At 44.6% G+C, this 288,358-nt stretch overlaps 3 protein-coding genes across 10 annotated transcripts; 1 reads left to right on the top strand and 2 right to left on the bottom strand.

Moving 5' to 3' along the window:
- The first annotated feature begins 51,935 nt into the window (after positions 1-51,935).
- Positions 51,936-53,269, top strand: GPR55 (G protein-coupled receptor 55). Its single transcript, XM_056814782.1, has 2 exons — positions 51,936-52,021; positions 52,276-53,269. The coding sequence occupies exons 1-2, from the start codon at positions 51,936-51,938 to the stop codon at positions 53,267-53,269; spliced, it is 1,080 nt and encodes a 359-aa protein (XP_056670760.1).
- A 42,912-nt stretch (positions 53,270-96,181) lies between these two features.
- On the bottom strand, positions 96,182-120,245 carry ITM2C (integral membrane protein 2C). The gene is made up of 6 exons (XM_007485850.2): positions 119,927-120,245; positions 102,302-102,442; positions 100,648-100,845; positions 99,530-99,640; positions 98,781-98,931; positions 96,182-97,465 (listed from the first exon to the last, which is right to left on the bottom strand). Exons 1-6 carry the CDS (start codon positions 120,026-120,028, stop codon positions 97,377-97,379), a joined length of 792 nt encoding a protein of 263 aa, XP_007485912.1. The 5' UTR covers positions 120,029-120,245; the 3' UTR covers positions 96,182-97,376.
- Positions 120,246-165,416: 45,171 nt separating this feature from the next.
- On the bottom strand, positions 165,417-270,952 carry CAB39 (calcium binding protein 39). Of its 8 annotated transcripts, XM_016429326.2 has the most exons (11): positions 270,342-270,471; positions 236,219-236,380; positions 220,061-220,190; positions 217,375-217,532; positions 199,097-199,261; positions 192,596-192,714; positions 178,285-178,453; positions 175,201-175,260; positions 170,059-170,124; positions 168,341-168,484; positions 165,417-166,773 (listed from the first exon to the last, which is right to left on the bottom strand). In XM_016429326.2, exons 4-11 carry the CDS (start codon positions 217,486-217,488, stop codon positions 166,585-166,587), a joined length of 1,026 nt encoding a protein of 341 aa, XP_016284812.1. In that variant the 5' UTR covers positions 217,489-217,532; positions 220,061-220,190; positions 236,219-236,380; positions 270,342-270,471; the 3' UTR covers positions 165,417-166,584. The 8 variants fall into 8 exon arrangements, with proteins under 8 accessions (XP_016284812.1, XP_056675941.1, XP_007485914.1 ...); XM_056819963.1 differs by lacking the exons at positions 236,219-236,380; positions 270,342-270,471 and adding an exon at positions 270,814-270,952; XM_007485852.3 differs by lacking the exons at positions 220,061-220,190; positions 270,342-270,471 and adding an exon at positions 270,814-270,950.
- Between the last annotated feature and the right edge of the window lie 17,406 nt (positions 270,953-288,358).

Raw genomic sequence — 288,358 nt, 5'->3', positions numbered from 1 at the left:
TAACTTCTGTTTGCCTCAGGTTCTATCTGTAAAATGGGAATTAAAACAGCATCTATCTCTCAGTGAAGGAGAGAAAGAGGGGGAAGAAGAGAGAAAGGAGGGGAGTGAGAGTCAAGGAAAGAAAAAGAATGAGTGAGAGAGAGAGAAGGCAGAAAGAGATGGAGAGAGATAGAGGGAAGGAGAGCAGTGGCCATCAGAGTCTCATTATCTGAAATGGACAAAAGGGTGTTGAGCACACACAGAGTGGTAGGGAGAGAGGAACAGTGTAGCACCCATCTCCCAGGCCTTGGGGATCCAACGACAAAACCATGAAATAGTCCCTGCCTTCAGGGACCTTATTTTCTTCTGGGGGGGAGGATTCAGGCATGTAGACATTTGGGAGGCTCCATGAATCTGTCAATATTCTCTCCTGCCTCCTCAAATTATCATGTATTAGGTGTATTCATGCTGTAACCCCTCCAGTAGAAAGTAAGTTGTCTGAGGCAGGAACAATGTGTGTGTGTGTGTGTGTGTATGTGTGTGTGTGTGTTCATTGAATCTCCCGTGTCTAGTATATAGTAGGAGCTTAATAAAAATCCACTGAGTTCAATTGAATTGGCCAGTCTGTGAGTGCAGGGAATATAAACTTTCTGAAGGCAGAGAATATTTTTAATTCTATCTCCCCATAGCTTAGTGTAATGAGTGTCTGGCACAAGCAAAGGGCGCCTAGGACGGTGTCTCTTCAAATAATTCTGAGAGAATTCTAATAAAGTAGAATGGAAGAACTTTGGAGAGCCTGCAGAGCTTGTGTAGACAGCCCCAACTAGTTCTATTCAGCTAATTATAGAGTGATTAGGAGACTCTTTGATTGGCCATGGAGGCATTCAAAAAGCCTTGATTGGCTTCCACTATCTCTCTTTCTTCAGTTCTTTCAGGTGCTCCCTTCATGGTGGGGCCCTTTTCTCACAGCATCAGAGAGACAAAACTATGAGACCTCATGTCCCCATGAAAGGGTCTCAGTCCTCGGTCTCTGTGCTTTTCCATTTTTAGGTGGAGCAAATTGGTTTCTCCAAACTCATGAATTTTGAAAGAACGAGTATCTGGTTTCCCAGAAGTGACCTTTGGGGCCTCAACTCAGATGAGACAAGGACTCATCCAACAATGATGCTGCCTTTGAACATGCTCCAAGTAAGAACTGAGCTAAGTTGAGCCTATTGCCCCCAGAGACCAAGGGTATAGAGGAAAGCATGTGCTTCCAAGTAATTAGGGGAAACATTTGTACTTTGGACTTGCTATATCTCCAAAGTTAATATCCCTCTCTAAAAGCTAAGTGTTGTTAAGTAGTTAGATAAAACTGGAGAGACGGGGAAACATAGCACAGCTGGTAAGAGCTCTAGTTGATAGCAGTATAGAAGAGAAAGCCCTATGAACCCCTCAGGTGTCCTAGGTATAGCCATGCTAGCTCTGGGAGAGAGATAGCCAGAGCATACTTGCCACACAGTACAGGGCTTAACACATAGAAGGCATTTATTATTATTATTATTAATTTTATGTAGAAGGCACTTCTTGAATTCAGCAGAATTATCTGATCTATGGGTAACAGTGAAAGCAATCTCTCTGAGCACAGAGATTGTTCTGCTTTTTATATCTATGGCATGGCTTTATCTTCCTGTGTTCAAATCTGGCCTCGTACATTTACTAGCTATGTGACTGTAGCCAAATCACTTCACCCTGTTTGCCTCCATTTTCTCATCTGTAAAATGAGCTGAAGAAGAAAATGGCAAACCACTTCAGTATCTTTGCCTAGAAAATCCCAAATGAGAGCATGAGGAGTCAGACATGACTGAAAAATAACCAAACAACAATTCTGTATTCCTTTTCCAACACGGGGCCAAGTGCTGGACTTGTGACTTACTCATCCAGGAGCATGTCTGTCCTTCACCAATGCAGGAGGTCAGCTTGAGAGCTGCCAGAGCACGTAGGAGTTAGGTGATTTGTCTAGGGTTGCATAGCCAAGGTATGTCAGAGACAAGAGCAGAACCCGAGTTTTCTTGCTTTGGATATTGTCTTTTTATCTACTACCTGGTGGTGCTGTCTTTCACTGGGCACATAGTAGGTGTGAATGCTAGTTAGACTAGATAGGATGATACAACATAGTATCACAGTTGGACCATTGGTAGAGTACCCTGGGACTCAATGGATATAAAAAGAAGGAAGGCTTCCACCACACCGGGAGATTCTCTGGAAAGGATTTGCAGGAGAAGAAGGACAAGAGTGAAACAGGATCAGACATCATGGAGGGGTCCCAATCTGTACCTGTGAAGAGACTGTCCTCACAGGAACAACCTTCAGGGTTATAGATCCAGTGAAATCTAAGGGCATGATGAGGACAAAAAGGGAAAGAACTAGACAAAGGATCATTTGGAGAGGGAAAAAATACTCTTCCAGGCCCAGGGCATGGTCAGGACTAGACCTCAGCTCCTTAACGAGAACGTCAGCTTTCACTAGGCACCCTGCCCTGGTTCCCACAAGACTCTGTTGGGAAATGAGGAAACAGAAGCCACAGCCCTTGTCCTCAGGGAGCTTGCCCCTTAGCTGGGAAGAAAACCCTAGTCCATTGCTTCAGGCTTTGAATGGGCTCAGCACTGCGCTTGGTGTTGGGGGTGATTCTGGGTTTAGATGAAAAATCAATCCTTCTGTCATGTCGATTACAGCTAAGAGAGGATGGGACATTTGGGCAGATAGTGAGAATACAAAATAACCCACAACTGATTGGTATGGAAGAGAGGGGTACAAACAAAGTTAGGTATGATTTGAACCCAGCTCCTCAGACTTCAAGCCCCACACTGCCTCAGAGTCCCAGGAGGAAGATTATTCTCATCCTGGACTCCTCCACAGTGCTGCTGGGGTGTGGAGGTCTTGTCTTCTGACTCCCCACTTCCTCTAGCTACGGGCTGCCTTCATTGGCTTCCTCTTTGGCCAAGGCTTCTGCTGCCCTCAGGTGGTGATGCAGCTGTCATGGTTGTTCTGGGTGCCCACAGGTCCCATCCAGCCCTATCATTGTACAGATAAGGAAACTGAGGCCCAATGTCTGACACATCATTGTTATCGTTTGTCCTTTATTTTCCAAGATCAATGGTATCACAATAAGTGGTTGAAATGGATTTCAGTGAAGCAAGGACTGAATTGCTCAAGTCATCAGCCTCACTTTGGCTCCCAGAGTCAACCAAGTCCAACAGCAGGACAAAAGTCGAGATGGCTGGCAATGGCCCACGAGGCACTGGATGACCTTGGCATCTTCCATGTCTGACTAAGCTTGCTTCAGTTGCTTTAATAAATGGAACAAATTGATCTTGTCTGCCCATTCTGCCAGAAGTCTTCACAAGCTTACGGTAGACACCCTCCCTCCTCCCAGAGCACCAGCTGAAAACCTCTCACCTGTCTTCAACCTGTGTTAACCCATCTGCTAGGTGATTTACCACAGTGTGGCTGCTTTGCATGCTACACCTTCTTGGATCCCCGAGAGCTAGATGGCAAATGGACCAAAGATGGATGAGAAGCCTGAAAAGAGCTCGGCAAGCCCTTACACCAGAGGTGCTAGTCCTCCCTCAACACTCCTACAATCCTTGGCACACAGTAGGCATTTAATAAACAAATGCTCACTTCATTTCCTTTTTGCTCAATAGATGGTAGTGGCAGAGGCAAACTTAGACTTTATAGCAGGAAAAGAACTTCCTAAGAATGGGAGCAATCCATAAGAAGAATGGACTACCCAAGGATAATGGCAGCCATGTTAATAGTAATAGCTAACATTTGTACAGCACCTACTATGTGCCACATAAATGTACCAGTCTTTACAAATGTAATGTGCTAAGTCCTTTTACTAATATTATCTCATTTGATCTTCACAACAACTCTGTAAAGTAAATGCTATTATTCTCCTCATTTTATAGTTGAGGAAACTGAGGCAGGCAGCGGATAAGGAGATCATAGGATCTTAAAATCTCAGATCTAGAGCTGGAAGAAATTTCAGAGCCATATCTTCTTCCCATCTCTCTGTCTCTGTCTCCCCTTTCCCCTTTTCCCCTTTCCCTTTCCCTTCCCTTCCCTTCCCTTTCCTTCCCTTTCCTTCCTTCCTTCCCTTCCCTTCCCTTTCCTTCCCTTCCCCTTCCCTTCCTTCCCTTCCCTTCCCCTTCCCTTCCCTTCCTTCCCTTCCCTTCCCTTCCCTTCCCTTCCCTTCCTTCCCTTCCCTTCGATCGATGTCAAATGCCATAGAACCAATTTTGCTTTCCTTTCCTTTCCTTTCCTTTCCTTTCCTTTCCTTTCCTTTCTCTTCCTTTCCTTTCCTTTCCTTTCCTTTCCTTTCCTTTCCTTTCCTTTCCTTTTCCTTTTCCTTTCCTTTCCTTTCCTTCTTTCCTTTCCTTCCTTCCTTCCCTTCCCTTCCCTTCCCTTCCCTTGCCTTTCCCTTCCTTCCCTTCCCTTCCCTTCCTTCCCTCCTTCGATCGATGTCAAATGCCATAGAACCAATTTTGCTTTCCTTTCCTTTCCTTTCCTTTCCTTTCCTTTCCTTTCCTTTCCTTTCCTTTCCTTTCCTTTCCTTTTCCTTTCCTTTCCTTTCCTTTCCTTTCCTTTCCTTTCCTTTCCTTTCCTTTCCTTTCCTTTCCTTTCCTTTCCTTTCCTTTCCTTTCCTTTCCTTTCCTTTCCTTTCCTTTCCTTTCCTTTCCTTTCCTTTCCTTTCCTTTCCTTTCCTTTCCTTTCCTTCCTTCCCTTCCCTTCCCTTCCCTTCCCTTCCCTCTTTCTGTTTCCGTCCCTGTCTGTCTTTCTCTATCTCTCTGCCTCTGTCTCCCCCATCTCCCCACTTTGTCTCGTCAGTTCGTTTTCTGCTGAGGCAGGCATGGTGCTGGGAATACACTTGCCGCCAGAGGGCAGAAAAAACTGTAGTTTGGGGAACAATAATGAGTCTTCCAGTTAAAGGAGAGGCCACCAGCCCCACCTCCCAGTGATCCATCCTAGCCCTGCTGGGAGGTCTGCACACTCTACTTCAATTCCACCAGCGGTGCCACCTCAAGGGTGGCATCTCTTTGATATTTTAATTAATATTAACAAGGAGCTTGTTCAGTTGTATCTGCCTCTGTGACCCTGTTTGGGGAGTGGTTTGTCATTTCCTCCTCTAGCCCATTTTATACCTGAGGAAACTGAGGCAAGGCGAGTGAGGTCATTGGCCCAGGTCACACAGCTTCTAAGTGTCTGGTTTGGCTTTGAACTCAGTTCTTAATTCCAGGACCAAGACTCTAACCACTATGCAACCTAACTGCCCATTAATAAGGGAGTTCAGAGTTCAAATTCATGACACAAAACCTGTCAGTTATACCTATGTGACCCTTGACAAGGCACTGCACCTGTTTGCCTCAGTTTCTTCATCTGTACAATGGGGATACTAATAACACCTGCCTCCCAGGATTGTTGGGAGCATCAGATCAAATAACTGTAAAGTGGCACATAGTAGGTGTTGTGTAGAGATTAGCTATTATCCCTATTGTATTATACTTAATTTTAACAGTTTACTAAGGAATATTCCCAATTCCTGACTAGTACTTTATGCAGAGTAGATAGATCTTATCTTAGTAAGTAAATCTTTATTGAACTAAATTGAATTTATTCACGTCTTCATTTTTCTCTAAACTCTTCCCTTCCATCTTAGAATCAATACTGTGTATTGGTTCCAAGACAGAAGAGTGGTAAGGGCTAGGCAATGGAGGTTAAGTGACTTGCCCAGGGTCACACAGCCAGGAAGTGTCTGGAGCTCAATTTGAACCCAGGACCTCTCATCTCTGAGACTGGCTCTTCATCTACTGAGTCATCCGGCTGCCCCCTGACATCCTCATTTTTAAAAGGCGGGGGCAGGGGAGAGGGAGATACTTTTTTAATTTAACCCCTCATCTGCTGTCTCAGTATCAATACTAAGTGTTGGTTCCAAGGCAGAAGAGTGGTCAGGGCCAGGCAAGGGGGGTTAAGTGACTTGCCCAGGGTCACCCTGCTAGATGGAGATGCTCTAAGACTTAGGAAGCAACAGGGACCAGCGTTCTGCCCACATGTACAAGTTTCCATGAGTGGGTGGCTCTAGCTTGATTTTTACCGTTTACAACATATGTTCATGCATATGATCTCATATGGCCCTCACAGGAACTCTGAAATGAATCGCCTGAGGCTTCTTTTCCTCATTTTACACATGAGGAAACTGAGGTCAAGAGAGGTTAGAGACTTGGCCAAGGTCACACAGCTGATAGTGGTGGACCAAGCTCTGACCAAATCTTCCCACTCTCCCCTCAGATTCTTTCTGTGATTGCAGGAGAATAAAGCAGAACTCTGCCAGTCCTGCCCATGGGACCCAGCTCTGCCTTGTGGGGTCCCCAGAACAAGTGTGCTCTTCCCTTTCCCCAAGACCCCCCCTCCAGATGACTCCCGGGATCACGGGGCCATGAAGAGACCTCGGAGGCCATCAATCCAGACCTTCATCACTTTCCGGGTTCTCCCACTTTTTGCCAGCTGCTCTCTCATGCTGGGCTTCTCCCCACTTTGCAGCCAGTCTCTCTGTGTGTGTTGTCTTTCCCCATTGGAACAAGCTCCTGGAGGGGAGAGACATTCCGGTTTGCTTGTATTTTCCCCCTCAGTCTTTAGAGCAGAGCCTGGCACGTGGTAGGTGCTTCATAAAGGCTTTATCCACTTCTCTGTCTTCAGGTGGGGAAACAGAGGCACGGAGAGGGGCTGTGTGACTTGCCCAGGGTCACACAGTCAATGTTGGAACTAGGAGATGAGACTCAGTGCATTGCAGGAGGTAAGGCTTAGAGGTCTGAGTTCAATTACTGCCTCAGCTCTAGCTGTGTGACCCTGGGAAAATCACCTGAACCCTTTATGCCTCGATTTCCTCATCTGTGAAATGGGGGGACCTGGACATGATGGCCTTGCAGGTACCTTCTCTCTAAATCTGTGCTCCTAGGTTGGTCTCCTGCCTCTGAGGACAACGTACTTTCCACTAAACCAAGCTGCCTATCAGTACAGTGAGTGGGAAGGAGTGCCAGTATTATCAGCCCATTCTCTGATGAGGTAGCTGAGGCAGAGACCCTGTATGATCTGCCCAAGGTCCCTTAGCCATTAAGGAAGCATCATGATTATTGACTTTGGGGAGTTCATGGCCTGAAACTTGGATTCTTGACCTCAATTGGACACTTATCTATGAGCCTGGAATTGAACCTTGCTGAGTCTCAGTTTTCTCATCTGTAAAATAGGGATAATAATTACTGACATTTATAATTTGAAAATGGACATCCATTACCTTATTTAAGTCTCGCCGTATCCCCCTATGAGTAGGAACCAGTGTGCGATCACCCCATTTTACAGGTAAGATCATGGAGGCTCAGAGATACTTAGTGACTTGGCCATGTACTGAACCCTGCTTGCCTCAGTTTCTTCATCTCTAAAAGGAACTGCGAAGGAAAGGGCAAACCACTGCAGGATCTCAGCCAAGAAAACCCTCAATGGGTTTATGAGTCAGACACAACTGAAATGACTGAGCAAGAAGAGCAGGAGGTGTTGGGGGGCAGGACGGGAAGTCGGGTCTTCCTGACGTGGGAATCTCTGGTGCTGCCCATCTTGTAGGGCTGTTGGGGAGAGAAACTTCTGTGGCTCCAGTCCCTGTGCTTGTTGGGTATTTCTGCTTCTTGACTCATTCGTTCCATCCCAATCCGCACGGGGGTGGCAGGTGTTGGGTCCCAAGAGGGAGGTTCTTGCTCTGCTCTCCAAGTACGAGGGGGTGTCTCTCTCCTGCTGTGGCTCCCAAGTCCCCATCCAGTGTATCAGCTCCAATATGGCTTCATCAGCTGCCATCTTCCTAATTCCAATTAGCCAGAAGGTATCCCCAGTGATTCCTGCTTCATCATTTAGCTTGTCAATATCCCCTTCATATCAATTAACCAATTAACATCAAAGGGCTCCAGAGGGATATTAACTGAGAAAATAGAGTGAGACAGAGGACTCTAGATCAAGAAACCTTCCTCTACACAACATCCCATCTCCAGCCTCCCAGTCTTTGTCTCTCTGGAGTGCTCTCTTCTTCCATCCCCGCTGCCTTTTACGATCCTGAGTACCTTTCAGTGCTGAGCTTAAATCATGTCCTCCCCAAGACTTGTTCTGGACTTCCCCATTGTGAGAGCTTGTCGAACCCACAAAGGACTTCATTTTTATTGCATTTTCTATTGACTATTTATGTGTGTGTGAGTTGTTGAAAATCCTTCATGACCTTACGGATTGTTTCCTTTTATGTTTTGGACTCCACAGTGCCTAGGATAGTGCCTATCTAACCCCAAAGCCGATGCTCCATCTATCATGCCTTGGCTGCCTGACACATAGTAGGGGCCTTATTGAGTTGGGAGCACCTGTGGACAAGGTGGAGGCTCAGTAGTTCTGAGCTGCAGTCAGACAAAAGTCAATTGAGTGTCTATACTGCCTGAGCCCTGGCAGGGGTGGGCTCCCATGCTGGGTAAGGAGGGAAGACTCTGCTCATGTTGGGGAAATGGAGCAGGGTAGAACTTCCTCGATGATGGGTATTGGGGTCCGGCCCACGGCCGCAGCACCTCAAACCTAGGAGAGACGGGGAAACCTCAGCTCAAAAAAGAAAACTAAATTCTTGTTGAGCTGAATTGTTGATATCTCATGAGCTCGAGAACTGGGGTCCAAACTCTTCCGCAGAAGTTACAGTTTGAGTGTCCTACACCACAGGAAGCTCGTTCTCAGTCAAAGGGAAAGGATGTCAGCTCTGCATTATCACTCCCTTCCAACCCAGAGATAATCTCATTATTGTCACAAACCAACCCAGCAAAACTTTGCAGTGACACACAGGACTCAACAGTACCCCTATGAAGAGACCAAAGGAGAGTCCCAGAAAGGCTGCCCAGAAGAAATTGATGGGGCTTCGTTCGGTCTTTGAGTCAGGGAGTCCTAGGATCAGGTCTCTCTGGGCCTTGGTTTCCTAAGCTGTAAAATGGGAGGATTTGACTCAGTGACCCTTATGGTTCCTTTCAGCTTTCTGTTTATCATCCCATGAGCCTATCACTCCTCAGAATGCCAGAATCCTTAGTAATAGATGGCAAGTCAGGAGACCATGATCCTCCTCTAGGCTGTCACTCCATATTTTTTTGCCCTTTAAAAACATTCTTGAAAACAACTGCTTGATCACAGGGGTTTGATGGGGACAGGATGGGGATGGAGACTCTAAACGATCCCCCCTAGTGCAAATACTAATAATATGGAAATAGGTCTTGTTCAAGGACATGTAAAACCCAGTGGAATTGTGCATTGGCTATAGGGAGGGGGTATGGGGGGGAGAGCAGGAAAAGAACAGGAATCCTGTAATCATGGGAAAATACTCTAAATTAACTAATTAAATAAAATTTTCAAAAATTTTAAAAAATATTCTTAGTTCTAAGGAATAGCTCTCTGGGAAGGGGCAAGAGGAAGAATATGGTGAGAAATGTTGTAGTATAAAAGAAAAGGTATCACTAAAAAAAAGAAAGAAACGGATGGGCTTTCACAGTTATGGGAGAGGGAGTACTATAACCAGTAAAAGATGCAATGCCTGAGGAAACAAGGTCTGAACCTTAAACATATCAATTTATTAAGCAATGAGTGCCAATTGGCCAACAAATCGGGACCAAGTCCCTCCCTTCCACAGTTTAGGGTTGGACCCTGATGCAGGAAGAGACAGACTTTATAAAGTAAAAACAATTAACTAAATAAGACCAATTAATTGAAAGGAAACAACACAACAATAATCTGATTTCTAATTGGATGAAAGATTAGGGACTTTCCAAAGTAAGAAGAGGAGAGTGAATGGGTGCAATTCCCTGAGATGGTTTGGAGTGGGCAAGAAGACAAATTTATAAAGGTATTTAATCCAGGCAAGAAGTATGGCAAGGCAGCTAGGTGGTGCAGTAGATAGAGCTCTAGGTCTGAAGTCAGAAAGACTCATCTTTCTGAGTTAAAATCTGGCCTCAGACACTTACTAGGTGTCTGACCCTAGGCAAGTCATTTTATCCTGGTTGCCTCAGTTTCCTCACCTGTAAAATGAGCTGTAGAAGGAAATGGCCAATTGCTCCAATATATTTGCCAAGAACTGCCCCCCCCCCAAATATCACAAAGAGTCCAACATGACTGAAAAAATAAATGAATGATGACAACAAAAGGTGTGACAACTAGAACTAGGGTGGTGATTATGTGGATGGACCAAAGGGGGCAGGTAAGGGAGATGTTGCAGGGGCAGAATAAATGAGATTTGGCAATGTAATGGATAGATATGTGAAGAAAGGGAGCATGAGAGGTCAATGATCATTGACCCAAGAACTGGGAGGGACCTTAGAGATCACCTAGTCCAACCCCTCTTTTTATAGATGAGGAGCCTGGATCCTAGAGAGGTTAAGTAATTTGCCCAAGATCATGAAGAAATTGAACTCAAATCCTTACACTAAATCCAGAGCTCTTTCCCTTGTACCATACTGTTAAGATCATTTTCTTCCAATACAAATTCAAGACTTGTTCAGACGTGTCAATCATGTCTAAACTCTTTGTGGTCCAATTGGGGGGTTTCTTGGCCGAGATGCTGGAGTGCTTTGTAATTTCTTTCCCCAGCTCATTTTACAGATTACGAAATGTAAGCTAACAGGATGAAGTGACTTGCTCAGGGTCACACAGCTAGAAAGTGTCTGAGGCCCCACAGATCTTCCTGGGATCTTGGGCAGGTGTTTAATAGTGAAGAGCATCATCAAGGAGCCTTAAATATATTTAAGTCAAGCTTCACTTTCTTACTCTCTCCTGGGAAATGGAAAAGTTCAGCAAGCTTCCTAAAAGTCAGAACACAACTGTTTAAGAACTCAGTCCCAGGGGCCAATCCCCGAAGCTGATGACACTCAAGGGATAGTTGGTTATGCTAGGAAAGAATGAGCATTGACTTGGAAATGGGGGACCAACCTCAATCCCCAGCTGGATGACTTCCAGCCTCTCTCTCTCTCTCTCTCTCTCTCTCTCTCTCTCTCTCTCTCTCTCTCTCTCTCTCTCTCTTCCAACTGAGAGAGCTTTCTAGATCTGTCGTTTTCTTCCTTCTTTCCTTCCTTCTTTCCTTCCTTCTTTCCTTCCTTTTTTCTTTCTTTCTTTCTTTCTTTCTTTCTTTCTTTCTCTTTCTTTCTTTCTTTCTTTCTTTCTTTCTTTCTTTCTTTCTTTCTTTCTTTCTTTCTTCTTTCTTTCTTTCTTTCTTTCTTTCTTTCTTTCTTTCTTTCTTTCTTTCTTTCTTTCTTTCTTTCTTTCTTTCTTTCTTTCTTTCTTTCTTTCTTTCTTTCTTTCTTCTTCTTCCTCCTCCCTCCCTCCCTCCCTCCCTCCCCTCCCTCCTCTCTCTCTCTCTCTCTCTCTCTCTCTCTCTCCCAAGTGGGTTAGAACATTTTCCCTGATATCCAGCCTCAGTCTGCCTTTCTACAGTTTCTGCCCATTGCTCCTGCTTCTGCACACTGGAACTCTGCAAAGCAAAGCTGATCTCTTTCCTAAGATCTCCCAGTTCCTGAAGACAGTACCAAGATACTCCCCTACTCTTCTCTTTTTCCAGGTGGAATATCCCCAGCTTGTCAATGTCCTTATGAAAGCCTGGCATCCAGGACTGAATGGGTTGCTCCAAGTGTGCTTTGATGAGGGCATGACTTTCTTTATAGGGCTATTTTCTGGCTTATTCTGGCCTCTAGGCCTCCACCAACTAATCTGAGATGGTAATCTTTCTTTGTTTCTTTCTTGTTTGTTTGTTTGTTTGTTTGTTTCTTCTTTCTTTCTTCTTTCTTTCTTTCTTTCTTTCTTTCTTTCTTTCTTCTTTTCTTTCTTTCTTTCTTTCTTTCTTTCTTTCTTTCTTTCTTTCTTTCTTTCTTTCTTTCTTTCTTTCTTTCTTTCTTTCTTTCTTTCTTTCTTTCTTTCTTTCTTCTTTCTTTCTTTCTTTCTTTCTTTCTTCACCTCTGTGTCATGCTATTGATAGATGTGGAGCTAGCAGTCCACTAAAACACTGAATCCTGTCACACCAACTATTATCTAGTCACATCTCTGCCATCCTGAACCTGTAGAACTGATTGGGAAGGGAGAACCCAAGGATTGAATTTTACAATTATTTCTACTTAATTTCATCTTATTTCATTTGACCTATTATCAGTGTATGACAAGATCCTTTAGGAGCCCTTTTCTGTCATCCAGTTCATCAGCTGAGCCTCCTAGCTTCATGGGGGGGGGGCAGAGAAATCTTATAAGCTTGCCATCTTTATCTTCATCAATGTCATTGGTTAAAGAAATCCTGACTAATGTGGAGTCAAAGACAAATCCTTAGCACTGCAAACTCCCTTTCAAGCTGACATTGATTATTTTTGTGCCTGGTCAGTCACCCAGAAAAGAAAACATTTTATTGTGCTGTCACCAATCACTCTATCTTGTTTACAAGGATAACATGAGGGACTTGTCAGGCAATTTGCTAAAATCTAGGCAAAATATCTTTACAAAATTCCCCTAAAATACCTAGCCAGGAACTCTGTGAGGGAAAGAAAGAAAGAAAACAAGAGAGAAAGAGGGGCAGAGCCAAGATAGAGGCTTAATGGGAACAAAAGCTGAAACTACTCTGACAATCCTTCCAAAAGAGAAGGAAGGGGCAACTGGGTAGCTCAGTGGATTGAAAGCCAGTCCTGGAGATGGGAGGTCCTAGGTTCAAATCTAGCCTCAGACATGTCCCCAGCTGTGTGACCCTGGGCAAGTCACTTAACCCCCATTGCCTAGACCTTCCCACTCTTCTGCCTTGGAACCAATGCACAGCATGTATTCTAAGATAGGAGGTAAGGGTTTAAAGAGAGAGAGAAGAAAGAAGGAAGGAAGGAAGGAAGGAAGGAAGGAAGGAAGGAAGGAAGAGAAGGAAGGAAGGAAGGAAGGAAGGAAGGAAGGAAGGAAGGAAGGAAGAGGGAAGGAAGAGGGAGGGAGGGACTTACACTTACTAGCTGTGTGACCCTGGGCAAGTCACTTAACTCCCATTGCTAGACCTTCCCACTCTTCGCCTTGGAACCAATGCACAGTATGTATTCTAAGATAGGAGGTAAGGGTTTAAAGAGAGAGAGCGAGAGAAGAAGAAAGGAAGGAAGGAAGGAAGGAAGGAAGGAAGGAAGGAAGGAAGGAAGGAAGGAAGGAAGGAAGGAAGGAAGGAAGGAAGGAAGGAAGGAAGGAAGGAAGGAAGGAAGGAAGAAGGAAGGAAGGAAGAGGGAAGGAAGAGGGAGGGAAGAGGGAGGGAGGGACTTACACTTACTAGCTGTGTGACCCTGGGCAAGTCACTTAACTCCCATTGCCTAGACCTTCCCACTCTTCTGCCTTGGTACCAATGCACAGTATGTATTCTAAGATAGGAGGTAAGGGTTTAAAGAGAGAGAGCAAGAGAAGAAGAAAGGAAGGAAGGAAGGAAGGAAGGAAGGAAGGAAGGAAGGAAGGAAGGAAGGAAGGAAGGAAGGAAGGAAGGAAGGAAGGAAGGAAGGAAGGAAGGAAGGAAGGAAGGAAGGAAGGAAGGAAGGAAGGAAGGAAGGAAGGAAGGAAGGAAGGAAGAGGGAGGGAGGGACTTACACTTACTAGCTGTGTGACCTAGGCAAAGTCATTTAATGTCTGCCTCAGTTTTCTCGTCTATACAGAGGACATAGTAATAAAACTTATCCTGAGGGTCAGTCTGAGAATATAATGAGATACTTGTAAAATAGTTATCAAAACGCAAAGCTCTTCTATATAAAGTATAAATGCTGGGCAGCAGCAGCAGCAGCGCTAAGCCTTGCTGGGTTTGCTTTCCGTGCCTGAATGCTCACAAACTGTCTCTACTAATCCATTCTAGAGTGTTGCCAGGAGCCAGTGTCAAGTTTCCCAGTTCTCTGATTTCCCTCTTATGTCCCCCCAAAGGGCCTTCTGAGTGTTTCCTGACCTCCGATCATTCTGATCGGTAGCCTCTGCCCTCACTTCCCCAGGTCCAGCTCATACTCTTTCTGCTGCCCTTGCCTTTTTCACCTTCTCCCCAAGTCTTTGTAAATTGACGTTCGCACCCAGCTTCCCTATGCAGCCACACTGCTCCCTTTAGGCAGGGCTCCTTCCCGGAGACATGTAGGTGGCTCAGGGGATAATTCTGGGTTAGGAGTCAAGAAAACTCAACTTCCTGAATTCAGATCTGGCCTCAGACACTAGCTGTGTGATTCTGGCAAATTACTTCACCTTGTTTGCCTCCGTTTCCTCATCTGCAAACTGAACTGGACAAGGAAATGGCAAACCACATCTTTGCCAAGAAATTCCCAAATGGGGACACTGAGTCAGGCATCACTGAAAAACAACCGAACAACAACGAGCTCGATTGGGAGGCTTTCTGTTTGTGTCTGAAATCTCCTTGCTGTCTTCTTGGGCTGCCTGCCCCGTCCAACTGGAGCCCACGGGCTTTCTGTCTATCCCTCCTGGGCCAGCAGCCCTTGAAGGCTGCTCTCGTGACCTCGAGTTCTTCTCTATTCTCATGAATTCTAAGGAGGAGGAGACAGCCATCCCGCCTCCCCCCTCCCCCATTCCGTTGCACAATGAGTTCCCCTTGCTAGAACAAGGTATCAAATAGAAGTTCCCCTTGTTATTCCCTCTACTGATTAAAGAATGAAATCCTCGTTAGAGCCACATAAGAGTTTATAAGTGACTTTTAGCAAAGAGCTCCAACAAGGGTCCCAATGATTTAAGTCCTCCATGAGAAACAATAATGGTCGTCAGCATCTGGAGAGTACTTTGAGGTTCCCACAGCGCCTCACAAATGTTTTCTCATTAAGGTCCCCCCCCCCCCCCCCAGGGTCTTCAGCCAATGGAAGATGAAGAAACTCGAAAGAGACTCGCCCAGAGTCACACAGCCAGGAAGAATCTCAGGATTCAAACTCAGATCTTCCCAGTTCCAAATCCAGCTCTCCACCCCTTGATTCCTGCTACTACCACTGTGTCGGCTCTCCGCAGCAGCTCTCATCAGTTGTCCCAACTTCTTCCTTCTCTACTTCCTCCTTCTCTTCAGGCGATCTCTGGACTTGCTTCCCCAACCCTCACTTGAACAGAGAGCAATTAAGTGTTTCTCCTTTCAGAGTTCTAGGATAGCCTTAAAGGGTTGTGGATTCCAGTTTTGTTGCTTAGGAGCCCCCATCAGGGGTTTTTTCTGCAACATCATTTAACCAGTTAATCTTTCCCAACTTAACACTAATATGCACCAATGATCATAAAGGGATATTTACTGACAAAGACCCAAGTCCAGAAGAGGTGACCCCCACCCCCACCCCACCCCCAAACCTGAAGGGGGCTTATCCTCCTGGCTTTCACCTGACCCTCTCCACTGAGCTTGTGGTTGCTATGAAACGGCTATTCTGCCCTCTTAGGGATGTACTTCCTGGTCCAGGGAGCCCATTTCTCCCTGGGAGGAGTCTTCCCCAATTTCACTTCTGCTTGTGGCTTGGCTCAACGGAGCGGACTCTTTGTTGGGATTGGTCAAGCAGGTCACTCCTCTGGTCTAATGGGTGGCGTTTGTTTGTTTGTTTTCCCCTAGACCCAGCTCCTGTTATCACTGGCTCCGGGACTCTCACCTCTCACCAATCACTCTCTCTCTGATGTGTCTCCAGGTCTCACTGGTTGCCTCAATGCTCCCATCATGGCAAGATATTCTTCCATCCAAGAAAAGAAAAGAAGAAACACCACAGAGGTGCCATGTGTTCACAGACACCCGGGGGCCAAGTGGGAGAGACGCCCGGATGCCACGGTCCCAGCGGAAGCCTGTATTTGAAAGCTTTCAGGAAAAAGAGCCAGTTGGAGGTTTTTCATCACTCTGAAGATGGCCAATGGGAAACAGACCTAGGATGCTTGAGAGGGCTTCAAGTAGAGGGAAGGATCAGCGAGTAACTCTCATCCTGGCAGATCAGTGTGGATAAAAGCTACCCACTTCCCAAGAAGAAGAAGAGAAACTCTAGATATAAGATGCTGAATGAAGACTACATTTTGGGGGGACAAGCTGGCGTATAATTGTTACAAGGGTTTGGTTTTTCTTTTTCAATGGGGGGTAGGTGAGAGGGAGAAAATGGATGTAATTATGACTTGAAAATAAAATTAAAACTATCTATGATATTTCCTTCTTTGCTGCTCTGATTTTTCAAAGATGGGACCCTTTCTATCCAAGTCATGTGTTCATTTCCACCTTATCTTAGTATACACTTGTGAGGTATTAGTCTAATTCCTAACAGACCATTTCCCAGTTTTCCCCATCATTTTTGTCAAACGGTGACCATTTACCCCAGTAGATGGCTCTTTCCATTTATCAGATACTTTGTTAATATATTCTTGTGCCTCTATTTTTATATCCCCCGTGTTAGATATTCCACTGGCCAATTTTCCCTTTTTTCTTAACCAGTACCAAATAGTTTTGATAATGAGTGCTTGTAGTATGGTTTGAGATTTAGTACAGTGGGGCCCTCTTTTCTTCTGCCCCCGACGCCTCATTATTTTCTGAAATTCTTGATCTTTTCTTCCTCAGCGCACAGTTAACTTTATTTTTCCTAGTATTATAAAGTAATCTTCTGGTAATTAGATTGGTGTGGTACTTAATAAACAAATTAATTTAGGTGATATAATAATTCTTATTACATTGGCATGGCCCAGCTATAATTAATTAATATTCCTCTGATGTTTTGTAGTTACATTTAAATGGCTCTTTTTTTGTCTTGAGTATATGGAATCCTAAATATTTTGTAATTTTTGTAGTTATTTTGAATGGAATTATTCTTTCTGTATCTTGTTGTTGGGTTTTGTTGGTGAAATATAGAAAAGTTGATTATTTATATGCATTCATTTAGTATGATACTAATTTGTGAAATATATCATTTTGGTCAATTTTAGTGGGCTTTCTGGGCTTCTTCAGAACCTGTGGTGTTTCTCTTATCTGAAAAAAAAGATAATGTTATTTCCTCTTTACCCTCAAATTATTTTTCTTGCCTTATTGCTATAACTAGAGTTTCTAGCACTATATTAGACAATAATGTTGATAATAGTGAACCTTTGCCATGCCCCTGATCTTTAAAAAATCTAATTTCTCTCTTACATATTATGCTGGCTCCTGGTTTCCCAGATCGAAGAACAGTTCATTCATTCTTATGCTTTTAATTTTTTAATGGAAATTATTGGTATATTTAATCAAAAGTTTTTTCTTCATCTATTGATATACTACATCTTATATATGTGATATAATATATATTGATAATACAATATATAGATATAATATAATATATTTTCATTATTTCATTATTAATGTTTTATGCTTTACCCATAATTCCCCAAATTGAGTCAATTATGCATTCCTGGTTTAAATCCATTCTGGTTTTATTATATAATCTTCATGTGTTATTACTGCACTTAAATATTTTTGTGTTGATATTCATTAGTGATATTGGCTTATAGTTTTATTTCTGTATTTTGACTCTCCCTAGTATAGGTATCAAAAACCATATTTGAATCTTCAAAGGAATTTGGTAGTGTCTTTGAAAAAAATATTTTTCAAAGTGTTGATGTCATATTAAAACTAATTGTTTTTTAAATTATAAAATTTAATTAGAAATCTATCTGATCCTGGACTCTCTTTCTTTAGGGTTCCATTTATATCTTATTTAATTTATTATTTTTCTAAGAATGGGTTATTTAAATGATTTTATTCTTTTTCTGTTAACACGGATGCTTTGCTTTTTATAAATATGCATCCATTTCACTTAAGTTGTCTGTTTTGTTGGTGTATAAATGGTCAAAATAGTATCTAATAATTTATTTCTTCTTAATTTGTTGAGAATGTCCTTTTGAATTTTGAAAATTAAATTTCTTTTCATACTAAAAATTTGGTTTCCATCTTCTTTTCAAAAATCAGATTAGCTAATAATCTATTTTTTTTAATCCTTACCTTCCATCTTAGAATCAACACTGTATATTGGTTCCAAGGCAGACGAGTTCTTATAATCAACACTGTATACTGGTTCCAAGGCAGAAGAGTAGTAAAGGTTAAATAATGGGGATTAAGTGATTTGTCCAGTTTTACATAGCAAGGAAATATCTGAGGTCAAATCTGAATTCAAAACTTCTCATCTCTCAATCCATTGAGCCCCCTAGCTGCCCCCTAGCTAATAATCTATTGAGTTTTTTTTTAACTCCTAGATTTATTGATGAAATTAATAGTTTGTTGGGTTGTGTGTGTGTGTGTTTTTATTTCTCCTTTGGTTCTAGAATTTCAACCTGGCTTTTAAATTGGGTTTTAAAATTTGTTGGCTCAGAGGATTTTTATTTTAGTTATGCCCACAATCCATTGATCTGTTCTTTCTCTCATTTGGTGATTGATAGATGATAGATGATAAATTATAGATAATTTCTATCATTTCTATGATTTGTTCTTTGATCCACCAATTATATGTATTACATTAATCTTTAATTTTAATCTTTTTTTCAAAGGTCCTTCACTGTATATAGTTTTTATTGTTCCATAGTCAATAAAAATATGCCTAGCATTTCTGTTTTTCTTCATTTCTTCATGAAGACTTTATGTTCTCATAAGTGGTCATGTCTTTCATAAAGGTGCTCATGAAATATGCATATTCCTTTGCATTCCCGTTCTGTATTCAGCAGATATTTATCCTATCTAACTTTTAAAAAATACTATGTTGTTCTTTAGTATCTTTCTTATTTATCTTTTTTCTTTGATTTGTCTAGGTCTGAGGGAGGGACTTTGGAGTTCCTAGGTATTATAGTTTCGTTATCTATTTCTTCCTTCAAACATTTAGATACTATACTATTTGGTGTGTGTGTGAGAGTGTCTGCATATGTATAAATGTTTACATATGTAGTATTGATTCACTATCTATAGAGCCTTTAGGTATAACACAGTTTCCATGCTTATCTCTTTCAATCAAATTAATTTTTACTCTTACCTTGTCTGAGATTATGATTGCCCCTCTTGCTTATTTTTTTTTAGTTCATCTGATGTATAATAGATTTTGCTCTGGCCCATTATTTTAACTGTGAAAATCTTTCTGTTTTAAATGTATTTCTTATAAATAATGTCTTATTGGACTCTGCTTTCTAATCCAATCTGTTATCCTTCATTTTATAGTTAAATTTATTCTACAAATGTTTACAGTTATGATCGTTAATATTCTATTTTCCTTTCTCTTATCCTTTTATGATCACTCTTCTCTTTGCCTGCTTCCCCCTCCCACTTTTTTACAAAGAACAAGAAGGTGGAGAGAAGAGAAAAATACATTCAACACCAGTGAGCTATATTTAATATCATTAGCTTCTTTCTGCTCCACTGCTCCTCTCCTCTTTCCTTGGTTTCTCTTGGTTGGTGTACTGGAAAGCCTCCAAGTATTGACCTCTGAGGCTAAGCTTTTCTGACTGGACCCCTTTCCTAATACGCATAACTTTCTGACTGCCTCTTTGTGTGGACTTGGGATGGAAAAATGAACTTACTATGGTTTCTCCTTGGATTTCTTTAAATTCTTTCAGTCTAATGCTCTTTTTTTTTCATCCCTCCTGGAACAATTGTTAAACCCACCTCTAAAAGAGCTAGGCTGTTTGATTCCTGTCATCTGGATGATAGTCTGGCATTAGCTATTGTTAATTCAGTACTTCAGAATAGATGGCTAAATGGGCATCTGTACTTGAGCAAGGATACTGTCCATAACATTCCTGAAAAGTGGTTCTCCAGTCTTTGCTTCAATAAGGGAGAACTCATTCCTGAAGGAAAACAATCCACTGGATTCTGGACAGCTCCAACTGTTTGGATTTTGTTTTTAAATGTTGGGTTTTTTCCTCTCCTTTGAAAATGTATTTATTTTCTTCTGAACTTCGCAAATACCAGACTGCCTTTATACATACATACTGGTAGAGAAAGAAGATTGTATGTCTAATTATAGAATTTTCTTATGTATAGTTTGCTTTGCTTTTCAAACATATTATAAACTCTACCTGTAACTTTCAAAGGTATATTCCTTATCTGATCCTTTCTAGTCCTCCCTCTCTTCTTTCCTGTGCATTAAAAAAGGATCTATTGGCCTTTCCTTTCATTGCCTTTTCCCCTACTTTTCCCTACCCCTATCCCTCCCTCTTTCCATCCCTTCTCCCCACTTCCATTTGGAAAAAGAAAAACTAAGTCATTGTGCCAGATATCCATATTCAAGCAAAAGAAATCAAAATTCCACATAAACCAAGTTTAAAAATGAACTTCTCATTCTACACCATGAGTCTACCTGAGTCTCTGGTACGAGGCAGATACAAGGCTTTATCAGCACTTCTCAGCCTTAGAGAGCAGAATTGGTTCGATTTCTCTTCTATAGGAGAACTCCTCAAATTCTTTTTTTTTTAAACCCTTACCTTCTGTCTTGGAGTCAATACTGTGTATTGGCTCCAAGGCAGAAGAGTGGTAAGGGCTAGGCAATGGGGGTCAAGTGACTTGCCCAGGGTCACACAGCTAGGAAGTGGCTGAGGCCAGATGAAGAACTCCACGAATTTTCTATCTTCTCCGGGCTAAGTACCTCTACTGTCCCCAAAGGATCTTGATATCCTTCATTATCATCATTATTATCATTATCCTGGGAATCCCTTTCCAGGAGCTCTCTAGATGGCCAACATTTTCACCAAAATGTATTACCAGCTTAGATGATCTCCTCCTTCTCTCAAATCCTATGATGCTTGTCTCATGAATTTCTATGGTTGAAAAGGACCTTAAAGTTCTGCTAGCACAATCCCCTCATTTTACAGATGAGGAAACTGAGGCCCAGAGAGGACTAATAATTTGCCCAATTCCTTGATTGATTAGATTACATAATCTTATCAATAACCATTTAACCAATTAACCAATAACCATTTATCAAGTGTGTACTGGGTGGGAGGAATGAAATAGTTTCTGTATTCCAAGAGCTTATATCTTATTAGAGGAAACAAAATGAAGCCTATCCAAATGATTACATACAAAATAAATACAAAGTAAGTGGGGAAGAGGAAGGGCAAAAGTGGCTAAGCTGGAATTCGAACTCTGATTCTGAGCCTGAATCCAGGGTTCTTTCCACTTCCACTTCCATCTCTACATTTCTTTAATTTGTATCATCTCATCAAACTTTGTAACTGGAAGGGACCTTAGAGGTTATCTTGCCTATCGCCCTCGTTTAGTAGATGAAGAAACTGAGATCTAGAGACACAATATGGCTTGTCCCAAATCACCCAGTTAGTAACAGATGAGCTGGGATTGAACTGAAGTCCTCGGACTCCAAATCCAGAGCTTGTTCGACTCCCCTTGTTTTGTTGGTCTTGAACTTCTCTTCCAAGTTCCAAGGGAACATGCTCAATTCTACTGGACTCTTCATGTGCATTGCTTCAATGAATGGAATGGGTTTGTGACATCCTCCATGCTAATCACACACATTATGCTGCTCCTATGCTTATACCCTTCAAATACTCAGTTCTATCATGGGGTATTTTGGGCTTCAAGGTGAGTGACTGGATGGTGGTTATCACAGAGAGGACCAAGAATCTCCCACACGGATCCTCAAGGCTCTACGAAGTGTGGCTATTTGTGCTTTAACCTCAACTCTAGACACCTTTGAGCCTCAGTTTTCCCATCTGCAAAATGAGCTTTTTCTTTCCTACTCTAACCTTACAGACTTTAGATCTCATGACCCCAGGATGCTGTGGCCAGGAGAGCAGGAACACGAACAAGTGAATGTGGTGTGGGGGAGTGTGTGGAACACAGAGTGAGGAGAGGCCTGAGCTCTGCTATTATCAGTATAGGCAAGTGACTTCCCTTCTCAGCATCTCTAATGTGTGATGATCACACAGAGGTGTCTTGGCTCCCTCCCAGGTTGTTTTCAGTAAAGGGCTTTGTGAACTTGAAAGCTCAATCGAAATACCGTTTACCACAATGCATCTCTTCAGGACTGGGGGCTCAGGCATGGGACTGGAGCTGCCTGGCAGCCATGACCTGCTAGTGTCTTCCTTTGCCAGAACAAGTCACTTTTCTGCAATCAGGAAGCATTGATTTCTTGCAAAACGTGCTTAGTGATTTTTTCCAGACAGGTAGATTTTTTTAACTAGCAAAAAGCATTTCATTTAATTACCTTGTGAGATATTTGAACACCAGCAGCATCTTCCTGCTGGGTCATTGACTTTAAAGAGGTTAGTAGTGATTTCCACATTATCCAAATCACCTTCTTTCCCCAAAGCCGTACACCCAGCAGAGTTAGTCTCGGCCTCAGGGCCAGTCTCTGGTCAATGATGTCTTCCAGGCCCAGCTTCACCTTTCCAGGCCTTCTCCCTCCATCCTCAGTGACTTGATTTCTTTCCCTTCACCCCTGCCATGACTTACTCTCAGGAAGGGCCCTGAGATCTTAAGATCCCAGATCTAAGGCTGGACAGGACCTTGGAAGCCATCAAGTTCAACTCCTTCGTTTGACACATTAGGAAACTGAGGTCCAGAGAGATTACGTGACACAGAATATTGGGATCCCACATCTAGAGCTGGAAGAGACCCTGGAAAGCATCAGCTTCAACCTCATCACTGTGCAACAGATCAGTGTATAAGGAAGAGGGTGAACGTATGAGGAAAAGGAGCAACATTAAAAAGAAAGAGAGGTAGACTTAGGGGGAGGGTAAGTGATTCACCCCAGAAAAAAGTTATCTGCCCTGGCTGTCTCTACTTCCTCTCCTCTCACTCACTTCTCAGCTCTTGGCAGTCTGGCTTCCAGCCTTAGCACGCAATGAAACTGCTCTCTTTAATTACCAGTGAGCTCTTCGTTGTCACAAGCAAGGGCTCTTTATTAGTCCACATTTCTCTTGACGTCTATTGTCCTTGAACCCCTTCTCTGGCTTGGTCTTTCCAGGATCTCTTCCTATCTATCTGACCGCTCCTTTGTCTCCATCACCTGGCTCTGGATCTGTAGCATGCCCCCAGGGGCCTGTCCTGGGTCATCCTTCTCTTTCTTCTTCTTCTTCTTCTTCTTCTTCTTCTTCTTCTTCTTCTTCTTCTTCTTCTTCTTCTTCTTCTTCTTCTTCTTCTTCTTCTTCTTCTTCTTCTTCTTCTTCTTCTTCTTCTTCTTCTTCTTCTTCTTCTTCTTCTCTCTCTCTCTCTCCCTCTCTCTCTGTCTCTCTGTCTGTCTCTGTCTCTCTCCCTCTCTCCTTCTCCCTCCTTCTCTCTCTCTCTCTCTCTCTCTCTCTCTCTCTCTCTCTCTCTCTCTGTCTTTCTCTCTGTCTCTCTCTGTCTCTCTCTGTCTCTCTCTGTCTCTCTGTCTCTCCCTCCCTCCTTCTTCTCTCTGTCTCTCTCTGTCTCTCTGTCTCTCTCCCTCTCTCCTTCTCCCTCTCTCTCTCTCTCTCTCTCTCTCTCTCTCTCTCTCTCTCTCTCTCTCTGTCTCTCTCTCTGTCTCTCTCTCTGTGTCTGTCTGTCTGTCTGTCTGTCTGTCTCTCTGTTTCCATTTCTCTCTGGCGCTCCCTTTCTTTCTTCACCATCATCTCAGAGAGAGTTGAAATGTCTTCTCTTTGCTGAGATCCGTCTAAAAGCACTAATTATCTGTAACAGAGATTTCTAACTGGATGTCCTGTGAGCATCTTAAACCCCACAGTCTATGTTGGATTTCATTCTCTTCCTCCCAAGCTCCAACTTCTTCTAAAACTCTTTCTCACTATCAAAGTAATTCCCCCCTTCCAGTCAATCAATCATGACATATTTATTAAGGACCTGCTATGGCTCAGGCAGTGGGCTGGGATGGTAATTACAAAGAATAAACTCCCCCTCCCCCTCCCCTTGAGCTGCCATTCTAATGGGGAAGACATCAAGTCCGTGAACAAATACATGGCAAAACACAAACTAAATAATTACCCAAAGACCCAAAGCACTGTAAAATATGGTCTATTAGAGGGTCACACACACATATACTGGGGAGCTGGAGAGAGGGAAAGAAGGAGTTGAGAGAAATGAAGAGAGGGAAGAGATTGATCTTCCTTTATCTTCCCCTTGGGGAAGGTAACCCAGCTTTGCCTCCTTGAGGCACAGAGTATGTCTCCTCAGAGAGTGGTTTGGGAGATGGAGTTTAAAACTAGAGGCAAGAGCTTCAGTGAAATGGCACACAGCTTCTCTTCTTGGTCTCATCTATGGTTGAGAGACCAGATGGACCTTCTTGTCTCTGGGTCCTTCAAATACATCAACTGCCTCTTCTCCTCCCCCCAAAACCCGGAGTTACTCCTCTGCCCAGAGGAGAGGATCTAGTTATTTGGATCCCTAGGATCCTGAGTTAACCCTCCCTTTTGGGGAGAGATGTGGTTCTCCCCAAATCTTCAGCCCCCTTTCTTAGAGTCAGGAACTAGGCAGACCTGATCTAAGTAGCAACTTTATTTGGGATCACTCAGGGAAGGAGAGGTGAAGGTATTAGGTGAGGAAAGTGGGGAGCAGAAATCCCTTTTGACTGTCAGACTGATCCCCCCAAATCTCCAGGGACCAGGCTTTTGGCCTTGACCCCTTTTCTGGTCATCTGATGGTTTCTTCTGAGCTAATCTAGTTAGAGTAATGGAGTTCAGGACAAGTTGGGGAGAGAGAGGTAGAGAATAATCTTTGGAGGGAAGATTTCTCAGTAGACGGCTTTCTTCAAAGTCCCAGTCTATGATGTCTCAAGCTGTGTAAGAGATTTTAGGGGTTCACTGGGAAGCAATTGCTATCCAGAGGGACCCCCAGCCTCATAGGTGCTCTTCTCAGGTTCTCAACTGGAGGAGACAGGTGAATTGCAGTTTTTGAGTTCTCTCAGCTTCTGTTTTCTCCCTGGAATCTTGAGGGTTTTTTCCTTTGCACCTCCCTGTGCTTTCTCTTGGCAGCTGATTCCTGCCAAAGATTTTCTCTCTTACAGCACCTAAATACCAGGATGTTAGGAAGGACAGGTTCAGGCAAATTTACTATAGAAGGGGGTGCTTTAGAAAAATCTTAAAGGAAAAGCAGGATTCTGGGGGAAGGTGAAGAGGGAGGGCAGTCCAGGTATGTGGGATATACAGCCAGGGTAAAGACTTAGAGATGGGAAATGGAGTCACAGGTGAGGAAGACCAGTTTGGTTTAATCACAGAGTGTTGTAGCCCAATGAAGCCAGAATGGGAGGTGGGGGAGGGCTTTAAAGATTAAACCCAAGGGCAATCAGTAGCCACTGGAGCTGGCTGAGTGGCAGTCCTGGGATTAGATGCACCCTTGAGGAAGGTCATGCCAGCAGCAACATGTGGGATGGGTGAGAGAATTGAGGATCAAGAGGAGAGAGTCTGAACCTCGGTGGTATTTGTGATTATTTGGGAATTAAGAGATCAGCAGCAGCACCAGAGAGAAGGTTTCAGTTGAGTGATGTCAGAAGACAGATTGCAAAGAGCTGAGGATTGAGTGAGAGGAAAGAAAGTAGAGGCAGCTGTGTAGACAATTTTTTCAGAGCTTGGCTGGGAAAGGAGGAAGGATGATGGATTGCGGAGGCAGCAGGCTCTAACAGAAGCTTTTTTTTTTTTTTATATATATTTTATTTGATCATTTCCAAGCATTATTCGTTAAAGACATAGATCATTTTCTTTTCCTCCCCCCCCCCCACCCCCCATAGCCGACACGTAAGTCCACTGGGCATTAGATGTTTTCTTGATTTGAACCCATTGCTTTGTTGATAGTATTTGCATTAGAGTGTTCATTTAAAGTCTATCCTCTGTCATGTCCCCTCAACCTCTGTCTTCAGGCAGTTGCTTTTTCTCGGTGTTTCCACTCCCATAGTTTATCCTTTGCTTATGAATGGTGTTTTTTTTTCTCCTGGATCCCTGAAAGTTGTTCAGGGACATTACACCGCCCCTAATGGAGAAGTCCATTACGTTCGATGATACCACAGTGTGTTTGTCTCTGTGTACAATGTTCTCCTGGTTCTGCTCCTCTCGCTCTGCATCACTTCCTGGAGGTTGTTCCAGTCTCCATGGAACTTCTCCACTTTATTATTCCTTTTAGCACAATAGTACTCCATCACCAACATATACCACATTTTGTTCAGCCATTCCCCAATTGATGGGCATCCCCTCGTTTTCCAGTTTTGGGCCACCACAAAGAGCGCAGCTATGAATATTTTTGTACAAGTCTTTGTGTCCATTATCTCTTTGGGGTACAGACCCAGCAGTGCTATGGCTGGGTCAAAGGGTAGATATTCTTTTAGCACCCTTTGGGCATAGTTCCAAATTGCCCTCCAGAATGGTTGGATCAGTTCACAGCTCCACCAGCAATGAATTAATGTCCCTACTTTGCCACATCCCCTCCAGCATTCATTACTTTCCTTTGCTGTTATGTTAGCCAATCTGCTAGGTGTGAGGTGATACCTCAGAGTTGTTTTGATTTGCATCTCTCTGATTATAAGAGATGTAGAGCACTTCTTCATGTGCTTGTTAATAGTTTTGATTTCTTTATCTGAGAACTGCCTATCCATTTCCCTTGCCCATTTATCAATTGGAGAATGGCTTGATTTTTTGTACAATTGATTTAGCTCATTATAAATATGAGTAATTAAACCTTTGTCAGAGGTTTCTATGAAGATTTTTTCCCAATTTGTTGTTTCCCTTCTGATTTTAGTTATATTGGTTTTGTTTGTACAAAAGCTTTTTAGTTTGATGTAGTCAAAATTATTTATTTTACATTTTGTGATTCTTTCTATATCTTGCTTGGTTTTAAAGCCTTTCCCCTCCCAAAGGTCTGACATGTATACTATTCTGTGTTTACCCAATTTACTTATGGTTTCCTTCTTTATGTTTAAGTCACTCACCCATTTTGAATTTATCTTGGTGTAGGGTGTGAGGTGTTGATCTATTCCTAGTCTCTCCCACACTGTCTTCCAATTTTCCCAGCAGTTTTTATCGAATAGTGGATTTTTGTCCCAAAAGCTGGGATCTTTGGGTTTATCGTATACTGTCTTGCTGAGGTCGTTTTCCCCCAGTCTATTCCACTGATCTTCCTTTCTGTTTCTTAGCCAGTACCAAATTGTTTTGATGACTGCTGCTTTGTAATATAGTTTGAGGTCTGGGACTGCAAGGCCCCCATCATATGTGTTTTTTTTCATTATTTCCCTGGATATCCTTGATCTTTTGTTCTTCCAAATGAACTTTGTTATGGTTTTTTCTAAATCAGTGAAGAAGTATTTTGGTAGTTCAATGGGTATGGCACTAAATAGATAAATAAGTTTGGGTAGGATGGTCATTTTTATTATATTGGCTCGTCCTATCCATGAGCAGTTAATGTTTTTCCAATTGTTCAAGTCTAGTTTTAGTTGTGTGGCGAGTGTTTTGTAGTTGTGTTCATATAGTTCCTGTGTTTGTCTTGGGAGATAGATTCCTAGGTATTTTATTTTGTCTAAGGTGATTTTGAATGGGATTTCTCTTTCTAGTTCTTGTTGCTGAGCTGTGTTGGAGATATATAGAAAAGCTGATGATTTATGTGGGTTTATTTTGTATCCTGCAACTTTGCTAAAGTTGTTGATTATTTCAATTAGCTTTTTGGTTGAATCTCTAGGATTCTTTAAGTAGACCATCATGTCATCCGCAAAGAGTGATAACTTGGTCTCCTCCTTGCCTATTTTGATGCCTTCAATTCCTTTATCTTCTCTAATTGCTACTGCTAGTGTTTCTAGTACAATGTCAAATAGTAGAGGTGATAATGGGCATCCTTGTTTCACTCCTGATCTTATTGGGAATGCATCTAGTTTATCCCCATTGCAGATGATATTAGCTGTTGGTTTTAGATATATACTGTTTATTATTTTTAGGAATGACCCTTCTATTCCTATGCTTTCTAGTGTTTTTAATAGGAATGGGTGTTGTATTTTATCAAAGGCTTTTTCTGCATCTATTGAGATAATCATGTGGTTCTTGCTAGTTTGCTTGTTGATGTGGTCAATTATGTGGATGGTTTTCCTAATGTTGAACCAGCCCTGCATCCCTGGTATGAATCCTACTTGATCATGGTGAATGATCCTTCTGATCACTTGCTGGAGTCTTTTTGCTAGTATCCTATTTAAAATTTTTGCATCTATATTCATTAGGGAGATTGGTCTATAGTTTTCTTTCTCTGTTTTTGACCTGCCTGGTTTTGGAATCAGTACCATGTTTGTGTCGTAAAAGGAGTTTGGTAGAACTCCCTCTTTGCTTATTATGTCAAATAGTTTGTATAGTATTGGGGTTAGCTGTTCTCTGAATGTTTGATAGAATTCACAGGTGAATCCATCAGGCCCTGGGGATTTTTTCTTAGGAAGTTCTTTGATGGCTTGATGGATTTCAATTTCTGATATGGGATTATTTAAGAATTCTATTTCCTCTTCTGTTAGTCTAGGCAGTTTGTATTTTTGTATATATTCATCCATTTCTCCTAAATTGGTGTATTTATTGCCATATAATTGGGCAAAGTAATTTCTAATGATTGCCTTAATTTCCTCCTCATTGGAGGTGCTGTCCCCCTTTTCATCTTTAATGCTGTGAATTTGCTTTTCTTCCTTCCTTTTTTTAATTAGATTGACCAGTACTTTGTCTATTTTGTTTGTTTTTTCAAAGTACCAGCTTCTTGTCTTATTTATTAAATCAATAGTTCTATCACTTTCGATTTTATTAATTTCTCCCTTAATTTTTAGGATTTCTAATTTGGTTTTCTGCTGGGGGTTTTTAATTTGATCGCTTTCGAGTTTTTTCAATTGCATTTCCAATTGATTGATCTCTGCTCTCCCTTGTTTGTTAATATGAGCTTTCAGGGATATGAATTTGCCTCTGATTACCGCTTTGGCTGCATCCCAAAAGGTTTGAAAGGATGTTTCGCCATTGTCATTTTCCTTGATGAAATTATTAATTGTTTCTATGGTTTCTTCTTTAGCTAAACGGTTTTGGAGTATCATATTGTTTAATTTCCAATTGGTTTTAGATTTGGTTTTCCTTGTACCATTACTAATCATTATTTTTATTGCCTTGTGATCTGAGAAGGCTGCATTCATTATTTCTGCTTTTTTGCATTTGTGTGCTATGTTTCTGTGACCTAATGTATGGTCAATTTTTGTGAATGTGCCATGTGGTGCTGAGAAGAAGGTGTATTCCTTTTTATCCCTATTTATTTTTCTCCATATGTCTATTAATTCTAATTTTTCTAAGATTTCATTCACTTCTTTTACCTCTTTCTTATTTATTTTTTGATTTATCTAAATTTGATAATGGTTGGTTTAAGTCTCCCACTAGTATGGTTTTATTGTCTATTTCTTCCTTCAATTCTCCTAGTTTCTCCATTAGAAATTTGGGTGCTATATTATTTGGTGCATACATGTTGATTAATGATATTTCCTCATTGTCTAGAGTCCCTTTTAACAAAATATAATTACCTTCCCTATCCCTTTTGATCAGGTCTATTTTTGCATTGGCTTTATCAGATATCATGATTACCACTCCTGCCTTCTTTCTATCAGTTGAAGCCCAGAAGGTCTTACTCCATCCTTTAATTCTGACCTTGTGGGTGTCAACCCGCCTCATGTGTGTTTCTTGAAGACAACATATGGTAGGGTTTTGGATTCTAATCCATTATGCTATTCGTCTACGTTTTATGGGTGAGTTCATCCCATTCACGTTCAAAGTTATGATTGTCATTTGTGGACTCCCTGGCATTTTGATTGCCTTCCCTAATTCTAACCTTTTCTTCTTCGGCTCTACCTTTTAGTCCAGTGATTTACTTTGAATCAGTCCCCCTTGTCCCCTCCCTTGATGTTTCCCTTTTTAGTCCCTCCCTTTTTGTTCCCTCCCCCTCCCCCCTCTCTTTCCCTCCCTTTTTGTTCTCCTTCTCCCCCTCCCCCCCTTGGTTTTCCCTTCTCCTTACCCTTGTTGGGTAAGATAGAATTCAAGATCCCAATGGATCTGGATGTTTTTCCCTCTCAGAGTTGATTTCCCTGAGATTGAGGTTTAAGTAAACCCCCCCCCTCTCTTCCTCTCCTTCTTATAGGAGTTTTCTTCCCCTCCCCTTCCCCTGTGAATCTTTGTGTGAGAACCATTATTCTATTTGGTCTTTCTTTACCCCCTATTTATACATTACATTTTCCCCACATATTAGTATACATAGGTTGATATAAATGTAGTCCTTATAGAAGAGAGTTTGAGTAAAAGAAGATAACATTTTTCCCCTTTCCTTAATATTTACCTTTTCAGGTATTCCTTGCTCTTTGATTTTCGGTATCAAACTTTCCACAGAGCTCTGGTCTTTTCTTTGCAAAAAGTTGGAAGTCTTCTATTTTGTTGAATGCCCATACTTTCCCTTGGAAGTATATAGTCAGTTTTGCTGGGTAGCTGATTCTTGGTTGGAGACCCAGCTCTCTTGCCTTTCTGAAGATCATGTTCCATGCCTTACGATCATTCAGCGTAGAACTTGCAAGGTCTTGTGTGACCCTGATTGGCATTCCTTTATATCTAAATTGTCTTTTTCTGGCTTCCTGTAGGATTTTTTCTTTTGTTTGATAGCTTTGGAATTTGGCAATTACATTCCTGGGAGTTGTCTTTTGGGGGTTTAGTGTAGAAGGTGTTCTGTGAGCTCTGTCAGTGGCTGTATTGCCCCCTTGTTCTAGAATCTCTGGGCAATTTTCTTTGATTATATCTTGTATCACCATGTCCAGTTTGGTGTTTATTTCTGGCTTTTCTGGGAGTCCAATTATTCTTAAATTTTCTCTTCTCCCCCTGTTTTCCAGATCTATCACCTTGTCGGTGAGATATTTTATGTTCTCTTCTAATTTCTTGGTGTTTTGGCTTTGCTTTATTAGTTCTTGCTTTAAAGCCTGGTTTTCTTTTACAGTTTGGTCAAACTGGTTTTGTAGGTGCGTGAATTTCTTTTGCATCATTTCCCACTTTTCCTCCCAGAGGGCTTCCATCTTTTTGGTCCTTTCTGATTCAAATTCTTCATGGGTTTGTGGAGAGTTTCTATTTCCTTTGGAGGATTTTGGAGAATTTTCTTGTATATCTTCTTCTATCTGCTCTGTATTTTGTATTTTGGCTCCATAGAATGTGTCCAGAGTCGCCCCTTTCTTCTTATTTTTCTTGGTATTTTGGGGCTTCTGTGCTTCTGTGGAGTTTGTCATCTCTGAACGTGGAGGATTGGCTTTTCTTGTCTTTGTCTGGTGATCAGAGGCTTTAGTCCTGGGCAGATGGTTCTATGACTTTCCCTGGGTTAAACTGAATATGCCTCACTGGAACTGGAATGGAAGGGTCGGACCACGAGGCCACACTCTCCCCCTGGCTCGATTTCCGGAAGTTGCCTTCAGAATCCCTGGCCGTGAGGCTGTTTCGTCGGCCTGCGGGGGGATGGGCTGCCGCTTCCCCAAGCTCCGAGAGCACAGACTTTCACTGAGACTTGGATAGCAGGATCCAGCCCGTGAGGCTGTCTTGCCCGCCCTGAGGGTTGCTGTTGTTTTGACCAGCTCTCTGCAGCGGAGGCCCCAGGCAGTAACTTTCCCCCGGACCGACCAGCTCTCTGCAGCGGAAGCCCCAGGCAGTAACTTTCACCCGGACTGGGACTTGGGTAGAAGACCCTGAGGGTTGTTGTTCCTCAGACCCTGCTCTCTGAGCCCAGCGCCGCTGCCGCTTCCGGGAGCCTTGGACTCTGCGCTCCTACCCCTGAGGTCCGGGGGATCTCGGGTTCTGGCTTTTAAGGGGAGCCGTACCTTTTGAACCGGGTCCAGGTCCAGGAGGAGGGTTCCCAGGGTCTGTGCTGTTGATCGTTTTGAATTTCGGCGCCTTAGGAGCTTCTGGTTTGAGATCGGTCGGGAAGGGTTTTCCGGAGATCTGAACTTCAGCTTTCTCTAAGCCGCCATCTTAACCGGAAGTCCCTAACAGAAGCTTTTTTTAAGCCTAAGGGAGACTTGGGTATTTCTGAAGGCAGCTGGGAAGGTACCTCGAGTTACAATTTCACTGTTGTCCTCCACAAATCATTCTTCCTCACCCCACAGATCCAAACTGTTGTCAAGTCTTCTTCACAGCATCTCTTCATCCACCCTCTGCTCTCCATTCACACAGACAACACCTTGATTGAGGGCCTTGTTACCCCTTACTTGGATGGTGGCAGCAGGCTCCTAACTGGTCTCTCTGCCTCAAACCTCTCCTCTCTCTTGGTCTTCATTCCTCTCCAGGCTCTGACCATGGCCACAAATGGATAGCTACCCTTTTACCCCCTTTTCAGCTTCCTTTTATAAAAATGTTCTCTTCCCCCATTCAAATGTAGGTTCCTTGAGGTCAGGGACTGTCTTCCTTTCTCCTATATTTGTATTTCCAGTATGTGGAACATACTGTGTTTGGCACATACAAAGTACTTAATAAATGTTTGTTGACTTGAATCTCCAAATCATCCTCCACAAAACTGCCAAAAGACTTTCCCTAAAATCCCTAACTGCTGTGGGGTGGGCCAGCCTCCCACAGGGGGTGGGGTCTTGGAGGTGGTACGGTGTCAGCGAAATTATGGATGGGACACAGCTTTAGCATTCAACCCAAAGCACAGGTTTCACAGGATAAACTGCTCTGATGTGGCTGAGGCCTGGCTTTATTTTATACCCTCATGATCACACATCTACTTGGCCCACAGTTTCATTCTCAACATACATATTTCCATGGAACCTAACAACAGACAGGAAGCCTAGGGAGATAGTCAATGAAACATTGTTGCTAAGGGCAGGATCAGTGGGTAGAATCAATATGACCCAGACATAGGTTAGGGAATTTAGAGCACAGATTTACCAAAAGTTTTTATGCCTAGAAAAAAGGGCTCTATCTAAGTGGGTATAAAAGAATCCTTAGGTTTAATTTTGTAAGTGGGATCTCCTGATAATATCCTGGGGGGACAGAGTGGGACATCTGTATTAACCCTGCAAGCATGTTGCTCTCATCTATTTTTCCTGGGGCTATGTAAGAATAATAATCATAGCAATTCCAATAATAAGCGAATGTTAATAATGAAAGTCACTTAGGGGGATTTCAGTGGGTGTTTCCATCCTTCCTGGGGGCTGCTTTGCAGTCCTCAGTTTCCACATGGACCGTGTCAAACATCATGGTCTTTGATGGTTCCCTGCACCTAACTGATCAAATCCCTCCTCCATTTGGCATAAAGTCCAATGGCTCCCCATTACTTTTTTAAAAATCTAGCTGTGTCCCCCCATAACTTTTAAAATTCAATACAATAAGCTACTTGAGGGCAGGCACTGTTTCATTTTTATTTTTGTGTCCTTTGCCAAGTCGAATAGCTGACATTAATAGCCATCCATCTGGTTTGTGGCCCTGGAATAAAAAGAGCTGGCTTTTACATAGCATTTTAATGTCCGTGAAGCTCTTTCCAAATATTATCACATTTGATCCTTATGGGAATGCTTTGAGGTGGGTGTGTTATTATCCCTATTTTATGGATAAGGAAACTGAGGCATAGAGTAGTTAAGTGGCTTGCCCAGGATCACAGAACAAGGAAGTATTTGAAGTAGGATTTGAACTCAGGTCTATCTAAATCTAAGTCCAACATGTTATTTATCATGTTATGCTGTGTAGATAAAACCTTATTGACTGATTGAGGAGGAGACTGATACCCAGAAAGAGTAAAAAAAATTTCCAATGTCACCCAGACATTATAGGAAACAGACAGGATTCAAACCCTGATCATCATGGAGTGGTGATAAGAGCACTGAATTTGGAACCAGACAAACTGGTGGATAAACACTATTCAGCCACCAAGATGCTCAACTTGGAGTAAAGGAAGGCCTATGTTTAAATCTCTCTGCAAAAACAATTACTGGCTCTGGGACCCAAAATCCTTATAAAGAGCCAGCCCAGATGAACAAGCAAGCTGGCTTTATGAGAACCTTCTGGAAGGAGACCTTGTAGTTCCAGCATTGTGAGTCTCCTTGACCATATGTATCCCTTACACATATGTCTAGCTCTTATGATCCTTAAGTTACTGACTACTCTTCCTTAACCCAGCACGACTGAGGGAAAGCATGCCCCTCTTATCTTAGCAAATATTATGCTTGTCATCATATTCAAACAAATGCCTTTACTAAAGAATTAACTGGATGCCCAAAGGGCGATAAAAGACTGTCTGACCTTTGATCCAGCCATAGCACTGCTGGGTTTGTACTCCAAAGAGATAATAAGGAAAAAGACTTGTACAAGAATATTCATAGCTACGCTCTTTGTGGTGGTCAAAAATTGGAAAATGAGGGGATGCCCTTCCATTGGGGAATAGCTGAACAAATTGTGGTATATGTTGGTGATGGAATACTATTGTGCTAAAAGGAATAATGAGCTGGAGGGATTCCATGTGAACTGGAAAGACCTCCAGGAAGTGATGCAGAGTGAAAGGAGCAGAACCAGGAGAACATTGTACACAGAGATGGATACATTGTAGCACAATCAAATGCAACGGACTTCTCTACTAGCAGCAATGCAATGACTTACGACAATTCAGAGGGACATATAAGAAAGAACAGTATCTACATCCAGAGAAAGAACTGTGGGAGCAGAAACACAGAAGTAAAACAACTGCTTGATCACATGATTCGATGGGGATATGATTGGGGATGTAGATTCTAATATGGAAATAGGTCCTGATCAATGACACATGTAAACCCAGTGGAATTGTGTGTCAGATATGGGAGAGGGTGGGGAGAGGAGAGGGAAAGAATGTGAATCTTGGAACCATGGAAAAAATATTCTAAATCATCTAATTAAATAAAATTTAAAAAAAGACTTAACTGGGTCTACTGGCTGATCATTGTGAGGTAGTACACCAGTGGGGGTTTGTGAGCTAACATTTATGAGGATAGCCACCTACAGAGTTAGAACCCTGGGAGTAGTAACAGCCACCCCTTTGGGGGCCCCACCAGCCATGAGTGAGACAACGGAGCCCCAAGAGGGTGTTGTAAATATATGCATTATTCTTTTCCTACTTTAAACCCTAATTAAACATTCATTATTATTATTATTACTAGTCAAGTCATTTTCCCACTCTGTTTCTGAGTCTCCTTAGGGGACTGCAAAGTTTCCTTCCAGCTCTAGATCTTATTACAATGTGGTCCTCGGAGATGGAAGGATGGTGTGGAGCAATAGTGTCACCCTCAAACAGGGATGCTATCTGATGGGAATTGGTCACGTGACCCTGGGAAAATCACTAACCACTCTAGGCTACTTTCTAAGGCTATGAATTGCAGAGGAGGTACCCCACCCCCCATTTGTTGCAGAAGTTTCCTCACCTGGAAGTTCCCTGGATTAAAGAAGCTAGAAGTTCAGTCACTCTCTCTAGCACATCCCTTAGAGTCTAAGATGAACATGGCTTGAGTTCCATGGTGACCAATTAGGTCTAATTTAGCCAATCATAAATATTTATGAAACACCTACTATGTGTCAGACACTGCTGGGTAATGGGAAAACCAATCTAAAACCCAAGCAGTGACTGCCTTCAAGAACCTGACCTTTTATTGGGGGGAAACAATGTCATCTGGCCCAAACTTATCATTTTTTACAGAGGAGGAAACTAAGGTTTAGTCACTCTTCCAAGGACTCCTGGTAGATATGGGCAGAACTGGAACTCGGCTCTAGAATTTGAACTCTCCATGAAACTATATTCAACAGGCAATGAACAAACATTCACTGACCACCTATTCTGTGCTGCACTGGGCTAAGCTCCAGGAATATAAATAAGGAAAAGAGAGTTTGTGGCCCTCCAGGGGCTTACAGTCAAGGGGGGGCAATACACGAAAGGAGCCAAGAAGTGAAAGCAATCAGAGCAGCTGATGACCCCCCTCCCCACTGTAAGAAGCAGCTTGGCTCCTGCTCATTCACTGGCACCCTCCCCACCCCCATCCCCTTTGGCTTGCACTTTGGCTCGGTATCATTCATTCTTTGCTTGTTCTCCAGGATGTGGCATCTTGGATTCCCCTCCAGCAGGAGACTTGTTGCTCCTCAGAGGCCTGGGCCAGCCCAGGATCTGTAGACGGGGTTAAGGAGGGGAAAGTCCCCGAGACCCTGGCGGATTCCAAACCCTCAAAGGAAAGAGACACCCAGCACCCCCGGGGTGCTGTGGGGCCGCCTGGATGGCCAGGGTGCCCCCACAAGCAGGGTCCTCCATTCCCAGGCTCAGGAGGCATCATCGCCATCATCGTGCCAATGCTGGTGCCAGCCTTTCAGTCCTGACTTGGTTTCAGCATTCTTGCGGGTGCCCGAGCCTGGGTTCAGTCAGCTGGCCAGTGCTGGGAGGAGTGGCCGCTCCCTGGAACCTTTGTGCCAGGCGCCAGTTACTGACGATAGAGCCGTTCACCCAGGAGGCGTGGAAGGGATCTCCCCGCTCTGGTTTTTGTTCCTTGTATATAAGAAGGTTGAGAATCACTAACCTGGTGATCTTGGCTGAACTATTTCCCTTCCCTTCCCTTCCCTTCCTCCACTTTTTAAACATATCTACTACCTGAGGGGGCAGCTGGGTGGCTCAGTGGATGGAGATCCAGGCCCAGAGACTGGAGGTCCTGGGTTCAAATCTGGCCTCAGACACTTCCCAGCTGGGTGACCCTGGGCAAGTCACTTAACCCCCCTTGCCTAGTCCTGACCAATCTTCTGCCTTGGAACAGTATCGATTCTAAGATGGAAGACGAGGGTTTAAAAATATATATATATATTTGCTACCCGAGTGGCTTCAGGAATCCCACTTAATTTCTCCTAGCCTCAGTTTCCTCATCTGTAAAATGGGGTTGAATCTGACAGTCTGAGTTTCCATCAGGATATTGCAGGGCCTCTTTGAAAACAAGGGATGAACACCAACAAGATGGAGCTGGAGGGATCATTCTTCTCCAGACTTCCCAGTGGAGAGACGTCTCAGCCCCCAAATCCCCAGGAGGAATGTGGGTTAGGGATGGAGGGGAGGGAAACAGGCCAGACGGGCCACCCCACAAACTCTTCTCCCTCAGCCCCGAGTCAGGGATTGTGTCCTTGACGGGAGGCCAACAGAGCAGGTTGGGATGGGAGAGGCCAGAAGACTCCGGCCCCTGGGTGGAGGGGCCTGGGAAATGGGAGCCGAGAGAAGGCAGGTCTGAGACGCGGGCTCTTCTCGCTTGTCTGGAGACAGATTTGGTACCCACGTTGACTCAGCCTGAGAACCAAAGAGCACCTCTCCCCAAATTCCCCATCCACCCCCATGCAGGCAACCACACTGAGCCCTCAGCCTTCCTACTTCTGCCTCTGAGCACCCGTGGGAGGAACAAGCTGGGGCCTCTGCTGTACAGAAGGGAGCGAGATAAGACCTCAGCTTAGCCGTCTTCATCTGCCCCAGGTGCCTGGGAGCCTCCTGTTGCCCTTTTCCTGCCCAGAAGCCTTGCCCACTCCGTGTTTCCTGCCACCTACCCATCAGCCCTCAGTTCCTTAATCTAGAGCTGGCCAGTATAGGAGGCAGTCAGGGATTAGGGTTGGTTTTTAAGAACCCTTAACCTTCTGTCTTAGAATCGGTGGTCCCAAAAAGGAACGGGTTAGGCAATGAAGGTTAAGTGACTTGCCCAGGGTCTCACACATAGGATCTCCCATCTCTAGTCCTGGCACTCCATCCACTAAACCTGAATTTATTGAAATGGCCCCAGAGTCTGAAGGAAGAAGATCAACTTGGGGCCAAAGCCTGCCTCTTCCATTTATTCTCTGGGTCTCATTTTCCTCCTCTGTAGAATGGAGCATCTTCTCCACCACCTGCCTACATCCCAAGGCTGCTGGGAAACTCCAATGATTACTTGGGCATTAAACAGTTCTATAAAGCACAAAGGGATATCCTGAGTTGGAGTGAGATTCACAAGGGCTGGGGTGGGGTAGGGATGCCAAGTCTCTCCCTACTCACAGTTCCAGGAGCCTGGGATTAGCAAGGTCACCCATGTCCTCCTGGCCACACACAACCATGGATTTTGGGGGTTGTCTTTTCACAGGTCACATGTGCAGCCAGCCATAAAGTGTTGGGTGAATGGGCTCAACAGTAGTTTCTGGGGGGCAGCTGGATAGTTCAGTGGATGGAGAGCCAGGCCTAGAGACATGAGGTCCTGGGTTCAAATCTGATCTCAGATACTCCCCAGATGTGTGACCCTGGGCAAGTCACTTGACCCCCATTACCTAGCCCTTATTGCCATTCCACCTTAGAACCAATACACAGTATTGATTCTAAGTCGAAGGTAAGGGGATTTAAAAAAAGTAGTTTCTGGGAGGGAAAAATGGCCCCCCAAAAAAGTGCAAAGATTATTAGGACACGAATCAGCAGAGACTCAGAGAACTGAGCTAAAATGTGGGAGAGCTTTCTTGCAGTTTTCTCAGGTCTCATCCCCCCCCCCCAATCTCACAACCTCCTATTCCCCCAGCCTTACTCCTGATCTCTCCTTCCTCTGATTCCCCCAAACCCCAGGTCCTATGGTATAGTGAGGGCTCAGGAAACTCTGGTTGATCCCAAGGGCTATAAAACTGTGCACACCCTTTGACCCAGCAATACCACTCCTAGATCTGTATCCCCAAGAGAGCAAAGATAGGAGAAAAGGCCATATACGTCCAGAAATATTTCTAGCAGCAATCTGCGGTGTCAAAGAAGAGGGGAGGCTCAACAACTGGCGAATGGCTGGACAAGTTGTGGGATGAGAGCGTGATGCAATCCCATAAATGCCATAAGAACTGACGATTTCAGAAAAATCCAGAAAGACTTACATGAACTGATGCAAGGCAAAGGGAGCAGAACCAGGAGAACACTGTATGCAGTAACACCAATATGGTATGATGAACAGTTGTGAACAACCTGTCTACTTTGATTAATGCAATGTTCCAAGACAATCCCAAAGGACTCAGGATTTTAAATGCTCTCTCGGTCCAGAGAGAGAACTGATGGACTCTGGAGGCAGATTGAGGCAGATGTTTTTTTAAACCCTCTCCTTCCATCTTGAAGTCAATTCTGCGTATTGGTTCCAAGGCAGTAGAGTGGTAAGGGTTAGGCAATGGGGGTCAAGTGACTTGCCCAGGGTCACACAGTTGGGAAGTGTCTGAGGTCAAATTTGAACCCAGAACCTCCTATCTCTAGGACTGGCTCTCAATCCGTTGAGTCACCCAGCTGCCCCTTGAAGCAGATTTTAAATCATTTCTTTTCTTTTCTACAATGTGAATAATGTAGAAATGTTTTGCATGACTTCATACAGATAATGAGTGTCATATTTTTTATCTTCTCAATGAGTGGGAGAAGGAGAAATTTGGGGACTGATTTTTTTTAACTAACAGCAAATACATACTTATTGATTGATCTGTACAGGAGGGCTGGTCAAAGGAGTATCAGGGCTCTCCTAGTCAGTGAAATTTAATTCAACAACAATTTACTAAGCAGCAGTTATGTGCTAGGCATGGGCACAATGAAACAATCCCTGCTTCCAGGGGTTTGTGTTCTACAAAGCAAAGCAACATATACCCAGATAAGTAAGTTTACACACACACACACTGTTATACTAACAACTGGGTGAAACAGGCTTTTTTCCTTATCAGAGAAATGCAGGTGATTGAATGAGTAGAAAAAGGACAAGATTTAAGAGTCCCTGGACTTCAGATCAAATTCAGGCTCCTCCCGGCCTGACTGTTTGCACTTGGGCCAATGATTCATCTTCCTGGGACTCAGTTTTCTCATCTGCAAAAGGAAGAAGCTGACCTACTTGACCTCTCTGGTCCCTGCTGGCTCTAAAAATGTGATCCCATGGCCTGTAAGGTTCCTTCCTGCTCCCTCTCTTACGTAGGCTCTCAATAGGTAAGCTGACATTTTGTGGACTTCCTTGTTCAAGGGTTTGGAAGGAGGAACTGTCCAGCCACAAGGAGGAGTTTGCTCTAGAGGCCATCAGATCGAAGGGAGCCTCAGGGTGATCAGATGTGGGCCCAGAGCCCCAGAAGGTCAGAATTCGAAAGGACTTCAGGACTATTTCATCCCACCATTCCCTTTTTTGATTGCCAAGGACCTTGGAAACCACCTGCTTTCTGGTGAAGGTAGGACTCTGGGGCCTGGTCTGGCCTGGACTCAGACCTCATTCTGTGCAGCCTTGTTCCTTCCTCCTTGTGCGTCTCCATCTTTAAGGTCCAGCTCTAACTCTTTCCCTTCTGAAAAGCCTCTAACCCTGGTTAAATATCCATTTGCTTAGAATTCATCAATAGAAATGTGGGGAAGGTTAGTTGGCCCAGTGGATTGGTGATCCAGGCATAGAGACAGGAGGTCCTGGGTTCAAATCTGACCTCAGATACTTCCTAGCTGTGTGACCTTGGGCAAGTCACTTAATTCCAGTTGCCTAGCCCACTCTTCTGTCTTGAAACCTGTCTTGAAACAATTCTAAGACTGAAGGTAAGGGTTTTTTTAAAAGAAAAAGAAGCAATTGGGGGGAGGAAAAGAAAATGATCTGTGTTTCCAATGAATGATGTATGAAAATGACCAAATAAAATAATGTTTAAAAAAAAAGAAGCAATACATTTTAAGTAAACTTCTTTGAGATTAGACTGTGCTTAGCATGGTGTTGGGCCCCTTAATAATAATAATAACGAGGAGAAGAAGAAGAAGAAGAAGAAGAAGAAGAAGAAGAAGAAGAAGAAGAAGAAGAAGAAGAAGAAGAAGAAGAAGAAGCTTAATAACATCTAATTGACTTAAGTTGAATTAAATGAATTAGTTCAAGCATTGTGGCCTCTAATATCCATTCCTACACGATTCTATGAAGTGAGCCACCTAAGGTAGGGACAAAGCATTTTCTGGGTCCTTCCACCATTGCCTTCCTTCCCTACAAGCCAGCCTGGCTCCCTCCCTAATTGTAGGGAGGAACTTCTGTCTTCTGCTAGAAAAACTCCCTCTCCAGTTCACTCTGACCACTGTGAACCTCTTTCCATACTTCAAAGGACCAGGTAACCACAGGTGAAAGCCCAACATGCTCAGCCTCCAGCAGCAGCAGCCCTTCTTCCCAGGGTGATGCAACAGCAACATCTGCATTTTCACTTTGGAAACGAACTTTTGCTCCCGTTCTGAAATCATTGTTGCTGCTGTGGTCCATCAGGCATTGTTCGGAGAAGCAATGGACTGCCCTGGTGCCAACAGTGAGTGGATCTTGGGATGCATTCTGCAACCAGTGAAGTCTGCCAGTGTCTCTGGGGGCTCGAGATCCCTTTTCTTAAGCTCTATATCTTCTTTTTTAAACTCTCACCTTCTGTCTTAGAATCAATACTGTGTATTGGCTCCAAGGCAGAAGAGAGGTAAGGGCTAGGCAATGGGGGTTAAGTGAGTTGACCAGGGTCACCCAGCTGGGAAGTGTCTGAGACCAGATTTGAACCCAGGACCTCCCATCTCTAGGCTTGGCTCTCCATCCACTGAGCTACCCAGTTGCTCCCTCTATATTTTCTTCAACAACAATACAACAACAAAACAATACAAATAACAACAACAATAACAACAACAAACAAATAAAAACCTCACTTTCTGTCTTAGAATCAATACTAAGAATTGATTCCAAGCCAGAAGAGCAGTAGGGGTTAGAAAATGGGTGTTAAGTGACTTGCCCAGGGTCATACAGCAAGCAAGTATCTGAAGTGAGATTTGAAACCAGGACCTCTCATCTCTTGGCCTGGCTCTCAATCTCCTGAGCCACCTTGCTATACCCAGGACTTATCTATTTAAAGCCCTGCATCCAATTTTTATTCATCCCACAGGGTTACTGCCTTGGTTTCCCTCAGGAAATGTGTTCACTCTTCATAAAGAGATTGAGTGCTATCAGCTTGTTTATCTATTATCTCATTACCTCTGATTTCTGTGACTACCTCAACCATGAAGAACCAAATCCACCTTCCCTTACGTGGGTTATCCTCCAGACCTGGAATGCTCTCCCTCTTTAGCTAACAACTCTTAGAATCCCTAGCTTCCTTCAAGTCTCTGCCCAAGATCACCTCCTATCTGAGCCTGTCATGGCCGCCCCTCAATGACTGATGCCCAGTCCTACAAATGTTACTTATATATTTTGTATATGTTCTCCATTTGACTGTTATTTCTGCTTCTCTTATTTCTTATATTTGCCTGTTGTGTTTGTTTTTGTTATTCTCAAATTAAAAGAATGGAAGATTCTTAAGGTCAGGGATGTCATTTCTCTTTTGCATTCCCAGAACTTAACAAACCCAAGATCTGACACATAATACTTGATAAGTGACTGATGAGTGAATGAATGAATGAATAAATGAATGAATGAGTGAATGGAATGATCACTAGTGTCATATAGCCTATGGGTAGAGCAAGGGGATGTTGAGATCTCTTTTCTATCCATACATGTTTATGACACAAGAGAATGAATCAAGCCAGACCTAGGAGATAGCATGGACCAATGGGAAGATTCCAAGACTCTTATATGGGAAATTAGAATCAGTTCATTCTTTGTCAGTATTGGTTTACGACTGCCTCTGATTTCAACTGGACTGCCCACCCGGCATGTGGCTTGAAGGAAATAATGGATAAATAATGGCTATGAAAACATTCTGGAATACAGCAAGCCCAAACATAAGTCAGTACTCGATATTCAAGTGGCCGAATCTGTGATATCACTGCAAGAAAACAAGCAAAAACCGACGATCCCCACCTATCCTATCCGTGTTTGACCATCATGGATGACTCTTGTCCATGATTTCTCTTAAATCAACACAAGGGGTCCTCACTGCACAATGAATGCCTTCTTCACTTTTGACTGACATCCAGAGGGTCCCAGTGGAGCACATGGGCTGTCATCCCTCACCCTCACCACTTGTCCAGCCCATCTTCCCTTTCTCTCAACTATTTCCCCAGTGATACTTCTCACTCTTCAAAATTCCTCATCGCTTACATGTTGCAGCCTGCTCACACCCACCATATTCTCTATTCACTTACAATTCTTCAGAGACTGTTCTGTTTCTTGTCTCCTGGCCATCTAACAATAGTGGGAGAGTCTTAGTATTAAAAGATAAGCTTCAGTTTCCTAGAGAAACCTCTGGTCATTAAAGGAGCTTACAATTTCCGTAAGACAATCCAGCCTGCTCTCCTTCTCTTATTTAATTTTGTACTGAATTCATCCATTTGCACTCTCTGTCCAAATATATTTACTGATGGGCAAACACCATACATCCTCCCTCTAACAGCATGTCATAGTCTGGGCAATAGACATTCTTCATCCACTTGGTCTTTCCAGTGTGAATGGTCAGACCAAGCCCCTCTAAGTGGTTACATATCACTTGCAGGGGTTCTTCAATGTGTTGATTTATGCCAAAGAAAGTTATCTACAAACAACTGGAGGACCTCACAATCCACAGGAGATCCTTCTTCAGCCTGGACTCTGTACTAGACTATCTCCATCCCAGTGATGAACCTCTTTGATGAGTGAGCATCTGTGTTGAACAAGGTTATCTCTGTTGTTTTATCTTTCAAGTAATCTTGAATTGTTTTGATGTGTGGATGTGGGAAGAAAGCCTTCAGATTGGCATTTTGCTCAACTAAAACATATGCTTTTTCAGAATCAACAAAAAAATAAGCATAGTGAGATCTTGTGTTCTCTGCCTTTGAGTTATATGAAAAACGATCAAGATGGGGCCCATTGCAAAAGCCTGGCTGCTTCCTACTGATACTGTCATTGAAGATGCCCTCAACTGATATATAGATGATTTTCATTTAAAAATGTATAGACAGGAAAGTAGATGGAAGTATAGTTACCTTTTTTGGTATTAATAGAAGAACCAGAATTTAAGAGTGCCTCAAGGACCAAATCCTTTTTTTTTTATCCATATGGCAAAGAAAACAGAAATAGAATAAAAGTTTTTATTTCTTTTTTTTTTTTGTTAAACCCTCACCTTCCATTGGAATCAGTACTGTGTGTTGGTTCCAAGGCAGAAGAGTGGTAAGGGCTATGCAAAATGAGGGTTGAGTGACTTGTCTAGGGTAACACAGCTAACAAGTGACTGAGGTCAGATTTGAACCCAGGACTCCCATCTCTAGGCCTGGCTCTCAATCCACTGAGCCACCAAGCTTCCCTCCAAAAGGTTTTATTTCAAAAAAAAGTTATAATAAACTTTTTGCATTAATTGATATGTCTAATCCTCCCAGTGTTAAGGTCCAAGATTCTTTTCCATAGCTTTGGCATCTTCTCCTCCATAAGATGCCATCCATGTAAATCAATCCTTCAGTGCCCTCCCAATTGTATCCCCTTCAGCAAAGATCTTCACCATGTATCCTTGGTCCAATCCAATTGCTTTTCCCATCTCTGTTCTCTTTACTACAAGTTCCAACTCCTATAAAACACAACAACGAGAACCAATGTGTTGACTCTGTCTTTGATTATGAAAACAGCTTGTCATAAAATTTTCCATTATTCTATTTGTTGCTCTTCTTCCATTTTCATCTCCAAGTACCCTTGGTGGCTAAGTGACTCAGTGGATGGAGTCCTGAGCCTGGAGTTAGAAATCTCCGAGTTCAAATCTGACCTCAGACACTCACTAGCTGTGTGACTCTGGGAAGATGACTTAGCCCTGTTTGCCTCAGTTTCCCCATCTGTAAAATGAGCTGGAGAAGGAAATCTTTATCAAGAAAATCATGAATGGGACCTTGAAAAGTAAGGCACAACTGAACAACAGCAGTCCTTGGGGATGGTTCTGCTCAGCTGAGTCTCTTGCTAAGCTTTTTTAAATCTGATTTGACTTTCCAATGGTTGTCTCCCTTCATGAGGTTGTGCTGCTCACAGTAATCCGCTGTCCTTCGCGAGATTTTCCAAACAAGACTATGATCTAAAGCAGAGTTGCCTTTTGGCTCCATCTTTCTCCGCTCAGCAATTAATCTAAGATTCTGCTAGCAAAGGCGCTTTTGCATCCCTTCCCATAACAAGTGATTTCCAGTGGTTTGATTTCTAGATAAAATTACCGTGACTGACGTCAATGGCATTTCTGTCGTCCCTGACGGATCTTCCTTTCAATCTCGTTTAGTGGGTCCTCTTCAGAGTCTTCCTTGGATCCCTCATCACAGCGTGAAGGTGATCCTGGGTTCTTGAACGCGATTCCAGCGGTGTGCACGCTCTGGCAGGTTCCTCCATGCTAGACAGGACACAATATAGCCCAAATGGTGGATAGAGCCCATTTCCCAAGGTTCAGCCTTGGGAAGTAGAGAGAACTCTGCCCGGCAGCGGCAGACTGGCCACTCAGCGATGATCTCTTTGGTTAGAAAGAAGCAAACAAGGGAGCCTCCAGTCTCCATCCTGTGCTTCTGCTGTGACAGTGTCAGAGAAAGAGCAAAAAGGGAGAAAAGGCTCAAGTTCACGCCATTTTTAGGATGCCCAGAGACTTCGACTCAGTGGGTGCAGGTTCCTCGTCCAATGGCCAATGAATGGGCAGATTGCTGAAGGAACTGAATCGTTCTCTCTTATTATAAATAAAACCCAAAGCAAGAAACTGAGGCCAAATGGAGAGATGACTCCTGGGTAGCCCCTGAAGAGGCAAAGAAAGAGCTGGAAGGATTGGTCTGATCAAGCATGCAAAGGCAACAAGAAGCAGTGTTTCATGGGACACTTGGTCTTCTCCTATTACCGTGTTCAGCATAAATATGGGCAAAAAGACCACCATGAGAATAATTGTTGACTCTGCTCTGCACATACACTGATTGCAGGGAAGGAAGAGCTGGGGAGACTTCATGGAGAACTTGACCCAAGACCCTCCAATTAAATCAACCTATTTTTTGATACTGGGCAGTATCAACCCAAGGGCAGCTAGGTGGCACAGTGGATAGAGCACCAGGCCTGGAACTAACAAGACTCTTCTTGAATTCATAGCTGACCTCGGGCACTAAATAGCTGTGTGACCATGGACAAGTCATTTAACCCTGTTGGCCTCAGTTTCCTCATCTGTAAAATGAGTTGAAGAAGAAAAATGCAAACACTCAAGTATCTTTGCCAAGAAAACCCCAAAAAGAATCATGAAGAGTCAGACACTGGGGCAGCTGAGAAGCTCAGTGGATAGAGAGTCAGGTCTAGAGACGGGAGGTCCTGGGTTCCAATCTGGCCTCAGACACTTCCCAGCTGGGTGACCCTGGGCAAGTCACTTCACCCTCATTGCCTAGCCCTGACCACTCTTCTCTGCCTTAGAACCAGTACACAGTGTTCTATGATGAAAGGTAAAGGGTTAAAAACCTATTAATATTCTGATGCATATACAAAACCAAGTGGCATGTTTAAAGCTTCTGCTGAAAAGAGGATGTGGTCATGCACAGCTCTGGTTTGGGGTATATATGACTGCGAAGCACATTCAGAGAGGGGTCCAGAGACGCAGGCGCTGGCTTGCTTGATCACTGAGACTGGAGGTACCGTAATCTGGGGCTGCGCCCTGACAAGACACCTCGTAGGGTGGAGGGGAGGGAAGGAGAAAGGGGGAGCCAGGCAGCCAAAGGCCCAAAGGAGTCAGGTGGAGCTGCAATTGGCATGCAAGGTCATGGAGGCTCTCAGGGCTTGTCTAGCCTGACTTCCCTCCCCGTCTCCCATTGCACAGAGGAGGAAACCAGGGCTGAGCTCTGGACAGAAGTGGGAGAATGTCTGGTTAAGGCTCCAGAAAAGGACCCAGGCTTTCAGGACCCCAATTCTGCCTCAATCTCAGCTCAGCTGGGACATCCCCAGGACATCTTCCCTCCTGATATCTCTCACTAGTGAATGTGTGTCCTTTCTCTGTATGTTTCTGACCCTGTCACTCTGCCTCACTGGCTGTCTCTGTCCCTTTCTTGCTCTCTGTCTCTGTCTGTCTCTCTGTCTCTGTCTTTCTATCTCTCTCTGTGTCTCTCTGTCTCTACCGCTATCTCTCTGTCTCTGTTTCTGTCTCTGTCTCTCTCTGACTCTGTGTGTCTCTCAGTCTCTGCCGCTATCTCTGTCTCTGTCTCTGTGTCTCTCTGTCTCTGCTGCTATCTCTCTGTCTCAGTCTCTGTCTGTCTCTCTGTCTCTGTCTTTCTATCTCTCTCTGTGTCTCTCTATCTCTACCGCTATCTCTCTGTCTCTGTTTCTGTCTCTGTCTCTCTCTGACTCTGTGTGTCTCTCAGTCTCTGCCGCTATCTCTGTCTCTGTCTCTGTGTCTCTCTGTCTCTGCTGCTATCTCTCTGTCTCAGTCTCTGTCTGTCTCTCTGTCTCTGTCTTTCTATCTCTCTCTGTGTCTCTCTGTCTCTACCGCTATCTCTCTGTCTCTGTTTCTGTCTCTGTCTCTCTCTGACTCTGTGTCTCTCAGTCTCTGCCGCTATCTCTGTCTCTGTGTCTCTCAGTCTCTGCCGCTATCTCTATCTCTGTCTCTCTCTGTCTCTCTCTGACTCTGCTGCTATCTCTGTCTGTTTCTGTTTCTGTCTCTGTCTCTGTGTCTCTCTGTCTCTGCTGCTATCTCTCTGTCTCAGTCTCTGTCTGTCTCTCTGTCTCTGTCTTTCTATCTCTCTCTGTGTCTCTCTGTCTCTACCACTATCTCTCTCTCTCTCTGTCTCTCTCTCTGTCTCTCTCTCTGTCTGTCTCTCTCTCTCTCTGTCTCTGTCTCTCTCGCCTCCTCATCATCTCCATCCTTCTCAGTCCTTTCCTCCTCTCCTTCCAGACTTGGATTATATCATTGCATCACTGTGGGACCTCCCAGTGAGAAGATTCCCTCCCCCTAGACAGGTCAGCAGCCTCCCCCGCATCGGTCATCTGGAGACACCTGGGCCGCACCGGGATCTCGCACTCCTCAGAGGTCCTAGACCTCTTGGGTCGGTCCTTTGCTTCTCCTCCTACTTGCCTAGGCAGCTTTCTCGCTTCTTCTTCGGGGGAGGGAGGAGGCCTGAGCCGGGATGTTGTAGGTCTAGAGAATCCCCAGGGAGGCGCGGCTGGGCATTTCCGTAGCTGCTCTGCAGATAGCTCCGCTTTTCCAGAACTGCCCAGAGTGCTGAAGCACCAGAGACTTTCCTGGGGCCGCAGCCAGGCTGCATCAGAGAGATCTTGGTGGGAGGCTCCTGGACTTCCTGATGGCTGCCTCAATTAGAACCGGGTAGGCAAGCGCTGGGCGCTCCCCCGGGGAAATATAAAGTCCTGGAGAGGAACAACTGCAAAACGTTTGTATTGCTGCCACCTGAGAGGGTTCTTGGACCCCTAAACTTAGTCTCTGTGTGACCAGGTTGACCCTCAGGGAACTCTAAGGCGCAGCCACGAAGTTACACTAGGTTGAGGAAATCTCAAATCCTTAACTTTTAGGATATTTCCCCTGCACTTTGCACACAGTAGGTCCTTTAAAAATGTTTTCTCAGGGGCAGCTGGGTAGCTCAGTGGATAGAGCACCAGGCCTAGAGATGGGAGGTCCTGGGTTCAAATTTGACCTCAGACACTTCCCAGCTGTGTGACCCTGGACAAGTCACTTAACCCCCATTGACCAGCCCTTACTGCTCTTCTGCCTTGGAACCAGTACACAGTATTGATTCCAAGATGGAAGGTGAGGGTTTAAAAAAAAACTACCCCCCTTTCCACTTCATTCACTAGCTCTACTATCTACTGAAGATTTGGGATTTCTTTTTAAAACTTTTTCTCTTCTGCTTTTCCTCAGGATGGATCTTTTTTTTTTTTAATAAGGAAACAAAAATCTGGTATTTCCATCCACAAAAGTCTCTCCTTTTTCCTTCCCTCTTCCCTCCCCCCCATCCAGAAAGCAAGGAAGAAGGTCCCAAGCAAATGCCCATCCTGGCCTGTCTGCACTCTCAGGTGTTTTTACGTAGCTTTCCTCCTGGAGGCAGCAGTAGCATCCTTCATGACTCGTTCTCTGGAATTGTGGTGGGCTTTTGCATTGATCAGAGCTCCTGAGTCTCTTCTCTTTACTGCATCATTCTTAGTGTTCCTGGTTCTTCTCACTACACTGATCAGTTCATAGAAGTCTTCCCAGGTTTCTCTCACCTCCTTGGTACCACTCAATAGCCATCCAGCTCATCTATTTACTACCGGCTGCCCAGTCATTCTCCACTTGATGGGGTGAGAACAAAAATGAATATACAACAACTCAAATATTCTACTTCCAAGATGTACTAATAACAACCTGAAATCAAAAGCTAGAGTAAAGCCTGCCTAACCCCACTGTGATCTTGAGAAAGAAGAGAAAAGAGAGAGAGAGGGCTGAGACAGTGAACTATTTACAGACGTGACCACACAGTGTGGTGGAGAGAGGAGAGGCATTCTGGGAACTACTGCAGGACTTCTGGGGGATGAATCCAAGGGTTCAAAATTCTAGTGACTACAATGGGCACCTTCTTCTGGAGAAATCTTGAAAGTGCCACAGTTTGGAAGGATGTCCCGTCCCCCCACCAGATCCCCAGCAGCCACTAATGGTAGCGTTGCTAAGGTACCACCATCAATATGTGGTAAGTAGGTGATGGGGTTGGTACCTCCATGACCTAAGGCAGGGGTCTCTGGTGCTAATGTAACTCTTGAATCTGAGCCTCCTCTTAGAGGAGGAAGGACTTCTTCGGCAGTCTGCTCCTAGAATAGGTTCTAGCTCAACGTGGGGGTCCCCTGGAGGGTTGCTTTCATGGGTAACACCAAATCCAAGAGTCCTGGAATCTATTCTTCTAGCCAGAGAAGAGGGGGTAGCCCAGGGCAGCTGTCCTTCAAGGTGGCCTGGTGGGCACGTAGAAGAAGCTAGGAATGCAGCCTCCTCTCTGGAGAAGAGACCTCTGTAGAGAGCTGTCCTTGTGTGGCTGGAAAGTTCCAAGCAGAATAGACATCTCTAACCCTCTTCTCCAAGGGAGGCTCATTTCTTCCAGGAAGGTCCCCAGACGCCAACCCTCTGCTCTCCTCAGAGAGGGGTCCTCAGGCTCCCTTCAGTATCGTTGGTGTGTCCATAGGTGGAATAGCAGAGAAAGACACTGATCCAAATCATAGCGAAACAACAATCAGAGAAGCAAAACCAGCTCGACAGCAAGAGTCCTAGAGCTTACTCGAGGGGATGGCGACTCCCCTCCAGGCTTTTCCTCTCACACCCTTCATTAGGGTTGGCTTCTCCCATTTTCCCTCCCAGAGTTGGAAGCCAAAAACACCCAAAGTGACTCAAAGCTACTTGAGGAGTCCCCGAAGAGGCCTCGAGAAGGCTGGAGTTCTCTGGGTCTCCCCAAGCCTGCCCCCCATGAAGATTGGGGCACTCATCTTCACCAGTGACTGTCCCACAACAATGGACTTTGGGACAGGGTTACAGAGCCAAAGAGAGGAGATTTCGAGAACCATCTCCTGGAGGCAGGAGGTGATCAAAAGCCAAATTGGCGACAAGAAAGGGACCCGGACTTTGTACTCCACTAACAGAGTCACCCAGGGCAGGTTCAGAGGGAAGGTGGTTGCCTGTCAGTGACCCCAAGTATGCTGCCCTTCGGTGGGGGGCCAAGCCCTCCGGTGGGCTCTGGGGGGTCCCAAAGGGGTTCGACTACTAGAATGCCAGGGTGCTGCCTGTCTGGCCACCTCAAATGACAGTTCCCTTCCCCCGGAAACCAAAGGAGCACATTATTAAAAGGCAGGGCAGGACTCTATGGGGAAGGGGAAGGAAGGAAATGAGTATTCTATTAAGTCTTTACTATGAGCCAGGCAGTGGGCTGTGCTTTGCGAATATTCTCTCCTTTGATCCTCATAAAGAATTAAGCTTAAGCGATATTTTTATCCCCTTTTTGGGTGGAGGAAACTGAGCTGGTAGAAGAGAAGTGACTTGCCCAGGGTCACACAGTTAGCAAAGTTTGATGTTGGACCCATAAGAGAGAGAAGAGTCATGCTGAGTGTTTCTAGGAGTTCTTTGTGTGTCCTCCACCCAAGGAAGACACGTGTAGCCTTTCCTGTTTTCACGGGTGCTGAAGTCCCTTTTCACCCACAACTGTAGAGACTTGGGCACAAGCCATAGACAGAAGTTTCCCAGAGTCAGTGCTGGGTGGCTGCATTTCAATGCTGGTCTTGTTCCCTGGGAACTAAGGGGCTGGGAGTGCCGAACCATGGGCTGTAGCAGAAAAAAATGGAGACCCTCCAATGACACAGAATGAGCTTGGATTGGCAAGGAGCGCTAAAGGAAGCAGAGCAGAGAGCGGGGAGAGAGATGGGGATCACTGTCAGGAGAGAATGGGACAAAAGGGAGAAACCTCACCCTTTGTCTGATTCCTATCTTCCCTCTTATGGAGAATAATCTTTGAAAGAACCCCAACTGGCTTAATACAGAGCCGAAATCTGAGATAAGGAGGGAGGAGCAAGAAAGCCAGCACCTGGGGGCAGCTGGGTAGCTCAGTGGATGGAGAACCAGCCTAGAGATGGGAGGTCCTGGGTTCAAATCTGATCTCAGACACTTTCCAGTTGGGTGACCCTGGGCAAGTCACTTAACCCCCATTGCCCAGCCCTTATCACTCTTCTTCCTTGGAGCCAATCAGTACACAGTAGTGATCCCAAGATGGAAGTAAGGGTTTTAAAAAAAGGAAAAAAAGAAAGCCAGAACCTGTGTGACTTGGATGGGTACAAGTCACCAATCCCAGACAAACTAAAGCTCAAGGTACTGACATAATTGGGTCTGATTGTGGAGGAAAGGAAGCAAGGATCACACGAAAGCCAGTATGGCTTCTGCTGGTCTTGTTCATGCCCAACTGACCTCCTTTCCTTCTCTAGACTGGGTGATTGGGAGATTTATCAATGGAGTTTACCTAGACCAGCATTGGCAAAGTATTTGGGGGAGCTGCTCTGTTCCTCCTCTTCCCCATTTCCGAGGACATTTTCGCATGCCCCCCTCCCGTGTAGCCCCCCAAAGCGAGCATTTCCTCCCTCTGCTCTCTGGGGCCATGCAGGATGGTGGGGCTCACAGGCAGCATGAGGTTGCAGTTTGGGCACACAAACTTGGAAACCTTCGCCAAGGCTGACCTAGACTTTGCCATGTACCAGGCACCACGCTGAGCTCTGTGGGCACCAGGGCAATCTCTGCCCTCAGGAATCTCACAGGCATGGAGGAGGTGGTCCAGCTGGTGGCATCATGACAAGGTGTGAGTTTCCCAGCTGCTTTCCGCTGGCATTGCTCGCCCATGGCCACACAGCCACGAAGTGCCTGGTACAGTTCCAATTCCCTCATGAGACTGGTTTGGGGTAAGAAGCAAGACCGCGGCCCTCACCTTGTCTGCTCTTTGTGTTTCAGGAAGAACATGAGGCCTGGGAACCAAAGCCAGAGCTGTTCCTTCACAAGAGTCGACAGCCTGATGAGGACGGTGCAGCTGGGCGTCCACATCCCCACGTTCCTCCTGGGCCTCGGCCTCAACGTGCTGGCCATCCACAGCTTTGCCTCCTTCCTGAGGAAGCGGCAGGAGGAGTACAGGGCCACCTCCATCTACATGATCAATCTGGCGGCCTTCGATCTGCTGCTCGTGCTCTCTCTCCCATTCAAGATGGCGCTGTCCCAGGGCCCTGCCCACCCGGCGTCCTTCTGCACCATGGTGGAGTGCCTCTACTTCGTCAGCATGTACGGGAGCGTCTTCACCATCACTTTCATCAGCCTCGACCGCTACCTGTCCATCAGGTACCCGATGGAGGTCAAACACCTCCGATCGCCGAGGAACATCTCCATCGTCTGCTGCACCATCTGGGCCCTGGTGTGGGCGGCCAGCATCCCCATCTACTCCTTTCACGGAGAGGCGGGCAACTCCACGTGCTTCCACAACATGTCGAGCGGAGCCTGGAGCGTCTCGGCCATCGTCCCTCTGCAGCTCTTCGGATTTCTCCTTCCCATGGCCACCGTCTGCTTCTGCTCCTTCAGCAGCATCTACATTCTGCTGGGCAAGGCAGAGCAGAGGAAGACTCTGGCCAGGAAGAGGGCGGACGTCATCCGCTCCATTGCCGCCAGCCTGGCCGTCTTTGTGGCCTCCTTCCTGCCCGTCCACCTCTGCATCTTCCTGCAGTTCCTGGTGAGGAATGACTTCATCCAAGACTGCCCTACCAAGCAGGGCATCAGCTTCTCCCTGCAGCTGGCCCTCTGCCTCTCCAACGTCAACTGTTGCTTGGATGTCTTCTGCTACTACTTTGTTAACAGAGAGTTCAGGGCAGGGATTTTGACTCACCACCGGCCTTCCAGGGCTCAGCTTTTCCGACAAGAGAGCATGGCCGCGAGCACTGAGGATACAGAGGGAAAGCTCTAAGATGAAGGAGGAGGACGGGGAGAGGACTCTCTCGCTAAGGCTTGAAGGAAGCCAAAGAAGGGCACGGAGACCCAAGGAGGAGAAGGGACTAGAGCAGAAAGACACCTTAGAGGCCATTGAGTCCTCCTCTCTCATTTTACAGAGAGGGAAACTGATGCCCACAGAAATGATTTGGCCACACCTTGTGAGTAGCACAACCAGAATTAGAACCCGGGTCTCCTGGCTCCCAGTCAAGGACTCTTCCCACAGATTCTTGTAGTTGGTCCCATCAGATGTCACCTGCCCTTTGCAGGACTGGATTCCATGCAGTCTGTCCTGAGGAGTCCGACTTCTAATGCCAGGGTACAATTTCAGATTTGAAGGATTCTGACGTCCTGGATGACTTTGGGGGAAGCGAAGAGAGGGGCAATCAAACCCGACTGCTATTCCAGAAAAAGAGGAGGACTCGGGGGCGACGCCGCCGTCTCCATCCACAAAGTCTTTGTCCTGCACCATTATCTCCCATACTTGGTGAGGTCGTCTTTGACCCTGGGAAAATGATCCTCTTCCGGCTCAAAGCTGAGTGGAATTTTACAGCCTTTAGGAACAACGTCCCAAATTTCTCCTTTAAAATTAATGTGGTGGGGCAACGAAATGGCAGACCTAGAGACTGGACTTTCTGGGGTCAAATCTGACCTCGGACATTTTCTGAGGCATTTAACCCCTTGTTGCCTAGCCTTTACTGCTCTTCTGCCTTGGAACGATACACAGTACTGATTCCAAGATGGAAGGGAAGGGATTGAAAAAACACTTCTTTAGTTTAATGTGGAGCTGAACAAGATTGGCCTGGAAGTAGGACTGAGGACAGGCATCTCCCTCTCTTCTCAGCCGAAGTGTAGAACATGGCAGATACAGTACTGGCAGAATTGGTTAGCCTAATGGCTAGTTTTGAGGGTTTTCCCCTCTTTAAAAAAATGACTTCGTACAGAACTGAAATCTGAGATAAGGAGAGAAGAGCAAGAAGGCCAGCAGCTGTGTGACCTGGGCGGGTAGCAGTCGGGAGAAGGCAGAAAAACTTTGCACAGAAGGTGGCATCTGGGCTGTGTCCTGAAGGAAGAGAAGACTGAGGGAGAGGGAGAGGGCATTCCAGGCATGGGGGGCGGCCAGGAAATGGGAGCTGAAGCGCCATTTGTGACAAGTAGATGCCCAACTGACCAAACTGTGTATTCCCTTTGGCCTGCTCATTTTAGGCCTACGTGACACCCCCAGGAAATCGGGGAAGGAAAAGTCCTGTATATGCAAAAACATTAATAACAGCCCCTTTCATGGTAGCCTGAAACTGGAAGTGAAGGGAATGCCTTCCTGCTGGGGAACGGTCAAGCAAACCACCCTCTGAGTGGAATGGAATATGACGTCACAAGAAAAGACAAAATGGGCAAATTCAGAGGAAACTGGGAATTCTTCTGTGAGCTGATGCAGAGTGAAGTGAGCAGAACTAGGAGGACAATTTATACTGTGATAACATACTGGAGAAAAAGATCTTCCAAAGACTTTAGAGCTAATCAGTGCAATGATAAACCATGAGTCCAAAAGAGTCAAGAGAAAAGGCACTTCCTTAGGTTATTTGCCGTCTAGGCTTTAAGAGATTTCACTAGAACTGTGATGGTGAACCTATGGCACATGTGCCATTTTCGACGACAGCCACATACAGAGAAGTATGGGGCCGCATGCTGAGAAAGACTTTTTTTTTTCTCAAAGTGGCACACCACTTGAGTTATGCTCAGTTTTTTGGCAAATTTTGACATACCAAGCTCAAAAGATTGCCCATCACTGCTCTAGAGCAAAGATGAACAATGTGGAGATCCGTAGCAAGTGAGAACATTTAGACAACCCATTGGAATGGCTTGTTGACTCTGGGAGGGGGGAGGGAAAGAAAATGAATCATGGAAACATGGGAAAATATTTAAAAATTAAAATAAAATAAAAGACATCCTCACCTCCAGCCAGAGAGAAATGGTGGACTTAAAATGCAGAGATGTGGATCTGGGGCATGGCTAACTATGTGACACTAGGCAAATCTCTTAACCCCTGGGTGCTCTGGGCAGCCCTAAGATTAGGAGTTGCAGAAAAGGTGTCAGCCTGCAATGACTAAAGCGGTTTCCTTTTCAAGGAGTTTTTCCAGAGGATGGAATCGCAGCTCCGGTCCTTTAGCGCATCAATTCATAAAAGCCATCTCGTTGTCTGAAGTCCTCCCGTTTGTCATTTCCTGGTTCCATCCCATTCATTTTCCACAGTACATCCTCAGTCATTAGGCATGGGATGGAACCAGGAGCAACATTGCCCTGGTGTCCTAGATGGCAAGAGAAATCAAACTGTGGCCAACGAGCACACAAATGAGCCGAGTCTCTGCCTGACAAGACATTTAGGGAGATGGCCAGCATAACAGGCTTTCCTCCACTCAATAACTTAATTTCATATAATTATCCAGGAGAAAATTGCAGATTGAAAGCAGCATATTTATTCCTCATCATCTCCAGATCCTGCTGCCTGCTCTAATTAAATTCTGCGGGGCTGGAACAGAGTAGAGCCACTCATTACGTAGGATGTAATCAATTTTGATTTCATGTAATTGAGCTTTGAAGTCTGGTCCCTTCTGGGGATGAGAGAGAATATTGGCAAGAGCCACATTTCTCCTAATGGGTCCGCTTGGCCCATTGAAACGTCGGTCACCAGCATCCAAGAGATGCTTCTTCGTTGTCTGGCCCGGGGAGTTAGGGAGGAGCCTTTCCAGCAAACACCAACGAAGCAAAAGGAGGGTGAGGAAGGGGGCTGGTTCTGCCCTGACTGCCAGAGCGAGACGTAGGCTTTCAGAAAATCACTTTGGCATCTGGGAGGGGTGAGTAGACACCAGAAAGCAGTCAGGAGGCCATTGGCAAGAGGTCCAGGCAAGAAGGGATGAGGGCCCAAAGTGCAAGATGTGTGAAGCCTCCGGATCTGGTTTCTCCTCCCAAGAGTACTCTTCCTACTGCCCAGAAATGTCCAACATAGCAGAGTACAGATACTAAAGGATCTGCCTCCATTAGTGCCACTTTTGCCAGATAAGACTTTCTCCTCTCCTATTTCTCTCTTATTTGGTCTCTTCGATCTCCCTTGGCATTTCTCATCCTGTTGTGGATTCTCTCTTAGTCAAATGTCTCCTTTCTGTACGATATGGAGTCATAAAGGAAAGTTGTAGGGGTATAAGCCTCCAAAGCCACAGGAACTAGTGTGGCCTCTTTTATGTGGACAGGAGAGAACTGGGTAGCTCAGTGGATTGAGAGTCAGACCTAGAGATGGGAGGTCCTGGGCTCAAATCTGGCCTCAGACACTTCTCAGCTGTGTGACCCTGGGAAAGTCACTTGACCCCCATTGCCTAGCCCTGACCATTCTTCTGCCTTGGAGCCAATACACAGTACTGATTCTAAGACAGAAGGTAAGGGTTTAAAAAAATTAAGTGGATGGCCACCAACAAAGGCTGCTCTGGATGTGGTCAACTATTCCCTGACTCTTTTTTTTAAACCTTCTTTAAAATAATTGTATATAACTAAAATCATTGTTTCTAGAAAGATACCTGATGGTACGGGGATGTTAGTAAATCAAGGAATGATTGTCTAGGTCCAGGATCAGGACACAGGCTTTGGGAAGGCCAGCAGGATAAAGCTTTCGGGATATCACATGCTATTAAACAGGGTTTATTTAAGATAAGGGAAGGGAATTGGGATGCTCCATCTAAAGAATACAAACAAACCTCCCACCAAATCTAGCTGGTAGCTTTAGAGAGATGATGCAGCTCTCTTCCTAAGAGCCCCAGTTCCTAGAATACAATACACGTTACTAACCCAAATCCCCCCTTAGATGGAAATAGAGGCAGTAGGGTTGGCAGGTGAGCAGGAACAGGGCTCAAAGGAAAGGTCTCACTGACAGATTGGCTTTCGGTGTCTCCAGCAGCTCTGTAGGAACATCTCTCAGTCAGCATCAACAGGATACACAGGAACAGGGAGTTGGTAAGATGGATCACAGGAAAGCCACCGGAGAGAGGTCAGCCCGTTCACCAGGTCCACTCAACCTCCAGCTTCACTGTCTGTTAGAAGAAGACAGTCCTGTCACTTCTCCAAAATTCTAGAACCTTCCTGCTTCTGCCTTTTCAGCAGCTCCTACTCCTGCTCATTTCCTTATAATACCTTCCATCTGTCAATATGAAATCTAGAAACCCCAAACTTGTACCCTAGCAAGATCTGATGAACAAGGGTCTCTAGATTCCATGTTGACACATCTTAGAATCAATACTATGTATTGGCTCCAAGGCAGAAGAGTGGTAAGGGCTAGGCAATGGGGGTCAAGTGACTTGCCCAGGGTCACCCAGCTAGGAAGTGTCTGAGGACAGATTTGAACCCAGGACCTCCCATCTGTAGGCCTGGCTCTCTAATCACTTAACCACCCAGCTGCCTCCTATTTAACTTAACTATTGATAATAGCTTCCTGATTGGCCTCTCTGCCTCCAGTATCTCCTCTCACTCCACTCTATTGTCAAAGTGATTTTCTTAAAGCATAGGTCTGACCATGTCAGTCAGGGGAGAAACAGCTCCCCTTCTCAATCTCAGTTTGCTTTGTTGGCATTTGCTAGGGAGTGACTAGACCTCTGAGTCTCCCCTGTGGCCAGTGTTTGCATGATTCGGCACCTGCCTTTTTCTTGGAGTCTTTGGTATCAGTTCTTGAAATTCAGACATGTTGATCCTAGCCACTCCTGGTGTTCTGTCTTTGATCTTCTATCTAGAAACTTACCTATGTGAAGGACCCCAGAGACCTGTCCTGGGCTTCAATAACAAAGCTGCCATTGGCATGTTCATTTAGTTACTCTTCACTACGATTCATCTAACATCAATCAATTCAACAGGCATTTTAAGCCGCAGTTCTGTACCGGGTCCTGTGAGAGGTAAATGGAGCTAGAAAGGCAAAAAAAAGTAGTCCTTGACCTTGAGAAGTTTGCATTATAGGAGGGAGAAGAGAGCGAAAAAGAGAGAGGGAGAGAGGGAGAGAGAGAGAGAGAGAGAGAGAGAGAGAGAGAGAGAGAGAGAGAGAGAGAGAAAGACAGAGAGAAAGACAGAGAGAGAAAAAGAGAGAGAGGGAGAGAGAGAGAGAGAGAGAGAGAGAGAGAGAGAGAGAGAGAGAGAGAGAGAGAGAGAGAAGACAGAGAGAGAAAAAGAAAGAGAGAGAGGGAGAGAGAGAGAGAGAGAGAGAGGGAGAGAGAGAGAGAAAGACAGAGAGAGAGAAAAAGAAAGAGAGAGAAGGAGAGAGAGAGAGAGAGAGAGAGAGAGAGAGAGAGAGAGAGAGAGAGAGAGAGAGAGAGAGAGAGAGAGAAAGGGAAGGAGGAAGAGGCGGAAGGAAAGTGGAGAAAATGAATAAATCAGTAAGTGAACAATTAAATGAATGAATGGACAAATAAAGAGTAAATAGATAAATAATCATTTGAGGAGAAAGAGAGACAGAGAGAAACACAGAGAGAATGCATTAAGAAGTGAGGAAATCAAGAAAGACTTCATGTAAGCAGTGACCCACTGGATCTTAAAGGTTCTAAGAGGTGAAAATGAGGAAGGTGAACATCCAGGCATGAGGAACAGCCCACTAGCCCAAAAGGGCTCTCTCTAGTAGATGGGGGGACGCTTTGGGGAACAACAAACAAAGCAGATTGACTGGAATGTAGAGTAAAGGGGAGAGCAGGCCTGGAAAGGTAAGGTGGAGCCAGGTATTTTGAAGGTCAAGCTGAGAGGACGCTAGAGGTAAGAGAGAATGACTGAAGCTTCTTGAGCAGAGGAATGACATAGTTAGGCTTGTATTACAAGAGGAAGGTCATTTTGGCAGCTTTATCTCATGGAAGACCAATTGGAGATGGGAGAGATCAGCTAGATGGGAAGCTTTTTGAGTTATCCAAAGGTAAGATGATGAGGGCCTGAGATAGGGAAGGAGAGGAGGGAGATGATGGGAAGGTTGCTAATGAAGGTAGAATCCCGATGACCCAAAAACTGATTGGATTTGAGGGATGAGGGAGAGGACAGAGACATTGATGACCCTGAGGTTGAGAATCTGGGGAACTGGTGAGGTGGTGAAGCCCTAAACAGAGTTAGGGAAGTCAAGAGGAGAAGACTTGGGATTTGTACCATCTTTAAATAGTATTTCTTAATCACAATAACTCATATTTCTATCATGTCTTAAGGTTTATATGGCACTTTTATGATGGCAGTCCCAGGAGTCGGGAAATGAAGTTATCATTACTTCTGTTTTACAGATGAGGGAACAGAAGTTTCAGTCAGGAAATGGCTTGTTTGAAGGCTTGGCAGGCAGGTTAAATCAAGTTGAGAGTAACCAACAGGCCTCAAGCTCATCAGTACCTTGGCAGAATATCTACCCCCAAGCATGTGAAGACTTCCCCCCAGCAGAAGGAGCAGATTAGAAAAAATTGTTCCAGTGACCAGAAAAATGACCAAAGCAGATGTCCTTCATAGACACCAAGATCATCCACTGCATCCTGGGTCATCACCAGTCATCATAATTTTTGTCATATCACTGAATTCAATGACTGGGGGAAAGAGTGATCCTTAAATCTAATTCACAATCTGGTCAAGATTTCATTCTATAATGTCATTGGTCCCCTTCAAAAATGAAGGATGAAAAATAGAAAGACAACTAGTGAATAACAGAGTCAGAATTTAAATTCAGGCTTGACCTTCAATTCTCTTTTCACTATATGATGCTATGAGAATACCTATAAGTCTTTCTTAATTTTCCAACTTTAAGGTTAAATCAACTTATCACTTTGTCAGTCACTAAACATAGCTTCATTTATTAGGACAATTACATCCATTGACAGAGAGAGCTTGAATAAAATCTCTCTAATTGTATAGAAATTTTCCAACAAAAGACTGGCTTTATGTGGCAGGAAAAAACATTGGCCTGGGGCCTAGAAGACCTGGATTCGAATGCCATCTCTTTCACTGAGCAGCTATGTGACCTTAGGCAAATCATTTTGCCTTTCTGAGATAGGAACTTTTCTCCTATAAAATGGGGTATCTAGTCAACATCTTATACCCCATACCAAGATAAATTCAAAATGGGTAAATGACTTAAATATAAGGAGTGAAATCATAAATTAGGTAAACATAGATTGGTATACCTGTCAGATCTGTGGGAAAGGAAGGAATTTAAAACCAAGCAAGAAAACATTGCAAAATGTAAAATGAATGACTTTGATTATATCAAATTTAAAAGTTTTTGTACAAACAAAACCAATGCAACCAAAATTAGAAGGAAAGCAACCAACTGGGAGAACATTTTTATAACAAAATTCTCTGACAAAGGTTTAGTTTTACAAATACATAATGAACTAAGTCAAATCTACAAAAAATCAAGTCATTCCCCAATTGACAAATGGTCAAGGGATATGAATAGGCAGTTTTCACAGAATGAAATCAAAACTATCAATAAGCATAGGAAAAAGTGTTCTAAATCCCACCTGATTAGAGAAATGAAAATTGAAACAACTCTAAGGTACTATCTCACACCTAGCAGAGTGGCCAATATGACAGCAAAGGAAAGTGATAAATGCTGGAGGGGATGTGACAAAATTGGTATGCTAATACACTGCTGGTGGAGTTGTGAATTGGTCTAACTATTCTGGAGAGCAATATGGAATATGTGCAAAGGGCTTTAAATAAATGTCTGCCCTTTAATCCAGCCATACTATTGCTGGGTTTGTACCCCAACAAAATAATAAGGAAAAAGACTTGTACAAGAATATTCATAGACACATAGTTTGTGGTGGCAAAAAATTGGAAAATGAGGGGTGTCCCTTGATTGGGGAATGACTGAACAAATTATGGTATATGTTGGTGATGGAATACTATTTTCCTAAAGGAATAATGAACTGGAGGAATTCCATGTGAACTGGAACGACCTCCAGGAATTGATGCAGTGAAAGGAGCAGAACCAGGAGAACATTGTATACAGAGACTGATACACCGTAGTAAAATCGAATGTAATGGACTTTTCTACCAGGAGCAATGCAATGACCCAGGACAATCCAGAGGGACTTAGGAGAAAGAGGCTATCCACATCCAGAGAAAGAACTGTGGAACCAGAAACGCAGAAGAAAAATATATGATCAACCATGTAGTGTGATAGGGATGGGATTCAGGTTTTGATGTTAAAAGATCACTCTACTGCAGATATGAATAACATGGAAACAGGTTTTGAACACGTATAACCCAGTGGAACTGCTTGTTGGCTTTGGGACTGGGGAGGAGGAAACGGGGGGGGGAGGAAAGGGGGTATCATTAATCATGGAATCATGGAAAAATATTCTAAATAAAAACAATTTTTTTTAAATAGGGCATCTAGGTGGCACAGCGGAAACAGTACCAGGTCTGGAGTCAGGAAGACTCATATTCCTGAGTTCAAATCTAGTCTCAGAGACTTCCTAACAGTGTCACCATAGGCAAGTCACTTAACCCTGCTGACCTCAGTTTCCTCATCAGTACAATTAGCTGGAGAAGGAAATGGCAAACTATTCTAGTATCTTTGCCAAAAGAAATCTCAAGTGGGGGCACAAAGAGTCAGACACAATTGAAAATGAGTGAACAAATAAAGGAGTATCTATTTGATCTCTGAGATTTCTTCTTGACCATCACATCCTATAATTCCATGTTACCAATCTTTCTATTCATAGTGGTATAATAGGAAGAGACTAGGTCTTTGGAGTCATATCCTGGCATGACTATGATCTACCTTGTGTTTCCCTGAGCAAGTCACTTCCCTGCTTGGACCTCAATGTACTCATCTGCAAAATGAGGACAATAGTCAGAGCTGATATTTATTTGAAGCTTTAAGATTATATTACATATATTAGCTGATTTGAGCTTCACAGTGAGGCTTCTTGGAGGAGGTGGGTCTGGTGATGGGTTTCCAGGAAGGAGGAAGAATTTGAACTGTATCCACAATGGAAGGAGGAGAGTAAATAGGACCTCATTGTACTTAGGTCTAGAGGTTCATTCATAGGCTCCCAGAGCTAGAGCAAGAAGAGAATTTATAGGCCATTGAATTCAACCCCCTTATTTTACAGATGAAGAAACTGAGGTGCAGAGCGTGGGAGGAACTTGCTCAAAATCCCATGTGCATCTCTTCCCACCTAAAGTCTGACCCTAGGAAAACTGGTCATTGCTAGCCTTTCCCTGGCAAAGCCACATGAATATTTTTTCTTCCCATGTGAATTTACATCAAAGAATGACCAACAGGTTTTATGATTAGCCCCCCCCTCTTTTTTTTACAGATGAAGAATCTGAGGCAAACAGTTAAATGACTTATCCAAGGTCTTGCCCATATAATAAATGTCTGAGACCAGATTTGGACTCAGATCTTCCCAACTCCAGGTCCAACATTCTATCTGCTGCAGCTCCAGGCTGCTTCTAAGCCACTTTCCAGTAGGGATGAATGAGTCCCCTGAATGAGTGTTCACTGCTTCAAATTCTCTTCCTCTTTCAAGACCCAACTCTAGGCAACCTTCCATAATGACTTCAATAGCCTGCATAATCTAATTGAGTGCCATCAAGTTCCAAAATGCTCTATTTTCAAATTAAGTAATCAATCAGCAAGCATCGCTTACCAAGTATGAGACACTGCGCTAGGTGAGTTGCTGGGAGGCCAAAAACCCTGATGATCCCTGCTGCAGAGCTCACTTTCTAATGGGGAAGAGAGCACAGCTACGTATTCATGGGTTTATATAATAAATATAGAGGGAATCGATAGAAATATGTGCAAAGAAAGGCATTCCATGCAGGATAGTCTGAGAGGGATCAGGAAATACATCGTGCAGAAGAAAAAGCTACACCTCAAAGGAAAAGGGAGACTCCATGAAGTGAGGGAAAGAGGGAGGGCATCCAGGCATCAGGGAGTGTCCGTGGACGGACTCAGGGATGTGGTGTATGAGAGGCCTCCTCTACAAGGGATCTCTTGTCTTCACTTGAAGATGACCGACGCAGGGAAGCCACTACTTCCCTATTCTTCTTTTGAAGCACTTTAATAAAGACACTTTTCCACTCCATTGAAGCCAAATCCACCTCTCCATCCTGTTATGACAGGCTTTTGACATATTTTTGTGTTTATCCTATTGCCCTCACTTTCCATCTTATATTCATGTCTTTTAAAACTCTGATCTGGCTGATGAGACCCTTGTGTACTTCTAGCCATGCCGCCCCATCACTTCAAGCCTACTGAAGCATCCCTGTCTCCCTCCATCCTCATGGTGTCTACCATCTCTCTAACTACCATATATGCCTGTCCTTTGTCCCATATCCTTGGAAGCCCTTCTCTTTGCTAGATAGCTGGCTACTCTGATAAATTAAGAAATACTGAAGCATTAATGATTGGGGGAAGAAAGAAAGAAATATCCCTGACTCTTCTGGCCCAGTGTTAACATCCCTTTCCCTCTTCATTGGGAATGAGCCCTTCCAATTTCATTTTTGAGTCCCTCTCCTCCCTCCTGGACTGACTTCCCCTGAGAAGAATTGACAATGCAACTCTATCTATCCTTCTTCTGAACCCTCTGGAATCTGTCCTTCCCAAATCTAGGTAACAACAAATATTTATTAAGTACCTATTAAGGATTAGGGTTCTCTCCAGAATGAGCATATCCATGAAACAGTCCTTGTCTTCAAGGGCCCCTCTATGTTCTATGTTCTCCTCCCCTATCAGAAATTCTGAGATGGAATGGCTACTTCTCTTCAAAGTTTCCTTGCTGACTACATCAGGTCCAGATTAAACAATCATTAAGTTAAGTCAAGAAATTATTGACTATCCTGTTTTTGAAAGGCAGAGAACTCTAATCTATATTCAGATAAAAATGAAGTCTCCTATCACTGTGTATCATATACTGTGTGCCAGGCTTGTCCATCTTTTTGACAAGCTCTTCATCCATATTTTCTTTCTGCCTAGGTGGTTTATAGTATAACTCAGGGACAATCCAAATGCTCTCCACATTCCTTGCCTTCTCTTATTCTTGGATTCCCTCATCTGAATATAACCTTTTTTAAAAACCCTTCCTTTCCCTTCCATCTTAGAATCAATGCTGTGTAGATACTTGGAGTTGTGACTTGCCTGGGGTCGTGGAGCTAGGAATTATCTGAAGTCAAATTTGAACCCAAGACCTCCCATCTCTAGGTCTGGCTCTCAACTGAGTATATCTTTTACTATACGGTGCTTCTCCCCCCAGCTTTTACCTAATTCTTTTGAATGAGGTATATGACTTCCCAGACTCATATTCTAGTCACAACTTTTATATCCCACCAAATCTCAGTGATATCTGGGAGGTCAGATTTCAGTTTTCTCCTCTACACAGTGGGAATAGTGATGCACAGATGAGTCATAGAGTATCCAGAGAAAAACAGCCAGAATGGTAAAGAGCCTTGAGACCAAGCCATATGAGAATAAGTTGAAGTAACTAGGGACCCTAAGCCTAGAAAAGAGAAGACTCAAGGGAGGCTTAACAGCTATCTTAAGCATTTGAAGAACTGCTGAATGGAAGATGGATTAGACTAGAATATAAGCCTCCTCTGGGCAGGTCTGGTTTCATTTTTGTCTTTGCAAACCTAGCACTTGGCACAGAACCTGGCATATAGTAGGGGCTTAATAAATGCTTATTGATTCGTTGATTAATCAAGTTTTTCGGTTTGGGCCCAAAGGACAGAACCAGGATGCCCAGGGAGGTGGTGGCCTGCCCCTCACTGGAGAACATCAGTAAAAGGCAAGATGATTGCTTGGTGCAAGGGTAATAAAGAGAATTCTTGGGGTGGGGGGATTGGAGGAGATGAAGACCTTTTCAACTCCAAGTTTCTGGGATAAAGTCATAGTCCAAGAGCCAGAAAGACCTCAGAAGTCATTGAGTACAACCCCCTCGTTTTACAGAAGAGAAAGCTGAGGCCCAAGGAGGAGAAGGGAGCTGCCTGCAAGTAGTGAGAAGCAGAGGAAAGTCTTGAACCTGACTCATCCTGACCTCCAGCCTTTCCTCTCCCTTACACTGCCTCTCAGCTTCACTAGATTTTGAAGAAGGAAGCATCCCAGACAGGGAATCTATCTCCTCTCCCCTGAACCCCACATCTCTGGTGGGCTTAACCCTGGGCCAGACATGGGGGTGTGGGGAGAAAGGTGAATGTTGGGTCCTGGCTAGGGATAAGCTTCCAGGCTTACTGGGGAGAGGTGAGAAAACAGAAAACAATACTCACTGCCCTACTGCCCAGTGTCAGAATGGTGACTTTGGTAGCAACTCTCCGAGCCCTCTTAAGACTTTCCCTCCATCATCCATCATTTCCTGAACCCCAAGGTGCTTCCACTAGGTGAGCTGGGCCATTATTGGCCTTAAAATCTGGTGTTCTGGTTGATGTTAGGACCACAGATACAGCACTGATTGAGAATGGTCTCTTGTGAACACTATGGAAGTTCCACCCACCTCTCCAAGACCAGTGTGGCTCCATCTGTGCTGAGTAGTTGAAATGCACCGTGAATATTGGCCCATAAGGAGCCTTCAGGACATCAAAGAAGAACTTTGGGTTGCTGCTATCAGTGTAAAAGTGAATTTCAGCTGCTTCTTACTGGAACAAGAATCCTGCATCTATCTCCCAAGCCTTCCTTGCCTTCTGTTTTTGATGGAGTTCAACGCTGTCTTCTTAGAGACAAAGCGTCCTGCTGGTAAACCCTGTGGAGCTCTCGTTTTTCATTTAGCCGCTTCCGAATTTCTCCATCCTTTTCTCCAAATCGTCCTGGTGTTTGGGAGTATTCTGGCCCAGATGAGTAAATGCAGTGCTCCATACCAAATCTCTGCAGGCTGCCCACTCATTTTCTTCTCCAGTATTGCCCCAAATGCCAAACACACATTTGCCCCCAAAGACTATTTTATGGAGATAAAGGCAAGCACGTGGAGGCCAGGAGAAGAGATAGATAGAAGGACTCTTTCAAGGTCTCTCCTTGATGTTTGACTGTGAGATATGGGAGACTGGCACAAGACCAGCCGGCATGGCACAGCCACATCAAAGAGGGCACTGTGCTCTCTGAGAAAGCAGAATTGCAGTAGCTCAAAAGAAATGTGAGATGTGCAGAGTTCAAGACATTTCCATCCCAAATGTTGATACAGGCTATTTGGGCCTGACCGGTGGTCAAGCCTTCCAAGCTTGGATTGGTCTCATCAGACACAGACAGACAAACTGTATGTTGACCCCCAACTTAGTCATGCCACTTTGGTTCTCTTCCAGTATGATGGACAACAAGCACCAACCAACCAGCACCATGGATAGGGATGGCAATAGAGGGCAACCTGTGACAACCTGAGATTCCATACACTCTACGGTTATACATCGACAAGGAAATGTAGTCATTTCTGGGAGGTGTGAAGCTGTCCTCCATGTAGCTCTTTGGGCTTAGAACACTAATTGTCTGGATCCGCAGGGACAGAGAAGGAAGAGAGGAGTCTAGCAGTGAGAAGGCCAACTCCCATGCTCTTACTCTTCTTGGCCCCAAAAGGTAAAACAAGGAACAATGGCTGGAGAATGGAGAAAGGCAGGGTAAGGCCCACAGGAGAAGAGCTCCAGGAAGGAATGGGTTCCCCATGCCTGAAAGTGTTCAGATAAAGGTCCCATTTCCTAGAGATCATTGTCAGAGCACAGATGGAAAGCTGGAATAGAAAACCTAGAGTGAGCCAGTCACCTTCAAATGCCGAATTCAGGCACTGCCCTGAATGGCTTGGATTCCTAGCATGGCACTCTGGCTGGAAGCTTCCCCAAGGCTCTGACTCCCAGGAATCAGTTATGTTTCACAAGACCTCCTCCAATGCCATTCCCCTCTGAAAAGCAAGCAACTCGTTCTTTCTAGAGACTGTTGTCATCTGTCCCTGGGCAGTCTCCACTGAGTCACTCCCAACACCCATTGCTCTGTTTCCTGAACTCCACTGGGCAGCTGCCAGCTGATGGGACTGTCTCCTGCTGATGGGGTGTCTTCTCCTCCAAAGAGGGGGTTATCTCCCTTGCTGATCCATACATTCCCATCGCTTTGGTAGTCAGGTCCACAGTGGTGCCTGGTTAAAGGGCGTTCTTCCTCCTCTTCCTCTCTATCTTTCCTTCTCAACAGGAGTTTCTCAGAGCTCACTAGATATTTACATTGGAGAGATTAAATTCATTTCCATTCATCTCATGGCCACTGCCAGCCACAGCACTGCAATGAAGCTCTGAGACCCCTAGAAAAACGGGAGGAGGCAGAGCCAATAGGAATCTCTTTGCCCTGCATTTTGACTACTTTCTTCCTTAGGGCAGGGGCTGATTTCTTTTGGGAGTGGGAGGGAGGAATTATGTCCCTATTGGAAGTGCTTAATAAATGGATGTGTTTTTATAATCCCTTAATGATGGGACAGCTGGGTGTCACCATAGTGCATAGAGCACTAGACCTGGAGTGAGGAAGACTCACATTCCTGAGTTCAAATCACTTCCTAGCTGAATGACCCTGGGTAAGTCACTTAATCCATTTGCCTAGCCCTCGACCTTCTATCTAAACTTGCTACTAAGACTGAGAGTAAGGGCTTAAAAACAAATGTATTCTGAACAGGGCCAAGTCAAGTCAACAGCATTTATTAAGCACCCACTATGTACCCAGCACTGTGGTAAGCACTAGAATATAAAGGCAAAATAAAACCCAAAAAAAGCCCATTCCTGAGCAAACAACTCTGTAGGAAAAAGCTCTGTGCAGGCTAAATAGGAGGTTATCTCAAAGGGAAGATGTTAGAGTGAAGGGGGTTGGAGAAGGCTATTTAGAGGCCGGATGTTAGCTGAGATGGGGAAGGAAGTCAGGGGACAGCAGTCAAATCACTTGTCTTCCTCTGGTCATTCTAAGCATACAGTCATGAAAATACTCCAGTTGGTGCCTCACATGGCCAGCTCATACTGAGCTCACGCCTCAGAAAAGGCCAGGAGCTTCTTCCACACCAACAGCTGCTGCCTCCAAACTTCTAGCACCCTCTCCTTGGGTGTTTGTGTGGTTGGGAGCTTGTTTTTGCTTTTGCTTTTGTTTTTATTAGACAGGCAAGACCTCATTTTCATTCATATTCTTGATGCTTGGATCCTTTATCCTCCGCACCAGGGCATCCATTGGGGTCACAGTTCTTTAGAGAAATGGGAACCTCCTGTGATGCTTCTGACACCATAGAGAGGGAAAGTCATCAGGGACCAATCAATATCCAATCCTTTATTTAGACCTAATAATTAGGAAGCTCATTCCAATAGGTCAGTAGTAATGGGCAGGCTATAGAGCCCAGGAGGTGGTGGTCAGTGGATTCCACTGCCTCACAGTCACATGGTGGCCCCAGGGCAAGGATTTCATGCAAGTTTTAAGGAAGTATCTGTGGAAGAAAGCTTTGCCTTGCAATCTTCTCTCATTGCATTATTCAAACTTACCTCAGGCATCCACTTAATTGGTCCAGTCTCTCAACTCTGAGTCATCTGAGAGTTTGATCAGGCTCACAGCTGAGTCTTTGTAGCTGGAAATTCTTGTGGATTTGGCTTAACTTCATCCAAGTCATTAATAAAAATTGTGAAAAGGCACCTGGTAGCACACTGGACAGAACTCTGGGCCTGGAATTAGGGAGACCTGAGTTCAAATCCAACCTCAGACACTTACAAGTTGTGTGACCCTGGGTAAGTCACTTAACTTCTATCTGCCTTATTTTCCTCAAGTGTAAAACGGGGATACCAATAGCCACTCACCTCCCAGGGTTGTTGTGAGAATAAATTGAGAGATTTTGCAAACTTTAAAGTGACATATTATCTATTAATAATAATAATAATAATAGAATTGGGCTAAGACCAGAGTTCTGTCCTAGGCATACTTCTAGAAAGGGGAAGGGAAATAAGCATTCATATTAGCACCTACTATGTGCCAGGCACTGAGTTAAATGTTTTTTACAAATATGACCTCATGTGATCCTTCTAAGAGCTCTGTCCTGCCTCCTCCCAACTCCCCAGAGCCCAGTGAGGAACTTAACTAAGTCTACTACATCAAGCCACTGTCTCTTTGTCTTGTCCATAAGAATATCAGCATGGTGAGAGAAAGAACATTAGAATTTTGAGTCAGAAAATGAAACTCTGGGTTTAGGTTGGCCTCTGAGACTTCCAGTATGATCCTGAGCAAGGTGAGTAAGCTCTGGGAGCCTCTGGACACCCCAAAACTTATCTATGCAGAGCCACAGAACCAGCACTGATGGAGAAGGTTCCCACATTGGGATGGAGTGACCAATGCTTCGAAAAATATGTGTGACGGTGAGACTTGTCAATGGAAACCACACACACACACACACACACACACACACACACACACACACACACAGACAGAGATTGCCAGACAACATGGAAGAGGCTGGGGAAGGTCCTTCCAAAAAGGTAGGCTTTTGGCAGGCTCCGAAACCCAAACTAAGAAGCAGGCAAAAAGACTTCTCCAGGGCCATCTTTCCTCCTTTTCCCTTCCTGGCTGATTCAAGTGGGAAAGCCATATTCTAAGGCTCTGGTGGGGCAGAAGTCTAGGACTGTCCCCATGAGGGGCCCACATGTGGCCCATGATTATGGGTCTCTGGTGTCTCTTTTAGTTCTTTTTTGCTCTTCCCTAAAGGAGCATCAGTCTAGACTGAGACTTTGTGAGCTCTGGAAGGTCAGGAGAATGAAATGCTGGAGGTCCAGGACAGGGAGATCCTACCAGAGTCTATGGACAGATCTGACTAGGAAGGAGCAAACTCTTAGTGTGGCAGTGAATCAAAGGGACTGTGACAGAATGACAGCAACTCATCATCCTCCCTGCAGTATTCAGAAATGACATTTAAGGGCAGCTGGGTGGCTCAGTGGACAGAGAGCCAGGTTGAGAGATGGGAGCTCCTGGGTTCATGCCCTCAGATATGTCCAAGATGTATGGCCCTGGGCAAATCCCTTAACCCCAATTCCCTAGCTCTTGCCACTCTTCTGTTTTAGAATTGAGAAGGTAAAGGTTTGAAAAAAATGCTAATTCATTGTTAGTGGAATTGCAAAATTTTGGCAAGCAATCTGCCACTATATTGTAAAAATAACAAAAGCAATTGGTCCCTTTGACCAAATAATTACCCAGTTTGGAATATATTCTGACTGTTATTTTATTAAAACCAGAACTATCTGTTCTAGAATCAGTTATAATAACCTAAACCACAAAGCAACTTAAATACCCAATAATGTTAGAATGGTTCAATAAATTGTGAAACATTGGCATAATTGAATATTCTGTTGTAGGTAAGGGCTACGCATGCAAGGGATATAAAGGTTATGAAATGGAGGCAACTGGGTGACTCAACGGATTGAGAGTCAAGCCTAGAGATGAGAAGTCCTGGGTTCGAATATAACTTCAGACTCTTCCTGGTCATGTGGCCCTGGGCATTTAACCCCCATTACCTAACCCTTATGGCTTTTCTGCTGTAAAACCAATACACCATATTGATTCTAAGATAGAAGGTGAGGGCTTTTTTCAAAGATTATGAAATAATGGGAAGTAAGAACCGATCAGAAGAACAAGTGTACCTACACAACCTCTGATCATTCAAGTGGAAAAGTAAAGGAAATGATTGGACCAAGAATTACACTAGAAACTTTGAAACCAGTTATTTTAACCTTTTAAATGTCAAACTGGACTTGTTTAAATCTGACCAGTGGCAAAGGTAGTGGGACTATTTGGTTCACTATTAAATTGAGTCCTTTTTGAAAATATAGATTTCTCATTGGTGATTTCCAACTTTCCAACCTGAAAACTGTTCTCTTTTCTTTTACACTAAAAGGCCAATGACAATGCCCGAAGAGAGGAGTTGTTTTTGCAGGGAATTGCAGTTGTTGAGGGCTTAGAGATATTGTAGGGGAAGTAAGAATTGTTGGAAGTCGAAAACAGACGTAGAGATCACCTAAGTGAACGGGTGACTTGCCCAGGGTCAACCAGTGAGGTAGCTGCTGACCTCAGTTCTGACTCTTACTGCCCTTCTCTTTCCATTTCATCATGCCTCCTGGCCTCTGTTTAAAGCTAATTTCTGAGAATAAACAAGGCTAAGATAGGCAGCCCACAAAACCTCAGCACCCCCCACTCTGGTTGGATGGGACACTGAGCTTGTTTGCTTATCTAGCTCAGGGCAGCAGGCTACCGCACTCTCACGTGCCTCAGACCCCAGGAACTGAAGCGATCGGAACTCAGCCCTCAAAGCCCCAACTTCCTGGGGCCCCACAACTCAACCCTTCCCACCTTTTACTATTAGACAAACATGAAGGGTCTTTGATTTGGCTCTCCACTGGGGCCAAAGGAACCTCCAAATACTTATCTGCCATTCATTCATTCACTTATTAAAGCCCTACTCTATACACTTATCCATTATTCATTCATTCATTCACTTATTAAAGCCCTACTCTATACACTTATTCATCATTCATTCATTCATTCACTTATTAAAGCCCTACTCTATATACTTATCTATCATTCATTCACTTATTAAAGCCCTACTCTATACATTTATTCATCATTCATTCATTCATTCACTTATTAAAGCCCTACTCTATATACTTATCTATCATTCATTCACTTATTAAAGCCCTACTCTATACACTTATTCATCATTCATTCATTCATTCACTTATTAAAGCCCTACTCTATACACTTATTCATCATTCATTCATTCATTCACTTATTAAAGCCCTACTCTATATACTTATCTATCATTCATTCACTTATTAAAGCCCTACTCTATACATTTATTCATCATTCATTCATTCATTCATTCATTCACTTATTAAAGCCCTACTCTATACACTTATTCATCATTCATTCATTCATTCACTTATTAAAGCCCTACTCTATACACTTATTCATCATTCATTCATTCATTCACTTATTAAAGCCCTACTCTATATACTTATCTATCATTCATTCATTCATTCACTTATTAAAGCCCTACTCTATACACTTATTCATCATTCATTCATTCATTCACTTATTAAAGCCCTACTCTATATACTTATCTATCATTCATTCACTTATTAAAGCCCTACTCTATACACTTATTCATCATTCATTCATTCATTCACTTATTAAAGCCCTACTCTATATACTTATCTATCATTCATTCACTTATTAAAGCCCTACTCTATATACTTATTCATCATTCATTCATTCATTCACTTATTAAAGCCCTACTCTATACACTTATCCATCATGCATTCACTTATTTTTTTTAATTTTATAATATTTTATTTGATCATTTCCAAGCATTATTCATTAAAGACAAAGATCATTTTCTTTTCCTCTCCCCCCTATAGCCGGCGTGTGATTCCACTGGGTATCACATGTGTTCTTGATTCGAACCCATTGCCATGTTGTTGATATTTGCATTAGAGTGTTCGTTTAGAGTCTCTCCTCTGTCATGTCCCCTCAACCGCTGTAGTCAGGCAGTTGCTTTTGCTCGGTGTTTCTACTCCCACAGTTTATCCTCTGCTTATGGATAGTGTTTTTTCTCCTAGATCCCTGCAGATTGTTCAGGGACATTACACCGCCACTAATGGAGAAGTCAATTACATTCGATTGTGCCACAGTGTATCCGTCTCTGTGTACAATGTTCTCCTGGTTCTGCTCCTCTCGCTCTGCATCACTTCCTGGAGGTTGTTCCAGTCTCCATGGAATTCCTCCACTTTATTATTCCTTTTAGCACAATAGTATTCTATAACCAACATATACCACAATGTGTTCAGCCATTCTCCAACTTAAGGGATCCCCTCGTTTTCCAGTTTTTGGCCACCACAAAGAGCGCAGCTATGAATATTCTTGTACAAGTCTTTTTCCTTATTATCTCTTTGGGGTACAAACCCAGCAGTGCTATGGCTGGGTCAAAGCGTAGACATTCTTTTGTCACCCTTTGGGCATAGTTCCAAATTCATGCATTCACTTATTAAAGCCCTACTCTATATACTTATCCATCATTCATTCATTCATTCACTTATTAAAGCCCTACTCTATACACTTATTCATCATTCATTCATTCATTCACTTATTAAAGCCCTACTCTATATACTTATTCATCATTCATTCATTCATTCATTCATTCACTTATTAAAGCCCTACTCTACGCATACTTATCTACTATTCTTTCATTCACTTACTAAAACTGTATTATATACAAACTTATCCACTATTCATTCATTAACTTATTAAAACCCTACTGTATGCAAGCATTTATCAACCATTATTCAATCACTTATGAAAGTTCTACTGTGTGCTGTAGTGGAAGGCATAAAGACAGTCTCAGAATCCCAAAAATCTGAGTTCAAGTCTCCCAACTCTCTAAGTTGTAGGATGAAAAATGTGATCCACAACCAGAGAAAGAACTAATAGAGTCTAAGCATAGATCTAAGCAGACCATTTTTCACTTTATTTGTGTGTGTGTGTGTGTGTGTGTGTGTGTGTGTGTGTTTGGTTTTTGTTCTAAAAGGGTCTTCTTTCACAACAAGACCAAAATGGAAATGTTTCATGTGATCACACATGTATAATCCAAATCAAATTATTTACCAGCTCAGGGGGTGGAGAGGGAAAGGAGGTAGGGAGAGAATTTGTATCTCAAAATTATGGAAAACATATGTTAAAAGTTGTTTTTATAAATTTGTTATTAAAATAAAAAATAAAGAAATGGTTTTCACACATAATTAGGCAAAATAAAATGTTATTTTTTAAAAGTCTCTAAGTTGTGTAATATTTTTTATTATTAGAGCAAGTTTCCTAACTGGCATTGCTCTATGCTAATGATATCATAGATCCAGGGGAAAAAATGCAAGGCACAGACCTGGGGCTACCAATGCAGAAGCTAAAATAATCCCAGAACCAAATCGGGCACTAATGTTCTATGGGAGAAAAGGACACGTTGCAGATAAGTCAATATAGTCTATATGAAGCCATTCCAAGGGGAAGACAGCGCTAACCACAGGGGAAGTCGGAGAAAGAATTGTGGAGGATGTGGAGGATGTGGCCATGAAGCTGAGCCTTAAAGGAAATGCATGCTAAGCGGTGGAGATGGGGAGAGAGTTCTTGTGATTGGGGGGGGGGGGGCTTCTCACCACTGGTTAGAAATGAAGGCTGAGATACCACTGATGAGTTTGTACCCCAAAGAGATAATAAGGATAAAGACTTGTACAAGAATATTCATAGCTGCGCTCTTTGTGGTGGCAAAAAATTGGAAGATGAGGGGATGCCCTTGATTGGGGAATGGCTGAACAAATTGTGGTATATGTTGGTGATGGAATACCATTGTGCTCAAAGGAATGATGAACTGGAGGGATTCCATGTGAACTGGAACGACCTCCAGGAAGTGATGCAGAGCGAAAGGAGCAGAACCAGGAGAACATTGTACACAGAGATGGATACACTGTGGCATGATTGAATGTAACTGACTTCTCTACTACCAGCAATGCAGTGATCCAGGACAATTTGGAGGGACTTATGAGAAACAAGCTCTCCACATCCAGAGGAAGAACTGTGGGAGCAGAAACACAGAAGAGAAACAACTGCTTGATCACATGGGTCGATGAGGATATGACTGGTGTTGTAGGCAATCATCCTAATGTAAATATCAATAATATGGAAATAGGTCTTAATCAATGACACATGTAAAACCCAGTGGAATTGCTCATTGGCTATGGGAGGGGGTGGGGAGAGGGGAGGGAAAGAATATGAATCATGGAACCATGGAAACATATTCTTAATTAATTAATTAAATTGGTTTAAAAAAAAAAGAAATGAAGGTTGAGGCCAGGTGGGAGGGAGGTTAAGCAAGGTCAGGCAAAGATCACATGGTGATGGAGGTGAGCTGGATTTTCCTCACTCTCAGACTTCCCTTCTTGCTCTCTTCCTGGCTTTAACCCAAGAGGCAGGGTGGGGAGAGAGAAACGCTTTGAGGTCTCCAATATTTCCCTTTGGCCCAGCCAGGAGGCCACTAGCTTGCTCCCAAGCATGAGGGACCTGGTTCCCCACAGACTTAATCTCAAAATGTTATCTCACTCCATGGATGTTCCTTGTAGAGATCCAATGAGCATTTCTGCCATGATGCTGTAGGACCATAGCCTTCCTGGGCCTATGGGAGTTGTTTTGTCCTACTGCTTGGGAGACTGGATGATAGAACAGAAACTACTTCATATGCAGTCCTGTAATATGAGGACCCAGGAGGGGACCTCATGCGCAAGAGGATCGCTTGGCTTCAACCCCCCTTGTTAAACATCCTCCTCCCTTGTTTGGTGACATTGAAAACTGTCATGGTTCTGCTCCTGTCAGACTTATCCAATTGGCAGGTGCCTCCCCAGAGACTTCTCAGATGACTGTGGAGTACTTCAGGGAACTTTGTGTCTAGCATAAATGTGCAGATCTACTAACGCATCTCCTGGGATGAGAAATCATGTCTTTAACTAAGCCTGAGGATGAAGACATACAGGATGATAGAATCCTAATGATGGTTCTGGGAGTATGGGAGAGAGAGAGAGGAAGGAAGAGAGAATAAAAAGGAAGAGAGGAGGGGAGGAGAAAAAAGAGAGAGCTTGCACGAATATTGCTCCAGCTTACCTCTCAGGAAGGAAAATGTGTGTGTGTGTGTGTGTGTGTGTGTGTGTGTGTGCGTGTGTGTGTGTATGTGAGAGAGAGAGACAGAGAGACAGAGACAGACAAAGACAGAGACAGAGGCAGACAGAGACACAGAGAGAGAGACAGAGAGACAGAGATAGAGAGAGAGACAGAGAGACAGAGACAGTGAGAGACAGAGAGAGACAGAGACAGAGAGACAGAGAGAGAGACAGAGACAGACAGAGACAGAGACAGAGGCAGACAGAGACACAGAGAGAGAGACAGAGAGAGACACAGAGAGACAGAGACAGAGAGAGACAGAGACAGAGAGACAGAGAGAGAGACAGAGACAGACAGAGACAGACAGAGACAGAGACAGAGGCAGACAGAGACACAGAGAGAGAGACAGAGAGAGAGACAGAGAGACAGAGACAGTGAGATACAGAGAGAGACAGAGACAGAGAGACAGAGAGAGACAGAGACAGAGAGACAGAGAGAGAGACAGAGACAGACAGAGAGAGACAGAGAGACAGAGACAGAGACAGAGAGACAGAGACAGAGAGATAGACAGAGACAGAGAGAGACAAAGAGAGATAGAGAGACAGAGGAGGGGAGGGACACATGTGTGCGCACACACACACACACACACTTCCAGTTCAAACACCTACAAACCTATCTAGAATATGCTTTGTATGATATTCCAGAAAAAAAGTGTCCAAACAGCACCTCCAGAAGCCAGGCTACCTCTAGGGCCTTCTATAATGTGCTGCTGTCAGTTGCCTTTTAAAGTCCTGAATTCTAAATTAAGTCACTGTAAGTCAGACAAGGCTTCTTGGTGTGACTGCACCTTGATTGGCTGAGCAAAGGGCCCTCTCTCTGAACCACAGGAAGCATCCCTTGCATCCGGTTGCCCAGAGGATAGCCTCTATTATGACTCATTGTTATTATCATTTCTATATTACTCTGAAGTTTGAAATCATATCAGAATGTGAAAAAAGCCCTTGGCAGGACAGGTGGGTTTCTTAGTGGTTAGAGAACCAGGTCTAGAGACAAGGTGGCAGGAGGTGGGTCATCTTAGGTTTAAGCTAGATACTTCCTAGCTATGTGACCCTATTCGAGTCACTTTGCCTCCATTGCCTAGCCCTTACCACTTTTCTGCCTTGGAATTAATACATAGTCTTAATTCTAAAATGGAAAATAAGGAGGAGGAGGAGGAAGAGGAGGAGGAGGAGGAGGAGGAAGAGGAAGAGGAAGAGGAGGAGGAGGAGGAAGAGGAGAAAGAGGAAGAGGAGGAGGAGGAGGAGGAAGAGGAGGAAGAGGAGGAGGAGGAAGAGGAGGAAGAGGAAGAGGAGGAAGAGGAGGAGGAGGAGGAGGAGGAGGAAGAGGAGGAAGAGGAAGAGGAGGAGGAGAACAAGGAGAAGGAGCAGCAGCCCTGGAGGCCAACTCTTTTATTTTTAGACCATAACAAAGATCTATAAAATATGGAAATTCCACCTATCTTCAAGCAAATGAAACTCAAACCAACACAGAATTTGTAAACATTGAATTTGAGAGCAGATGCCAGTCATTAAGTGAAATGTCGAATCTTGACAGCAGAATAAGATATTTCTCCTAAAGAACCTCCCACATCTATAACACTACTGGGAAAAGGCAGCAGGGAAAAAAGACTATGAAAATAATTTCTCATTAGTTTATAATAGTCCAAGTATATAAAGTCGTAACACAGTTGATGCAATTCATTTATCATCAAGTAGTGTTTGGGCTCACAGGAAATTCTCTAAAATCGTGATTTAGAGGCATTTAAGGGCTGTTTATGATATCAATAACAATTGAATGCAGAGAAAAGCTTTTAAAAGCTATAAATGTGTTTTCCTTTTGTCTTTCAGATTGCTTGCAGCTCTCTTGAATAGCCAAAGTGCTCAGGACTCCCTGGGACTTAGCCAGAAGCATCATCAGATCAGCCTGATCACCAGGGAGTGAATCCAGGAAAATAAATGATGTTGGAGATCCAGGGAGGTCCCAAGATCAAAGTCTGGGTCAGTGGAAAGGTCACTGACTAAAGGCCAGGAAGCCAAGTATCTGATGCCAGAGCCTTAGGGCAGGTAGATGACTCAGTGGATAGAGAGCCAGGCCTGGAGACAGGAGGTCATGTGTTCAAATCTGGGCTCAGATATTTCCCAGCCGTGTGACCCTGGACAAGTCACTTAACCCCCATGGCCTAGCCCTTACTGCTCTTCTGCCTTGGAACCAATACAAAGTATTGATTCTAAGGTGGAAGGTGATAAGGGTTTTAAAAAAAGAGCCAGAATAATAGCCGATACTCACACAACACTTCCTATAGAAGCACCATCCTCACCACACCCCTGGGAAGGAGGGACTATGATTATCTCCATTTTACAGGTGAGGAAACTAAGGCAAAGATTAAATGACCTGCTCAGGATTCCACAGCTATCAAGTACCTGAGGCAGGATTTGAACTCAGACTCTTCTTGACTCCAGAGCCAGCACTCTATCCACTATATCACCCGGCCACAGGCAGTTCCTGCCTTCAAGGAGCTCACAGTCTAATGAGGGAGATGACAAACATCCCATCAGCATCTTGAACTCAAATAATCAAAGCAGAAATCATTCTCTTTTCCCCAAGTCCATTTCCCCTCCCAGATACAAAATAAAATAAAATAAAATAATAGGATAAAATGGTAGAAAGAATTCATCTAAATTTTGTAAATGTTTACATCGTCCTTGACTCATTGCTTACCCTCACTCCACATATCCAAATCCTTTTAGCCTTGACAATACTGCTAGCCTCTGTCCCATCCTTTGCCCTCCTTCACGTGGTCATCACGCTAGTTTGGACTCTCATCACCTTTCTTCTAGACCACTGAGTTAGCTTCTTAAGTGGCCTCTCTTCCTCAGATCTCCTGCTCCCCACCATCCCTCTTCCATAAAGTTGCCATAGTAATATTGTCCCTTCCCTCCTCAGGAACTTTTGTAGCTCCCTATTACCCCTAGGACCAAACACCAACTCCTCCATTTGACATTTAAGTCCTTTATGGCCCAGCTCTGTCCTCTTTTCCCATCCTCATTAGCCATCGATCGCTCTTTGGACTCTTCTATCCAGTTAGCCTGACCCTCTTGTTCCTCAAACCCAACACTCTGTCTCTAGAGGCTCAACATGCCTGGCAGGCATCCCCTGGTCCCGTCTAAGACTCAAAAGTCTTGGTTTCCTTCCTTCAGTCCTCAGTAAGTACTTATTAATGTACTTACTCTGGAGCAGGCCCTCAAAGAGCTTAGACACTGGGAAGTGAAAAAAAAGAAAAGCCCCCAAGCTGCGGTACATGGAGGTGGTGCCATATCATGGCACCTGAGTTCAGGGAAGAGATGCAACCTGGAGAAAAGAGAAGCAGGAGAATGATGCCCAGGCCAGGCACTGTCACAGGAAAGAGCCCAGCGACGTCTATTCCACACAATCATGATCTATTGAAGGTGGTTTGGCTCAATTGTCCCATTTTTTATTCTATCTTGTGTAGGTGCTTGGGTTGGGGGATGGAGGCAATGGAGAAGAGGAGTTACTGGGAGCGGATTGGTGTGTAAAAACAAAACCCATCAACATGTCTCTATCTCTATAAAGGACTAGAAATATACTTTTTAAAAAAAGAAAGTTGGTCTTGGAGTCAGAAGAGATTGAGATTTTATTAGCAGTAGGAGCCAGAGCCAGCCATTTATTCTAGGTCTCAGTTTCTTCAAGATAAAAATGGGGATAATTGCATTCATTAGAATGTAAATTCCTTGAGAGTAAGGATCATTTTGTTCTTTGTATCTGAATCCCCAGGGCCTAGCACAGTGCCTGGCAAGAAGTAGAACCTTAATAATTGCTTGTTGATTGACTGATTGAAAAATTATACCACTTCCTTCACAAGGCTGCTGTGGGGAAATAAATTGGTTACCCTTAATGAGCTAAGAACAAGTGAGATAAAACGAAACTCGGGCAGTAAGGCAAAGGGGAGATTGGGAGGTACAACATCTTCACATACAATGGACCTCCTGGATCAGAACTTGGACTAGGACAGAAGTTTTGAACTCAGGGCTTTGGTGGTGACTGTTGTTGAGGGACACTGGGATTTTCCTGGCACAGGGAATTCCCAGTGAGGAAACGCCCTCTGGCAATATAGTTTTGCAACAAAATTCTTTAGAGAGTTTTCTTGGGCACTAAAGACTAAAGTAGGCTAGCCAGGGTCACATATCCAGTATGAGGCAGGACTTTATCTAAGGCCTTCCTGAGTTGAAGCAGCTAGATGGCACAGAGGAAAAACTGTAGGACCCAGAGTCAGGAAGACCTGAGCTCAAATCCAGCCTCAGACTCTGACTAGGTGTGTGACCTTGGGCAAGTCACTTAACCCTGTTTGCCTCAGTTTCTCCATCTGTAAAATGAACTAGAGAAGGAAATGGAAAAAACCACTCCAATATTTTTGTCAAGAAAACCCCAAATGGGGTCAGGAAGAGTTGGACATGACTAAAATGACTGAAAAACAACTTGTTGACTTAGAAGTCCATGCTCTATCCACTATACCATCCTACCACTCAGATTAAAAAGTTAGTTAAGGGATATTAACTAACAAGTTCTATGTTCTATGATACACTGATAAGAATTTGCTCATTCTGGGGTTTCAGATCTTCTGCTGACCTGTATCAATCAGTCAATCAGCAAGCAGTGTACCAAGCACTGGGGTTACAGAGATAAAAATAAAACTTGGGCAGGAGGTGGTGGGGAGGGTTGGGAGGTACAACATATTCACATACAACAGGGTTCCAAGAGCAGGTCAGGAGCTCCTTCAAGGTGAAATGAAGTGGACAACATACAAGCATCTTAGCCTAGAATTCCAGGCTGTCCAAATGGGTCCTCAACCATGCACCCAGGCTTATTCCATGTTACTCTCAGTGATCCATTCGAGATTCCTTCAAAATTGAGGTGGTCTCCAAATGCCTAAACTACCTTGGCCAACCCGGCAGGTAAAGCTGTGTCTCCCGAGCACCCCCTTTTCTTCTCTTCCTTGTGAATCCTGACTGTTTTTCAAGATTCAACCCCTTTGGCAAAGCCTTCCTGACCTCCATTTCTTAACTCAATTCAGGGAGTTAGCGAGCTTCTTGTCCTGAAATTTCTCTCAAAAAATTTTAAATCTTAGATTTTACAAAAATTATGCAACATCATCCCCCCAGGGGGGCATTGACCAACACCCAGATCAACCCAGGATACATGCCTGAGTTATTGGGTATATGAATCAATTCTCAAAAGAAAAACCCAAAACTTAAAAAAAAACAAATAAAAGAAAAATTAAATATTGGGGGGAAATTAATATAGAAAAATCTATGTATATAAAATTTTGGAGTCAGCAAGAATAAGCCCATAACAGGTTCTTGAATCAGGACCCAATTAAAGTGATTTATGTCCTACAAGCGTGCAGGACAATAGCAGCAATCTTGCACTTACCCAATCAGCAGTCAGGACTACAGAAAATTGCCATATTATAAGAGAAAAAGGGACTAGATTTTGCAGTAAAAGGGAAATATGTGATTCCCTGGTCTGATTTTTCCTTCACTCTCAGGGACAGAGGAGCCAAAATGGCAGCCAAACTAAGGTACTTGCTGTAATGTGGCACTGGGGAGTCCAGCATCTGAAGTTGTCAAACAGCTGCTTCCTTGAACCACAAATAAATCCTCTGTCTTGGTGCATATTCTCATCAATCCCATCAGGATTGGTTGGTTTCCCTGACCTTGTGCTTCTTGGCATTGTACAGTGGCTCTTTTGTGATCCCTTTTTCTGGAATCAGACACAATTATTAATCAAAATCCCATAATATTGGCAAGTTCCCATAGTCTAAAGCTTTTGGGTATGCATTGATATTAGGGCTAATGGATATTTTAAACTTAGCCTATTGCAAATGAAAAAGAAAAATAGTAATAAAATTTTAAAAATAAAAATCTCGTAGTTCACATTCCATGACAATGTGTCAGCCCAAACAGTGTCCAACTTGGACTTTTATAATGGTATTAGCTCTGGTCTAATCATAGGAGTACAAATACATCCTGTTACATGCAACAGGATACAGTTAATTAGTGTTGATATTTGTTTCCTTCCACAAAAGGATTAATATGGGAAACTGTTTTACATGATTACACATGTAAAATCTATATGAGATTGCTTACCATATCAACAAGGAAGAGTGGGATGGAAGGGGAGGGAGAGAGAGGGAGAGAATTCAAGACTTGCTATTCTTTGAAAAATGTTGGAAACTGTTTTTACATGTAATTGGGGGGAGATAAAATAAAATTTAATTTAAAAAAAGAAACAATAATACCTCCTCTACATGGTGGTCAGCCAGTTGACCAGCATTTATTGAGCAATCTCTGTGCACCAGAAACACTGGGAAAGGACTCCTACAGAAGGTGGAGTTTAATTAAGTCTTGAGGAAGCCAAGGAAAGTATAAGGCCCAGGTGAAAAGGTGTTAGAAGCAAATTTCTCTCTCCATTATGTTGTCTCTTTTTTTAAATTATCTCTCAGTGACCTGGAGGTCAAAGACCACTGAGTAAATTCAGGTATAGATAAGCCCTCAGAGAAAGGAAGTTAAAGAACCAAGGAATCAATGAGATGGGAAATTGATTCAACAGGCAATGCCCACCTGGGTGGCCCAGGCAAATTAAGAAACTAAACTATGGCTGGTTCCTGAGGTGTGATATGTGAGAGTTAGTGGGTGGAGAAAAGAGCTTATAAGATCAGACCAGGACCTTTTCAGGGTCTTCTGGCTGGAGCATGGAGAGCTAAAGGAACTCTTGAGAGAGTTTAGCCACAGGACCATCATGGCAGCCAATAGATTAGAAAGCTAAATATCTCTGTCTCTCTCCTATCTTTCCCTCTCTTTACTACTACTACTACTACTACTACTACTACTACTACTACTACTACTACTACTACTACTATTACTACTACTACCACTACTACTACTTTGATTTCATAAAGTTATTAAGCTACTATCAGCCTCATAATTTTAATTATTACAAAGGAGAATATTCTAAACATGGAAGACATCCAGTGCAAAGGCAGAAAAATCAGACAAGAGAGTGTCCGAAATGAGGAATAGCCAGAAAACAAGTGGATTATAGAGCAGAATGATGTGTGAGAAGACTGAATAAAAAGTGAAGTGCGTTTCCATTTCCTGGTGATATACCAGAGGTGAGACAGTTATTTTCAGACATAAATTGTAGGTTGAACCATGCTTCAAGTTTTTTTCTTTCTCTATTATTTTATTGTGTTTGTGTGTTCTTTTACAACATGACTAACATGGAAATATGGAGAGGGCTTCAAATGCTAGGCTGAGCATTTTGTATAGATTCTAAAGAATCTATAGAGAGCTGCTGAAAATGTTGCCTGATCAGATCTGTGCAGTAGAAATAGCCACTTGACAGTTCTAGATGGAGTGGAAAGAGCAGAACCTGGAAACAGAGAGACCACTGAGTCAACTAATGCAGTAGTCCAAACAGGAGATGATGAGTGAGAATAGAGGCTGTAGTGATGGAGAGAAGGGAATGGATGTGGGAGGGGGTTGTGGAGAGGCAATCCACAAGGCCTGGTAACTTAATGGCGATGAGGAGGAAGGGAGGAAGGAGGGAAAGTGTCAAGGGTGACTCCAAGGGGCCTGGAAGAGTAGTGGTACCCTCAACAGAAAGAGGGAGACTTTGAGGCAGAATGAATTGGGGGAGATGGCATCAAGCTGGGACTCTCTGGACCTAAAACCTGACTATCCTCTCTGACCAATGGACCCTGTCCATTTCCCCTTATTCAGTGAGATGGCTTTCCTCCACAGAGGTTTCCAAGCAGGACCTGGATGGGGCACCCAACATCCCCGCTCACCTAGAGATGGCACTAGACCACCTCAGAAGTCCCTTCCTAGAATTCTGAGACTAGCAATTCAGGATGTTCAAGTTTTGTTGATCTAGACATCCTCTACCCTAACCCCTTCTGATCTTTCTGCTCATACTGTATGATGTACAATCAATCCAGGATAGAGTAGTGACCTCCAATAGATGGACATTCAATTCAATTCAATTCATTTTAGTCATCTGATTCAGTAGAAAGAACACTACACTTAGAACCAGTGGATTTGGGTTCAAATCCTGCCTCCATTATTGCCTATCTGATCTTAGACAAGTCACTTCCCTTCTCTCTTGAGGCTCAGTTTCCTCTCTGTAAAATGGGAAGGTTGGACTAGAATCTCTCGAGAATCCCTTCCAAGTCTGGATCAAGGAGCCTCTGAATGAAGCTTCATTCCTAGGTGTTATCGGGTTGGGCTGAGCTTTGCAATGGTCACTGGCCTGCCCCAGCCGCTGCCCCCATGTAGATGGAAGCCCATGTCAGAAGCTCTCTGTCTCAGAGATACCTTTTGGGAAACGTTCTTCCTCTCGTTGCACCTATGTCTCCATCCCAGAAGTCTGGGGCACCTCTGCAGGGTAGCTGAGTGTAACAGGGGCAGCGTGGGATGGTGCCCAAAGCACTGTATTTGGGGACACAGATGGCCAGTTCCAAGCTTGGCTATGCCATTTACTATGGGTGTGATCCATGATCAAGACTTGGCCCCTCTACGGGCTTCCCTTTCCTCATCTGTAAAGGAAGAGATTGACATGGAAAGACTAGTCTGGTGACCGACACGGCGAGCTGTGATGCCTTCGGAGGCCTACGAAGTGGAGGGAAGCTCTGGGCACCATCAGGGGCTTATGTCTCCCCCATGGCCAAAGCCTCCATTTGTTGCACTTGACTGACTGTCCTGATGTGACAAGAGAGGATCCTGTTGGGGCCAGGAGTCATTGGGAAATGGCAGGGATTTGAACTGAGAGCATCAACGAGACACAAAAAGAAAAAGAAGCGAAGAGGTTGGACAAGACCCTCCCTTGGGTCCGTCCAGCTGTGACATTTGCGAAAACCCAACCCCTGGAGGAGGAACCATCCCCTCCTGCCCAGGATCCCCTGGTGCATGCTGAGCATCACTTCATGTGCCCACTAGGAAGCCTCCTCCACCCAGGCTCATCTCCCTGGGATAGCTCTAGCTGCAGTTCCCAGATGCTCCCAGCAAGGGGCCCCAGGGCTGCTCTCTGCCGCCCCCTGCTGTTGGCCTTCTGCTCAACAGTGTAGGGGGCGAGTCTCTGCGGTTCTCTGCTTCCACCTGCTGATGAACTCTTGACATTGTTCTTTCTAAGCAAGGGATTAGAGAGAGAGGGAGAGAGACAGAGAAAGTGGGGAGAGATGGGGGAGAGACAAAAAGGAAGCGAGAGAGACAGAGAGAGAAAGCAAGAGAGAGATGGAGAGAGGGATAGAGAAAGGCAGAGAGAGACAGAGACAGAGAGAGGGATGGAGAGAGGCATAGAGAGAGACAGAGACACAGAGACGGAGAGAGGGATGGAGAAAGGCAGAGAGACACAGAGACAGAGAGAGGGATGGAGAGAGGCAGAGAGACACAGAGAGATAATTCTGTCATGAAGCACATGGGCCATAGATGGAAATCCACCTACAAAAAAATCCAAGAGTCCTTGCTTCAGAGGAGACGTTCTTCCCTCTGCAGTACTTCACAGCTCTGTGGGTATTTTCAAACTTAATTAACCTAACACCTAAGGAGCTGTCCAAATGTGGCCTGTTGCCTCAGAAAATCACAAGATCTTAGATGTCCTGAGAAGGCTCTAGGAAGCCAACCCCAATCTAACTTCTTCATTTAACAGATGAGGAAACTGAGGCCCAAGGAGCTGAAGAGGTTTGTCCAAGGGCACCCAGGTTGTCTTGTCTGGGTATGAATTCTTCTAAAAATGCAAAGCAAGTATCAGTAGCATTTGAACTCAGAACCCTCAGTTTACAAAACCAACCACTGAAGTCTGGGTTCTCCGATCACCAGAGATGAGGGGATCACAAGCAGTAGCTGCATTAAGCCTGTGGGTGGTCACTATACTTCTAGCCTAGGAAAGATGGAGAGAGATTGAAAATAAATAATAAAATAAAGCATCTTGGTTACAAGAGATGGCTCAATGGATGGGGAAGAACCAAAGGATAGAAGGATAAACCTGGAAGAGGCCTTGGGGCCATTGTTTCTAACTCTCCTCTTTTATTTGTATTTTTAAAAATAAATATCATTGTTTATTTACAAGCATTCACAACTGCCTGCCTACCCCCTACCGCAGGGAACAAGGATGGGAGCAAACATGAAAATCCTTACCAGAACTATCCATGGTCCAGCAAAGCCAATCCCTACCCAAGAGCCACACATTCTAAACTTGGGCTCTTGGACTGAAGCAGAGGGGCCTGGTTCATCTTTGATCTTCCAGTTTCTCTCTGCTTTGATCAGTTCTAAAATCTTCCAAATTCAGCCTCTTCCCTTTACAAATGAGGAAACTGAGGCCCAAGGTGGTTGTGTGATTCTTGTACTTGCCTCCACACAGTTCATGAAAGCATCTACTCCATTCTAGAAGCAGTGCCACCATTCCTGAAGAGCTGCTGGCTTCTAAGGACTGGGTATGGGTAAGGGCCAATGAGTATGGAGACATTGGTGTGACCCATTTCAATGGAACCAGATCTGGGGCTGTACTGCCTTGTTGTTCAGATGTTTTCAGTTGTGTCTGACTCTTCCTGACTCCATTTGGGGTTTTCTTGACAAAGATCCTAGAGGGGCTTGCCATTTTCTTCTCCAGGTTATTTTACAAATGAAGAAACTAAGGCCAACAAGGCAAAGTGACTTACCCAGGGTCTCATAGCTGGGAAGAGTCTGAGGCCAAATTAGAACCCAGGACCTCCCATTTCTGGGCCTGACTCTCAATCCACTGAGCCCCCCAGCTACCCCTCTTCAGATGACTGTCTCTAGCACCTTGCTCTCCTGGTGATTATATCCATAGAGAGAACCTAAGCGTTTCTGGCAGCGCCCACTCAGGATGAAAGCACACATTCCTGGGTTCCAACCAAGGTTGACAGCAACACTGATGACAGAACTGGACCCTGACCGAGCTGGCCTGGTGGCTGAGGACATCACATCAGCCAAAGCTTTTCCTCTGGCTCCCTCTGATCCATGTTCTTTCCTTAGATGGTTTCCACCAAAGTCTCCTAGAACTAAACTCCCTACTTGAATGTGAGCGGCTGAAGATGGTGGCCCTCTGTGGGCCATTGCTTAATTCATACAAGCTGTTGGCTCTGGGTCTCTCTCCTACTGACCCTCCCTCTTCCCCGGAGTGATCCTGGATGAGTCACTCAGCTGCCATTGCCTTGTTCTTGCTGCCCTTCTGCCTTGGAACCAGGATTTCAGATTGATTCTAAGATAGATGAGGGTTACAAAGCCAAACAAAGCAGGTGACTTCCCAGGAGGGCCAAGAGAATAAGGGGGGACTAATCAGCTTTTCAGCAGCTGAACACACATCCTCATTGACTGGGGCATTGTGCTTGGGACCCAAGATGGAGACGAATGTTGTCCTCAGCATCAGTCAGGGTTGGAAGGGACGAGGAAGGGTTTGCTTTCTGGGGGCCAGAAATATGGGAGGCAGGTGGACTGACAATGCAAGGTACAGAGTGATGGGCATAAAGCAGAGCCCAGACACAGAGCTTGCGGAAAATCAGAAGAGAGAAAGAGCTCTTGGGGATGGATAGTGTAGGGAAGGCTTCCCTGAGAAGAGGGAACCCGAGCTGAGCTTGGAGGGAAGAAAGAAGCTGCAGGATGGGCAGAAAAAAAAATCCTGGCCTGGAGGAGGCAAGAATCCCACACTGGACACCTCTTAGCTGTGTGACTCTGGTCAAGTCATTTGATGTCTGTTTCCTCTTCTATGAAATTGGTAGTATAGCTCTCTCTTGATACAGAGTTTTTTTTTTAATTTTATAGTATTTTATTTGATCATTTCCAAGCATTATTCATTAAAGACAAAGATCATTTTCTTTTCCTCCCCCCCAACCCCCATAGCCAACGCGTGATTCCACTGGGTATCACATGTGTTCTTGATTCGAACCCATTGCCATGTTGTTAATATTTGCATTAGAGTGTTCGTTTAGAGTCTCTCCTCTGTCATGTCCCCTCAACCACTGTAGTCAGGGAGTTGCTTTTCCTTGGTGTTTCCACTCCCACAGTTTGTCCTCTGCTTGTGGATAGTGTTTTTCCTCCTAGATCCCTGCAGATTGTTCAGGGACATTGTATTGACACTATTGGAGAAGCCCATTATGTTTGATTGTACCACAGTGTATCAGTCTCCATGTACAATGTTTTCCTGGTTCTGCTCCTCTCGCTCTGCATCACTTCCTGGAGGTTGTTCCAGTCTCCATGGAATTCCTCCACTTTATTATTCCTTTTTGCACAATAGGATTCCATCACCAACATATACCACAATTTGCTCAGCCATTCCCCAATTGATGGGCATCCCCTCGCTTTCCAATTTTTTGCCCCAGAGTTTTTATAGTGAAATAATGCCTGTGAAGTGCTCTTTGACCCTGCAGCGGTTATTACTGGGGGAAGGAGTCCTGGGTATTCCCCTGGATGGCTGATTGGTCCACCCTACTTTGTGAGGTGGAAACACTGCTCAGTTGAATCAGATCAAACCCTGGTGCGACAAGAAGCTGCTCTTATTAGGGGCAGGCGCTTAGTTCTATCCAAACAAACAGCAGCAAGTTCAGAATGAGGACAAGATTGGCAGGTCGTGGCATTGGAGAGGAAGGAGCCGAGATGCCCAGATCCGAGCCAGAAAGCACCAGCAGGGCAGAGACAAGCAGGGGAGCTCAAGAAAGCAAACTGCCTAAATAGCAGGAATTTCCCAAACTAGGGACTCGGCCATTGGGACTGTATTTCCAATTTTGAGTCTAACTTAAACTCTCTAAATCATTAGAAGAGGGAGCCAGAGGGTCCCCAAGAGGCATTGTTTTGGCCCCAGGCTTAAATCGAGCTGATTGGTGGAAGCGTTCCATTATAACCTTCTTTTCCTTGGCACTGGCTGTGCCCCATTGCTGGCATACTCTCCCCTGGTCACTCCTGGTCTTGGAATTTCTAGCACCTTCTGGGCTTCATTCACATACCTCCCCCAGCTCCCCAGAAGTTCCAGGGCTCCCCTCCATTTCCCTGGTGCTTGTTTTCCATGTCTTGCTATATGCATATGTTGCATCCCCCGATAGAACATAAGCTTCTTGCAGTCAGGGGTTTTCTCCTTCTTGCCTTTATGCTCCATTGTCTGGAGTATGTGGCTGTTTAGTCAGTTTTAGTCATGAAAACCTCTTCTGGAGTTTTCTTGGCAAAAATACTGGAATGATTTACTATTTCCTTCCCCAGCTAATTTTTTCAGGTGAGGAAACTGTGACAAACAGAGTGAAGTGACTTGACCAGGCTAACAATTGTCTGAGGCTGGATTTGAACTCAGGTCTTCCTGACTACTCCAGGTCCAGAGCTCTATCCACCAGCTAACCTCAGGAACAGAGGCAAAGAATAAAGGATTGTAATTGGGAAATACGTTGCATTTACTTCTTTGCCTATTCTTTGTCCTCCCTTCCCTCCCCAGAATGTAAGCTCTCTGAAGGCAGGGGCCATTTAAACTTGCTTTTGTGGGCATTTAATACATGCTTAATGAGGGGTTGACTTTAGCTCTTGAACAAAGACCTGCCCTGGGCTGTTATGCACATAGTAGGTGTTCAGAAAAGGTGTGCTGATTGATTAATGGAGTTCTGCAGGAGGAAAGGATCTGGTGAGAGGAATCCCCTTTCTCCCCTCCTGCCTGAAAGAAACTGGCTAGCAATGGAAATCTTTTCTTCCTCTGGGCAAACCACAGTTCCTAATCCCCCACAGAGTAAAGAGCACTGGACTGGGCACTCTGAGGGGAGACAAAAGAAGATGGAACCATTCTGGCCATTGAGACAGAGGAAGGCTTCCCAGTATAATGAAATCTCCCACAACAATGGATGCTGGCTCTTTCAAGCAGTGACAATCTCTCCTCCCCCTCCGTTTCCATGGTGATGGCCCAGGCTCTCGTTTCCATGGCAATACTGTAGGAGGCTTGAGCACTTCATATTTATTTTATAAACTGAAATTTTCCAGCAAGTTTTTTTCCCTCCTTCAGTCCAAACTCTGGCCCCAGACAGGCTTTCTTTTCTCAGGGGAGGCTCCAGAACTAGAGAGAAAAACCAAAGGGTAGCAAGAAAGCATGGCAGGATAAATGTCAGAGGAAGAAGAAAGAGAGGGGAGAGAGGAGCTGGGGAGAGACGCATCAGCAGGAGCTGCCAGGGGGCAGGAAGGAACCTGGTGGATATTTACTTCTCTGACATTTGTTTAATCTTTGGGTGTGGGTGCTTTTTAGGAGCTCAGGATGCAGAAGCTGTGGGAATCCTGGGTCTGCCATTCACCCCCGAAAAAGCTTAAAGAGAATTAGGAGAATGGGAAGAGCATCGAATGCCCCCAGGAAAAAGAAAGCCAGGAGGGGGAAGGGTTGCTGTTGGCTAGGAAAGATGAATTCTGGAAGGAGCCAAGAGAAAGGATGCTTGAGTTGTCTTTATTCCCAGGAAGAGAAAGTGGCATTTAGTGCTCGAACCCAACCCAATACCAGCTGAGACAACTCAGAGGCAGAGATCTGGAAAGGGATAAAGGCAGCCCCGAGAGGGAAGATATTCAAGAGTGAATTCGAATTCATTTTTTGCAAGAGAGAAAAGTAAGACGTATCTTCAAAGCCCCAGGGGATCCTTTGTTCCAGGGGTCTGTTAGCCAATCCAGAAGGGGCTGGGAATTGGGATTTCAGTCCCCCCAGGACCAGATAAGGCCAAAAGGGTGGAGAACCAGGGTGGATTCTGGCTGTGGGATGTCCCCTCCGAATGGAGAGAGTTATGACATTTCCCCCCTTGTTTGAGAACTTTGATCTCTGGGATCATTTCCAAGTTACTGACAAGGAACTTGTTTCTCTCTTCTTCATATAGGAGAATGGCTTGTGAGAAGCTTAGCCTCCCCAAAATGAGGAGAAACTGAGGCATGGGAATTTGAGACTTGCCCATTATCACCTAGTTTGTGGCAACAGGCAAGTGGGAACACTCCAGCTAGAACCCAGGTCTCCTTACTTCCAGTCTAGCTTTCTTTCCCCTGCACGAGGGCAATATGCCTTTAGGAAAGACTTTCAAGGATAGAATCAGCTCAATGCTTCTTCTTTTTTTTAATACATTTTAATTCATGCAAAGAATGCCATTTATTTATTTTTTAATTTTATTTAACTAATTAATTTAGAGCCTTTTTCCAAGGTTACAAAAATCATGTTCTTTCCCTCCCCTCCTCCAGCTCCCCTCCTGTAGCTGACACACAATTCCACTGGGTTTTACATGTGTCATTGATCAAGACTTATTTCCATATTATTGTAATTTGTAATATATATAATTGTAATGTAATTGTAAAATGTAATATAATGTAATTGCATTAGGGTGATCCTTTAGAGTCTACATCCCTAATCACATCCCCATCGACCCATGTGATCAAGCAGTTGTTTTTCTTCTGCATTTCTGCTCCCACAGTTCTTCCTCTGGATGTGAGCAGTGATCTTTCTCCCAAGCCCCTCTGGATTGTCCTGGGTAATTGCATTGCTGCTAGTAGCAAAGTCCATTACATTGGATAGTTCCACAGTGTATCTGTCTCTGTGTACAATGTTCTCCTGGTTCTGCTCCTTTCACTCTGCATCAATTCCTGAAGGTCATCCAAGTTTGCATGGAATCCCTCCAATTCATCATTCTGTGTCAAGGAAGTTCATTCCCTCCCCCTCCTGAGTAGCTTGACCTGTCCATCAAACATTCCTGACATAACACTGTTGTGCCAGGCTTGCGTCCCTCTACATGTTGTACATCACTAAAAGTCAAGGCTTTGGGGCTTGAGAGGAGGGAGAGAACTGAGAAGAGAAGGAAGAAGGAAGAGGTCGGGATCAGAGCAGGCCAGTGAAAGGGAAGGAGGAAGAGACATGCAGACTAGGGATCATGTGGGCAGGTTACGTAGAGGAATGATTGTCTACCCTTTCCAATAAACTTTATAAAATATATACCTGGGTAGAAATATTCCAATTCTTACAATTCCTTTGAGCACAATAGTACTCCATCACCAAGATACCACAAATTGTTCAGCCATTCCCCAATCGAAGGGCAGCCCCCACAATGAGCTGAGCCAGCCCAATGCACGTGCCTGAACATAAGATTGGAGGGATGCTGAGACGGGTTGCAAATCATGCTTGGTGCCAAACATTGGAACTTGAAAGTCTACCATTAGAAATTCATTCCTTGGAGTGACTCTTCTAGACTCTTGTTTGAAATGGCATACAGCCCATAGAAGGGAGTAATTTTAAGTCCTTATTAGCCACTAACATTTTAGTGTGAATTCTAGGATCATGGTTTTAGATTCAGAAGGGACCTTAAGAGTATAATGCCCTCATTTTAGATGTGAGAAAATAGACCCACAGAGGTTAATACAGATAGTAGGTTTCTGAGTCAAGATTTGAATGCAGTTCTTTCGAAGTCCAGCAATCCATCCATCATGCTTCAATCAATGAGTCTACCCTCCACTAAAGTCTTCCTTTATTCACTCGGTCCTCTTCCACTCAGGTCAGAGGTTAAAATGTCTTCACCTACCCTTAAGGCAGTGGTTCTCAACCTGTGGGTCCCAACCCCGTGGGGGTCAAATGACCAAAACACAGGGGTCACCTAAAGCCATCAGAAAATACATATTTCCGATGGCTTTAGCTGCTAAGAAATCATGCTACTTTACAGCAAGATCTCGGAAAGAACGGGGACCCTGCTGCCCGCACATTGTACTAATATTAGTTACCTATCAGCAGCCCTCCCCCTATGAGGGGCGATGGATTTACCCTGCTGCCTGGAGACCGGACTCAAACAGAGACCCAGAGAGAGGACCTGGGAGCTGGCTCCAGAGGGGTTAAGAACGAGTCCTGGAGCAGATAACGGAGCCGAGCAACCCCAGCAAAGTGAAGCCTCAGCTCAAGCTTGAGGGAGACAACAGGAAGAAGAAGGCAGCATCTGCGGACCCCCTCCCCAGGCAGGACTTACCTCCCACCCCAGCGCTCAGGCTGCCTCCTGCTGGATTAATATTTCTCAACATATAATTAAATATTGTTTTTGTGATTAATCACTATGTTTAAATTATGTTTGATTTGTAGCAATGAGAATACATAATGCATATCAGGTATTTACATTCTGAATCATAACTGTAGCAAAATGACAGTTTTGAAGTAGCCACCAAAATAATTTTTTGGTTTGGGGTCACCACAACATGAGGAACTGTATTGTGGGGTCACGGCATTAGAAAGGTTGAGAACCAATGTCTTAGGGAGTAAGCTACGTACCAGAGCTGAAATGGAAGGATCCCAGCTGGCCCTTTAGGAAAAAACAATCTGGTGCCAGAAATGAGGTAAATGCCAGGAGTAGGGCAGCAAAGACATATCCTATGGGTGCTGACCCCCAGGGGCCCAGGCTGAATGATGAGCGATTTCAGAGGAGCAGAGGAAGGCTCAGTACTGGCTAGGAGAATGCACAGAAAGCTTTCTGGGGGAAGTGGTGATCTCTAAGAGCTCCCCATTGATCTCTTTCCTTCCCCCACTCCTTGCTAATAGGGATACGGGTGGCTTCATACTCCCAGTGGGCAGGTCCTCTCCCTGTCCAATGTGCTGAAGATCAGACTTAGAGCCAGAGAAGACCCCAAAGGCTATGGAGCCCAACTCCCTAGTTTTATAGATGAGGAAACTGAAGTAAGTAATTGCCCAAGGTCACATAGACTCAGAGATACAGATGGGATGTGAACTCAAGTCCTCTAACCCAAGACAGCAATCAAAGGTTCCAAAGTGTCTTGTTGATGATGGGGAAAAGGTAATAAAACTGGAATTTGAATCTAAAATCAATGGTCTCTCCTTTGTAGGCACCATCTATGTGGTGAGAAATGAGGAGGTTGGACTGGATGCCCTTGAGGACAGCGTCCAGCTATAAATCCCATGAACCCTCTGACCCAATGACATGTTTTACAAAATGGCAGCAGGCTGGCAATTGAGTATCCTCATCCAAGTCTCAACACAGAATTTGACTGAGTATAGAGTCTTCCAAACAGAAAGTTTCCTAATTACCTTGGCACTGGGGTGTGGGCATGAATGTATAACTAAGCATGGGCATGTCTGTGCCCAAATGAATCATAGTATTGCAGACATGGCTAAGGAACAAAGGATCTTAGCTTGCAGGGGTAGGGAGCTAAAGAGTCGGCAAGCCCAGGCCTCTCATTTGACAGATGTGGAAACAGAAGCATGAAGAAATGACGTGCCCAAGGTCACACAAGCAGGATGTATCAGAGGATTGACAGAAACTCCTTCAGGGCTATTGCCAGGGACATAGTAGTGTTAAATTTTGGTTGGACTGAATTATTAAATAGATGTTCACCAGAGATTTAATTTCTAAATCCCAAAATGAATTACTCAAGTAAATGAAATTTATGGTAATTTATTTTACAATAGAGGGAAGATATTAAGGGAGAGAGAAAGGGGAAGAGAAAGAAAGAGAAAGCTCTGGCTTCCTCAGAGCCAAGTAGAAATTCTAAGCCCCAGACAGGGGAAAGAAGTCTCAAGAGGAGATGGGCCTTTCTCAGAGGTTCACACCTCCAGAAAGGTAAGGAAACTAAGTCAGCCTTTCACTCACCACAGTGAAAAGGAAAGCAGTTTGAGGTCTCCTGCACAAGCTCCTCCAGGGGTCCAGTTCCACAGCCAAATGTCTTCACTAAGGGTCTGTCTTCCAGTCTCTCCTCCAAGTGACTTTTCCACCCCAAGCCCAAGTCACTGATCTCCAGTCCAGCTCCGAGTGACTGATCCTTCAATCTATATCTGTGTGCCTCTGTTTCCTCTATTTAAAGACCTTTCTCTCTTGTGTCACGTCCCCCAAATTTTACATCGACCAATCACAGCAGACACTTTTCTCAAGGACTGCCCACTTCATGTATGAAATGGGTGTCACACCTTTTGTAGTTAATTAACACCTTTTTGTGGTTCGTTAACACTTTTTTGTAGTTGAAATGAGTAGATCTACTTTAAATACCGAGTTAACACTTTTGGGGATTCAAATCTAAAAATAGATTGTGGATTACAATTCTAGCTTCACTATAAAGGAAGAGCTAAGTACCTTCATTGTTACAATCCAGTCTTCACAGTAGGTGTTTAATAAACAGGGGTTACATTTGGATGGAACTGTCAGATACAGGAGCAAGAATGGGGACTCTAGGCAAGTCCTGCAGCTCTGGAGAGGGAGCCTTTAAGATACAGAGGATAGGAAAGGGACCAGGGTGAGAGGAAAACTCTTGGTGGTCCTGAAGCTCAAGTGAAGCCAAGGGGCCTCAGTTTCCTCACCTGTAACATCAGGGGGTTGAGCTCAATGGCACCCAAGGGTCCTGCCCTCCCTGTTGGAACCTTATCATGTGATTGTGATTAGGCAGTCCAGGGGGGAAGAGGGTTGGGGAGCTGTATGGAGCCCCCAGCTAGCACTAAAGGACGAGGAGTAAAGCAGTACACTGCTTGTGGGTCCCTTGGGACCCAGGTGCTCTGACCTCCTTCTGCCAAGATCCAATTGGTGCTGAGTGGAAATGAATTAGCCCCTGAAGGCCAGACTGCACTCAGTTGACCTAATGGCAGGGGCATGTAGGTGAGCATTCACCACTACGGGATTATGGGACGTGCCATCTGAGCAAGGACTTTGAGGAGGGAGGACCTTCCAGGCTGGGCTAAAGGGAAGAGTATGGCCCAGGAGTTAGGGCCGATGAGCCTGGAAAGGCAGCCCAGAACTACCCTGGCAAGTTCATTTTCCTCTCCAGGCCATAGGGAGCCACTCCAGGTTCTTGAGGAAGGAGAGTGACATGGTGAGGTGTGTTTCAGGAAGATCAGCCTTCAAAGATGTGCCATTTCTCTCCGAGGTGAGACCAAAAAATGTGGATTCAGGTGATCTGGGTTCAGATCTGGGCTCCAGTGTGACCTTGGACAGGTTGTGAGCCTCAGATGAGCCTTTCTGACTCTCCCAAGCTGGGGCCCATCCGCCTTGCTCCTCCAGCCATGAGTGACCATCTCTGGGCAGGGGTCCCGAGCCCCCCTCCATGTCCCTCCTTTCCCATTCCTGGGGCTCAGAACCTGAGGGGAGGAAGAAGTCCCGCCCCCGGCCCAGCCCCAGCAGCCCCCAACAAGCAAACACCCCCGTCAGAGGTAAAAGATTTTATTATTTTAAGAGCATTTCCTCGAACAGATGAACTATACAAAGCGTTGGGAGACCCATCCCAGGAGGGGGTGCCGGGGGAGGTGGGGGGGGGGGCTGGATGCTTAGATTAATGCGGGAGAAACGGTCAAGGCCCTTGTTAGTGGAGGGTGCGGGCTGCTTAGTGAACTGACCAGGAAATCATGCAGACAAAGGCAAGGACGAAGACACCCCCCAGTGGGGGGAGGAGAGGAAGGGTCGGGGAGGGGGGGAGGGGAAAGGAGGACTCCTAAAAGCAAGGAGGCTGCTGGGGAGAAACCTACCAGCTCGTTCGGGCCTTTTCACCGAGTCCCAAGTGAAAGCCGGACCGAATCGGATCCCCCCCCACCCTCACGCCTCCCTTTTCCACATGGCGCCAGGAACTCCCACCTAACTCCAAGGGAAGCCGGGTCCAGGGCTTGGCTCGGGCCACCTGGGCTCCCTCCTCTGATACAGGCTCCCACGGGTACCCTCCCCACCCTGGCCGCCCGGGGAGCACCCCGCAGCCAAGGTCTCTGCCAGCCTTGGCCCCCTCCCACGTTTCTGATGCACGGCCAGATCGTCCTCGCCCAATGCTCTGTGCTTCCCTTCCCTGAGGACGGCCAGCCTGCCGCCCTCTCTGCCCCAAGGGTGCCGGGCAGAAACGGGCCGGGCTTCAGCCGGCTTGTGCTCCTTATTTAGGCCCCGTTCTCACCCCCAAGATGGCAGGACAAGCCTTCTGGCCCTCCCAGGGAGAGAGGGGCAACTGCCTGTGGAACCCCGGAAGAGCAGCGGCTTCGGGGAGAAGCCCTGAGTTCAAATTCCAGCTCAGCCTGCTCTAGCCTCAGTTTCTTCAACTGTAAAATGAGGACACTGGATGAAGCGACTTCTGTCTCTAGTCTGACCGTGTCCTTCTCACGGCAGAAGGACCATCTAGGAGCCTCCTCAGCGCCGGGCGCTCGGGTCCCATTTACCCTCGTTTCCCATCAAGATTGCCCCCCCCCAGCTACTGTCCGGCACCGCTAAGAGACACAGGGAGGTAGAGCAGGAGCCCAGCGGGGCCGGCGCTGGTACAAGCAGGGGAAGCAGGCCAGGCAAAGAAAAGTCTAAAAGGAAGGCTCGCCAAGCGGGGGCCACGGGAGGGAGGGGGCGAAGGGTGGGGCGAGGCCAGGAGAGGGGCCGCTACTGCTCGCAGATCACCGTCTCCACCACAAACGTGTTCTCGAAGTGTCGGATCGGGTGGCAACTCTCAGCATCCCGCTTGCTGATGCCTGAAAAAACACACACGGAGAGCCCGGTCAGAGCCAGGAAGAGGCGGCCGGAACACGGACCCGGAGGGCCGCCGGGGCCGGCCGGACAGGAAAGGCTGGCGGCGGGAACCTGGCCCCAGAGCTGGAAGGAGCTCAGCTTAGCCCCAACGGATTCTTCTTCCCATCAGAGACCCGAGTCGGACACGGTTCCCATGGCAATCCCTGGCCCGGGAGGGGTGGCGTAAAGGCCATCGGCATAACCTCCTTGGAGGCAGGCGGGATCCCTGGTCAGATGGGTGCTACAGGAACCACTTGAGCTCCCCCAACTCTCTCTGTCCCTTTCCCTGTAGAAGGGACTTGGGACACTGGGGGGAATGGAATGGAAGTCAGTCTGTGTGGGCATCCCAGCTCTGGAGCGCTTTACTCCTGGGCTGACCTTGAAGCACACTTTCTCTCTCTGGGACCAATGAGCCATCTGTAAAATGAGGGAGCCCCTGGACTGCACGACCCCTCAGGTCCCTTCTGAACCTATGAATGTCTCCTGCCTCAATGTCCCCATCTGTAAAATGAGGGAGCCCCTGGACTGCACGACCCCTCAGGTCCCTTCTGAACCTATGAATGTCTCCTGCCTCAATGTCCCCATCTGTAAAATGAGGGAGCCCCTGGACTGCATGACCTCTCAGGTCCCTTCTGAACCTATGAATGTCTCCTGCCTCAATGTCCCCATCTGTAAAATGAGGGAGCCCCTGGACTGCATGACCCCTCAGGTCCCTTCTGAACCTATGAATGTCTCCTGCCTCAATGTCCCCATCTGTAAAATGAGGGAGCCCCTGGACTGCATGACCTCTCAGGTCCCTTCTGAACCTATGAATGTCTCCTGCCTCAATGTCCCCATCTGTAAAATGAGGGAGCCCCTGGACTGCATGACCTCTCAGGTCCCTTCTGAACCTATGAATGTCTCCTGCCTCAATGTCCCCATCTGTAAAATGAGGGAGCCCCTGGACTGCACGACCCCTCAGGTCCCTTCTGAACCTATGAATGTCTCCTGCCTCAATGTCCCCATCTGTAAAATGAGGGAGCCCCTGGACTGCACGACCTCTCAGGTCCCTTCTGAACCTATGAATGTCTCTTGCCTCAATGTCCCCATCTGTAACATGAGGGAGCCCCTGGACTCCATGACTTCTAAGATCTCTTCTCAACCTCTGAGAACTATGATGGGACCCAGTCCAGGCTCTTTGCTTCCTTTTGGGTCAGGTAAGGAGCCTCAAGCCCGTCTGCATCAGGGATGCTCCCTGCGTGGTGGCAGACCCCTGGGACCCTGGCCCAAGCCTCTTACGCATCCTGGTGGTGCGCCGCCGCAGTCTGTAGGTCTCTTTGCCACGGCACAAGCGGTAAATGAAGGAGCCCAGCTGCTGCACGTCACTGACGTGCTCGGTGACGATCATCTCCTCCTGGATGATGTACGTCTGGGGCAGGTAGGTCCCCTTCTGAAACAACAGGGACCACGCACACGGCTCTCAGTCCACGAGCTTCAGCTCTACTCATTTCAGTCAATTTCTCAGCCTCCATTCACAGGTGAAAACCCAGACTGGCTGCCCTCCAGAAGCTTACATTGTGTCAGGGAATGACGGGAACACAGCCAAGTCAATACAAAGTATCCACAGAGGTCTGGGAGGTGGGGGATGGGACCTCGGGAAAGGTGCCAGCCCCAGGGAGGACTAAAGGAAGCCTGATGATGAAAGAAGTGACCATGTTCCATGAGAGCTGAAGTTCAAGAGGAAGGAAAACATTGCAATCATGGGGCAAGAGCCTGTGCCAAGGCGTGGAGGCTGGAGATCTCAATTTGTCTAAAGAAAATAGCCAACGGATGAGTTTGGCCAGTGCATAGGGAGTGCATGAGCAGAAAGGATGGCTCTGCCCTTAGGCTGGAGCCGGACCACAAAGGCAAGCAGGAGGCTGGATCTTGTGGAAGAGGGAGGGGGCGCCGAGCTCCAAGAGGGGCGCTTTACAGGGTTATCAGGCAGCAGGGTGGGCTCATCTCCCAGGTCTCCCAGGTCCTGGGAGAGGGGAGGGCCTGGCACTCACCTTCACGTTCACCAGCAGCTCCAGGAGGTTCCTCGGGGGCATCACGATGGTGGTGTTGAGCTCAATGACGTAACACTTGTCCAGAGCGATGTCGTGGTAGGCAGTCAGGCCCTGGAAACCAGGAGGAAGCGGGGCACTGCAGAGGGGCTCCCAGCCCAGCACCGACTGTCCCTCCACCCCACGCTATGCAGCCTGGACCACCCCCAGCCTCTCCGTCACAGTCAGGGTCAGTGGTGAGTGGAAGCAACCCACAGTCCTGCCTGTGATTTAAGAGCAGGACACACAGGAGGCACAATGGGAAGAGCCCTCCCCAGGCATCTCTAGAGGCCAAGGATGGGGCTCAAACCAAGGCCTCTGCACCCCCGAGCCTACTCTTTGTGTACCCTTCAACAGGCTACTTGAGGGGACTGGGCGAGCTGGCTCTTCTTCCCATGAGCCTCTCTGGTCCTTCGTCTCTTCGTATGCAAAACAAGGGAGTGAGACTAGAGGCCTCTGGGGCCCCCCTCTACAAAGGCATGACCAGTGCACAGCACCCCCTCCTGGAGGCTCGAGAGAGCTTGTCCGTAAGATGCTCCCTCGCTATAACAGTCAGCTCCCACCAATGAAGCATTTAAAAATGCACTCAGGAGGCCAGAGACAAGTGGGACGATGCTGTTGCTGCTACCATGTCGAACATCGCGTCATACACAGCCCTCTTTTCTTCCTGTAAATGATTTTCTAGCCATGATAAAGTCTTGCAAAGAAACATCATCTAGCGCCATTACTGAAGCACGACTTGGTCATAGCATATCAGAGCTGGACCATCATTCGTGTTACAGAGAGGGAAACTGAGGCTGAGAGAAATCACTCCATACAACAGAACCAAAGATCTAGAGCAGGAAGGGCCCCTCGGCCCAGTCGGCTCATTTCCCAGACAAACCAGCACAGGCCCAGCACCATCATGTTCTATGGAAGGAAACTACTAGCATTCTCCAGTAGCTGAACCACATGGGCATGGTTCCATTGTTCCTTAAAGCCACAGGAATCTTACTGATCCTCTCTTGTGGAAAGAATGCCCGCCCCAGGGAGGTCCCCTTGCTCCCTATTAGCCTCTCTGCCTCCCGCCACCAAGCCTTTACCCTCTGGAAGTCATGGATGATGTCAGCAGGGTCCCCTCCCCCAAACTGAGGCACAGGGATGTTGATGTGCTCGTAGTCCTCCTTGATGAAGATCTCCACGTTCTCCTGAAGTTCCAGATGACTGTGGAAGGGGGAAGAGAGGAAGTCCTTGTAGATGACCCCACAGGTGAATATGTTGTTCTCAGGCTCATGAGAGATCTTGGAAGAGACCAGGAGGACAGAGATGGGAAGAGGGTTAGAGACGGTCTAGTTCTCGTGGCGATGCCCTCAGCACCCCCGTGAAACCTTCACAAACACTGACTGACCCATCGCCCTCCCTGGCCCAGAAGAAATCTACATGGAGGCTTGGAGGGGATGAGCTCTATGGCCAAGTCCGTTTGGACAATAAGGGAAAAAGATGGAATTTGAACCCGGCCCTCCAACTTCAAACACACTAGTGTACCCAATGCTGGGTCTTCCACCTCCTCAAGCCCTTCAGTATTTGGCAGAATCTCCCGGCTTAGTGTTTGTCCTTTGGGCTGCAGAGGTGGGTCTCTCTTGTTCATCTTCCCCATCTGCTCACGGGGGCCAGCCCCCAAGTCTCCCCCACCTCCCCTGGGACTCTACACAAAGGGGGAGGGGGAAGACCCACGGTGGGAGCTGAGGTCTCCAAAGAGGAACCTTAAGGGGAAAGTCTGAGTCATGTCTGGTCCTTGGAACATGGGGGACTGTGCCCCAACCCCGGGGCAGGCGGGGGTGGGGGGTGTCTCAGTTTGGAGAAGGGGAAGGTGGAGAAAAGGCGAACTTGAGGAAGTTGCCACTGAGAAGCCAGGAGAGTTCACACTGAGGGGGGAGGGTCGATGGGGTTCACTTCCTTCTCGGAAATTCATTTGAGTCAACCTCATCTTGGAGAGGACTAAGACCCACAATGGCCCCATTTTCCCAGACTTCGGTGAGGTCTCAAAAACCAGTTCTAAGTTGGTTGAACAGTTCTCTTAAAAACTGAGACAGGGGCAGCTAGGTTGCTCAGTGGGGTTGAGAGCCTGGGACTAAAGACTTGAAGGTTCTGGGTTCAAATTTGACCTCAGATGCTTTCTAGCTGTGGGACCTTGGCCAAGTCACTGAACCCTCCATAGTCTAGCCCTGCCCTCTCCTCATATAGTATTAATTCTAAGACAGAGGGTTAGGTTTGGGGGTTTTTTTAATCTCTATTATATGAAATAACTGGGGCTAGAAAGAGGGGGTGCAGGGGAAAATGTAATAATTTAGGGATATTCAGGAATGTAAACCCATTTCAAGTGTTGGCAGTGACCCTTGGGATTCCTTGACTTGGAAGGCAGGAATAAGGTAATTTATTCTAAGGGGCAGGTCTAATGCAAAGGAATGGAGGTGGGAAATGGGATGTTCTGCAGAGGGGACCCTGAGCAGGTCAGCTTGACTAGAGCAGAGTTTGTGAAAGAGTAATTAATGGGGAGGACCCAAACTAAAGAAGGCTGAGGATTTTATAATTGATATGTAAATTATAAAAATATATACCTATAAATAGTTATAAGTTGTAAATATGTAAATGGAGGCAAGAGGGAGCCCCTGCCTGACTATGTCTGAATGCTCAGAGATCTCGATCTATAGTGGTGGGTGGGGGAAGAGGTAGAGAAGAGGCCCTGGACCCACTTACCTGGGGGATCAAGTAGTGCCTGTACATGTAGACAGAAGCCAAGAGGAGGCCCAGGAGGAGGACTATGCCGGTGGTGAGGGTGAACATGCTGCTGATCAAATTCCTCCGGGCTGCTGTGGAGCCAGGGGGCAACCCCTCCTCCTAGAAGAGAAGGAGAAAAAAAGTCAGCTGGATCCCCCCTCAGTCTCAGTAGAGCATCTGTTGAGGGGCCTGGGTTCCAATCCGGAGCTGAGTGACTAAACTGATTAAAGCTCTCAGTTTCCTCATCTGTATAACAGGCATAATAATAGCATCTGCCCCACAGAGCCAAATTATGCATTATCTAACACTGTATAGAAACTCAAACTTTGGGGGTAGCTAGGTAGAGCAGTGGATAGAGTGCCAGGCCTAGAGTGGAAAGGATCTGGGTTCAAATCTGACCTCACTATGTGATCCTGATCAAGTCATTGAATCTTCATTGTCCAGCCCTTGCCGCTCTTTTGCCTAGGATTCTAAAATGGAACATAAGGGTTTTAAAAAAGTAAAAATAAGCTCAAATCTTAGATGTACTACACAACCACCAACTATCATCATTACTAGAGGCTGAGTCAAGATTCAAACTCAGATCTCCTCACTCTCAGTCCAGAGTCCTTTGCCAAACCCCATCCCCATCCTATAAGTGACTGGGTAAGTCAAAGGATAATAGCTACTTGGAGGAAGCAAAAGAGAGGGAACCCCCCAAAACTGAGTGATTTCTCAGTGCCCCCTTCTCTGTCCCGAGCACAGCTAACACCATCAAAATCTATCCACAAGCCGCTTGAAGAGCTGTTAGGGGGCTTCCTCTCTAAGGGCACTTTCCTCCTGTGTGGGTCTCCTCTCTTATACCTACTCATGTCCAGGCTCCCCATTCGAATGGAAGCTCCCCAAGGGCAGGGCCAGTGGTTCTCTAGTATCCTCTGCACTGAGGGCACCTAGCCAAAACCTCATAAATGCCTGGACCTCACTCAATGAGGCTCAGTTTCCTCTTTAGTAAAATGCCCTCACAGGGGTTGCTTTCAAGACCAAAAGAGAAGCCAACCTTAAAATGCTGAATCAGGGATGGGGATCCTGTTATCGCTGGCTTGGTTTGTCCCATCCTCTTGCTAGTTTTTGGAAATAACAAAGAGCATCCAGAGACATCTGAAATGTGCAAAACCAGCTCCTGGATGCTGAAGGGAAGGAGGGATGTCCAGAGGGCAGTGACCTGGTCTGGCCCAGAGTAGCCACTGCTGATGGCACTCCATGCTGAAAACTGCCACCACCCTATTTACATAGTCTGGGCTGGACAACCTAGGGGACGGCAAGAGTGTGGCTAGTCCTGGCTTTGTTTGCTCTGGCAAATGCGTGGTGGTGGGGCTCTAAATGCTTCCTGGGCTGGGTCTAGACTCCCACACTAGGCTCCCCAAGGCAAGGGATGGCTACCATTTTGTTTAATGTGAGATCCCTGTTCCAAAGTTTATTTAAACTGTTGTTTGTTTTTAATTGAATCTAGTATTTCAAGAAATGATGATTTGTTTTTAAAAAGAGAGGGAGGGAAGAAGCACTCCCAGATATAGAAGATCCACTCATAAGACAATGCAAGGATATGTGGGGATGGACACGGACACAGACACGGACACAGGTAAGTCTTCTCTTGTTATAAAGGAAGACCAAGGAACAAAACAGTCTACCCAGAGGCTGTGCCTAAAAGCACAGCAGCATTCCACACCAAGTCCTTCACCCCTCCAAGGATAGTTAGGGATTATTGTCTCAGGCATCCATAGAGCCAGTCTGCAACTTCCCTCATTTTACATATCTATCTATTTATTTATTTATTTAAACTCTGATCTTCCATCTTGGAATCAATGCTGTGTATTGGCTCCAAGGCAGAAGAGTGGTAAGGACTAGGCAATGGGGGTCAAGTGACTTGCCCAGGGTCACACAGCTGGGAAGTGTCCACATTTGAACCCAGGACTTCCGGTCTCAAGGCCTGACTCTCCATCCACTGAGCTACCCATCTGCCCCCTTACATATCTATTTAGAGGGAGATCAGTCCCTAGTGAGTGCCCCAGGGATCCCACCTAGGCTAGGAGCTATGCAATATCTTTCTGAATTACATTGATTAAGGCAAATGACACAAAGCTGGAAGGGACCAATTTTGCATTTGATGGTTCAAATCTGGTCTTGGGCATTTCTTGGCTCAGTGACCCTGGGCAAGTCCCTTAACCTCTATAGCCCCTAAAGTTCTTCTGCCTGGGAACCAATACACTGTCTAAGACTGAAAGTAAAGGTTTTTAAAAATAATAAATTTGATGAGGGAGTCAGTCGGGATCTGAAAAGTTTTCTATAAGCAAAGTGCAAATGACCCCATTGAGGTTTTCTTGGCAAAGATCCTGGGGTGGTTTGCCATTTCTTTCTCCTACTCATTTGACAGATGAGGAAAATGAGGCAGACATGGTTAAATGACTTGCTCAGGGTCACAAGGCTAGTAAACGTCTGAGGTTGGGTTTGAACTCACAAAGATAAGCTCTTCTGACTCCAAGCCCAGCACACTAGCCACTGCACCACTTAGTTGTTTGTTAGTTTGAAACCGAAATGGGTGGCCACTGGGTACAGAGTAACATTCAGAGATTAAGTGATTTGCTCACTATCACGTTGCCAATGCAGGGCTAAGGAAGAATTTGAATCTAGGTCTTCCAGTCTCCAAAGCCAGCTCTCTATCCATCAGACCACACTGCCTCTCTCTCATTGGGGAAAGCACCTTGGCGAGATAGACGTAGGAGCATAAGTTTAGACCAGGATGAGCCCAGTGTCTGAGGTCTCTTCAAGCTTCTCATCTTACTGAGACAGAAATGGGGGGGGGGAGAAAGTCACTTGACTAAGGTCACCCCTAGCCCAGCCCCCTCCTGGAGTCAGGTCTGGGGCAGAGCGAGAATTCTCTCCCCTCAGGCTGGCACTGCCATCCCACAAAGCTCCTGGACAATAAGTGCCCTGCGGGCACCCCCCCCACTTGGCAGCCCCGGGCATTTGGGGGAGGAAGACCTGCTGAATGGGCCCTGAGTCTGGAGGGGCAGCTACCCCCCCCCAGACACCGATATATGAGATATTTTTAGGGGTTAAAGACAGGGAAAGAATTCAAGGATGCCCCGCTGACAGCCAGTGCCTGGAGCCTCTGGCAGCTGCTGGCTCCCTGGGCTCCCGTCCCCAAGGCAACCGCCTCCGAGCAGCCTTTCTCCTTCCCCCTCGGAGATCTTGGGCTGCCTCCTCCCACCAGGGTGGTACAGGAAGCCAAGAGAGGGCCCTGGGCAAGGCAAAAGCCATCCCAGGCTGCTGGCTCCCTCCCCACCCAGAAGGAGGCTGGGATGGCCAGGCTTGGGACCAGGAAGGAGGGAGCTCAGAGGCCTAAACTCTCCCTCAAGAGGCGGCCTCAGGGAAGGGAAGGGCTGGGCTCACATCTGCCCGTTGGGCCATTACCTCACCCTCCAGGGTCCCCGGGGGGCCAGCTCAGAGCTGAGGCTGCCCAAGGCTTTGGGAACAAGCCAGGAAAGGTCACTGCAGGGCAAGCCCTGGAGGAGGGCAGAACCCCAGGCTGAGCCTGCTGGAAGCTTTCAGGGGAGGCTGACAGCTCATGGCAGCCCCAGGATGCCTTTCCTGAAAACAGCCACACAGTGAAGGGACTCAGTGCCCCGCCACAGCCCCACAGCTGGAGCGGAGGGAGGCAGTCAGCTGAGGGAAGAGGCTGGAGGCTCTGGCAATAGGCCAGGCATGGGGTGAGGAGGGCTTGCACCAGAGCGTTGCTGAAGGCTGCTGGGAGAGGACTGGGAGGACTGCCTCGGCCTCGAATTTGGACTTTGGCTCCCCTCCCTGAATTAGTCTGAGTAAGAGCCTGCAGCCCCGGCCTTCTTGCTGCCTTTTCTCCCAATAATGCCCAAATCCAAGATGGAACCCAGCATCAGTGGGGGCGGCGGTGCCTCTCCAGGCAGCCCTCCCAAAGCCTGGGTTTCCTCATCTATAAAAACAAGGGATTTGGACCACTTGACCTCCCCACTCCGGGGAGCCCCTTCATCCCCTTAGGGGACATTTCTCCCTTCGGACTTGTACTCATTAAGGGACTCCAGGGCAGAAATGGCCCAGCACATTCAGCCCGGGAAGTGGGGGAGTGGAAGGAGCTCGGAAGAGTCAGCAGCAGTCACTCCGCTCAGCGCCAGATTCCTAGACTTCAGAGACAAATGGCCCTGGCCCAGGAGGACTCGTGCCTGATGCCAAATCAGAGATGAGGCAGGAGCGAAGCAGCTCAATTCACTTCAATTCAGCATTTCTGGGGTTACCAAGGGGCCGATCCCCAAGGAAGACACACGGAACACAGCCGCGAAGTGCCCTCCGAGTAAATGCAAAGTATGAATCCTCTAGAGATGGTAGAAGAGACTTAAAGTCCATCCCCTTCCGGGCTCCAAGCCTCACCCAGGGACCAGGCCCAGGCGGCCTCGAGCTCCTGGCCAGGAGTCACCCTCCCCAGGGACTTGGTAGGTAAGCTCCCGGAGGGTAGCCTTTGCATCTCCAACAGGGACAGTAATGCATAGAGTAGCCCTGGGCGGCCTCCCCTCTACAAGCAAATTCCAGAATGGCTTAGAAACTCAGGTAGGAGAGACACAGAGCAAACCGTGAGTCCCCTAAGAAGAGAGAAGGCACTGCAGGAGCACAGAGTGGCACCACCTGTTTTTTCAGATTGTTTCAACATGTAGATCAGTTTTACTCATTTTTCTTGATTCCTTTTTCATCTTTAAATCCTTCCCTTCCATCTTAGAATCAATACTGTGTGTTGGTTCCAAGGCAGAAGAACAATAAGGGTTAGGCAAAGGGGTTAAGTGATTGGCTCAGGGTCAAGTGTGTGAAGCTGAATTTGAACCCAAGACCTCCAATCTCTAGGCTCTCAAACCACTGGGCCATCTAGCTGCCCCCTATTCTTTTTTTTTTCATCTTCCTTATAAGGTATGACTCTGGAAAGGGGGAGAGGAAGTGTAAGCAATATAAAAAAACACAAGAGTTCAATTAAAAATTTTTTATTTTTAAAAGACGAAGTTGGGGAATTAGGAAAAATCAAGTCAAATCCTCATGTCATTCTTTTAGTGACTTAACTAGAAGTGATGCAGAGGCAGACTTGGGATTGGGGCGAAGAAAGCCTTAAAGACCAGAAGTGATTACCGAGGAGGAATGAGCAGCCTAGGAGTGGAAGCCCCCCTTCCTCTTTGGCTCCTCCCTCTCCCTCACCCCCAACATCCAGGCATTAAGAGCATTCCTTCTTCCAGCGCCTCCCCCTCCTCATTTCTCGTTCCGGCTGCTCCGTTATAGCCTCCTAACGGGTTTCCAAGCAGAAGCTGGAGGACAGCACACTGAAAACGTCCGCGAGGGGAGCATTTTTCAGGGAAGGGTTGACCCAAACCGCCCCCGAAGTCCTTTCCAATTCCCAGACTCCGTGGCTCGGTCACTGTCTGCAGTCAGTCAAGAAGCAAAGCGGATCCGGGCCTAGAGCCGGGCCAGAGGCCAGCAGCTGAGACAGAGCTGGCAAACACGCAGCACAGCCAAGCCTGTGTGGCCCCAGGGCGCATTCCAGAAGCGCCCCCCCCCCCCCCCCCAGCAGAGGTTCAGCGCCAGGCAAGCATTTTCCAGGCTCCCATTGGACAAAGAGAAGACAATTGCATCCAGTTGCCACGGCAACCCTCGCCCCTGCAAAGCGCCTCCAGTCCACCTCGGGGTTGGTGGTAGAAGCAAAAGCCTCCCAAGCCCAGCCCGGCTGAGACTCGGCCACTCCAGCCCCTTCCAGCTCAGCCAACACAGGGAGACGACTGGGCAATGCTGGGGCCCAACAAGCTGAACCGCCCCGTTAACTCACCGGAGCCCCGGAGCCCAGAGAGAGCAGCAGCTCCGGAACAATGCCCAAACGCACTCCGCGCTAATGAAGCTCTAATTGGTTGCTAGACAACAGGAAGCACGTCAAGGCAACCCACCTTCGCTTCTGCCGGCGGCCTTAGGGGGCCTGGGCGCGGAGCAGGATTGCGCCACTTTCAGCACCATGGCCAGGGCCAGACCGCCTCCACGGGCTTAGAGGTGGAGGAAGATCAGGCGCTCCCCCGAGTATAATTAGAATTCCGTGCCTGGGATGGACCCCCGCCCCCGGCTCAAATTCAGCCCCCTCCCCATGAGGTAGTACAACCTCCCAGGGCTCACACGCACCTGGCTGGGAAAGGCACCTCCAGTTCATTTTAAATAAAGAGTTCCACACAGATCCATACAAGAGGGACCAGGGAGGGGCTGGGGCTCCCAGGGAGCGTTAGTGGACTCCAAGCTCAAGAAGAAGCCAAAGGCGGCCTGGTGACAGAAAGCAAAGACTCTCCGAGGTTGCCTTAAGGGACTCAGGGGTGAGAGCAGAGCCGGAAGAGAACCAAGCCTGCTCTGACACTTCCCGGGCCAGTCAGCATCCAAGGCAAGGCGCTTTCCCTTGGGATCAGTTTCCCCATTTGTGAAATCAGGTCCAGACTCGGGAGAGCAGCACATTTGTCTCCCTGACTGAGCTGGTGGGAGCCGAGTGCTCTATAAACTATGTAACCTGTCAGTGTTAGAGAAGAGTAACTACGTGGCTGGTTACGAATGCGCATTTTTTAGTTCCCTTTTATTGGTTTTCTAAGATCAAGGGGAAAGGACCTTCGAAGTCACCGAGTCAGCCTCTCCTTTTACTGATGGGACAACTGAGGCACAGAGAAACAAGTCGCCAGCCTAGCTGCAGGATCTGAAACAGAACTGCATTCGGGTCTTTCAGCCCATATACCCAAACTGGACCAATACAGAGAAGATCGGCATGAACCCCTGAGCAAGGGGCACTGACACACAAGCCCTACATGAAGTGTCCTGCCATTACTCCACCCTTTGTGGCCAGGCTCATTTTCTCCTCCTCCCCCCACAACCAGGCAAGCCAGACCCTTTGATATCTGCCCCCCCCCCCCAATAGAGAAAGGAAGAAAGCGATTCCAACGAAATCTACACAGTAGTCTGACCAGTATGGACAGGAGAGCTCCAGAGCAAAGATTAGGATTGCTCCTGTTCTGATCCTATGTGAAGCCACAGTGGCCCCTTCCAGCAACCATTTGTTTTTAAACCCTTATCACCTTCCATCTTGGTATCAGTACTATGTATTGATTCTAAAACAGAAGAGTGGTAAGGGCTAGGCAATGGGGGTCAAGTGACTTGCCCAGGGTCACACAGCTAGGAAGTGTCTGAGGTCACATTTGAACCCAGAACCTCCTGTCTCTAGGCCTGGCTCTCAATTTACTGAGCTACCCAACTGCCCTTCAGGAACCACTTTTAGAAAAGCAATGGGCCTGGAACTGAGAAGGGAGACCTCAGTTAGCAGAGTGCTACCTCTGAGGCAGACTGCCTCAGTCACCCTAGGCAGGGTACTTCACCTCAAGGCCCAGGCACCTCTCCAATTGAGAAATGGATTTCCTAGAAGTGCCAGCAGCTATGATGACTGCCACAAGGAGTTCCTCACACCAGAGGCCCCACTAAATCCCTAAATTGTAACCTATCCAGGAGGGGCCAATCGGTAGAGATGGGGGGAAGGGAAGGGGTTCAGGATGCCACCCAAACAGCACAAGTATCAGAGAAGGCACGCGGTGATCCTGTTGGGAGGGACTTGAGAGCTGCCTGCAAACTTTGGGAGAACTGCCAAGAGGAAATGGGATTCGACGTTCTGCCTGGCCCAAGAGAAATAAACTGGGATCAATCAGTGGCTGGGAATTAAAAGCCCGACTTTCCATTCAAAGTCCAGGCAAACTTGCTAACCAAAGGAGGCTGGATGGCCACTATCAAGGGCCTTGGGGGTTGGACGGCCCAGCCAAAGGCTCCATATTCAAACCAAGTTGGTTCAGCTAGACAGCAGTTGAGGTTCCCTGGGTCTCAGTTTCCTCACTTGTCAAATGAATGTGGTGGATAATTAATAATAACTGAGGGAACAGCCTGAGCTACATAATTTATTGGCAAAACAGGCATAATAAATGGGCCAATGGATGCCCCATTCAGTCCAAAGATCCTGACTGTAGAGTGAGGTCGATTTTTCTGTATTAAAAACAATGAATCAAATAAGAGCAATAAAGTACAAGAAAACAATTAGCCAGGGTGCAAAATTGGGCCATGGGGAGGGACTTCCAAGCTGGGAAGGGGAGTGCAAATGGTCAGGTCCCTGAAATCAGAAAATGAGGAGCCCCACAGTCTCCCCCCAAGTGTCTGTACTCAGTCAAGTAACTGTTTGACCCAGTTTGCAAATGAACCATGTGGGCTGCTTGAGAGGGGCATCACTCTTTGGGTCTGACTCAGTTTCCAGGCAGGCTCACCGAGGCACCCAGTTATGGGTCTCTAAGCAATAGATAGAGGTGGTCCAGTTTCCCAGTCATGGCATGGGTTCAAACAATAAATAAAACTGATTCTTGGAAAACAGAAATCGAACTAGACCTATGACTAGAAGGGGAATCGAGTTAGACCAGGCAAAGGCCGGTGAGGTATGTGCTAAGGCCAGAGAAATCAAATGAAAACAAATAACAGTCCCCTGCCCTCAAGGAGCTGACCTCCTGGGAGATACTCTCAGCATGCTAACAGGGCAAAAAGGTGAGGAGGAAGAGAGACCCACCCCGGGACCTGGATTGGAAGTTCAGAAATAAGGACAGCTGGGAAGGGGATGAAGAGGCCAGAGAAGTAGAAGTATTCCAGGGAGACCCAGCAGCTGGAGTGAAGTGTGGGAAGCCAGCAAAGGAGAAATGGGGGTGGCCTCAGTGGCTTTGGGGTCTTTTCTGGCTCAGGACTGGGTGAGTAAGGAGCAAAAACTGAACAAAAGCCAGAGGGCTTCCTTGCCGTCGATTGCTGTCTGTGCTCAGACTTGTACAGAGACCTCCAAGATCCCCAGAACCTGCTGCCCCAGCATGGCTCCATTTCCTTCTCCAATGATCACGTCCATGGGAAGTTCCACTCCCTGCACCTTAGCAGGTGGACTTTAGGGGCTGCTGTGGCTGTAACGTTCCTGCCTCTGTGGTGGCCATCCTGGGACTGAGTCTCTTCTCACTTGGGGCAGCTGGCCATTGGACGACAGCTGGATGTCATCGGCCCAAATTCAAAGCCTTGTGGGCTATCCCAGAGCCATTCCCCAGCTCTGGAGGCCCCTGGAAACCAGCACTTTCAGCCTACAAAGAGTTTTTTGCTTATCATTCAAGAGAGAGCCCAGGAAGCCACCCAAATAGCGGGACGGTTGTCTCTCCAGTTAGACTGTGAGTTCCCGAGAAGGGCCTGGGTTTGGCCATTTTCCTCCACACAATGCCTGGCACATAGTAATCAGTGTTGACTTGCTTTATTAAGTAGTTCTCTTCCCCTTCTGTGTCCAACTTTCCACGTTTGACCTGGTTCTTTCTGGGTTTGTTTTTAAACTCCTCACCTTCCATCTTGGAACCAACGCTACATTTGGTTCTAAGGCGTTAGGCGATGGGGATTCTGTGACTAGCTGCCCTCCTAGATCTCTAGTCTCTTTACAGCTTTATCTGACCCTAAAATTTAGAGTTAAATAAAGTCTCTTTTACCTAGAGGAGGCCCCGAAGGCCATGCCCAAAAGACATCGTTGTCCACCATCCTTCCGATTTTTAAAAATCCTCTGCAACCCTTCCCATGTGGGGGAATCTTTAAGGATTTATCTCAGGACACAAAGCATATTTCTAAGAACCTCTAAAATGAGGCTCCCAGGCTCTTCTCTCTGGGTCAAGCTAAGCAAGCCGCCCAGCAGGCCACCAGCTCTCTACCCTAAGTGCATTAGGTACTGAGGTGATGGAAGGCAAACATGGTTATCCTGTCGGACCAACGAGAGTCAACAATGGCAGATCTGTTCATTTTGTGTCCATTTGTGTTCCTTTTTCTAGTCCCACCTTCCTGTGCCTCTGGACTCATCTGGCTTAACTAAGGGCTTCAGACACGAGCTGTGGGAGCCTGGACAAGGCACTTCACCCCGTTTGCCTCAGTTTCCTCCTGTGGAAAATGAGCTGGAGAAGAAAATGGCCAACCACTCCAGGATCTTTATCCAGAAAAGCCCAAATGGGACACGACTGCAATAACTGAACAACAAAAGATGTCAGGACCAACTCTCGATAGCTTCTAAGCGTTCTCCATTTGACGTCATGGCTTTGTGAGGCCGTAGCACTTCATCGGGCCGCTCAGCAGAATAAGGCTCCGCCAGCCAAGGCGCACTGAGCTTTCGCTAAGAAATATCCGTCTCATCCCAGGCTCAATGTTTGGCTGTTTCCCACTGGGCTGCCACCGCAAACACCGTATTCTTTGACTGTAACCATTATCTAATGTGGCTTCGATTTCGACCTTTGCTCTGTCTGAGATCCTGAAATAGCTTCTCCTTCACGTCTCGTCCCTTCCTGTTTTGAAAGATCTAATCTAAGTTTCTGCGATATTGCTCTGGGTTCCCTCCAAGGAGCTACAGAGCTCTCTTCCATCTCGAGGTCCTGACCCACATTTTCCAACCTTGGATAGACTCCCTTGACCTCTTGTGTGCCCATCTTCAAATGAACACACTGAGTGTCAAGATATATTTGTGGGGGCAGCTCAGGCCCAGAGACAGGAGGTCCGGGGTTCAAATCTGACCTCAGACACTTCCCAGCCAGGTGACCCTGGGCAAGTCACTTAACCCCCATTGCCTGGCCCTTACCACTCTTCTGCCTTGGAACCAACACACAGTATTGACTCTTAGGTGGAAGATCAAGGTTAAATATATATATTTATATATTTAAGTACCAGTTACTAAGTATACATTATATTATATCCGTAGAATACTAAGTATATGTATATGGCTGGCAGGATGTGGCGAGTGTTTCGTGGACTTTTCCTCTTTCATTCTCTGGCCTTGGCACATGGAGGTCTTCCTGCTTGGGCCCCTCATGGGTCCTCCAAAGAGAGATGGCCGCTTGGACCATGAAACCATGATTCTCGAGGCTTCTGTGCCCACGATGAAATCCAGCCTGATCTCTCCTCGCCTCTCCATGAAGCTGGCCCATGACCGGCGTGTCCTCCCTCCAGTCAGCATCCTCTGGCTTCACTGCCCAAGAAGGCCAGTGTGGACACGGTCTCGTACTTCCAGAATGGCCACAGATGGCTCAAAGGCCCCACCATGGAGAAAAGGGGTCCCTGCGGGGGAGCCGAGGCCCTGCCAGAGGAAACGTGGACTCTGGCGTTAAAGCACGTTCTTCTTTGGCGGCTCAGACGGAACGGAATCTCCGTGAGGGCAGAGCCCGGTGTGATGCTCGGCGTACCCAAAGGAGCAGAATAAACCCTGCTTGTAGGCTGAACGATGGAAGGTGCTGCTGGGTAACCCCGGATCAAAGAGAGAAGCCCCTCCAGGAGCCTCTCCAAGGACCTCCAGACTCCACAAGTGGTCCAGGTCAAGAGGGACGCAGGAAATCCCTTTAAGACCCCTGAGAGAAACCTCCCCTCGATGACCACAGATCTGCGCCGCCCCCTCTGTCCCCCCCCAGCACCGGGTGGCACCCGACCTCCGCAGGTCACCCCTTGTGCCTCTGGACACAAGCCATCACCAGACATCCCTTTGGGCCTCCCAGGTCGCCTCATTCCTGATCCCCCCCAATTGTCAGGAGGGTAGAAGCTGTCCTCAGGGAGGCGGCTTACTCCTGCCTCGGGGCGCCCATTTGACTTCATGATCCAACCTACTTGCAATTTCATAAATTTTTATTTTTAAGCGAATGATTGAAGTCGTCATTCCTGATGGGCCTTTCCTTCCAGGCTCCCCCCAGTGGACCCAGGGCCTGTCCTCTGGAGCCCCTGGGCCCTGATCAGCCTCCCATGATCCTCTGGGGATGAAAGACAAAGGCGGCGTCCTAGAGGCCAGGAGCCGAAATCAGAGCTGCCCTGGGGGTGGGGGAGCCAGGCTGGGTCTCTGAGGAGCCTAAAATCTGCCCCCCATGATGGCAGGCAGCTCTAGGGGGAAACAGGGTCCTCTGAGACACCCCCAAAGGCCTCCTCCCCCTTCAGGGCCCCCAAACAATCAGGCAGAGGAAAGTCAGAGATGCAGGAGCCCGAAGGAAAGGCCCCTCGAGGGGGGCTGGGCTGGGCTGGGCTCTGCCGGTCTCCCACACCAAGTCTGTCCTTCAGGGCCCTCTCCCTCCCCCTGCCCTCTGTCTCACATTTGGGTGTCTGTCCTTGACTCTGGGTCTCTGTGTGAGTCTCCCTCACTGTCTCTGGCACGAATGTCTCATCTGTCTCTGTTCTATTTGTGAGTCTGTCTGTCTGTCTCTCCCTCTCCTCCTCTGTCTCTTGATAAGGTCAAAGAGATGTTGGGGTCTGACCAGGGAGGACGGAGGCCCGGCCTCTGCTGGAGGCCCTCAGCAACAGCAGCAGGTGGGCCCTCTGGGAAGGAAACCATGACCGGCCTGAAACATCTTTATAAAAACCAGGCTCCGACGATCATAGAATGGAGGTTATGCCACAGCCGTCCGGCCCTACCTTTCTATCGCCCGTCTTTCCTCTCAGTGTCGGGACTGGCTTCAGCAGTCTGTCTCCCTCTTTGTCTGTCTCCCTCTGCGTCTCTGTGTGTCTCTCTTTGTGTCTCCCTCTTTGTCTCTCCCTCTCTGTCTCTGTGTCTCTGTCTCTGTGTGTCTCTCTTTGTGTCTCCCTCTTTGTCTCTCTCTGTCTTTGTGTCTCTGCCTGTGTCTCCCTCTCTGTCTCTCTGTGTGTCTCTGTCTCTTTATGTCTCCCTCTCTGTCTCTCTCTGTGTTTCTGTCTCTGTGTGTCTCTCTTTGTGTCTCCCTCTTTGTCTCTGCCTGTGTCTCCCTCTTTGTGTCTCTTTCTCTCTCTGTCTCTGTGTCTCCTTGTGTCTCCCTCTCTGTCTCTCTGTGTGTCTCTGTCTCCTTATGTCTCCCTCTCTGTCTCTCTCTGTGTTTCTGTCTCTGTGTGTCTCTCTTTGTGTCTCCCTCTTTGTCTCTGCCTGTGTCTCCCTCTTTGTCTCTCTCTCTCTCTCTCTGTCTCTGTGTCTCCTTATGTCTCCCTCTCTGTCTCTCTCTGTGTTTCTGTCTCTGTGTGTCTCTCTTTGTGTCTCCCTCTTTGTCTCTGCCTGTGTCTCCCTCTTTGTCTCTCTCTCTCTCTCTCTGTCTTTGTGTCTCTGCCTCTGTGTCTCCCTCTGCATCTCCGTGTCTCTTCCTCCGTCTCCGTCTCTGTCTCTCCATCCCCACATCCATTCACCACAGCCTCTCCCTCCCAGGGGCCCCCCTCCTTGGGCCCCTCAACCTGGCTCAGCCCAGGGCCCTGAAACCAGGGCCAAATGCTGCCGTGCCCAGCTGCCGGGGTCCCTTGCGCTGCCAACGGAATTCCAGGCCAGCAGCGTTCCTGAGGAGCCGGGAGGGGATATTCCCCAAAGGCAGCACAGAGACGTCGGGATGGCAGCCCTGGGAGCCAGTCAGGGCCAGCAGGAGCAGCCGGGAGGGGAGTCTCTGCCCCTCGTGTTGGCTGGCATCTCCTGGGACAAGCGGCTGCTCCCCAGATCCAAGGGCTCAGCACTGGGAGGAATTGTGGGAGAGCTGACCATCGCCCATGGGGCCAGGCAGAGGGGGAGTCGCGACCACTGCAGTCAGGTAATGGGGACCCTTCAGGACACCTCACTGGGCCACAGCAAGCCTCCTGGGGGGGGGGGACATAGCAGGCAAACAAGTGTTCAGGGACTCCCAGCCCTGACAGGATGATACAGGAAGGCCATGGTGGCCCCCAAGGGTGTGGGGATCCCCTCAGAGCATGCCCACGGGCTGGGTGTTGGGAAAGAATAAAGCAGGAGTCCTGGGGCCACGCAAGAGAGTCCCAGCCTCAAAGGACCACAAAGGGTCCTGCCCTCCGAGAAGGGGCTTCCATCCTCCAAGCTCCCAGGCTGGACCACCACGCAGCCCGAGAGCCAGTGGAGGAAAGCCTGGGTCGGGTCCTGGTCCTCCAGGGGTTCTGGATGGGTTCCAGGCCCAACCAGGATGGAATAAAGCCGGGAAGAGCGTGCCCAGCCACTGGGGGGACCTCAGAGGCCGACCGGTCCAATCTCCCTCACTAACCAGAGGACATGTCCAAGCTCTCACCAATGGGCACTGGGGGCAGAGGGCGTTCCCTGGTCAGAGAGCTGGACGTCCCACCCTGAATGTCGATGTGCACCCAACAGGTGGCACAGGCCTGAGTTCAAAGAAATATTCCACCTTTTGTTCGGGCCCGTCGAATGGCTCCATCTTGATTTATGTTCTTCAATAAACTCCTTTTAATGTTCTGCTCTTGAGTTTGGCCTCATTAACAAAAGCCCCAAGAAAAAAGTTTCCATTTAACATCATCTCCCAACTCTGGGCCTTTGCCTAAGCCATGCCCCATGCCTGGAATAATGCCCTCCCTTCCTCCCCTTTGCCTCTTCTATCTCTAGCCACCTCCAAATATACGCTCACAGTCCACAGCAGCCAGTGTCTCCCAGCTTCTCCACCCCCCCCAAACAGTCTCCTCATTTCTCTAAGAACTTCCATGCTGACAAGCTGTGCCCTCCAATGGGGGCATTGTAAGCTCCATGGGGGCAGAGACAGTTCATTTCCGTCTCTGCTCTCAGCACACAGCTAGGGTTACAGGGAGCCATCTTCCCGGGTTCAATCTAACCTCAGACACTTCCTAGCTGAGTGACTCTGGGCAAGTCACTTCACCCATGTTGCCTCAGTTTCCTCATCTGTCAAATTAACTGGAAAAGGACATGGCCAGCTGCTCCAGCATTTTCACGGAGAAAACTCCAAACAGATTCACAGAGTCAGACTCCTGGAGGAAGACATACATGTTTCTGATTGATTGTTATGTAAAATGGGACAATAGCTGTGCTACATCATATAGAAATGTCTTCAGACTTCGTAGAGTTATGATTATTGGGCAAGTCAGAAGGATACTGAGGAAGATAGTCAACATGGAAAGCTCTAGGTTCAAATCCTGCTCTCTCCCTCTCTCTCTCTGTCTCTCTCTCTCCCTCTCTCTCTTTTTCCCTCTCTGTTTCTCTCTCTCCCTCTCTCTCTCTGTCTCTCTCTGTCTGTCTCTCTGTCTCTCTCTCTATTTCCCAGTCTCTGTCTCTCCCTCCTCTCTCTCTCTCTCCCTCTCTCTCTCTCTCTCTCTGTCTGTCTGTCTCTCTGTCTCTCTCTCTATTTCCCAGTCTCTGTCTCTCCCTCCTCTCTCTCTCTCTCTCTCTCTCTCTCTCTCTCTATTTCCCAGTCTCTGTCTCTCTCTCTGTACAATCTCTCTCTGGGTACAATGGAGGGTAAGAGCCCTGGGGGCTGACGGTCCCCATCTCTGTATTCTGGGCCACTGTCTTTTTTCTCTGCCCCTTGGCACCCTCGGGGGCCTGAGGAAAAGCTTAGCAGAGCCCTCCCAGAATGAATGGCTCCCTGGGGGCTCCTCCCCTTCTCTTCTCCAGGCCCCAAACTCCCAGAGACCGAAGGCTGGCATCCCTGCTCCCTCCGGGTGTGCCACCCCCTCACCCAGCTGGTCTTCCCTCTCCCTCTCCTCCGGAGCTCGCCTGTGCCAGCTGCACCAGCTCCCTCTCTGGCTTCCAGCCCAGGCAGGGCCCTGAGGGCAAGGCTCAGCTGGGCTCTGCAGCCCGCTGAGGCCTGAGGGAGCCCTCCAGGGGCTCTTCTTTATCTTTTCAAAGAGCTGGGCCTGCGGGAGCTCCAGGGAGCAGGGGGGGAGGGGGGAAAGAGGAAGAGATCGGAGAAAACGGAGAAAATCCCCAGGAGCCCTCAGCTCCTCCGAGCCCCATCCAGGTCGTGCCAGGGACAGCGCGCCTCCTCCTCCAGGTAGCCTTCCTTCATTACTCCCGCATTTGTCAAGTGGGAAACAGCCCAGCCCTAGTTCAGACCCCCGCCAAGCAGGCCAGAGAAGACTGGAGCCCTCCTGAATTAGATATTCAGCACCCTGCGGGCAGGACCTCCTTCCTCCTCCCACAAACGGGCTGGGGCGGGGGGGGGGGGGGGGGGGGGGGGGGGGGGAGGGGGGGGCACTCCCAGCCCTCCTCCCCTTTCCTCCAGGCCCCGGGAATAATCATCTCATTTGATCCTCTCAGTCACCCGGGAAGGTGGGCGCTTATTGCTGTCCCCATTTAACAGAGGAGAAAACGGAGTCCGGAAGGGGTGGGGCCCCTGCCCGGGGTCAGCTTCGACTCCCAGACCGGCCCTCAGTTCGAAGCGGAGCACCCGGAGCTTCAAAGCCGGCTTTGCCACCTCCTGGCCGTGTGATGCCGGACCAGGCACAGAACTGGTGGGGCCTCGGTTTCCCCGCCGGCGGCCAGGAGCTCCGGAGAAGGGAGGGGCCTTCCTGCCCGGCCCCGGGCACCCAGAGGGTGCTCCCCCACACGTGTAGGGTGGGCCCTTGGGAGAGCCAGATAGCTGGCGGAAAAGGAGCTGAAGGAAGGGGAGGACACGAGCGAAATGGCGCCTTCCCGGTGGTCCCCGAGCCTGGGCCGTCCACCGGGAGCGGCCGAAAGGAGCCCTGATTGGGGGAGGGCAGCCAGGGGCGCCCTAACGCCCGGCCATCCCCGCCCGCCCCAGCCAGGGAGAGGAGAGCTGGGCCACGTGCCCGGCTTCAGAGCAAAAGAGGCGCATTCTGCAGGGACGGACAAGGAGACCTCGAGGAAGGAGATCCGCCAACGCCGGGGCTGCCTCGGCCGGGAAGCCGGGAGAGTGGAGCCGGCTCGGCGGAGGAAAGGACCCGAATTCAGGGCCCGGGAAACCCCTTCCAGGCTCCGGGCAGCTCCCGCGAAGGGAGGGGAAGCCGGCCGGGAGGGCGCCCACTACGGGGGCGCGATGCTGAATTCCGGCTTTGCCACTTAGTCCTGGCAACCGGGGAAATGGAGGATGGGGCAGCGGGAGGGCAGGGGGCGCTGCGCGGACTGCGGGGGAAGGGCCGGCCCAAGAAGCCGAAGGCGGGCGGGCGGGGGGGGCGCCTTTCACCCCACAGCCCGCCCTCCTCCCTCCAGCCCCCACCCCAGGACTTGGGAGAAGAGAAGGGGAAGGAGGGGGAGGGGCAGATTCATGGTGAGGTTTGCGGTGCAACCTCGGGACCAGAGGAAGAAACAGAGCCCCGCCCCCCGCCCAGAGGTCTACTAGAAAACGACCCCCACGAGGGGGAGGGGCTCGTTTGGGGAAGGACGGCGGACCCGCGGGGAGGGCTCAGTGTGGAACGTCTAATTCTCTATATGCTCAGGCGCCCCCCTGCTCCATCTCACTCAGATCAGTCCGCCTTACATAAGCCTCCCCGCCCAGCCCCATCCCGACCCGAGAGGGGCCAACAGCCCTCCCCAGGACCAGGGAAAGAGCAGACAGCGGCGGCGGCCGCCCCCAGCGCCCAGCCCTCCCGCCGGGAGCCTCCCAAGCAGCTCCTCTCCATTGTGCCCTCAATCAGGGGCTCCCTTCAGGCTCCAGGGATCCCCAAAGCCCTCAGCCCGGGCTGCGCTAAGTGGGGCGCTTGGAGATGCCCAGCTCCCCCGCGGGGGGGCACCTTTCTGGCTCCCGTCACCCCGGCAGCCCCGGGCCCCCAGCTCACCAGGCTCTGCGGCAGGAGGATTTCTGAATTGGCCCCGTCGCCAGCTGCCTCCTTGTCGGGCTTGAGCCCGGCCACGGGCGGCTGGAAGCTGATCTTCACCATGGCCCCGGCGCCGCGGACCGGATGTCGGTCTCGGTTTCGGTCTCGGTCACGGTCTCGGTCACGGTCACGGTCACGGACGCTCCCAGAGCAGCCTCCAGCTCCGGCCCGAGGGCTGCACACCGGAAGTTTGGGAGGTGGGCTCTGGTCCTCCTCCTCCTGCTCTTGCTCGTTCTCCGTGTCCCCGCCCCTCCTCTCGGCCCACCCCTCGCCCCGCCTCTCCCCCTCCCCCCCCCCACGCTCCTGCCAGAGAACAGCAGCGGCCGCGTGCCTGGTGCACCCCCGCCCCACCCTCTCGCCTCCTCCCTTCTCTCCCCGCTCCATCCCCCGGTCCCTCTGCTCCCATCCTTGGACCACCGCCTATTAGATCTGGGCAGGATCTCAGAGACCTCCCGGCATCTGAGATGGAACCAGAGTCGGGGGTCCAGAGTTCGAATTCTGTCTAATCTCGGGGAGAGGGAGCACATTGTCGTCTTGGTCCTGTCACTTCCTTCTTCCTTGCTGACACAAAGTAGTGTTTGGGAAATCCGGGAGAGGGAAGAGGTTGAAGAGAGGCTGGTTCTACAGTTTATAGGAGGAAACCCCCAAAAGACATTCTCTCCCCACCCCCACAGCCCCTCCAGTTCTCTGGCATAAGTAGGGTAGGGCCTTGGTGTTATGTCCGAGAGTGCCAAACTGTAGAGGGCCCCAGTAACAAATACCAGGACACATAGGGGATAGAATGCAAAGTCGGGCAGACCTGAGTTCCAGTTCTGCCTAAAACAGCTACTGGCTGTGCCACTCTGGGCAATTAACTTCTCTGGAATTCCTTTCCTCCTCTAGAAAATAAGAGGGGGCGGGGCACTGGCCTCCACTTCCCTAAAATCAGAATCTTGAATTCTTCTGCTGGAAAATAGACAAAAGCTTAACCCTAAAGAAAGACCATCAACATTAGAAGCCCCGCTGGAGTGGAAGGTGGTGGGCGAGCTAAGTGCCCACCCCCACCCCTGCCATGCCAAGGGCTGCTCTCTAATGCGCTGCTCCCATTACATCATGGCCTGGGAGACTACAAAGCAGCCAAGCCAAGCACCTGATTGGTCCCTCTGCGGCTGTGGCTGTTCTCCTTGTCTGAAGCCCCGGAGACTTGCCTTATCTTTGCCCAAAGTCAGCAGAAGAAACGAATCCAGAAAGCAAAGGACTTTGGGTCTGCTCGGCACATCTTGAGAGGAGAACTTCTTCTTCCCCAGCTTCACCCCTGTAGTGGCCAGAACCCTGAACTTGGGCTCCGAAGATCTGAGTTCAGATCCTGCCTCACTCACTCTAGCTATGACCCTCCTGCTCCAGGGTCCTACGTCCAGGCAGTATCTTGGACCAAACTGGAACCCAGGACCTCCCATCTTCCATCTCAATCCACTGAGCTCCCCTTTGAGTATCAATTCAAAGACAGAAGACAGTAAAGGCTGGGCAGTGAGGTCTCTGGGGTAGGCAGTGTCTGAAGCCAGATTGGAACCAGGCTCCAGGCATCCCAGTCCTTTTTCAAAGCACTCTTCCCAGCAGCCTTTCCTAGTAAACTTGATTTTTGGGGGGGCCCCGAATGAATGTCCAGCTTTGTTTCTCCCAAATGAATTTCAGTCTGACAAGGGTGGCCCTGATGATGATCGAGAGCCATCCTCTGCTCCAGAACACTACCAGTTCCATATAGATGCCCATCGCAGAGCTGATGTCCTTGTGTCCCCTCAGGGCCTTGTTGAAGTGTGTGTGTGTGCCCATGCTGGCTTGGGTTCTGACTTAGATTAAAATAACTCTTAGGCCAACAGGGGTCCCAATCCTGGTTTTTAATTAAACATCCCAGAAAGGTGCCGGATCTCCTGGGACTCTGAACACAAGCTGTCTTCCAGGAAGCCGGAGCCAGGAGCCTCTGAGTTCTCTTTGCAATCAAGAGATTCTCTCAGAGATAGCCCAGCCTAGCTTGGGCCACAGGGCAGAGAGCAGGTGTGAACTCTGGGCAAGGAACTAGCCTCCTGCCTCTCTTTCTTCATCTGTAAAATGAAGGGAGTTGGACTCAAGGGCCTCTAGCTATGATCCTCTGAGCCTGGGTCAGTTCCAGAACCACCTCCTTCAGCCTCAGTTTCATCATCTGTGGAATGGGAATGATGATGCCTACCTTGCCTTCCAGAGTCACTGAGAGGATCAAATCACGAGGGTAAGTATGATGAGGAAGATGGTGGCCCTCAGCTAAGTGCAGGCTGGTGTGTGTGTGGGGGGGGGTCCACCTGTCTAATCCTTACCTTATCCCATCAGTATGTACCACTTTCTGCTGCTGATTCCTCGATGGAGACAAGCAGCTTTCCCACACCGAGGCTGTTCCCCTCAAGGGAGGAGCTCACATTCTCATGGGGCCAAGACAGGAGAGGAGGTAAGCTCAGAGCAGAAGGCTTTAACACCAGAAAAGGCCTTCTGCAGGAGGTCCGATTTGAGTCTCTCTTTTTTAAACCTTACCTTTCATCTTGAAATTAATATGTGTATTAGTTCAGAGGCAGAAGAGATATAAGGGCTGGGGGGAGGGGGGGTTAAGTGACTTGCCCAGGGTCACACAGCTAGGAAGTATCTGAGGCCACATTTGAACCCAGGACCTCCCATTTCTAGGTCTAACTCTCAGTCTATGGAGACTGTCCCATATGGAGACTGTCTGAGGTGGCCTGTCCCTTCAGAAATTTTTTTTTAAACCCTTACCTTTTGTCTTAGAATCAATACTGTGTATTGGTTCCAAGGAAGAAGAGTGGTAAGGGCTAGGCAATGGGGGTCAAGTGACTTACCCAGGGTCACACAACTCCCTTCAGACATTTGAAGGGCTGCCATGTGGAGAATATGGAGACTTAATCTCTCTGCCTCTCAGGGCAGAACCAAGACCAGTGAGAGGAAGTTAACCCCAAATCTCAATCCTGGAAAAACTGAGCTATGACTCCTGCTTGGAGAGGTGATGAGTTCCCTGTTCCTGGAGGTCTTCAAGCAAAGTCTGACCAAGCTGGACTATCTAGGAAGTTGCTGTTTTTTTCAGGTGTGATTGAGACTCGATGCCTCTGAGATCCCTTCCAGGTCTGAAAGTCTGGGATTCTGGAACTGGAAAGGGAAACTGAGACCCGCAACATCCAGCTCCTGGACAAGGGACCGAGCCAGGGGTTGTGGGTCCTTCAACTGAATCCGCCTCCTCAGGGTTCTCCCACACTCAGCCTGGGCTTTTCTAGACATTCAGGATGAAGGAAATGGACTTCAGGGTTATTTGGGCCCCTTACGCTGGAGGGCCAGCTCTGGTCAGAGCCTAGAAGGACCCTGGGAGGGAGGGAAACCAAGGAAGCCCTCTGAAAAGAGACTCAGATCAGACTCACCTTCTTGGGCAGTTCTGAACTCCGGAAGAAACACGTGCCCAGCCTGGGTGTCGCCACCACTTCCTGATGGCCCTTTCCAGCCCTGGTTGCTAGGCAGGCCCATGATCTAGCTTCTTCCTGTGGGCTTTGCTGTTTCCCTTTCTAAAGACATCTTAAATCTCCTCAAAAGCCATCACAAGACCATCTTCCTCTATTGATTTAGAATGGTAAAGGACCTGCAAGGCCAATTGCCCCCACTTTGCAGATGGGTAATCTGAGGCACAGACACACAGATGATTAGCGTCTGAACTAGGATTTGAACTCATGTTTTGCTGGCTCTCAGACCAGTTCTCTACCAATGATTCCATGTAGGCCAGTCATTTTTACTTGAGGAAATAGACCCAAAGAATGAGCGGATCTTTCACAAAGTCAAAGCAGCATTTGTTAAGATTTGAATTCAAGGCCTTGGACCCCCAATCTCTCCTTTGAACTACATTGGCCATTCTGGTCAATCAGTAAACATTCAGTAAGTGCCTACTATGTGCCAGGCACTCTGCTAAACCCTGGGGATATGAAAAGGAGCAAAAGACAGTCCTTGCCCTGAATATACCCCAAAGAAGCCAGAGACGGGATAAAAAGGAAATCATTCCCAGAGGGAAGACACTGGAATGATGGGGGCTTGGGGAAGGCTTCCTGGAGGAGGTGGGACGTACAGGAAGCCACACTCCAGGCATGGACAGGAAGCCAGAGCTGAAAGAAAGGTGATCTGGTGGGTGGCCGCTTGTATTGGCATCCCCAGTGCCCAGCACAAAGAAATGCTGCTTGACTTGACTTGTTGGCAGGCAGCCACAGCCAGAGACAAATGGCGCTAGAAGGAGTGGCCTGGACCAGAGTGGGCATCAGGAGCCATTTCTGGGACCGATGGCCCAGCCACGGCTGTCCGACAGCCAGGTTAGAGGAGGAAAAGCCCCCAGTTGGCTGTTGTGACCAGGAAGGCATCATGGCGACCGTGGAGCCTGACCTCCCAGGACAGGCGCAGTGTGGCCAGCTGGAGAGGGGCCGAGGGCCGTCAGGAATCCTGGGAGGGGAGGGAGCCCACTTACTCACGTTGGGGCAGGAAGCTGAATTGGGGGGGTGGTCTTGGGCCCAGAGACCCAGCCACGGAGGAGAAGAGGCTGTCCTAGCAGAGAGGGCTAACATGGACCGGATGGGACAGGCACAATCCCAGACTTCCGCTGATGTCAGTGGGGGAGGGACCCTGCTGCCTTGCCCACCCCAACCTTCTTCTCCCCCCACCTTTCCAGTTAGAGGCAAAAACCAAACCAATCCTACCTCCATGATGGACGCTCCGTCTCTCCCTCCAAGGCTCCCCTCTCCATCTCCGTAGGTTTTCCAATCCAAACGCCCGTCTCTGTTCCAAGCCCTCCGTCCCTCTCTCTGGCCTCAGGCTGGGTCCAGCTGGGCTTTGGCCTCTCTATGGACGGGGGGTTAGCACAGCCTGGGCAGGCAGCGATCACAGTAGCTAATGCCGAGCCCTTTACAGCGCATCTTTCCCGCACGCCTGGGAGCGAAGAGCTCTTGGTGGCATTTCACAGATGAGGAGACGGAGTCCCCAGGGAAGAAAAGTTGCTTTTCTGGGTTCACACTGCTAGTGTGGAGGAGGGATTCAAACTCGGATCCCAGCCCCATAGAGGGAGCAGGGAACAGAGGGACTGACCTGGAGACAGGAATGCCTGGGTTCAAATTCTGCCTCCAGACCAGCATTGGTTGAGCCATTTCCCTCTCTGGGTCCCATCACATGAGCCCATGATGAGAGGAAGTTCTTCGACTTGCACCAGAACAGAAATGCTGGAGGTTTGAGAGCAGTGAGAGGGATGAGGCGAGGGAGGAACACAGGGTTTGGGTGTCCCGGTGATGGTGCGCGTAATGTAATAAATGGGGTTTTAACCATCATGGAGGCACAGAACAGAGCGAAGGGCTGGCCTGTACGCTTCTCCTTGGGCCTGCGTCTCTGGTGGGGAGGGGGGTACTGGCCCAGCCTCAGCTCTCCTGCCCCAGCAGGGCCTCCTCTGAGGTTCACCCAGAAAGATAAGAGGTGGCACTTGGGAGAACCTGTCAACAAAGCGAGCCATCTGGCTGCAGGAGCAATGGAGCATTTTGTCAGTCAGTCAATAAATATCATTAAACCCTCATCTGTGCCAGGTACCGGGCTAAGGGCAAGGGATACAAAGAAGACCAGACAGCCCCTGCCCTCGGTTCCTTGTAAGCTGGCACCTCTGTCCTTCCTTCCAGGCTTCTGACCCATTACTCGGATTGGCCTGTTCTGTGCCCATATTTCAGCCCCACCTGAGTGTCTGCACGGAAATGCCATCTTCTGCCCTTGGGAATCTCTGATTTCCTTCAGAATTCAGCTTAAAGCTGCCTTCTTTTTTGGAGGCAAACAGGGTTAAGTGACTTATCCAGGGTCCCACAACTAGTAAGTGTCTCAGGCTGAATTTGAACTCAGGTCTTCCTAACTCTAAACCCAACACATTCTCCACTGTGCCACCCTGTTGCCCCTAAAGCTGCCTTCCACGAGGTTTCCCCTGATCTGCAGGGGGACTCCACAGGCTCCTTCCCAGCCTCTCCCACCTTCCGCTCCAAGGCTGCCTTCTATGGAATCTGTATTTGCCTCCCCTTTCAAACATGAACTCGAGGAACTGTTTCATGCTTTGCCTATATAGTCCCCTGCACACAGTAGGTGTTTCATAAATGCCTATGGCAGATGGATCTGAGGTGGGTCCAGTGCCCTGCTTTGTGCCGCCCCAGACACAGACATCAGCAGCTCTGGGAGGGGAATGGCCAGGAGCTTCCCCTCTGGGGTTGCTATTTATTAGCCTGTTTTAGTGACCCTCCCTCCCTCCTTCCTTCCCTCCCTCCCTCTCTCCCTCCCTCCTTCCCTCTTTCCTTCCCTCTTTCCCTCCCTCCCTCTCTCCCTCCCTCCCTCCTTCTCTCCCTCCCTCCTTTCTTCCCTTTCTCCCTCCCTCCTTCCTCCCTCCCTCCCTCCCTCCAGAAGGATTTCTGGGAGCCCAGCTGGGCCTGGCAGCCCTAGGGAGGCCCTGGGCTCCTTTGTCGGCCTCAGGCTCACATGGGGTGAGGATGTGCCTGGTGGTAGCCCTGTGTCTGGGCGGTGGGAAGCGCTTTGCTGCCCTTCAGAGGCTAGATGGTGAAGGGGACCCAAACACAAATGGAAGGAGAGCAGTCCCTGCCCTCAAGAAGTTCCGGCTCCAAGGGGAAGCCAGCTCTCCAGTAGAGAGAGTGAGAGGTGTGGAAGGGGCAGGATCCCAGAGGAGCTGGCCTGAAGCAGGCTTTCACCGGAGCCTCCTCCTCGGGATGAACTGGCCAAAGGAGGAGGAGGGAGACCCTGAGGCAGAGATGGGGCCAGCACAAAGATGGCAGCAGGGGCAGAGGTCCAGAAGGAACCTCCGGACTAAAGCACATTTGGAGATGAGAGAGGGCGCTGACCACTGAGATCAGGAAGGGAAAGACCTGTAGGAGGTGGCACACCTTTGTCTTGAAGGGAGGATCATAGGATGGGGCACAGCCTGGGCAAAGTTATGGAGGCAGGAAATTGGGGAACAAGTTTGTTTGTCCTGGACAGTTTGGTTGTGATCTACAAGAGTGTCCTGGATTGATGTGAAATGAGTCTGGAACCAGGTTGTGAAGGGCTTTCGATGGCAAATGGAAGGGTCTCTCTCTAGTTGAGGCCAGAGAAGTTTCTGGAGTAAGAAAAAAATCTTCCTGCATTTTGAGAACATGATATAGTTGTTGGCTGAGGGACTGATGAAAGAGAAGAGATCCTGGAAGTTTCCGGTCCACCTAGGATTGGCCACATGAGGGAGGGTGGATGAGGCTCCGGGTCCCAGCTGTTGAAAGAGGGGCATGAATGCAAGAGGGGCCGAGTTCTGGGACACGGACCCAGAGGCCAGAAACCAGGCACAGGTTGCCTTATTCATCCCCTTCCAGGGCTATATTCCAGCGGAGCCGGGCAGAAGCAAGCTGGCCCTGCGATGTCCTGCCTTTGTCAGGGCTGCCCTCTGCCCTCCTGCTTCCTAGAATCCTGGTCTCTGATCAGGAAGTCACACAGTCATGTGCCCTCCTCCAGCCACTCCTGCCAACTCAGGCTGGCATCGACCCTGGTGGCCCCCTGAAAGCCCTTCCCTTTCCCTGCTTCCCCCAGGCCTCCCCAGGCTCAGGAACCAGCTGGAGACCCCATCCACGGCCCTTCCCAAGGAACCAAAAACCACAAGAGGAGATGCTGTTTTTATCTGGGTTTAGTAGGACTTGGCAAAATGGGCCAGGAAGCAGCCCGGCCCTGGACAAGCGTCCTTTACGGTGACCGATGGACAGCTTGAGCCGCGGGAACTGCCAGCACCAGACCCAGAGGACCAAGAAAATGCCCCACAATGTCTGTGCTTCCTCTAGAACCACAGAGCAACCACACGAAGCCAGAGCGCCCTCAGCCTTCGAGAAGAGAGGAAGAGCGGCTAGAACATTGGGCGGCCGCCACACAGGAAGTCTTTTCAGTTTCCTGATTAGGACCAAATCTATGAGCCTGGGTATGGCCTGGAGAAAGGGCAGGAGGACCACGTGCCTCTATTCTCTCTTGATCAGCCCAGAGGATGGGGAGGACTTAAAACTGCTAGGCTTAGACACCCCCCCCCCCCCGGAGATCAAAGGGGAAAACCCAGCAGCTCTGTGTGTGGTGGCAAAGATCTAGAAACCAAAGGGGGGCCCATCACTTGGGGAACGGTCCAATGAATTGGTCCATGAAGGGGGTAGAATGTAGGGTAAGAAATGATGGAAGAGACTCCTATGACTGATGCAGACGGAAGTGAGCAGAACCAAGGGAACAAGTTATACCCTGGTGGAATGCCAGGAAGAGACAGCTTGGGGACACTTAAGAACTCGCATCAATGCAATGAGCAACCATGAACCAAAGGCCCTTCGCCCTGCATCTGCTGCTCTTCCTGGTCCCATTTCCATGGCCCCTGGACAGGCACCCCGTGGGTGTCCCCTCTTTTTGTGTGTTCTCTCTCCCAATAGACCAAAAGCTCCTTGAAGGCAGGACCTATCTCCCATGTTGCCATGATCATTCATACTGAGCCTTAGGTCCACTGAAAGGAAGAGAGGGAGGAAGGAAAGGAGGGAAGAAAAATGAAGAGAAGGAGGGAGGGAGGAAGGGAGGGAGGGAAGAAAAAATTAAGGATGGGAGGAAGGAAGGAAGGAAGGAAGGAAGGGAGGGAGAGAGAGAGGGAGGAAGGAAAGGAGGGAAGAAAAATGAAGGGAAGGAGAGAGGGAGGAAGGGAGGGAGGGAAGAAAAAATTAAGGAAGGGAGGAAGGAAGGATGGGAGGAAGGGAGAGAGGGAGGGAGGAAGGAAAGGAAGGAAGAAAAAATGAAGGGAAGGAGGGAGGGAGGGAAGAAAAACTAAGGAAGGGAGGGAGAGAGGGAGGGAAGAAAGAAAAGGAAGACATGGAGGAAAGAAAAGGGAGGGAGAAAGCTCCTTGAAGGGCAGCTTTGATTTTTGTCTTTGTAGTCCCAAAGCCTGCTTATGTAGGGCTTGACATATAGTAGATGGTTAACAAAAGCTGTGGACTGACTGATGAAGAGGATGAGTAATGAAGTGATGGAGAATTGGCTTTCCGCTCCTAGATCATGGTTTTAGATAATGAATCACAGGCTCTTGGCCAGGAATAGAATGTGTTTAATAAAGGGCAGGAAGAATCCATTTGCCCAGGAGATGAGCAGATCAGCTGGAAAGGCTTTAGCTCCAAGTGGAGGGGGAGGGAGAAGCCTGTCCTCTTCAGTTGCTGAGCTGAGCAGCCTGGAGAAGATGAGGGAGGGCGCCCAGAAGTCACAAGAGACAATATTTAGGAAGAGGAGTTGGAGCACAGCTCACGACATTGGATGGATGCTTGGCCAATGCCCAGAGTCCAAGCCATAAACCAATCCAATCTGAGGCCTGAGTGAGAGGGGAAATGAGCGCTGGTGGGGTTTGACTCATAACGGGGTACAGCATCATCCATGGGAGAGATTTGATCAGATGAATGGATTCATGAAAGCAGGCCCTAAATGTTGACCTGGGGTGCTGGGATGGCTTCATCATTCTTCCCCAGGCCTCTCACCTCCTTTCAGCCTACCTAGTTCTGTGGAGGGGACCCCCATTTTCCACAGCCTTGAAGTTCTCTCTCTCACTCCATGCCTCCAATCAGAGGCTGAATCCCACTGATTCCGCCTTCACAGCCTCTCATGTCAGTCCCTTCCTTTCCACTCACACAGCCACCACCTTCTCACTTCTTCCCTGGCCTCTCTGAACTAGTGCCTGGCTTCTAGCCTCTTCCTTCTCCAATCCTTTATTCACAAATCGTCCAGTCTACACTTCCTAAAGCATAGTCTAACCAGGGCAGGGAGGTGATGCAGTGGAGAGAGTGCTGGGCCTGGAGTCAGGAAGACTCATCTTCCTGAATCCAAATCTGGCCTCAAACACTTACTAGCTGGGTCACCCTGTTTGCATCATCTGTAAAATGAGCTGGAGAAGGAAATGGCAAACCATTGCACTATGTTAGAATGGACCAAAGCCTCTCTAGTTCAATGGAGCATAGCTCTGAGGTTTGTGACCCTGAGAAAGGAGTCATAGTTCTATTCTCTCTTATTTAATTACTAGTTCAGTGCAACTTCCTCAGTGAGGAAGCCCATTCTAATTTATGCCTGGGGACAAGTGGTAGACAATGGGTGCTTTTTCATATGTGACTGAGGTACTCCCTGCCTCAGTATCCTTTCCAAGATGTTGTAAAATTCAAAATGGATTTTCATTCTATTTTGAAGACTCAGTCAAGCTGGCATAATTGTAATAATTCCCAGGTACTCTCTGGAGAAACCTGCCTAAAGGTCAAGCTTTCATGGGATAATGACCTCTTCCCTTTCCTCAGGCAGCCTCCAATCTTTTTTTTATTTTAATTTGCCACCTTTGTAACCTCCCTCTTGGTTCATTCAGACTCCACCGGTGTCTGCGCCTGAGGATTACTCAGGATTACTTCCCAAGGAAAAAGCAATGGAGAAGAGCTGGGGTGACCCTTAACCCACCTCCTCATCAAAACATCTACCATTTGGGATCATCTTACCTTTTCCAAGGGTGGTCCAAATGATGTACTCTCAGGCCAATCAGAAAGAAAACACACCTAGGCTTAAAAGATCCTGTCAGCCCTCACTCTGAGTCTTTGATCATTGAGAAAAGCCATTGGTCCAGTTTATTGGTTACTGTTAGCCTAACTAATACATCGATCATAATGAGACCATTGTCTCTCAGTTTATTTTAATCTTCAAATGTAATAATGTGGAATCAAAAGAAAATGTCACATTTACTTCATGCCAGGAGCTGTCCAGGAGCTCTTTACAATGATTATCTCATTTGATCCTCACAATAATCATGGGAAATGGGTGCTATTATCCTCATTTGACAGAAACAGAGACAAAGAGGTTGAGTGACTTGCCCAAGGTCATACAGCTAGTATTTAAACTCAGGTCTTCCTGATTCCTCTTTAGCATATTTTATTTATACCTGAAAGGGTCTTACCCTTAGCACTGTGTATCCATTCCAAGGCAGAGGAGTGGTCAGGACTAGGCATTTGGGGTTCAGTGACTTGCCCAGGGTCACACAGATAGGAAGTGTCTGGAGTCACATCTCTAGCCCTGGCTCACAATCCACTGAGCCACCCAGCTGCCCCCCAATACATATGTATTTCCACATTGACTTATCTGTGTCCTTGTGGTCTCCCCTGAGGGCAAATAAGCTCCTTAATGGCGAGGACTGTTCCCTTTCCTTGTGCCTCCAGGACATACACCCAGGCCAGCAATTAGTAGGGGATTAATATACACTTGCTAAATTAAATCCTTGAAGAAACACTGAGGCCAGGAGAGGTGAGGCAGAGTCAGGAGAGAGGCCAATGTCTTTCTGTTCCCGAATATGGAGGGGGATTCTTTAGGCTCCTGGCTGCTGAGCTTGTTGTCAAGTCTTGACAAAAAAGGAAAATTCAAGAGCTGCTTTGTTGGGAGCCCTTCAGAAGGGGAGAGATGAGAGCTGGGAGCCAGCATGAGCTCATTAAGAACAAGTCATGCCAGGCTAACCTCATTTCCCTTTTCATTGTCTGACAGGATTAATAGACTGGGAGGTTGGGGGAGAGGGCGGGGAGGAGGAGGAGGAGGAAGACTATAAAGCTGGACTTCTGCAAGACGTCAGAAAAGTATCTCCTATATTGTAGCCAGTGGCTGATCCAGGAAGAAGACCCTCCCTCTCTCAGCTCTGGGCATTTTCTCTGGCTGTTCCTTCTCTATTCTGACTGCACACCTCCAGGGTTTCCTCTCTAAAATCCCACCTCCTACAGGAAGTCTTCCTCTACTCTTCTTTGATCCAGTGCCTTCCCCCTATTCCTTATTTCCCATTTATATGATCTATAGCTTGCTTTGTCTATATTTGTTTGTATGTTCACTCTCCATTAGATCAGAAGCTCCCCGAGGGCAAAGACTAGCTTTTGCCCCCTTTTATATCCCTAGCACTTAGTAGGAGCTTAATAAATGTTTATCTGATTGACTCTAAATATTAAAATACATGGAAGCTTCCCAACCTAATGAGTGTTATGTGTCCCAGGAAAGAAGGAAATCTGGCTGTGGTACCATCTCTAGAGCCTGAGAAGATATTTTCTAACTCTCCTGGCTGCTTCCTACATGGCCAAGACTGGCCTTTGGCTTGGCTTCAGAACTCGAACTCTGGACAGAAGACACTGGCTGGCCAAATCTGCCTCTCTCTTTCTGAGGTAACAGAGGCAAGCCTCCAGAGGTGGTGGTGACTTTGCTGCCACTCACCCCCTAACCCACTCAGAGCCTCTGTCTCTTTGCCTTTCCTTCCTTCTCCTAGATCAGCATTGGTGAAGTATTGGCACACACGCAGAGCTGGCACTGGGCAGCTGCTTGGTTCCCCCTCTTCCCAGCCCCAGGACATTTTTTGCATCCTGGGCCCCTCCCTCCAACCACCCACTTCCTCCCTCTGCTCCTTGGGGTAAGGAGGGGGGAGGCTCATAGGCAGCTTGAAATTGCAGTCTGGGCACACGAACTTGAAAACCTTCACCAATGCTGTCCTAGATGAATAAGTATTGTCTATGGACCAGGCCAGGCTAGAACCAGGCTAGAGATCTCCAAAGGTCCAAGCCTGGTAAGAAGGAACCTATAGGACGCAATCCAGCAGTAACTAAACCCAAGCTCACTCTCCCCAGTCTTGTGATTAATGCTGGGGATGTGAAGAAAAGCAAAATATAGTCTTTGTGTGGTGGTTGGGTGGCTCAGTGAATTAGGAGCCAGACCTGGAGATGGCAGATCCTGGGTTCAAATTTGGCCTCAGAGACTTCCTAGCTGTGTGACCTTAGGCACATCACTTAAACCCAATTGCCTAGCCCCTAGTGGCAGCAGTCAGGGTGGAAGAAGGTGGCATAAGATAGAAGAAAACTGAAAAAGGGGGGGGGATAGATTATGAAGGGCTTTGAATGCCAAACAGAGGATTTCCAGGATTGATCCTGGGGGTGATAGGGAGCTAAGGAAGGTGCTATGGTTTCTAGGACAATCACTTTCATGACTGAGGAGAGGGCTGGACTGGAGGAAGGAGACCTACCAGCATATGTGAGGTGATGAGAGTGTCAGAAGAGAGAAGGAGGCACATGTGAGAGATTTCACAAAAGGGAAAACTGGTGGCCGTGGCAACAGGTGAGGGATGAGAAATGAGTAGAGAATAGTGTGTCCAGGATGACGCCAAACTTGTGAATCTGGGTAACTGGCAGGATGGTATCATCTCAATAGCAATAGGGATGGCTCAGTGGATAGAGAGCCAGACCTGGATATGGGAAGTCCTGGGTTCAAATCTACCCTCAGGCACCTCTTATCTGTGTGCCCCTGGACAAGTCACTTAACCCTCATTGCCTAGCCCTTACCGTTCTTCTGCCTTAGAATGGATGCTTAGTCTTGATTTTAAGACAGAAAGTAGCAGTTTTAGAAAAATAATATAGTAACAGGACAATTTGGGTGAAGGGTTTGGGGGGCAGAAATAATGAGTTTGGGGCTGGATGGGTAAGTTGAGGGTGTTTATGGGAGTCCAGTTCAGGATGCTCCAGAGAGGTCAGGACTCGATGTAATTAAATCCACAGGAGCAGATGAGAACTCCAAGTGATAGGAAAGAGGAAGAAGAGAGCCCAGGACAGAACTCTGAGGGACAGCTCCCAATAAAGGGGAGAATGCAGCAAAGGAGAGAGAGAAGGAGTGGCCAGAGAGGGAGGAGGAGAACCAGGAGATGAGGAAGGATGTCCTGAAATCCTAGGGAGAAGCATATTCAGGAGAAGAGGGCCATCCTAGCATCATCAATCCTTGGTCAAGAAAGAGAAGACTGAGGAAAGGCCATTAGATTTGGCCCTGAAGGGACCATCGGGAACGCTGGAGAAGCAGTGCCAGAGAGGACAGTGGCCTGGAAAGGGGGTGATATCCCCCAGAGAGATTTGCTGATTGTCCCCAACAGTATCTTGAGGCTGGGAGAGGGAGCCAAGAGCCACCACCCCAGCCTTGGAGGGTGGATTCTGGGACCCTTCCCCTCTGCTCCAGCCCACACATACCTGCCCCATAGCTGTGGTCCTGTCACTCTTATCCTGAGACCCAAAATTAACAAGAGGCAGACCCGGGATCAGAAGCCAGACGTCCAAATGCAGGTTCCTTCCAGTACATCCCATAGCCCAGAGGTTACTCTGGGATGAGGGCTGGGCAGTGTAAACCTTAAAATTTCACAGACTTATGAATGTTAAAAATTTTACTCCACATTGAGGAATCCTCCAATTCCCTACTTGAAATAATTCCCTACCAGATAGTGAGAACTCTACTTGAATGTGAAAACTCCTTGCTATGGGAGGATCTCTATTCCACCTGTACTTAAGAATGCTTTAGGGCAGAAAACTCCTTGCTAAACAATGAAAGTACTTGAAAACCATACTTATAAAGGAAAGTAGTTCTTTGAGCCATGCCTGTTTTTGGAATTGATACAATGGGATGCTAGGTGCCTATAAAGGTGGGGCAACTTGTAAACTACTTAGACCTAAAAGGTGAAAACTTACTCAGAGGTTTTCTCTTAATGAAATTAGTTGACACAGCAGCATTTTTTTCTGACTTACTAAAGAGATTAATCTACTCAGCTGTGAATTCAAAATGGGCTGTCTTTTGGAAAACATCTACAGTGATTGGTAGATGGAAGAACTTAGGGGAGGTGACATAGGAGATTTTGCCCTTAAAAATAAGAGCTCAGAGAAGAGCTAGAGGTCATTCTGAAACATTCAGATGGAGGAGGGAGCTGGTGAAAGCAGCTGAGATGATGCTGGCCTGGTCTCACTAGAATCCTTGCTTAGACAGACCTTGTGGTGAGTATTAAAAGACTGACTGACTGATCTCTCTCTCTTAAGACTCAGATCTAGGCCATGTTGGCTTAAGGCCCTTCATACTTATTTCCTTTTTCTCTCTTTCTCTCTTTTCTTTAATTCCACATTTGTATTAATTAAAATCTCTATAAAACCCAGTTGACTTGGGTATTTGAATAATTGGGAGCATTTCCCTGGCGACCACCTTATATTTGATTTAAAAACCAAGACACTGTAGTGAAACATATTTTCTGCGGTCAAATTTACTCACCCTCTCTTATATCTATCACAATTTATATCTTCCACCATTTTAACTCACTACAGTTTATGGGCTTCACTATTTTAAATCTCACAGCAGCCTTGTCCTCCCTTCACCGAATAAGAAGCCCAGGACCTCTGGGCTCCACCAGCATGAAGCTAACAGCCTCAGAAGTCTGTGGATCAATGTTCCCAGCAAAATCAATCCTTGGGCTTAACAACCCCAGAAAGAGTCTTGTTATTGAGCAAAACCAGCAGCCAGGAAATAGTGCCAAGAACCCTGGAGTTGGGGGAAGGAGAGAGCAATCTGAGCTGGTATTCTGCCCTTACAAGGACTGGATGGAGGGCTTAATGGCCCCTCTTCCCCCTGACCCCAGCAGGTGCCACTGGGCCTGGACTCAGGAAAACCTGAGTTTAAATCTGGCCTCAGATACAGTCTAGTTGTGTGACCCTGGGCAAGTCATTTTACCCTGTTTGCCTCAGTTTCCTTATCTCTAAGATGGGGCTGATAATGGTAAAATGCCTGTCTCCTATGGTTGGTTCAAGGAGTCTGTGAGATAATATTTATGAAGTGCTTGGCACAAGGCCTGGTGTATTTGTTGTTCAGATGCTTCAGTTGTGTCTGACTTTTCAGGAACTCATTTGGGGTTTTCTTGGCAGAGACACTGGAGGGATTTGCCATTTCCATCTCCAGCTCCTTTTACAGATGAGGGAACTAAAGTCAACAGGGTAAAGTGACTTGCCCAGAGTCACACAGCTAGGTCAAATTTGAACTCAGATCTTCCTGGTTCTAGATCTCATGCTCTATCCATTGTGCCACCTAGCTGCCCCACATCTGACACATAGTGGGTGCTTAATAAATCCTTGTTTCCTTCTTCTTCCTCCCAGTAGACTGCAGTGAACCCCTTGAGGAACTAGACTGACTCATTTTGCTCCCAGGATTCCCAGGTTCTCAAGGGTCTGGAGACTTTTTCTTTTGTAAAATAGACTGGGGGCTTCTCTGGGGCAAGGATCTTTCTGCAAGAAAACTGTCCCACCTGGCCTGGGTCACTGAGAGGATGTCCCTTAGTCAGTAGGCATCAGAGGCAGGATTTGAGCCCAGGTCTTCCTGGCTGCTCCTCCAGGTGTCAACCCACCCATGTGGCACACACTAGGCACCTTGGCCATGCCAGGCTAGAAGGGAAGTCCAGGGGATGTGGTGCAGCAGCTTCATCTGGCTGATGAGGAAACCCCAGCCTGGGCAGTCAGAGTGACCCCCCAAGAGCTGGCATCTGACCCAGGCCCTCCATCCGAAGTCATTGTTGGCTCCACAGGGCCAGGCTGCTGCTAAAGGCTAACTCCTTGACTTTGGGCAAAGCACTGTCAACCCTGAGCCTCAGCTTGCTCCTCTGTAAAATGGGGAATTGTAGAATCCATCTCTCAGGGCAGTTATGAAGGCCACACTTTGACAGCCTTAAAATCCTAGAGAAATCAGAGCTTGAGAATGCCTCAGTTTCTTTTTATGGAGAGACACAGAATGAGTGGCCTCAGTTAGTAAGCAAACACTTCTCTGAGGCTGCCAGACAGAGACGCGGGAGGTCATTAGAGCCTTTTTTTTAACTGAATGAATGCAACAGAACCCAAGTTTAAAAAGGGAAAAAGCTCCAAACCCCAAACAAACAGCCCCATTCACACAAGCCTCGGTCTGTCCAATTTCCAAAACCATCCAACTGGAAAGAAAGCAGCAACAAAACTGCCCTGAAATCGATGTTTCCCTGGAGAAGCAGAACTCCTGCACACTCACATGCTCAGTGCACACTCGTGTGTGCTTGCACACTCACTCACTCACTCACATCTCCCAGAGTCTATTCCCTGCCCAGTTAACGTCACTGGGCACCGTTTTGTCAGGGCAGACAGAGATGGTGGAAAAGAAACAGCTGGCTCAGAAGTAATTGGACTTCTATGTGGAGCCATAACTTGGGACTTCAGGACCTGGGACAAGGGCCACAAGCCAGACTGGGGCTAGTGGTGAGCAGAATGATCTCAGCTGGGCAGAGTCTGATGGAGAGAGCAATGACAGTGAGAGGGGGCAGTCTGGAAGACTGGGAAGAGCCCTGGCTCTCGAGTTCCAGGATCTCAATTCGAATCCCGCCTCTGATGCCTGCCACACACTTTGTGATCTGGGGAAATCATCTCACCCCACTGGCCATCTGTTTTCTCATCTGCAAAATGAGGATGGGTGATGTGGGAAGACTCTGAGGTCTCCTCCATCTCTAGAGCCTTTGGGGACAAGGATGTGTTGTAACAAGGTCATGTACATAGGGATTAATCATTCTGATCCCCGGGGTCTGTTTTTAGAGCTCTGTACTCCCCAAAGAGCTTCTGAGATAGGCGGCTGCTTATGTGTGTAGCACCCCTTCTTAACGACTCCCCAGATCTGCACTGGTATCTGTAATTTGTGTCTCTGTAGAGTGACAGCTATCTCCAGTTGTAGGGGGAACCCTGTGGGGTTTTATTTCTAATACTCATGAGTCCCCATCAGTGTGTTTCCTGACAACATTCAGCCAGCACACCTAGTTAATTCTTAGCAAAGGCATTATCTAAGATGGAAAAGCTACAAAATCATTAGCCAAGGTGCCTTCTCCACAAATGAGGTAAGGATAATAAAGGCGTAACATCGTCTCTGGCATGTAGTTGGTACTATATAAATGCAGTGATCATCCTTATTAAATATTTACAGCATCTATAGGGCAAAGGGGGCACAACTTTAGAAGATAATTCTAGTGAGGCACATACATAGGGTCTTCCGGTAGCAGACAATCCCTACTTCCAGGGAAGGTACAGGGGGGCCTGGAAGTCCTTGTTCACTTCATAGAATCCTCTCACAGTTCTGTGGTGGGCCGAACATCTGTGCAGGATGGATTGTTGCCCTCCTGGGGCACGGTGGTGGTTTTTTGTTTTTGCTTTTTCAGGTTTTACAGGAAGTTTATTTTTCCACTACTACGAGCGATGTGCAAGAACAGTGCTTTCTCTGGACAGCTCTGCAGAGCAGACTAGTTTCAAACTGTACACTATAGAGTGGCCTCAAAGGACACAGCCCAGAAGGGAGAAAAGAGGCTCCAAACTCCTCGGGCTCTGCTCCCTCTCTGGTGAAAGGCTTTCCAAACAGACTTTTCCCAAGGTCCCGGGTCCTGCTCTCTCCCACCCCCTGTACTGTGCCTGGGTTTCTTGGGGGTATCTGCACCCCCCATAAGGTGCCCTGAATAATGTTGACTCAGAGAACTCTTGAACAGCTCCATAGGGCATCTCCCTCTGGGCAAGACAATGCTCTATGCCATGCTTGAGGGAAGAGGAGAGGCAGAAGGAAGAGAGGGCTCATCCATCCTCTTCTTCTGCCCCTTGCCAATTGCTCCCAGCCTTGACTGCCTCAGTCCCAGAGGCATTGCGGCTTGGTTTTCTCAGTCTCACTGTTTCCTTCTTGACCCAATCAAAATGCATCTAATTAAGGGATCTGGGCAGAGAAGCTTCTTATTTCTGCAAAGCCCATCATTGACTGAATTGGGGCTATAGCAACCCCCCTCCCATGCCTGCGTCCCTTCCACAAGGAAGCACCATTCCCCCAGACTTGGGGGCCACAGGGGGCTTTTCATGCCATCAGCTGGGCAAGGCTCTGACCTTAAGCCATGGAGAGTGGGCAGTGGAAGCAGCATGGTCTTGGGGCCAGAGCCAGCCTGGCTTCAAACTGCCCAGCAAAGGGGAATGTGCTTCTGTGGCACTGTTCTCCTCCCTGGCAGGAATGGCCCAGAGAAAATTCCTGCTCAGGGATGGACTGAACGAACAGCTGACCTCCCATCTCAGAGCAGAGCAGTAAGCAGGAGAGCACGCTCTGGGGATCTGCCTTTGGAGAGGGGTTTGCTTTCTCTCTTCTGTCCCCAGGGCCCCCCAGTCTGCATTGCGGGCTATCTGTGTTCACCATACAGCCCAATCTCCAGAGTCCTCTCCTCATGGTGTCCCTTTCCCAGGGATGCCTTTCTCACTACCCAGGCACTTAGGTTTGGGTTCTTGTTCAGTCATTCTCTTCGAACCCTTTTGGGGTTTTCTTGGCAGAGAGACTGGAGGGGTTTGTGATTTCCTTCTCCATCTAATTTTACAGATGAGGAAACTGAGGCAGACAGGGTGAAGTGACTTGCCCAAGGTCACACAACTAGGAGGTGTCTGAGACTTGACTTGAACTCAGGTCTTCCTGACTCCAGACCAGACACTCTATCCATTTTACCCATGAGGAAATAGAGGCCCAGAGGCTGAAGGGATTAATCCTAGGTTACACAGAGAAACAAGTGGCAGGGTGGATATTGGCCCCAGGTCCAATAACTCCAGACCCAGCCAGATTATCTAGTCCAATGTCCACCTGGGAACAGTTGGGAGGGTGGGCTGTGAGGAGCTTGTTCCAGGTCTCACAGGTAGTTTTTAGAGCTGGGAAAGTTAGGAAGACCTGACAGTAAATCTGGCCCCAGGCATTTACTGGCTGTGGGTAAGTCACTTAACCCTGTTGCCCTCAGTTTCTCCATCTGTTAAATGAGCTAGTAAAGGAAATGGCAAACTACTCTACTTCTTTACCAAGAAAACCCCAATGGGGTCACAAAGACACAAGTGAAACAACTGAACAACAACAAAAACAGGGGGAGGGGATGTTTCTCCAAGCTCCCTTTCTATTCTTAGTCCTCTCATCCAAGGCTATAATTCTAATGATTATGTCATGCCCAGGCTTGTTTGAATCCCAGTGATTCTGGGAGGTTTTCCCAGAAAGCTATTTGGAAGAGGCTTTAAAGCCAGCAGAGAAGTATTATCTGGACTATTCCTGATGAGCTGACCTGGCCTGAGGCTGTCCTAACCGAGGGGCCAGTGGTCAGTGTTGGTCACTGTACTAGTGGGGAAATCAATAAGGAACTAAAGTTTGGACAGATACTTGAGAGAGAAGGAACAGATAAAAGTTTTTTGCAATTTTATAACATTACAAAATTATTTTTCAGTTATGGTTCTTTCTATTTGGATGGCTAAAGTTATTGTTAAACAGGTAATATGTTCAGAGTATGTGACTACTGCAGGTTGAAAAGGTACTTTCCATTGGTCTGCCTACAGACAGCAAAGCACCTTTTCAACCTGCAGTAATCACATACTCTGAAAAGGATAACAATGTCTTAATCTACTCATATGTCTTCTCAATTCTGATTAAACTCCAGAAGTATAGACAGAAATGGAATTTGTCTACACATGCACACACTCTGATGTACTATTTCACATCTATCAAATTAAGAAAATTATTGAAAACAATACAACCATGCTGACAAGATTGTTGAGAAACAAGTGTGTACTCATACATTGCTGGTACATTTGCAAAGTGCTAGAATCTTTTTTGAAAGAAATATAGTGGTACTTGGCAAGAGAAAAATAGGCATGTCCTGTGAAGAAGTGCTGATTTCATAGCTGAGACTACATCCTTAAAGGATTATCAAAAGCTAAAAAGACAACATTCTTAGAAGATATTTTCAGATCATTTGGACATGCGAAATAGAAATAGACTGAATGTCTAACAAGGGGAATGATCACATTAACTATGGACAGTTGAGATGAATGTCATAAGAATGACTCAGAAGCATGAAAAACGGAGACTTCGGGAAAGTTCTGTTATCAAGAAATAAGACGAACAAAAGAGGAGAACCAGAAAGCTTGACTGTACATGGGATGCCCTTTCAATTTTAGGGATTCCTTTTTTGGAAGGAAACTCCTTTGTTGTTTATGTTCTGAGTTAGGTAACTAGCTGCTAACTTCCCATCCCATCTGGGATTTGTCTGTCTAAAGAAGAGAATTTAGGATAATGTTGGAGTTCAGTAGCCACAAATTAATATATTTGTGGGTGAACACTCAGAAGGGAGCTTGAAGACTGAGGGAGAAAAGGGCTGATGAGAGGAGAAGAGAGGGAAATAATAAAGGAAGAAAGACTCAGACCTGAAGGATCTAAGAAACTGGGTTCCAACAGGCAGTGCTCCCTTGATGGTGGTAAGAGAGAGCCAGCTGCACGCGCCCCCAACCTTTTATTGCACTATCAGGGAATGGGAGGGAGCTAATGAACATTCAACATGGTGGAGGATTTCACATTGGCTCCATTGACAACCACAAGATCAAAGAGGAGGAGGTTAATCCAACATGTGACCTGGTAGGGAATCTGGTGTGTCCAGCTAGGAGCCAGGACCCTGCCCAGGAACTCTCCTGACCTTTGGTCTGTAGGTTTGGAGAGTGGTCAGAAGGAATAGAGCACTGAGTCCAGTGCATGAGCACATAGGTTATAATATTAATACATCAATAATACTTTCAAGACTAGAATATGCCTGGGATGCCACAGGTAAAAACAGGAAAAAAAAAAGTCCTTATCAGTGCTATCACCACAGGCTGAGTTTGGTCCTGGTTCTATAAGGCCTTCCTTGTGTGACCTTGAACAAGTCACTTTCTTTCTCTGGGTCTAAGGTAGAATTAAGGACTGAACTAGATGACCTCTAAGGTAGCCCCCCTCGAGTCCCAAACCTATCCTGTGACCTCCCCAGACCTCCACTTCCATTTCTGCAAAATGAGAGGGGTTGGTCCAAATTCTCTCTAAGGTCCATTCAATCTTTGACTCTGTGATCTAGAAAAGGCTGATACTCTCTAGTTTGAGCCATTCCAGAAGCAGTCTAACCCCCCTAACCAAAATGTTAGACCTTGTATCCTGGTAAGAGCCAGTAATGGCTAGGAGCCTCTCTTCCATCTTCTGCCATCTTGCACTTGTATAGGGAGGATGGAGGGGGGCTACAGCACTCACTGAGCTGGCCAGAGGTCAGAGTTGGCTGACACCAGGACCCAAAGAACACCAGAGTTTGAGAGTCGGAAGGTACCTCCAAGGATCACTAGACTGATGTCTAGCCAGAGGAATCCCTCCTACTGTAATAGGGGGTTTGGGGAGGTCGGTTCAGAGGGGAAATGAATGGATTACTCTGGGTCAGTATCAGGGTTTCCTCAATGTGGCTGTGGGATGAAGGGTCAAGCCAGAGCCTGATCTGGGACCAGCGCACAGATTTGCTCAGCCACAGAGCTGGATAGAGTAAATGGAAGGTGCAGTTTATTTCCAGAGAGAGGTATGAAGGATAAGAGGATTCCCTGGCACTAGTTCACTAGCTACAAAACCCAGATCTAGATCTCTTTGCGGAGGGTCTTCAAAGATGGAATCGTCTACACTTCCACCCTCTCCTCTAATCTATGAACCCAGGCCCTGTTCTAGATAACCTGCACTAAACCCTCTCTTGGTTATAAGCAGAGGTGCTGGCCTGTGACGGATTTGGCAGGGCCCAGGGTAGGTCCCAGGTCCAAATGGACCCAGGCCTCGGCTTACTGACAGGGCAGACAGCTGGTTCAGGCCAACATCAGGATCCCAGAGTTCTTCTCCCAAGGAAACGCTGCAACAGGATAACAAGGCCAGCAAGCAGGGTAGGATCAGAAACCTCAGGCTGGGCAGCCACTCTCCCCAGGTCCCACCCAGAGAGACCCCTCAGTTCCAGCTTAACCCTTCCTTCCAGCATGCCAGAATCTTTCTCGGCAGGTCTCATGCATCTAACCTCTGCAAACCTTCATTTTCCTATTAAACTTATCTCTTCCTCATAATGCTACAGCCCAGAGGTGGGGTGATCTAATGCACAGAGTACTAGCTTTGGTGTTTCAGAGTCCCCGAGGTCTAAACTGGACAGGACCTCAGAGGTCACCCTATCTCTCTACAACTTCACTGTACAGAGAAGGAAACTGAGGCCCAAGGAGGTCACGGGATCCCAAGTTTAAAATTGGCCAAGAGCTCTACAGACCCTCCCAGCCTAGACTCTGTGGTCGTCTGTAGGGTCCCTTCCAGTTTGGACGCCACCATCTAGAAATGTTGTCTTCTGGGGCCAAGCAGAAGTCATCTGCTCTCTTCACTATGGCGAGTACTTGAAGACCACCATCATGGGCTCCTCTTCTCCTCACCAGCCTTCCCTTCCTGGGACTCTGCCAGCCCCAGAGGAAAGTCTCGATCTTCTCTGAAATGCTATATCTCGGGCAGCACAGATGGCAGGAGGCTGGGCCACTCCCCACATCGGGGACAGCCCAATCCATCCACCAGCCATATAATGACAGCCTGTTCCACCTCGGGGGACTTCCGCACAAATAGTTTTCTCAAAAGGATTTGAAACAAGATCCTTGGCAGGTCTCCAGCTGTTGGTTGGTGTGGGAGGAAGGGCTGAGGAGCTCCTATGAATCCAGGGATTGTCATCGCCTTTTTTCTTTATCTTGTGCCTAGGTGCACATAGGAATAACTACATTTCCGTAATGCTTTAATGTTTGTTTTTTTTAAACTTTATTGTTTTTACATCAGTCATTTCTGGAAACAGGCGGGGAATGGAATCATGGGAGGTGATACTGATGCTGAGAATAAAAACCACCAGCAGAAAAGATCAATGAAACAAAACTAGAAGAAAGCGTAATGAAGTTTAGAAGGGGCCAGGCAGCCAGGGAAATTCTGTTAGCACCACGTCAAATCCAATATAGTCTCCAGCAGGCCAGCTGCAGTGAACAGAAACCCACCGGTTCGTGCACAAGCCTCTGAATTGATGGAACTCAGTGAACCCCACTGACTCCATCTTGTGACTCAATTCAGCTCCATTCCCTTTCTAGTTAAGTTATGGGTCCAGCCCAATTTCCCTCTTGAGAGAAACTCTATTGCATGGTTTGGACCTACTCCTGCATGACTAGGACGCTAGACCACCCCTAAGCTGTTGCTTAGGAACACTTAACTAAGGACCCAGGTGATGCTAACCAGCAACCCAGTCAGACCCAAGGACTGATGCTTCGAGGCATCCTCTCCCAGTGAGACATCTCAAGCAGCCCACATGTCTTATCTGAAACTGGCCTCACACTGGCCAATCAGTTGTTGTTTCCATGTTCCTTTGATTGAATACGGGCACTTGGGATGGGGGTGGGGTGGGGCAGGGAATTGGGAATCTCTTTTTGAATTGTACTTGCTTGTTCTCCTCCTCCCAACCCAGAAAGCCCCTAATCTTTCCTCTCATTAGAAACCAGATAATCTAATCTTACAGCTTGGTTTATATCGTCTGAATTATTTTTTAAAGCATAAAAATCTGTAGTTGCCTCCCCATCTCATTTGGGGTTCAGTGCCAAAATGAAGAGACCCAGTCCCAATTTACTATGAAATTAGCATGCATTGCCTAATAAATTTCTTTAGACAGACAGATAGATGGATGGATAGATAGTTATATAGATAATAAATAAATGGATATTCCTTGTAACAGTGGTAGGCTTTGCATTGAAAGGGAATTTTTAACTCCCCTTGTTTATTTTAACTTAATCAAGAACTTGGAGTGTCCCTCCTTTCACATTTAGTCATGAAGAACCTTTTGGTAGAAAAGGAAGTTCACACCCGAAAAGACCAGAAATGGATCCTGCAAGACAAATTAAGGAACTATGATTGGTTCCTGAGAGGTGATGTGGGAGAACTGTTGGGTGGAGAAAAGTGTTTATAAGGTGAGAGCCAACAGGAAGTCAGGCATTCCCATATCAGATTTGGCTTCCTGATTCAGACTTTGGATTCTATGCTGGATTTTGCATTGATGGCTCTTGCTAAAGAGACTACTGTGACTCCTGGTTGGAGACGGGGACCTGAGGGAGCCTTTGTCAGAGTTGAGCTGGATTCCTCCAGATCGGCAATCATAGGGTATTTAGGTAGGCAATATTTTTGACCTCCTTCCTATGTTTCCCTCTTTACTATCTCTACTTTGCTGTAATAAAGCTACTAACAGCCTCGTGACTTAAGAGTTAATTTTTATAAATGGTGACCACAACAACTTTTTATAACTCTCAATTTGGCACAACAACACTTTTAATTATTACAGCACTCATATGTAAACTGTGCATTATCTAAGGTGCTCTACCCTTTCCCCAGGGACATAGCACTGCCTCAGCCTTCTCTCCACCAACGAGGTCTCTCCTCTTCCTCTACAAATGAAGCAGGACACAAAATGGCCCAGGTTTGGTTGGAAGCCCCTTCCCTGACACTAGTCACTTCTCTGCCAAGAGGGAGGCAGTTCAGAGCATCTGGGATCTCAGACGTGGAGTTGGTCAGGGCCAAAGAAGCCATCTAGTCCAAACTCCTCATCTTACAGATGAGGAAACTGAGGCCCTAGAGTGAAGAGATTCACCCAAGGTAAGCCCCAGAGGTCAGATTTGAACCCAGGTCCTTTGTATTCAGGTGTCATCATCTGCTCTCTAGGAGCCAGATTCATTCACTCAGAAGTTTCACTTCCTCAATGAGGAGCCACCATTGTTTATGTGGCTCTTAGTTCTGCATCTTTCTCCCAGCATCAGCCCATATAAGTCTTCCCACAGTTCTGGGAATTCCTGAGAGTGACCATTTCTAATTTCATGGTAGCATTCCCTTCCATTTCTAGAGTCCAGTTTGATTTAAGCTTTATAGAGGATGCCTCCTTCTCCTTCCCCCAACTACCCTGGAAGAAGGATAGGACAAGTCGAATCATCTCCATTTTACAGAAGAGGAGACTGAGGCTCCTCAGAAAGATGAAGTAACTGGTCCAAGGTCACAAAGGTAGTCAGTTGGTAGCAGAGTCAGGCTGAGAGCCAGCCAGGTCATCTGGCCCCAGGTCCAGCACTCTCTCCACTACTGTCTTCCAAAGTCAGGGGAGACTCTGCCTGGAGCTATTCGAAAATCCCTTGTTAGCTAAAGAGCCGGGCTGAGAACTCAGTTCTAACGGTGGATCCACCACTTCCCCACTCCGCTCCAAGGTTCTTCCCGCTAACAAGGGGATGTGAGTGAACCAACTCTTGGGTTTGGGCAGGGATTCCAGCAAAAAAGAGAATATCGTTGTTGCTTGGTCAGCTTGGTCTGACTGGCCCCATCCTGGGATGCAGCAGCTGCCCTGGCAGACAATGGCTGGCCACTGAGACTTTTGATTCTGAACCAGAGCTTCCAGAAAAGGAGAAGCCTGACACCCAACCCCCCTTGTGATGAGGCTCCTTGGGGTCAGCTCAGCTCAGTTTTGTGCTGGATTCTGGGGACAGAAAACCAGTATGGAAACAGCCCCGGTGCTCAGCTGCACTCTCGTCTGGCGGGAGCATTTATTCCTCAAACTATTACTCCTCCATCAGGGCTTGGAGAAGTCCATGGACTGAGACGAAGCCTTGGAACTCAGGCTACCAATTTTGCATTTTCTTGGCTCTTAGGGATGTGCTCCTTTCACAAGGTCTGGCCAGCAGGAATGTTTTACCAGGATTCTTTCCTGTGTCCATGAGCTCCGTGCCATGGGGATGGACCAGCTCCTAAGTAGCCATTATGCCAGTTGGCCATGTCTTGGGCTGTTCAAGGGAAGGGCTCAATAATGGGCTCCCCACAAAGTGTGTATAGAAAGGTCCCTGGTCCCATTGTAGGTTGTGGAGAGGGCCAGTGACCTGAGCCACTTTATTGGTGCAGGTCGGGCAATAAACGAATCATAGCCCAAATCAGCCTGAAGGGTACCATGGGGATGGAAAGGATATGCAGACAAGTCAATGAGGACCTCTCAGAAGCCACCTTGTCCTTCCCCTGCATTTTTGGTGAAGCTGCTAAGAGACAGAAGTTAGGAGATGGGGCAGAAAGAACCCCCTCAGGGGCTTGGGAGAGGGTGTAAGATCTGCTGTTAAGTTAGGAAGGATACTTCCTGACCCAAGGCTGGGTGCTCTAGTCCCTGTACCACGTCTTCAAAGGGGAGAACGGTGCACCAAGAAATGATTATGGTTTAAGAAAACAAGGGGCATTGGGAAGATGTTTTTAGAGTCCAAACTGCCATCACTCCTTGGCGAGGCAGAAGAGGCTCCGGCTCTCACTACAAGGGTCATCCTGACACCTGGGTCCCTTTGCTGAGTGCCAGCTTGTTTTATCATTGGGGCTCTCCATTCCAGTTCAGGAGCTGACCCAAAGGCATATCAGAAATGGTACAGAAATAGCCAGGAATCTGTGTGTGGGCCCTGAACTGGAGGCAGGGCCCCTCCATTACACCTCGCTCCCCAGGCTTCCATGGGATGCAGAAGACGGGGCCCACAGCCTCTCTTCTGAAGACCAGGATCTTGTTGGCCAGCCCCCATGGCTCATGGCGATGGCCCGATTCCATCTCCATGAGAGGAGAGGCAGGCGTCGTCATCTCTCCTCCAGGACCAAGGCTGGCCATGGCAGTCATCCGCCGTCTACCTTCCTTGAGCCTTTTGGGGTTGATCATGGTGGGCTGCTCTTCTGGCCCAGCTTTGGCTCACAAATCTCCCTGTGTTTCCCTGAATCCCACAGGAGCTGCTTCATAGGGCACGATGACACATCGTCACATTCATGGACGCCAATATGCTCCCCTGTTCCCGCCGCTGTGAATATTGGGGGTTTTAGACCTTTGTTTCTGCATTCGAGGGGAGGGAGGGAAGCACATCTACAGCACCTACCTTGTGCCAAGCGCTCAACAAATAGTACCTCCCTTGGTTTCCCTTGTTTGACTTCCTTAGCGGACAGATGCCTTTCTCACATAATTCCAAATGGATTTCTCCAAAGATTAGCCCAATTCTCAGCTCCCTTCAGAGTGCCTGAGTAAGTGATCAGCTGGCAAGCTTTTATAGACCATTTTCTAGAGCAAGCGCCATCTTCACAGTCACATAATTGAGTGTGAGGCACACAGAACAGGTATCCTTCGGGGCTGGCGCTGGTCGATTTGTTTTGAAAGCGTTTGATTGAAGAGAACAAAACAGGGAATCCCCCTTGTGTCTGCAGCCCCCTCAGGACTGGAGGGGCACCAGGGACACTCGTAGGTCTTCTCTCACTCCCTTGGCACAACCTCCCCCTGGATTCTGAGCTCAGCTCTCTCCCTAGACGTTCTCAACTCGCATAGAAGAGCAGGGAGTTTTATTCCAAGAAAGCAGAAAGCCAAGCAGGAATTCTTGAAAGAACAGCCACGGGCAGCCTCTTCTAAGATGAGCAGAAAGAATTTGGAGAAGACTTCTAGGAACAGAAAGCAGAACCGGGGAGGTGGGGGGACCACAGAACCAGACGGGTGAGGAATTCTGGTGCCTCTAACTTGCAAACAGTGACTATCACAGAGACCAAAGCCCTGGGCTGCACTGTGAAACCAGAATGAATATACTTAGCCTCCCTCAAAAAAGGAAGAACAGGCATGCAGGGAGGCCCCTGTGGCCCCAGAACACTAGGTGGTCACACTTGCTTGATGGGCTGCGTGGCTCTGCTGAACAGCATCCTTTTTTCCCTACAGAATTACCAGGGACAAAGGGAGATCGGCTTGGAAATGAAGGTGATGGAAAACCAAGATTGGGATGAATTTTTCCTCTTCCTTTCGATCATTAGGCCCAAAGATGGTGCCTGAAGGCCTGGCTTTGCTCCTCAATAGCTGAGTGATCCAGTCAAGACAGAGACGCTACTCTCCTACTCGAGATCTCCCTCTAAAAATGAATGGGGTGACCCTTTGTCCCTTCTGGCTCCACACCGATGACCCTGTGGTCCATATTCATATTCCCTGTGTCGTTACTTTTTGGAGTCTCTCTGATTTAGCATACTCAGACTTCAGTTTGGATCAGAGGCCAGACTTCTGGACACCAGGAGTCATGTGGGACAAGGAGCACCAGGGAGCCCAGAGGCCTCTGGGGTCCCCCTACAGTTCCATGAGGTTCCCTTTATCTTAAGTAGTTTATTGACCTATAAAGCATCAACCTTTGTTCTTAATTCATTCAAAGTATGGGGCTGGATTGTAACCTAATTCAATCAGAGATTTTCAAACTCAATATGAAACCTTCCCTTTAAAATCCAAGGCTGATCTTAGGGTACCAAGAGAAAGAAAAGGGGTGCAGGCTAGTGTTCAGTTCCCACGCCTCTCTCCAACGTGCATCGAGGTGACCCCGAGTTCTCCAAATCTGAGCAGAGTTCAAACTCTGAAAGGTGCTTCTAAGGGGGAGAAAAGGCAGCCACCCAGGAGTGTCCCTGGAGAGTCAGAAGCTTGTCACCAGCAGGGCCTCAGGGAAATAGCTTTTTCTCTCCCAGGAATGAGCTGGAGAGGCCTTGCCACTCATCCAATGGTGAAACCAGAGATCCTGATGAGATTATAGGGCCCAGCCTAGGTTCAGAAGACAGCCAGATCCCCAGGAAATGGTGGTTGTCATTCAGTCATTTGTCAGTTGTAGCTGACTCTTCAAGGCTCCATTTAGGGTTTTCTTGGCAAAGACCCTAGAGTGGTTCGCCATTTCCTCCTCCAGCTCCTTCTACAGATGAGGAAATGGAGGCAAACAGGGCTAAGGGACTTGACCAGAATCACACAGTTATTATCTGGACCCCAGATTTGAAGTTAGGAAGTGAGTCCAGGCCCAATACCATGGAATGAGTACGCTGGTACAAAGCTTGTGGCTGGAGATACAAAGAGGAAAAGGGGATAATCCTTGCAGGAGCTCAGGAGACAACAGCAGGTGAGAAGTCAGAAAGGAGGATTCAGATGGAGGGCAGATGGCAAGGCCCAGGCGTCCAGGGAACTGAGACAAGGCAGAGGGATGGTGTAATAGCTAGGGGGACTTAGAAAAAGGAAGGAACCAGAGAGCAGCTGTTTGAGGACTGAGTTCTGTGAGACACTTCCTCTTTCTTCCATTGAGTTGAGCAGCTTTAATGGAGTCAGGCAGGCAGACCAGGTAAGTCTACTCCCCACAGCTTCCTTCTTTCGATGGATTGAAATTCTCCTCCTATTACATAGACTGAATCAATTTCTGTTGTGATTCAAAATATCTAATTTATTTGATATAAGGTTATAGAAGGAATGAGGAAATGAAAGGAAGGGAAGGGAAAGAAGGGACAGAGGGAAAAAGGAAGGTCCCTACTACTTCTTTCCTAATACAACTTTTGAGGGCTTGACCAAAGAGAATCCTCCAGGAAATATGCTCTGAGTTCCCCTAAGGGAAAAAATAGAGTCTCTGTCCTAAAGGTTGGCCTCAGTTGGGCATTGAGATCTTCATTCAGCTCAAGGGAAAATGATTTGGAGATGAGTACTTTCTTCCACCTAGCTCCCCAGAGTCCCAGGTAAGAAGAGAGCTTTCTGGCTCCAACAGTTTTTTGAATCTCCATGGAACTCTCCCATTCCCCGCAGGTCCTATGAAGGCTGCATTTGCTCCTCTTCTGAGGCATCCCTTCAAACTTCAGGTTTCTCTTGCTCTTAGTCATCTCCTTATTCACAATGGCAAGGTCCACAAGGAAGTCTGGTGGGGGGTGGACATACCCACTCTGCTAGGTACCCGCCAAAGGAAGCCCTCATCTAGTATCAGACCGCTGACACCTCATCCTTCTCTTACAGTAACAAAGTGCTTCCCAAGATGCAATTCCCTTGTGATCTTCATCTCAACAGCTGCTGGAAATCGAGAATGATCGTTGCCATTTTACTGATGAGAAAGAGGGACATATATTAGGCCCCTGGGAGAGTCATTTACCCACTCAGTGCCCTGAGCAGCTTTCCCAGGCACAGACCATAGCCGAGCCATCCACCTGCATCCCTGGAGAAAATGTCCACATTGAGAATGGACCAAAGAAGCTGCTGGGGGTAACTGAGGCTCAGAGATGCCAAGTGACTAATGCAGTCACAGCATGCATGTGAACTTTTGATTACTCCACCCTACTTAGTCTAACAAAAATCAGGAAATTGTGAACTTTAGATTACTCCACCCTACTTAGTCTAAACAAAATCAGGAATTTCTACACCCATACTTAAGGATTAAGTATTTTAGAGGATGGCCTATGACAGACGTGTGCTAGCAAATGACAAATCAGAATCAACTGACAGACCCCTGGGCTGTCCTAAGTCAAGCCTAAGATACCATTGTTACATGTGAGACACAGGAAAGTGATGTAAAACCGTCTATATATTTCACGTCACTTCCTCTCTCCGGGCTCTTTGACAGCAGAGTGGTGGCTGGTGGCAGCTTGCTGAGCATATTGGCATCTTGACATGGCGGCAGCTATTGTTGGGGTTTTAGCGGTGAGTTTCCCTTGATAACTGGAGGAAGCCTAGCAACCTAGTTCGGTGAGGCTCTTCTCTGAGATCTCTTGGAGTTTTGGCTGATTCTCTTTTGCCTTCCAAACACTATCCACTTAGAAGCCTCTAATCTTCTTCAGAAACCTTGTGGCAGAGGACTTTGAACTCCCCCTGGCACAGGCCAGGCGGGAGAAATCCTATACCCTCTCCCTCTCTCTTCTCCTTGATTTCTTCTATAACTATATATTGATTAAATCACCATATATTTCCAAACTGACTTGGGTATTTTTATTTGGGATATCCCCTGGCGACCGAAAATTAAATTTAGATTAGGTCATGACCCTAAATTATCCTTACAGTCATAAGCAGAGCACAAATTAAAGTCTGGGACAGCCCCTGCCTTTAATGATGGGCTTTTATAGAACTCCATTGAATTGGTAAAGCAAGTCACCTGTTATCTCACTTGATCTTTATCATGATCTTGGGGGAAGATGCTATTATTACCCCCATTTTGCAGAGAAGGAAACTGAGGCAGAAAGAGGGGAAGGGGCTTGTCCAGGGACACAAAGCTCATGAGGATCAGAGGTGAGATTTCAACCCAGGGAATATGGTTTCCAAGTCCCACAGTTTTATACTGGATCCCACATTTCCTTTCAAAGGGTCATTTGTCTCTAGGGTGATAGAATGTAGAAAGAGCTTGGCTTTGAAGTTGGGGAGCTGGGTTCAAATCCAACTCTATGTCCCTGGGAAAGTCACTTCACTTTAGAGCTCAGTTTACTTATCTGTGCAATGAAATGAATGAATGAGGTGCTTCTTGAGGTTCCTTCCTGGTCTAGATCTACAAGCTGATGTGCCTGGGGTTCTCTGATATGATACATGCTCTAAGATCAGAGAAATCAATCCCAGGAACACCCACATACACCAAACATGATGAAAACTGTATTTCTGGTACAGTGACTAGAGGGGGCCATCAGGGATGGTAGTCAGCTAATACACATTTATTAAACCCTCTGTGACCAGTGGAAGCATTTTAGCTGGCCAGCCACTGGGGAATTGTCATGGAGCATGGTGGGAGCATCACATGTTGGAGCAGAGAACACCACTGAGTTCAATTTACTGTTAAGCAAAGAGGCAACGTGACTCGGTCAGGTTCACACAGTGTCTGAGGTAGGATTCGAATCCTCAGCTTCTCAACTTTACATCCAATGACCGTAGCTGCCACGTCACACAGCTGATCCAAAGCGAGTCCTTCAGGATCCACAGCTTTCGTGGGAGATGCTTTCTGAGAGCTTCTGTGGCTGACACACTCATCCCTCCTCGGGTCTGTCAGCTGCCCTTTGTAAGAGGCCCCATGGACGGAGGGTCCCATCCACTTCCTCTAAGTGAGGATCATCGGTTGCACCTTTCCCCTCTCAGTTCAGCTCTCGCGCCTTTTCGTTGGACCTTTTTCACAGCTCCATGTCTGGGCACTGGATCCTTTGGACTTCACAGCCCCTTCTTCACTCTCCTTGAGGAAGAATGGAGTCGTGTGCCATGACTCACCACCCAGCAAAGGCTAAAGGTGAGAACTGGAAAAGATGTCCGGGGTCCCCTGGCCTTCCTTCTACGGATGGCCAGAGCTGGGATCAGCCCAGAATCCATTCGACAGACACTTATTAAGTGCTTGCTGTGTACAAGGCACTGGAATGAGCCACTAAAACAGAGGGTTTGAACCAAAGAGGAGAGCCAGGCAGTCTTTTCTTTTTTTTAAACCCTCACCTTCCGTCTTGGAGTCAATACTGTGTATTGGCTCCAAGGCAGAAGAGTGGTAAGGGCTAGGCAATGGGGGTTAAGTGACTTGTCCAGGGTCACACAGCTGGGAAGTGTTCTGAGGCCAAATTTGAACCCAGGACCTCTAGACTTGGCTCTCCATACACTGAGATACTCAGCTCCCCCCAAAGTCTTTTCTATTCCTTGTCTTCTGGCAGGAATTCTACTGATGGCCAACTCATTTGTTTCCTATCATCTAAATTTCTCCCAGCATCCTTCTCACTGACTTCTGGGAAGCCGTACCAAAAGAACAAGGAAGGAAGACAAGAAAATGAGGAAGAGAAGGAAAAAAGATAGCCAAGCTGTAAGGGGAGTGACGTGGACGAGAATTGGAGAAAGGCCAAAATCAGGTGGGGTGCTGGGAGAAGCGGGCACCAGAATGCCACCCGAACTGTCCAAGCCCACACCACATGGCACCACGAACTCAGTGCCCAGCTGTTTTCTTCATCTCTCTCCTCCTGGCTCCCCATCATCCTCCCAGTATAAAACAAAGGTCAGGCAGCCAAGCACGGAGGGGATCAACTTGTGCTGTGCCCAGGGGAGTTTCCCCCCAAGAGTCAATGCCAACCCAGAGACTTTCGCCTTGCCCAAGCAGCCTTTGGTTCTGTGTATTTGCAATCTTTGGCTCAAAGAACCTCACAGTAAATGATAGTATGAATAACTACTATTTATAGAGCACTTGAAGGCTTGCGAAGCCACCTCTTATCTCATCTGAGCCTAAACTGCCACAATTAGTAACTCTTTCATCACCTGAACTCGGGGCTTCCTCACCCACTGTTCTATCCTATGGGTCCCCTAGTTGGGTCTCTGTAAAGAGCTTCCAGGATGGATTTTCATCCCAATCCGGACATGATCTGATTCTCTCTAAATTCTCAAAATGTGAGAATGGAACCCCTGAAGGATTTCTAGACTCTTCCAGCAGGTCCTTAAGGTCAAGACTATTTTCAGAATACTATGAAGTTAGTTGTTTGTTACGATTTGTCGCTGTGTTGTTTTCCATCAGTTCAGCATCTTCATGACCCCATTTCTTGGCAATGCAACAAGAGGGGTTTCCTTTTCCAGTTCATTTTACAGATGAGGAAACTGAGGCCAACAGCGTTATGTGACTCACTCAGAGTCACTCAGCCAGATCTGGGCTCGAGTCTCCCGGACTCAAGCTGTCCCAATGACAATATTCCTCCCTTTTCCCTAACTATATTCTGAGAGCTGAAAGAGACCCCTGAGGCCATCTAGTCCATTTTTCAGAGGAAGAAACTGAAGCTGAGCGTGATGTCCCACAGACAGTAAGAAGCAGGTAGGATTTGAACCCAGGGCCTCTGATTCTTTCCACTATGCCACAATTACTTCCTTCAGTTTAACTTCCTTTACTACAAGCTCCTCTTCCTGGGTGAGAGCCAGGGGAAGATCTCCAGCAATGACTGTGATGTTAGAGGAAAAACAATACATGAAAACTTATCTGAACAACCACCAAAATTCCCAATAGCTGCTTTCTTCAGGAGAGCCACAACCTCAGAATAGGTCTGCTGCTGCAGATTGCGACCCCTCTGCACATTCTTTGTATTTCCACAAATCCTCCCTAGATGATCTGGTCAGCGTGATGCAGGGACTCCTGATGGGATTTTCCTGTGCACAAGGACAGCCCTTGAACTGGCCATCTGTCCTCCCCCATCCTCTCGGGGCCAGTTCATATGAATTCAGCTCCCAGTTTCCAGTCTCTCCCAGATCCCAATGGTCAGCACAGCACCCAGAATCATGGTCCCAAGGCACTTTCCTGGCTCAAACACCTTCAAGGGCTCCCTCTCGCCCCCCAGATTACCCCCCCCCCGGGGCAGCCCTCCGTGTCTGACTCAAACCTACCTGTCCAGGCTTCTTTGCCATTTGAGATTCTCCCAAACTGGCCCACCAGCTCTTCCCCTAGAGCCGAAACTCTGCCTCCTGCCTCTGATCCTGTCCAAAGGCTGCTTGCTCCTCCATCGCTTCTGCCTCTTCCCATCCTTCCCCATGGTGCGTCCAGCCCGGGTCTGGCCCCTCTTCTGTTTGGAGCTCTTCCTGCATCCCATGACTTCTGCCCACTCATCGGGGCTACGTATGTGTCTGTGGCTTTGTGGGCATTCACACGGCACCTCCCCTGCCCCAGGCACTGGGCATTGCCCTGAGAACACGCGTGCTGCAGGGACTTCATGTGCTTGTTGGGGGGATGCTGTCTTTGATAACTTCTTCTGCCCTTCTCGGGGGGCTCTTCACAGTCCCTGGAGGGCCGCAGCCAGCCTCTCCCAGCGGGGGAATCATTTTTACCTCTCAAAGGTTCCCTTCAAGCTCTTAATCCGATGATTCTAGACACATTTTTTTAAAGAAATATTAACCACAAAACACCCAACTACTCGGAACACTTCCTCAAGCAAACAGGAAATGGGGCTTCTCTTCTGGACAGCCAGGTTTTCAGAAATACACACTTGACAGTCCATGTTTCAGCCATTCCAGCACTGGCCTGCTCATCTTGGTCCTCTTTAGGATTTCCTTTGCTGGTTTGGCTTCACTGAGGCTTTCTGTTATCCGGGTCACCGCCCTCCCCTCTGGAACAGCCATATGTCTTTCTCAGAGTCCCTGAAACCCTTATTTTTTGGAGATGCATAGAAGTGCACGTGTTTGAAATAGGATGGAGAACAGGGCCGTGGAAAGGGGGTTTTATTGGGAATCCAAGTCCTAGATTCGAATCCCAATACTGTCACTTGGTACCTGCCTCACACCTTCTCCCTTATGGGCCTCAGCTTCTTCCCCTGTAAAATAAGGAGAGTGACCAGCTCTAACTCTGTGATCCTATGGACAATGGGGCTTTTTCGGCCTCTACTTCACGGCCTCCAGAGAGAAGGAAGTGAAGCCCATTCACCTAGAACAGCTCATGTTGGTATCCAGTTTGTTACTGGGAGTGTTAAAGGAAGGGTTCAAACTAAATATCAATATAAAACAAAAGTTTATTTAACTAAAGGGAGAAAGGAAGGGAAGGGAATTGGGGAGTAACTTCTAACCCCACCCAGATATTAAAACCTTAAACTTTCTAAATTATCTTAACCTTACTAAAGGAGTAATTAAAGATAAAGAGGGATTTGTAAAGTCTCCAGGGCCTAAGATTCTCAGGACACCAGAGTCCTCCTTTGGGTCAAACAGCCTCAGGATGAAGAGTCCTCACAGGATTCAAGGGGAACGAGGAGACAGACAGACAGACAGACAGACACACACACACACACACACACACTCAACCCCTCCTTGAAGATGGTCCAATTCCCTGGCAGCTCCAACGTTGTTTTCCTTCAGAGACCCCTCCACACCTTCTCCATCTTCTTTCAGAGAGGCACTCCCAATTCCCAACTGTCTCTCAGCTACCCAGTGCTTAGAATGTTGACCCAGTCCTTGTTCTGTGGAATCTTGGTTTGCAGCATCCCGTAAGCCCCGCTAGAAATCCCTTACTACAAGCTTCTCACAAATTGGACCGTGTGGCTTCTTCTGTCCTCCATATTGTAGTTCTGCTGTCTAGGGTCAAGCTGAACCATTCCAATAGCTCTTCCTCATGACTGTTCTTCAAATGCCCGGATAGAGCTGGCACAAGCCACCTAGATCTTCTCTAGATGAAACCCATTGGGTCCTTTTGGCTGCTGACCCTCGTGTTTGCCACCTCCTCTGGGTGAGGCCCAAACCCAGAGACAAAAGCTTTGTTGGAGGCACCCAAGGATCCATTGGGAAGATCTCAAAGAGCGATGCCAGGGAATGTCTTCTGAGCCATCTACCTAAAGCCACAGAGATTTAATTAGGGCCCTTGTCTACTCTTTCAGCCCTAAGTAGGATGGTACCCACCAACAAGGAACAGGTGGGCCATGTAGCTCAGCATGCAGGTCATGATGAAATTGTGAAACACCATCAGTCCCAACACTGATGTCCATTAAACCTCACCTGGATCCCCCTTCCAAAAAAGGAGATTTTGGATATAATCCTTTTTGTTAATCACCTTATAATAATGGTTTACTATGTGACCCTGGGCAAGTCACTTAACCCCCAACATTCAGCCCTTACCTCTCTCTTCTGACTTGGAACCAATACACAGTATTGATTCTTAGCTGGAAGGGAAGGGTTTTAATGACAATAATGATACTGGTTTATAAGGCGACTTTAAGGTGGCATCATTCTTTCTATCCACCATCTCTTGTAACTTTGAAAGAGTCCAGTGAGAGGTGGCTGGAGGGCGGTCAGACCCAGACCCCAACACGTGTCAGCCACATAACCAAAGGTTTATAATTAGGCTGAAAAAGGTCAACTTTCCAAGTACAAGATGGGGGAAAGGTGAGTAGAGTGGATCTGAGAAAGTTCTCTGGGCTTTGTGGAAAGGAAAACTGAAGCAATTTTTGGACTTTCTGCCACTCAGGTGGCACAAACAGCAGTTGTAATGTTAGAGAGAAGATATTGACAAGAATGACGGTGGGGGGAGGGGCAACTTGGAGAGTGACTGTTGCTTTTGAAGGATTCTCTTTTTCCTGGCCCTGGGACTGGAAGGAGCAGCTCTCTCCCTGTCTCTGGATAGAAGTAACTCTATTCCTAGATATTTCCCAATTGTGTGCTCTGCCTGGATTCCTGTGATTGTGTCATCAAACAAAAGGATTTAAGGGGAGTGGTTTGAACAGTAAGGCTGGTCTTTAGGGGCATCAGCCTGAAGAGACAGGACCAACCAGCTCTAAAGGTCAGAACCTTTTCTTCCTCTTGCCCTCTACTCCTAAAGACTTTGAACTTAAGAAAACTAGCATAGATTAGCTTAGAAATAAAAGAAACCCTCCATCAGCCTTCAAGGCCTGGCCTCAGCTCAAAAGTTGAGAGAGACTCAAACCCAATTTAGGGAAATCCCAATTCCCTGATATCTTCCCAATCCAAACTTGTTATTAAATTCATCTTGAGTTAAATAACCCAAAGTCAAGATAAGATGACTATCATTTCAGGGGAACATAGAGGGAGCTGAACCTAAGGACAGTCCTTATTGGATCCCTGGCTGCGGTCCTTGGTCCGTGGGGAGGCTTGTCCCTCAGGAGTGTCTGTGCTTACCTGCTGTGACAAGGAAATCACTTTAAAAGACTGATATATATTAATTTAAGGTCGCCAAGGAATTCAGCTATGTAATTCCTAAATGAAAACTCAAGTCAGCCGTCAACCTTTTATAGAGTTTAATTACAAACAGGAGGAAGAAAGGAATTAGAGATAGAGAGAGAGAGAGGGAGAGAGAAAGGGGAGAGAAGGGAATAGGGCTTAAATACCCCCTCTGTTTAGGCTGGGCCAAAAGGCCTAAGTCCTTAGATAGCTGGGGCAAAGACCAAAATGGAGAAACAATCTCAGGGCCCCCACCTCCAGCTTCCTTCAGAGCAAACTTCTCAGAGCACCTCTCCAACCACTCAGAGTCAAAACTCTCCAACCACCCACCACCGTCCTCAGACTCCTCTATCTTTAAGGAAACCATCCAAGTTCCCTCCCCTCAGTTCTCACATCTACCAATCACTGTCCATCATTTTCCCTGTGCCAATGGTGGCTCTAGCTTAACCCAGGACCGCCCAGAGGTCTGTGGCTTTGCACATGTCTGTTGAAGGTCATATTCTCAAATAATTAAATTTTGATCTATGCTGCAGCCCTTCCTAAATCCTGTTAGGACTGAGTAGGGTGGAGATTGCAATTTCCAAGACCTGGTTCTGTCATTCCAAGTATCTCCATTGTATCAATTCTATAATCAATCATGACTCAAAGAAATTCCTGTTCTATGCTTAAGCATAGGTCAAAGCCCTTTCCATTGTTCAGCAAAAGGTTTCTGTCCTAAAGTAATCTTAAGAAGGGAGGAGGAGGAACCTCCCATGCCAATGGGGTTCACATTCCAATAGAGTTCCCACTCTCAATAGGAAATTTTTCAAGTATGAAATTTCCCAATGGTGAAATTTCCAACATTTATAAGTTTAAGAAATTTTAAGGTTTACGCTGCCCTGGGTATCTTCAACTTCAGTCAATAGAGAAGACATCCCCTCAGGTTATCTTTGCTGGCCTATTTCTTGGGAACCCCATTTTTCAATGCTAGCCTCTCAGTAGGGAGTATCTCTCCTTTTACCTTACCAGTATCCATATTCCCTCTGCCTCTTCAACTCCTCCTTTCCCTGTTACAAAACCTTATCTTCAGTCCCTACAATTCCTTTTAGTGATTACAGTTTGTGTAGCCTCAGTCCTGATCAGATTCCACAGAGTATCCGGTTTAATCCTGGGGGTCATCATTTAGGCTGTCCAGCGTCCACATAATCCTTTCCAAATCGTCCTGCCTGTCTAGGTTTGCCTTTGGCTATCCTTTTGTTTTCTCTAGTTATTTCAAAGAATGACCCATCTGCCCATCCATCCATCCATCCATCCATTCTTCCTTCCTTCCTTCTCTCCTTCCCAAGGTGGGGGGTTGTTTCCAGCTTTAACATTCTATAATCTATGGGTCAAAGGCAGCTCAGGCAGTTTAGTCCTGGTGCCCAGGACTGGGATGAGGAGAGGCTGCCAAGGGTTCTCGGCTGACGACTAGGGAAAAGTGGGATCGGCAACAGGATGGCAATTCCATTTTTTTGCTACTGACCCTTGTCTTCCCCACCCTTCACTGGAAGAGTATTTTAAGGATCACTTAAGGGTTTCATTAGGATTCAAACTATCAATTAAGAAACCTTTCCCCATTTATTGAGTCCCTGCTCTGGACTAGGCACAGGAGATCCAAACACAGAAATGGAACAGACTCCACTCAGAGAAGCTGACATTCTGCTGAGGGAGACAACCCGGACACATCCACCTAAGCCCAAGACCCATCAGATGGCAACAGAAGGTGCGCAGTAGAGGAGCCCCGAGTGGCTGACGGAGCTCTTGACAGTGAGTCCTAAGGGGTGGGGGTGGAGAGGAAATGTATTTGAGGTCCAGGAGGCGATGGGATGTCCTGGACAAGAAAAGCCAGGAGGTAAATTTGGCCAGACTGCAGAGTGTATGAAGGCAAGCAATTTGCAATAATCTTGGGTTAGGGAGTCCCATCACCAAGGCAAAAGGACTAGAAGTCAGGGGCTCAGCCCCAAGGCCAGACAAAGCACTTTCCACCATACTATCATGCTTTTCCTGAATATTCCTCTCTCTCAACCCCCACCTAGGATGGTCTGGCCTGCTTCCTTCCTACAGAACCCCACACGGCACCCTGCGGCTCTGAAGGATGAAACGTGCCAGGCTAGAATTGTTTCTATCACTCTGGTCTTTGGGTTCAAAAGTCTGACGGGAGAAAGGGAGGAAGGCCGAGTCTCTCCAAACAAGAGACCAAGAGCAAAGGGGCCCAGGGAAGAGCCGAGCGGCCTCCTCCACCCCCCAAATCTCGGAGGCCTGTCAACAAGGCTTTTATATGAAGCACCGCCTGGGTTCTGAGCGTTCTGCAAGGAGCGGGGGGGTGCCAAGGGAACTCCCTCCACTTACAGGGCAGCGACTGGCTTGTGACACCCGGGCATTCGGCACCAAGTGTATGGCAGGCACACGCGCAGGGCCTGTCTCACTGCCACGGCCACCGTCCCTGTGCCTGGGATGCCCGACGAGAAGCCAGATGGAGGGCTGAAAGAGGGCTGAGAGCCCGCCTGGTCTGGGACTCAAAGCTTAAAGGGACACAGAAGTCCTCTGGCGGGAAAGTGCTTCGTTAACGCGCCCCAAAGCCCCCAGTAAGATCGCTGGCGGTGCGGCGGGGGATGGGGGAACAGAGGACGGGCTGCAGGCAGGAGTGTGGCAAGAGGGGCCGTGCCCAGGAGAGGAAAGAAGCCGAAGAGACTCCAAACTCCCTGAATACAGACACGGGAAAAGGAAGCTCCGAGGACCACTCCAAGACTGCAACCACGAGCCATGGGAAGACGCTGGTGGCCGTGGCTAGACGTGGGGAGGTGGGCCTGGAGGGCACGGGAGAGAACCAGAGAACTTTGTTCCTCTTCATTTAGGAGCCTCCAGCTGTGCAGCCTCCTCCCAGAAAGGCGGAAATGGCTCCCTCGCTCTCTCCCTCTCCATGAAAACCCCCTGAAACCGGGGGCACAAGTGGGCAGCTTTATCACAAGGGACCAACTCCCAGACCGCCCGCGCCGGCTTCTCCTAAGGAGCATCTTCGTCCCCCCCCCCCCCCCCCCCATGTCTCTCTCTGGCCAGGGCAGGCGATGGCTTTGGCTCATTTGATAGGATATGTTTATGTATCCATTATCTAATATGTTATTACATAGTAATATCTACTCTAATAAACATGGGTTGTAACAGGTAAATGTAGGCTTGAGGCTGAATACAAGCATCCTAAAGGGATACTGTGGTGGCGGATGTCAAGCCCTCCCAGCCTGGGTCAAGGAGACTTTTGGCAGCTCTAGCGACGGAGGGAAAGTGAAGCCGTGCAAGAGGAAGAGACAGACTCTGAGAAGGCCACCCGAGCGCCTAGGCTGGGGAGGGAAAGAACGGGATTCTGTAACCAGGGAAAAACCTTCTAAATGGACTCAGTAAGATTTCAAAACAAAGCCTGCCAGCCTTTCATTCCGGCCACTCCCCCGCTTTACGGGAACCAATGGCAGCCTTTCAATTTGCCTAGCACTGCCCAAGGGGTGTGGCCTGTGGAGGTGTCACCCCCTCTAGTAAGTGACTGAAGCCTCACTTAGTGCCAGGTAGGGATACTCTAAGTTCTTGATTGAATGAGTTAAAAACAGGCAACAAGGGCAGTTGGGGCCCCTGAGGGGGCCTGCTGTGGCTCCATCAGAAAGGGGGAACAGGAGGAGATCAGAAAAGCCTGGGAAGACGTCTAGGAACGGCGCAAAGGAAGGCAGACAACAGGCAGGGCCCAAGGACGGACCGGGAGGAGCTAACCGCTGTCGGCCACGCAAGCCTCCAAGATCTCCAGCGGGGCGCGGAGGAAGACGCCTTCACGGCAGAGGAGGACGGGAAGGATCAAGGCCGCCGTCTTCCCCTTTGCTTTCTTCGCGAGACTTGTGCTGCGTGCGGAGCGTCTTCTGTCACGGCTGGGCCCGTGGAAACGGCACGGCCCGAAAGCCACAGCAGAACCTCTATCACACCATTTCCTACGGATCTGAGGCGCCGTGAGGGGAAGGAGGGAGAAAATCAGAATCTTTCGCCAAAACCTGTCACAATAGAAAACGGTGAGCAAGACTTCTTGAAACATTCTGGTTTAAAAAGGCTTCCCTGGGGCAGCCAGAGAGCTCGGGGGATTGAGAATCAGGTCTAGCGATGGGAGGTCCTGGGTTCAAATGTGGCCTCTCAGACACGTCCTAGCTGGGTGACCCTGGCCGAGTCACTTCACCCCGTGGCCCAGCCCTTCGTGCTCCTCTGCCTTAGAACCAATACGCAGGATGGAGGATTTGCCATTCATCTTACGCTGATAACGCTGAACAGAACGTATTACAAAGAGACGCTTTAGTGCTGACCAGTTCTAGAGCCGATAGTCCGGAGCCCCACTCGGGAAGCCTCCGAGTGGAGCTCTGGAGGAAAACCAAGCGAGCGATTGTAAAGGTCGCTGAGGAGCCCCGGCGCAGGCTGCAAGTGCGTCGCGCCGTCCCGTCGGAGGCCGAAGCCGCAGCCCCTCCCGACGCGCCCAGACGGCACCGTGCAGAGCCCTGCGGTGTAGAAGGGAAACAGACAGGCCCAAGCCGTTCGCAGGGAGCCTGGGGAGAGAAACACCAGGTGAGCGCAGCCGGACTTTCCTGAGCAAAAACAGCAAGCGGCAATTACTAGTAAGGCAGGACCCAGGCCCGAACTCGCTGCTTCTAACTGTCCGTATCCTCGCGGACCTCCGGTCCTTTCCAAATCACTTTACATTTGCACTAAGAGAACTCAGGAGTGCCAGAAGCCCAGTGGATAGAGCTGGGAGGTCCTGGGTTCAAATCGGACCTCGGACATGTCTTAGCTAGGTGACGCTGGGCGAGTCACCGAGTCATTCAAAGACGGGGGAAGGTTTAAAAGGTGCATTAGAGAACTCGGCGAGCGCTGCGTGTAAGTCATCAACGTTGGAGAGGGCCTTCGACTGCCCTTAAATTTGCTGAAGAGAGCAAAGAGGGCGAGTGGAAGACAGAGGGAGCAACCCCGAGGGACAACCAAGTTTGCGTGTCAGGAGGCCGAGGGTAGCTTTTACACCCCCAGGAGGGCCCTAATGGAAACGGCCGCAGCATCTTCCAGGCGATGCTGCCGCTTCCTGGCCAAAAGCAGCTCGCCAGTGGGGAAGAGGGTGAGGCTGGCCGGATGACCCCCAAGCCCCCCCCCCCCCCCCCCCCCGCCGAGTGGCCAGTGCGTGTGTGAGGCCTAGATCTGTTAAATAACCACGGGGGGGGGGGGGCCTCCATGCTCCAGCCCACCTCGATGCTCCCTACCTTTTCTTCACCGGTGATGACGGGACGCGATCTGATCCTTTCCAGAGAAAGTACGTGAGGCTTCTTGTAAGGAGGCCGCAAACCCCAGGGTCTCGTCCCGAGAGGAAGAGCTTCTGTAAGAAGCGGGGTGCTGCGCCTCCCCCTTCTCTGCCCACAGGCCGGCCCTTCTTGGGGAGGGAAGGTGTCCTCCCAGCCCACTCTGGCATTCGCACACCAACTTCAGAATTCGTTTTCATTTTTGCCTCACTTGGGGAAGATTCTTTCATCTCTAGGAAGGTCCTCCGTCCCAGGAGCCTCGGGAGGAAAAGGGACTTTGGAGATAAGCTAAGGCCCTCCCAGCACCCGGCAGGGAAGAGCCGAGCCGGACCCCTTTCCTGCTCTCATGCTGGCTGTCTCAGGACTTTCACAGCGAAAGCGGGGCAAAGATCTGCTTACTGATGCTCTGTTTTAAAAAGCGCCCCGTGAGGTTGTCTTCCAAGAGGACAAAAGGACACTTAAGCTCCGAAAGGCCTAGGAGACACAAGAGACCAAGCTGGCAGTGGGCAGGAGAGAAAACAGGGGCGAGCGTTGGCATTTTTCAGCGAGGGCTGTGAATCTGAAATGCACTTCGCCTCCCTTTAAAAGGGCGGATCACTGGCTGTTTTTGTCACACGAGGTGTTATTTGTGCATCGCTTAAGGGGAGTCGGTCCTGTCCCTGAATGTCAGGATCTCAAAACACATTACAAAAGCAGACAATTTGTTTCTTCAAAATTTTATTTCAATTTAAATTACAGGGCCAGCCAGATTTTCCAATATAAATGCATTTTCCTTGGGCGAAATGAAATGCTTTTATATGCAGTAGTTACAATTGTATACATCTCTACTTTTTTTTAAGGGTAAAAGTCCCATGAAATAACTGCTTTCGTCTATGCAAGCCTCCCTAACACTTGAGAAGAAACCACTTCGAGTACAAGTTCTCCATACTACAAACATGTCAAATGATCAGAACTCTAAAACACAACTTTTTCTTAACGCTCAATGCTTTCACATTCTGTTGTTAAAAAAAGAAAAGAAAAAACCCAAATAAAGAAAAAACACCACAGCAACTGCCTCCAGAGCCCAGGCTCCATTTCACACGCTCCCCCCCCCCCCTTTCCTGCTCTATGGAGAGGAAGCTTTAGTGCTGGGACACACGGCCCAAGTGGAAGCTTTGATGTTGAGAACTAGCTTGGCAAATAAACTCTGCTCCCCTCAACGGCGATCAGGCTATCCTCGCTAAAAGCACATAGCATACAGGGCCAGGCAACACTAACAGTAATACTTACAATTCCGGGGGCCACGCGGGCCTCTCTAAAAAGAATGGCAATTTCCTTTTCCAGAAGTGAAGTCACTTCCCCTACCTATTTCCAATAGGAAATGCGAATTATTTTACATGGACTAGTTTAAGATCCCCTTAAAAAGACCAATTAGAATAGTGTACATTAAATAGGACCCAACGGACTGTTTTCTGAGTCGTGCTCTTATCTGGTTTCCTTTCACGAAGGCTTTAAAAAGGAATAGAAACCTAAATGGAGAGTCCCATTCTACCAGCAGAGAAATCATTTAGTGAGGAAGAGAGGCTAGCAAAGGGTGGAGAATTCTATGAAGTTCTTAATCAGCTGCAGCCACGCGGAATTGGAACTTTCAGACTCGGATCCCAAAGGTGTGGAGGTGTGATCTTGGCATCCCCGCAAGGGGATCCATACCATTCCCCAACCCCCTGCTCAGCTCAGTCCAGCGGCCGCTGTTTTGTTGTGGGCACAGAAACGGAAGTGATGCAAAATCAGTTCTCTGTAAATACGGAGACATCTAGGGACAGGAAGGGGCGGGGCGGGGCGGGGGTGGGGTACGACTAGGAACCTGCACACCAGAGGCCAGTGCGTCCATCCTTCAGGCCCACAACTACTGGACTGGGTCACGGACACTAGGAGGGAAAGGGGATGCTCTCCAGAGGTCCCCACCCCTCACACAAAGAATCAGCATGAATTGAGCATAATCTTTACCATTTATTTATAGATCTCGTGAACTCACAACTAATTTTAAATGAGTAAGGCCAATATTATCCAGTAAGAATACAGTTTACTGGTTCCAGTTTCTATTTGAGCCTATTCTAATGGATGGCACCCAGTTAGAGAAGTGAATACAAAGAATTTGGTTGTTCTTCCCTTTAATGCTGCAGTAAGTACTCAGGAAAGTGTTAAATCAGCATTTCCATGTGATTGGAGAGATTCAATTACATAGGAGCATTCATTTTTGCAAAAATTCAATATTAGGTAATAGTTACAGACTAATACAATAACATTCTTCTGCTGTACAAATTAAATCATTTTAAAGAAATGAGTAGTCTAGTAGTTATATACAAAAGAAATCTGTAAGCACTGTTGAAATGAAATGTCACTGCTAGTTCTACTGTCTTAAAATACCTTCCTTTAAAAAGTCAAATGAACAAAAACCCTCCAACATCTCCAAGTTGACAAGTCTCAAGAAAATCAAACCAAATGTCAAAAAAATCTAGAAAGCGCTGAAAAGCCTATTTACATGTCTCCTTCGGGATTTCCTGAGGCCTCCTTCCCACCGGACAAGCTGCTAGGCTGCAACATCTATCGGTTTATTAGCATGACAACTATCCTCCAGGGAGCCTCTCCGACACCTTTCCCCTCTGATCACAGATAAAGCACTGAACATTTCTGTTTTGTCGAAATCAAGGCGTACAATCAGATACTAAGGGTGCCAAGCGTGCTTGGACGTCAAACGAGTAAGTGCAAACGTAATGGATTGAATCAGATTGGCAAGCATGCAGCCGGTCACTTAAGGACCTTTAACGCCTTCTTTCCTAAATCAAACTAGAATCTCTGTTTGCTTTTCGAACCCTCGCCTTGCTAGGACCCTCCAACAAGCAGTGTCTCTGAATTCGGAAAGGACACAAAGACCAAGAAAAGGTCCACACGGTGCTCTAATGTGCAAGAAAGCAGCAGCAGCAGCTGTTTTTCAACTTGGACTAAAAAAAAAAGGAAAAAAGGAAAATGAAAACCGTTCACTGGACAGCAGGTTAGCAGTGATGTTCCTCATGAATCGGTACGAGTGCCTGATGCTGAATATCTAACAGCAAATGCTGACTTGGGGCTGGACATTTCCGATGTTTGTTTAATGGAGATTAAGCTTCTTGCTGTGCTGGTCTCTTCAAATCCCTGATCTGTTTAACTAAATAGGTCTTCTCATCATTAAATTGTTCATCCTCGGTCCTGTCATTCTGAAACTTGCTGAGAAACTCAATCAGTTTCGTTTGGTTCTTGAGAAGGATGTCTAGGATTGGCTGTGTTTTGTTAGGATTGGCTACAAACACCTGCAGGAAAGAAGAAGCGGGGACGTTAGTGCCCACTCTCCACCCCAGCAGCTCACATTCAGAACTGGGACGCCTCTTTTCACCAGAACGTTCTCCAACGTTCTGCCACATGACCTAAGAAAGTATGGAAATGGGCAACCGAACAGCTCTTTTAGCAACACTCGGAACCTCTCATTCCAGTGACGCTTTCTTTCTTCATCTCACCCTTTTTTGACCCACTAAATGGATAAAAATAAACTCAAAGCAACGGAAAACCCGTTCAAAAAGCTTCCTTTGGAGATACCCAAAACTCACAGATAGAATAAGGATATGCGCCTTTACGTGCCCACCCAGAAAGTCCAAGTCACAGCAGCCTCAGTCGGTGCAGGGTGGGGGTCAGGCACCAGGGAAAAGAAGTCGGAGGCCTGTTCGGGTTCTTAATGCAATTTTATTGCTTTTGTGGAGACACAAACATTGAAACGGGGCCTCCAAAGGCCCTGGGTCAAGGGGCATGTTAAGAAGACTTGCAGCTAGACTATCAAAGCACCTGGAATTTGATCATATGGAAACGGTTGTTCTTAAAACGCTTCTGAATCCCAGGGAGAGACAATCTCTGATTTCCCCACTAATTATCTCAGCCCTGCCCCCATCTTTAAGGGGGGGGGGGGTCAGTAAACTCACTCCACTCCAGTTCTGTATAGGTAGACAGTCAGACTGGCCTAGGCTGTTCCCCTCTTCCCCACCCTGGTCACCCTCATGCAGACACTCTAGCACAGTCCTTGCTATTCGGAATCCTTCTCTTCCCCGGAATAAAAGGTTTTCAGGGCTTGAGAAGTCAAACAGAGCCGACCAGGGAGTAGGGCAGGTTGCTATCAGTGTGTGGAGGGCCCATGAATGTTCAGGCTGAGAAACTGGCTATTATTTCGTGGGTAATTAAGATCCCCTGAAGTTTGAGCATCCTCAGGCCTCCTGTTCAATACTGACTCGACTCGACTGTCAAAACAGACAAAGATTCTTGGCCCAGAGGACCAAGTGTGGATTCTTAAAACCAGCAGCTTTAAAAATGAGAACCGCTCGCTTTGTGGTCTACGGACAAGCCCACACAAGCCTTTCGTTCTCTAGTTATCAGAGCTGTAATCGGGTCTACGACATCTCATTTAGGTCTCATCCGTCTGACCAAGGGTCAAGTAGGAGGGGTTAGAGGTGGTGTCCAAGGCCTGTTTGGAAACCCAAGACCCAGTTCCTTCCCACTCTCAGTAGCTGCAAAGCCTGGGGCCAGTTGCCTTACCTTTAACTCTCGGCTCTAAAATGTCCAAGACTAACTGAGTTACAAGGAAAGCCCTGGGCAAATGCCAAGGATCATCACGTTCCCAGGACAGACCAGAGCAGGAGGACCTCCTGGAGCCTCTCAGAGGACTGAGAAGGAGCAGCACTCCAGAGCTGACTGGCCTCTTCCCTCTCCATTTTACAGGCCAGGGAACTGAGGCCCACTGATATAAATTGTGTCCATTTTTATCACAACCAAATTGTTGAGCCTAAAAAGATTTCCAGATGAACACAGGACCCAAGAAATGGTGCAGTCCCTCACCTTAAAGACATGGAAGGCCTCAAACTGGATGTTGCGGCTCTTGTCTCGCAGAAGATTCATCATCAGCTTGAGGTTCTCGGGTTTGCTGATGTACTTTGTCATAATTGTGAAGTTGTGTCTGTCTAACAGAAGTTCCCCAAGAAGCTGAGGAGAGATTTTTAACCAATCAGGAACAAAGAGGCCAGCGCACCCATTAGAATCAGTGAAGCTAGCAGGTCAGTCACGTGGCTCTGGGGGCAAGGAGGGGCTCTAGAGGAGACCCCAGCCCCCTCTTGGGAGCCTCTCCTCCTCCCCACCCAAGGGGACAGTCAATCCCATCTTCACGCCTCCCTCAAACCCTCCTCTCCTCCAGGCACTCTCCAGCCCATCCTCCCTTTTTCCAGACAGGACCTTCTCTCTCCCATACTTCAACTGCAGGGACACAACAACTCTATGAGAAGACCTCGGCTGCCCTCAGCCTCCTTTGTGCTAGTTCTTGACTTTGAAACGAACTGCGTGCAGAGCAGATCAGCTGCCTCTTCCACACACACAGCCCTGGGCTGTCCAGCGTGATCTCTGGCCTTCCTCGGCACTGCCCGCTCAGATCTCCTCGCTGCTCCCTTTTCTGGATACTTCTACAATGTTCCCACACTAACTTGAACACAGCCCCTCTCTCACCTGGGGGGCAACCTCTGAAAGAGCTGCCGAGGCTGAAAAACGTGGCCTGAAGCCCAGCCTGGAGTCTGGTCCTCAAGTGACAGACCCCAAAGCCCTGGGGCCGCCTTCTGAGCTCAGGGGAGCAGACGCTGCCAGCTCCCCTCAGGTGAGGAGAGACTCTAGAGACTACATGGCTACAAAGGCCACTGACATGGCATTTGGGGGCAGTTCCCTCATCGACGTAGCTTTGGCTTGGTGGCGCCCTCCTAACCTTTTCCCCAGACCAAATACTAAAGCAAGGCTCGGGCTTGATTTTTTGAAACCTAATGCAGGACTTGGTATTTTACCCAGAAACTTCATCTTGTCACATGAAATTCCTCTTTTAGTCTCAATTTTGTTATCTACAGTGCCTGGCACACAGTGGGTGCTCCATAAATGCATATTAACCGATTGATGAAGGAGGTTCACGGCTCTACACTAATTCTATTTGGCTCTTTTTAGCTGCTCTGGTTGGGAAAAAATCAGAGCTCATAGAACTGGACTTGTCCTTAAGGTTCTGCACAAGGACCTGAGGACCCCTGTTCGGCCCCATACAAAGAGAGGCTCCACAATCTTGGCTTTGGCTGCTCAGAACCTTTCTGTTTCCAATCCTTCCTGGTTCTCCACTGTGTTCTCACTAAGGGAACAGGAGGCTGCCACATTCTCAGGGAAAAGATGCTAAGAGTTCTGAAGCAGAATCTCAATTCTAACAACCCCTCCCCAGATACCTTTACAGCAGTTTCATTCACTGTACCACAATAAGCAGCCCCCGCTCACAGGAGCAGGCAGAAGTCTGGACCTCTGTTGGGCCCAACTAGTACAGCAAGAGTCCCTGGAGCAACAAGGACGCCCGCCTCCTTACCACAGTTACAAGGCCTGAGGCTCCGGCCCTGCAAAGACCAGTGGCTTCTTGCCTGGCTTCATTAGCACAGTGAGAAGTTATTTTCCCCTCAAAGGCCTATGCCGCTAACCTTCACATTCTATGTATTCTGTTTCTCTCCCCAAATTTCAGCAGAGAAATAAAATAAAGCCAATGACCATACCTTGAGCGACTGTCTTTTTGTCACATAATTTTCTGAATGAAGTAACTTTTCATATTCACTGAAGAACTAAGAAGAGAGGAAAACAAATATTAGTAGGGTTTTCCCCAAACAGATAAGGAACTTGTGAGGCTCATGTGTAAACCTAACACCACATAAAAATGAGAAATATTCAATCCAGGCTATTTATGACCCTGCTCTAGGTTTCTGCCTTCCTGATTGTCTTCATTTCTCCTTGTCTGAGGGCTTCCATCCCTTGGTTTCCCACTGTAGCTCCCCCTTTTCCCCTGCACTGCCATTTGGAAGTCCAATCTGTACCCCAAGTCTTTTCATTAGTCTCTTTCAAAGGTCTCCCCCAAATTACCCTAATTCTCCTCTATTCCCATGCCAAGTCTTCATAAGGCCTCCTCCTGGTAATTACTACCACCATTCCCTGGGCTAGCTTTAGTCCCAGGCTTGCTCACCCTCAATCCGTTCAATGTGCAGCTTCCAGAAATATAGATTTCATTACATTAATTCCCGTTTAAACATCTATGATGACTCATTGTAATGTATAACATAAACTGCAAATTTACCGTCTGGCCACCTGCTGTCTTCTAACAAGGCGCCCAGCCCTCAGCCCCCAGCACCCCTTTGTATCTGACCACTCAGTGGCAGGGAGCAGGATACCCCCTGACCAGGCTCCCAGACTACTCCAGTCATGTGCCTCCTGCTTCTGTCTGCTGGGAGATAGGTTTCCAGGGCCCCACAGGCTTCCCCACCAGCAGCCATGGGGTCTGAACTCTTCCCATTCTCCATGGACTCAATGGTTAGCCTACAATCACCACCTTTTAATTCTCCTCATTTCAGTGGTACTCCTTCATCCCAAGCCCCACAACGTCCACGGGAAGCCTGCTCTCAACTTAACCTTTCCCATTCTTACTCCCCGAGATCAGAGAGATCACAATACCGTTTCCCTGGCTCCCCTTTTCATCACTAGCAACACCGCAGCAACTCACTAGATGCAGTGAGGACACTGGAAGAGCCCCTTCCTTGCTCCCCTCTGCCATTTCCAGACTCTTCCTCTACCACCACCAATCAGCAATGATTTGCTTTTTTGAGGTTCACACTAGCCACATTTATCACCCAATTTAGATCCTAGTAGCCGTGACCTACTACTGAGGACATTCTCTTTACTTCCAATTATGTGCCTGTATCATGTCACACACCCCCCCCCCCAGCCCTGTACCAGGTACACAGAAAGCCCTTAATAAATACTCTCTCTCTCTGTCTCTGTCTCTCTCTGTCTCTCTCTCTCTGTCTCTGTCTCTCTCTGTCTCTCTGTCTCTCTCTGTCTCTCTGTCTCTCTCTCTGTCTCTCTCTCTCTGTCTCTCTGTCTCTGTCTCTTTCTCTGTCTCTCTCTCTGTCTCTCTCTCTCTCTCTCTCTCTCTCTCTCTCTCTCTCTCTCTCTCTCTCTCTCTCTCTCTCTGTCTCTCTCTGTCTCTCTCTCTCTCACCCTCTGAGGAGCTCCTTCAACTCTGACCTATCCTCTACTCTCAAGTCACTTTCTCCTTTGTCCTTCTACCAGTCACATCTTGCCAAGACCCAGCCTCAGACTCCTCCTACCTGGCTGACCAGAGGGGTCCCCAAGACTCTTCCTTGGGCGTTCTCACTTGATAAGCATGCACATCAGCTACATGGGCCCAGTGAACATTAGGTAGGTAAATGATTCCCAGATCTATAGATTCAGCCTTGCAATCACCAACCGCTTATTGGACATTCTGAACTAGATGTCTCAGAGCTCATTATCTGCACCCTCCCTACCCCAATCAACTCTCTACTCTTATCTATTTCTTTTTTTAGTATTTTCTTTTTGCCTAATTACATGTAAAAACATGTTTTTAATTCATCTTTTTAAAAATTCTGAATTCCAAATTCTCTCCTTTCTTCCCAAATCTTCCCCCCCCCCCTTTCATACAGATAAGCAATTGGATATTGATTTTACATGAGCAATCACATAAAATGCTTTTCCACATTAGTCACTTTGTGGAAGAGATCTAAAATTAAAAAAAAAAAAAAGTGAAATGAAGTATGTTTCAGTCTGCATTCAGACTCCATCAAGAGTTTCTGGGCTTGTCTTAGATCACTACATTGCTGAGAATAGCTAGGTCATTCACCATTGTTCACCAAAAAATACTGCTGTCACTGTGTGCAATATTCTTCTGGTTCTGCTCACTTCACTTTGCATCAGTTCATATAAGTGTTTCCAAATTATTCAGCCATTCTGCAATTGATGGACATCCTCTCAATTTCCAATTCTTTGCTACCACAAAAAGAGCTGCAATAAATATTTTTGTGTATAAATAAGTTCTTTTTCCTTTCTTTTAATCTCCTTGAGATACAGACCTGGTAATGATATTACTGAGTCCAAGGATATACAGTTGTATAGTCCCTTGGGTATAGCTCCAAATCGTTCTCCAGAATGATGGGATTGGGTCACAACTCCACCAATAGTGTTAGCATCCCAATTTTCCCTCATTCCCCCCAATACTTATCATGTTTCCTTTTCTATCCTATTGGTCAATCATGTAGGTGTGAGGTGATACTTCAGAGCTGTTTTAATTTGCATTTCTCTAATCACGAGTGATTTAGAGCATTTCCCCCCCCCCCATATGATTAGATGGCTTTGATCTGAAAAATGTCTGTTCATATCCTTTGACCATTTATTGAATGGAGAATGACTTTTGTTTTTATAAATTCAACTCAGGTCTCTAGATATTTGAGAAATGAAGCCTTTATCAGAAATACTTGCTATAGATCCCCCCAGCTTTCTGCACTCCTTTTAATCTTGGTTGCATTGGTTTTGTTTGTACAAAGCCTTTTAAATTTAATATAATTAAAACGATCCATTTAGTATCTTATAATACTCTCTTGTTTGGTCCTAAATTCTTCCCTTCTCCATGGATCTGCCAGGTAAACCATGCCATATTCCCTAATTTACTGGTAATGTCATCCTTTATGTTTGGATCATGTACCCTGTTGATCTCATCTTGGTTTACAATGTAGGATGCTGGTCCTTCAGGGTTCCTTTTTCTTCTCTTACTGCTATAGCTAGCATTTCTCATACAACACTGAACAACAGTGGTGAAAATGGGCATCCTTGGTTCACCCCTGACCTTAGCCACTTGCCTATTTCTACCACACACGGTTGGGTCTGGTCATGTCAGCGTATTCACTCTCCTTGACTTTGCCCAGGCTGTCTCCCAGTTCTGGATGCTCTCATTCCTCACTTCAGCCTCCCTGGCTGCCAAGCACCCCTTTCTGAAGGTTTTTCCTGGTCCTTTCTGTTACTAGAGGCTTCCCTTTCAAGGTGACCTTCTTCAATTCAGTATGTGTCTTAGTGATATACATATTTCCTATCTCCCCTGTTAGACTGTGAAAACCTGGAAGGCAGGGACTGTCTGCATTTGCTGCCCCCCCCCTTCTTTGCATCTCTAGGTGTTAGCATAATATCTGACACACAAAGCTTTTCATAAAAGCAGTGCTTGTCCCCCTGACTAACTTCTCTAGGGTCTACATAATCTGGCCTTGTCAACCTAATTTCCCAGGGTTACCCACTAGGGTCCACAAAGCCACACTTGTCTCAATGCTTGTCACACAAGACTTGCTCTCTCCTTGCATATTTCTGCCCAGGGCACAGCCTTTCCCTTCTTCCTGCTATGACCCTATCAGAATCTGGCCATCCTTAAATGTCTCCCAAGCTCACTTCTTATTCTAAGCCTTGATCAAAAGTCTTTTGCTTTGGCTAAGTTTTAAATCTGACCCTGAACAGAGGCTCATTTTATTCATTTTTGGTGTCAGATGCAAACATTCACTACATGGCAATCTGTCTAAGTAAAGCAGAACCTCTACATAGATTAAAAAAATTGGGAAAACTCTCCCTCTGGTGGAAGCATTAAACATTACACAAAAACAACAAATTCTACATTTTGGGGATCATACAGAATCCGTCCGCATTAGAACTAGAAGGGGCCCAAAGCAGCATTCATTCTATCCACTCATTTAACAGATGGGGAAACTGAGACCGAGAGGTGTAAAGCAGCATGGGAGTTGAAGTTGAAATCAAAAGGTAGTGTCAGAGGCGGCATTTAAGCTGCCTCGATGCACCCCCCCCCCCCCATTTTACCAACAGTCAGGCACTTTTGATAGCTTTACTTCAAAGAAAACAAATATTGTTTAGCGCTCTCTAGGGTTCCTAGCTGGATAAACTGATGTCTCACTCCTTATATCAGGAGCCTACTGGGTACAAGGCCTGGGCACTCAGGAGACTCGCCCCACAGAGCTGGCGTCCTACAGAGGGGCTACACGCACTCCGTTAAATCCAATGCAGAGTCATCTGGGGAGAAAGCACTTGCAAATGAGGGGAAGGAAAGCCTCAGAGAAGTGATACCTGCTGTGTAGAGCAATGGAGAGAAAGGGTGAGGACTGATATGGAGGTCATTCCAGGCATGGGGAAAAGCTAACGTAAGTGTGTGTGGAGGGAATAGGAAATCCGGCGGCTAGCTGGACTGCAGAACGTAAGGAAGGTGCAATAGGAGGTAATCGCCACTCAGGGTTTTTGAGACAGCGAAAAACATGGCCAGACCTGGGCCTTACCAAAACAATTCTGGCAGCTGTATAAATCATGGATTAGAGAAGCCGAATGAGGGGCCAACACCGTATTACTGAAGTCCAGGCCAGAGGCCCCCTGGCGAGCTCACATTTTTATTCCTAGCCAAAGAGATGCTCATTAACAAACAGACAGAAGGGGCTACCCCCAATTATCCACTCTTTCAAAAAGGGGGTGAGAGCTTTAGGAAAATGTATTTTAACCCAATGTCTGTGGTTTAATAGGCAGCAAAAAATTATTTAAAAGCCTGATTTCTTCCCTGGTGCATAAGTCAGGAGAGATTCCACTATGGGGCCTCAGTTCCTTTATCTAAGAAAGGGGGGAGAGTTACAGAGATAAATAAAACATTCCCACAATATGAAGAGCTTTCAAGGTTCCTTCCAATTCCAATTCTACAATTCTATGCAGTACTTCACGTAAATATTTACTTCTTCATTTCTGGTAGCTGGAGAAAATTAAGACTTATAAGGAACAGTTTTATAATCTTATATACTCACTCTATCATAATGTTGCTCCAAAAATTCGGCACTCAGCAACTTGTGTCTTGTAAGTAAATCCTAGAAAAGAAATCAGATTCTCACAGCTTTTCTTGAATAATTGGGGATTCTAAATAAGTTCTAGCCCATTTTTCAACCAATAAAGAATTCTGATATTAAAAATGCCCCAAATTGTTGTTTTCACTGAATATGCAACGGTTTAATATGAACACCAGCAAAACGCAATGGATCATAATTTGAAAGAAATTACAAAGCTGCAATAGCACTCACTCCTCCCCCAAAAGGTGACATCAACTTGATTAGTTTTTTAATTGTTATAGATTTTTTATTTTACCAAACACATGAAATAAATTTCCACAAAAGTTTTTTGAAGTTATGAAGTTATACAAGCCAAATTGTCTCCCTCTTCTCCTCCCAAGGCCGGCAAACAATCAATTTGATCTGGGCTCTACTATCATCATATTGATTCCTGACCCCACAAAGATTACACTGAACTATTTAAGCAAACTCAACCCAAAATACGAAAATAGTTCAGTTTGGGATGGGGAGAAAGGGCAGAGGGAGGGCAAGAAGGGAAAATACAGTAAATGTAAAACATTGGAAAGATAAAAGATTTTAAGAATATGGAAACGCTCATTTTATGTCTGTGTTTAGAGTAATTCAAACAAACCATAAGCTACCAGTGGCTTTAGCTATAAGCATTAGCCACCAAAATAAAACAAATAACTCTCTGGGGAAGAATCTCAGAGCTCAAAGGAGCTCAAGAGAAGACAAGAAGAAACTTCTGGAGAGAGACTCATAATTAAAGATAGTTCAGGAATGGGGGGAGACAAGCAAAGGATTCCCATGTAGGCATATGCTACAAACACAGGGGCTTTGTGGGTGCAGAAGGAGACAACCAGTGCTGTTACGGCAGTTTGGGTAAAAACTTATTATTTTTTTCCATTGAATTCCAGTTGCAAATATCACACCAGAACTTACATTTTATCTCTGAAATAGAATTTCTTTTTTAAAAACCTTACTAACGCCACATTTAAAGAACAGTGAGCGGGCAAGCTAATTCCAAGAGCCAAAAAAGTAGAATTAGGGGTTCCCTCATCTGACCTGTGGCTGCAGACTGTGAACCTTAAAAATTCTCAGACCCTACTTCATAAGGTTGGGTTAAGACCATTTCCCTATTTAAAACAATGAAGGAACTTAGATCAGGAATGTGAGACTTCTACTTAGATCAGAAATGTGAGACCTCTACTCCACCCCTACTTAAGCATACGTTAGGGGAAGATAAAATTGTAAACTCTTTACTGAACAATGAAAGTACTTAAACCCATACTTAAGCCATGCCTATTTTTAGAACTAATACAAAAGGGTGCTAAGTACCTACAAAGGTCAGGCAACTTGTGAACTTACAAGGAACAAAGAGGTGAGAACTTACTCAGGCTGAATTACTCAAAAGTTTATAGACTTCTCAGGTGTGAATTCAGAATGGTCTGTCCTTTGGAAACCGTCTACTGTGATTGGTAGATGTAAGAATTTAGGGGAGGTGACATAGGAGAAATTTCCCTATATAAGGAGCTCAGAAAGGGAGCTGGGAGTCATTCTAATTGTGATTCACATTCAGTTTCGGATTCAGGATTGAGCTGGTGGAGGCAGCTGAGATGAAGCTGGCCTGGTGTCACTAGAATCCTTGCTTGGACAGATCTTGTGGTGAGTGATTAAGGACTGACTGATCTTTCTCTTAAGGCTTAGGCCTGGGTTGTCCTGGGCCAGCCTATCCTTTTCTCATTATTCCCCTTTTCTCGCTTTTTCTCCTTTTCTTTAATTCCTCTCTTTTATCTACAACAATTTAAGTCTTCCACTATTTTAATCATTACAGACACATGTTATAAACCCTCCTCTAGGAGTGCCCAGGCTGCTCCTTTGGACCCAATGGGGCTGTGACTGCAGGCACCCTTTTACGATCAGTCTTGTACAGAAGATAAAGAGAATTAATTCTAATTAAGGAATTTTTTCATCTGAAAATGGAGTTTAGCCTGCTACCAATTACCTAGTATGGCACACAAGGCTCCGGAACTCTCAACATCTGGATGGCTTATGATACACCCTTTCTTTTAAAGTCTGCCCCTTTACTTCTGCAGCTATCTTTCCAAATGCCTTTGGATACATCAATTCAAGAGGTTTGACCACAAAACTTTTCCAAATCTACTTTTCTCTGTTTACACACAGGTTTTCCTTAGCATTAAAGGTTTTAGAATTGGAAAAGAGGAAAGGCAACTGAGCAGTAGGTCTTTGGCTCCTTTTTAGGAACCAGGGTTGTTTTGTTTGTTTGTTTATATAAACAAATACTTTCTATCCTAGAAACAATTCTAAGACAGAAGGGCAAGGGCTAGGCAAACAGGGTTAAATGATTTGCCCAAGGTCACACAGCTAGGAAGTGCTGAGGCTAAATTTGAACCCAGGTCCTCCTGACTCCAGGCTGGCTCCCTTAATCCATTGAGCCACTTAGTTGCCCCAAGAGTGTTGTTCTCTTAAAGCAAGAATCTTTCTTCTCTGGACCAGACACTTCAATATTGCCTTTCTTTGAAGCCATAATGCCTACCTAAAGACTACTTGAAACCTGGTGTGCCCATTCTTCCTGGCTTTGCAAAGACTAATAGTTCGTACAAGAAATATATTAATTGATCATTTTTAACTAGAGTAATTTATAGCTGAACACTCACAATCTAGATTTTTGTTCACTATACACTAAGTTATGCATGGAGAAAAAACCCCACAAGCTCCGGGATTTCACTGATGTGTCTTGGGAGGGAGGCTCACACACAGGACTAAATAAAGGAAAGAATGAAGCCAATTCTTGAAAATGTCCAGTCTGACTCTCTTCAATTGCTGTCTCACTGGCTCTGCCATCCCAAGGGACAGTCCTCCTTACAAGGCAATAATTAATGTTCAGAACACCCCAGGGGGAAGCAAAGGCTGGCTCAGCAAGCAGATCAGGTAAATGCTTACAAAACTTCCATCTCTGCGTGAGTACCCACAGACACAACTGCGTGTATGTGTGCACGATTAGTTCCCTCATTTTTACCTTACCTTGAATGTGGCAAATGCGTCTGAAGCTATATCAAACGTTGACATCTCAACATATCTGAAGAAATCATAAAACTGCTCTGACCACAAAATGATTTTGGCAAGAGGTTCGTGTCTGATGCATTCTCTCAGCATTATTCCACAATTCAGAGCAATTTCTGGAGATTCGTACCTGCAGAAAAAAGGCATAAAAATCTTTCTTAAAAACCCCAACACTATTACAACATGGCCACATTTCTACCATTAACTTCACAGGAGCAGAGTTCGGTCCTATGTTGGACCTTACCCACCAGCTCTGTCATTTTTTATTGCAGATTAGGAAACTCAGCCCTGAAGAGGTTAAATGACTTCTCTGAAGTCACACAGACAGGAACTGGCTTAAGGTAACTTATACCTTTATAAATCAGACACTTAAGCAGGTCATTTCTACTTAGTTAATTTTTAAAAACACACAGATGGCCTCACTGTGATAATGGTGTGTTTGGTCATCCAAAAGAAGAGATTTGTACCAAAGCATCTCATATCACACTACTAGAGAATCTGCAATTGGGTTAGTTTTACATTAGGGGCTTCTCAACCTTATCACTGAATCTAAGAAGTGACTGAAAAATAACACTGTCTGGGCAGCCGGGTGGCTCAGTGAAATGAGAGCCAGGTCTAGAGATGGGAGGTCAGAGGTTCAAAACTGGTCTCAGACACTTCCCAGTTGGATGACCCTGAGCAAGTCCCAAATTGCCCAGCCCCTGCTACTCTTCTGCCTTGAAATCAACACACAGGATTGGTTCAAAGACAGAAAATACGGAGTTTAAGAAAGAAGAGAAAATTATTGATGCAAAGATTCTAGCTCAGGTTCTCAGCACTACTTGCTTGCTTGCCCTACTGCAAAAGTTTCCTAATTGATCTTCATGTATCCAGTGCATCCCTCACACAAACTGCCCATTGATGTGCCTAAAAACACAGGTTATTGCTCGATTCAAAATCTTCAATGGTTTTCTAATGCCTTTAGGATGAAATAGCAACTTCTACGTCTTCATGTAAAGCCCATATAGTCTGGTTCTCCCTTCTTTTTCCACTTTAGTTTATCCTCCTCTTCTTCAGGTATTCCACATTCCTATCAAACTCCTTGTCACATCTCATCAGCACACAGGCTGTCCCCATATCCGAAATGTCCTCCTGAATGTCTTTTCATCTCTGGTTTGCCTTAAGACTCCACTCAGGTGTCTGGGTCCTTCTTCTGGTCTTTTTTTTTTTTAACCTCAGATACTCTGACATTCCAGAACACTTCTAGCCCACCCCAACTTTCTCTCCAGTTTAATTCGGTGACATGACTCTCACAGTTCTCTTGCTTCACTTCCAATGGTGAAGTGATAAATAAATTTTTCGACTTTTATCCTCCAGCTTAAAATAGAAGAATGAAAGGCTCCATGCCAGGAATGGAACCAATTAACAACAGTTGGAAGGAAAGTATATTTGCCTATACTATGCTAATCAAAAACCATCCATCCATTTATTCATTTATTTGTTTGTTTGTTTAGGGTATTTCCCTATGTTTACATGATTCATTTCCCTTTCCTCTCCTCTTCCCTCTCTGCCCCCAGAGCCAACAAACAATTCCACTGGGTTACACAAATGTCACTTGATATTTATTTTCAATTTTATTTATTTTTGCTATAGAGTGATTTTTTAAAGTTTAAAACCCAAATGACATACCCATATATACATGTGACATGTGATGTCATTCGTTTTATGTTTTGCTTTTGCATTTCTACTCCAACAGTTCTTTCTTTCAATGTGGTTAGCATTCTTTCCCATAAGTCCTTCAAGAGTGTCCTAGCTTGTTGCATTGCTAGTAGTAGCAAAGTCTATTACATTGGATTTTTCCATAATGTTTTACTTGCTGTGTACAATGTTCTCCTGGTTCTGCTCATTTCACTGCATTAGTTCATGAAGGTTCTCCCAGTTCATATGGAAAGCCTCCAGATAATCAATAGTATTCCATCCATCACATACCACAATTTGTTCAGTCATTCCCCAATTGATAGATATCTCTTCATTTTCCAGTTTTTTGCCACCACAAAGAGCGCAGCTATGAATATTTTTGTACAACTATTTTTCCTTATTATTATGCATTCTTTTAAAGCCCTTTGGGCATAATTCCAAATTGCCTTCCAGAATGGCTGGATTAATTCACAACTCCACTAGCAATGCATTAGTGTCCCGATTCTGCCACATCCTCTCCAACATTTATTATGTTAGTTGTGAGGTGATATCTCAGCGTTGTTATGATTTCAATTTCTCTAATTGTGAGAGATTTAGAACACTTTTTCAGGTCTTTATTGATAGTTCTGATTTCTTTATCTGAAAACAGCCTATGCATATCCCTTGACCATTTGTCAATTGGGGAATGGCTTGATTTTTTGTACAACTGACTTAGTTCCTTATAAATTTGAGAAATGAGACCTCTGTCAGAGGTTTTGTTATAAACCTCCCCCCAATTTGTTGCTTCTCTTCTAATTTTGGGTGCATTGGTTTTGTTTGCACAGAAACTTTTTAATTTAATATAATCAAAATTATTCATTTTACATTTTTAGTGTTCTCTATCTCCTACTTGGTCTTAAATTCCTTCCTTTCCCATAGATCTGACAGATATACTATTCTATGTTGCGAAGATCGGATTTCGCTCTCCCCTGATTGTGACAATGAAGGAACTTGACTCTTCCTATTGAAGATTAAATTGTAATCCCCTGTCTATTTTTAGATTTTAATCCCCAAAGTGTTAACTCAGTATTTAAAGTAGATCTACCCACTTTAACTACAAAAAGGAGTTAACTAACCACAAAAATGTGTAAACTAACTACAAAAGATGTGACACCCATTTCATACACTGAGTGGGCAATCCTAGAGAGGAGCATCTGCTGTGATAGGTAGGCGTAAAAATTTAGGGGTGGTGACACAAGAGAAAAAGATCTTTAGAGGAAACAGGCACACTGGATAGATAGATCAAAGGATCAGTCACTTGGAGTTGGACTGGGAGACAGACACTTGAAGAGAGACTGGAAGACAGACACTTGGACTTGGAGTGAAGACATTTGGCTGTTGAACTGGACCCTTGGAGGAGCTCGTGCAGGAGACCTCAGACTACTTTCCTTTTAGAAGGTTACTGTGGTGAGTATAAAGGCTGACTTCCTTCCTTGCCATCATCTTGAGACTCCTTTTCCCTGATTAGTGCCTTAGAATTTCTACCTGGCTCAGAGGAATAAATTCAATTTTATTTGAGTAATTCATTTTGGGATTTAGAAATTAAATCCCTGATGACCACCAATTTAATATTCAACCAATAAATTTAGCAATGTTCACCTAATTTGTTTATTATTTCCCTCTTTATATTTATTTTAGTCATTTACCCACTCTAAGTTAATCTTGGCATAGGGTGTAAGATGTTGATCTAAGCCTAATTTCTCCAAAACTGTTTTCTAATTCTCCCTACAGTTATCATCAAATAGTGGGTTCTTGTCCCAAAAGCTGGGATCTTTCAGTTTATTGAACACCATCTTGCTACTGTCATTTATCCCATGTCTACTCCATTGATCCATCCTTCTATGTCTAAGCCAGTACCATATAGTTTTGACAATCATCACTTTATAGTATAGTTTGAGATCTGGTAAAGCTAGGCTTCCATCTTTCACTTTTTAAAAAAAATTATTTCCCTTTATATTCTTGATCTTTTGTTCTTCCAGATGAATTTTGTAATAATTTTTTTCTAATTCTATAAAAAAGTATTTTGGTAGTTTGATATGGTATAGCACTGAATAAGTAAATTAATTTAGGTAGGATTGTCACCTATCCATGAGCAATTGATGTTTTCCCATTGTTTAGATTCAAAGACCTTTTAAAAAGGATCTCAAATAGCAAAGGGGAAAAGAGAAAAACCTGCATGCATATGTGTGTTTACGTTATATATACATAGTGACCCAGCCACTAAAGCCAGAAGCCACAGAAATCTATAGGCAGTAATATCGAAGAAAGAATCATGTAATCAATAGGCAGTTACTTATTGCATTTTGTGAGGTAGACACTGCTCAATCCTGGGATACAAAGATAAAAATACAGGGCTCACTGCTCTCTGGTCAAGAAGACAACAAATACACGTACAAGCATATGGAAGGCCACAAACTCCTATTTCTAGCTGTAAATCTTGAAATTTCTCAGACTTGTGAATGTTAAAAATTTCCACATTGAGGAATCCTCCCTCCAATGGAACAAATTCCCTACTGGAAACATTCCCAATTTTGATGTGAGAACTTGCCAGGATCAGAAATGGGAGGACCTCTACTCCACCCGTACTTAAGACTGCTTTAGGGGAGAAAACTCCTTGCTAAACAATGAAAGTACTTGGACCCATGCTTATGATGAGGCAGGGAGTTCTTTGAGCCAGGCCTGTTTTTAGAATTGATACAATGGGATGCTAGGTACCTAAAAGGGTCTGGCAAGTTTTCTCTTAATGAGATTAGTCGACACAGCAGCATTTTCTCTGGTTCAGACTTACTGAGATTAGTAGATTTAGCAGAAATTCAGATGGGCTGTCCTTTAGGAAACATCTACGATGATTGGTAGATGGAAGAACTTAGGGGAGGTGACATAAGAAAAAAACCCCTATATAAGAAAAGGTATCTCTTGAGCAAGAGAGGCTTGGAGATCCTTAGAGGCTTGGAGATCCTTAGAATCCTTGGAGATAGATCCTTTTGAAGAAGGCCCTTTGAAGATCTCTTGAGAAGAAGTCCCTTGGGAGGCTGACTCTGGCTGGAACTCTCTCTGGGGAGACTCTGTTCCCCAGACATCCTTGCTTAAGACAAACCTTGTGGTGAGTGATAAAAGACTGACTGACTGATCTCTCTCTCTTAAGACTCAGGTCTAGGCCATGTTGGTTTAAGGCCCTTCATACTTATTCCTTTCTTACTCTTTCTCTCCTTCTTTGATTACTCATTGTATTGTTAATTAAAATCTCTATAAAACCCAATTGACTTGGGTATATTCATAATTTGGGAATATATTCCCTGGCGACCACCTTATATTTGATTTAAAAATCTAGACACTGCAGTGAAAAACATATTTCCTGAGGTCAAATTTACTCACCTACTCTTATATCTAACACAATTTATATCTTCCACCATTTTAACTCACTACAGTTTACAACCTCAAACATTTTAAATCTTACAGTTTATACCCTCAACTCTTTTAACTGCCACAGTTGATGCAACTATTTTAATTATAACATAGCCAACAAAGGCATGGGCTACTCAACTAAGATGAACTTAGAAAAAACCCTTATGTATGAAGGCAAATTAAATCTCACAAATGACACAGATTTAGTGGAATGGACTATATGACTGGAATATGGTTCTGAAAAAGTAGGTATTACTCAAAAGAAAGAGAACAAGTTAAAAGGGGATGGAGGGATGGCAGATGGAGTAGCATTTGATGTTAAATTGAGGAACCAAAGGGGAGAGTCTGGTGGAGAACCCTGGAGTACATACAGACAAAGGGCAGAAAGAGAAGCCATATGATTACTGGAATGGGCTCCAGACCATGTGGAGAGGTTCAATGAGGAGTTCAGAAAAGAGATCACAAGTCTGGCCCAGAAGCAATGATATAGCAGTAAGAAGGGACATTTCAATTATCCAGACACCTGCTGGAGTTTCTTTATGCCAAAAGCTGAGCAGCTAAATACTTGACTGAGTGGCTTTAAAGATAATTTCATCCTTCAAAAGGTGGACTGACCAACAAGAGGCATTGCCCTTTCAGATCTGAACTTAAGAAACAAAAAAGGAGCTGGCTGCTGAGGTGGAAAAGATAGGAACCCTGGGGAACTAGAAGAAAGTTGGGGAGGGGAGAAATAAAGATGGGAAGCTCCCAAGAATGGCCAGCAGAAGACCCGATGCTAAAGAATTCTAATGAGGAAAGAAAGGGGGACAAGAGATCAGGAAAGGTCTGATGGAGGAAGCCTGGAAGGCAGCAGTATTGTGAAGAGGAGAAGGAAGGACTATTTGGCTGAAGGTAAAGCAAGCTAAGAGGATTAATATATGAGTATGCACAGGAAACTCACCACCAAACTTTTTTATGTGAAATGTGAAAAGAAGGTAGATATAAGGGCAGGTAATTGGAGATTAATACAAAACACAGCAGAGTCCTTTAAGAATCCTCCCAGGAATGGTTAAGTCTCAGAATGAGACAGCTGAGGAAGGAAGAAAACCAACATTTATGAAACACCTCATGGGGGGCCAGAAACTGGGCTAAAGTAGTTTGCAAATATTCCCTCATCCAAGCTTCACCCTGTGAGATGGCTACTGTTAAAACCCCATTTTACAGCCAAAGAAACTGAGGGAGACAGAGTTAAGCCCAGGGTCCCAAAGCTAGTAACATGTCTGAGACAAGATCTGGATTCAGGCTCAGAGCTTTATATAGTGAGCCACATTTTTTGTTTTTGTTTTTTAAATGAAGTCAGGACTCCTACTTGGGAAATAAGAAAATGAGAGCTGACAACAGATACAAGGTAGAGCTATTCACTTCTCATTTTGCTTCTGTTTTCCCTGGCAAGGAACATTTGTCATTTGTCTCTGCAAGATCATAGAGTGGTCGGGTAAGATCCCAGGAAGGCCTGGTCCTCTGGAGTCTTCAAGTAAGTAGCCATGGGCTTGAACTATAGTTTCTGCTAAAAAACTAAAACATCTGATCAAAGAACTGGTAATGGCATCTACAAAAGCAAACAGTGGTGACAAAGAACAAGTATGGCTTCATCAGAAATTGGTCATATCATCGAGACCTTATTTTCTTTCCTAAAAATTAGGGGTACTAGAAAAGCAGATCAGGGAACGTTACAGAGAATGTGCCTTTTTTAGTCTTTTTTTCCCCCAGTGTCTGTCTCTTCCTGGCCTTATTTGGGGGTTTTCTTGGCAGAGATACTAGAGTGGTTTACCATTTCTGTCTCCAACTCATTTTACAGATGAAGAAATGGAGGTCAATAGCATTAAGTGACTTGCCCAGGGTTGTGCCTCTAAGAAGTATCCAAGACCAGATTTGACCTTAGGTCTCCCTGACACCAAGCCTGGTGCTCTATTCACTGAGCCACCTAGTTGCCCCACAGAATGTTCCAAGGTTTTAAAAAAAAACATTTGACATAGCCCCTCATTTGACTTGTGTGCAAATTACAGAAAGATGTTAAATATAATTAGGTAGATTCAGAACTGTTTGAATGACCAAAGATCAATCATTCAAAGCAATCAAACCACTGCACTCCTTGGTTATTTAATACATTTTGATCATTCATCAACTGGGGAATGGCTCTTATAAATTTGAATCAAATGAAACTTTGATCAGAATCTTGAGGCAAAGAGGGCAGTGGATGGAGGGTCAGGCCTACAGACAGGAGGTCCGGGGCTCAAATCTGGCCTCAGATACTTCCTAGCTATGTGACCCTGGGCAAGTCACCAGCCCTTACCACTCTTCTGCCTTGGAACCAATACACAGTATTAATTCCAAGACAGAAGGTAAGAGTTTAAAAAAAAAAAAGAATCTTGAGACAAAGATTTTTTTCCTCTAGTAAATGGTGATCTCTTCACATTTTGTTTTTAGAAAAAAAAACATAAAATTTTGTGTAATCACAAGTCTTCATTTGACCTTTTGTGATCCTCTATAATCAATATAATTAGTATAATCAATGAAAGCAAATCTTTTAGAGACCGAGTGCCCAAACGGCAACCCTCATGTGGCATGTGAGGCCCCCCTCCCTACCCCTATTCCAGGCAGAGGAGGGAGGAAGCACTCCCATTGGGCTGCTGGGCAGAGGGGTGAGTCATGTGAGAAACGTCCTCAGGCACCTGTGGAGAGGGGGAGGGGAATAGGCCCCTGCAGCATGTTCATTTTGGCCATGAAGTCTTTCCATAGACCAGAAAGGTAATTTTTTGTGCTCCTAATTTGTTTCTGATAATACTAGTTCATAGCTAACTTAGAGATCCATTTGGAATCCATATTGATGTGATGCCATAGTTTAAATCTAAATTCTTCCAACTGCTTTCCAGTTTTTGTTGAACAAGGAAGGAGTCCTCATGACAGCAGCTGGAGGTCTTTGACTTCATCGAACCTGAGGCTAACAGACTCATTTGGTCCTGGAGGTGTTGTAGCTAATCTGTTCTACCTCTACTTTCTTAAACCCTTACCTACCTTCGATCTTAGAATCAGTCCTTTGCATTGGTTCCAAAGCAGAAGAGTGGCAAAGGTAAGTGGTCGTGGGGATTAAGTGATTTGCCCAGGGTCGCCCAGGACTTGTAGGTCTGGCTGTCAACCAATCCACTGAGCTGCCTAGCTCCCCTCACTCCCAAGAGTTTTGGGGACAACTGTTTTTTACTGTAGTTTGAGATTTATTTCCCTTTAGAAAATAATCCTTTGGTAGTCTGATTGGTATGGCACCAAACTAGGAATTCAATTTAGGTAGGAGTATCCAGAGTTTGTTTTGTCTGTGCCTATACATGGGGATAGGCAGGTGGCTCAGTAGATGGAGCACCGAGAAGACCCAAGTTCAGACACTTAGTAGCTGTGTGACTGGGGGGTGGGGGGGTGCGCAAGTCACTTCCCCTTTGTTTGCTTTAATCCAGGGGAGGAGGAATGTCAAACCACTCCAGGGTCTTTGCCAAGAAAACTCCAAGGGCAGTAGGGCCTAGAGGGTCATGAAGCGTCTGACACAAATGAATCAACTGAACAAGAACAATATAATACCCAAGTGTAGTCCATATCTCAGTGGACACAGAGTTGGCAATAGAGCATAACGTCCTTGAGGGTGGGGGCTGTTTCTGGTTCATGTTTGTATCTCTAGTGCCTTGTGCTCGGTAGGCACTGAATAAATGCTTGTGGATTTAACTAACTGGGGATACTTTTAACTCTCAGATTCTGGGATTTTTCTCTTTTCTACATGTTGTTTGGGCAGTCAGGTGGTACAGCGGATAAAGCACCAGGTCTGGAGTTATAAGGACCCGAATTCAAATCTGACCTCGATACTTACTAGCTGTGTAAGCCTGGGCAAGTCACCTAACCTGTCTGCCTCAGTTTCCTCATCTGTAAAATGAACTGGAACAATCACTCCAGTATCTCTGCCAAGAAAACCCCAAATGGAGTCACAGAAGGTCAGGGTCACGGTCACAACTGAACGACAACGAAAAACTGTTTAGATCAATACTGTATTGATGACTTAAGGATTTCCTTTCTACCCTGGTGCTCTCACTGAATTTCTTATTGACACGTGCATATCTGATGTGTCTAAAATTGAACTCCCCCCCAAATGGCAGCTCTTTCTAACTGCTCAATGGATATCTCAACATGGCTATTTCACTGGCTCCTCAAACTAACAAGGACGCTGAAATTCACCCAGGCACTTCCGTTTGAAACTTTGGTATAACATTTTAAGTTCTTCTCACTCACTCCTTAGTCCCCTTTGCCTAGACAATTTAACAGCTTTCCAGCTGGCTTTTCCAGTCCCAGGAAGCCACATTTCAAATGGTTACCATCTAATGACTTCCTGTTTCTGCCCTTCAGATGACCGGTACCAATCTTATCACCTTCTAATTAAAAATCTTTCCTTTCTGTCTTCTGTATGATGTATCAGGAAAATAATATAGGTGACAACAGCAATCGAAACTGAAATCAGATACTTCCTTACAACCATCAAGCTGGGCCCACGAGAAGAGATGGGGAAATGCACCTGTCCTCCTCCATGACTAGGGAATGCTGCAGATGCTGAGAGACCTGGATGGTTTTAGTGAAGTGTCTTTTCTTCCTTTTAAAGTTTTGTCACAAGGACAGGGGAGAGACAGATGGGTCTATTTAGAAATTCATGTAATAAAACTACAAAGGTATCTAAAAAACTCAATGGCCTTGAAAAATGAATGTTTACCTTTCTTAAGATTCCTTTGCTAGATGAACTTTTATGTAAAATGCTCTGCTGAGCTTCTTTTTTCCCTCCAGTAGGAAATGCTTTGTATTCTCTTTTTATTGAAAATCTATTTTTCAATGAGATTTATAGGATAAATCACTAAGGACTAAAAACTGATTTTCTTTGCTTTGGGCGGGGGGAGAGAGAATAGATACCAATTAATCCTTTCATTTATCATAAATGGCAAATAGTCTCACACAATCTGGCTGATTTTTCTTGGTATATGAAGGGTCTCCTTCATGGCTGCTTATAAAATATGTTGTTTAATATTGATAGACCTGAACAGTGATGGCAAACCTTTTAGAGACTCTGTGCTGTGCCACACCCCACCACTCCAGATCAAGTGCTGCATATGCCACACATAGACCCCTACCCCACATAGGGGAGGGAGAAAGCACTTCCATTGGGTTGCTGGGTAGAGGGGCAGGGGAAGTAAGGACTGTCCTTAGTCTGAGTAGAGGGGAGAAGGGGAGTGGTCCCAGTGTTCTGCTCCTCCTCCAGTTCTGCTACCTGTGAACAGCCCACCTTACCCCAGGTGCTCCCATTGGACTGATGGGCACAGGGGCAGGTAATGTGGAAAAAAAAAAATGTCATCAGGAGTAGTGGAGAGGCAGAAGGAACCCACAGCTCTGCCCAAGTCTCTCTGCCTTTCTAGTAATGAACTTTGGAGGGCAACAGTGAGGAGTGCCATAGTGTGGCATGTCCACAGAGCACAGAGAGTACTTTGCATGCCCTCTTTGGTATGGGTGTCATAGGTTCACCATTATGGACATAGAATAAATGGATATTTCTGAATGAGGTGAACAGTATTGGACCTTTTATTTGAACTTTACCACATTTTCCAAAGGCTTTTAGGTAATTTTCTTGCATATTTACCTAAAATATGATTTAAGCTTTTTATTTCACCATGTTTTTCTAAAACACCAAAGCACCTCTCAGGTTTTGGAGGGGTATTTCATCTCTAGGACTGATTGTTTTGCTCTATAGAGCGCGCTCAGGTGTTTCCCCCCAATCTTGCTGTCTTCTTATTTTATTCTGTTATTTTTCCTGACATTCTTGTGTGCTTGAGTTCCAAGTCTGCTGGTCTGTTTTTTGTTTTTTTTTTTCAGAGAATCTCCCAATTCAGAGAAATATTCTACCATTTACATTCTAATTAATCTCTCATTTGTCTTTTGATTTTTTGAAAAGTTATTTCCACCTCAATTTCCATTCTCATTCCTTCCTTTAATTACTTTGTCATACTTTATAATAATAATATTTTAAGCAATTGTAGACATTCTTAAAATTATCTTATCATTTCTAGGAATTCCATTTATTGTCACACCATTTTCCTTCTGATGTAAAGCTTTCCCATACTTTTTTAAAATTTCATAGTATTTATTTTATTCATTGTTTTGGAGTCTCAGCTTGATTTTTTCATCTCTTTTTTTGTAGCCTCTCCTGGTTTTTGGTGAAGTATTCTGATTGTTCTGGTTTTTTTTGGTCCCCTATCCACTCTTGGATGTCTGCTCTGTTCTATTATGGTAAAGTTCTTACTGTCTTGAGAGAACAGAGTGGAGACAGACACTCAGTTTCTCACTTTGCCATCTTCCTAGTGTCCTAAACATATTCTACACCTCTGATGAACTTATTGTGTAATATTTTTGTATCCTCATAATCCTCCTGTCCACAAAAACAAAGACCATGGCTTATCTCAGCATTCTAGCTCTCATAACACCTGCTTCTGCACACTGGGAGGACCAAATGAATTTGTTTAAGTCATCTCAGAATTCTCTTTTATTTCCCTCTCTTTACTCAGTGCCAGCATCTTTTGAATATTCCTTCTTTGAGTGTCTGTAAGGTTCATTTCTCTCTTGCTCTTCACAGTGCAAAAATATTAAAGAGTTCTTGCCTGAATTACTGCAATTAGCTCTTTCTCTTTCTTTCTTTCCTTCCTTCCTTCCTTCCTTCCTTCCTTCCTTCCTTCCTTCCTTCCTTCCTTCCTTCCTTCCTTCCTTCCTTCCTTCCTTCCTTCCTTCCTTCCTTCCTTCCTTCCTTCTTTCTTTCTTTCTTTCTTTCTTTCTTTCTTTCTTTCTAAAACCATTACCTTCTGTCTTGGAGTCAATAATGTGTATTGGCTCCAAGGCAGAAGAGTGGTAAGGGCTAGGCAATGGGGCTTAAGTGACTTGCCCAAGGTCACACAGCTGGGAAGTGTCTGAGGCCAGATTTGAACCTAGGAACTCCCGTCTCTAGGCCTGGCTCTCAATCCACTGAGCTACCCGGCTTCCCCCCAATTAGCTCTTTCTATCCTTGCTTCTAATTTCTTCTCTCTGAAATCCCTCCTCCACACCATCACTAGATCCAACTTCCTAAAACACTGACCTGGTGTCACTACCTTAAATGCTTCAAGAACCTGCAATGACTCTTCCTCAGCTTGACCAGTAGGCAAGCTTAGACTCTTCTCTCAGCTTGGCATTCGAGATTTTCCACTGACTGGCTAGACCTGACTCTGCCCTCTTTCGTTTTCACTCCCCCTAAGTACCTGACTATAATAACTCATGGTCATCCCAGTACCCTTGGGAGGAGCAAGACCATTTCTGCCCTTGGTTCATGCTTTGCTACTGGCCTGTGGGAGTCCTTGCCCTCTCTTTGAATGTTAGACTTCTTTGGCATCAAAATGAACAAGTCCTGTATAGTCTCCTCTCTTCTTCCAACAACCCTTCCCCACAACAGTGATTCCCTAAACTCCTATCCCACACACAGACTCCTTCAGTAAATGGGTACAGGCTGATTCTCTGCTTGTTTCACACATGTGCTTACCTCCCGAACTAGACTGTAGGCAAGGGAACTGGCCTGTTACATTTTTAAAGCTTCCTTTTGGTGCTTAAAATTGTGTAGAGATAGCAACAGATTGCCTAATCCATGCCTGCTTAGTATATAAAGGCTTATGTTGCACTTCTTCTCTGTCCTTTTGAGCAGGCAGAAGAGGTAAAGGACAAAGTGATGTGGGAACAGTGATGGTGCTTAACAAGTCAGGCAAGTTCTGTTTGGGGTCTTGCCTGCTTCCCCTTAGATGAAGTCATAATCTGATGAGTCAAAGGCAAACAGTCACACTAACCCCTAAATAGCCAGTATGTCAATACAACTAAGACCCCCCCAGATCCAAACGAATACCAACAGAAATATTTCCTGCACCCACGAATGCTACTAATGTAACACAGGGCCACAAAAATGATTGCAATTCTAATAAAATAAAGCAACAAAACTTCTATAGCTTAACATTTTATCATCAAGTGAAACATCCTTTTTAATAAAGTTGTTCAGATCAAATCAAAAAGTATAAACCTGGCATTAAGTGATTTCTATTTCTGGAAAAGGAAACATTAGCTGATAACGCAATGAAGTACTTTAGAAAAGGCTCTTGGGGTAGCCATGTTTCACTGCTCTGTTTCAACATGCAATTTCCTATGGTAAAAGGGCCTCAAGCTCACAGCTGTGAATAACACTAGGAGGCAGCCCAGTATCTAAGGTTGGGAGAGGAAGGAGCGAGTGTGAACTTGTGGGTCACTGAATCACTGTTGTGAAACAGCCAAGAAGGGACAGGATAAGCTTGATCAGCCAGGTCACCAGTCATACAATAACATGTTCGTGCATAACCCCTAAATTAAGAAAACACCACAAAGCTAAGAACAAACAGAGGCAAACCAGATCTGGCCCCACAGCTTGTAAATAACTACAGTGGAGAACTAATAGGCAACTTTGACCAGCAGGGAAGTTTCAGTGATGAGGAAGGAAAAGATTTTTTATTTTTAATTTTTAGCTGCTCAAATATGAAAGGCTGCTAGTCTAGTAGTAATTCCAGGAAGATGCCCTGTGAATTACCAAATCTGAATTACCAAATACATACATGATAAAAAGCAAAAGTTGCTGTATTATAAATCTGTACTTTTGTCCATTACTTTGACAAAGAGAATTCAGCCTTACTCTACACTCTACTTAGAAGACAGCTTTTATTGCCTTACAAAATGCAAGCGATTCAGAGAGCATACCTTCAAAAGAGGTGATTATTCTGCTATATTATACAAATCAATTTTTCAAAGCTTGGAGAACTTAGACAAAAGCATCGTTGTTTTTTCCAGGATAGAAGATCTCTGAATTTTAGAGTCAAAGCTACCCAGATTCAACTTTTTGAGTTTCTATTTATAATTGTAATGTGTTTTCTATTTAGATAATGCTCATGTTAACTGCCCTGACAAAACTAGAGTAAAGTAAGTTTTTACCACATTTACCATCTTATTTTTGCTCAAGTAAATTTTTAAAAATTTAAGAGTATAAAAGTTGTAATGTTGTACATACCCTTTTAATAACATGAACAAAATATTCTGTTGAGTGCAGATATATTCAACGGTAGGAGTTCTTGTACCAATTTGTCTTCTGAGGATGTTGTTGAAAATTTGGGCCACATCTTTTTTGCCCTGTCAGAAATACAATTAATTATGTATTTACCTAACTAAATACACATCATGCAAAAACTCATGAGAGTTGCTATCTTTACAGTAAAGAATGAATAAGTCTTAGGCATGTCAATGTTCTAGGATAGTGTTGGCAAAACCTTTAGAGAGCTCGTGCCCAAACTGCACCCTTCAAGCCACCTATGAGCCCCCTGCAATTACTCCAGACAAATTGCATTTGGCTGCTGGGCAGAGGTATGTTCAAAATGTCCTGGGGGGAGGGGTGGGGGGAAGATGGGAGAATGGGGAAAGAGCAGCCCTCTCTGGCAAACGGAGGCACATATGTCATGTGTTTGCCAACATGGGTCTAGGATTTTGCCCTCCATTGACACAGCTTATAGAGCTGCCCCTTGATAAGTAAGGAGATGGCCTTTCAGGTACTGGCGTGACTGGAACAAAGAAATCATCCCACTATAGTCACCTTGGAGATGGCCTTCTTCCCTTCTTACTGGGCTCAGCTCATCTTCCCATAAAAGACATTGAACCTGAGTCTCTTTGGCTTGGTGTGGCCCAAAAGACCTTGTGCTCTGCTGGAGCAGAGTTTGAAAACTCAGGAAACTTTCTAAACTACAATAAAGCATCAGAGTAGAACCTCAGGCCTGGTTATTCAGGTAAATCAGTGGTTGGTTTTTAAATGTTCATAGCTATTTCTTAATATCTTTCAAATATTTTATTTTCTTCCCTAAAATCCCATTCCCCATCTGGAGGATGGGGTTGACCTGGTTCTTTTATTTATTGTTCTCCTCTCCCTCCTTTTTAAACCCTTACCTTCCATCTTAGAATCAATACTTTGTATTGGTTCCAAGGCAGAAGAGGTGTAATGTGGAGTAAGTGACTTGGGTTAATGCAGCTAAGTGTCTGAATGCACATTTGAACCCAGGACCTCCCATCATTAGACCTGGCCCTCAAACCACTGAACCACCTACCTGCCTCTAACCTGGTTCTTCACCTTTTTACCTTCAGTCTTTAGAAGTAGCAGTTCTTGGGCAACTGCTTGGCTCAGTGGATTGAGTCAGGCCTAGAGATGGGAGGTCCTCAGTTCGAAGGTGAGATTTGAACCCAGGTCCTCCCACTCCAGGCCAGGCCCATGAAGGATGCCTGTCAAGTGCAAGTTTTCCCAAGTTTAAAAAGCTTAGCTCAGTGGATTGCCTAGCCCTGACTGCTCTTCTGCCTTGGAACCAATACAGTACAATACAATAGTATTGATTCCAAGATGGAAGGTAAGGGTTTTGAGAAAAACAAACAAACAAACAAACAAGTAGATAAATAAACAAATAAATAGATGAATGAATGAATGAATGAATGAATGAATGAAAGAAAGTTTCAAGCAGCAGTCCAGCAATAACCTGAATCTCTGAAGACAAGCCTATATACAGAGAGGCTCACTTCCATAGTTCTGTTAGGCATGGAAATGCCAATGGACAAAAATATAAAATGATGCCTAAAGTGAAAGCAAAAGGGATAAAGGGAGCTAAGAAGCCTGGTTTTTTAATAACTGAACTGAACCCGCTTACACTGGTATTCCTGCTATCAAAGGAACCAGCAGGTGATATCAAGAATTGTCCCTAAATGGAAGGACAGACTGAAGGTGCTGGGAGGAGTCAATAAGTTTTAGCATATGTCCAAAGGCAACAAGAAACAATTATATGGGATATTTGTTCATCTTTCCCTGCAGTACTCAATTATTATCATACACCAACATCTGCTGCAAAGGGTTAAAAAAATGTGTGAAAAATCTATGCAGAACTTAAGAAGATTAGTGCAGGCTAGGAAAAATGAGGACAATCCAAAGGGTCCCTTCCTTGTCATTACACTGAAAGGTCAAAAGTGGTTAGAACTGCCTTTTGGGGTGGTGAAAAGGCCAGAGTGGCTTGTCTTCTGTCAAGAACCACCTCTGGACCAGAAAAAAGAGAACCAAAAGGCTCATGAGAAGCTGATACCAAAGAGACGGAAAGAGGGGGAAGCTGGGGAGCTCAGTGGGTTGAGAGCCAGGCCTAGAGACAGGAGGTCCTGGGTTCAAATCTGGCCTCAGACACTTCCCAGATGTGTGACCCTGGGCAAGTCACTTAAGCCCCATTGCCTAGCCCTTACTATTCTTCTGCCTTGGAACCAATATACAGTATTGATTCTAAGATGGAAGGTGAGGATTAAAAAAAGAGAGAGAGAGAGAGAGAGAGATGGAAAGAGACTGTAATGAAGCAATTCATTTATACATCTATTAACACATCTATGGTAGGCCTCAGTGAGGAGGTCTAGGTGAATTATATCCTAGGAGACCAAAAGAACTAAGAGATGTGATTGCTAAGTCACTTGAACTCAAAGTTCTTCACTTTCTTGGTGTCACAGACCCCTGTGGCAAAGGTCGCAGACAGCATTTCAGGTTGTTTTGAAATGCTTAAAATAAAATAATCAGGAATTATGAAGGAAGTCAATTATACTGAAATAATGGTGTTTTTTGTTTTTTTTTTAAAAAACAAGTTCATAGATCCTACCAGCTTAACAATCCCAGATCTAAGTCATCCCTAAGAGCTCCCAGAGATCAGGAAGATCCTAATCACCAAGAGGACAAAGGTCCAGATTTTCAGAAATGAGATGGGACTGGAATCTCCCAACTAGAGGCCAGTGATCTAGATTTTGATTGCTAGTCAAATTCTAGAAAGTATTATTAAAGAGAGAGTTAGTAAGCATTAAGAAAGGAAGCAGTGATCACAAAGGGCCTGCTTCACCAACCACAGGTTCCTTTTTCTGACAGGATTGTTATCCTGGAAGGTTATCAGGGGAATGCTGTAGATTCTGACTATCCAGAATCTAATAAAGCATTTGGCAAAATAGCAAGTCCATCCCTGTGGGAAAGAGAAATGTGAACTAGACAAGACTATAATCAGAAGGATTTAGAATTGGTTGGTTATACAGACTCAAAGAATAGGCAGTAATGCTTTCACATTGACCAGGAAAGAGGTCCTCAGTGGCACAATTGGCATGCTTATCAGATTTCTACACAATACAAAGTTGAGAGGGAAAGCTGGTATGTGTGATACCAGAGGTGCGGAGAAGATCCTTTCATCTGAGAGCTGGAGGGGCTTGAGTGATCAGAAAGCTCCTCAGTGTGACCTGGCAGCTAAGAAAGCAAAGGTGATGTCAGGCTGTAGGCAGAAGCCTACCTTAGTTAGACCACATCTAGAGTATTACCTTAGGAAGGTCATTAAGAAACTACAAGGGAAGTCTATCCATATTGGTAAGGGGACAAGAGATCCTGCTTTATATATATAAGGACCACCTGAAAGAAATCAGGACGTTTAAGCTGAAGAAGAGAAAGAAGCCTTGAGGGTTGGAATGGGGATGAGAACTTCAAATATTTGAAGGGCTGTCATGTGGAAGAGGGAAAGAACTATTCTTTTTGGTCTTATAGGCCAAATTAGGGGCAATGGGTAAGAGAGAGGTAAATCTAGGGTTTGGTACAAGAAAAGACCTACTAGAAGCTGTTAAGAATGGTATGGACTCTCTTTGAGGTGGCGGATTCTCTTTCACTGGAGGGCTTCAAGTAGACTAAATGGCCCCATATACAAGGGATGCTATAGACAGAATTACTGTCCAAGTATGGATTGGACTAAATCAAATTTGTGTACATGTACTTTGGGTACGTGTGTATTGTGGACTCCCTTTGGCAGTTTGAGGAAACCTATAGCCCCATTCTCAGAAAGATGTCTTTAAATGCATGAAATAAAATACAGAGGGATCACAAAAACCTGTTGTATTGAAATTGTCATCAAAACATTAAAAAAAAATCAAACTCTAGGTTCAGAACCCCTGGTCTAGATGATTTCTCTCCAACTCTGAGATTCTGTGACTGACTATTGGGACAAATTCCATTCAGGCTCAAAAAAAAAATCAATGCCAGTTGTACAAAAGAGATCTGAAAATAATCTTGAGGTTTTAGAAGACCACAAGCTAAATGAGTCAAATGATATGATATAACAGCCAAAAATGCATAGGCTGCAAAAAGACAGGTCTGATTTTTTAATAATTTTATATTATTTGTTAATAATGAAAAAGCACTAGTATTTTATTTAATTCTATTGCATAAACAATTTATATCCTTCCTATAATTATAATTTAATAATATTTAATGAAAATCCATGATATAAAGTACTATTTATTAAAAATGGAATAAAATTAATTTAAGATGCAATCGCAAAGGAAGATTCCAAAAGAATGGAAAAGATCACTGGTGAGACTTTTATCAAAGCCTGTAATGAAGATGCCTTCAATAAGCACATGCAGAAGGTTCAGGCAGATGTTCAGAGACAAAGATTAAATGAAGTATAGTGAACATTAGATCCTGCTATGTCAACTGTTTGCTAACTTTTAAAAATGCATAGAATCCACAAAACTACGGTTTTGAAGGCTCTCCTCAAACATGTGTCTCCTGTGCTAAATTCTTACCAAAAAATGACTTACATGAAATGGGGAGAACTGGCAGAGTATCCACTATGTACCCACCCACTATGGCCTCCTCAATTTGCCTCAATATGGTAGGAGAGTGTCATACTGTGAGAATGAGAAACACCAGCTAGAGAGAACCCAGCCTGAAGTCCCCAAATAGTCAATGAATCAGGAGAGTGTTCTAAAGGAGGATTTCTTCAGGGAGAATTTAGAAGACCCAGAGAAGAATTTCGGGGGAGGGAGAAGTGGAAAAATAAATCCGTTTTAGAAGCCAGGATTTTGGAACTAGGAGCCATGGTGAAAGAAAAGATGTAGCTGAATCTGTGGTTTTCTCCATATGCTATGTGCTTCCTCCATAGAGCCAGCTGCATTTTTTCTTCCACTATGTCTCCTAGTTGCAAAATCCTAGCTTCTAAAACTGATGCAAGGGGCTGTGGATCCAGACCGAACAGGAAGGACCCAACATCCCAGGGAATGGCTACCTTCTACGTTGAACACAGAGTTCTTCAATGTCTCCAAACTTATGCTTGAGGGTCCAGAGCAACCAAGTTTGTTTCTGAAATGAACACATGCCTCAAGAATGCTCACTGACACCCATACATCAAGGCTAATGGATGGATAATACCTTGCTTGTAACAAAAATGCCTAGTTCAGAGGGCCAAAAGACAAGAGATTTAAAAGCAGTCTCATGAGCACCCAGAGAAGCTTTTGATATACATTTAAGTGTCTGTTGTGTCTAGTTCAATTCAAATAAATTTAATCCATAAACTTTTATTTATCAATCACCAAAACATTTAAGTTATTGGACAAAGTTGTTTTTTTTTTTTTATGCCAGTCCCTGTCCTCAGGGAAGTGTAAGAAATTGTACAATGCGAATGAGTCAAAGGAACAATGCCAGACTCGGTGCAGCAGGAAAACTTGAGGAAAAATCAGAGAAGGCAACAGGAAGAAAGGAAGAGAAAGGGAGAGGGTGGAGACAGGCAGACAGTGTGGAAGAAAGAAGGCTAGCAAGGTATAACAGAGCCTGACTTTGCACCCACCATCTTCAAATGCTTCGCTACGGCATCTTTCTACTAGGCAGAGAGGGAGAGAAAGAGAGAGAGATGGTTTTTTCAGTAAGGCCCAACACACTTATTATTGGTGAGGCAGAAAACTGAAGGCAGGGAAACTAGAGGCCAGATGCAAGAGATGCAGCCAGAGTGGTAGAACTGATACAACATGTGGAGGTCAAGAAAGAAGAACAGAGTCAGAGCCAACCCAGAGGCTCTGAAATGTGACAACGATGGTAATGACTATAACTAGGGGTTGGGAGGAAGGTCGGGTTTTGGTAGACACACAGGACTAGAATTCAGGGAGGAGCCTTCTGGGTAGAGGAGAGCCAGCTCTAAGGGGCAAAGCCTTGTGTTTGGGGTCTGGGCAGACTAAGGGCTCCATTAGATTTCCTCCTCCCCTGAAGCTGGGCCAATGGCTTCATTTCTCCTTGCCAAAATACAGCAAAATCTTCTTTTTTTACAGTTTAGCTCCCTAAACACGTCTACAAATATTTTCTTTCCTTCATTTCAAAACGAAGGCCACCATCTCATTGCAGGCACATTCTTTCTGGTCATTCCATGCAATGTGCTCAACACACAACTGGCTCCTCTGTAACTGAAATCTAAACTCTTAGTGTCCTCAATGGCTGAGAAGAGGTTCTGGTCTTCAGGAGATGATAGGCAGAGGGCTGGCCTTGAGAGGGTAGGCAAAGGCTCCAGCCACTAATAAGTGCAACAAGATCTAATCTCGTTTTGAAAACAAACCAAGAAACAAGAAGTGGAAAAACTCCCACCTTCCTCCTTTGATGCATTCTTGTGAGGATCTAATGAGAAAAAATGGGACCCATCTGGAGGAAGTTTTCAGTTCTTACCTCAAAATCAATGAGCTGTAAATCAGCTACCAGCGTGCTGAGGAGGCCGCTGTTGTACAGCTCCTGAGCGAGCTGGGCTACAGCTTCTGTCTGGGGCTCTTTTTCATTGGTGCCATACAAGATTTCTTTCATAGCAACCAGGTTTTTGGAAACCTCTTCTGTAGCCTGATGAGACAAGAGATACAAATGGTTAAGTATTCGCAACACCAAAGCAATTTAACTTTCAATGTGTTTTTTTTAACAGATGAAAGAAAATTTTCTAGTAACACAAAATTCTCCCCAACATCCCAGGAATTTTAACATGGTTTAATCTGGGTAAAGAGGCTAAATTTCTTTAAACAAACTCAACTCTCAGTCAGACTAAAATTAGCTAACAAGGAAAATACAATACCGAGAGATTAAAGGGCAGACCCACACCCTAGTCTTCAAAATGCTGCTACTTCCTCTCAAAAAGCAATCACTCGCTGAATGACACAATACATCTCTTTAAAGGACATCTCCTTGGTATAGTAGGTTGGCACATCCTGCCAATCCCCTCAGCAGGTTTCTTATATAGTAAACTCAGCTTATAATGGCTGACTTGAGGTAACAGCACTTTCCTTGAGCTTTTAAATACTGCAAAATAAATGGTTTCAAAAATTCTAGATGCATCTAGAAATTCTCTTGACAATTAAGTGTTTCTCTGTTGGATGAAGTATTCCTAAAAGCAAAAATAAGTAAGATTTCTTGGCTTCTTTGCTCAAGTTCCTGAGCAGTGGCAAATGCAGACCTAAAGAGACTTCACTCGGGTGACTCTTGCCAGTAGGAAACCCAAGCTCTCTGGGGACAGCTTGGTGGGGGTTCAGTGGATTGAGAGCCAGGCCTGGAGACCAGAGGACCTGGGTTCAAATCTGGCCTCAGATACTTCCTCTGGCCAAGTCACTTATTCACCATTGCCTAAGCCCCTATTGCTCTTCTGCCTTGGAACCAATATACAATATTTCTTCCAGGTCAGAAGTGAAGGGATTAAAAAAATACAAAACAAATGTCAAGCCCTATTATTGAGGAGGAGACAAGCCGCATCATCTTGCTCCTCTAAGCTGCTCCCCATAAACCAATCTCCCCTTCTGGCTATCCCACTACCCATTATTTTTACAGGCCAGAGAATGGCAAATATAGGGGAGAATAAACTAGTAATTTCAATAAAAGGCTTGGTGGAAGAGAAATTACAAACTAATTGTTAAAATAATGCTTTGGAGTGAATGGTGAATATTTTAAACTCCCACCTTTCTGGGGTCATTTGCACTGCTGGGAAACTGCTGCCTGGGGCATTAAGGAGGTGACTATTGTGGCAGGGGCTGGCACTGCCAGAGGCATAACCTGAAGTCAGTCCTCATGACTTCTACCCTGCCTGCTTTCATTTCAATTTGCCAGGCTACTTCTCTCCTCTATTAGCATCATCCCGTTTAAATGGCCTCATATTGCCATAATTTTACAAAGCAGGACAAAACTATGATTAAATTGTAATTCTCTACTTAAAATGAGAGGGTCACACACTGGTTCAACATATAGTTTGTGAAGGTGGATATAGTATTATATTGTTAATTTTATTATATTATTTTATCATCATATCGATAATCATTTGTTCATTCTTATTCCACTTGGCACCTAGGCATATAGTGCTAGGCCTAGAGTCTGTAAGTTTGAATTCAGACTCAGATACCTAGTTGTATGGCCCTAGGCAAGTCATTTAACCTCTCTTAACCTCAGTTTCCCTATCTGTAAAATGGAAATAATAATAGCACTTTTCTCATAAGGTTGTTGTGGGGATCAAATGAGATAACACAAGTAAAATGCTTTGCAAACCTTCAAAAGCTACATAATTACTAGCTGGAGAACAAAATGGCAAACTACTTTAGTATCTTTGTCCAGAAAACTCCAAATGGGGTCACGAAGAGGTGAACATGACTGAAAACAATTGAATGACAACTGTGATTGTTACTATGATTATTTTTAGAACAAAATTTCTGATCCTGATCTCTGTCCTTTATCACCTGCTGACAAGTCCTGCCAAACTCTGGATCCTATCATAAGGCACTATACTACATTTCACATCTCCTTCTAGCTCATTTTTCATCTCTCAGTGCATCACATCTACCTAATATGCTCTCCCCACTGACTGGGCCTGTCAATCCCTGCAGCTTCCACCAGGCCCTTCTGCCTTCCACCTTTAAGAGTTAGCAGCTGCAGTGGTACTCTCTTATGAATACCTGAAACTTCTTCGTTCCCCTCAGTTTTCTGGTCAGATCAGTGCTGGGTTTTTTGTTTTGTTTTTTAACTGGTTACAATGTTAGACTTGTACTTATCTGGCTCACTATAGATTCTTTTAATAATATAACTTATTTTATTCCCTTTTCTCAATTAACAAGTGTGAAGAGTGAATCAAACTTTGTCTATCAATAAGCAATTTTTAAATTAATCAGTCAAAAACTTAAACACCCCTACTTAACACTAAGTAAGAGAGTTCCTAAGTCATTTACTAAAGTGGGTGATTCTAGACCTGACCCTGGGCAGTACTAGGCAAATTGAAAGACTGCAATCATTTCCTGTAAAGTGAAGGGACAGGAAGTGATGTGGGAAAAGGGCTATAAAAGCTCTGAACTTCCTGTTGAGGGAACTTCAACCTGGGACTTGGTTCTTGGACTGCTTCTTGGAGGACTGCTCCTGGATCTTCTCCTTTGGACTTCAGTATTGTTGGACTTTGGTATTGGAGGATTTAGCCTTGGGACCTGGCCTTCCGTCTTCTCCTTTGGAGTTCATCTTGGGTGAGTAAGTAGCTGGCTTTTCTTTTTCTGGCTTCTGGAGAGATTGGTTCTGGAGATTCCTGCCTTGGCTTTAGAGGAGGCTGTGTAGGTGGAACTCTAGCTGAAGATATCACCATACTTGGGGAAGCCCCTCAAGGGCTGAGCCTCACTTCACCAGAGAAGGGATAGTAGGCTTGTTAAAACCTGTCTCTTTAGCTACCTTTTTCCATTTTCACTTTTTTCTACCTCTTTGTAAATAAAACTACTAAAAATCATTTTTGACTTGTTATAATATCTTTAAATCAGTGACCACAATATTATTTTAGAACTTTCATATTTAACATAAAACCTAAATTTAATTTCTTATTTTATCTTTATTTATTCTTATTTTATCTCTCTTATCTTCTCATTCCTACTTCCCCACCTCCAATTGAAAAGTAAAATATAAAAAGAAAAAAGAAAAGAAACTATCCCTGTCCTCATCTTTGATGGTACTATAACATTACACTCAATGTAATGGACACTGTTCACTTTATGTAGCACTTTTAAGATGTGCAAAGTGCTTCCTACAGTTTGTCTCCTTTGATACTCATAACAACCTTGCCCTGGGAGGGAGGTGCTCCATCTTAGAAAAGGACAAAACAATGGGAAGAGAGATTAAGTAACTTGAGTGTCTAAATCAGTATCTGAATTCAGGTCTTCTTGACTCACCTGTGCCACCTGGTTACTATAATTTGTTTAGTCATTCCCTAACCCTTAGGATCTGAGTCAAAAGGGACCCACATCTGGGTGACTCTTCAGACCCAGTTCCAAAGTGCTTTCCAGAATACCTGGACCAAAGTAGCTGTTTTCCCACCATACCTCCAACATCTGTCTGACAAATGTGAGACAAAACTGGGGATGATTTCAAAGGACAAGCCCTGCTCTCACAGAGTTCACAATCTAATGGAAATCACATTAAAGATAATACATTACCACTAACTTTTCTGCTGCCCCCTGAGGACTCTTTCATCTCTGTTGTCTCCCCTTATTAGAAGACTGTAAGTTCCTTGAAAGTAGGAATACTGGTGGTACTTCTCCATTTGTGTTCCCAGACCATAATAAATGTCTTTTCATCCACTCATTCATCTCTATATTCAAGATCAATTAATGACCAAACTAATCAACAATGACTTGCAGTTTATAGTCCCTCATTCCCTCTCTTTGCATCAGAGGGTTGGGTCTGTGCCCCTCTAGCACCTAGCACAGTGCCCCATTTCAATAGCTCCACAATCCTCCAAATTCAACTCAGGTGTTTCTTCTCCTACACTATGAACTGCTGTTAACATTGTAGTATTGCTTAGCTCAACATAAACCATCTCCTACATCGGTAAGGTCTCATTCCTCAGCTTCATCCACCCAAGTCCAAGTCCTCTGTAGTCAAGCTGAAGGTTTACAGAGTCACTTTTCTTAGCTTCAGGAGGTACCTCTTCCATCCCTAACATCCCTAGCCACTCACACAGGTCCTGGGGTCTTGCATTGGGCCTTGTGTCTTTGTTCTATTAGCAAGAAAATCTATGTGGCTCTATCTGGCTGCGTTTTCCTTTCCCAGGCCCATGTGCTGGCTGCCAAACTGCTTCCTTTTCATTTCCATCCCTTGGAATACCTTCTCCAGAAAGTTCTGAAAAGTTACTTCAAAGATAACTGAGTTTGGAAACCATTCAAACTAACAACTTCTGTCTTTTTGTGCCTGGTTTCTGGTTCAAAAAATACTTTTTCTTCACATGAACAATAACTTTAAATAATCTATTACCTATAAAAGAATCTGATATTCTAACTACCTGATCATATTTGAAGGATCACATCAATCATTAGAAAAGAACCTAAGATCCAGAAGGGATCTCCGCAAACTATCTATTCCAGGAATACCCTCTATAACAGGAGCCAGAACACTTGGGTCCACACAACTCCCCCAAGTGCATGAGAACCAGATTAAAACATAATAGAGAAAGTTAACAAAATAAATAAAAAATTACACTAGAACATAGATAATAGCATTTAGCACAGGGCCTGGTACATAGCAGGTGCTTAAAAAATACTTATCTCCTCCTTTTTCCTTCCTTTTTCCCTCTCTTTCCTCCCCTCCACTCCTTCTAGTGGGGCCCAGAACAGATCAGGAAGACCTAAGATAGACACTCAAGGAGTGTCTCCTCCTGGGTCCTTACAAACCCCATGGAAAACATACTTTTGGAGGTCTTTGTCCATAAAGATCAGACTAAGTGAAGCCTCTGGCAGACAGTCTTTGCCCACCTGGGATGAGCAAACCACATGATCGTTAGGTTTTAGGAACTTTAAAGCAGGAGCTCAATTTACCACTTTTAAAAAGTTGTTCACTTGGTATCATCTCACACCTAGAAGACTGGCCAATATTGGCAAAGGAAAGTGATAAATGTTGGAGGGGATGTGGCAAAATTGGGACATGAATACACTGCTGGTGGAGTTGTGAATCAGTCCAACCAATATGGAGGACAATTTGGGATTATGCCCAAAGGTCTTTAAAGACTGCCTACCCTTTGACCCAGCCATACCACTGTTGGGTTTGTATCTCCCAAAGAGATAATAAGGAAAAAGACTTGTATAAAAATATTTATATGTGGCTGTGTTCTTTGTGGTGACAAAAAATTGGAAAATGAGGGGGTGTCCATCAATTGGGGAATGGCTGAACAAATTGTGGTATATGATGGTGATGGAATACCATTGTGCTCAAAGGAATAATGAACTGGAGGGATTCCATGTGAACTGGAACGACCTCCAGGAAGTGATGCAGAGTGAGAGGAGCAGAACCAGGAGAACATTGTACACAGAGATGGATACATTGTAGCACAATCGAATGTAATTGACTCTGCTACTAGCAGCAATGCAATGATCCAGGACAATCCAGAGGGCCTTAGGAGAAAGAAGCTCTCCATATCCAGAGAAAGAATGGTGGGAGCAGAAATGCATTAGAAAAATATATGCTCAATCATGTAGCTGATAAGGATATGTTTAGGATTTTTATGTTAAAGGATCACTCTACTGCAAATATAGACTTTGAACAATGATACATGTATAACCCAATGGAACTACTTCTCAGCTTCAGGAAGGGGGAAGAAAAGCAGGGGGTGGGATCACAAATCATGTAACCATGGAAAAATATTAAAAAAAAAAAAAAGATGCTCACTTGTTACTAGATCTTAGTTGCTGTTCAATAGATGGCCCAGATCCAGGGGCATAGAATCATTCTTCACCCATAACTGCCTGTTATGAATTTGGTAAAACAAAATAGCCCCTCTAACAAGATGAGTAGAGCATAGCTGATCTCTAGAATTAAATGGAAAGAGCACATTCAAAATCGTACCTAGATTCACTTAGGCACTGGGCTCTTCTTGAACAGTTCTGACTCTGCCAGAGGTTAAAACCTCAAGTCCCAGCCCCAACAACCTACCTCCAATAGTCCAACTGGCCTCTGAATAAGAGGACCTGGCTTTTGAGGGACACTACTTCATCTGGCTCACCAACAGTTGCCCACCAAGAGAGAAGCATGTGGCACTGGAATGTGGCAGCCACTGATCTGATATAGGGATACTTTGGATGATGAAGAACCTGGCAAAGTCTTCCCAGTGGGGTGTGCTAAAAGTGATGTGGCTGGTATGCAAAGCGCACTTTGGGACAGGTCAGATAAAGTAATATATACCCTGACCCCTCTGAGGCCAGGAGAGAAAAGGAATGTCAAAGGCTTTTGGGGTCAGGACCAATAGAGGAATTTTGGCCATGTCTCTCACTGAATATAGCTGTCAGTGGGACATTCAGCATCTACCAGAGATGAAACTTCTGAAAGAATAGCAGTGGATGGAGAGTGTGTCCACTGTCCGTTTGGACACAGGGGTCACGATGCCATGCTGTGCTGCTTGTGAGGCACAGGGTCTCTAAGGAAGAGTTAAATTTTTTTTTCAATTACTTTTTCAATCAATAATTATTTATTTTCTCTCCTCCTAATCCAATCCAACAACACCAACAACAGTATGTGAGTGTATGTATATGTACATATATATAACACTTTGTAACAAATGTGCATTGGCCACATCCAAAAGCCTATGTCTCAATGTGCATCTTAAGTATATCTTCTCTATATCTCCTGGATCATGCTGCATCTCTCTGGTTATCTATTCAGTTTATCACTTCCATTCCCCAAGAATTTAAATTCTTGGTTTCCAGTTTTTGCCAAAAGAAAAAGAACTAAATCTTTTCTGTAGGCACATATGTATTCTCATTTTCCTTTGGCATTTTTGGGCTACGGGCCCAGTGGTAATATAGCTGGGTCAGAGTATGCCGAAGTTAGTGACTTTTTTGCAGCACAGTTCTAAATTGCTTTCCAGAATGGATGAACCAAATCACAGCTCCATCAAGAGCATGTTAAGGGAAGCGGTGACCTCTGCTTTATGCCTATTTATGCCAATGAGAGCACCCATCTTAGTACAAAAGGTTTGTCCCTGCTAATCAATAGTTCTATCACTATGCCTTGGATAATCATGTTTCATCTCCCAGAAGCCAGATCTGTAATGAATCAATTGTCATCCTAAGATGGGAAAGAGCTCCAACACTTCTCAGATCCAGAATCTGCAGAAGGCTTATTGAAAGCTTATGAACAGACTACTTCTGCACAGTTCTGTTTGACACTCTTTGGTCCTTCTTCTGTCTCCAGGTTCCTGCTCTCTGGCAAGTTTCCTTTCCCTTTGAAAAGGCTCAGGTAATTTTATTCCTGGAGGGCTTGAAGGACCAAGATGTGGTGCTGATGCGATGGGAGATGCCTTTTGGAAAACTATGGTGAATGCACATGTGCCCAGAAGAAAGGGACCCCTTAGCTGACTGGTAAACTTGAGTTTCTGTATGAATGTAAGAGAAGCCCTTGGGAATGAATGGAGGCAACCTCTTAGAAAAGGTCTCCAATGGGGCAGAGACGTAGCATTAACCCAGGGAGAAGGATATCCTAGTTGGCAGGCTAAAGTACACAAAGGGCATGATGGTGTTAAGTCAGACTGCACACAAAATGGAAATATCTCATAGCTACCTTACTCCAGGTAACTCTGAACCATGATGAAGAAATAGTAACTGGGCCTGAAGTGTCTATATATGTTCTACGGCCCTGATGTTCCTGGTTTTGCTCTCACTCACGGTCAGCACTTTACATTGGGAAACATAATGTGAACTTAAGAGCTTTCTCATGATCCACCAAATGGACTAGATCATTGAGACCTGGGATTCAGTTCTTAGAGGCTGAGGATAAAAGGAAGTAGGAGGCCTAAGCTTTCTGATCTTCATTCTCTTTCAAATTCAGTCAATCTATAAAGGAGTCACTAAAATGATTTCCTTTTTGTTTTTTTCTCATTGTTATTGCTGCTAGGTTTCCGGATTTATATTTTCCCCCTGCACCAGGGGGAAATATGCTGCTCATGTCAGGCTTCTCATGGTCCCAAGATTAGACTAATAACCATCCTAAAACCATCTTAGGCAGTAGAAGATTTTCTAGACCAAGTGGTATCAAACCCAACTAGAAATGGGGGTCATTAAATTGTATTTAAGGATCCTTGTGGTCCACATACTAACATCCATGATTCTATTGTATTTTTATTTTGTCAACTATTTTCCAATTATATCTTAATCTAGCTTTATGCCACGTTTTTGACACCTCTGTTTTAGAAGACTTTCTAACCTTGTCACCACGGATTGAGATGAGGCAGAAGCAATATCCATGAGGGTCTCCCACCAAGGAGATTAGTTTAGCTCTTTAACAAATAAGCAAGAGACCTAATTGGCTCAGGGAGGTACGGGTCAACCTCTATCACCTATGGGCACAAAAGAGAATAGCCCACATAGAATCAGAGTTCTTCAGATTGAAAGATAACTCAAGGCCACATGAGTCCCTATATCCTGTCTCACTGATCAGAAACATTTCTAATTGGAGACAAGGTAGGACTTATACCTAATCAAGTCAACTACTATAGTCTTACTGAATATTCTTTCAAGATTATGACTAAGTAAACTTCTCTTTGTTAAATGCTGAATAATCCACGACTTCTGAACTCCCAGACCAGCCTCTGTGAGACTTGGTCTGTTATAATCAGTAAAGAAATTCCTGCAATAGTTCAGGCATTAAAATAAAAAAATAAAAAAACTTGCTAAGAGAATGGAAAGCTAAAGGGATATGTGCCATTGCAAAGGAAAGAGTTTTGGTGACTGAATATTGGGGGCAAGGGAGAGGGTGGGGAAAAAAGGTGACTTCAATGTTCCATGCCTGGGTAACTAGCATTACAGAGCTATCAAAAGATCTCTGAGAACACCTGGTACAGTAGCCTTACTGTAAAGAGGCAAAAACTGAGGGCCAGAATGTATAAGAGAATTTCCTGTATACAAGTACTAAGTAGAAGAGACACAAGATGTGACAGGCCTCATCAGAGGATTGAGATAACAATTTAAGATTCAGAGATGCATTTGGACTTTTATCTACTCTTAGCTCTTTTAATAACCAAAAGCCCAGAGATGAGTGTTTTACAGTCACCCTGGCAGGAAGCAGCAGAAAGTAGATTCAAATTCAGGCCCTCTCTCTCAGGGCTCTTTCTCCTCCACTAAGATAATAGTGAAGTCAGCAGAAAAAAGTAGACATATGTGGGAGGGAAAAGCTGATGAAGTGGCAAAAAATTGGAAAATATGGGGATGTTCTTCAATTGGGGAATGGCTGAATAAATTGTGGTATCTGTTGGAGATAGAATACTATTGTATTAAAAGGGATAATGAACTGGAGGGATTCCATGTGAATTGGAACAACCTCCAGGAAGTGATGCAGATTGAAAGGAGCAGAACCAGGAAAACATTGTATACAGAGATGGATACATTGTGGCGCAATCGAATGTAATGGACTTCTCTACTAGCAGCAATCCAGGATCCAGGACAATTTGGAGGGACTTATGAGAAAGAACACTATCCACATTCAGAGGAAGAACTGTGGGAGCAGAAACAGAAGAAAAACAACTGCTTGATCACATGGTTCAATGGGGATATGATTGGGGATGTAGACTTTAAGCCATCTCCCTAGTGCAAATATGGAAATAGGTCTTGAACAATGACACATGTAAAACCCAGTGGAATTGTACGGGAGGGGGTGGGAAGAGGAGAGGGAAAGAACCTGAACCATGTAACCATGGAAAAACATTCTAAATTAATTTAAATAAATAAACTTTTAAAAAAGTGATGAATTTTATTTTCAGCAAAATGAATGTGGGGAGATAAAGAATCCTAGTGTCAGCACCACAAACTTGCCACGGCTGATAAGAGAAAAATCTCTCTAAGCTCAGGATGCAGGTGGAGAACAGGAAGTAAACAGATCTATATGTGGTGGGAAAGCCCCAGTCACCTAGAAGTAGTAGATCTGGCTGTAACCTGAAAAACACAAAGAACCCCAAAACCCAGGCACATGGCAAAGGGAAAGATGGCTGATCTCTATGAACCCTGACATTGGTGATCTACATTAATCTAGCTATTTGCTTCAGAAAGGCCAAGATGCAACATTATTACATAGTGGCAAGTATGTGTACCTAAGATACTTATCCAGACCAAGTGTACTGAGGAATTCTGTTTTTGTGGTATTGGGGAATCCCTTCCCACCAGCTGGTTTACTGGGTATATGAACATATTCATATTTCCCTCTGGGTCAGTCCATTTAGGTCATAGTCTGCCTCTGGTTCACAAAAGGCAGGATCTCCTAAGAAAGGGCTCTAGCTAGTATCTGTTCAGCATTTACATGATGGTAAATATTCAGTGCTTGATCTGGGTGGATTCAAGATCTGAGTTTGAATTCTGGCTCTACCTGTAGGTCTTGGGAACAATTCATTTAATCTCTACTTCATGTCCTGGGTCACAGACAGTGCCTTCATTTCTAAAATGAGAGGGTTGGCCTATTGGATCTTCAAGGTCTCTTTCAGACTACATCTATGACCTCAGGAAAGGAAACAGGGAACTGGACTCAACTGGTGAGATTTCTAAATGAAAGCTGCTAATGAGAACTCATCCCCAGATTAGGCTCATTAGTACTGAGCTGAGTATCAAGACATGAGTTCCACTCTCAGGTTTGAAATTAAAATCAAACCAAAACAAAACCCTTACTTTCTGTCTTAGAATCAATTCTGGGTATCGGTTCCAACTGGGGTAAAGTAATTTGCCCGGGGTCATATAGCTAGGAAATATGAGGCTGTTTGAATCCAGGGCCTCTCATCTCCAGGCCTGGTACTATATCCATTGTGCTGCCCAATGACCTCAGATTTGATATTAATTCTAGTATTATTTATTGATATTATTCTATGTGATATATAAAATAGTATTTTTGATTTCATAATTTTGATTGATAATATTAATTTTAATAATTGTGGGTATATGTACATAGGCACACGTATATATATATATATATATATATATATATATATATATATATATATATATATATATATATATATATATATATATATATATATATATATATATATATATATATATATATATATATATATATATATACACACACACACACACCTTGGGCTTCTTTCTGAAACTCTAAAATGAAGGGACTAGTGTACATCTAATGGTCCCTCTTCCAGATTTAAAATTCCATTAAAATCCTTATGTGCTACATTGTCTAATTTCTTTAGTTAGCCATAATGTATATCATTATTCTCAACAGAACTGCTTCAACCACAGTCAATAATTTTTGTCATTGATCCTGCTTTTCAAGTCTATTTCATCTAAAAGGCAATGATCTCAACCACAAAGTACATGATGATACTATAATGGATCCAGAAGCGATCTGGTGACACCACTCTCCACTTGTGGGGTCTGTAACTGTCAGGCCTTTCCCCAAAATACTTCAGTGATGAGTAGGGATAATACTGGTTTGTTTGTTTTTTTAAGTTATGCTAACAGAACTCTCATAGGTTCTACAACAGGTTGGAAAGGCTTTAAGTACAAGGCTGAGGGGCAGAGAGGTTGCTCAGTAGAGAGAGTGCCGGGACTAGAGATAGGCGGTCCTGGGTTCAATTTTGACCTCAGATACTTCCTAGCTGTGTGACTGTGGGCAAGTCACTTAACCTCAAATGCTTCATCCTTGCCACTCTTCTCCCTTACACTTGATATTAAGAAAGAGGATAAAGAGTTAAAAAAAAAAGTATAATGCTAGCTAAAGGCTTTATCTGCTACTGAAGTAAGAATCCTAAGTAAGATTAATTCATTACCAAGATATTGGCCAGTAGATGAATAAGACTAGACTGTAGGGAGAAATAAAGGAGTTACTGAACCAAGAAAAAAATTTATTAAATTAAAATATTTGCTTCAAGAAAAAAACGGATATTCCGCATTATTAGGGAGGAGAAAATTCTCTATATAGTTATTCTAGAAGTCTTGGTTTTCCTTGGTTCTATATATAAGTATTTTAGTCCTCTGAGTTAAAGGAGAAGAGAACCTATTAATAAACCTGGAGGTGCCTAAGATTATCCTAAACAAGTTTAGTATCATGAGTCATTGAATGTTCTGAAAGACTCCTTCCTTTCTCCTCCCCACCCAAATCAACTTCCATGTCAATCAATGTAGTGTTTTTCCGGTATAATGAGTGAATAAGCAGAAAGAAATTGGGAAAGGGACTGAGAAGCATTAGGGGATTGGTACCATGGTTTTAAATTTTTTTTAAAAACAGAACTCAAAGAGATTCTTCATTTCATACATAATTCTTATTTACTGTTCTTTGCATATGGAAATAATTTACATTTGTCCATGTTTATTAAGTTCATCATAAAAAAAGAAAAAAATTTAATGCAATAAAAAAAGAAAACAAGTTTTCAAAATAGCTATTCAAAACAGAAAAGCAGTAACAGAGGAAATGAAGAGGAAGCAGAAAGTCAGTGTTTTAAAGTTTAACAGTTGAAATTCGAGTGTTATGGAGTAAATTGTAAATATATACTCATATATATTACACTAGGTGCATGTACCATATATATATTCACCCATTTAAAATGACAGTTAATGTAGGAAGCACTATTTCAAAAGACTAAAGGGGATGAGGGAAAATGGTGCAGGTGAAGCCTTTTATAAAGTGTTTCAGAAACAGCTTTGGTCTGGCTTCTGTTTCCCCACAAAGTGATACCAAGGCTCCCATCTATGTGTGCAGTTTCTTCTATAGCAATTATTCATATGGATTTGGACAAAAAAAGAGACATAAATGCCCTATGTCTGCCAGAGAAGTATTCTCAAACATGATGCTTGGTGTTATTTTGCAGAAAAACACCTACACATGCTCATATACTAAAGTAAAAAGATCTCATTTTGACTGATTAAAAGATCAGCAGCTTAAAGTAGTGAGAATGGCATTTTGTGGCTCTGCTGTTGTAGCATCCCAAGCATATTCACATCTATGAAATATAGATGACTGTATTACTACTGTGTCTCCAAGCATGAGGCTTCACCAATAAGGTTTGTGAAGGTAACCTTGACCTGATCACGAGACCTATTGCCCAACACAAGTCCATTAACATGTTCGGAGACTTGCCCGGGAAAGCGCGGTTACCTCGTACACGCCCAAAAGGTGTTCCCTCCACTGTACCACCCAATCATGATTGTCTAAGATATGTGATGTAATTACTACGTGATTAGAGGCAGCCCTCTGCCTCCTCATCAATAAAAGCAAGGCAACCCCTGGAATTCTCTCTTTTTAGGAAGGTTCTTTACCTAGCTAGGATCACCGCTTCTCTCTCTCTTTCTCCTCCAAGTCCTTTCCTTCCCCGAGGCTGTGACCATCTGGGCCTTCATTCTCTATCTTAATCTCCTCAACCACCTTGTGTTCCATTATCCTCATTTTCCGCCTTAAGGAAAATCATAGGGGTTGCCTGCCCTATCCAATCACTGATTTGTCGGTGTCTTCCATTTCCACCCTGGTTCTCGGTTCCTACCTCTCCTCGGGTCCCATCACAAAGGTGAGCCCCTTCCCTTGTGGGACCCTGCTGGTCAGGGAAGTCCATTAAGGAAAACCCCACAGCTGTTAACTCACTTGGCACACATTCAGTTGGTCAGTTGTGTTCAACTCTTCGTGACCCCATTTGGGATTTTCTTGGCAAAGATAATGAAGTCGTTTGCCACTTCCTCCTCCAACTCATTTGACAGATAAGGAAACTGAGGTCAAAAGGATTATGTGACTTGCCCAAAGTCATGCAGCTTATAAGTGTCTGAGGCCAGATTTGAAATCAGGATTTGAGTCTTCCTGACTCTAGGCCTGGCATTCTATCCACTATAGCACCACCCACCTGTACCATTTTATAGATAAAGAAACAGGACCAGAGAGGAGATGCTATGGTATAAATGGGTAACAGTACTGAGCCTGGAATTGGATATGAACATGAATCCTGCTTCAGCCTTTATCACACTAGATGCATGTATGACCCTGAGCAATCCTTTGATTTCTCCAAGACCCAGTAGCTGCCCTGGCACATAGTAGATACTTAATAAATATTTATTGATTGATTCTGACTCACTTCACCCCTCTGACCCAGCTTCTTCATATATAACATAGAGAATACCTGTTAACCACACAAGGCTAAAGCTACTGTACCTGAAATTATATTTTAAACTAAGACATGTCATGTAAATTTAAAGAAAAATGAATATTATTCATAGATTATGCATTCTGCCTAGTTCACACCTTTTTTACTTAACTTTAAATAGTAAATTTTGGCATGTCTTTAGAACTAACTACTCAATTTTCTATTATCTTTGATCTGTTTTCAATCAAATTATGCCAAAATTTTGGGAAGAGAAATAAGTCATGGGTCATTTTAACGTCTCTTATTTAGCAAACTCATTCCTATATTCCATACGAAAAATTGCTTAAAGCAGGCTGTGGAGGGCAAATGTCCATCTATTCTTGGTATCTGCACATGACCTGACCTCAAGGCACTGTCTCCCTGCCATTCCACTTTGTCTCCTGAAAGGAATGGCAGCTGTTGGATATGGCTCTTCTCCACAGAGTGGTAGCAATCAAATATACTTAGAAAAATGCTTCCAGACATGCTGCCTGATTAACCAAACCAGAATGAAGAACTGATGCATATCTGTATACTACAGAAATGCCAACAGGAAATTAAAGACAGTAAGAAAAGAAAAAGAATAATACTGAAGGATGCAAAGGTTGTGAAAAGAGCAGGGAAGGAAGGACGGCTGGCTATATTAGAAGCAATAACACTCTGAATGAGCTAAAGCTACAATGAAATGCTTGGGCCACAAGGGTTTTCAGAAAAATCAAAGGCAACAACTGATCCTGGGAGTTAGCACAGAGTGGTGATAAGAGCAATGAAATCTCCAGTCAAAGGACCCTGGATTCAAATTCTGCTTCTGATACTGCCTGTGTGAACTTGGACAAGTCATCTATAACCTCCTGGGTCTGGAGGGCCAGCCAAAAGGTAGGACTAAAATCCTTTCCACATCTACAGCAAGATGATCCTATGACAGAAAGAAGGTGGAATTACTTCATTCTGATGCTGCTTCTATTTTTCTTTGACATGGAGAAGACATTCATACTGAGGAATAAACAACAAAAATGGCTACAAGAGAGCTAAAACTCAAGCTAAGAGATGATAGAGCTACTAGGCCCTGCTCAGATGAATTACTTCTCAAGATACTTTACTGAATTGCTGTTGGTGACCTAAAAAAAAAGGGGGGGGGAGGGTGTCATAAAAATGCCAAATCCTCAATTTTCCAAGAAGAAAAAAAGAGTAAAGCATGCATATGAAAGGCCAAAGTGCCGGGCTTCATTTTCCAGTTAGTGGAGATTGAGAAAAGGAAACTGCTCTTCGCTGACAACCAGGACCACTTGGTCAAGAATGGGCCAGGTCAGATGAACTTCATTTCCTCTTCTGAAGATGCCATCAGACTGGTAGATCAGGAATGCTGAAGACCAGGGTCTATATCAAGATTTGCTGCTCCTGCTCTTCTAACAAACAAGATTGAGGAGTGGAGCTCTCTATGAATCTGCATTTAGGGAGAACAGAATGGCCAGACCCAAATGAACAAGATCAAGGTCACCTTGGAGGGAACCCTCTAGTACAGTGTCCAAGGGACCTGTAATGTTCAGCTTGTTCATCAATCACATTCATGGATAAAGGCAGAGATGGCAGGCCTATCCAATTTGTAGATGGCATAAAGCTAGAGGGGAGAGCCAACCTAATCAGGATCCAAAAAGATATTTGACATTCTGTAGTAGAAGGCTAGGCCAAATCAAGATAAAATTTAATAGGAAAGAGCTTAAATCCTACATCTGACCTTAAAAAATGAATCCCCCAAGAGCAAGAGGAGGGAAATCTTGCTAGGCAATAGTACCTGGATAAAGATTTGAGGATTCTGGTTTATTGCAGGATGCCAAAAAAGTCAATGCAATCTTAGGCTGCAACAAAGATGAATAATATATTGAAAGAGGAAAATCATATTCTGCTATATACTCTGCCCTAGACATTTTCAATAGTCATTTTGGGATGGAGAAAAAATATGTTACTTTATAAATCTGACTACAGTGCACAAAGCTTTATAAATCTTAGCATGAATACTACAGAAGACTTTATTTCTCTAAAATATTTAAATTTAATACAAATGTACTAGGTAGGCATTTTCCTAAGGCCTGGTATGCTTTATTTCACGATTATAACCACAAGCTGTACATGTTCATTGAGACCTTGAAACAACTGACTGTTCCTTCCATCCATGCTGCTTTATTTTCACTGATCATGAAAAAGGAAAGCTACTTGATATCAGATTCCAATTTTGCCAACTGATAAACTAACGTGTGATTATTACAAAACCCTAAAGAGGGACAATATGCATTGTGGGTTAGGGCTGACTCAGGCTGATGTGTTATACCAGATTTGGAAATGAAACATTCCTGGACCATTCAACAGTCAACAAAGACCATTAGTCAGAGCATGAAAAGACACTCAACTGGTCAAGGAGGATATGGAATTTGGCTAAATTGTGTTGTTCCACAAACACAGTGCATGTGGTCAGGAGGGTGAGCAGACAGAATTTGGTGACTCCAGTACTTTGACATTGGCTGGTCAATGAGCCTGGATGGGAAAACATTATATCTTCATTTCCTTTGAAATTCTATTTATCTTATTGTATAAATTTAAAAATATTTGTATGATATACATATAATAAAATATGTATGAATTTAAAAATATAGTTCTAAGAAGGGATCCATAGGTTTCACCTCAATGCCAAAGAGGTCTATTAACACAAAAAAGGTTATAAACACCATTACGTTTCTTTTTTTATTATAAAAAAGCATTTGATTTAGTAGAGAAAGAAAAACCTGAGGTTTTCCATACATTAAGATTGTATAAGAAATCATAAAGAATGTGGTTGCCATATGAAAAAAAAAAAAGATTGTATAAGGTTCTTGGACAGTTCTAGGAATCCACAGCACTCATTTTATTCAGCCATCCTCTGATTGTCTAAATATCAAACAAGATGTCTCCAAGCAGAGTCCAATGGAAGAGAAATTGTCTAAAGATGCTGTGAGACTCTTTAAATGTTTCTGCAGGCTATATGAGCTACATTGGGAACCCAGAGTTGTTGAGAACCTTTATTAATGGACCATAAGAAATGATAAAATGGACAACTTTGGAGATAACCAGAAAGAGCTATTTTAGAGTAAAATGAATAGAACCAGAAGAATACTCTAAATAGCAACACCACCCTAATAAACAAAAACAACTTTATAATCCTTAAGATAGATGTCTGATCAGTTTAATTATGAATCATGATTCCTGAGGAGGGGCATTCCATGGCAGAGGGGAATAGACCCAAGATGCATTATGGACACGAATTTCGGGACATGTCCAAAGAAAGAATGTACTTGACTATGCATATTTTTTAACAAGGTTTTTCTTTTTCTTTTCTTTTTTTTTTTGAGCAGGTTTGGGGGAAGGAAAAGGAAGATAAATACTTGTTAACTGAAAAAATGATATTAAAAAAAGAATCTCCATGAAGAACAAAAAATTTAAATTAATCTCAAAGAACAGATTGTACAGATCATCACAAATCATGGAATAAAATGCTAAAGACCTCTTAAGTTCAAATCACTGAATATGAATCTCTTCAAGAAAATATAGACAAACCTTAGAACACTGGGGTTGAAAAGTCCCTCAGTTTTCATTGAATGAAATATAGAACAAATAAAATATATTGAATTTGACCATACCTCGGTCAAAGATGTCTGAGGAAACTGATATAAAGTAATTATATATATATGGATATCAATAACAAATAATTTTAACAGATTTAAAAGTTACACCAGAATAAATAACTGAAATTTGAAGTTTTTGAGTCACGATACATTTTCATTTTTATATTCATGCAAAGTCAAAAGACATCAAATATAAAACAAAGCCAAACACCTACCTTTTCTGCTTTCTTGTCAGAGATATCTTGCTTCTCTAAAACTGCCATACTTTCCTTCAGATTCTTCACGATGTCTGCTGGAGACTTATGAGATTTTCCAAATGGGAATGGCATGACTGCAAGCTACACAGGACTTCTGTCTCCGTTTCCTGTTTTATCTGTGGAGAGGGAAAAAAACCCCACCACAAACCAAGGTGAGAAAAAAAGTAGGTTCTGAATTCCATAAAAAGTACAAAGGAGTTTTATGTTGGACAAACGCTAGAGTCTAGCCTAAGAGAACTAATACTTTGGAAACACTGACATTTAAGGTCTGAAATCAGGAAGCCCGGCATTGACCACCAATAGTTTCTACAACTAAAAATAATGCCACAGATCATAATATTCTGAATTACCTCCTTAGTGTTTTCATTCATTTGACTCAGACAACGCCCACGGGAGAAGGTGTGGGCTGCCACCATGGTCCCACTTTCCTAGATGAGGAAGAACAGGCTCTGGGTCATTCGAGTTGCCTGGCACCATTCATTAACGCTCTGTGACCTCAATGGGGCAAAGTCACCTAGTTTAAATGCACAAGGAGGTCTCTAAAATGTTCCTGATATTGGAGGATTCTCTGAAAGGCTCAACGAACCTCTAGCCTCATCTCCCATATTGTGGAAATTCTGCCTTGATGCAGATGGGTGGGCTCCTGTTCTACACTTCAAATCTGAGAGTTGTTTGGGGCACTGTTCCATGGCCTGGCTAGGGTCAAAGTGCCAGTGTCTGTCAGGCTGAGGAAAAAAACATTCCATATTTTGAGGTTCTTGTTCAGCCCTGACATCCTGGGTTCTAGGTTCCCTCCCAGTCTAGACATCCGGACTTCCCCAACCTTAGGTCCCCTCCAGTCTAACTGTCAATGTTCTTTATTCATTTCATTAGGCTATGGTAGCGCCTCTACTCCCACAAAGCTACACATAGGTTTTGAATTGGTAATGAGTCCTAGACCTACCATAAAGCACCTACCCACCCTCCAAACAATCAGGTTGGTATACTGATCATCACTAAGTTCAATCACACCTTGACACTGGGAGGGGGCAGGAAGTGCACTCCCCGGACTTCCTCCTCAGCAACTTTACAAAGTAGTTTTACAAAGTTCTCTGGCTATCTCAAGTCCCCCCAAAGCACCTATAGTAACCTCTTCTAACTAAAATGTATAATTGTTTCTGATTCTTCCCACCCAAATCCTCCCATTGTCTTATTGTAGACATGCTAACTTTGTATGGAGAAAAGAAATTTGATTAAACTAATCCAGGTATGGGTGACTAATCCATTCCTGTCTCACCCCTCCTTTAAATCCTCTCAGAGTTAGTCTCTCAGTTAGCTTATTAGCTCAGAGGAATCCCTAGTTGGTATAAAATGAGGAGTTCAGAGCAAGAATCCCACAGATCTACTCAAGCAAACACACAAAAAAGCATAACCCCAGATCAAATAAGGATCAAGAAGCTCAAAGAAGAACTACAATAAGTGACTTCTTCCATTCCAGAACTACACCCAAAAAATCAGAAATCCAGGTGCAACAGGAAAGATGGGCCACCAAAAAAGCCAGCCCTGGCTAAGAGGCAGATAAACAAACTGAAGAAGTCGGCTTGGGCCACCCTCAATTATCTGATGTCCTACTTTGGTATGGACAGGATTATCTGGGGAATGGGAGTTAATTTCACAACAAAAAAACAACAATTTAAGAGAAGGAGGCGACTTGCCCTAAGTCTAATATACTACTCTGCCTACCACATAAGGTCAGTTGTAGGAAGAAGGAAAGAGTTGGAAGACATTTCAAACAGCTGCTCTCCTTCGGTCTGTAGGCCTGGGATCCACTGGTCTTGTCCCTGTGGTTCTATGTCGTCTCTGCTATCCACTAATATCCCAGGTTATGGGAAACAGAGAATGGGCCGCTCAAAGGACATGTGGCGATTTCGCCACTACACACACACACACGCACGCACGCACGCATGCACGCACTTGTAATGCCTGTAATATCAGGTAAGATTGTTTATCCTAAGTCTCTGTGTTAGCATTTTAGCCTCCTATTAAACTCTAACAGCTCCTTCCAGGTAGGTACAATCTTATCTAAACTTTCTATCTCCCTCAGCATGATGTCAAGTTAGAAATATCCAAAAGGCAGCCAGTCCAGACTTGGACCTAGACCAGTAGAGAGATCAGGCTTGGACACAGAGATCTGGGAATCACTTGCATGAAATCATCACCAACAACAACATAGCTAGCATTTAAGTGGTTGTTTGAAGTTTGAAAAGCAATTATAAATAAACATGATATTATGCTCACTTTGCAGATGAAGAAACCGAGGCAAGGACGAAATAATTTGCCCAGGGTCACACACAGCTACTAAAATAGCTGAAATTAAATTTGAACTCAGTTCTTCCTGAATACAGGCCCAGCTTTCTACCCACTGTGCCACTTAGTTGCCTCCAGGTAGCATCTAGGAGCTGAGAAAGTGGACAGAGAGAAGACGACCAAAGACAGGCCTTTGGGGTACACCTCCAGTATGGGAACACAATAGAGACAATAAGATGAGGTCTAAAAGGCAGTAAGAGAACCAAGAAGAAAACTGAGGAAGGCTAAGAATGTCTAAGAGGAAAGGGGAGTCAGCGCCGTCAAAGGATGCCGAGGTCAGTAAGGATGATGTACTCACTGGATTTTACAATTAAGAGATCACTGGTGACTTTGGAGAAAGCCGTTTCTGTTGAGTGATGGATGAGGTCACAAATGAGAGCAGAGGAAGTGGAGATAACCAGTACAGACAGCTTTTTCTAGGAGTTTGGCTAAGAAAGGAAAGAAAAGAATCAGCTGACAGCATGAAAACCAAGGCCTATGTTACAACTGGAGCGGCAGTCCAAAAGCACAGACCTGAGACATCACTGCCCTGTTTAATACGCCTCAGGGGTTCCCTATTAAGACCAAGTACAACTCTGGCATGTAAACGCTTTCACAACCGGGTTCCAAACTCCTTTTCTTCCCTTCACTTACTGTATGTTCTGGCCACCCCAAACTTCATTCTGGTCCTCACAGCTTAGCTCCAGGTCCTCTCAACAATGACTGCACTGACTTAGTTGATGTGGCCAGAGCTAGTTTCCCTGACAGACTATAAACTCCCTGAGGGTGGGCAGGGTCACTTTTCCTTCATAGTCGTAGCTCAGCACAGGCTCTCTGAGTGCCCAACTGGCCCGTCACAAGCCCTCTACACCGTAGCAGGGAGGAAGTAGTCTCACAAAGTTGCCCTAGCTAAAAAAGTCGTCATCCTGCAGCCACCCAGATAACACGCCATGCCAACCATGTCTAGACTTCCTGGATGACAGACTCTGCAGAGCCCATCAGCAGGTTCACACCTCCAAGTCTCTCCACTTGAGGCCTTCTCAGAGCTTGGGCACTTGCCAGCCCAACCTCCAGATCCATGGAGCAGGAAAGAGAATATATAACTAAAGTGCCTCTCTGGGATCCAGGGGTGCCACCAAGGGCACTATTATGCACATAGTAGGGTGCTGAGTAAATGAAAATAGGGTTTTGAAAAATGCTTGCCAAATTTACCATTAGGTTTGGTGATTCTCTATAATACGGCAGTCATCCCAGAGTAACTGCAATCTAGTAGCACTGGCCTCCTTGCTTGTAACATCCCTGCTCCTAGCATTTTCCCTGGCTGTTCCATGCCTGGTCTCCTCCTTTCTTTTCAGCATCCTAGTTTCCCTGCCTTCCTTTCAGCCTGAGTTCAAGTCCCACTTTTTTTTTGGGGGGGGGGGGGGGCGGGGAGGTCTTTTCCAGTCCTTCTGATTCTTATAGTCCTCAATTTATCTTGTACATAGATGTCTGAATGTACGTTTTCTCCACCATTAGATGAGAAGTTCCCTTTGCATCTCGAATTCTTCTAAGCTCAATAAATGCTCATTGAGTTGTGTCGGTAATATAAATATTAAATTGCACACTACCATCCCCAGCCTCTAGTACATAAGCACCTTGAGAAAAGAGGCTTTCTGTAGTCTTCCCAACCTTGAACAGAAGGCCTTGCACAAAGTGTAACAAATGTTTGTAGTTGACCTTCATCATGGAGGGTTCTGGGAAGCCGAGTCCAGTGGCCCAGGCAGAGGGGCTTTTACGGTCAATTCTCACTGCTAATGCTTCCAACTGGGTCTCCAACTCCTCAACTTCACAAAGCTTTTTCGGTGTCATCCAGGCTGGGAGAGATAACTAACGGATAACTAAGATGGGGAATCAATGGTACTCACTTTCCAAACAATATTAAACCAGTTGGCGACAATCTTCCTTACAATACTGAAGTATATTTTCATCTAGGTTCTGGATGACTGAGGTTACCAGAAACAAGAGTGATCAGTGTAACAAACGTTAACACCAAGACGGAAGCACACAGGGTCAGCTTAACAGCTACCATTTTAAAAGTTATTTGATGGGGCAGCTAGAGAGAGAGTTCAGTGGATAGAGAGCCAGGCCTGGAGAGGGGAGGTCCTGGGTTCAAATACTGACCTCAAATACTTCCTAGCTGTGTGACCCTAAGCAAGTCACTTAACCCCCACTGCAATATTGATACTAAGATGGAAGCTTTTTAAAAAATACAGTATTTAATGAACCAACATTTTCCAGAGACATCAAATTTCTACATGAAGCCTCTGGTTTGATGTGGGCAGCCAGAAGTAACATTTCAAAAATGGGACACAGTTTCATGAATGCGTCTTAGAAAAATAACTATATCTAAAAAAGCATTTTTAAGATGATAGTATTATATTGGAAGTTATAAAAGAAAATTATTTTTTCTTGCATGGGTAAATAAATAAAACAAAATTATTGTTCATCCTTCATTTTCAAAGCAGACCAATAACATCACAGGATGATGACTTGCTCATGAATTGGATTTTGGTGAGGCACAAAGTCATCAGTTTCTCTCTCTTCCAGAGTCATCCAAGACCAGTGGCAAGACAAAAGTCAGGATAACTGGTTATGGCCCTGGATGCAGTGGATGACCTGGGCATCTTCCATGTTTGACCAAATTCTAAGTGCTCCACAGCTCCTGTTTCAGCTGCCTTCACAGCCACTGGAACAAATTGTTCTCATCTGCCCATTCCTCCAGGGGAAGTCTTCACATGCTTGGGGTAAACATGCCCCTAAATTACTGGTGATGAATTTGAGGCCTGTTGGGTTCCCTTCAACCTTGCTTGTCCTGTCTGCTAAGATGGTTTTACTGGGGTGTGGCTGCTGCCTGTGCTACAGCTTCTTAGAGCACAGGTAGCAACTGGGTGAAAGATAGACACCAAAGGTGAATGAGCTGCCCCAAAAAAAGACTTGGCAAGCCTTTACACCAGAGGTGTTAGACCTCTCTAAACAAGTATTGGGTGCAAATATTATTCACCAGAAAACAGCCCCATATACAAATTTTTAAATAATATCGTTTCCCTCTATACCTCCTCAGAAAACCATCCTCACCAAGTTGTCTAATGATATAACCTTGTTGACTGATTACTGGGGAAGGGGAAAGAAATATGTCTATGTCCCCCTTACATGGGACTATTAAAAAATACCTTTCTCACAAATCTTTCCCTTTCTCCTTCTGTGGAGCCTCTTAATCTACTTCACAGAGAAAACAGTTAAATGTTCCCCTTGAGCACCTTCCTTAGAGAAGAGAAGAGGGAATAACTGAGATCAAATTCTCATCCTCATCTTCATTATTTCTGAGAATTTGGTCCCTCAATTATTCCCTCTTCTCTTTAATTTCCCCCTTTTTCCTAGCTTCTCCATTGCTGATTATGTTAAGTTAACATCTCCCCCATTGTTAAAATGGGTCCCTACACTCTTCTAAAGCTATCAGAGGTTTTTCCTTAACATCAAAACTAAATTTCCCTTTTTGTAACTTCATCTCATGGCTCCTGATTCTGCCTTCTTAAACAAAATAGAACAAATCTAATCCTTCTTTCATACCAAAGACCTTCCAACATTTGACGTTCTCTCTCATGCCACCCCCTGAAATAGTCTTTTTCCCAATGCCTTCCATAGTTCATCTCTTGACAACCTTTCATGATCTTGCTGCCTTCCTCTGAATCCGGATTAGTGAATAGAACAGACAGACCTAAAGTCAGAAAGAACTGGTTTCTAATCCCTCCTCAGACTTCCTACAGTTGCTGTGTGATTCGAAGCGAATCATTTAATCCCTTCCTGTTAACCTCAGCTATCTCATCTGTAAAATGGAGACTATAACAACATAGGGGTAACTTTCAGGATCCTGAGACAATATATGTATAAACCATGTTATAACCCCAAAGCACTACACAAATGTCAGAAATTCTTCCCCTGCCCCAAAATGTAGGATCCAGAACCACAGACAATACTTTAGATGTGGTCTGATTAAAGTAAAGTTCTGCTCTGCGTGCCACATTTTAGCAACATGGAGCCAAGTCTTCACATGAAAAGTAAGGAAGTGTACAATATCAAGGATGGAAATATTTCTTTAGAGAAGCTATGAAATTAATGTTGTTAAATGAGAGTAATCGTTTGAAAGAACTTATCCTTCAAACTGAAAACAATTTAAAGCTAGAAACCACAATACATTTAAGCTTTCAGAAGTGTCAATATCTAAAGAAATCTAACAAAATTAACATTTTTGAGCGGTTTTTACAATGGCATGATGAACTTCAACTTTTAAGGTAATATCCTTCAAAAAATAGCAAAGAAAGAAATATCATGACCTATCTTCTCTAATCCCAGTTGATCTTTCATTTTTGTCTTGAGTGGTTCTAGAAAAGATCCAAAATGTAAAGTAACTCTCCAATTTCTACACTGTACTTCCAGTGCCAGTCTCAGGTTTTAAGGGGGTGGAGCGAATGGCAAACTTGCTTCTAAAAACGTGTGGGTCCTTTAGGAGCAGCAGGCGAGCAGAGTGCCTCTAATTGACAATCGTACTCTATGTCATGCACTTTTGGAAGTCAGACACAAAATTCACCAGCAGCAATATAACATTTAATAGTCAGAAGATGATAACCACCAAAGACTCTAAAATCCTATAAAGCAGACATTCTACCTCCAAATGAAAAAACAAACTCTCTCTCCCACAGCATTTCCTGGATGAGGTGTGTTTGTTATTTTTGTTATTTATGTACCAGCTAAAATAGTTTGGGAAAGCATTACTTGTCTCCTGGTTCAAAGTAAAGCATTTCAGGAACTGAAATACTCTGGGACTTGCTGTTACCGCCACTCCCCTGTCCTGTGCTTTCACACGTATGGCCAATTCTAGTGTAATCCTCTCAGAGAGGATAGAAGGAAGGCAGGACAGATATTATTAGCTATATTTTGCAGGTAAGTTAACCAGGGTTCATCAAGAAGTCACCTTCTGATCCCAGGATCACACAGTAAGTAGCAAAGCTGACTCTTCACCCAGCCTTCTGAATCAGCCAATACTTTCAGTGTTACTTGATATAGAAAGTAGAGAATGGTCAAAGGATCAAAGAATTAAAATTGGAAGGGACCTCAGAAATCATCTATCCAATCCCACACTTATTTCAAAACCCTCTGACCTCATCATTTCACTGAAACTGCTCTCTCCAAAGTTACCACTGCTTTAATTGCCAGGTTTAATGTGCCTTTTCTTAAACCTCAACCTCCTTGAAATGACAGGCCCTTAAAAATTTTTGGTGACTGATTTTTTTTCTCTCTTTCCTCTTCCTTGATCTCTCAAAAGTCTCTGACACTGGGGCAGAGGGGAGGGGGGAGGGTGTCACCTTTTCCTGGATGTACATGTTTCTTTCTCCTGACATGGCTCTCTTTTGGTTCTCACCCTCCCACCCATCTGAACAATCCTCAATCTCCTTTGTTGATCTTCCTTCAGGTCACGCTCTCTAGGGTTTCCTCCAAGGTCCTATTCTGGGACCTCTTTCCTTTCTGTTATCATCACTGAAGGGCTAAATTATCATTTTGAGGCAGAGGATTCCCAGATTTCTATATCCTCATCCTAGTCTGTCTCTTGAGCATAGTCCTATCACCAGAATATCCCATAGATACTGCAAACTTAATGTGTCCAAAACAGAACTCATTATATTTTTCTTTAAAACCCTCTCCTCCTTCCCAATTTCCCTATTACTGATGATCCGAAACACAAGAGATAAGAAGGCAAACTGATATTCATGAATAGAACATGACAAACTTTTCATCTACGTCTTCTCTGAAAGTATTATTTTAGGCAGTAGCTTGGGAGCTCACTGGATAGAAAGCAAGGTCTGGAAATGGGAGGTCTGGCTTCAAATCTGGCCCTGGATACTTCCTAGCTGTGTAACCCTGGGCAAGTCGTGCTCCATAGCCTTGGAACCAACACATAGTATTGATTCTAGGATGAAGGTAAGAATTTTTTTTTAAGTTAATAGAAAAATCCCAACACAAGTTATCCTAAAAAACTAGTATATCTATTCTTTGTGAAACACTCTGGGGATGAGTTCCCCAGGGTTCAATGATCAACTCTACACAGATGGGGCCTAGATCTCCAGAGTATCTTTGGAAATATCTACCGAGTTCCAATCTTGCATCACCAGCCACCTATTAGCCACCTCCACCTGGGCTTCCTGCAGGCATCTCTAACTCACTATGTCTAAAGCAGAACTCATTATTATACACACACACACACACACACACACACACACACACACACACACACACACACACACACACACTGAACCCTTTTACAGACTTCTATATCAACATTGTCCTTCTACACATCCCAAGTCATTTTTCTTTCAGTAACCAATTCCTGTCCATTTGACTTCCACAGTATCTCCTAGCTTCATCTTCTCTCAATTCACACTTTCACCACCCTCATTCAGGTCCTCATCACTTTTCATTTGAATCTATTTTAAGACCCTAATAATTGGTCCCCCTGCCTCGAGTCTCTCTTCCATTCTATTCCATACAGCTGGCCAGGGATAATTAGACCGTCTAAGCCTGATTATGTCACACCTCTCCTCGATTCCATTTAGCCCCTTCTACCTCTAGGATGAAAGGCAAATTCCTCTTATTGGCACAACACCCATCATGACCTTAGCCCCAACCCTCTTTTCCAGCATCGTTACACATTACTCCCCTTCCTAAGTTCTCTGATCTAGCTCAAATACAGGACACATTTGCCTCTCTTGCCTCTGAACAGATTGTCCTCTATGGCTAAAATGCAACACACTCATTTCTTCTTAGACTTTCCCTCCTTCCTGAGGTATTTTCTGATCTCCCAGTAGCTAGTACATCTCCCCAACCTCAAAATTACTTTGCTAAATTTACTTAGTATTTGATTTATATATTTTTTACAACATGTACGAGTTGTTTCCCTGAAAGTAAGCAAAGTGAGTGCACAGACTGTTTCATTTCTGCCCCTGCAGATTCTCGGTGCCTACCACAGGACATGTCATATAAAAAACACCTAAGAACTGAGGAATGATTACTAAAACTATTTTTAAAATACCCTATATCCAATTCTAACTGCTGAAAAACAGATTTTCAAGATGATGATGCCCTGATAATAAAGAATGGTCCACAGAGCTATAAGAATTTGGTCTCCCTGAATTTCCTTTGTTGGCCTAGAAATTTACTCCCACAAGATCCTCCTCAGTACAAAATCCCCAGGGAACAAGGTCCTTTGCATCACAGAATTTAAAAACTGAAAAGGCCTTCCCCAGACAGCTAATCCAACTCAGAGAAGCCCAACCATCTTCTCAAAAGAATCCCATCATTAGATGAATAACTTGTGACACAGTGAAAAGAGCCCTGGATCTGAAGTCAGAGAACCTGGTTTCAAGTCCTGGTCCTGACACTGACTACCTGAGGGCTCAGCCTTTCAGTTTCATTTTCCTCTAAATCTATGATCCAAAAAGCCCTGAATGTAATGGCTGAGGAGTGAATAGTATTCCAGCTGGTCTGATAAAAGACAGGAAAATAAATACACCGAAACTGGTATTTCTCTCACAGGCCTGAAAGGATTTTCAGGATTAACCAAGATACTCTGTGGAGAGGGGACTCTTAGGTGTCTTTAAACATAAAATATCAGCATCATTGACAGCAGGGCAATTGAAGAGTAGGTAATATAAGGCTAATGCTGATAGTTCTAAACTTCCCCTAGAGAAGAATACCCACGGCAATATGAGCTGATATCCTAGAAAAGATTTCCTGAAGGACATGGCCAAAGAGGAACAACCTACACCTCAGAAGGGAGAGAGGATACCAGAGATGTGAAGTACTCACTGGCTGCCTAAGTGGAAATATAAGACAGCATTTGGGGAGATGAGGGGTATATGGAGTAATCGAGGAAGAATAGCATCTCTGCCTCACTTAAATCCAATTCATGAGCATCACTCTGTGATGTCACTGGTCTTCCTAATGAAGGATGAGAAGACAAGCTGCTATGAAGGGCTAACTGGCTGCTGGGTTATAAGAAAATAGTCACAAATTCATCATAAACCCAACATACAAATTAAATTGTATTACAGTCAACAAGACAGTGCTCCTACCTCTACTTTAGCAATAAAGGTAGTAAATAACAAAAATGAATAGTTGTGTTCTGTGTAAAACAAAGGCAATCCTCTCAGTATAATAAGGCAGATAGTATACTGGGCTTAAAGTTACAAAATCTACCCTCTATAATTAGGTGACTTTGACAAGTTGCCTTCCCTGTGCCTCAGTTCCACCTGACAGTTCATCTCCTGACTCCCTAGTATCTCTCCATCATCAGGTTTGAACTCTCTCCTGCCTTATTCTGCCTCTTGACTTCCCTCCTTTCTTCCATTGGGTCTCAACAAGAGTCCCCTTTTTCCTGATCCCCCTTTAATGACAGATGGTGCCTTCTCTGCCTAGATTATCTCATTTGTCATGCTGTCTCCCTCAATGGATTGTGGCTTCCCTGAAAGCAGGTATTTTTGTATCCCCCGTTCTTATAGTGCCAGGGCCCTAGCAAGTGCATAACAAATGCTTGCCAACCAGACCAGACAAGATGGTAGAAGGGAAAGGGCATTAGTAGGCAGGAAGATTAGAGAAAGTTTCAAGGAGAAAGTGGTATCTGAGCAGGGAAGAAAGAAGTAATAAAAGCAGAAAAAATATCTGAAGAATCAAAATAGATATCAGGATGCTTTACTGGAAAGAGTTACAATCCCTTCAGAGATAAGACTGGCTTCCAAGATGCTCTATGAAAGGAAGCAGAATAAGGCAGTCACCCTCACAGAGGGAAATCAAATTAATAACCCTTCTAGGCAAAGTCCTCAGGGTTCCATGTCTTTCAACTCATGATAACGCAAGACAGACCTGGTCAGGAGTGATACAATGGGGCACAAGCCTAGAAAGGGGTCTGGCAATCTCTAAGAGATAACTTACCAACCCTGCCCCACCAACCTTGGCATGGGAAGAATTTTCCTCCTATTAGTTTTTTTACAATTCTGTATTACTTAAAAACTTTGCTATTGGAGAAAAATAGGAAAGGGGGTCAATGCACTATTATAGCTTCAAAATTTGATTCATAAGCTGCCAGTCACAAGTACAAAGATGGGCTATTGACAGCATGATGGGCAGAATGGAACAGTTTTCTTCTTTTCTCTCTCTCTCTCTCTCTCTCTCTCTCTCTCTCTCTCTCTCTCTCTCTCTCTCTCTCTCTCTCTCTCTCTCTCTCTCTCTCTCTCTCTCTCTCTTCCTTCCTTTCTTTCTTTTTCTTTCAACAACAAACAGGGTTTAAGTGACTTGCCCAAGGTCACACAGCCTGTCTGAGACCAGATTGAAACCAGGTGCTCTTGACCAGGCCTGGTGTTCTATTCAATGTGCCATCTAGCTGCCCCCTTCTCTTTTGTTTTTTTAAGATCTAGTTGTTTATCTGCCCATATATGGCAGATGAAACAAAAACAATTTTATCTACATCACAAAATACTTTAGTTGTAAATTTCAATAAATATCAAAAGCTTCATTTTCATAGACTTCTATATTAAATACCTTAGGCAAAATACTATATGACAACTTATTTATGTGCATTGATTTGGGAAAGATATTTCTCTGTTCACCAAGTATTTAAGAATTACAAAGGAAAATAGCCCAAGAAACGTCAACTTGTCTCTCAGTGCCATAACCAAAATGTCACTTAATATCTTTAGAATGATTTTTTGACTTATAAAAGGCTTTCCTATACATTCACTTGATCCTCAATAAAAAAAAAAAGTAAGCAATCCAAGATTATCCCACTAGAACTCTAATATATTTTCCCTGTTTGTTTTTTATAATGGAAGACTTTTGGGGTTTTTTAAACTTTACATTTATTCCTATTAAAATTTGTTTTATAGGATTCAGATCAGTCTATGAACATGAAGTCTTTTGAGAACCCTTTGGAATCTCACCGATGTCATTAAAGGGATTAGCAATTGATCATTTACCACTCCCAGCTTCATAACAAACACAATTTGATAATTATGTCATCCATGCCTTTATCAAAGTCATTGATAAAAATATGAAAAGCACAGAGATATGTAGAGACCTCTGAAGAACCTCCTAAATAGGCCTCAAATACTTAATTACTACTTTTTGTATCTAGCTAACACAGAGATGTAATGTCATCTAGCACGCCTCTTCCCATCTTTTCATAAAAATAGACTCAAAATGCTTGGTGAAAACCCAGGCAAGCCAAATCTAAAATATTTTCCTCTTCTATCAATCTTAAATAATCCTATTTAAAAAGGAAATGAGAGGAGTGTGATATGACCTGTTTTTGAAGTCATGCTGACATTTTCTGATTATCTCTTTCTTTTCTAGACAGTCCCTAACCATTAGTCTCATAATACATTCTTTTAACTTTGCTCTCCTCTGTCAGAAATTTGAAGCTGAAATGGTCACCATGACTTCCTTCCTCCCCTTCCCTGCCCCCAGGTTTCTATAATTTATATACGGAAGCATCCAGTTCTTTACTGGCTGGTGAAAATCAAATCTAGAAAAGAATTGTTTCCTGCTTTCCTGAATGTTTTATTCATTCACCTTTTGAAAGACAAAATTATCATTAAGGCAGGTCAGGAAGTTATTGACTGCTTTGCTTGTGACACAGAGTTTCAGCATCTTTCCAGATAAATGATATCTATCCCCCACTACTACAACTATAATCTTTGGTTATCAGCCCTGTGATTTATATTCCAAGTTCACTCTTTCTGTCCTATTGGTCTGCAGAACACTCTAATGACAGTATCAGTTCTGATTCTGCTTCCTCTTGAACTTTATCTCATTATTTATGCCCTTGGGTTCTCCAATTCTCCCTCCCACACACACCTTTTTAACTCTTCCTGTTTCTTTGAATAAAGTACATCCTTATTCTAAAATATTTCAACCCAGGAGTTAATCCCTGCCATGTTAACCATGAGATATGAGTTCCTTTCTTGGATTTTGCCTCCGGTGAACTAGATGTCTTGATTATTCTGCCTACATTACATATACTCTCTATGGCATGTGTCTTGGTGGAAATTCGTAAGACACTTTTATCCCTTCCCACTTATACTTAAAAAGGCTTTAGAATAGATTGGCAAGACGACAGGAAATACACTATTACAAATCTTTGCTAAAAGTATTACAGCTCTCGGCCTGGAGTCAGGAAGACCTGACTTCAAATAGAGCCTCAGATCCTTAATAACTGTGTGACCCTGTATAAATCACTTAACCCTGTTGCCTCAAGTTTCCTCATCTGCAAAATGAGCTGGGCAATATAGGGGTCCAGAGCAACTGAGGGACTTTTGAAAAAGAATGCTATTCACCTCCAGATAAAGAACTGGTGGAATTAGGCATGCAGATGAACACATATGATTGATCATTTGTTTATCTGGGAAATGCTGTGGGGTTTTGGTTTTATAAGATTATTCACTTATAAAAATGAGTAACATGGAAACATTTTGCATATAATACATGTATAACCCAGGCTAGCTCTAGGAGAGGAGAGGAAAGAAAAGAGGGGGATAAGTTGGATCATATAACTTTGGAAAACTTCTGTGAAAATGTTATTAAAATTAATGGCTTAAAAAATTGAGCTGGAGAAGAAAATGGCAAATGACTCCGGTATCTTTGTCAAGAAAACCCTAAATAGTGTCATGAAGTTGAACAAGACTGAAACAAATCAACAGCTACATCCTAGGCCATGATGAGAAATCCAAATCCCATTGTCAGCATATTTTCAATGAGCTGTTTACCTCCTAAGCCTGGCCTTTTTTTTCTGAATCCCTTGTCTTCAACAGACAGCAGTTGTGAAAATACCACTTCTGCCATGAAAACACCCTTGAGTCTTGCTTCCAAATCTCAGTAATCTTTATTGCCGCCTTCTATAGTTATGCCCACATTGGGGGAGGGCCGATCCCCTACTCCCAATAAGCACTTCTCTGGCTGAGGAGTGTGGAGGTTTCTCTTCTGTCACACCTCTCCCAATGAAGGCTGCAACCCCATCTATGGTTTTGGTATGATGAATGAATGGCTGCTTCAGCAGGAGCTCACTAACCATTATTCCTCTTCTAGTTTCTTCTCATGTCTCACCTAGAAGCACCAGTTTCCTCTTCAGTGTAAACAGATTCCCTCCCCTCTTTTTAGGAAAAGCATTTTCTCTTTTTTCCTAGGTTTGAATAGGCAATGGTCTTTCTTCTTTTCCCTTTCTCTTCTATGACCTTCTTCCAATTGATCAGAAGATCCTATGCCTCTTTAGAGCCTTTCCTTACTACAATGAAGTTTTCTTAAAAAGGAGTCCTTTTCCCCCTGATAACCTGGAGACCAGGGAGGCCTTCCCCAAGTTATTTTTATCTTTTTTTGAGCAATTTGTCATTGCTTAATGACTCAACTCAAGTCCTTTGTCTTCAATGAAGCCTTCCCAGATTATCCCAGTCAGTAAGAAAAGCTCTTTCCACCACTGAAATCAGAATAGTAATTGTCACTTCATGTAATTAGAAAATTAATCAGAGAAGCTGATAGCCACAAAAAAAGAATGAACGAATAAATGAAAAAGGAAAGAAAAAGACATCAAGAAAACAGTTTTTAAAAATATACCAGAGAGACACTTCCCAGCTGTGTGACCCTGGGCAAGTCACTTAACCCCCATTGCCTAGCCCAGTATAGTACTCTTCTGTGTTGGAACCCATACACAGTATTGATTCCAAGACGGAAGGTAAGGGTTTAAAATATATATTTATGCACACCAGAGAACAGAACTAAGTTCAAGATAAGCAGGGCAGTTTGTTGTTTTGTTGTTTTTTTTTAAATCATCATTCACATTTCAACATGGAATTTTAAAAATAACAAAGAAATTTGGGGGGGGAATCATCTTTTAGCTTCCAACATTTCTAATGGTAGAGCCTCATTTAAGTCTTGTATTATGTAACTGAATGTTCAAGCCTTGTCTTCAACTGAGGCAAGAGGTATGTGTTTTAACATTTCATATCCCACCCCTCCCACATCACGTGGTGCCCAGTAAAACTCTTTCACTGTCTAATTTCATGACTTCTGGCCATTCTAATCACCTGAGAAACTCTGTGGCAATGTTTCCTCTCAAGTCATGAAGCTTTCTCAAGTCACCTAGAAGATGCCTTTTAGCGAAAGTCTCTACATACCAAGCTGGAGGGAGTTAGAGCCTACTGGGGAAGGTGGGGGAGGCGGTCCATAGAGTTTTCAGTGAAGTAGTTCTAGGAAAAGAGTACTTTCAGATAGTAAGTATGTGGCCGCATGCTGTCATACAGCTTTGCAGTGGGCTAAAGCACTTCTTTCCAATTATGGTAGTTCAGCTTAGACTGGTCTTCTGGCCTGGTTGTGTTTTTTGGGGCATTGAGCCAAAGCTGAAAATAGCAAGTCCTGGACCTTGGACCAGTATGGTTTTTGTGCTGCTTCTTATATTCACTGAAAGCTGTGAACTTTCCTGGAATTCTATTTTCTTTAAAACATTATTTTAAACACCTAAGAGAACGATGTAAGAACCTTCCCTGGAACAAAAAATGACATGCATACAGGACTTCTTGAAGGTGTGTAAAGGGTCTTATAGACACCATCTCATTTCATCGAGTGTATTTCCATGACAGTTACAATCTTTTCAAATTTCCTGTGATCTGCTCGGGTTTTATTTCATCTTACTTTTATTTTTTTAAACCTTTACCTTCTGTCTTAGAATTAATACTATGTATTGGTTCTAAGGCAGAAGAGCAATAAGGGCTAGTGACTTGTCCAGGGTCACCCAGAAAAGAAGTGTCTGAGGGAAGATTTGAACCTAGAACTTCCTGTCTCTAAGCCTGACTCTCAATCCACTGAGCCACCTAGCTGCCCCCTTAATCTTACTCTTAAAAGTTTTTAAAAATATATTTGCAGGGGGCAGCTGGGTAGCTCAGTGGATGTAGAGCCAGGCCTAGAGTCAGGAGGTCCTGGGTTCAAATCTGACCTTAGACACTTCCCAGCTGTGTGACCCTGGGCAAGTCACTTCACCCCTTTTGCCTAGCCCTTATCACTCTTCTGCCTTGGAACCAATACAAAGTATTGATGACAAAATGGAAGGTAAGGGTTTATATATATATATATATATATATATATATATATATATATATATATATATTTGCATTTACATTTTAATGCTTCTACAAGCATTTCAGTCCTAACTCATAGTGCATTCTTTTCCAGGAAGTGATATTTTTGCAACCGTGGAACTATTTACTGTTCATATTTTCCAGAGAGAGCCTGAGGCCATTTATCTGCCTCTCTGCTGACCATGTGTGATATGTTACAGAGCCTTATGAAAAGATGAACCAGTAGAGAACTTCAACCAAAAGAAAAATAGTCTAACACCTAGATTCATTCCCCGAATGATTGAAGAAGCTTGGATTTGGCCCAGAATGCACACAACTACTAGCATGTTTTAGATTACTAAAATATGTCCTTAACATAATAAAACTATTTAAAGTTTAGATTTCTTGAAAAGTATTTCTTAAATGTATTGTTATGTCTATGTATGAACCTAAGAGAGTGATTCTGGGTCAGAGGGAACCAGGAAGGCCAGCATTTGAGGATAGAAGTTGACACACAAACTTGCTGCAACTCACTACCCCAACCAACTCTGCCTGTTAAGTTAAAGTCAAAAGATCTCTATTAATGGAAGTAATTTCCATACCAGAAGTTTCCTTCACCAGTGTAGTCAAATTCAAAAAGAAGCAGAGGTCACTATAAACCATACACAAAGATCCCTTTCTGCATATACCAACTTAGGAAAACACGTGTTAACATTATTTTGTTTCAACTGAATTATTAATTATTTCCCAATTACATTTTAATCTGGTTCTGGCACCTTTGGAGAGTGTTTTACAGTCTGATATCTCTTTCCTACTTCAATGAATCCAGAAAAGACAAAAATGACTTGGTTTTAAATGATGATGCTTAAAAGCTATATGACCCTGGGCAATTCACCACTAGAGTTTCAGTTTCTTCATTTGTAAAATAGCAATAGTTGACAATCTGGCTCCCAGAATTGTAAGGAAAACTTTTTTTTTTATTCTTAAAGCTCTTTATAAAAGTAAGTTATCATTATTTGTTCTTCAGTATGCATGACAGAACAGGAAAATTAACCCATAATCCCAATTACTTAATGTATTTATATAAATCCATGATCAAGAGATATTGTAAAATGAAAAAAGGAAGAATTTTTTAAGAACAAAACGGCTTTGCTGATTTCCCAGTTGGATTTGAAATTAAATGTCATCCAAAAAGTGAGACTATGGTTGGTCAAGAGATTCCCTTCATGAACTCAAGACCTGCATGGCATTTAAGCTTTTTTTAAGTCTCCACATTATGACATAGCTATAAGGTAAGGGAAGAGGTACAAAGAACCTCCAAAAAATTTGTGTTCTGGGTAATGTTTGTCTCAGGGGTACCTATAAAAGTCTAGGGTTATCACCTTTTTCTTGGGCCACTTCTCTACCCAGACTCTAGAAAATGTTCCCTACCCAAAAGTCAGGTTCTCTTTACTTAGTGGTACTCATTGCTCAAGTACACAAATCATTTTTTTTTAAACCCTGACCTTCCATCTTGGAGTCAATACTGTGTATTGGTTCCAAGGCAGAAGAGTGGTCAGGGCTAGGCAATGGAGGTCGAGTGACTTGCCCAGGTTCACACAGCTGGGAAGTATCTGGGGTCAGATTTGAACCTAGGACCTCCCATCTCTAGGCCTGACTCTCAATCCACTGAGCTACTCAGCTGCCCCCCACCCCATACTTCTTAATATAATTTGTTGTTTTGAGGCCCTCTTTACTTATTTCCTATTTACTCAGTATATAGCTTATTTGTACATATTTGTTTGCATATTGTCTCCCTCATTATACTATGAGCTCCTTGAAGGCAGGGACCATCTTTTACCTCTTTTTTGGAGCCCCAGGATTTAGCACAATGTCAGGCACATACATGGTAAGCACCTAATAAATATTTATTGAAGGTCCTGGGTTCAAAATTTGACCTCAAACTATATGGCTTGGCTATACCCTGGCACAAGTCACTTAATCTGAACTGCCTAGCCCTTGCCACTCTTCTAATTTACAATTGACACTAAGAAAGATGATAACGGTTTTAAAGTAAATAAATAACATTTTTTGGATAGATACAAGGAAAGGTAAAAAAAAACAGTCTCTTCTCTCAAAAGGTGGAGTTCACAGTCTAACGGGGGAGGAAAGCATGCAAACAACTATGTACAAATCCCATATATTCAGGATAAACTAGAAATAATCTCAGGGGTTAAGGAACTATGATTAAGAGTACCACATGATCACTCATGGCCCAAACAAAAGTTCCCTGCTAACAATCCACAGCCCCTTACCTCTATCTTCCTCAACGGTCCCTTTCCCTCAGTAGATGTTACTCCCGGTTTCCCTTCATCTTATTTGAGAAGACTGGTCACTTGAGGTATGTTATCCTTCACTGTTCTCCTAACTTACTTCTCTATTCTTTCCAGCCTCGGGACCTTCTTGTTTCTCAGAACCTTTTTAAAAGAATTGTTTTTATTTTAATAACAAATTTCCACATACATTTTCCAAAGTTATATGATCCATATAGTCTCCCTCCCAGAACTGACAAGCAATTCAATTTGGGTTATACACGTATTATCACACAAATCATATTTCCATATTGTTAATTTTTATAAGTGAATAATCATATAAAACCAAAACTCCCAAATAAACAAGTGATAAACTGTATGTTTTCACCTGCATTTCTACTCCAAAAGATCTTTTTCTGGAGGTGGATAGTGGTCTTTTTCATAAGTCCTCAGAACTGTCCTGATCATATTGTATTGCTGTTAATAGCAAAGTCTATCCCATTTGATCATCCCACAGTGTTTCAGTTACTGTGTACACTGTTCTCCTGGTTCTGCTTATTTCATTCTGCCTGTTTGTGTAGGTCTTTCTAGCTTTTTTCTGAAATCATCCTGTTCATCATTCCTTATAGTGCAACAGTATTCCATCACCATCACACATTACAATTTGTTCTGCCATTCCTCAATGGAGGGACATCCCTTTAGTTTCCAATTCGTTGCCACCACATTTTTTTACAAACAGGTCCTTTCTCCCTCTCCCCCGCCCTGTCTCTTTGGGATACAGACTCAGTCATGGTGTTACTGGATCAAAATAGATGCATTTTTTCATAGCCCTTTGGGCTATAATTCCTTCAGAGGGTTGGATCAGATAGTGGAATGCATTAGGGTCCCAATTTTGCCACATTCTCTCCAACATTTATCATTTTCCTTTACTGTCATACTGGCCAATCTGATAGGTATGAGGTGGTAACTCAAGAGTTGTTTTAATTTGCATTTCTCTAATCAAGAGGAATTTAAAATATTTTTTCATATGATTATTGATATTTTTGATTTCTTCATCTGAAAACTGCCTATTTATATATCCTTTGACCATTTATCACTTGGAGAATGACTTGGATTTCTTATAAATTTGACTTACTTTTTAATATATATTTGAGAATATTATTAGTTGCATTGAGGTTTTTTGTTTGTACAAAATCTTTTTAATTTGTTGATTTGTTTAATTAATTGACTAATTAAAGTCAAAATTATTTAATTTATACCTTATAATTATTCTCTCTTATTTGGTCATAAATTCTTCTCTTCTCCATAGATCTGACAGGTAAACTATTCTATGTTTCCCTAATTTACTTATAATATCACTCTTTATGTTTAAATCATATACCCATTTTGACCATATCTTGGTATAGGGTATGAGGATTTGGGGGGGGGCATACTGTTTTCCAATTTCCCCAGTAATTTTTGTCAAATAATGAGTTCTTAGCTTAAAAGCTGGGATCTTTGGGTTTAGTTCATTTTACCCCTAGTCTATTCCACTGATCCACCCTTCTATTTCTTAGCCAGTACCGGATTGTTTGGATAATTACTGCTTTAGAATACACTTTAAAATCAGGTACTGCTAGACCACCTTTCTCAGACCCTTTTGAACAGCACTGGGACTTAATATGAAATAAAGAGGTAAAGAGAAAAGAGGGAGGGATGAAGGAAGGAAAAGGAGAAGGGAGGATGATAGGAAAGGAGGAAAGAGAAGCAAATATAAAGATGTGTGATTTCAAGCTGGAGAATTTCCACTATTGGCTTTCTTCCACAGAGCAGATGAAAACTCATCCTAGGGACTTCCTAAGGTGCAATTACATAGGACCAGGGTAATATAGCTAATCAATATAATAGGCAATATTTCAACTAAAGTTTTCCTGATTTTCATCTCAGTGTTCTAGCTAATTGCTAATACAATCTCCTCAAAAACATTGATTTGAAAACTGTGATAAATTTTATTCAAACTTTTAAAATTTCAATGAGTCATCTAAGAGTGACTTCTGCAAATATTGAAAGTCAGCTCCTGCCAGATTCCCTTCCCCAGACTTTTTCACTGCTGACAAAAGAGATATATTACTGCTAGCACTACAGAGGACAAAAGGTCCTCTCTCCCATTCCACCATGTTACTTTGTCCACAGGGGCTGGCTTGACATTGAACCTCCTCTCTGAAGGCCCTCATCTCTGAATTTCTCCAGTATGGATGCAGTCCTACATCTCTCAACATTGTTATCTAGTTCTGGAACAACACCATTCAAACAAATTACAAGGTGGGTAAGAAATGGAGATTCTCTTGAGATCTGCTTATGATGAGAGGAATTGGGTTTACCAGTTAGTTGATATAAAGAACTCCCAGTAAAGTCACCCAGAGCATTGAGAAATAAAGTGATTCATGCAGGATCACCCAGCCAGTATGTGTCAAGAATCAGAATCTGAACCCTATGCTAATTGGCTTTGAGGCTCCGAACTCCATTGTGTCATAGTAATGATTTCATTATAATATACTAATTAATGGCATTAAACATCACTGTATGTGCCAAACAATTGAAAACTTGAATTATAAAGTCGGATTTTAAAATAATGAGTCTGACAATTTAAAGAACAAACCAGAATGAAGGTTCTAGTAAATGTCAGTTTTGATAAGTTGAAACTGTGAAATTCCCATAACACTTTTCTTATTTTTAATTCAATTCAACAAACATTCACATAAGCTTGGGAAGAGAGAAACAATATTAAGCACTGAAAAATATGCAAAGTTTTTGGATAAGATAAGGTCGATGGCCTCATGAAAGTTAAAATACATCGAAACACTTCTAACTTTAATATACTTTACACAGTATTATGTAAGTGCCTAAAAGAGAAACAAAGTCTTTGGGAACACAAAGAAATTCAGCAAAGAAAAGCAGGGAAGACATTCATTCAAGACACATACCTAGCAGTGGGCTATGCACTAAAGATGTCCAGAAATGTCAAAACCAGTCCCTAATCTCAAGAAGTATAGTATAAATGGGGAGACAATGTGCAAATACAAATACCTCTCTATGAAACAAATTGAAGATCATTTCAAAGAGAAGGCATTAAAGAAAACCAAGAAAGACTTCTTGCAGAAAACGAGAGGGCAGTCAAGGAAGTCAAGCAGAAAAGGAGAAAATTTCAGGCACGAGGAATAGCCAATGCCAAGTACACAGCAGGGGCATGTAAAATTGAAAATTTGGTTACCCTAAAAAAGAACTACATATCCTGAGAGCCCACTGATTTCCTGTCATTACGTACTTCCTGTAGACAGAGGATAAAGGGAGTGGGCGTTGAGGCTCTTCCTCTCTTTTTGGCATGATGTAGCATCAGCGGTGATGGTGGTATGGTGGGGATTTTGAAAATGGCCAACCAGCCATGGGCACATGGTTTTTATTTTGTATCCTCTTTACTACTTGATTTCTAATGATATTTTTATTATTTGAGATATAATTTTAAATTTTAGTGGCAGAAGGAATGGCAGGAGGCAGATTAGGAGCTCTCTTCCCTTTTTTTCTCCATATTCTCTCACTCAGTGACTTCATTAGCTCCCATGAGTTCAACTACAAATGATTCCTAGATGTGCACTGATCTAGCCCTAGCCTGTACCAAGTTCAAATCCTATATATCCCCAACTGCCTAAAGATCATTTCTCAACGGATATTCCCAAGGTAGCTCAAATTCAGCACATCCAAAACAGAACTTATTCTCTTACCCCCAAAGTCATTCAGCACTCTTCTAAACTTTCCAACTACTGTTGTTTCTACTTCCCACTCTCACTCAGTTCACATATGCAATCAGTTATCAAATCTTATTTCTCTCTAACCCATCTCTAAGTCCCATTCTTTTTATTCACACAGCTATCACCCTAGGTCAGAACTCCATTCCTTCTTAGGTGGTACTACAAAAACTGTCTGCTTTTAATCTCGTCCCCATTCCAAACTATTCTCCACACAACTGCCAGTTTTTCTCTGAAAGGTAGATCCCCCTCCCTCCCTTCTCCCCACCCCTCTCTATCTTCTCATAAATCCATATTACAACTAGAATTCAAGTATAACTCCCCTGCTGATACCTTCCCAATCTTCTCACACAGGACTCCCCCCATACACTCTACAGTCAGACTGGCCTACTTGCTGTCCCTCACACAGGGCATTCCAGTTCCTGTTTTTGTCACAAACTGTTCCCTATGTTTTCTCTCTTCACCTTCCTCCCTTCTTGAAGTCTTAGATCAAGGGTTATCTTCAGTCCAAGGCTTTTTCTGATCTCCACATCTACTGATGCCTTTCCCTACCAAGTTCCCGTGTATTTATTTTATATAAACATATACACATTGTCATTCTTGTTCAAAAGAAAGTTCCTGACAACAGTGACCATTTGCTCTTGTCTTTATATCCCTGGCAAATACAGTACTTGGTACATAGTAGTAGCTTAATAAATGCCTGACTAATGAGAAAAAACAGTCTACATGATTTCCCAAGAGTGCAAAATTTTAATCTTTTCTACTCTTCAAAACTACCAAATTTCGCTCTCTCTCCATAAATCTCAGCAGGTGACTTACTTGACTGAGAACTAGGCCTTCCAGAAGTCTATCTCCTTTCCTCGGTTTCTTGATACCCAACTCTCTTGCTTCATATCTCCCTTTCTGATGTATTTTAATCACTCCAATTAATTGTCTTGACTCCTTCCCCCTCTAACTACAAACATGCACAGGTCTCCCTTAGTTTTTAAAATGAACAAAGAAAAAAAAATCTTCACCATTCTCAATCTGCCTACCTCCCTTATCATATGGAAAAGCGAACCAACTTGTTCTATTTCGCCTTAAGAGGGCAGAACAAGGATCAGAGAATGGAAACCATGGGGAACATGAATATAAGAAAGAACTTTTTAATAATTAGTGCCACCTAAAACTACCAAAAAAAAAAAAAACATGCCTCAGAATGTGGAATGTGAGATGCTGGCTTTGGGCAAGAGTTTACTCTCTCTGTCTCCCTTTCTCCCCTCCCCTTTTCTCAGTCCCCACCTACACTAGATTATTTCATAGTATTACCCCTTCTGATTCATTTCTTCTTTCTTGAAACTCAGTCCCATGCCTGAATTAGACCGGATTTCATATTTTTCTGACCACTCACCTCTATTGTGTTCTGGTTTCTTTTCTTTCCTGGGCATCCTCCCAATCGCCTCCAAAAGGGATTCTTCTTAATTTACTTCTCTACTTTTTCTGTCCTTTCTCAACTATATCATCTCCCACTATATGTCAATACAGGCAGAGAATATCTGGATCTCTCTCAAGCATCACACATTAAAATAATGAACTGCTAGTAATTATTTTGTTCAGTGATGACAAAGGCAAAGCAATACAAACAAGAATCAATCAAAAAAATATATTATTAAAGCATCTTCTACCTGTGCCATGAATCTGCTCCAGAAGCAATTCCAATGTACCACGTTTAAAACTTAATCATCTTCTGAAATCCATAAGCTCTTCCTCCTGAGGTATTTCAGTACTAACCCTACCCTCTCCCCCTCAGAAAGGTCCATTCCTATCATCGGCCTTAGTTCAGGCCTTATTACTTTATACCCAGACATATTTAGTTTCCAACTTCTCTTTCTAGTACTGGTCTAAAATCCACCCTATCCACTGATCACAAAGTTCTCTTCCTACATTATACCTCTTCTCCCCATAGCACTCCATACCACTTTAATGTTATATACACTATTCCATTTGATGATCTCACCAGTTCCCACGGATTCAATTATCTCTGTGCATGTAATTCTCAAATCTATATAATCAGCCCTAACCTCTCTCCCGAGTTCCAATTTCCCAATTTTGCCTTTTGAGCAAAATAAACTGGAAGTCTCGTACGCCTTAAAGTGTCCAAACAGAATTCAGCATCTAACCCATTTCCCCTCCGACCTTCCCACTTTTCTAAATCATCCTCCCAGGCACATTAAGAAATGCTTGTTAAGTGTCAATATTCCAAGTCTCTAGCATGGCATTCAGGCTGTTTCATGATCTGGCCCTATCTTTCCAGCCAATTCTAGATGCACTAGATTACATACTGGCCAAACTAAAATGTGTATCACCCCCAACATACCTCATAAACTTAGGTCTTCATATATCTTTAATAATAAGCTTCCCTTACCTAGAAAGCTCTCCCCCTTTTCTCTTTTTTTGCTTTTCCATTCCAGAGCTACAGAAATTATTCAAGATCTAATTGAAATACTGCTTCATATCCTTTATCATACTCCTCACAATGAATTGTCCCTCTTGCACATTCCCAGAGTATGCGTCTTCCTCTTTGTGCTTGCCACTGCCTGCTCTGTATTACACCTGCTGTATTCTGCCATGTATTACAGGCACATGTATATGCATGTCCCATCTGACAAACCAAAATGTAAGCATTCCAATGTTGTTAACTTCTTCAGCTATCGGTAACAATACAGAAAAAGCTTTACACTCATGGAAGCTCGTTTAGTAGCTGAAGAATGAATGGAAAGCTCCATATTTTTCATTGTCTTCCAAAACTAGAGAGTAATCGATTTAGGAGAAAAGACTTAACAACCAGTGAAAAATTTTAACAGCAAAGGCAAAAGGTTTAAAAAAAAAAGTTATGCACTGCTCCCTAAATACCCATGTTGTTTACATAACAATCACATTCTTTCTTTTGCTACTTAAAGCACATTTCACAGTTTATGGAATGGTACCTTATAGTAAATGTATGGTTATTTGGGGAAATTTGTATTTTCATGGAAAACAAGGCAGTTTTATACCTAGAGAGGGCACAACTATTAGAGGCTTTATATCACTTTTGTATGGCAAAAGAAAATGAGTATCAGCTAAGGGAAAAGTAATCCTAGCAGTGAGACTTAGTGTATACATTTTAGCAGGTAAGTTTTATACTTTTGTTGATGGCTTTGTTTTTTTCAACATAAATTTGCTTTATTCTGATCTAAAAATTAATCTTCTCCTTGGTCCGCAACTTGATAACCTAACTGGAGCATATATTCATTCCAGTGAAACCACTAGCCATCTATATAACAATATCTATACATAAGTATATAGCTGGAATTATTAAGTAACACATGGGGATTCAGGGAGCAATGTATTTTTTCTTGCTCTTTTGTTTTTGGTGTTAAATTTTTTTTTCCTGAAATTGTTCTCTTTTCTTCTATATCCACAACTCCTGTTTTGGAAGATGAGGAAAAATATATGTGTATACACATATACTTACATACATGTGCACATGTGTGTACCATTTGGGGCAGCACAGCAGTCCAATGGACTTGGGGGTTAGTGAGCCCCAAGTTCAAACCTTGCCTCGAGTTATTAATTAACCTCTCCCAACCTGTTTTCTCATCTGTAACAGAGAGCTAACAGCAGTATTTATATAACTGGTTTGTTTTTGTGAAGATCAAGAGATAACATGGAAAGCGCTTTACAAACTTTAGTATTATTAGTCCTTCTTAGCCAAAAATCAAGCTCCCTTTTTTTAGACTTTTTCTTCCACTGTTTACTAACTCCTGGCAGGACCCTTAATGTTATCAACAGTATAAACTTCTTCAAGTCAGAATTTCATTGTTACACCTCATTAAATAACACTTCATACATTTTGGAGAAAATGTTTTTCAGAATATGTTTCTTCAAAAATATCAATAGATGACTCTAATGACCTCAGGTGGGAAGGCTAATGTGTTAACCCATTTTACAGCAGATGTCAAAATAGGATCTTTATTCTAGCTATCACTACAGTCAAATCATTTGTATATAATACACAACAACCAGCACCCCCATCAATGGGTGGCATTACAGGATGCTTCCTTCTGACCCCTCCATCTAAAACCTTCACCCCCGATCTATCTGAGAGGGAAGAAATGAAATGTCTAGCCTTACATCCAAATAGATGCCTTAGCCACAAAGTATTCTTAATAATGCCTTCCCCTAACATCATCCATTTCTAGGGAACCCAAATTCATGGAGAGATTTCCAAAACTATCCAAAACAAAAGGAACACCTTGTTCTACAACACTGAAGAGACTGCCAGACTTGGTGTAATCTGTTGGTTATTTGACTAACTTCTTTTTCTCCCTTTTTTTATATTCTATTATAAGGAAGAATAAAATAAATTGAAATTCAATTTTTTAAAAGGATTCACAAAATATGTTCTATCTAGCTGATACAGAAAAGAATAGTGCAACTCTTAGAAAGAACAAGCATCAACAAATATTTGACAATGTGTGTGTTTACTTTGGAAGTTGCATGAAAAGTTCTCTGATTCACAATATGAAGAACAGAGCTGTGTGTCTGAATTAAAAACAGTTTTTCGCGCAACTGGAAACTAAAAATTACACGGGGTCAAAGATTCAGAGCCAGAAGGAGTCATCTAGTCCAATATCCTGGTTTTACAGAGAAGAAAACAGTTCAGAGGTGAAGGAAATTGCTAAAGCCAGAAGTCTCCCGACTCCAAAACAGCCTATGCTCTTTTCACTGGGCCATACTGGGTCAGATTTAACTTGGAATGCTAGGACACAGATTTCTCATCATAAAGGGCCTTAGTCGTAAGACATCTGGTACAAATCTCTCACTTTACAGGTAAGGAAACTAAGGCCTAGAAAGGAGACTCAATTTCATTCTGTAGGGATTAACTATAGATTTTTTAAGCAAAAGAGTGAAAACAATCAACCTGCTGATTTAGGAAAATTATTCTGGAGACATATGACCCAAAAAGGAGATGAGTGAGACACACAGAAAAAACAATGGGATGACAAATGGACAGCCCAAATGATGCACTGTATCAGCATAATGTTAAAAAACCTGAAAAAAGTCTCTAGTATAAAGAACTGTGAGTAGATATAACACACTCAACATATATACACAGAATAATTCTGTAAGGAAAACCATACCACATTAAGTAACAGGTACCAGGTTCAAGAGAACTCAAAACTAGAAACTTGATAGCATCATTTTTCTATTGCCCTTGCCCTACTTAATACCCTATTCCTCAAAGCCCATAGGCCACACAGGCCCACATTTCTGCCAAATGGTATATACAGAGTTCCCCTATAGCAGTGATGGCAAACCTATGGGTATGTGTGCCAAAAGGACAGCAAGAGCCCTTTCTGTGGACACACCTGCAGTTCTCTGCCAAAGTTAGTTACTAGAAAGCCAGAGGGATTTGGGGCAGAGCTATTCTTCTCCCCTCCTTGTGCCTGAGACCATTCCATCCCTCATTTCACCTGCCCCTCTGCCTAGCAGCCCAATGGAAGTGCTTCCTCCCTCCCTGCCTGGGTTAAGGGGTGGTAGAGGAACAGCTGATGAGGTGATGGGGAGGAGCAGGGTGTGGCACTCAAGTCTCTGGGGGTGGGGTACTTGGTCTCTTGGGGGGGCGGGCATGGCACTGAGTCTGGGAGGTGGAGTGGGAGTGGGGTCCAGCATTCCCTCTCTGACAGGTTTGCCATCACTGCCCTATAGCAGCTACATGGGACACTGAAGAAAAGATCTCCCAATATAGGCAACTAGGCCAAAATTCTGGATAATCCATCTGCGAAAATTAGAATAGACCAAACAAAAACAAATGATCCCATAAGATGATAAAAAAAGATTAGAAACAAAGATGTAGCTTCCTATAAAAAAAACACTGACTTGGGATAAAAGATAAGGAGAGAATATCTAAGCATCATAAGAACAGAAAACTACCACCACTACCAAAAAAACCTGGATACCAAATTCCAAGAAATTAATGAAAATTTCCCAAATCTATTAGAACTAGAGGGAAAAGTGAAAATAGAATCTATCACCTCTGACAAAGAAATACTAAAACGAAATCTAACAACCATATAGAGCTTCTTGAACAAAGAAAAAAAATATATAAACTCTCAGAAAAAAATGTCCACATACTAAGGAACCACAAATCAGAATCACACAAGATTTGGCACCTACCAGAATAAAGAACAAGAGAACATTGAATACAATATTCCCAAAAGTAAATAAAATAAAGGCTATTTATAACAAGAACTTACTATATGAGACTAAGTATAATTCTGAGGAAGGAAGAAGGGACTTTTAATGAAAGAGGTGAACTGAATTTTTTTAAATAAGTCTAGAGCTAAAAGAAGAGGAGAATAGAATAAAGAAATAAACAAGGGAACCATAAGCAAAACAAATTCCCAACTTTGGAGGGAAGATCATGAAACGATAGGCAGGGCAAGAAAGGGCAAAAACCTATGATAGGATATGGAATTAGAAATGAGGAAAGAGGCAAAAGAGAAGAAGATCACTTACTAGTGTTGAACAAACTATTCTTTGTAAAGAGGGGTTGGAGGGTAGGGGGGGAAATACAAGAAGTTAGGCTAGATATGCAAACAGTCATTACCATGAGCATGAATGGGAATAAACACCCATAAAATGGAGTAGGACAGAATGGATTAGAAAGTAGAATCCAACAATGTTGTTTACAAAAAACACACTTTATAAATGAACTTGCAAAGGAAAAATCTCCTGGATTAGATGGATTTATGAGTGAATTTTATCAATTTTTCAAAAAACAACTGATTCCAATATTATATAAATTAAATTTATAAAAACAGGAAAAGAAATTCCCTGTGGTACAAATTTGGTACCGATACCTAAAACTAGAAGGAAACAAAGAAAATGAAAACTCTAGACCAGTATCCCTAATAAATATTGTCAAAAATATAGAGAGCAAATATTCTAAAAGAGGCTATAACATATAAGAATTGCACATTATGGCTAGGTAGAATTCAAGTTGGTTCAATAATAGGGAAACTATTAACATAAAAGAAAATATAAATAACAAAAAAAATAATTAAAAAATTCTATCAATATACAAACAGCTTTTGATAAACTATAATTGATTCTGTCAAGTACACAAAGAGTGTAGGAATAAACGAACCTCTCTTTAACATAGTAAATAATCACTCCAAAACCCAAGAGCCAGCCACACACACATACACTATACATATAGTGTATGTGTATATACATGTGTATAAAATGAAGATAAACTGGAATCCTTTCAGGGGAAAAGCAAAAATATCTTTTGTCACTAAAGTGTTAACATGGCAACAAAAGAAGAAAAATAAAAATAAAACAAAAGAATAGCATAGGTCAAGAAGAAACACTTTTTTGGGAGGCAGATGATATGACAGTCTCATAAAAAACCCTAGACCATTAAAAAAAAAAAAAACTTTTCACATAATCTACCTTTCTGTAGTACTACCAACAAAACCTAGTAGGAAGGTCATTCCATTCCAAGACGAATTGACCTACCAAGACATACACTGGAGCTATATGAATACAGCTATAAAATATTCTTTTCAGAAATAAAGATAATTAAATCAATACTTATTGTTCATGGGAAGGTTGAACCAACATAAAAATGGCACTATCTAACTTAAAATAATGTACCTGGTGCTATAACAAACTATCAAAGGAATCTTTTAGAGTAGGAAAAGTAATAATAAAGTGCATCTAAAGAAATAAAAGGTTAAGAATCTCAAGAGGAATAATGGAGAAAAAAATTAGAAGGAAATGGTACTAAAAGTACTAGCTCTCAAACGATACTAAATTCTTCTCTAGGCTGTACACCAAGTCCCAAAAGCCTACTGGCCCTACAAGCTCACTGAACACTAGACATCACACACTGGAATTACTTTCCCATCTTGAAGCCCTACTCTCTGATTAGTTGGTACCTCACAGAATTTCTGGACTCTGAAGACTCTTACAACTCTGTCCACACATTGGTTTCTGTTCTGCCAGTTTACTTCTAGATGTCGACTTCCTTCATCAAAATGGAAACTCTGTAGGGGCAGGGACTGTCTTTCTACTTATTCTCAGCACTTAACACATCACCTGGTACATGTGGATAAGAGTGCCAGGAGTAGAAACAGGAGAACCTAGGTTCAGATCTGGTCTCAGACACTTCCTACTGTGTGAACCTAGGCAAGCCACTTAACCCCTATTGTCTAGTTCTTGTTGCTCTACTATCTTGGAAGTAATACTTAGTATAGATTCTAAGACAGGAGGTATGGATTTAAAAAAAAAAAAGGAAAACATCCATCTTTAACCTTTTGGAAAGAATGTTCCAGATTACTAATTAGAGAAATGAAAATTAAAGCAATTCCAAGGCACTACAAGAAGAACTATTCAATGGTATATTCTTGGGGAAGTTGTGACTTTGATTCAATAATTCTGGAAAGCAATTTGGAATTTGGCCCCAATAATACCATTACTATTTCAACACTCCAAAGAAATCAAAGAAAGTGGAAAAGGATCCATATATACAAAATTTATATTGTTTCTTTTGGGTTGTAGCAAAGAAGTAGAACTAAAGAAGTCTATCAGAGAATAGCTAAACATCATGGTATTAGAAATATAATTTAATATTGTCGTAAAATAAATTATGAAAAGGATGGATTCAAATAAATCTGGGAAGTCTTATAGGAACAGGTACACAGTGAAGTAAGGAGAACCAGAAAAAGAAGAATTCAGGCAATAACATTACAAAGAAAAACAACTCCAAAAGACCTACAAAGGCTGTGGCCACCATGACTCCTAAAGAACTAACAATGCTATCCACCTTCTGATTAAAAAAAAAAAAAAAGTGAACTCAACTTGCAAAATGATCCACAGCTAATAAACACTTACTATCTACACCCAAACACTGTGCTAAACACTGAGGATATAAATACAACAAAGATGGAGAAATCTGAAGAAATGGAGCTGGGTGGAAAATGAAGAAATGACCAGCCTGGGTGCCTCCTTTTACACAGAGGCTTATAGAAGAGTTCTCTGCTCCATCCTCCAAGCAACTGGAATCTTGCAGGTTGGTTATATTAGTTTATTTCTTTCCGTGATTGTATCTTTTCTTTCTGTATTTGGGAGGGGAGATCAGAAGGGGAAGGGTGAAAAATACCTTTTTTAAAAATCTAGGAACAAGACCCACCCAAGCAAAGTCAATGCTAAGGGCATTTAAAGATGAATATGGAAGAAGGGCAGCAAACAGGAGAGGGGGAAAATTGATAAAGTCTTTTATAACCTTTTTTTAAACCTGTCAAGGACAGCAGAGACATCATAATTGTACTCGAACATCACAGTCACACGGATATAACTTAGAAAGGAAGTGGAAATGGCACTAACTAGAACAAAGATGGGAAAAGCAATCGGATTAGACAATATGTACAGAGATCTATGCTGAAGGGGTTAAGGGATCAATTCGCAAGGCATCTAAAGGACAGAAAGATGCCAACGGCATGGAAGGATTCTTGATCTTCGTTAATTCTGAACAAGATAACCAAGAGAACTTAAACGACCACTAAATGACATGCCTACTTTTCCACTTAACACAAAGTCTTTATGACAGTCATGTACACATACACACATCAAGGTCTATTGCAACCTTAGGTAACTTTAAAAGTCTCATCCTTTGCTAAAGAATAACTTTACAGAATCAGACAGCAATAAGTGACCAAGTTAACACTGGAATGCAGAATATTTCTTCCTCTCCTCCTCTCCCCCGCTTCACTAACATTCTATTTTCCCACTTACATGTAAAAAGGAATCGTCTGAGAGGTAGCTAGGGGGTTCAGTGGATTGAGAGCTAGGCCTAGAGATGGGAAGTCCTGGGTTCAAATCTGGCCTCAGACACTTCCCAGCTATGTCACCCTGGGCAAGTCACTTAACCCCAATTGCCTAGCCCTTACCAATCTGCTTTGGAACCACTACTTAATATAGAAGAGGTTTAAAAAAAAAAGTCAGTTATGAATTGTGAGAAAGTTCTTCCTCATACTGAACTTCTCTCAAATTTCAACCCACCACCCAGGCTCTATTCAGGTCTCAGCCCAGAACAGGCATGGAATGCTTGCTGACTGACTACCATGAGGACTCCACAGTAATTATGTGGTCAACTTACTCTTCCTTCCATATGACAGCTTCTAGTGATGCTTAAATGTATTTGCCTGGCAGGCCTAAAGCCACTGGACTGGCTCAGTGAGCTCTGGTATTCTCCCTCTTATCTCCAGGACCAAACAGCAAGTCCTCTGAGTGGCAGTTAAAGCTCTTCCTAACAGCCCTTCCTCCCTTCTCCTCTTACACCTCATTGCCCACCCCAGTACAAGAGCCTTCATAGGGTTCCTGGATCCCACCCACCCCATCCCTCTAGGTGCCCTCATACCTGATCTTCCCTAGGCCAGGAAATATCTGCCCCTTCCAAGATGCCTCCTTCATTTCCCAGGCCTCAAAAATGCACAAAGCCAACCCTCCCCCAAGGCCTTTCTGGGCCCTCCTCCATCCTCCACTACCACCTGCCTGTCCTCCCCTCCCTTTCACCCAACCTTCCAGCTCCTCAGCATCCATTCAATAAGTACCTCCTCACATGCAACCAAATGGTCTCTCCCATGAAAATGTGAGCTCCTTGAAGGCAGCCTTGGCTGACATCCTCGGAGTTCTGCACAATGCTTGGCACGTTTAATAGATGTTGGCAGACAGAATCACTGGGGGGGCACGCTGCCTCAAGCCAAAGGGGGGTAAGAAAGAATGAGAATGGGAAGAAGCTGAGAATCAGTGTTAGAGTCAATGGCCCACAGATTCCCTGGAACCCAGTTATGCTTGTTTTCCTTCAGCCCTCTGTTTGCCCTGGCAAGGCCAAAGTCCAATATGCCTCAAGTACAGGCCCAGCACTACTAATTGCCATTTCAAAAAAAGAAAAAAGTGATTGGTATATTGAAAAAAGATGCTCCCTTTGGAGGCTGAGGTTGAGGATCTGAATTTGAATTTAAATCCCAACTCTATGACTGGAGTCACCTTGGGCAAATTACTTATCAGCTTCATTCTCCTCCTCCACCCCTACCCCAGACAGATGACTAATTTCTCAGGTCCCTTCCAGCTCTAAAGCTTCAAACCTATGATTTATCGCATGCCTACCTATCTAAAGCTATTAAATGAGCTATTCTGTGCTAGAACTGGGCACAAAAGACATTTTCCTCGAGTTTCTTTTTAGTCTGTCAGTGGGACACCTCTTGGTATCCAAGAAACTTTACAAATATTAGTCAGTATATACCTTCATCAGGATGCTCATACAAAGAGGCAGTGGCTCACAGATCAAACAAAACTACCGGGTCACTTCGAATTATTTCAGATGATTCAAATATAAAGTTTCCAGCTAAGACCCACTAGCTCTCTCACTCTTCTCCTTTTTTTTCCCAGCAACACAAGTTCACCTCCCTCAGGGTCGGGATATTTGTTCAAGCAGCTTTTAGAAAAATAATCAAGTGCAATCAGGATCTAACTTGATCACAAATCATTAAAGAACAAAGAATACAGATGAATAGGACTTCTCCTTTCAATCATTAACTAAAGTATATAAATAATAGCAACTCACAGTTATATCAGCCAACATATTAAGCACCTACTATGTACCAGGTACTTTGCTGAGTGCTAGATACAAAAGGAGGCAAAAAGGAAGGGAGTTCCCAATCCCTCAAGGAGCTTACACCCTAAACCAGAGGAGTCAACAACATGCACACAAATATACACAAAACAAATAATTAGAATTAGGATAGCTTGGGAAAGGTTTCCTGTAAAAAGTGGATTTTAGTGGGCCTTAGGAAGCCATGGAGGTGAGCAGTCTAGAGAAGAGGAGGGAGTGTCCCAGACATGGGAGAACAGTCAAAGAGTATGCTTGGTGTCCAGGGATGAAGAATCTTGTTGCTGGAACAGCCAGAAGGCCAGAGTCACCAGATCAAAGAGTATGTGTCAAGAAATAGGGTGTAAGAAGATTGGAAAGGTAAAAGGGGGACACCAGGTAGATAAAGGGCTCTGAATGCCCAACAGAATATTCTGTTTGCTCTTGGAGGCAATAGAGAACCTCTGGAATTTATTGAGTAAGGAAGCAATAGGATCAGACTGAAATTTAGGGAAATCACTTTAGTGGTTGAATGGAAGATGGACTGGAGTGGATAGAAACTTCACTGAGGCAGGCAGGCAGGACCCCACCCCCCACCCCCCTCCAGCTGGCTACTATAATAATCCAAAGGTGAGGTGATGAGGGCCTGCACCAAGGGTCAAAGGACAGAAGATACAGAGGTGAACTGATAGCCCTCAGCAACAGATCAGATGGGGGGGGGGTGAGAGTGAGGAGTCCAGCTTTGCAATTTATAGAGTAAAAAAAGCTTTCCTAACAAAGAATGTAGCTCCGATCATTACTGGCATCTGACAGGTAATATTATTATTGGACTGTATTATTGTAATGTAATACATATTACAGGTAATAAGGATAAAAGCCAGAGCTCTCTCGCCCAAGTCCAGTGCTTTTCTCCCCTGCCTCACACAGTAGAGATGCTGACCACCCACCCCAGGGAGAGCTGTGTGTTTTGAGGCAAGGGCAAAAGCTTGAGCCTGGGAGTTAAGAGGCCAGCTTTTGCCATTATTGCCTTACACTATCTTCAATATATCCAAAATTTTGCTTGAGATGATCCAGTAACCTCAAACATGAAACAGATGATTATAAATGTTAGTGAAGAGAGGAGCTAGCAAAAAAACAAAACAAACAAACAAACAAAAAAGACTGTCTCAAAGACAGACTTAACAACAATGCTGTATGTACATTCATAAGGCACATATAATACAAGTGAGTTTTAAGAGGGAAAATGTGGTAGTAACTTTTAAAATGAGTAGGAAGTGGTCCCCGAGCTGTACGTTAAAGAAAAATGAACATTTCTAAGCGCCAAGGAGGAGGGAAGGCATTCAGAGATGAAGGACCACCTGGACCAAAGGCTCAGAGTATTCTATGCCAGGAAACAATCAACAATAGCAGTTTGACAGGGTCAATGTGGATAGGAGAATAATGTGAAATAACAAAATAGGGACCTAGGAGCTAAGCTATGGAAAGTGTGGAATACCACGGTAAGGAATTTTCACATTTCACACAGAGCCATCGAAATTTGGCTTCGGTTTGGCTTTTTCAATACGCCACAATTTAATCCCATCTGTTCTAGGACTCCACACAGGGCAGCTGTGTGGAGATGGGCTGGAAAAGAGAATGAAGGCAGGGAAGCCCCAAGTAAGAGGCTCCTGTGTAATGCACACAGGCTCAAGCTTGAGGTACAATGTAAAAGATGCTGAGTTCTCCCCCAGAAAACTCTATGGTTAAGCCCTGAAGTTTCAGAACTCAAAAAAAAAAAAATCAGCAAAATGATCTGAAGAGTTTATAAGCAAGCAATTCTTACGAGTGGAAATAACTATGACTAGGTTCCATGTGACTACTTACTCACTTGCTTTAAATACATATCAAATGCAAGGTGTGAAGATATCATATAATCTAATCATAGACAGGGAAGTTATAAATAAACTAAGACCATGAATTAAAACAGCAATTTGGTAAATGAGCTCCACAGCCACCCAAATATCACACATCCTATGAAATGCACTCAATGCATAACTCCAAATCTAAGAACCAAATTATATGATTCAACACTTGCCTTTAAAAAGCAATAAGCATCCTGCATTGAAGTTTTCTGCATTGTTCTGTAAATACTAAGTGAAAAGATCTAACAAGTCAGAAACAAAGAACCTGAGAATTCCAAGTCCAACCTGCAAGTATCCCTGCCTCAACACCTTGCCTGATGTAGTCAATCAGCTTCCCCCTTTGAAGATCTCCAGTGAGGGGAAACCCCCTCCATTTGGGGGCAACCCATTCCATTCTGGATAATTCTGTTCCTAAGATTTCCCTTATGTAAAGTCCTCATTTACCTCTCTTGCCATTCTGCCCAGTTCTGCACGCAGGGGCCTAGAATAAGTCCAGTGCCTCTGCCATACGAGCACCATGAATGTCTTTTGCGTGCTCAGCACATCCAAATTCCAGTACATACTGGCTGTGGTCTTCAACATGCTTCCTCCTAGGCACCCCACAACCATCCAAGGGCTGTTAGACCTAAATTCATAAATTTCAGAGATTAGGGGTGTTCTCCTCCCCTCCTGATTCTTTCTCCCCCTCTAAATTCATTCTGAAAATCCACCTCAAGTTTGCTCCTCCCCATTTGGATCCATGAGTGGTTTCTGTCCTTAGGGCAGGTACACTACAGCTGGACAAATGGAACTAACAGACCAATTGAAAAAAGGTTGGAATCACTTTCTGATCAAATTAAATTCCAGGACCCAAACTCATTTTCCTAGCATTCTGTCAAAAGGAATGCTATATTAACTGGTATTTTCAACACATTAACTATGTAATAATGGCTGCCTGAAGCACCACAAGGCCATTAGGTGGCCTCTAAATCACGCACACCAAATGATATCGGTTTCATAAAGGGCAACACCCAGCAAATAAGGAACTACGAGGAGCAGCACAAAGAGTGGCATTAAAGGAACACTGAATTCAAAGGCCAGGTGGGCTCTGTGGTACGAGGGATAATAATGCTAAAGATGGCCCAGGCTCTACTAGCAGCCCGTCTGAGAGTTCAGAAGCCCTGTACACACACAGGCCCAGAGACAAGCATGGTCATCGGACATCAAGTCCAGTTTACAGGAGGGCATGGACAAAAGCTGCTCAGAATGGGCAGACTTAGATGAACTGTGATCTGGTCAGGGTGTACATACATGGACTGTCAGCAAATTCTTTTAAAACTGGTCATCCATGTGTGGTCAATCTCTACTGAAACATTCTGGTTAATGGCCACAATACCCCATTCTGCAAATAGCTGTAGAAAATGCAGCGATCCATTAGAGCAGGTGTACAGAAATTAGGGAGCAGATGAAAAACTGCCAACTTTCAAGTCAGAGGTGTTGAACTGAAATACTTGCTGAAATGAGGGGAGACTGGACGAGGGTCCTCTGTGGTCCCTGCTAACTCAAAATCTCAGTCCTATGATCTTACTATGATACTCTCCTACGGTGAAGATGGGATTAACTCTCCCCTGCCCTTTTTAGATTTAATCACCAGAAGCACATCACCCCAACATTTCCTTAAGTGAGGCAGAGGTCTGCAACCCATGTGCCAAACTGGGTTACAACTCAGAAAGAACTGCCCCCCTGGGCAGTCCTAAGGATTGGTCCCCCTGAAATAGAAGGAAAGCGCAGGAAGTGACAAAAAGAAAGGTCTTTAAAAGGAGTTGCAACTTCCTGTGATGAGTGCTTTTTCCTTCGAATTTAGCCTTGGAGGAGCTCCAGTTTGGGACCTTTGACTGCTCTTGGATCTTCCTTTAGGACCTCCCCATGGTTAAGTGAAAAGGCTGACTCCTTTCCTAGCACCCGGAGAGGTCCCCTCCCCCATCTTGGAGGAGGCCAGTGGCTGAAGCCCTGGCTTAGCCCTCCAGCTGGGGCTTCTGGAGCCCTGCCAGAGTAAAGCCAGGGCAAGAGCAAATAGTCTAGCTCATTAAGCTAGATTTCTTACTCTGCCCTCTTTCTCATTTCTCTACTTTCACTCTTTCCCTCTATTTTATAAATAAAATGCTATAAAAGTCATTTTGACTTGAAATATATTAATTTTGACCATATTTCTCTTATATTTAGTCCAACCTTAATTTTTTTAACCCTTACACTACTACAAAGCCTATGTTTCATGACAGCTGTCTACTATGATGCTAGTCAAGATTTTGTGACCTCAGCTAGAGGGATATAAAATAACATTTCTATGTGATACAATTTCATCTTATTCTTTTTTCTTAAACCGTTATCTTCTGTCTTAGAACCAACACTAAGTATTGGTTTCAAGGCAGGAGAGTGATAGAGGCTAAGCAATGGGGGTTACGTGACTTACCCAAGGTCACACAGCTAGAAAGTATCTGCGGCCAGATTTGAACCTCTCTAGGCCAGGCTCTCAATCTACTGAGCCACGTGGCTGCCCCCACAAATACATCTTAATAGAGAAAATTAAGTGTGTCAGAGTCCCTGGCCTTTCACTGAAAACACTGCCTTGCACATTCCCAACCCTTCAGAAAAGTTTGTTGAGTCAGAGGGCCAGATTTACATTGAGAGCTCTAAGAAAATCAGCAATCTATGATGAAGACTACCAAGAAGAGAAGAGGAAAGAATCTCTCTCAATGATTGAACTCCATAAATAATGCAGGTATGGGGAACTGCCCAAACCACCTCCCTAAGAAGACATCCAAAGATCTCTATCCATCAATCCTCTGCTCACAAATCTTCAATGGCCCCCAACTCTTAGAGGATAAACCATCAGTTTCTTAGTTTGGAGTTGGAGAGTCTCTCCAACCTCCCTTAGAAGCCTTAGTCTGACTCCTCCCTCACATACTCTGCATGCCATTCTATTGACTATCCCCAGAGCCCCTGCCCCTCTCAGTTGTCTCCCACACCTGGAATGCACACCTTGACCTATCAGAATCTTTCACCTTTGCTAGGAATTCAGATTGAGGCCACCTTTCCTATGCTCTCAGCTCCTCAAATTACCTTAGAGTTACTCAGCAATATACAAGTAGAACTGCTCTCTAGGATTTAAATGCCTTGTGATCAGAAATTGTGCCCACCCACCCCCCCATCTTCGTTTCCCTAGAGCTAGTCAGATGTTTGGAATCTAGCTCTACTGGGGAAAACAACAGGTATATAGAGAAGTAAAGACAAAATGTATATGAAGTAGATACAAAGTTTTGGGGGATGGGGAAGACACAAAAAGAGGCTAGGCAAGGAGGCCTCAATAGAAGAAGTGGCTGGAGCTGAAGTTTGAAGGCAAGAATTCTAAAAAGCAGGCACAATGAGGGGTGTATTTCAGACAAAGGAGGCATCCTGTACAAAGGCTCTGGGGGAGATGATAAAATGTAGTGGCCTATACTGAGTGGGTCAATTGGCTAGAACCTGCAAATATATAAAGAAAAGAAGTTCCAAAAGGTAGGGAGGATTCTCCGAGGAAGGTTTTTTAGTGTGTAAGATCTATAGACAACAGAAATATAAGACCAAAAAGCCAAGGAAAAATATGTAATATAGTGGGGTCTTTTTTGTGCCAGGCACTGTGCTAACCACTTTACAAATACTATCTCATTTGATCTTCGTGACAAAACCCTAGGAAGGAGGTAATATAATTATCACCATTTTACAGTTGAGGAAACTGAGGCAAACAGATTTTTTTAAGTGACTTGTTTAGGACCACACCACTCATAAATGTCTGAGGCTGAATATGAACTCTGACACCAGGCCTAGTACTCTGCCCACTATGCCACCTAGCTGCCTACTATGAAGAAAAAGTTCCCAAAAGAACTGCAAATTATTATTGAAAATCGTATGAAAGAATATTCAGTCACTAATAAGAGAAATGAAAAGCAAAACAACTTTAAGGGTTCACCACACACACAGCAAACTGGCAAAGTTGACAAAATAGAAACAGTCAATGTTCAAGTTTTATGGAAAGAAAGGACCACAATACACTACTACTGGAGCTGTGAATTTGTGCAACCATTTAGGAAAGCAACTAGGAGCTAAGCAAAGGAAAGTGTCTAAAATGCCCATACCTTTTGGCTCATAAATTCCACTTCTAGGCATATACACTAGTCATTTTTAAGAAAAAATTGCAAGATCAGATCTATCAAAATATTGAGAACTAGGGGGCAGCTGGGTAGCTCAATGGATTGAGAGTCAGGCCTAGAGTTGGAAGGTCCTAGGTTCAAATCTGACCTCATACACTTCCCAGTTGTGTGACCCTGGGCAAGTCACTTGACCCCCATTGCCTCGCCCTTACCACTCTTCTGCCTTGGAGTCAATACAGAAAGTAAGGGTTTAAAAAAAAATATTGAGAACTAGAAACAAGGGACTTGCCCATTGATTGGGAAAAATTAAATCATGTTACATGAGTGTTAAGGAATATTAATGTGCTGTAATGAAGTATGAATGTGATAAAATACAGAGAAGCAAGGACTTAAATGAATTGATGCAAAACACAGTAAGCAGGACCAAGAAAACAAAGAAACAATGATTAAAACATGTAAACAGAAAGAAAGAACCAAACACAATTAAAAATAAATGACAAAAAATGCAACATGTAAATTAAATTCCAACATAAAGATGGAGGTCAGAGTGGAGAGAAAGCCAAGCACTGGATTCATAAGAACCTGGATACGTCTAAGGGTCAGTTTTCTCATCTATAAAAGATTTCTAAAACCCTTTCCAACTAGAAATCTGATAGACTGCAAAAACATACACTAGCAACATAATATGACATTTTACATTTCTATCACCCTTCATATTTATTTTCTTAATGGATCATATCCAAGCTTTGTAAGCAGGCAATGCAGGTCCTTATCTCCACTTTCTAGAGAGAGAAATAAAATTCATGGAATATTACTGTGTTGTAACAAAGGATGTATAATATGAATGCATGGACTGATGCAAAGTCAAGAAAACAATACATACAATGACTACAATAACGTAAATCAAAGAACCACACACACAAAACAAATAAAAGTGAGTCAGTAAAATGACAAAGAATAGACTTGGCTCAAAAGAGACATGAGAAGGAAGGCACCCCTACTTCAATCCTCTGCAGAGATCCAAATACATCACACATATTTTTAGATATGGGGGGGGGGGGGGGACACGGGGGGAGATACTGGCCAGTTATGCTGATTTCTTTAACTTCCTCTTTTTTGTCTTTAAAAATAGTGTTTGTTATAGGGGAGAGTTCTCTGGGATGGAAAAGAAAGTCAAGGGCACACTGGATGAAATTATGATCATGTAAAAAATATGTCATTTAAAAGTTATATTTTTTTTAAAAATGAATGATTTGTCCAAGCTCACAGAGTATTTAAACGTCACAGTCAGGACTGAATCCCAGTTCTTCTGACATTGTTGATACTTCTACAGCAAGGTATCCAAGGATATTATGACTACTCTTTACCCAGCAATAAAATCCAATCTAATGGGGGGAGGGAGACTGCGGGTATTCTAAATGTGATGGCTGTGCACTACGTGCCTAAAATAAACCATGTGGATGCAGAAAAATGTTTACTTTTCTACTTTAAGCAACTAGATCAGCTCTGAATATAGGGGCTGTCCAGTATGGGGTTAGCCCTGAACGGATCAGGGAGCCGAATGTCAGACGGAAGGCAGGGAGGGGTTACTGGCAGAGTCAGCTAAAGCCCTTCCTTACTCAACAAGTTGGAACCAGGAAGGCCTGCAGTACGTGGTTGGTCATGTCAGCACTTCCTGCTTCTATCTAGGCCAGCTGGTGAAACATGGCAAAGAGAACCAGTCATTTCTCCACCTTGCTTCTTCACCAGAACAACAGACACTGTCTGATCTTTTCACGAATAATCTCCAGAACTCAACTATCCATACCAATCTATCAGGAACACTAGGCTAGAACATGGGGAGGGGAGGCAAATCTAAGCAATCAAGTAGCAAGCAGTTATGATGCCCCAGCTCTGTATTTCTAGCTTCCAGGGTCCTCAGGAAGAGCCTCCTCACTATCATTTTGGCACAAATCAAACAAACTGGTTGCCTGCTTTCCAAATGCACAGCAAATTAAAAGCAGAAATTTAGATGAGGCATTGAGGGCTGCTCCAGGCGGACATGCCAACAGTGAGAAGTGGCTTTACTACACGAGGATCAGAATATGTCTTCTCCCCATTTCCAGTGCCTAGCATTGTCTGGCACATAGTCAGTACTCAATTGCTGAATGAATGAAATGAATGAATGCACTAACAGCTGGGGGGGCGGCGGGGGATAGAAAGATGTTTTTTTTTTAAAAACAGCACAAACTCAAAAAGCACCGCAACATAGAGTATAGAGGCAAAAAGATTTGTATTCTTCCAACAGGCCTTCAGCAACCATGTATTACACTATAGTATACTATAATAACATCATTAATAGGCATTAAAAAGCTTAAATCGTCATCTCCTACATCTTCTGTAGCATATTTAAAAGTAAAAAAAGTAAGGCATACATTCTTTCAAAAAGGCCCATACAAAATGGTTCAGACTCTAAAGTGTGGTTACTGAAAAAAGAAGTCCTCAATGATTTGGAAGACCCTACTCTCAAAAATGACTCATTTCCCAGGGGCTCAGGCTCACTCAGTTTTTGCTATAATGGGAAATGGCTTAGACCCCTCTTCCGTGCTAGCAGCTCAAGCCCATCTAAAAAGAAAGCTGAATAAGTCCACTAAAGATCAACCCAGGATTGCATTCGTTTTAACCAACCTATTTTCCTTCACTTGTTATTTCGAGGTAAGAGTATAAAATATTTGGCAAAAGATAAAGAATACTGAAATACTGGGACAAGAAAAAATTATGAGAACAAGGCTCTGGAGTGGTAAAAGACCCTATAAATGCTTAAGTAGTCCAATCTTTCTTCTTCCTCCTTTCACTCTTTTTCCATAAGAGGAAACTGAAGTCCAAAGAGGGAAATGACTTGTCCAAGCCACAAAGTGATCAATGCCAGAGCTGAGACTGAAATACATGTCCTATAATCAGGTGCCACATGTACTGCTTCCCAATCCTAACCTGGTTCTTTCTAATTCATCCTTAGTTCAGATCACAGAAATCAGATACAATTATATAAAATATGTTCATTTTCCTATAGGCTGGGCTGTTTAGTGGCTCAAAGTTGGTATTGACTACTCTAGAAATAGTCATTATATGCTGCTATTTAAATATTGTTTGAATTTAAGATTTAATTCAAATAAAGTAGCCACTATTTTTAAAAAACAACAGCACAGGAACAAAGATTGAATTTCTTCAAAAACTATCACAAATCCTTTTTTCCGATGCAAAACTAATGCAAACAAATTTTCTATTTCAAAGACAGTTAATTCAGTTTCTATTTCTTTTCCTTATGCTACATCCAAATTGGTAAAACAAGAACAAAAGAAATATATATAACTATACCACCGAGAGAGGGGAGAGGTGAGGTTTCTTGGCTGACTTGAGCTGTATCTCAAAAAAGAACTGGCACTGAATCAGGAACACATGGGGGGGGGGGGGTGAGAATACAAAATCCATAATAATAATAAGTTCAACTGGACAGTCATTACTGACCTCACATTTACACGGGGCTTTGGGAACACAAGAATGAAATAAGGCACACACTCTACTCTCAATGAACTTAAGGTTAGGGATGCTCCAGGAGAACAATGTTAAACAAAAAGTTTCCACATGGAAAAGGGTAAATTGCCAAAAGAGATCCATTTTAAAATACATTTGGCAGACTTCAGCCCGGCCTATATAAGTTAAAACTGCCTCCCAATGTGAGCTGTCCTCAAATGGAATGTATTTTCAGGATGAAATGAATTGTTCATCCCTGGAAGACAAGAAGTGGCAGCTGACAACCACGTTTCAGAGAAGAGTAGAATGACCACTGAGGTCCCTTCCAACTTGGGTTCTAAGACTATGTTCTCAAAACAAATATTAAGTGATGTGACTTTTCTTACAGGAAGGACATGGGTGTCTTATCGGCTTTCAGGGTATAAGGGGTTCACTAGATATGTTACCCCTGCAGCTAGTCATCCTCTGCCTCAATCACCTGGTCTCCTTTTGCTTTTTGAAAATACTTTCTTTTTCTGACCCTGATTTTCATACCTTCACTGTAAACAGAATCTTCTACATTCCACCTCCCTTATGTTTGGGCGGATTCTAAGGCTCTCTTCCTGGTCCTCTTCTTTCTTGGCATGCTTGGAATTTTATCAACTCCCCTGAATAAAACAAACATCTCTATCTAGATAACTCCCACAGCTGCAGAGTCATTCTCTCTGACATGCCACACATATCACCATACCCAAAACAAAATTCAGTGTCTTTCCTCCAAATTCAACCTTCCAAACTTCTCACCATCCTTCAAGCTCAAAACCTAAGTCACCCTCACATCTTCACTCCTCTTTACACCTACATCATCTTGCCATGTCCTGGCAAGTCTAAAACATCTCTTCTCACTTCAGGCCCCTCCTCTTCACTCACACAGCCACCACCCAGGCCCTCATCACTTCTAGCTCTAGGCTCCCATAGGTAACAGCCTCCTAACTGGTCTCCTTGCCTCCAATCTCTCTCCCTTCTCAGATCTATCCTTCAGCCAGCTGCCTAAGTGATATTCCTAGAGCACACAGCTATGTTATCCCCTTCAGGAAGCTTCAAAGGCTCCCTATTATCTTGAGAATAAAATACAAACTCCTTTGTTTGCATTCTAGCCCTTTTCTGTAGGCCGATTTCAGATGACTTGTGCTCCTGCTCGTTCACTTCACTTTCTAGTCAATCTGGACTACTTGCTAGACCCCCTCTAGGACATGCCATCTCCCTCCCTGCTTTCCCATTCCTGCTTTCCTTCAATACTTCCATCTCCTGGCATCCTTGGCTCCCTTCATTACTCAAGGGCTACCTCCTCCAAGACTTTTCAGGATCCCTAAAATTGGAGACACCCCATTCAAATGACTTTGTATCTTTTTCAGATTCTTTTTTTACTTAAATGTTTACATGTCAGTTTCTCCAGCCCTATACCCTAGCTCCTGTAGAAATGTGAGATCTCTGAAAGACAGATTAATTTCTTTTCCTCCTTCCTTCCTTCCTTTCTTTTTTGGGAGGAAGGGCACTTGATGGTCTTTGTATCCTCAGAGGCTCACAGCTCCTGGAACAGTGGCACATAGTAGGTACTCAAAGTTGGTTGAATTGAATCCTTTCCTACTCCCATCCTTCCTCTTCCTGCTCTCCAATTGTTTTAACCCCAACTTTGATCCTAAGATTTCAGTCCTTTCTTTTCAATGCTCCTTGAATCTGGTTTAGTTGTTCTGAGTCAAATACAATAGACAGCTCTAAAATTCCCAGAACCAAACAGAGCCAAGAAGGTGGGGAAGCACCTGAACAACTGTTAACATTCAGCACTGACTTGGATGCGCTTCCCAAAATGATAACAGTCTGCTCTTGAACCATCTGCCTGGAAAAGACATGAAAACTAATGCTGTCTCTAGTCTCTCTCTTTCTCTCTCTCTCTCTCACACACATTATCATTTTATTCACATTACCAAAAATAAAGTAATACTATGAAGTAACATAATCTCCAGCCACCTGTCAAACTAGGAGAAAACAAATTTCACTCCGTCATAAGCCAGAAGCAGAGCCCTCATTCACCATGTTCCTTCTCATGGAAGCCACACCAAGGTCACAGTCCAAACCAAAGAGAGAGGAAGTACACAGCAGAGGATAAAAAGAGAAGAACTTACATCTTTATTCAAGGGAAACACCATTATTATTAAATAGTAGAGAAGATAAAATTGCTCATAAAAGAATTGTATATATGTGCTACAATTATTCTGACTGAATTGTTTCATTTTTACTTATTGTTATGAAAATTACAAACTCATATTCTATTTATAATTCTTCTTCCTCAGACACCAGATTTAAAACATGCATCAAAAGACCTGGAATCTAAGGAAAATTGTAAAATCATACCATGCTTTCCCATCACTATGCAACCTTGGGTGAATTACTTCTACTTCTTGGGACTCAATAGCCTTATTTGTAAATCTTGAGGGTAGATATGATGCTGTGGCCAGGGTCCCTGATAGCTCTTACAGTTCTCCTTTGTTACAAAGCCTGTAGAATAAGACCTTAGTTGTATTGTTTATTCCAATTCTCAATCTAAATAACCAAAACAGTTCTGTTTACAAGTTCCTTTACCTCACAGACTATAGTGATTATTAGTGTTACCAAACTGAAGGAATTCTTAAATGAAATACTAAGTTGTGTTTATCCCATCCGAGCAGAACATTAAACTATATAAAGACAAGACTTTTTTTTTTTAATTTTACCTTTGCATTCATTTGACTCCACCAGATTCAAGGAGGACTGAAAAGAACTGAAATCTTAGAATCAAAGTTGGGGTTAAAACAAAAAGCATAGAAAAGGGTAAGGTCTAGAACCTGTGAGTCTAGCGACTATCTAAAGTTCTGCTATCTAAAGCCTTGGAGAACTGAAAGGTTCACACAGGTTGAATGTGGTCAAAATTAGGCTGGAACTCAGGTGCTCCTGGCTCCATAGCCAGATCTCTCTCCACTATTCACTGCTTAACTGACGTATTTCAAAGAACTCTTTAACACAGTGCCAGTGTACCTTTTAAATATCAAAGTAAACTGTTCGTGCAAATGTTTAAGAAATTCGTTTTAAAAATCAATGAGCAGGGGGGCAGTTAGGTGGCTCAGCGGTTTGGGAGCCAGGCCTGGAGACAGGAAATCTTGGGTTCAGATCTGACCTCAGACATTTCCTAACTATGTGATTCTGGGCAAATCCACTTAATCTCTATTGCCTAACCCTTATTGCTCTTCTGCCTTGGAAGCAATGTTAATTCTAAAGTGGAAGGGAAGATGTAGAAGGGAAAATTAAAAAAAAAAAAAGATTGTAGAGATTATAAAGGCAAGTAATTCTCTCATCTATAACAGGAAGGGATCAGGCACCTCAATGGCTTCTAAGGCCTCTTCCCACCAAATCTCAATAATCTTACTATCATTAAATTAATGCCTGGGTACTGGGTACACCAAGGACCTGAAATATTCTATAATAAAACATCAAACAAAGAGCAAATTCTCGAGGGTTCTATTCACACTTCTTTTGTGAGGGAGAAGCACTACTAGATTTCAAATGTAATGCCTTGATCAAAGGAGGGAACCCAGAGGGTTGAGCTTTGAGCTTAGAATTTATTTCTTGTACTCCATTAGCACGGATGACAAGTCAAGTCCTGGGAGTAGCTCCTCCCACAACACAATGACCCAGAATATAGAACTTCAGTGACCACAACCTGAGTCATTATAGGGAAATGCAAGTATCAAACATATTAATATTTACAATGAATTTAATAAAGGCAGAACACTTGTTTAGATTTTATTTTATTTTTTAATTTTTTTCCATGGTTACATGATTCTTGTTGTCTCCCTCCCCTCTTCACTATCCTCCTGGAGTTAACAAGCAATTCCACTGGCTATTACATACAGTATCACTCAAAACTATTTCCATATTATTCATTTTCATATTGAATCTTTCAAACCCCCCAAATCACATACCCAAATAAACAAGTGATAAATCATGTTTTTTTTCCTGGATTTCCGCTCCCACAGTTCTTTCTCTAGATGTGGATAACATTCTTTCTCTTAAGTCCCTCAGAATTGTCCTAGATCATTGTATTGCTATTAGTAGCAAAGTCATTTACATTTGATCATCCCACAATGTTTTCAGTTATGTTTTCCTATCTTTGCTTATTTCACTCTGCATCACTGCATGTAGGTCCTTCCTGTTCTTACAGAATCAATGGATTCATCATTCCTTATAGCACAATAGTATTCTATCACCATCATATACCACAATTTGCTCAAAGGCAAAACATTTTGTAGAAGAGCAGAAATAGCACTCAACTGGGAATCAGGAAATGTAAGAACTACTCCCTGCTTCCTCTGCCACCATCTATATAGCACTAGATAATCAGTGACAAGTCACTTCACCTCTGGGTTCATTTCCTCATCTATAAATTCTATAAAAAGAGGGTGAGCCAGATTCTAGTTCTAAGGTTCCTAGTATTTCTACTATTATTTAATGATCCTACAAACTAGGCTTAACAAGAGAAATAGAAAGTGAATATTTCTAATGAATCAGTTCATTTGCCTTCCCTACATCTCTATACTAACTGAGTTTTGGCATAGCCTTTTTCATTGGGAAGGGAAGGGTGAGAAGTTAAGGTGATACATACTATACAACAAAGTTAATACTACACTTTAAAGAGTAAGCAACAGTTCAAAATGTACTCGAGATTTTTATAGGAGCAACTTAACTAAAATCAAACAGACACAAATGTACAATTTGTTTCCTGGGCAAAATATTTTATCCAAAAAAATGAAGAAATTCTATGCTTTCAGAATTTCTTGGCATAATCACACATTGACAGTCAATGAAATCACTTATCAATATGACACAACAGTCTGGTCCCTATGCTTTCTCACATTTTACAGATCCTCAATAAATCTGTCCATGCTTTTTATTGACCCCTTTCACAAAATGATCATTAAAACCAGAATGCTGCTGGAAAACAAAAATTACTTAACTTGTTCCCAATCTTTCCAATGAATGAAAAGCATTTAATAAGTGCAGGCACCCTGGGGATACAAATGAAAAAGTAAGTTTGTCTGAAAATACTTAAGCATAATCATACAAATCTACCACTTGAAAAATGGTGCCAATGTTTAAAGTTAGACATTATCTTAGATTCCTTGGTTTCCTTAAAGACTGCCATCTCCTCTAAGAGGCCTTTCCTGGTAGTCATTCCACCCCCACCCCCACCCAAGCTAGTGCCATCTCAACTAAGATTTCTTCCTTTGTATTTTATCTTTTATGTTCAGATTTGTGTATGTTAGTTCTTCCATTAGAATGCCCACTTCATGCAGGCAGGGAATGTTTTTGCTTTTTCACTGGACACCCAGTGCTTAGCAGCATAAGTTCTTAATAAATGTTTGTTCATTAGCTGACATCAACAGCTGAAATAACTGCAGACATCAGCCTGTACTCCAGTGCCAACCTGAAATTTGGTGTAAAACAGCCAACTCCCTCTTCTGGAGGGCACTCCATGTCTGTAGGGCTGAATCATTATTGCCTTCTATCCTTCACCTTCTCTATCTGTTCAAATGGCTAAACTGCAGCAGCAGCAATCTCCTTGTCATCTTCTCAAACCTCTCTCAAAGACAAAAAGAATAGAAAGCTCAGTGGGGGAGGAAGTGACCCACGTGGGGAGCTCAGTAAATGCCAGAATGAGTTATTAATGGCAAGCTGACAAGCTTTCCCATCCCCCATGTCCCAAGATATGTATACCATCCTAGCCTTATATCCCTCTGGTTCAAAAAAATGTTAGCTTCCATTTCTCCAACATCTGCCAGTATGGGCTCTTCAATCAATCATAAAGAGCTCTTGAAGGACAGGATCAAGAAAAGAACCTAATTCAAGCATGCTTTTGCCTCCCTACACCATTCTGAATACACTGGATGCAGAAATTCACAATTCACTCTACTCTGGCTTTCAGGCTGGGAAAGCAAGCAAATAAGATAGTGACCAGAGAGTGAGTGAAATAATTATTGCCCCCTATAGAGTAAAGGGGGCTGCATTAGCATCAGAACACGGGGGCCTCAAGGGCTGCTTCTGGCACATGCCAGCTACAAGAGCATGGGCACGTCCCAGGTGTCCTAGGCACCTCTCTCAAACTTTAGATTACCAACAAAGTGCTTAATGGGAGTTCCCACACCAGGTGTTCACTACACTAATGAAACCACAGGTTAAAAGGGGCTGAGAATAAGAACCAATCTATAGAAGTCCCCCAAGATCAGCCTTACTCTCTCCTCCCAAGAGAGTCCAAAGTTAGGCAGATGACTGAATTATTATGCATGTGTGCACACAGTGTAGACATACAAGCATAAGTCAGTGCTCTAAAGCTCAGAAATCTAGCCTGCACCACTCCCCAGGAAACAAAATGAGTCATAAGGAATTTAACACATGGGTTTAAAAAGTTGTACCTCTCCCAGCCCCCACCATTTTATCAGCTCACCAATGTTTAACCAGCTCCACCCACCTACACTAAAGTGTCACATTCTTATTTCTGCAAAGCACACTCTAGTTCATCCACAAAGTCAAACTCACTAAAAAGTATGGTAAAAAGAAAAGCTACAAAAGAGATGTTTTAAAAATTCATCTTTAAGTAGTATAGAAAAGAAGACTTGAAATATGAGGAAGGTGAAGAATAAGAAAAAGACTCAAAGAGGTGACTAGAAAAAGACCATCATTCCATCTCTAGTTTTGCTTTAGGACTTGACAATTAGACTAATTTGTATGGTTGGGCATTGGGACATGAATACTTATATATGGGACGGAATGACAAACATATTCACAATTCTCTACTAGTGAGAATACCTCTTATAAACATGCCCCAAAAGGAAAGGGGTTAAATTGAAAAACATTTAGAAAATATTCAAAAGTGTTCTATTTAAAAGGTGGATAAGAAGCAAATATGGAAACTTACAGGATGCTTAACAAGATCATTCCAACAGTTAAATAAAACTAAACAATAGTACTGAGTCAAGCATTAACCAATAAAATTTCTTAAAAGTTTTAAAATGGTATTTTTAAACTAAGTTCAAAACATTACATCTAAACTATTTTCTACACTATCCTTTCATATTAGTAATTTATCCAATTTAAACAAATGAGTTCAGTTCAAGGTGGCATTACTGATTTTAAAAAATGTCAACTTATAATTTAACATCAATAATGATACTGTAGTTTGTCATGAACTCAAATGAACTATCTCCAAATTAAACTACAAACTAGTTTCATTGTTCAAATAATTCATCATTTAATTTTCACCAGATAAAATATGTATTATATTTCTAAATATGCCTAAGAGTAAAGTCAAATAAATTCTAATTAGTTTCACCACAATTCCCTAAATTTTTTCATTTTAAGGCACAAAAATGGACTGAGGTATAATTTTAGTACTTTAACCTACATGGTAGCCCTATTTAGAAAGATCTTTAAAAAAGGAAACACCCTCCCATTTAGATATACATTCTATACTAGCCTTACAAAGTAGGGTTTTATGGCTGCACTCACGGTTTCTCATTTCAGTGAGGTCCATTCCAAGAGCTGATCACTTGTACCTTATAAACTCATTGCTTGATTATGTGGCCAAGATTAAAAAAAAAAAAAGATCCCTAAATCCAAATCTTTATAGATAAGGAAAAAGGGAAGTTACTTCCAAGTCTCATGTACCCAGTGAGTCAGTATCAGCATGATTTCATAAACATCAAAATCCAAAGGATTTCAGACAGCTTTAAGGGCATTTCCTCTTGGTCCTGTCAAAAAATAATTTTTCTACCTACTAATCATCACTAAACAGCTTAAAGACAACTTAAGAACCTGAAACAAGCTCAAGTCTATTTGTTAATTAAATGCTGAAAGCTCAGGGTTTTTAAATCTAAGTACCAACTTTATTAACTTTCACTTTTAACATGGAACTAAAAACATCACTTTACATTCAAAGCAAATTTAAAATGTTGATCTTCTTGGTACAAAAATTCCATATTTGAAATTTTATACTAGGATAAAATATCCATAATAACAAGCTGATACAAATGCAACCACACAAGAGACCAGATAGCTCAGTAAGTCAAAAGCTTACAAACCAATTCTTGTAACTGATATCTTTTAGTAAAAACAGGAACAAGGGGGGGCGGGGGAGAAGCAAATGACTATATTTATATAGAATCTTTCCTACAATTCCACAAGAGCCTGACATCTTCAGTAAACACTTGGTAAACAGCTCAGTCTGGACAAAGTAATTTGAATGTAAACTGACAAGGTGGTTTACTGGATCAAAAGTTTGCTCAGACTACATTTCCTTCAAGATATAGGCATTACTTCTTTATTTAAATGAAAAAATGTCAGCTTGAGCCTGGGCCTTTCTCCCTGCTTAATTGAAATTGGGAAACACCACACTAAATGCAAGGTAAGAAGGATAATAGAAAAATACAAATCATCTCAGCCTTCAAGCAGCCCACTTTCTCCCCAGTAGTACACTTAGGTATGTAACATCAAAATAAACTGGGAGGGAAGTTGGCACTAACACAAACTGGGATGGCTGGGAAACCTGAGGCCATTTAGTCTATGATCTCTAGGACATCCCTAGCAAGTGGTAAGCTGCCCTATCTATTTGAAGACCTCCTCTGCCTAGACCACAGCTTTAACTGCTCATTAGTTGTTGAGAAATGAAACTGTTTAGACTGTCATGCACAATTAATCAAGGGGCCAACAGTTCATTTGTTCAATGCAGAGAAGGAAGGGAGGGAAAAAGGAAGGAAGGAAAGGAGGGAGGGAGGAAGGAGAAAAAAGATAAAAAGAATGGGAGAGAGAGGGGAAGGAAGAAGGGAGAGAGGGAAGGAGGAAAAAAGAGAAAGAGGAAGAGGGGAAAGGAGGAAGGAATGAGAAAAATGGGAATGAAAGAGGAGGAAGGAAGGAAGGAGAGAGACAGGAGCTTCCTACCCTAAAAATCAGTGGTCCCAGTTTGGGAGGAACATAGGCAGTTGAAATGGAGAGAGAAATTCCCAAGGCCGTGGAAAGGCCACTTACCCCGGCACCAGCTCTAGACCTATCACCCCATGATCTCCCAGCGGCGTGTCCGTGTGTCCTGGGTGCCCGTGGCTCAGTCCCGGCGCCTGCCTGCGCCCCTGTCACTATGTGTCCGTATGTTCGCGACCCTGTCACTATGTGTCCGTGTGTCTGTGCCCCTGTCACTATGTGTTGCGGCGCAGCGCTGTCACTATGTGTCTCTGGGCGGCCCCGCCTGGCCTGTACGTGTCTCTCGTGTCTCGTGTCTCTGTCTCCCGTGGATGTCTCTCCCTGCCGGCCCTCCCCCGGGTCTGCCTCGCTCCATCCCCGGCCCAACAAAGGCTCCACTTTCCCCAGCTCTCCCTGACCTCCCCTGCGGCGCCCAGAGGCCTTGGCCTCGGACGGGTCTCACAGCGGGCGGGGGGGGGGGGGGTCGGGGCGGGCCCCGTCACGGCGGGAGGCGCGGGAGCGGCCGGGCCGAGCGGTCACTCACCAGGCTAAGGCCAGCCGGACCGGGCAACTCCTTCGCGGTTGCCTCGCCGGGATCTCCGAGCTGCTCGGACTCCTCCTCTTCCTCGTCCCCGCCGCCGTCCTCGGCCCCAGCCCCGTCCCCGGCTCCGGCTCCGGCTCCGGCTCCGGCCTGGGCGAAGCGCTGCGGCGGCGGCGGCGGCCCGTCCGGTGCCCGCGGCGCGGCTCGGGGCCCCTCCGTCGTCGGCCTCCCGCGGACTCGCGGGCTCGGGCTCGGCTCGGCTCGGCTCGGGCGGCCCCGGGGGCTCGGGCTCACAGGCTCGGGATCGGGCTCGGACTGCGCTGAGGGGCTTCGGGATCGGGATCAGGCTCGGGCTCCGGCTCCGGCTCCGTCTCTCAGGCCTCGCCGCTCCCCGCGCCCCGCCCCCAGCCCGACCCGGTGCACGCTCTGCGCAGACGCAGTGCGCAGACGCCGTACGTCGCGACGTCCGCTCGCAGCACCGAACGCCCGGCTGAGGGCGAGGAGTCCCGCGCGCCTCAGGCGCCCCCGCAGGCTTGGAGGACCTAGCGCGCCCGAGCCAGGCCGGGGGCGGGGCGGAGAGGACGCGCGAGAGCCAGCGAGAACGCGTGCGCTCTCCTGACCGGCGCTGCGAATGGCGGGACAGTGAATGGTAGTTACCAAGTAGTGGCTTGTCTGTGTGGGCTCTGGGCTAGGCGCGGACCAGAGGCGAAGCAGCCCCTGCCCTTCGGTTTCACCGTGCTTCATTAAGCCCGTTTGGGTTCCAAGCTCTGCGCTGGGGGCTCAGACCAAAGGGAAGTGGGACTGCTTTCAGGGAGCTGCAGTGAGACTGCCAACAGGCGCCAGGGTAGGGGCTGCGGAGGAACCCTGCTCCCTGAGAACCCTGACCTCTAGGTGTGCCGCAGCCCCCTGCAATGCCCCCTCCTCGAGCCCTGGTCTACAAAATGAGCCTCGGAGAAGATGAGACTGGCCCAGAAACTTTGGGGAAGAAGAGGAAGATTGGATTAGATCCTTCCCAGGGCATTTCCCATGCCATCTGGGGAAAGAACTGGTGAGGGGGACGAAGCTCACCCAGCCTGACCCACAGCTGGGAGGAAATTTTCGCCTGTGAGGAAGGGGGTGCCCTAGTCTCTCAGGCGTCTGCCTCCGGTTCCTTCCTTCCCCCCTCCCCCTCCCACACACACACACAGAGCCCTTGACTGGAGGAGAATAAGCATCCTACAGAGCAGCTGATGGCAGTGTCTCCCATCAGGAATGGAGGACACAGGGTGGACATGATGAGCAAGAGCAGGTTCAAGACTCTACTAGGAGCTCATCGGAAAAACTATATCTGTCATGCCTAAGGGAAACGTCTTGAGGTCTGGAAAAAGAACTTGCAGAAGTTATGAATTACCCCCTCTGCTATCTGTGCATTCTCAATTTGAACCTAGACCCTGCATGTTCTAGGGAGAGAGTATGTCACCGACCTTTTGGGGAGAGGAGAATGTTTTCCACTTATAGTTCTCAGTATACCACCTTAGTTAATGCCTCTTTCTAAAAACTAAATAAGTCCAGCTGGCCAATTAATGTCAACTAGTGATCTTGAAGGAAAGCATACTAAGGGGCAAGGAAGTTAAAAATCTATAGAACTAGAAAAGATACTTCATAACCCCTCAGGGCTGCTCCTAAAGCCCTAAGGGAGATAGAGCAGCTATGCCATGGGGGTTCTGGCTGCCAGTGTGAGTGAAGGTTAGGAGAGCAAATCTATCACATATATCTGTGTGTATAGCATGTGTATATTTTATATCTATATGCATATATATATTCCTCTGCCATGGACAAATGAGCTTTTGGTACACATAGAGCACTTCAGCCACCACACAGGCACAGGATGTTCAAAAATGCTTCATGTGTACAAATGAGTAAATACAAAATATTTTTAAACTAGGGTGGTAATTTTACTGGCATAGGGAATTTCATTTTCTCTACCCAGGCAAATCAGTTTCTGCTCTGCAACTTCAAGTCTCAGAGTTTCTTGACCTTTTAACCACTACTCCTTGCAACTTTAAATACAAAATCTCTACAAAGTAAATACAGGGTATATAGCATTTTTAGATTTTCAAAGTATTTTCCGTGAGAGACAGGAAATTTGAGTACTGTTCATTCTACTTTATAAATAAAGCAGCCTAACATGGTGGAGAGAGCATTGGACTTGGACCTAGGAAAATATGCCCTCAAGTATTGCCTGAGATCCTCAATAGCTGTGTGAACATTTGAAGAAATTTCCCATCTCTGGGTCACAATTTGCTCATCTATAATATGAGGTTAATACCTATAGCACCTCTCAGACAGGGTTGTGTGTAAGACTAACCTCCTAGATAAGATATGTAATGTGGCCTGTGAACTTTAATGGCATCATAGATTTAGAGCAGGAAGAGATCTCAGAGACTTTCCAGCCCAATCATCTCATTTTACAGATGAAACTGAAGCCCAGAAACAGTGTTACTTACTCAAAGTCACCCAACTAGGAGAGTCAGAGCCTGGATTCAGACCAAGTTTCCTCCTAACTTCAGATTTGAAAAAAATAAAAAATAAAAAAAAAAACCTGAGGTGGGTTTTCATTTGTTGAAGTTTTGGGAGCCTCGCTGGGTTCCACCGAAGCTAAAGAACAAGTGGCAAAGGGAACTATTCACTCTTCAAGTCTAGGTAGAGAGACACAGATTGTAGGAGATACCAAGAAAGCATAGGTTTTTGCCCTCCTGTTCCCCGATTCATAAAAAAGGTAAGTCCCACAGGCTTACGGAATGAATGAAATAGATAGATGATCCAGAATAGGAATTGGATAAAAGGTATGGCTGTTCTAGACCAATTTAGAAATAGCCTCCTCAAAGAGGAGTACCCATGTATTATCTGAACTATTGTGAAAGGAATGGTGGCCAGAAGGCTATTGCTAGACTAACTCAACCAATTAGAAGTCAAAACTTGGCAATGTGAGAGGGCACAGGGGCTTCAGGTCATTGAGTAGCTGATGCCACAGAAGACTGAAGTTGGGCCTCTGGCCCAGTGTATAACATGGTCAGAATGGTGTACCCCAGGAGCAACAGCAGTGATGGGATTCAGCAGAGAAAGACTCCAGAGAGGGAACTGCCCTGACACTTGGCAGATGGGAAGAGTAAGCTTCTCTCCTTAACTTCAGGGGCTAAGTGATAATCAGGGTGGTTCAAAAAGTTAGAAAATTTAGAGTTCCCATTGTCATGAGTATCAGTGTCCCCAGAGTCTCAGCAGGTAAGAGCAGCAATGTAAAAGGCATAATGAAGAAAAACTCAATAAAGACACCCAAAAAAGCATGCACCTTCTCACCTTGGAGCCCAGTGAACAGCTACTCCAAAGAGAAACTTCAGGATGGCTCCACAAAGTGAGAAATGGCCTTCCAGTAGCTCGGAGCCATGAGTTCACCCTATGACCACATGTGTTCTCTAAGGGTGAGCCCATTCTCCCCAGGGGCCAAATATGTGCAAGAAGACAGCTCCCAAGTTGTGAGGATGTTTCTGTAACAACTGTCCTTGATATGCCTAGTTAGTAAACAGCCTTCCTAAAAGCTAATTACCTCTGGCAAATAATCAACCACAGGACTTGGACTATCTCCCTTTTTGTATTTTTACCTCTAGAGCTGAGCAGCAGGCTTGTTCTCAGTTAGCAAGTAGAGGAGACAAAAATACCTTGGAGAGTTTCTTGGGGGTGACAACAAACCCTATAGCAGTGATGGTGAACCTATGGCACGGGTGCCAAAGATGGCACACAGAGCACTCTCTGTGGGCACTTGACAGCATGTGTGCATGTATACACACACACACACACACACACACACACACACACACACACACACACACACACATGAGTTCCTTACTAGAAAGACAGAGGGACTTGGGTTGAGCTACTCCCTTTCACTTCATCATTGTGCCTGACAACATTTTTTCACATTCTCCCACCCCTCTGCCCAGCAGCATAATGGGAGTGCACAGGGGGTAAGGTAGCAGCTCACAGGTAGCAGAACTAGAGGGAGGAGAGAACTTGGGCCACTCCTCTCCCCCTCTCTACACTTGCTCAGGACATTCCTTACTTCACCTACCCCTCCATCTAGCAGCCCAATGAGAGTACTTCCTCCCCTCTCTGTGTGGGTTGAGGGGTGGGGGCCCAGCACTCCATCTCTAAAAGGTTCACCATCACTGCCCTATAGACTTGAAGCTAAGTATGTCACACAATCTTAGCTGGCATAGGGAGGTCACTTGTGGAATGAATCCTGGTGACCCACCAGCCTGCACTACAGGTAACTCAGCTGGCCCCTGAACTTGCTGTAATTTTCTAATCCTCTACTTTCCTCATTTGTAAAATGGGAGTAATAATAGCGCCTAACTCCTAGGGTCATTGTGAAGTTCAAATGAGACAATCTATGTAAAGCATCTTGCCATTCTTAAAGTGACGTGCTTATCTCAGGCAATGGTAGCCCCTTGGTAGTCTCTAAGCAGCTGGGTAGCTTAGTGGATCAGACACTAATAATAATAGTATTGTTACTTCCTGAAGTCAGGAAGCTCTGAGTTCAAATTTGGATTCAGAGGCTTCTAATTGTATGATTCTGGGCAAGTCACTTAACCACTTTGTGCCTTGGTTTCCTCATCTATAAAATAGGGATGATAATAGCATCTGTCTCCTGTGTTTTTTGTGAAGATAAAATAATATCTGTTTCAAACCTCAATGATAGATGTTCAGATTAATACCAGTCACCTCACTGGTGGGCCTTTAAAAGGCCTCAGAAAGGCTCCTCTATGCCAGGCACTATGCTAAAATCTTTTCAAATATTAGCTCATTTTACAATTGAGGAAACTGAGGCAAACCGAGTTTAAGTCACTTGCCCAGGACCACACAGCACATGAGGCCAAATTTAAACTCTGATCTTCCTAAGTTGAGACCTCCCTTAGAATTAGGTTTAGATGGGAAGTGTGGGGTGGAGTAGCCTCAGGGAACTACAGTATTGAACTGAGAGAGGTTACCCAAGTGTTGGGCCAGGGGAAAGGAAAGAAACATCACGTTGTGTTTCCTTAGCGACAGGAATGTTCTCCTCCATGAGCACAGAGCTCAATTTCTCTCTCTCGGGGTCCAAGTTGACCATGTATTCTTTCAGGCTCACAGGGATGGAGACCCCACTCAGGAAGCCCAGAATTGTACATTGGGAAGCAACAGAGTGTGGGAGCAGATTCCAGGAGGGCCCTAGCCCTTGGAACCTCCAGTCATCTGCCTCCTGAAGTGCTGAACCCAAGGTTCACCCATTAATCTGCTGGCAGGGCAATGATGTCCCTCCAGGGGTAGGACTCCATCGCAGGATGGTAGGTTTAGAATTATGAGGGACCATAGAATCCAGCTCTTTATTTAATAGATGAAACCAAGTTACAGAGGAGTGAAATGATTTGCTCAAGATTACATAGTTTGGGGGGCAGCTAGGTGACTTAGTGGATTGAGAGCCAAGACTAGAGATGGGAGGTCCTGGGTTCAAATCCAGCCTCAGGCACTTCCAAGCTGTGGGACTTCTGGGCAAGTCACTTAACCCAGACTGCTAGTTCTCATTGCTCTTTCTGCCATGAAATCTGTACATGGTATTGATTCGAAGATAGACAGTAAGGGTTAAAAAAAAAAAGATTCCAAAGTTAGGGGGCAGCTAGGTGGTCAGTGAATAAAAAGCCAGGCCTGGAGATGGGAGGTCCTGGGTTCAAATGTGGCTTTAGACACTTCCAACTGGGTGACCCTGGGCAAGTCACTTAATCCTCATTGTCTAGTCCTCACCACTCTTCCTGGAATCAATACTTACTATTAATTCTAAGACAGAAGGTAAAGGTTTAAAAAAGGGGGTGGGGGGGATAATGTAATTAGTAAAGACAGGTAGGTGATGAAGTGGATAGAGCACTGGGCCTGGAGTCAGGAAGACTCATCTTCCTCAGGTTGTCTGACCTCAGACCTGCTTTTTTATTTTACAGAAGGGGAAACTGAGGTCCAGGGAAGTTAAGGAACTTATCCTCTGTACCCTTTGCTTGGTTTAAGAGGACAGAACTGGAAAAGGTGGAAGCTGCTGAGAGGCAGCTCGATCGGGACTGAAAGTCAGGAAAGGCTTTCCAGAACCTGGAGCTGTTCCCAAAGAGGCCTGGGCCCCTGGAGGTGAACCTGCAGCTGGACAGCCCATATTCCACACTGGTGGAGAAGGAATCATTGTTCAGGAATGGCTCGAGCCTGATGACCTCCTCCCTCCGTGTCTGAGATTCCAGGATTCTGGAATTCTGGGAATGGACCCTCTCCTAGCCCCCAAGCCGCTGGCAGCTCAAACATTCTACTGAAAACCTTGCAATGGGCTCAAGGGGTCATGGGAGGCCCACTTCAGGAAGCAGGGCTGGAGCTGGCCCTGGCAAGAATGGCCGGATGTTGTGACGGGCCCCAGGGAAGGGGCAGGAGCTCAATGAGGGTCTACCCTCTGGGCCAGGGAGATTAGAGGGACTTGGTCAAGGCCAGGGGAAGCCTTCCATGAGGCCCCTAGGCCCCTGAATGCCTTGGCTCACTGCTCTGGTTTCAGGAGAGCCTGGACCCAGTGGGCCAGGACAGGCAGATTGGGAAGGAGGCTGGGCAGCTTTGGGTCTGGCTGCTGGACAAGAAACACCCAAAGTCTCTTGGTCCAGCAAAGGAGGGGGGATGGGCCTCAGCCTCTCTCCTCCCCTGCCTGCACCCCCACCTTTTCATTTCCTCATTTCTCTCCCTGAGGTCCACAACTCACTCTCCTGGGGAGAGGCTGTGGGCACTGGCAGGGTGTGGGCAGAATGAGGACATCCTGTAGAAGGGGGAACAGCCCAGGCGAGCCAGCGGCTGTCTGAGAGGCCCTGACCAAACCGTCAAGTTTTCCATCTGAGAAGCATTCATGAGGTCCAGTACCCTCCCCTGCAAAACAAAACAAAGCAAATAAAACCCAGCCCAGGCCACAGCCTTCCAGCAGCTGCTGGCCCTTGGCTTGGCTGCCTCTTTCACCTGCTTTCAATGCCCAGCTTGCAAGCCACCAAAGACAGGGACATCGTCTCCAGAGGGCCCCCAGCAAAGAGGCAGTTTGGGTTCTCAGATGAGTGCACTGCCAGGACTGGGCAGCTGGGAAGCCCGAAAGAAATGAGCAAAGAAATGACTATGGAAAGAGGGAGCCAAAGAGGCAGTGGAGGGAGGGGGCGGCAGAGGAGGCACCGTATAGCCATCTAACCCCCAAACTACAGGTCAGGCTTTCCTGCCTCAGCTTCCTGCTGATAAGATATTCCACAGGACTGATCAGACTCAGGAATAAAAAAGGGGAAGGGGAAAGGGAAGAGGCAGGAACCCCGATTCAAGAGCTGGGGAAGGCCGGAGTTCCTTTTCTCCTCCCTTTGGTGCCCTGAGTCCCACACAGACTGTCTGTGGAACTTGGGGATGTTCTAAAACCTTCTTGGCCTCAGGGCCCTCATTCTAGAAAATAGTGGGATCAGAGGGCTTCTGGGGTCCCTCTGAGGTCAGAATTTAGGATCCTTATGACCCTAAGGGGTCCAGACTCTGGAAGAGGGCTCCCAGGGGTCCCCTATTTCTGAAGCTCATGGCTGAGGGCAGTTACAGTAGAAGGGCAGCCCAGAATGGAAGCATTCTCAGCTGGAGGGACCTCCCCTGAAGATGCCCTGTCTCAGGAGAAGGGACCGCACCAGGGATGCTACCTCTGCCTTGCCCTCAGCCCCAGCTCAGTACTCTGGCTTAGCAAGGAACAAAGCTGGACACAGAAGGAGTTCCCCCAATGCCAAGAATTGCCAGGAGACTCACAGGGATGGAATGTGGAGCCAGGGAGCAGCTGGCCTGGGCCAAAGGTCAGGCAGCTGGCAAGGAAGATAGGCTGGGATCTGAGACCTCTCTGGACTTCCTTGGTGTGGGTGGGGATGGGAATCTAGTTGAGGGATGAGATCCAGGCAGCAAGACACTAAGGCAGTGACGCTTGGTCATGGCTAGTCTGGGTCAGGGACACGAGAACTAGAATTGCGAGACATCCTCTCTGGGGCTGGAAACCTGAACTTGTCTACTAGAAGGTGGCTGCTGCCATGAATTCTGGGACTGCTTCTGTCAGTAGCTGCTTCTACCATGGTGGTTCTGAGCCCCTTCTGCTGTGCTTCTTATTAACAATCAGAGACTCAGGTAGACTTGAGCAAAGGCATCTACTAAGATGCAAGAACAGTGGGTACAAAATAGCCTCTCCCAAAATGAGGCTCATTCTCTCACAGCCACCGCACCTGCGCATCCTTGGGAGGAGTGGGCTCGGGCTTAGCGTGCACAATGGCCAGCTCCAGGAGCGGGGAGGAAAGGAGGGAGAGACTAGAAAAGAAAAGCCCTTGTGGCAAGGGGATACCTCACCACTCTTGATAATCTTTTCCGACATCAGAGAATCTCTTGCAGCTGCCCTCAAGAGCAGTACCTCTGCCCCCTCCCCTCAGACACAAGAAGACACTTGTCCTAAATGCCCGCTTCCGCAGGATCGTCTTTCTAGGCCTCTTTTTTCTCAGGATCTCTCTACCCCTGAATCAGGTAGAACTCAGTAGATGACCAAAAGGAGCGAGCTGCACTCCCATCACTCCTTTCCTTCTGACATCAGCCATCGCCACTTCAGGAATACCAAAGGTGCTGCACGGCAGGCTTCTCATGGGCTTGGGATTTTTAGAACTCACCCAGATCTCAGAGACTCCCGACTTGGGATACTGGTTTATCTAAGAACAAGAAAGAAAAAAACACAAGAAACAGAGAAGGCCAAGAGTTCGAGTCCACCCGGCCTGGGTAAGGGAATGGAGAAGATGCCATTCCCTGGGGCAGCTCTCAGGAAACCACTCAAACCAATGGCCACCAGGGAGGAAAGAGCAGAAAGAGCGATAGGCCAGCAGGCCACCCCTTTTGTATATGAACTGAATTCTGGCTCCATAGCCAATTAGGAAACTCTTCATTATCTCTCTTTGCAAAGCCCTGAGTCATTAGCTCTTCCAGTTGAACAGTCAATTGGGGAACTCTTCATTATCTCACAGTACAAGCCCTCAGTCCTGCAGCACTAAAAGCAAGCCCCAAATTCCACATGATGGACTGGAGTCCAGTAGATCTCTGCCTTCAGGGAGTGGTCCCTAGCAGGCAATTCACCCACATGACACATATAATCCCATTGAGGTCAGAAGTGCCTCCTTGCATTAGAACCTCAAGACATCTGGCTTGTCAGCCTTACTTTATGCATTTGTGTAAAGACATCTGAGGGGATTGAATGAATTAGCAGGTATGGTTATTGATTCACTGTCCTGGATCTCTGAAATGTCACAGAAAGCGGGCAAGGTGCTATAGGGCTAGAGAAGGGCAAGTATTGTCCTTTGTTGTCACAAAAAACTGAGCAGCCGAGTGGCTCAGTGGATTGAGAGTCAGGCCTAGAGATGGGAGGTCCTGGGTTCAAATTTTACCTCAGACACTTCCGAACTGTGTGACCCTGGGCAAGTCACTTAATCCCCATTGCCTAGCCCTTACCACTCTTCTACCTTGGAACCAATACACGGTATTGATTCCAAAATGGAAGGTCAGGATTATTATATTTAAAAAAACAAACGAGCAGATTAGAATGGCAAACTATTGATTGGTGGGAATGATTTCAATTCCTGGAGAAATTCTGTTATTAAAGTGATTGTGAGTGTAACACTCACCATCCCTCTCCTAATCCATAGACCATGAATTCTCATTCCTACTGAATCTCTGCAAACCAGAAGAAAACACGCAACAGAGTAAAGGATGGCTCCTTAAAACTGAATACTAGGTAAATGGCCAGGAAAAGTTCCCCTGAACATCCAACCATACATACAAGAGCACACTGCCTCCTTGATTGCCCAGCTACCCATGGGAGGAGATCAGACAGCTCATACTCCCAAGGGTGCACCTCTGGTAAAGCACATTCTTCTTCTGAAGCATAAGCTTGTATCTTCCAGTGGAGCTGCATTGTCTGCTTCTTCCCTGATGTATTTATAGCTCTTTTGTGAGTTAGACTTAACAGCAGGACCCAGTTAGCACAGAGCAAATGCTCTCAGGTTCAGGATTTCTTCTTTACTGAACCTTCCTCTCTCTCAGAGAGAATTTCCTCGAGCCACTAGGTAGAAATGAGTAAGTTCATGGGAACTCATCCCCCTCCCCCCAACAATTATCAGGGTCATGAAAGCTCCCCTTAGAGTGAAGGGGAAAGGGGAGGCTCATGACTTTCGTTCTGCTCCCTACAGATGCACCTAGATTACTTCCCTCCTTATAGAGGATTTAGAAAGGAAAGTCCTTATCATAAGAGACCAGCATGACTTCACCAAAAGCTGGCCAGGCCAGATTGACCTTACTCCCCTTTCTGACAAACTCCCTGGACTGGTAGATCAGGTGTATGTGATAAACCCAGGAAACCTGAGCAGAGCATTTAACGTTGTCTTTCCTGTTTTCCTCCCGTCAAGATGGAGAGATGTAGGTTAGAGGAGAGTATTTAGACAGTTGAATTCAATATCATTTGAATCACTATACACAAGAATAGTTATGAATAGCCAGATGAGAAGCTGAAGACAGGTCTATGGTGTAGTGTCCCAGCCCTCTGTTCTATTGTCTTAACCTGTTTGGCCCTGTGCTTCTTAATATTCTTGTCAATGGCTTGAATGAAGGCAAAGTTCAGTCAGTTAGCCAGTCAACAAACATTTCTAAAGCATCTACCATGTGCCAGGTAGAAATTTGCATATGTTTCGTGTCTCTCAATTCTGAGAAAGATAGCTAATGCTCTGAATAATAGAGCCTAGAGCCAAAAAGAATGAACAAGAAGACCAAACCCATAAGATGAAGTGTAAGGCAGATGACTACAATTCTCCAGTTAACATCACGCACTCACAACCTGAGAGGCATGACTGGGCATTTCGGTGGTGTGTAAGCTCAAGATAAGTCAACAGTCTGATATGAGACAAAAGAAATAGTGATGTCTTCAGCTGTATTAAGAGCAGTGAAGGGTCCAGGGTGAGGGAGTCCATGATTAATTAAATTAACTTCTCCTCACCACACTGTATTGGGAGCAGAGAAATCAAAGTAAACTGGATGGTATAGTAGATAGAGTGCTGAGTCTAGAGTCAGGAGTTCAAATCTGACCTCAGATTTTTCCTAACTGGATGACCCTGAGCAAGTTACTTCCCCCTATTTGCCTCAGTTTCCTCCTCTGTCAAATGAGCTGGAAAAGGAAATGGCAAACAACTAATATTTTTGCCACAAAAATCCCAAAGAAAAAACCAAAGGACCAAAGGAATCAGAAAGAGTCAGAAACAAATAAACAAAGCAACAAATAACAACGCCATTGGCTTCAGTCAGCCTCAACTGCATCTGTCTTTTGTTTCTTCAAGGACACAATTTTGTAACTCAAGTTACAGTATTATTGGTAAGCCATTCCATAATAAACAAGGATAAATAAAGCTTTATCTTGAATAATATTTGTAACATTCATTTGCTTACATGTCTAGGTTGCCATTTTGGTAAGCATTATAGAACTATGCTTAAAAAGAAAGTGACCCAAATGAATAGTTCCTTTGTTTTGGGGGGATTTTCCCACACACGCCTCTAATGTGACATAATTTACCCCATTTTACTTCTTTCTCTTCCCATTTCTCTTAGTGTAATCCTCTTTTCTGTGCCTAGATTTTTTTTTTTGGATATCATCCTAAATATCTACCATCACATTTTCTGTCTGTGTATATTTTCTCTTAACTATTATGATAATGATAAAAAATTTTAAATTACAAATATAATTTTTCTATATAGGAATATAAGTAATTCAACCTTATGGAGGCCCCTAAATTTTTTCTCTTTTTTATTTACCTTTTTATGCTTTTCCTGAATTTTGTATTTGGACATTAAATTTTCTGCTTACGTCTGGTCATTTCTTCAGGAATACTTTGGAATCTTCTATTTTATTAAATGGCCATATTTTCCTCTGAAAGAATATAGTCAGTTTTAATGGATAGGTGATTCTTGGTTATAAACCCAGTTCTCTTGCCTTCCAGAATATCATATTCCAAGGGGGCAGCTAGGTGACTCAGTGGATTGGGAGTCATACAAAGAGATGGGAGGTCCTGAGTTCAAATCTGACCTCAGACACTTTCCAGCTGTGTGACCCTGGGCAAATCACTTAACCCCCATTGCCTAGCCCTTACCCCTCTTCTGTCTTGGAATCAATACATAGTATTGATTTCAAGACAGAAGGTAAGGGTTTTAAAAATTAAAAAAAATACATATATATATATATATATATCATATCATATTCCAAGCCTTCTGATCCTTCAATGTGGAAGCTGCCAGATCCTGTATAATTCTGACTGGGGCTCCATGATATTTGAATTGTTTCTTTCTGGCTGCTCATAGTATTTTCTTCTTGACCTGGGACTCTTGAACTTGGCTGTTCAAGTTCAATGTTCAGTGTTCAATAACATTCCTGGGAGTTGTCATTTGGGGATTTATTGCAAGAGGTGATCTGTGGATTTTTTCCATTTCTATTTTACCCTTTTATTCAAGAATTTCAGGGCAGTTTTCTTCACTAATTTCTTTAATATGATGTCTAGGCTTTTTTTTTAATCATGACTTTCAAGTAGTCCAGTAATTCTGAAATTGTCTCTCCTAGATCTATTTTCCAGGTCAGTTGTTTTTTCCAATGAGATATTTCATATTTTCTTCAATTTTTTCATTCTTTGATTTCATTTTATTGTTTCTTGATATATCATGAAGTCATTAGCTTCTATTTGCCCAATACTAATTTTTAGAGAATGAATTTCTTCCATAACCTTTTGATCATCTTTTTCCATTTGGTCCATTCTACTTTTCATGGAACTCTTTTTCATTGGATTTTTTTTTTTGCCTTTTTTCCAGTAGGTCAATTTTGCCAGTTGACTGACTAATTTTGCTTTTTAAACTATTATTTTATTTTTGCATTACTTTAATTTCTTTTCCCCATTTTTCTTCCAACTGTCTTATTTGATTTTTGAATTCCTTTTTGAGTTCTTCCAGCACCCAAGACCAATTCCCATTTTTCTTTGAAGTTTTCCATGTGATTGCTTAGATCTCACCCCTTATTGATTCTGTGCCTTGCTCTTTTGTCTCCGTAGAAATTTTCAATGATTAGGTATTTCTTTTGCTTTTTACTCACTTTCCTGGCCATTTTTTTTTGCCCGTGTCTGGGGAGTTCTGAAAGCTACTAATTTTCTCTCCTCTGCTGATGGCTTGCAGTACATGGCACTCAAGGGCCAGGCACTATGGACTTCTGGGTCTCACTGAGGGATAATTCTAGGGTCTGGGTCTTCAAGGGGTGGATCTGGGGTATGGGGTGCTCTGTTGTTGGTGTAGGCAGGGTCCCAGGATCCTGAAGTTAGCCTATGCCCAGGTTTGGAACCTGGTGGAGTAGGTGGGGTGTCCAGCCAGCACTTCTCTGTGTGCAGTTTTATTTCTAGTTCCACCTTATCCCATGAAAATTGACTCTTTCTGTCTACCTTTCAAGATGTGTTCAGCAGGAGAGCCCCCTCACTCTGTCTCGCTATTGGTTTTTTACTGCTGTTATTTTGAGATGTTTTTTAAAGATTGGTTTGGAAGGATTCTCAGTGTGGTTTCAGCTTTTGTTGCTACTAAACTACCATCTTGGTTCTGCCCCTGTATAGCTCCTTTTTTTATCAGAGATTAGTTCTGAACCCAGATCCCAAGGTGGTCCCCCATAGGTAGAATAATACCCCAGGGGCCCCAAACTGTTCATAACCTCACTTGTTATGGAATCCAAGAGCAGGAGATACCTGTTGATTGGGGATTGACAAGGTATTGTGATAAATGAATGTGATGGAACATGATCATATTATAAGAAACAATGAGTATGAAAGATGCAAAGAAGAGCCACGGGAAAACTTGTAGGAGTGTGCAAAGTGAAGTGGGCATAAAAACAGGAAAATTATATGCACAATGATGACAATAATCTGGGTAATCATGGTGATGAAATTCTATTGTGCTATAAGGAATGATGATCTGGGAGATTTCTAAATAAACTGGGAGAACCTCAATGAACTGATGCAGAGTGAAATGAGCAGAACCAGGAGAACATTGTACACAGAAAGTGAAACACTGTGGAATAATCCAATGTAACGGACTTTGCTACTAGTAGCAATGCAACAAGCCAGGAAACACCTCAAAGATTTATGGGAAAGAATGTTAACCACACTGAGAAAAAGATCTTCAGGAGTAGAAACGCAAAAGAAGAACATATGACATCACTTATCACATGTATATATGGGTATGTGATTGGGGGTTTAGGCTTTAAAAATTGCTCTGTAGTAAAAATGAATAATATGGAAATAGGTATCAAGTGATGACATTTGTACTACCCAGTGGAATTACTTGTCATCTGGGGGGGGGGGGAAGGAAGAGGAAAGGGGAACTGAATCATGGAAACATGGAAAAATATTTAAAAATTAATTTAAAAAATTATAAAAACAACAAAAAATCTGGGTGATCAGGACTGGCCCTGTGATGGTAGAGGGGTTCCCCCTTTCCCAATGAGGACATTCCTTCTGTCAATGCAGTCCAGTGCCGTCACTCCAACTGAGAGTTAGAGAGTTGCCTAGAGAGAATTAAGAGGTTATGGGACATGCCCAGGATCACACACATTAGTGGAAAACCAAAAACCATCAATAAAGATGGACAACGTTTTGATATCAAAGGAAAGAGCAGGAATAGAAAACTGAGCTTTAAAGTATCCATTTGAAACTTGAAGGAATTCAGTGGTTAATAATATTTGGCATAAATTTCACTTTCTTGGATTTCTAGAATTTTCTTTTGAAGCATACTCCAAATCTAGATGTGTATTACAAAGAATAGCCACTATAAAATAGGACCTACATATTGACCTACCAATTCCACTATGAGGTCTGTATCCTAGAGAGATTTAAAAGAAAGGCAAAGAAAGGACCTTTATGTGCAAAAATATTCATAGCGGCGCTCTTCCTGGTGGCAAAGAACTGGAAATTAAGAAGCTGCCCATCAATTGGGGAATGGCTGAACACATTGTGGTATCTGATGGTGATGGAATACTATTGCACCATAAAAAAATGACAAGATAATCACAAAAATCCTGGAAAGACTTATATGAACTGATGCAGAGTGAAAAGAGCAGAACCAGGAAAACATTGTATATAGTAATAGCAATATTGTGGCAGGATCAACTGTGATGGACTTAGCTATTCTCAGCAATAAGATGACCCAGGACAATTCCAAAGGACTCAATGGAAAATGTTATCCAACTCCAGAGAGAATTGATGGAGTCTGAATGAAGATTGGGAAGCATAATTTTTTCACTTTCTTTTTGTTGCTTTTATTTTTTTTCCAACATGGTTGATATGGAAATTTGTTTCTCATGATTTCACATGTATTGTTGACATCACATTTCTTGCCTTCTCAATGGGTGGGAGGAAGGAAGAGAATTTAGAACTCAAAATAAAAAAAATAATCACTTAAAATAGAACAAAGAATAGCTTCTGCTCTACTGAATAGTCTCTAGAGATCTTGGGAGTAACCATCTAATTCACGTACTGAGTTATTCTCAGTAGTACAGAAGTAGCTCTCAATTTTTCTCTTTTGAGAGACACTCTGACCCCTCAGGGCCTCCTGCTCAACCAGACAGATTAACCCTTACCCATATCCCCCAGTCCTAAAAGAAATCTAGTGACAGGGGAAGGGACTTCATATACTTCGTGTCCTCTCTTCCCTTCGACTAGATTCCAGGTTTTTAGGTTTTTCTCCATCTGGAGGATGAACACACACTCTCTGTCTCTCTCTCTCTGTCTCTGTCTCTCTCTCTCTCTCTGTCTCTCTCTCTCTCCCTCACCTCCATCTATCTGTCTCTTTCTCTGTCTCTCTGTTTCTCTGTGTCTCTCTGTCTCTCTCTCTCTCTCTCTCTGGGTCTCTGTCTCTATCTCTATTTCTGTCTCTGTCTCTCTCCCCCTTCATCTCTCTCCCTCCATCTCTCTCTCTGTCTCTCTCTCCTCTCTCTTTCTCTATCTCTCTCTGTGTCTCTGTCTCTATTTCTGTCTCTGTCTGTCTCTGTCTCTTTCTCTGTCTCTGTCTCTCTCTCTGTCTCTGTCTCTATCTCTCCCTGTGTCTCTGTCTCTCTCTCTGTCTCTGTGTCTCTCTCCTGTCTCTTTCTCTGTCTCTGTCTCTCTCTCTTGTCTCTGTCTCTATCTCTCCCTGTGTCTCTGTCTCTATTTCTGTCTCTGTCTCTCTCTATCTCTTTCTCTGTCTCTGTCTCTCTCTCTCCCCCTCCACCTCTTTCTGTCTCTCTCTCTATGTCTCTCTCTGTCTCTGTCTCTCTCTGTTTCTCTGTCTCTGTCTTTCTCTTTCTCTGTCTCTGTCTCTATTTCTGTCTCTGTCTCTCTCTGTCTCTGTCTCTATTTCTGTCTCTGTCTCTCTCTCTTTCTCTGTCTCTATCTCTCTCTGTCTCTGTCTCTCTGTCTCTCTCTCTTTCTCTGTCTCTGTCTCTATTTCTGTCTCTGTCTCTCTCTCTGTCTCTGTCTTTCTCTGTCTCTGTCTCTGTCTCTCTCTGTTTCTCTGTCTCTGTCTCTCTCTGTCTCTGTCTCTCTCTCTCTCTGTCTCTCTCTGTCTCTGTCTCTCTCTGTTTCTCTGTCTCTGTCTCTCTCTGTCTCTGTCTCTCTGTCTCTCTGTCTCTCTCTGTCTCTGTCTGTCTCTGTCTCTATTTCTGTCTCTGTCTCTCTCTCTTTCTCTGTCTCTGTCTCTCTCTGTCTCTGTCTCTCTCTGTCTCTGTCTCTCTGTCTCTCTCTCTTTCTCTGTCTCTGTCTCTCTGTCTCTCTCTCTTTCTCTCTGTCTCTGTCTCTCTCTGTCTCTGTCTCTCTTTCTCTCTCCCTGTCTCTCTTTCTCTGTCTCTGTCTCTCCTTTTTTATAGCTCCTTGTGGCCTGGCATTTCAACATATTTGACCTTGTGGATGAACTCTGGAGTGTGTTTTGCAGAAGAAGGAATGTGCCCCATCGGTAAAGGTGGGTGGAGTTGGTTAAACATTGGTAAGCTGATAAACGATGGGGTGGGGGGGGCAGCTTTTGAGCCCCGAGTCATAGCTGCCCAGGACTGTTCCATTTGCTAAGGAGGCCTGTGCCTGGGTCGGGTACCCCTGAGCCTACTCTGTGGAGGCTCCATGCTTGGGCCTGAGGAGGTTGTAGGATCCCAGATTTCAAGCTGGACCTTAGAGATCAAATAAGCCAACCTTGTCATTTTACAGAGAAGGAAACTGAGGCCCAACAAAGGAACTCACCTCAGATCATACAGCAGATAAGGAGCAAAGCCAGAGTTTTCAACCCATGTTAAAAGTACTTTAGGGTTCAATGGATTGAGAGTCAAACCTAGAGATGGGAGGTCCTAGGTTCAAATCTGACCTCAGATACTTCCCAGCTGTGTGACCCTGGGCAAGTCACTTGACCCCCATTG

Source organism: Monodelphis domestica, chromosome 2 (assembly GCF_027887165.1).
Source record: "Monodelphis domestica isolate mMonDom1 chromosome 2, mMonDom1.pri, whole genome shotgun sequence".
Taxonomy (NCBI): Eukaryota; Metazoa; Chordata; class Mammalia; order Didelphimorphia; family Didelphidae; genus Monodelphis; species Monodelphis domestica.
The sequence above is the reverse complement of the archived record's forward strand: the minus strand, read 5'-3'. Positions and strand labels throughout refer to the sequence as shown.

Bases quoted from the DNA above. Each gene is read 5' to 3' on its own strand.
- GPR55 (XM_056814782.1), top strand. From the start codon at position 51,936: ATGGTGGGGCTCACAGGCAGCATGAGGTTGCAGTTTGGGCACACAAAC. The intron at 52,022-52,275 runs GTACCAGGCACC...TTTGTGTTTCAG, and splicing joins GCTGACCTAGACTTTGCCAT to GAAGAACATGAGGCCTGGGA.
- ITM2C (XM_007485850.2), bottom strand. From the start codon at position 120,028: ATGGTGAAGATCAGCTTCCAGCCGCCCGTGGCCGGGCTCAAGCCCGAC. The intron at 100,846-102,301 runs GTAAGTGGGTCC...GTCTCTTCCAAG, and splicing joins GGCACTACTTGATCCCCCAG to ATCTCTCATGAGCCTGAGAA. The intron at 97,466-98,780 runs GTAAGAGGCTTG...GTGTTTTTTCAG, and splicing joins GCGGCGCACCACCAGGATGC to GCATCAGCAAGCGGGATGCT.
- CAB39 (XM_056819963.1), bottom strand. From the start codon at position 217,488: ATGCCATTCCCATTTGGAAAATCTCATAAGTCTCCAGCAGACATCGTG. The intron at 192,715-199,096 runs GTAAGAACTGAA...TATTTCTGACAG, and splicing joins TACAGCTCATTGATTTTGAG to GGCAAAAAAGATGTGGCCCA. The intron at 175,261-178,284 runs GTAAGGTAAAAA...TTTCTTTTCTAG, and splicing joins ACGCATTTGCCACATTCAAG to GATTTACTTACAAGACACAA.